The 283,279-nt window shown below is 39.4% G+C and overlaps 9 protein-coding genes across 12 annotated transcripts in view; 8 read left to right on the forward strand and 1 right to left on the reverse strand.

Annotated features, from left to right (window-relative positions):
• Nucleotides 1-12,807: 12,807 nt before the first annotated feature.
• On the forward strand, nucleotides 12,808-45,360 carry pik3r2 (phosphoinositide-3-kinase, regulatory subunit 2 (beta)). Its single transcript, XM_055152140.1, has 15 exons — nucleotides 12,808-13,135; nucleotides 36,158-36,250; nucleotides 37,261-37,323; nucleotides 37,393-37,539; nucleotides 39,352-39,562; nucleotides 39,898-39,983; nucleotides 40,065-40,167; nucleotides 40,565-40,663; nucleotides 40,742-40,928; nucleotides 41,500-41,619; nucleotides 41,724-41,866; nucleotides 42,173-42,349; nucleotides 43,348-43,419; nucleotides 43,746-43,916; nucleotides 44,618-45,360. Exons 1-15 carry the CDS (start codon nucleotides 12,817-12,819, stop codon nucleotides 44,841-44,843), a joined length of 2,217 nt encoding a protein of 738 aa, XP_055008115.1. The 5' UTR covers nucleotides 12,808-12,816; the 3' UTR covers nucleotides 44,844-45,360.
• An 18,059-nt stretch (nucleotides 45,361-63,419) lies between these two features.
• Nucleotides 63,420-70,834, forward strand: LOC110174783 (gamma-interferon-inducible lysosomal thiol reductase-like). Its single transcript, XM_020940884.2, has 7 exons — nucleotides 63,420-63,692; nucleotides 66,125-66,313; nucleotides 67,576-67,650; nucleotides 67,726-67,815; nucleotides 68,377-68,529; nucleotides 70,483-70,551; nucleotides 70,642-70,834. Exons 1-7 carry the CDS (start codon nucleotides 63,567-63,569, stop codon nucleotides 70,702-70,704), a joined length of 765 nt encoding a protein of 254 aa, XP_020796543.1. The 5' UTR covers nucleotides 63,420-63,566; the 3' UTR covers nucleotides 70,705-70,834.
• Nucleotides 70,835-71,580: 746 nt separating this feature from the next.
• Nucleotides 71,581-76,218, forward strand: LOC110174784 (gamma-interferon-inducible lysosomal thiol reductase-like). Its single transcript, XM_020940885.2, has 7 exons — nucleotides 71,581-71,830; nucleotides 72,983-73,171; nucleotides 73,823-73,897; nucleotides 74,002-74,091; nucleotides 74,680-74,832; nucleotides 75,399-75,467; nucleotides 76,019-76,218. Exons 1-7 carry the CDS (start codon nucleotides 71,702-71,704, stop codon nucleotides 76,043-76,045), a joined length of 732 nt encoding a protein of 243 aa, XP_020796544.1. The 5' UTR covers nucleotides 71,581-71,701; the 3' UTR covers nucleotides 76,046-76,218.
• LOC110174801 (cAMP-specific 3',5'-cyclic phosphodiesterase 4D-like) lies at nucleotides 76,079-207,134 on the forward strand. 4 transcript variants are annotated; one of them, XM_055151821.1, is made up of 18 exons: nucleotides 76,079-76,097; nucleotides 76,237-77,544; nucleotides 80,564-80,859; nucleotides 176,000-176,191; nucleotides 178,846-178,890; nucleotides 181,115-181,151; nucleotides 185,580-185,653; nucleotides 185,760-185,812; nucleotides 187,198-187,310; nucleotides 194,499-194,592; nucleotides 194,710-194,882; nucleotides 195,876-195,974; nucleotides 196,482-196,646; nucleotides 196,859-196,958; nucleotides 197,487-197,641; nucleotides 198,063-198,185; nucleotides 198,932-199,114; nucleotides 201,306-207,134. In XM_055151821.1, the coding sequence occupies exons 2-18, from the start codon at nucleotides 77,506-77,508 to the stop codon at nucleotides 201,708-201,710; spliced, it is 2,346 nt and encodes a 781-aa protein (XP_055007796.1). In that variant the 5' UTR covers nucleotides 76,079-76,097; nucleotides 76,237-77,505; the 3' UTR covers nucleotides 201,711-207,134. The 4 variants fall into 4 exon arrangements, with proteins under 4 accessions (XP_055007796.1, XP_055007797.1, XP_055007798.1 ...); XM_055151822.1 differs by lacking the exons at nucleotides 76,079-76,097; nucleotides 76,237-77,544 and adding exons at nucleotides 109,246-110,059; nucleotides 134,958-135,103 and having other exon boundaries at nucleotides 80,735-80,859; XM_055151823.1 differs by lacking the exons at nucleotides 76,079-76,097; nucleotides 76,237-77,544; nucleotides 80,564-80,859 and adding an exon at nucleotides 109,192-110,059.
• Nucleotides 207,135-208,706: 1,572 nt separating this feature from the next.
• rab3aa (RAB3A, member RAS oncogene family, a) lies at nucleotides 208,707-220,770 on the forward strand. Its single transcript, XM_020940893.2, has 5 exons — nucleotides 208,707-208,777; nucleotides 212,982-213,206; nucleotides 215,253-215,371; nucleotides 215,949-216,073; nucleotides 216,419-220,770. The coding sequence occupies exons 2-5, from the start codon at nucleotides 212,982-212,984 to the stop codon at nucleotides 216,607-216,609; spliced, it is 660 nt and encodes a 219-aa protein (XP_020796552.1). The 5' UTR covers nucleotides 208,707-208,777; the 3' UTR covers nucleotides 216,610-220,770.
• Nucleotides 220,771-223,006: 2,236 nt separating this feature from the next.
• LOC110174795 (transcription factor JunD-like) lies at nucleotides 223,007-224,957 on the reverse strand. The gene is made up of 2 exons (XM_020940901.2): nucleotides 224,829-224,957; nucleotides 223,007-224,447 (listed from the first exon to the last, which is right to left on the reverse strand). Exon 2 carries the CDS (start codon nucleotides 224,385-224,387, stop codon nucleotides 223,647-223,649), a length of 741 nt encoding a protein of 246 aa, XP_020796560.1. The 5' UTR covers nucleotides 224,388-224,447; nucleotides 224,829-224,957; the 3' UTR covers nucleotides 223,007-223,646.
• Nucleotides 224,958-228,219: 3,262 nt separating this feature from the next.
• On the forward strand, nucleotides 228,220-234,520 carry pgpep1 (pyroglutamyl-peptidase I). The gene is made up of 5 exons (XM_020940902.2): nucleotides 228,220-228,364; nucleotides 228,780-228,832; nucleotides 229,636-229,752; nucleotides 230,235-230,467; nucleotides 232,234-234,520. The coding sequence occupies exons 1-5, from the start codon at nucleotides 228,334-228,336 to the stop codon at nucleotides 232,430-232,432; spliced, it is 633 nt and encodes a 210-aa protein (XP_020796561.1). The 5' UTR covers nucleotides 228,220-228,333; the 3' UTR covers nucleotides 232,433-234,520.
• A 1,464-nt stretch (nucleotides 234,521-235,984) lies between these two features.
• Nucleotides 235,985-255,880, forward strand: upf1 (UPF1 RNA helicase and ATPase). Its single transcript, XM_020940900.2, has 24 exons — nucleotides 235,985-236,323; nucleotides 238,210-238,346; nucleotides 239,317-239,406; nucleotides 240,554-240,721; nucleotides 241,150-241,330; nucleotides 242,642-242,803; nucleotides 243,613-243,697; nucleotides 244,035-244,133; nucleotides 244,825-244,933; nucleotides 245,272-245,431; nucleotides 245,536-245,654; nucleotides 245,823-245,987; nucleotides 246,256-246,370; nucleotides 246,800-246,943; nucleotides 247,237-247,450; nucleotides 248,163-248,280; nucleotides 248,354-248,510; nucleotides 248,976-249,118; nucleotides 249,365-249,539; nucleotides 249,967-250,048; nucleotides 250,583-250,741; nucleotides 251,217-251,455; nucleotides 251,559-251,678; nucleotides 252,373-255,880. Exons 1-23 carry the CDS (start codon nucleotides 236,153-236,155, stop codon nucleotides 251,673-251,675), a joined length of 3,309 nt encoding a protein of 1,102 aa, XP_020796559.1. The 5' UTR covers nucleotides 235,985-236,152; the 3' UTR covers nucleotides 251,676-251,678; nucleotides 252,373-255,880.
• A 1,917-nt stretch (nucleotides 255,881-257,797) lies between these two features.
• LOC110174786 (homer protein homolog 3) overlaps nucleotides 257,798-283,279 on the forward strand; it is a 29,999-nt gene continuing 4,517 nt past the window's right edge. Inside the window, exons 1-7 of the mRNA XM_055151889.1 lie at nucleotides 257,798-258,248; nucleotides 259,109-259,148; nucleotides 264,009-264,165; nucleotides 268,061-268,192; nucleotides 268,541-268,645; nucleotides 275,712-275,845; nucleotides 279,646-279,802. Coding sequence (XP_055007864.1) covers nucleotides 259,126-259,148; nucleotides 264,009-264,165; nucleotides 268,061-268,192; nucleotides 268,541-268,645; nucleotides 275,712-275,845; nucleotides 279,646-279,802 — 708 coding nt within the window. The 5' untranslated portion in view covers nucleotides 257,798-258,248; nucleotides 259,109-259,125. The remainder of the gene's footprint in view (nucleotides 258,249-259,108; nucleotides 259,149-264,008; nucleotides 264,166-268,060; nucleotides 268,193-268,540; nucleotides 268,646-275,711; nucleotides 275,846-279,645; nucleotides 279,803-283,279) is intronic.

The following is a 283,279-nucleotide window of genomic DNA, read 5'->3' on the forward strand; positions in this document are numbered from 1 at the left end:
TTTGTCGTAAAGTTGAATTTATTTATGCAGATTAGTAGTGCAGATAGTAATAATAATGATGATCATTTTAATATAAAAACGTTAATGATTAATCGATAATCGATCGTTAATTCTTCTGACGATCGATTAAGAAAATTTCATCGAATGCCCATTCCTAGTATAAACTCATAGTGGTGAATAATTAGAATGCTCTGAATACATAATGTAAGTGAAGAAGAACTTTAGACACTGGGGACTGTTTAAAATGAACTGTTCTGTTTTTTTTAAAGAGTAGTAACAGCTCTATCTTACATTTATTACATTATTATTATTATTATTATTTTTTTTTAATAGCTCAGAAATGACTGACTTTGAGTGGTGTCACCTCTCCACAGATCTGACCTGTAATGTGGTCTGGTTTGGTTTGACAGCGCCTCCACCAGAAAAGTTACATAATGCACCTTTAAAAAGACCCGAGCCGATCATTAACCAACAGAAATGATTCAGATGTTTTTATTTGCACAGTCCTACAATATAGAGATGCCCCATTGTTTTTCAGAAATGTGATTGGTTGGTGCAGCTGTCAATCACACGTCCCAATATAAGCCCCACTGCACTTGTTGCCCGGCGAAGCACCCGCCCCGTGCAGATTGATTATTGATTATTGGATTAGAGTTCATTCTGGGGTCAGTGGTTTCATGAAAAGACAGACGTTTACCTACGACTCCAACAATGGTTTTGATTCGCACAAGGCCGAGCTAAAGATAGGCCCTGATCCAGAAGTAAACGAAAGAGAGTCAGGGCTGAAATCAAGTTTATACAGAACACTGCCAGAGAAGAAGCAGAGCCACCATTATTATAAAACACCACAATGGAACACTTACCGAATAATATTTACACAAGTACAACAACTACTACCACTACTCGAACAACTACTATTAGTAAGCCATAGTAGTTAATTCATTATTTTGAATTAATGATTATACAGTGTATTAGGGCTGGAAATCATTAAGAAGTTGGTGATACAATATGTAACTCGATACATAGGCCATGATACGACACGTATCTCGTACAGCGAGCCTTCGATTCAGTACAATATATTTGAAATTAATTTGATACAGTTCACTCAAAAATAATGACTAAATCATGTGTTTGTTAAACCACTTCTTGTGCAAAGTTCATATGAAACACAAATATTTTACTCATTAAAACTATGAAAATGTCAAATGTGTCATATAAATTAGTTTTCTTCCTCTGAACAAAACTGTAGCTGTAACAAAATAATTTTGTAAAATATACCAAAAAAATACTCTGGTCAATATATTGATACAGCAGCGCCCAATATCGATACTGGATCATCACATTAAACAATACAATATATCGATATTTCAATATTTGAGTGATTCTAAATAGGAGAGTCCAGAAGCCAAACCTCCTTGTCAAAGTCTGATCTCATCACAGCTCAGAATATAAACAAGAGCGGTGGGGAGCTAGTGGCAAAACTGTTGTTGTGTCCTTAGGCAAGGCATGGTCTGAATGCAGTGTGTGCAGTGTCTTGCTTCTGTCATTCTGCCCTGGGGCAACTGTGGCTACAATAGTAGTTTACCACCACCATTACAAAATCTGTCAAATGTACTTTATAAACTACAGCTCTGTAGACTTTCATTTGCATAATAATAATGTGCACAGGAGTTGCCTCTCCACAGATGTGACTTGTCACTTGTTTCCATGGAGACAGTTCCCATGCCATACCACAGAACAGTCTTGGTAATGTGTGTGAGTAGGATGGATTCATCAGGTTAACTAACCCTTTAAGCTGATTTTCCTCTACTCTTACATTTTCATAACTTTTTCTTGTAATCTGTAATTTTACGTTACACAAGCGTGTGACTTTCCCTTTAAAGATTTGACACCAGTCTCATTCAAAGTGAATTGTGGCGCTTGCATAATTTGACAGCGCCTGCTCAGCCTTTGTAACGACTGTGATGGCAGCGTTATGCAACCCAACGTCAATCGCCCATTATGTCCCCTTATCCACACAGAGTCTCAGTGTCTTCTTAAAGGGCCATATTGTGCTTTTCTCATCTATGTTCTAATGTTTCTTCTTGAAAAACAGACATGAAGTTACATTTTGTTGCACTCACACATGTTTAACACACTGACCCTGCATTTAGGCTGAGTTCTTCTCTCAAACTGAAAACACTTGTGACTTCTTGTGTTGCACCTTGTGATGTGTTTTTAAACACTAGAATCATTTGGATGATTTCAATACTGGAATTACCAGTCTCTGCTGAACTGAAGATAAAAGGAGCTGTTCACTTGAAAACTACTGCTTCATGACATCACAAAGTGGATCAGAGCATTTTGAGCTTTGGAGAAGTGGACAGACTAATAATGCAGGATTAGTCAAACATGTGTGAATGAAACAAAACACAAGTGCAGGTGTGTTTCTGAGGAGGTAACAACATTATAACATGGTTAAAAGCTCCAGTGTCAATTTTACAGGACCTTTAAATGTCACAGTGTCATTTATGCCACAAAGGCCTCAAAGAGATTCCACTTTTCCACCAGATGCTACCAGTTATTTTGGTCACATGTCCCTCCAGTGGAACTCAGTTCATCTAAAACGGACTTGACTTGACATAAACTTACAATGGTGCATAATAGACACTGTGTGTTGTGTGTGTTGAATATAAGCCCATATCTAGAAGTGATACTGACTTGAATGAAGGCTTTTCTACAGCTTTTTAAAGCATGGGAAGACTTATTCATGCAGATGAGTAGATCAAAAGTATTGAAAATCATATGCTAGCTATAGTATCAAAACTAGATATTCAAGGGCAAGTATAGATCCTAAAAAACTCCCATTCACAGGACAGAACTCAACCTTTCCTGAATGATGTTGAGTTGTATCAGAACAAGTGTCAGCACATAGACTAGTACACACACAGACCAACATGAACCTACTGCACCACTGACCATCACACACATATAACACACATGGAGCAGAAAAGAAAGTACTATGATTTGATGATGAAAATGACAATCGATTGTCTTAAGAAAGAGTGTTTTTTGTTATTGTGCTGTCAGAATGGGCATTGAGTATCGAGTCTATTCGTTAGTATGGAAATGAAGTTTGAAATGTTAGTATGGTGACAACACTGTCCTGTACTAGAACATTGACTTCAGCTAATCATTATTACCATCATCATAACATAGCTCGCCCTTGTTCTGAGTGCGCACTATAATCAGCTGTTTTTGTCCAAATCCAGTGGAATCTGGTGACTTTGCAGTGAACTGAAACATTGTGTCTTTGGGCCTTTTTGTTGGAGCACCGCACAGCAGCCTGGCCCTGAGCCATCCGTCCACATGGAGGAGAAAACGTACAGCAACTCACACTCTGAGGCCTGAGAACAAACTCTAAAGTCACCTGTGGTGAATACATGTAAATAGAACTGTAACTAATGACTGACTAATGATCATTTCACTTAGTGATTATTATTTGACTCATTTATTAGTTGTTCTATTGCAGAAGGCCTGTGAAAAGGTGCACTGTGTCATTTTTCTGGTGGAGGTTCCATCAAATACGTTTCTCCATGGACATGTTATTACTTTGTCTGGAATATTTCACAGTATGGCATTAAACCTTTCTATCTTCAGACCAAGTTACAGTTCAGATCTATGGAGAGGTGACCCCCCACAGTCAGAAGGCCTGTTTTTCTCGATATTTTTTGAGTTACAAAACCACCTGTAATTGAATAAATGTGAAGTAGAGCTGATAATGAAACAGAGCAGTAACATCCATAGAAACAAACAGACCAACCAAAAAGTTCCACAGTGCACCTTTAAGGATTTACATGGGACATCAGCAGATAGGAGAATGTGTGTTGTGAGTTAGCTCTACCTAATTTGCTTTTTTTGTCCATCTGTACAATTCATTCTTATACCTGATGAATGCAAGAGGATGGACTGCAAACTTTAAATGCTTTTTCTACGTTGCTGCTGCCAAACTTTGAATTTCCTTCAGGATCAGTAAAGTATCTCTGTAATACACATACATACATTGTCTACTAGTACAGTTGTGTATAAATAGTTGTGTTTGTGCAGGTGTAGTCTTGTGAGTGCAGTTCAGGTCAAAGACATGCCCTCTAATTGGTCAACATCTCTTCAGTCAACCAAGATTTTCAGATTTTCTGTGTTGGTTTCAGCAATTTAGAGATAAAAGTTAAATTATGGACTGATCCTTGTGATGACCCACTTTTTTTTTTTTTTGTTAAATTGTCATATTGTAAGCAGCTCTATGCCCCAACAAAGCCCAAAGGCTCAGAGTGAGTCAAGAACATGCAGGAGAGATGACTTTTCTCTCATTAAAGGCAATATCAAAATGCATAGTGTGCATTAACTGTGTTTAAAGAGCCCATATGACTCTATTTTCTGATCTGTTTCCTCATCACAAACAGACCTGGAGTTGTGTTTTGTTTCATTCACACAAACCCTGCACATTTATTAAGATGAGTTCTTCTTTCAAACAGAAAAAACAGTTCCAACTTGATATTATGTGGTAATACAGGAAGTGCTCCACTGTTTTTAACCTCCATACACCTTCACTAGAATCATTTGGATCATTTCAGCCCTAGAAGTGCCAACCTCTTCTGAACAAAAGGTAAAAGGAGCTGTTAATGTCAAAACTACTTTATGACATCACAACAGCATTTTGAGTTTTGGAGATATGGACAGACTAATAATGCAGGATTACTCAAACGTGTGAATGAAACAAAACACAACTCCAGGTCTGCTTTTGATGAGATAACAACATTATAACAGGCTTAAAGTGCACGAGAGTCAATTTTGATTAATACTCCAAGAAAATTTTTCATATTGCTTCTTTGGCCTGTCTCCCACCTCTGTTCCAATATTATTTTGATACAGCTCCTGCTCTGTCTGAGTTGTAAATGTCTTCTCTGAACACATGGTATGTTTTGGAGACTGTTTATAATTGATTAGTTGCGATAAACAAATCAGTTTATCAAGGTAATCTTCCTTCAGCCCAGAATTTAAGAAAGGAAGTCATATAAATTATATTAAGATTACATTAGAATGATCAACTTGTAAATATGCAATGGGCCAATGTTAGTACACTGTCAGTCACAGTTGTCAGTGAGCGGAACTTCTTTAAAGGTGCACAATGTAACTTTTTGGTTGTTGGCATGGATCTATTAAAATAACTGGATACAATATTGCTATCTTGTAGCTGCCTCGAGCTGACGTAGTGACACTCACTGGTTCTACAGCAGAAAAAATCCCATGGGCAGAGAGAAGATTTTTCTCATAGAGCACAGTGTAATCACAAACTGCTCGTGTTCGGCGGACAGGGACCTACAACTTTCAAAAATGTCGGATTTTGTGGCGATTTTACCTATTTTTAGATTATACACTTTTTCTCAGCTCAAAATCCATCAGTTGTCTTAAAAAATACTTTAGAATCGTTACCTTCGGCTCCGCTCTGCTCTGCTCTAGCTCCTCTCGCTCTGATTGGTCAAAGCGATCACGTGATACACAAGCCCGCGCTCCGTGCGTGCGTTCACGTGCATTTGCGTGTGCCCGTGGGAGAAAAGACACTACTGCACATACTCGGTCGGCCCACAACCACCGGAAGTACCTAGCCAGGCTAGGCTAATCTGGGCTCATGCGCCACTGAGCTTGGCCCATTGACTTGAATGGGCGACCATTTTGGAACCTGGGGGCTTGGATGTTGGTCTGTCACCTTCTTCTTTCTATGGATATGTCATATTGTGGAATGGAACAGATCTACCGCGCATGTATTCAGTTACAGGTGAATTTATAGCTAAAAATACCTAAATAAAAACAGACACTCTGTGAGTGGGGTCGCCTCTCCACAGATCTGACCAGTAACTTGGCCTGGTTTGGTCTACATGATGATAGAAAAGTTTAATGCCATACTGTGAAACATTTCAGACAAAGCAATAACATCACCTTTAAGATGAAACTCCAATTTACAATGCATCATGAGTTCCCAGTCTGTCTGATATATGCATCTGAAGAAAAAAGTGAATTCATCAGTACAGTGAAATTAATACTAAGTACATGTCAGAGCCCAAATACTGATTTACTGTTAGTAATAAGGTTGTCAAAAGTATCGAAACTCAGATACTGCTATACTTACTCATTTGAACAAGTCTCAATACTAAAATAGTCACGTCAACAGAAATGAATCTTTCCTGAATAGTTTTAGAATGATGTTGAGTTGTATCAGAACAAGTGTCAGAGCACATAGACTAGTACACACACATGGACCAACATGAACCTACTGCACCACTGACCATTACACACATATAATACATGGAAATAGAAAAGAAAGTTCTATGATTTAATGTTGATATCTAGTTATTCACATGTTATTCCATTCTTTTGTGTTCAAAGTGAGTAGTAGTTGTTTCCATAGATACAGCTCTGTTTTAGTGGAGGAGAGGTGCATGCTGGGAGCTCTGTGGGACTGTGAGCGTTAGTGATGCTCTGAAAGGCTGATTTGCCGTTTTCAATTATGCATACTGGTGTACAGTGTAATGAACAGGTCAGAGCGGCCTCACTGTACACATCAGACACACATCTAATTCAGCCACACCACACTGGAAACTAGACATGTAACAATAACCCGAATATCGTGATATTGTATCGTCAAAAGTCTCAAAATAATATTGGGAGCTTTCACAGTATATTCATTTACAAGTTCCTTTGCTTAAATGCATAGGTTTATAGAACCAACAGCTCATACACAGAGGGAACTACATATCCCATGATTCATCTCACTGTATACAACATGAAGTATGTTTATTGCTTTAATTCTTGGGATTGTGACAGTAATAATTCACACCAAAGGCTTGTCAAGGATTTTAAAAGCAAAATGTATCCTATCTATAATTGTGTTAACTTTTGTCTGTGATGTTCCACAGTATAGCACTGAACAAATATATCTTGGATTTATTGATATTATATTATTGCAGGTGTTTTTATCTCTCAAAACGTCAGTAAAAACATGCTTGTTTCCATGGAGATAGTTGAATTAAATGCCATTCTGTAGAAATGGCAATTTTCTGGGGAAAAACATTAACATCTACACGGAATCAAGCAGGTGACAGGCTCCTGACCAAAAAGTGAAATAGTACACCTGACAGTTATGACATGCATGTAGTATATGGGGTGCCAGTTAGGGTTGGATGTTGCCTCATTATAATATTTATCCCAACACAGCATACACCCCAGAATTGTCCTAAAACTGAACTTATTATTTTTTATGCAGAATAACAAACAGAAAGGAGAGGCCACAGTGTCAGGTAGATGGAGTGAGTGTGTTGAGTTTGTAATGTATTTATATGTGAAGGTTTTGAAAAGTTTTGAAAATCAGATATTAATCAGTACTAAAAATAGTATTGAAACGAGATACTCTGAGCAAGTATCGATACTAAAAGTCATTCAAATGCATGGTAAGGTCATAGAGAAACTTGTGTCACGCCCCCTTTGGATTTCTTTAATCCTACAAAACAGTCAACAACTATTTTGATTAATGGTTGCATTAAACTAAACTTTGTATTTGATGGACATTTACTCCTTTATATGAAGCTAACAGTGTTTTCTTTGCAGATGACAATGTTAGCTTACTAGGTGTGGGAGAGATACAATTTCAAAAATATGATACGAGACACCATTTTTGATTTACTTTATTTAATATTTCTGCTGTCATTGGGGCAGTGCTTTTTGGGACTACAGCTACAGCAGGAACTACAACTCTCCAGTACTGAACTCCGCTTTTGGATCCAATCCAAATGTAAAAACATGGGGAAAAAATCTCACAAGATCATTTTCTCGTGTGCCCAAACTCATGGCAATTTTGTCTCGTGAGATCTTGTGGCACGAGATCTTGTCCCAGCCCTGTAGCTTACCATTTTACAGACAGTGCGGTTGGATAAAATACATACACAACAAAACAAAACAAATTCTTGCATCTCATTGAGTTGTCAAATAATCATAGAAATGATCAGAGTTTGACATGATCTTACATAAAACATATATTTACACTGTGACAGTACTGAATTGGTAAACTATAGCATTTTTATTCTCTTTATTTTTTCATTTTCTGCACAGAAGTTCAGTACAAATCTGCTTGACTTCACTTAAAAGCACAGACCCTCTGCTCTGATCCTATTGCACGACCGAGTCCTGACTCACCGTCTCCTCTCCAATCACAAACACGCACCGTTTCCCCTCACTATAAACTCTTCTCTCCCATCTCCTTCTGTTCATCCTTTACACCAAACCTATGTCCATTCTAACTCACCCTAAACAGGACAAAAAAACACCCCATCTGCTCAAAATCACGCTTTTTGTTTACACCTGACATGTGACGGCTGCCTAGATACATTTTCTAATATTAGAAGCATTCCTTGATTTGCCCGGCTTCCCTGTGAGTGGAGAGCACATGGGCGGAGCGTCGGCCAATCAGAACGGAGGACAGCCTTTCCCTCGCTGTAGCAACAGTGAGTTACTTGCTGTTGAATTCATTAATTATTTTCCTGAGCTTTGCCTTTGAGCAGCTCCACACTCCGCTGGTACCAAAACTGCACAGACGCACGCTGACAAGGCTCTTCTCTGACTTTCTCTCTCTCATTCTACGCTGTACAAAAAGAGATGGATTTGGATACTTTCTGCGCAGTTGTCATCTTGAAACGGCAGCAGCAGCCACAACGCAAAAAGACGGACAGAAGTGCACCTCGTCCTCAAATGACTTTCTCCGATCTGAGTAATGAAAAAGGATGAGACAGGACTGTGCTTCCAGATCGGACATGGAACTTCGCTTGGAAATAAATGGCTGTAAACAAACCGGACTTTTTTTTTCAATGTGTGCAAAAGAGGAAGAAGAAGAAGAAGAAGAGGAGGAAGAGAGAGGGAGGGGGGAAGAGTTGTCGAGTGGATTTCGGGGGGCAGGGCTGGGAGTTTTTGGGCTTTCGGAGAGGAGGGGGTGTGGGTGATGGTGGTGTGAGGATTGCGGGCTGTGGTTGGGTATGCCAGTGCCACGTGTCTTGCCTGGCATCTCCTCAGTTCTGGAAGGGGGACGTAAGCAGCGAAAGAGTCTAGCTCCTCTCTCCAGGCTGGTCCAGCTTCGGAGCTTCCCGTGCCCAAAGTGAAGGGGTGAGTTCAATATCGCATCCCAGCACCATGAACCTCCAAAAATACAACAGCTCCCGTTTTTTTATTCCGAAATCTCTCTCGACTTGTCAAACGTCGTAATGGAGAAAGATTATGTAGATAAGACTTCAAAGCATGCACTAAAGCTTTTAACAGAGCAAAATAGACACGCAGGTGCAATTTTTACGCTTTTTTTGGAGACTATTCAGCTTGTATTTTCGTCCGATTCTTGCATAAAGTGGTTGCACAACATCAGGCCTTGCAAGCCAGGCCTTCGTAGATTTTAAGGCAATTGCCCCAGATATTTTCTTGTACGCATTTTTATGAACAGACCTAAACTTGAACTAATTCGCTTGCAATGTGTGTCTATCTACCACCCTTCTATGTTTTTTGTTTCCACACAAGCTCATGTCATAGTTCGAAACCGCATTATCGTCCACAAATCAACAATTGCACAGTTTGAAGATGTAATATCGGACTATCTTTTGCTTTTAATTCGGGCTATAACCTTATTTGAACCTCAACGCAGCAGCTTTTTTTTTCTTTTCTCAGATTGCATAACATTTTCATTGGTGAATATTTCAGCAATCTGGTACGAAATGAGTATGTGTGCATAAATATAACATAAAGTGAAACCTCTCTACGCTCGCGAAATAGGGCTGTCCGGTTCCATATCTGAACATCACTGGGTTTATTGCAAGTGTATCTAAGGTCAGCATTTTTAATACAAATTACACAGAAGCGGGTACTTTTGTTTGGCCTGGTGAGGAAGAATTGGTGAATGGTGAATTTTGGTTATGACCTACGACTAATATGCAATGGGATTATCCAAAACATTGATTTTAATTGGATAATTTAAGCATTTTAAAAGGTTTTGTTCGAATACAGAGTCCAAATCAGTTTCCACTTCATATGATCTGACACTTAACTTCATCTGAATCGAAAATAATTTAATGAACAGATTCCAAACATTTTCCAAACGCATTTGTATAATCTTTAACGTAAGATTTAACAACGGTACATGTTTTATTTCAACAATAATGACGCTGTAATTTCCAAATCATGGTTTTTGGAGTCAGAGATCTCAAACAGAGTGCATTTTCGAGAGTTTTGTTGTAAAGTAGTTGGTGGGGCTGTGAAGAGCGATGGATGGCGTTGGTGTATTTGGAAGCTGAGGGAGGCTGTGTTGAAAATGACGCAGCAGATCAGCAGACTGGGACGTTAGCTGTGTCCTGAGAAAAAACAAACTGACATACTTCGCCATTTTCTCGTGTACCGCTTCAATCTTCGCACACACTCAAACCGTACTCGCTAATATGAAACAAATTTGAAAACGTTGTCATTTTGGTTTCGCGTTCGAATGGTCGGGCAACTGCCAAGACAAGACACCAACCAGAACATTTATGCTAACTCGCGGATTTTCGCAGCTGTTTCTGGGTTTGTTTTGCAATGCGGCATCAAAAATATAACGCTCGGAAAACGTTAATGTATGTATTTATTAATGTTTTAACGTCAATATTTCATTAGCATTTTTTTTTTTTACCATTATCACAACAATTTAATATTTTAATTTTAGCTTGTTTCTTAAACTACTGCACAACTTGGGTAAATTGGAATTGGTGACTTTTTGATATAATTTAGATCAAATGCAAAATTCCAAACTCCAAGAGACGTTTTGTAACTGAATTTTTTTTAAACATTTTTGTTATTTTTGTTGTTTTTTCTTGAACATCGCTACCGTGATTTGAATACGAATCTGACTATTTACCGTTAAAGATGGAAAATATCGTAAAGAGCTGAAATCTACGAATATACGGATTACAAAAGGCTGAATTGTTCATTGTATTGTTGATGGTCTTGTAAACAAGTTATCAGGTCACTGTATTTGCATTGAATTTCCAGGGGGACGTGCGATTGGATGATCATTCAGCCAATCAGTGAACCTCTGCGTCATTTTCGAAACTGTTACTAAGTGCGAATTGCTTTGACAGAAAAGAGTTCTATATCTATATCAGGAAATGGGCTTTGCATGAGATTGTGGTGTGGTTTATGTAGTTTTTAGGCATTTTTTGCAGAATTAACAGCATTTTGCTTAGATGAAGCTTATTTAGTACAAAGTTCCTCAGTCTGTTTTTCTAACTAACAGTGGCTCCAGTTACATGTGCACTCAAAATGTCATTAATATCACATTTACAAATTTCTTTCCAAAAAAAAAAAAAAAAAAAAAGAGCAAAATCATCTGATTTCATTGTGACTCTCTCTCTTTAGTGATCATTGTTGGTCTTAGTCTCATAAGAATTTTAATTTATACAAAGCTGGTGTGTAGATACTTAAGAGATAAATAACATTACGTAACACATTTGTATCAGCTGTGTCTTATTTTATTTTTGTTTTATGCTGTTTTCTCAGCACTGGTGTTGGTTGATTGGGTGTAAACAGATAGTATCAAAATCACTTTCCGAATTTACCCATCCCCACTCTTTTTGACTTTATCTACTGCTCTTTTTGTTGACAGTTGTTTTATTTGCCTTTTGAAATAAAGAATAAAATATATAAAATAAAGTATGAAGCAAGAAGTAAATAGTTCTTGCTTCTTATTTTATCATATATTTTTTTATTTATTCTTTATTTCAGATACAAATATAATTCAGTCTCTAGTTAAAAAAAAAAAAACAGAGTGCTTTCTCAGAGCAGAGGTGGACTGGCAGGAGCTCAGTATTGTGTCATATCATTCAAAATTCATTTAAAGTGCACTATGTAACTTTTCTGGTGGGGGGTCTGTCAAATGCTTCTCTTAATGGAGATGTCATTGCTTTGTCTGGAATATTTCACAGTATGGCATTAAATCTTCTTTCATTTTCTTGGAGACCAAACCAAGTTACAGGTCAGATCTGTGGAGAAGCGACCCCGTGCATAGTCAGAATGTCTGTTTTTCTAGGTATTTCTGAGCTATAAAACTATAAAATGTTATAAATGTAAGGTAGACCTGTTTAATGCTATACTGTGGAACATTCTAAGCCGAGCAATGACACATCCATAGAAACAAGCAGGTGACGGAAGTTTTTCCACCAGAAAAGTTACACAACGCAACTTTACCCTTTGACTTAATACGTTTTTGTTGTGATTTTTCTGTTCCAGGTGGGTCGCAGTCATGTGGGAGACCCTCTGATTTGAAAACTAAACGAAATCCTCCCCCAGCCGCTCCACTGACACTGAGCAGGCTTCCTCTGTGCTACAAGAGCATGTTGCCAACACACTCTCTCTGCTCCATTATCTGGCTCAACCGGGGCATCAAACTGAGAAAAGTAGCCCAAGCCAACACCGGCCAGGTTTGAACAACTCTTTCAATCTCTTTTAGAAATGCTCCTTAGCTTCGGCTGAGTCCTGAGCTGAAAGGACAAGAGATCTGTGCTCCTTCAAACCTTCGCTCTTCTGGTGGCTATTTTGATTCCCACACGAAATGGCGTCAGGAGGCAACGTCAAGGTTTAAAATAGCGATTGCAAGAGAGACTTGAATCATTTTTTTCACTTAAAGATGCTTCTTAGAGTTGGGTAAAGACGATTTCAAGAGCAATCCCTGCCCACCATCTTAAATACTCTACTCTGCAGTCTTGAGTGACACGCTTCTCTCACAAAATGGCCGCTGAAGGTTTCCAGTACCGCGCCCTCTATCAGTTCACGAAAGATCAGGAGGAAGACTTGGATCTGCTGCCTGGAGATCTGCTCACGGTTAGCAAGGCGTCGCTGCTGTCCTCTGAAAGCTACCAGGAAGGTTGTGAAGAGCTGCCGGAGAGGTTGGGCTGGCTTCTGGGCTACAACGAAAGGTCCAAGCAGAGAGGTGATTTTCCTGGGACGTATGTGGAGTTCGTGGGACCTGTCAAGATGAGTGTCCCCACGACGCAGCCTCGATCTCAGAGACCCCTGCCTGCAGCGCCCACAGCAGACCCCAACAAAGGTACGAGACAAGTTTACTACTGCTTTGTTAAAGGTGCACTGTGTAAGTTTTCTGGTGGAGGGTTTGTCAGATGCTTGGATATGGAATGGAGATTTGTTTATTTGTTTAATTGCCATATTTTTCAAACTATAAGTCACACTTTTTTCATGGTTTGGGTTGTTCCTGCGACTTATACTCAGGTGCGACTTCTATATTCAAATATGTAATTCCACATCTTTGTTATTTTCACAGACAGCCTCAAGAGGCTCTAGTCTTGTGTGTCAGTATCTGCTGTGACTCCTGCACCACCGTCACTTGGCTCTACTGTGCATGTCTCCTGCTGAAAGAGTCTCTGTTCTGTCTGTATCATGTCAGTGTGTTGTAGGATTTCAGTAGATTTCAGACTCTCTCGGGGGCGGGGATAGGTGTATGGATCAGGTATGAGTGGATGTGCGGCTACTGAAGTTTGAGATGTTTCTTCTTGTCTTTTACGCACTCACCTGCATTTACCACATACAGGTCATGAAGACGAATCCCACTCACTAATGTTCATTTAACATCAGAACTGATTTTATCACACGGCAATAAACTGTTCATCATATTCTGAAGATTACAAACTGCAAGTACTGAAATATGCAGCTGAAAATGGCAATCAAGCAGCAGAAAGAGATTTTGGAGTGAATGAGAAACTTGTGAGGGGCTGGAGAAAAGCGGAGGAAACTTGAACTGTAATGAAGAAAACAAAAAAGCAAATTGTGGACTAAAAGCTAGATTTAACTCAAGTTGGCAGAGTTGCTCAGAAGTGACACTGAGGATGAAGAATTGAATGGATTTAGTGATTTGGAGTGAGATGGAGAGTTTGGTAAACTTGTTCTGTTCTGTTGTTTATGCTATAGTTATCTGAAGAACTGTTCATGTGACATATGTGAGTGTCTTTGAAGATGAAATGTCTGTTCTCAGTCTCTGATTTCATCAAATAAATTTACCCAAAAAATGTGATTTATAGTCTGGAAAATATGGTATATGGATCCCATTAGCTCCCTTCATCTCTCTGTCTGTCTCTCTGTGTCTTCTGTCTCTGCTTTCATCTTCTTCTCTCTCTGTCTGTGTGTCTCTGACCATCTCTGTCTCCTCTGTCTCTATCCCCGTCTCTCCTTTCATCTCTCTGTCTCTGCCCCTACATACAACATTCCCTGGGGTGTGATGCTAACTGAAAGCACTACTCTGTTAGAAGCTGTGTAACTCAAGTTAGACTTCTGAGCTTCTGAGGTTTGTTTAACACAACCAGAAAATACTGACTTAGCAGGAATTTGTCACACATAAAACTGCAGTCACAGTTTTTGTGTTAGTCACTTTCACCTTTTAGTTGAAAATCAAACACGTGAAAGGATCATGGATGTTTGTATTGATCACAGGCTCCTGAAAATGTCCTTGTTGTTTAAATCCTTTTTTTGTATTATAGACTTAATAATACAGAACTTTCTTCAAACTTTTTGGGTCATGTTTGTGCCAGTGTGTGCACTGTGTCACCATGGTAACCGATGAACATTCCACTACATAGAGATACATGTAGAACGCCCCTAGTGTGATGTCACTGCAAAGTAAGTTATGAAGGCTGCTGGTGTAGACATTTGCCAAGGAAAAAAACAACAACACATCAGTCGATCTCTGTGTATTTCATACAAGATTTGCTGTTGTGTTTTTGTTAAATTGTTGCTAATTTCCGCTATCTTCATGGTCACACACATTTTCACCATGACTCACAGTGAGTATATTTTTACTTGGTTGGTGTTAAATGTCACTGTCTCTTTAATTTATTCCATTACCACAGGAATCAACAGCTCCTAGTCTCCTCGTTAAAGGGTGGAGCTGTATCAAAGTGTCATGCTCACTTTGTGCAACTACTGTGACTACAGAAATTGTTCTAGCTCAAAAAGCTTTTCATTTTCACAACATCTTACCAAGTTTGTCAATTAGAAGTGTAGTGGGTCAGTTAGACAGTTTACAGTAATAATACTGTAAACAATCATTAGCTTGTTGGTGACACCAAATAAAAAAAAAGTATTTATTTGTTTGTTATTTATTTATTTAGGGCATTTGACTTTCTGTTATAATAGAACATTATAACATCCATGTTGACGTCAGTGCCGTCGTGCAGTGTGGTCATGTAGTAAACCCCTGTAGCGATTTATAAAACCTAATGTGGAATTATTGTTTCATTGTAGTCTCAGAGTGAATGTTCTATGAACATGGGGGGAAAATCTTTGGTGGAGTTATGGGGGTGCATTGGCCATTGTAGGTCAGACTAGTGCCCCCTCAGGTCCCCCCTGGCACCGCCCCTGTGGATCTGTATATCATATTGCAATAATAAAAAGATATCCATAGTGGTAAGGACATTACAAACAGCAACAGAGGTAACAGACAGCACATACCAGGACCACAGCAGTAATACTGTATCTGCACAAACATAGTTTTTATTGAAAAACACAGTGCAGCTATAAACCCTCCTTTATATTTCAACTCCTACAACCTCGATATTTTTTCATGTGCGTTAGCTTAACTTTAGCAGCTTCTTCGTCCAAATCAAACGCACACTTGGCTCAGATATCTCCTTCCTAAACAACTTGAAACAAAAACAGAGATTGGCTATCAAAATCCTCCACCATCTTGCTGGCTTCTCTCCTCATTTGCACTCCCTCTTCGCTTAATTTATTGCTTCCTTGCTGTATCTGCCAGAGTCCTGAAACAGCCTCCTCCCTGTTTGAAAGGCTGATTCTGGGAGATTCGCTCTGCTCTTTTATGACAGATGGGTCGAGTACCACTGTGGGCACGTACTGTGAACACTGAACTCTGAGTTACCTCTGCTACGGCCAGTTGGCTATTCACTCGCCATTACAACTCAACTATTGCAGTTCATTAGTTTGAAGAGAGTTTTGTGCTGCAGTCTCCCTCTCTCTTTCTGTCTCTCTCGCTCGCACTTTCTTTATGCCTCTCTCTCTCCATCTCTCATGTCTCTCTCCCTCTCTCTTCCCCTTTCTCTGGCTGTCTCTCTTGTCTCTGTCACTCTCTCTCCATCCCCACCCCCACCCCCACCCCTCTCTCACACCTTTTCAGTCTCTCACTCTGTCTCTCTGGCTTTGTGTTTCTCTCTGTCCCTCTCTCTCAATCTCTCTCTCTCTCTATCTGTCTATCTTTGTCCCTGTTTCTTCTTCCTCTCTCTTTGTCCCTTTCCTCTCCCTCCTCGATCTCTCTCTCCGTCTGTCTCTCTGGTTTTGCGTTTCTCTCTATCCCTCTCTATCTCTCTCACTCCCTTACTCTGTCTCCCCCTCTCCGTTTCACTCTGTCTTTCTCCCTGTCTCTTCCCCCTCTCTCTTTGTCCCTTTGCTCTCACCCCCTCCCTCCATCTCTCTCTCTCTCTCTCTCTCTGTCCCTCTGGATTCCTCTTTCTCTCCCTCCCTTTCTCTTTCCAGTTGGCTATTCACTCTGTGTTACAACTGAACGCTATTCCAGTTCATTATTTTGAAGAGTTTTGTGCCGCAGTCTCTCTCTTCTCTCTTCCTCTCCCTCTCTCTCTCTCTCTCTCTCTCTCTTTCTTTTAGTCTCCCTCTCCCGTTGTGTCTCTCTCTTTCCTCTTCTCTCTGTGTCTCTCTCCATCTGTCTCTTCCTCTCTCTGTCTCTATCTGCCCCCCCCTCTCTCTCTCTGTCTGTCTCTCTCTGTCATGTGTTTCTCTCTCTCTCTTTCTCTCCCTGTTTCTGTCTTTCACTCTCTCTCCTTCTTTCTGTCTCTCTGACTTGCTGTTTCTCTCTGTTTCTCTCTATTCATCTGTCTCGCTCTCTCCACTTGGCCATTCACTCAGCGTTACAACTCTCTCAATTTCTGTCTCACTTTCTCTGCCCCCCGCCTCTCTGACTTCCTGCTTCTCTCTCTCTCTCTCTCTCCTCTCTCTCTCTCTCTCCCTCTCTCTCTGTCTTTCTCTCTCTCTCCCTCTCTCTCTCTCTCTCTCTCTGTCTCTCTGTCCCTCTCTCTCTCTCCTCTCTCTCTCTCTCTCCCTCTCTCTCTGTCTGTCTCTCTCTCTCCCTCTCTCTCTCTGTCTGTCTCTCTCTCTCCCTCTCTCTCTCTGTCTGTCTCTCTCTCTGTCCCTCTCTCTCTCTCTCTCTCTCTCTCTCTCCCTCTCTCTCTGTCTGTCTCTCTCTCTGTCCTCTCTCTCTCTCTCTCTCTCTCTCTCTCTCTCTCTCTTTCTGTCTCTCTCTCTGTCCCTCTCTCTCTGTCTCTCTCTGCCCCCCTCCCCCACTTTCTGTATACGTCTCTCTCTTTCTCCCTCTCTCTTTCTCTCCATCTCTCTCTTCTTGGCCATTCACTCTCTCAGATCTGAACTCCATTCCAGTTCATTGGTTTGAAGGCAGTTTTGTGCTGCAGTCGCATACATCAGGAACTCTTTAGAAAGGCTTTGGAGTTTTGCACGTTCCAGTCCCGCTTTTTTCCCGCTTTTTTATTTACATACAATAAAAGAGGTGCGAGTGAAAGGCCAGGCGTTCCTTTGGCGACGCAGGTGAGAGCGAGAACAGTGTCCTTCTGCTGTGACGGACACTGAGACAAACCAGCTCGGCAGGAGCAGAGGCCCCGGTGACAGGAGCAGAGACAGGGACAGAGAGACCCAGAAAGACCCGAAGAGGAGGAGGGGGGAGGGGGCAGAGTTTGGCCCAGAAGCAGCAGATTAAAGAGAGAAATATTGACTGGGTTTTAGAGATGCAAACTGTAAATGTAGTGTTGTCACCATACTAACATTTCAAACTAGATACTAATGAATAGACTTGATACACAATACCGATTCTGATACCACCATGATAATAATTAACAATAGACAACAATTTTCAACATTAAATCATAGTAATTTCTCTTCTGTTTCCTTGTGTCTTGTCTTATGTGCCAGGAAGGTTTCATAGTGTCATGTGTGTATGAGTCTATGTGCTCTGACACTTGTTCTCATACAGCTCCAGATCATTCTACAGACATTTAGGAAAGCTTCATTTGTGAAATCACATGCCTAAACACAGAATGATCAATTAAGTTAGAACCTTGCTCAAAATCTTTCAGTACTAAGGAAGAGTTTCAATATTAGTTTTAGTATCGATTAGTATATTAATATGATTTTCGATACTTTTGACAACCTTGACAACAGAGTCAGGACTTTTGAGATGCCACCAGCTCCCAGTACTTTTACTGCTGATTCATTGAATAACATCATCCAAGAAAAAGCAAAAATGCTTTTATATTTGTCTATTTTTGGTGAAAAAGTTCCATATTGTGACCTAAATACTACTTAGTAAGGATGCACTGGTACTGGTATCAGGTATTGGGTCAATACTTCGTTAATATTCTCGTACTTGTACTTGCTAAATATCTGCCAATACCACACACCGATACCACTATTACACCACATATTATGCAGTATTCCGGTTTCAGTATCCTGAATAAGCCATTATCCCGGTTATGAGAAAGAGGGATACTGCAGCTGGGATATTCTGATAGTAACCTGGATACTGTGGCATGTATATGCAGTATCCCGAATACTGCAACATAAAGTTGAGTGTGGATGTGCCCAAAAGACAAACAAACCTTCCTTCCTTCTCCTTATCTCTGACCTCTGAGAGCTCCATCATGAGGTCGACTATTAGGACCAAGGAGGAGGAAGGAGCAGTGAGGACGAGGAGCTGGCGCTGCTTTAGGTGGAACCAGATTCTCCTCATCAGCAGCGGGAACTACAGTCAAAACTACTACTCCCAGATGACAGACTACAGCAAGTGCACCACCCACCACCTGAGTCTTATGAGAATTATTTACACCTTTCAGTGTTTTCATCCCAACAGAGCCGACATAAATAAAGTGACTGTACATGAGTGAAATGACTGTTAAATAAAGAGCTGCGCTGCACACGTACAAAGTATGACCTGCACACATATGACCTGCACACATATGACCTGCACACATATGATGTGCATCCCTACTATTTAGTGTATGATTTGTATTTGAATATTTGAAAAGCTCTTCTCTCTCTCTCAACACAGCTAAAAGTTGCTGGAGCTCAGAGTCTTCTCTTTCCCCTCCTTCTCTCCTCTCTCTGGCCTCACTTTAACTGCCTGCCCAAGTGAACCGTGGCTTGGCATTTTTTGCAAACTCCTCCCTTGTTGCTCCCTCCCTCCCTCCGTTTCTCTCTCTCCCTTCTCTCCGCTCCCATACTCGTCCGATAGCGTCTCTGGACAGCTATAAACCATGTTAGCGAATGCCTATTCTCAGAACGCAATACCAGGAACACACTTTCAAAGAACAGCCCGGGCTTGGACAGTGGAGACGGTGGATTGGAAAGATACGACTAAAGAAAAAAGAAAAAAAAAGAAGGGAGAGGATAGAGAGAGAGGGGGAGAGAGAGAGAGAGCCAAGGCCACCCATTCTACTGCAAAGATAGGAACCAGCTGTATTTAGTTTCAACTCTTGGGCTATTCTCATGGCCTGGCTTCACACTTCGCAGCGAGCTATAGAAAATTTTGTTTTCTGTAGCAAACTCCCCCTGTCCATTTAAGCGTGAAGTTGTTTTACTGAAAGATTAATGGCTTTAGCAAAACAGGAACACCCAGAACAGTAGAACAGTTTGTACAGACTGGATCCAATGGGAAAGTGGAGCAAGCAGAGAGTTTGTCAGTCGAAAAATCAATGAGCAAAAGTGTAAAAAGTACAGGTGCATTGTGTAACTTTTCTAGTGGAGGGTCTGTCAGATGTTTTTCTCCATGGGGATGTTATTGTTTTGTCTGGAATATTTCACAATATGGTATTAAACTTTTCTATCTTCATGGAGACCAAACCAGACCAAGTTACAGGTCAGATCTGTGGAGAGGCGACCCCACTCACAGTCAGAATGTCACTGTAACCACCTGTAAATGTAATAAATGTGAGGTAAAAGTTGCACTGTGTAACTTTTTGTTTGGGGTCCGTCACCTGCTTGTTTCTATGGATATATCACTGCTCTGATTCGAATTTTCCACAGTATGACTTTAAACAGCTCCACTTCACGTTTATTTAATTACAGGTGGTTTTATAGCTCAAAAATACCTAGAAAAACAGACATTCTGACTGTGAATGGGGTCGCCTCTCCACAGATCTGACTTATAACTTGGTCTGGTTTTGTCTCCATGAAGATAGAAAGGTTTAATGCCATACTGTGAAACATTCCAGACAAAATAATAACATCCCCCTAGAGAAAAACAAAAGTTGCACAGAGCACTTTTAAGTTATTAGTAGAGCTGTAGTCGACTAAAGACGTGCCCTGATTGGTTAGTTGGCTAAAAAGGGGGTGTGGCAAAAGCTCTCAAAACTCTTACAATATTAGGGCCCATTATTTGTAATTATTTAGGTGAAAGAGGCATTGTAAATATCTCCTGTGTCTCCTTGTGGAAGCTCAGTTGAACAAAAACATTCTGAAAACGCGTATAAAAAGTTAAGCCAACAAAATAGAAGCAGAATGTCCAAATCTACCACGAAACCTGCCATAAACACCTTAATAAGCTTAAAATGAGTTTAACTCTCATTTCCCCTGCTCTGCTTCTCTCTCTCTCCCTCCCCCATCCCTCTCTCTTTTCGTTCTCTCCCTCTCTCCCTTTCCGTCTTTCGTCCGCTCTCCCCTGCCCTCTCTTTCTCACTCCTCCCTCTCTCTGTCCCTCCGTCTCTCTTTCTCTCTTCTCTGTCTCACCGTGTTGTGAGATCACCTGAGGTCACATTCCCTCACATATGTGGCACAGAGGGGCCCGGGCAGAGCTCCTGTCTGCAGCTCCACACACAACACAAGCACACCGACTGTCCCTGTGAGGGCCGCTAAAAGCATCTAAGATCAGACACTAATCCACTACTAAACAATACTAAATCTAACATCGAAACTAGATCCTCATTTCAGCAGGTATCAATACAAAAAAGACACATTCACAGGATAGAATGAAGCTTTCCTGAGTGTGTTTAGAATGATGTTGAGCTTCATCAGAACTATAAGTATAAAAGCACAGAGACTTGTAAACACTGTAAAAGAAACTTTTACCATTTAGTCCTGAAAATGACCTTCTATTGTCTGAAGAAAGAGGGTGATTTATTATCATCATGGCGTTGGAATCGATATGATCGAGTATCAGGTCAAGTCATTAAATCAGGTTTGAAATTTTAGCGCCGTGACAACATTAGTCCCTGTCAGTCCCTGTCAGCACCTGCCTGGCACAGTGACTGCCAACATCTATTAATGTGAGACCATGTTCACACTAGTCCCACTGCTTTAACAGAGTGAGTAAACACAAGGGAAGAATGATGCATTATGGGGATTATGTCAAAACATTAAAGATACTTGATTTTTACTGTCTTAAAAACATGAAAAAAAAAAAAAAAAACAGAACTAGTTCATTTTAAACAGTTTGCACTGGTCCAGAGTTATTCCTCACTTGTCTTACCTTACTTATGTTAGTGCGTTTCACAACTTTCAGAGACCAGAGTGGAGTTTGCCGTGACGTTAAAGTTAAAAACACATAGCATGCCAGCGTGCACTTCCTGCTTATGTAATATACAGTATGTGTTCTGGGCCATGGCAAATTTTCCTCAAATACAAGAGGAAAAATCAGATACAGGACCTTTAAGACTAGAAGGTTCTGAGTAACAAAGATTTCATGGTAGATAATGTCACATCTGCTGTTTTAGAGCACACATGTACATCTGAAGCTCAGGTGGAAGGGTCATCAGACACTAATCAATACTCAAACTAATATCATATCAATACTAAAAAAGACACATTCACAGGACAGAAATGAGTCTTTCCTGAATGTGTTTAGAATGATGTTGTTGTGTATGAGAACAAGTGTCAGAGCACATAGACTAGTACACACACATGGACCAACATGAACCTACTGCACCACTGACCATCACACATAAGAGCACAGGTTAACATAAAAGAAAGTCTAAATACAGTTATTATCATCATGGTATTGGAATCAGTGTTGAGTACTGAGAACTGTTCCCTAGTATCAAAATCAGGTTTGAAGTATTAGTGTCATAACAACACTACAGGAGTGTTACCTTATATTTTCTCGGAGTCAGTATTTTGGCCTAGATAATGACTTTGGGAGGGCAGCCAAAACATCTTCATTACAAAACCTTTCCCAGATGCCTACCTCTGGAACCTTTTCACAATACCACAGCAGCCAAGCAGGAGCCTTTATGTCAGACCAAGAAACTTATGATATGATATAGGAAAGATTCACCATCATATTGTGATATCATGTGAGTATTATTGTGCTCTTTTCCTAATCTTAATCATTACAGATTGTGTCTGTCCTTCTTTATACAGTCTAAACTCTTACCCAGACAAAGGGACTACGGCAATACAGAAAGGGACAAACTACAGCTAATATACCAGTGCTATAACACTCTTGTATATGTAGGCCTATAGGGGTGTTGTAAATATTGAAATATTGATACATCGTATCATTTAATGTGATAATACAGTATCGATATCATGGGCTGTTGTATCGATATATCAACCAGAGTATTTTTTGGTATATTTTACTAAATAATTTTGTTACAGCTACAGTTTTGTTCAGAGAAAGGAAACTCATTTATGTGACACATTTGACATTTTCACTGTTTTGATGATTAAAATGTTTGTGTTTCATATGAACTTCGCTCAAGAAGTGGTTTAACAAACACTTTTAGTATCACAGGCACGATTTAGGCTTTATTTTTTATTGAACCATAATGAATCGTAATCGTTGAAATATATTGTATTGAATGTTATTGAATCAAAAGTACACTGTATTGAGGTATGTATCGTATTGGCAACTTGTGAATGATAGCCAGCCCTACAGGCCTATGCTGACAGTTAAATATCTGTTTTTTGTTTGTTTTTTAAACTGCTAAACAATTTGAAATGAGTTTTAGAAAGTGTCATTAAAGAGCCCATGTTACGCTGTTTTCTGATCTATGTTATAATGTTCTTTCCTCATCACAAACACACCTGGACTTGTGTTTTGTTTCATTCACACATTTTTAACACACAAATCCGGCCCACTGTGAGTTATTTTCTCAAAAGGAAAATACTTTGTTCTACCTTGTGATGTCATGTGGTAATGCAGAAAGTGCTCCATTGTGTTTTTCAGATGTACACACCTTCACTTGAATCATTTGGATCATTTCCATCCTGGAATTACTAATCTGTATTGAACTAAATGTAAAAGAATCTGTTAAATTGAAATCTACAGCTTCATGACATCACAAGGTGGAGCAGAGCATTTGGAGCTTCGGGGATGTGGACAGATTAATAAAAAAGGATTACTCAAACATGTGTAAATAAAACAAAACACAACTCCAGGTTTGTTTTTGAGAAAGTAACAGCTTTATAACATGACATAAAATTCACACGAGTCCATTTTGTATAATATAGAACTTTTAAATTGTTTCTAAACTAAACTGAATGAAAAACGATGAGGGACATGTTGGTGAAGGTGCATCCTGGATTAGATCTACAGTCAGACTCTCCTGCATAAAAGAGCTGAAAGTTCCATCACTAGTATGGATACATTTAAAGATGCATTGTGTAACTTTTCAGAATGTCTGTTTTTCTTGGTATTTTTGAGCTATGCAACCACCTGTAATTGAATAAATGTAAGGTAGAGCTGTTTAATGTCACACTGTGGAACATTCCAGGCAGAGCAGTGTCATCTCCATAGAAACAAGCAGGTGACAGACCCTCCACCTGCAAAGTTACACAACACAACTTTAAATAGGCCAAAATAAATCTATCAGCATTTGTCTAGTTTGCTACATCGAGCCCGTATTACAACAAGTAATACAAAAAAAGCCCCCAAAAGCACCACAATGTTATTAAAATGCTGTCATATTTAAGATCTCTAGATTATTGCGTCAAGTCTGATCCATTGCACTGGAGTTAGAAGAGGATCGGAGTGTTTCTCAGAATTGGCTGACTGCTGTGTGTGCACAAGCTCCAGTCAGACAAGCCTGGATACTGACAATACTCACCGCAGTCTTGCATAACTCCAGTCTTACAGAGGAGATACAGCAAATATTTAGCTTCACATTGCTTGTCTTTGTGAGCCTGTCTCGGAATTATAAAACAACTCTGCTCTCCCACTCCAAAATAAAACATAGAGGAATTCAACTCTTTTATGTGTTACAGCGTGTTACCATACTACACAAAACTGACTCTCGTGACCTTTAGGCGACGTTACAAGGCTGTTACTTCATCAAAAATACCCAGAGTTCTGTTTTGTTTCATTCACATGTTTGAGTCACACTTTATTATTAATCTGTCCACATCTCCAAAGCTCAAAACACTCTGTTCCACCTTGTGATGTCATGAATCTGTAGTTTTCAAGTTGTACACTATGTAACACTAACTAACTAACACTAACTTTTTGGTTGGGGGTCTGCTACATACTTGTTTCTATGGAGATGTCATTGCTCTGAATGGAATGTTCCACAGTATGACATTAAACAGATCTACCTTACATTTATTCATTCAGGTGGTTTTATAGATCAAAAATACCTAGAAAAACAGACATTCTGACTGTGAACGGTGTCGCCTCTCCACAGATCTGACCTGTAACTTGGTCCGGTTTGGTCTCCATGAAGGTAGAAAGGTTTAATGCCATACTGTGACAAAGCAATAACATCTCTAGGGAGAAAAGCATTTGACGGATCATCCACCAGAAAAGTTGCACAGTTCATCTTTAACAGCTCCTTTTAGGTTTAGTTCAGTAGAGGTTGGCAAATCCAGAGCTGAAATCATCCAGATGATTCTAGTGAAGGTGTTTAGAGTTTAAAAACACAGTGGAGCACTTCATGTATTACCAAATGACATCATAAGCTGGAACAGTGTTTTTTGTGTTTGACAGAAAACTAAATGTGCAGGTTTGTGTGTTAAACATGTGTGAATGAAACAAAACACAACTCCAGGTCTGTTTTGGATGAGGAAACAACATTAGAACATAGATCAGACAGAAAATAGCATTACAGACACTAAAACTTTTCAGATTTTAAATATTTCTGCTTCACAGTTTGAACTGCTCTGTTTTTTAGCTGTCCCAGTCGGCTGTCGTTGGCCAGAGCTTGTTGCTAGGCGCTGCTTTAATGAGACATTCAGTGTGTCCAAAACCACTCTTTGCCTATGCAGTATACAGCAGGGCTCTTAAGTGTATAGGGAGCAGGAAGTCCATGTTTTCAAATTGTCCTAAAGAATCTTGGCCTTAGATCTGTTTTTCTCATTTGTGGATTGTGTTTTTTTGGATGTGACAGAACATCTTAACATCGGGGTTGTAGTGGACTATAGACATGTTCTGTTTACCGAAAGAGGGCGTGGCAAAAGCTCTCAAACTGTTATGTATCTCTATGTATCTGACCCAAACTGTACACACAAGACCACACCTGATTTCCCCTAGTCAGTCTGGTGCCACCTAGTGCCTCCGCTCAATTTCACTTCTCTCTTGACGACTAGGTCAGGAATCAAAATACACTAGACGGTTCGCAAAAAACCCCTGGAAGTGCGAGTTTGGACACCAGCTAATGAGCGAAGAGACATATATTCTGTGTTGGCAACAAATAAATTAAAAAAGTACCCGTTTACCATCGAGCGAACGAATCCTAATGCAATGCAATGGTCAGATGGTTTCTACGACGTGAAAGTATTTGATGATCAGGCTAGACTCCCCCTAGTTCATGCTAAATATACTAAAGTAGGAAAAAGAACTAGGAAACAATGTATTTATATAAAAACAGGTTCAACTTGTGAATCATGAGTTTAATCTGACGTTTTACATATAAATACCAAAAAATGAAAATAAAAAATAGCAAATCTTCAGCTAACTCACTCTTTCACTAACTTATCCTGTCTGCTGTTTTCACATATAAATCCTTGTAACCTAAACCAAATAAATGGACTTAGACACCATTGACCATACAACTAAAGCCCTACAGCCCTCCTGTTGTTTGTTTTTATTGAACGTTTTACAGTTTGGTATTAAATCTTTTATCTTTATGGAGACCAAACCACATTACAGGTCAGATCTGCGGAGAGGCGACCCCACTCACAGTCAGAATGTTTGTTTTTGTAGGTATTTTTGAGCTATAAAACCAACTGTAATTGAATAAATGTAAAGTAGAGCTGTTTAATGTCACACTGTGGAACATTCCAGGCAGATCAATGACATCTCCATAGAAACAAGCGGCTGATGGACCCCCAAACAAAAAGTTACACCGTGGACCTTTGATATTCCATATTTTTGTAGCGTTTAATCACGAGGAGACAGTCACATTTAGTCGTAGTAATGTTTATTATTGGTAATGTTCAGATTTTTATCTAAGACGAGTGAGTTTAAAAAGTGTTAAATGATGCTGATTTACTAAAGACGTTTCAAATGTGTCTTTATATAAAATACTATATTGATTTGATGAAGGAATAATTGGCCCCTTACCTTTTCTGAAATTATAGAACAGGAGTGTCTAAACTCTGACTCAGAAAACATTTTTTGGGCTTTCTGGCTTGACTGAAAGTAGTACTTTTTAAAGCAATTTTTGTCTGCTTTAATAACTTGAAGCTGCATTGTGTGACTTTTCTGTTACACAATGCACCTTTAACTGTAGAAATTCTATGTGACAACATGTGTGAAACAGACGACATGAACTTCAGTGCTCCTAGACTTATTTACTGTGTGGTGGTTCAGTCAGACTTGCTTCAAATGCTGCATTATGAATTATTCACTTCATTATTCTGTATTTGTGGCCCTTTGCTCCATATTTGCCTCTATGTGCAGCTCTCAGTGAAATAAATCTGGACTCCCATTTTCTAGAATATGATAAAAAAGTAACGCCTGTAATGATAACAGATTTTAAAGTGTGATAAATTGAAGTCAAGATAGACAATAATACTGAAATCAAACCACAGAGCAGAATTATCTATAAAAATGTTCTAAATGTACAATATTGTTTATAAACGTAATTGGACTGGATAGTTTTAGTTAATAATTCATCCTCCTACAGCTTCAGTTAAATCACACTGAAGAAAAAATAGCCAAAAATTCCCCCTAGTACAAAGACAAAAGTCATGATTAATATGACCCTTAAAATGATTTTACAGCGGAAGACCCTAAATAACAGATTTATTATTTAATTGGGACTGCAACGACTTATATGGTCCACGGCAAAGTATTTCTTAACACATATTTACACAGGAGAAGTAAGATTTCCAAGGGATAGATGCAGTTCTGATTCTGATACCACAATGATAATAAAAGTCTTTAGACAATAGAATGTGATTTTCAACGCAACTGTTCACTTAGGTCACACATTTTTTCTTGTTTATGTATTTTTTTACATATCAATACTTGTTCAAAAGAGTATCTAGCTTCGATCCTAGTTTTAGTATCTCATTTCTATACTTCTATACAACCATACAACCCTAATATGGTCACAGCAAAGTTTTTCTCTACAAATATTTACACAGCAGAAAGCTTTACTGTACTCCGGTGGTCTTGAGAGTACAGAATGCTGAATTTCATAAGTATAATTTTATATTTCAGCCCCCAAACCCCCAAAACAAACACAAACACTTTGATGTTTGCTGCAGATGACCCTAAAAGTCCCTGGGGTGAGGCAGTTCATGTGTGAATCCATAGGCCGGGATGTTTATGCCCATGGATGCCACAGAAATGTGCTGGTGGAGCATAGGGCTGGGGCTGCGTGAGGCTGGGGTTAGGAGCTTGTTTATGAGTGAAAAACCCATGTCAGTCTGCCCGAGTGCCCTCGATGCCCTGCGCCCACTGGCACAGGGCACGTCAGGTCCCTCTGTGAGCGCTGCCAAAGGAAGCCACTCGCATTCAGGAGACGCAGAAGCTCCTGTTATTTTTCTTCTTCTTCACTTTCTCCTAAATTCCACAAATGTACACAGAGCGACAGCTGCAGAGGGGAAAACATACACTATAGTATATGCCCTCAGTTTGGGACAGTGCAGACAGGAAAACGGCCTCAACACTTTTGGAATTTTGCATTTAGCTTTGTTTTTAAAGGTGCATTGTGAAACATTTCTGGTGGAGGGTCTTTCTAACACTCGTCTCCATGGAGATGTTAGTAATTTGTCTGGAATGTTTGACAGTATGGCATTAAAAACCTTTCTATCTTCATGGAGACCAAACCAGACCAAGTTACAGGTCAGATCTGTGGAGAGGCGACCCCACTCACAGTCACAATGTCTGTTTTTCTTTGTATTTTTGAGCCATTAAACCAACTGTTATTAAATGAATGTAAAGTAGAGCTGTTTAAAGTCACACTGTGGAAAGCAAAGCAATGACATCTCCATAGAAACAAGCAGGTGACAGACCCCCAACTGTAAAATTACACAGTGCACCTTTAAGAAATATTGTATTACACCGTTGTTAGTATGTATCTGTGTAAAAGAGTGCTGCACATGGTCATGTTTTCTGTGGTGGCTCACGTGTGCTGGAGCAGTCACCGAAACAGCCTTGATTTTTCATTTCTGATGTTTGGAGGCTATTGCTAACTCTCCACTGAAAATGCTTTGGAGAAACTCAGGCCTTCTGTTTAAAACACTGGAAGGGTCTATTATCGTAAAAGTCTTCTTGGCCCTTGGATGCAAAGTAACTAACAGATAATTAGAGCATTCTGATGTTAATTGGCAATAGAGCCACAGAAAATCCTTTGCGTATCGATTAGATGTGGGAAACTCCAACTATTTCAGGTCCCTTTAATGTGCCAGTCAGTTCATTTGTAGGTTGGTAGGGCATTATCAAAGCTCCTATATTACACAGAATTGACTTTTGTGAGCTTTAAGTCATGTTAGAATGTTGTTACCTCCTCAAAAACAGAGCTGGAGTTGTGTTTGTTTTGTTTCATTCACACATTTGAGTAATCCTTTTATTGTTAGTCTGTCTACATCTCCAAAGCTCAAAATGCTCTCTTCCACCTTATGATGTCATGAAGCGGTAGTTTTCAAGTTAACAGCTCCACAGAACAACTTTTGTTGAGTAGAGATAGTCAGTTACAGGGCTGAAATGATCCAGATGATTCTAATGAAGGTGTATAGAGTCTTGTATTGGTTCATATTTCTGTGTTTTTGTCAGTTCTTCAGGACAGGTTAAAAATGAGAACATTGAACAGAATTTTGTTATGAAAACATAAATCACAAATCCAATCACAATTGCAATGCTTATCAGAAAAATTACAATGAGCACCTTTAAATACTGAAACTGTGATAACAACAACTCAGCCTAAATCTGCAGGATTTGTGTGAATGAAACAAAACAACTCCAGGCGTGTTGTATCTAAAGGTGCACTATGGAACTTTTTGTTTGAGGGTCCGTCACCTGCTTGTTTCTATGGAGATGTCATTGCTCTGCTTCAAATGTTCCACAGTGTGACGTTAAACAGCTCTATCTTACATTTATTCAATTACAGGTGGTTTTAGAGTTCAAAAATATCTGGAAAAACAGACATTGGGACTGTGAGCGGGGTCGCCTCTCCACAGATCTGACCTGTGACCAGTGTTGGGGAGTAACAGATTACATGTACCGGAGTTCCGTAATCAGAGTACAAATTATGAGTAACTGTATTCAGTTACAGTTACTGTTTCAGTCAGTGGTAATTGGATTACAGTTACTTTGTTGAAATAAATGGATTACACTGCTGTATTTTCCTGTTTTCACATTTTGGGCTAAACCCTTTTTTTTTTTTTGTTTTTTTGTTTGGTAATTCCACTCATTGCCGGACACTAAACCAGGTCCAAACCAGGTCTAAACCAGGTCTAAACCAGGTCTAAACCAGGTTTAAACCAGGTCTAAACCAGGTCCAAACCAGGTCCAAACCAGGTCTAAACCAGGTCCAAACCAGGACTAAAACCAGGTCTAAACCAGGACTAAAACCAGGACTAAAACCAGGACTAAACCAGGTCTAAACCAGGATTTAACAGGACTAAATCATGCTGCACGGCCCGTGTCTCCTCCTCTTCTATCAATAATATTTTTTAATACCGTTAGGGAAAGTCTGGGCTTTTTTATTTTCTTTTAGCAGAAAAAATCTCTTATGTGAAGATTTCCTCGTCTTTGCTTCTCTACAACAAACCAAGTAATCCAAAGTAATCAGATTACATTACTCACTTTAAGTAATTTAATGGATTACGTTACAGACTACATTTTGGGGTATGTAATCTGTAATCTGTAGGGGAATACATTTTAAAAGTCACCTTCCCTACACTGCCTGTGACTTGGTCTGGTTTGGTCTCCATGGAGATAGAAAGGTTTAATGCCATACTGTGAAACATTCCAGACCAAGCAATAACATATCCTTGAAGAAAAGCATTTGACAGAGCCTCTAGCAGAAAAGTTCCACAATGCACCTTTAAAGAGGAAACAACATTCTAACAGAGATGAGAAACGTGAATGATATAGGCCCTTGAATGTTCACAGTTGACAGCAGAAACGTCTGAATCAGCACATAGCGTTCTATCAGCTCTCCCAACCTCTGCCTCCTCCGGCCTCTTTTGATTTCATTGACTTTCCCTCTTTTTTTTCCCTGTCATTTCCATGCCTGCCGTTCAAACAGGGAAGCTTGACTTGGCAGTTTGCTCCTTCACATCTGGTGTTTCTTGATCCTCGTGAATAGTTTACCTGAAGTCACCCCTGGGCAGCTCTCACACTGGCGGAGCCCTGACACGCTCGCTCCTGCCCCCCCTCTCATTAAAGTCTTAAGAGATTTGATGATTGCTCAAATTAAGCAGCCGCAAAATAGAAAGTAAGGTAATTTGGAGTGCGATTGCGAGGTTTTTGCTTGTTGACAGGTTTGCGCAGGCTTCACACACAACTGCAAACTGAGCTTTTAATGAATTCACCATCTATAAACAGTTTCTTCCAGGCATCTGAATATAAACCAGAGCTAATGCACATTTACACAATATACTGGAGTTTCAATTTTCAGTGGTTTGTGAGTCGAGACTTTGCAGTGGTGTGTTCTACTTGTATCTCTGTTGGCGAAATGTTCATCCGTTACCGTGGTGACACAATGCAAACACAGACAAAAAGTTTTAAAATACAAAATACAAAATGGATTTAAAGAGCACATTTTCAGGAGCCTGTGATCAACATGAGTGTGCATGGTTCTGTTTAGGTGATTTTTAATAAAAGCTGAGAGGAACTAACTGAAAAAACTTGTGAGCTTATGACTGTAATTTTATGTGTGAGAGACATTTTTAAGTGCACAAATCATCTCATCTGTTGTAGTTCCAGTCAAGTCAGCTCTTTGTGTTCCGATTGTGTTCAAATAAACCCCCATCCACACTAGTACATATTCGAGTCATTTTGGTTGAAGATGCAGTGTTCGTCCACATTAATCCGATTGAAAACGGCTCCAGAGACGGAACGATCTGGTGTCTCCAGCTCCCACGAATTCATCTGATCCGGCACTGTGTGGACGCCTGAAAACACTGATACACTGACGTAGGTTTATGCACGGCGAAGAAGCTAATTCACTGCCAAAACACTAAGAGGCTAGAATATATTCATATATACAGTCTATGTGTACGACCTGCAGACGTATAATCTCTGAAAAGTTTAACATGAACCATCTCCAACACGACAGAAACACAGAACAGAATTTCAGACTAAGTAATAACATCTCCATGGAGACGAGAAGATTGCAGATACCCAGAAAAGTTACATTAGTTGGTTACATGACATAGCAAGACTAATTGTAATCAAATCTAAATCACAACAGATTCAATTACCAAATCCCAAAGACAGAGTGTCATTATTTTCTCCTTAAACAACAAAATCCAGTCTTGTTCTACGTGAAAACTGCTAACCCTGGACTTTAGATCTGTACATGTTCTGAAATGTGATTCTTGCATTAGTTTATCACTTCAGTCTTTTTGTCAAAGTTTAAAGGTGCACTGTGTAACTTTTTGGTTGGGTGTCCGTCACCTTCTTGTTTCTATGAATATGTCATTGCTTCATCTGGAATGTTCCACAGTGTGACATTAAACAGCTCTACCTTAGATTTATTCAATTACAGATGGATTTATAGCTCAAAAATACCTAGAAAAACGATATTGTGACTGTGAGCGGGGTCACCTCTCCACAGATCTGACCTGTAACTTTGTCTGGTTTTGTTTCCATGAAGATAGAAAGGTTTAATGCCATACTGTGACACATTCCAGACAAAGCAACAACATCTCCATGGAGAAAAGCGTTTGACCCTCCACAACAAAAGTTACATTATGCACCTTTAAGTTACAATCAAAACTGAACTTTTCACTGCTGTAAAAATTAAAAATAACAAAATGCATTTTATCTGGAATATAAAATAATTATAAGTGTTATATGATTGTATTGCAGCATCGCCCTTCGTCATAATTTAAATTTCCTTCAAGCTCAATCACATCTATCTATCTATTTATTTAGGGATGTAACAATAATCCAAATATCGTTATATTGTATCGTCAAAAGTCTCAATAATATCACGGGCTATCATGAGATATAGATTTACAAGTCTCTTTGTTGATATTCCTTGTTTTGTTTCAGCAGCAGCTAAAAAACAGATGGAACTACATAGACCATGATCCTTTGCTCTGTTTTGGTACAGATTACATGAAGAAATAAATATTATTAAGCACTTTTAAGCAGGTTTAAGGTTTTAGGTCTTTGGATTATGACTGAACCAAAATCTTGTCAAGGCATTTTAAACGGGAAAAGTGGCATATTCGTCATGTTGTTATTGCCTCCACAATAAATATGATAATGTGACATGCACTTATCTCACAAAGATTCGTACACACAGATTCAGATATTGTTACGTTCCTAGTGATAAGAAGAGTGCTTTAGTGATACACCGTGCAGCCCCACTCTGAATGTTGTGGTCTCTTGAATAAAAGTTGGAGCCACTCATTCGTAAAGAGCTGTAAAAACCTTCGCTCTTGTGTGTGAGTCTCAGAGTGTGGAAACGTGAGCCTGTGAGAGGAGAGTCGGGCCGGCTGCAGGGTCTGGCTCAGCCCAACCTGGCAACGCGCCACTGGGCTTTTGCTTATTCAGGAGTTTTGATTAAATCCTTTATTGTGCTCCACTCACGCAAAGCACTAAGGTGAACCAGAGAGCAGGGCCAGAGGAGGAGGAGAGGAGAGGAGAGGGAGAAGAGAGGGAGGAGGGCAAAGAAAGGGAGGGCCAGAGAAAGAGGAGAGAGAGAGGAGAGAAGGGGGAGAGAGGGGGAGTGCCACAGGAGGAGAGGAGGGAGAGGGAGAAAGGGAGAGGGAGGGGGAGATGGAGAACTAAAGGAGCAAGAGAGAGAGAGAAAAGGAGAAATGAGGATGGAGGTGGGAGGAGAAGGAGGAGGAGAGAGGGAGAGCAAGAGGAGGAGAGGGAAGGAGGGATTAGAAGAGAGAAGAGGGAGGAGGCAGCTCAGGGAGGGGAGAGAAGGAGAAGAGGGAGGACAAGGAAAGGGGGAGAGTGGAGGAGGGAAGGGAGGGAGGGAAAGGAGGAGGAGAGGGCAGTGGAGAAAGGGAGGGAGAGAGGGAGGAGGTGGGAGGCTTTCTCTGGCTCTGAAAAGATGTTTGATTTAGTCTTTGGGGAGTTGTAAAGCAGATAAGTTTTTTTTTTTTTTGCCTGCCCGCTCCATTTTATTCTCCTTGTCCTTTTTATTTTCTTGACTGAATAAGAGCTGTGCTTGTTTTATTGCATTCTGCACATTTTGTTCTGCTGCTTTAGAGAGAGAGGAATAAATGCACAAGGCCAGTACAGAGGAGAGAGCTCAAGTCCAGACCGTCACATTAATCAGCACATTTTATCACATGAGCTCCATTCAACAGAGGTCATACACTGACCTCAATTTATCTGAAACTGGCACAACTATGGACACCATTACACACTTGATGTTTTTTTTTTTAGGTCACATTTTTGTCCATGGAGATATTTCTTCTGTAGCTCAGTTTTAAAAACTATTCTAACAAAGATGAGACAATAGTGTAATATGGTTCTTAAACTGTTTTCTGATCGATGTTATTATATTGTTTTCTCGTCACAAACAGACCTGGAGTTGGGTTTTGTTTCATTCACATGTTTAACACATAAATCCTACATGTTTAAGCTCAAACTTCACTCAAACTGAAAACACTCTGTTCCACCTTGTGATGTCACATCATAATACAGGAAGTGCTCCACTGTGTTTAAAACCTCTACACACCTTCACTAGAATCATTTGGATCATTCCAGCTCTAGAAATGCAAATCTCCACTGAACAAAAGGTAAAAGAAGCTTTTCATTTGAAAACTATCACTTCATGACATCACAAGGTGAAAAAAAGGATTTTCAGCTTTAGAGATGCAGGCAGCCTAAAAATGCAGGATGATACAAAACTCTCTTGCTCTCTATCAGTTTGTATCATATAGGGCACTTAAAACTAGGGATGTACCGATCTGATACTGGTATCTGATATCGGCACCAATACTGAAAAAATTGCTGGATCAGAAAACAGCTTCCAAATATTGTTTTTTGTTTGGGCCAAGAAATGTATGTTACAAAACTTTTAACTGGATGTAGTCAGCCAAAGTCTTATACAAAGTGATTGTGTATTTACTAGAGGCACATACAGAGACAATAACACATTTAGACTGATTGTAGACTGATTGTAGTTTAAAGGACATAAATGGGGTTTTAGAGTTTAGTTGGATTGTTAGTGAACAGTAGGGGGAGATAAAGGACACTTGACTCAGGGCTGGTTCTGGCCTGTTGGATTCTCTAGCAGCTGTTTCACATTTTAGTTCTGTTTTTAACTTTTACACAAGAAAATGTCATAAGTTGTTACTTGCCATTGACACTCATGTAATGTTGCCACTCATTCACTAAACTCCCTACAGTTACTCTTTAAGTTTCTTTTACTTGAGCAGTACTTTTCCCAATACTTTTTGTACTCTTACTTAAGATTTGGTTGAACAGAAATAATTGAATAGTCTGTTCTTTTTTTGTTTGTTTAGTTTTTTGTAGCTGATGTTATTTGTAAATTGTTTGCTCATATCATGAAGTTGATCAAAATAAACCCCTCAGCAGGTCTCACAATAATAAAAAAATACTTTTACTTTTTTAGTCATTTGTTGACTACTTTATACTTCTACATGAGTAACATTATTTTGAAGTAACAATGTAGTACTTTTCCCAACACTTTTTTTACTCTCACTTGTGTAATTTCCTGGACCACTACTTGTACTTCTAGTTGAGTAATATTATTTTCAACTAGCATTACTTTTACTTGAGTACAATTTTTGGTTACATCTCTCTGCATCTTACTTGTGTGGTACTTCTTCCTTCTATGTGAGCCCCCCTCCTGGACTCTCTTGCCCCTCTCTCTTGCCTCTCTCTCTTTTGCCCCTCTCTCTCTCTCTTGCCTCTCTCTCTCTTGCCTCTCTCTCTCTCTCTGCCCCTCTCTCTTGCCCTCTCTCTCTCTCTGCCCCTCTCTCTTGCCTCTCTCTCTCTCTTGCCCCTCTCTCTTGCCTCTCTCTCTCTCTCTTGCCCTCTCTCTTGCCCTCTCTCTTGCCCTCTCTCTCTTTGCCCCTCTCTCTCTTCTCTCTCTCTTGCCCCTCTCTTGCCCCTCTCTCTTGCCCGTCTCTTCTTGCCTCTCTCTCTTTTGCCCCTCTCTCTTGCCCCTCTCTCTCTTTTGCCCCTCTCTCTTGCCCCTCTCTCTTGCCCGTCTCTCTTGCCTCTCTCTCTTTTGCCCCTCTCTCTTGCCCCTCTCTCTTGCCCCTCTTTCTTGCCTCTCTCTCTTTTGCCCCTCTCTCTTGCCCGTCTCTCTTTTGCCCCTCTCTCTTGCCCCTCTCTCTTGCCTCTCTCTCTTTTGCCCCTCTCTCTTGCCCCTCTCTCTTGCCTCTCTCTCTTTTGCCCCTCTCTTTTGCCCCTCTCTCTTGCCCCTCTCTCTGACAGTGACTCTGTGGGAGCCTAAAGTGATTTGTGTTGTTGTTTCAGCTGTTTGGGTGCCTGACCTGAGTGAGCAGTTCACACCCCCGGAGACGGCCCCCCCAGCGCTGGTCAGCCTCCTCCAGGCCATCGAGAGGAGAGGTGCGCCCCCTGTCTGTTCTCACTGGCTACAGCGTTCTTCTGACCTACTTCTATGAAGACAAAAACTTACTGGACTTACTTTGTATCTAAAATCAATAAAGCTGCTCTGTGTCACTTTCTGACACAGAGACGCCAAATACAAACTTGGGATAGAGTGAAAATAGAGCCAAAATAAAGAGAAGACTTTATGAATTGTCTCTCATAAAGTGGTAAATTTAAAGTGCAGCATCCACATTATCCACAGAAATTGTCCTCCACAAATAAAGACATCCAGTCCACAAAACCACACTGTGAATCCAGGTTAAGGCGTTATTTAAAAGTAAAAAGGTGAGAGTAGTTGATGTGTGTGTGTTTACATCCACATGGCGCTCAGATCTAGGTGAAGCTGCAGATTAGTGATAGTGACTCTACTTCCTGTGGACTTTATCTCCAGTCTTTTATGCTTTACAAATACTTGATCTGAAGTTTTGCACCACATTTCACAAATAATAATAACACAGTTTTGACTTGTATCTAAACACAAGTGCAGAGCTCTGATCTTTTGAACACAAAGCGAGTCATTTTACTGTAGACAGGAAACAGCTGACACGCTGATGTATCTGAGTCCAACCATAAGTTCCAAATATTTGTCTGAACCCGTCCGACTTCGGTCGGGTTTCCATGCTGTAAACGAACAATTAAAAACCACCCTCCTTCTCTCTCTTTTACCTTTGAACTCACATTTCATTCATGCTTTACCGTGAGGTAACACTGCCTTAACAATCTACACTAGGCTTAAATTGTGAATAGAGATCAGATTTGGCTAAGCCTGAGCACTGCATAGTCTTTATGTGAGTAAAACTGACTGGATTTTATTGTAATTAGAGCCAAAATTTTATTTTTTTTATGATTAGTTTGTGATATTTTTTAGACTGTTTTCAATTGCTACTGATATTTCCTTAGCTCCACATAAAAAGCTATATATCGATTTTTATTTTATGTAAAAAATTTACGTTTCTCTCTTTTTTTAGGTTTGGACAGTAAGCTGTTGTACAGGACTGTTTCAGAAAACCCAACACCAAGCCTCCTCAGTGGTGAGTATTGCTACACTTATAGTTATATACATTTACCAAACCTTCTGATGTTGAACTGCCGTGTTACAGACGCTGACCTGAACCACAGAGACGTTGGTTTTCTGTCTGAGTGTGTGCTGAGCTATTTGAGAGACCTGCCCTCTCCTGTCATCCCCATCAGTGTCTACCCTCACCTGCAGGGGGCGCTCAACAACCAGCAGCAGAGCCAGGCCACAGGTAATATTCACACGTCAAGTTTAGACGTGTTAAAGGCCCTGAACTCCATTTCTCTCACATATTTGAGCAAAAACTGTCTAGCCCCAGTACATATATATTGTGTAGGCTGCCATGTGCTGTCTGCATGTAATCTGAAAGTATTTTACTGTAAACGTGATAAGCAGGAAGTGTGTGTTAGCATTGTAGTTATTGCTATCTTAATGGACACTGTACTCTGGTCTCTGAAAGTTGTGAAAACCGCTTATAAACTCATTGTTGTGAATAACTGGGATGCTCTGAATGCATTAGGGAAGTCAGACATAACTTTGGAACACTGTAAGACGTTTTAAATGAACTTGTTTTGTTTTTCACATTTTAAGACAGTAAAAAAACAGATACAGCGCCTTTAATTTGACATATGTAGCAACAGACCTGCCACACTAACTATTGTATGTATTTATAAAGCCAAAAAATTAAGATGTGCACATTTTAGCCTTAATATTTTAGTTTTGTTCCTTTAAATTAGACCACTGGGGCACTTTACTTGAATATTTGAGCTTGAGAGGGTTGAATAATTAACTAAGTACTGTTTAATTGCACTGTTTATTTATTGTAGCTTATGTTTTATTTACAATATGGTTCATTTAGAAAAGGATTGCTGAGATTGCTATGAGGTTATGGTGTAAATGGTATAAAGTGGTCTTAATTATTATCGTTTATTGTAACTTTTTCTTGTAGCATTTACACTGTGACTCAAAAGTTTGGACACATTTCATTCAATTCAAAAGGCATCAAATAAATGAAGATACATGGAATTATGTAACAAAGGAAAAAAGATTAAAAGTGCATTGTGTAACTTTTGTTGTGGAGCATCTGTCACCTGCTTGTTTCCATGGAAATGTCAGTGCTCTGCCTGGAATGTTCCACAGTGTGACATTAAACAGCTCCACCTCACATTTACTCAATTACAGATGTATTTTTAGCTCAAGAAAAACAGGCATTTTGACTTTGAGTGGGGTCACCTCTCCACAGATCTGACCTGTAACTTGGTCTGGTTGGGTCTACATGAAAATAGAAATGTTGTGAAATATTCCAGACAAAGCAATAACATCTCCAGACCCTCCGCCACAAAAGTTACACAATGCACCTTTAAATAACTCAAGTAAATATTTATTTTAGATTCAAATCCTCCAAGATTCCTTTACTTTGTGGAAAGTGGTGTAAACTCTTGGCCTTCTCTCATGTTCATAGTTTTGATGAGAATCTACAATAAATAACCATGCAAATAAAGAAGAAACATGAATGAAAGGGCGTGTCCAAACTTTTGACTGGTCGTGTTTCTTCAGCATTTGTTATTATCATGACTCATAACAGACACAAGTGAAGTGGGGCTCAAGTGAATGATACTTTTCAGAATCAAACTGGTGCCTCGTGCTGCAGATTGAGATGAGCTCATTCAGGAATGCCACATATGCTGCTGACGTCTCTCACACAAAAGAGTCAGTAATTCAATTTAAATGTATACACGTCAGGGCTTTGACTGACGCGTGAGTGAACTCACTGACTCCAGGAAAGAGACATTTTACTTTTTATACACTTTCATTAGTCACAACTTTCATGTTCTTAAATACATACATGCATTTTCCCTTTGGTCCTCCAGGTCTTTGCCCTGGCAGGTGGAACCTCAGCGTTCTTCATATATTCACTATTCCTACAGTGTGTTTGTTGGATAACCTAACATGTTTTATAAAAACAGCACTTCCAACACCGCTGTGTATAAATCAGTAGAATATATTACTTAGCAACAAATTGCTGGCTCTTTGGTGTTTCCAGATGGTGCGGTTGCTGGGGGTCACGATCGAGAGGTGAGCCTGGTACTGGAGAGCTCTGCCTCTGTCCCCCTTCACCACCGCCTCACGCTGCAGTTCCTTCTCACTCACCTGAGCCGAGTGATCCAAAGCCAGGCCCTCAACGGCCTGGACACCCACACTCTGGGGCTCATCTTTGGGCCTCTGCTCATCCGGACTGGCCCCTCCTCTGGATGGTGAGTCCTTCAGGGAGGTTTTTAGCTCTACACTGTGGTCTTTCATATCACAACATTCATCTGTCTATAATATACTATCAGGGGTGGGAAGAGTGTGAGAGAATGAGGAGCTCATCTCAACTAAAATGCAAAGTGTTGTTTTAACTTCATTCAGCAAGCTGGTCATAAAATTGAAGATGTATTTGAAAGAAAATAGGTTCAACTGTATTTTCTGTGGTGTCAGGATACATGATTATGATACATCTACACATGAAATGTTCAGTTGTGACTTTTTTTCGCACTCTTATTTTCTGATATCATGACCATCTCATAATAATACACAGTCTTATGCACAGGTCACCAGTGGATGAGCAGTTCCCAGCTCTGGTTCTGGAGAGGTTGATCACTGAGAGGACCACACAGCAGGACATCACCCCTCCAGGTAACAGACTGTGCTTTACATTGATCATATACAACTGAATCTGTAAATGCCAAATATTGATCTGTCTCTTTATCGATACAGTTCTCCCAGCAAAACCAGTCACCTCTAAAACTGCACCATCGACTATGACTGACATGACCACGCTGCTCAACGACGCCGAGTGGTACTGGGGAGAAATCTCCAGGTAAGAAATTAAATACAAGTTTGGTTAAAGCAGGTATTATGCAAAATCCAATTTTTACCATGTTTTAATTATTTACTTAATTATTCCCTCATCAAAAACATGGATGAAGAGGTTTTAGATGTCATTTATCCACGTGCAGTAGATTCATTAGACAGATGCACGCTGATTGTAATGTAGAACTCTGAAGGAGGACAAAAACAAAGCAAAACTGAAACTTATTTAAGATGTTTATACATTGTTTTCTGCGAATATAGTATTTTCAAAACAATCAAAGGTAACATGGTGATCTAAATATTTTATGCAATAGCAAAGAAGTAAAATACTGCCCCTTTACAAACTTACAAACATGATTTTAGGTCTGACTTATTTTGATTCCTTTGTGCCCTGATTGTTGCAGAGAGGAGGTGAACGAGAAGATGAGAGACACTCTGGATGGTACTTTTCTGGTCCGAGATGCCTCCAGCAAACTGGAGGGAGAGTACACCCTGACCCTCAGGTAACACAAAGAGCCTAGTGTTCAAATGGTGATTGTAATATTTCTATTCTCATATCATATTGTCATGTGTCTTAACAGGAAAGGGGGGAACAACAAACTGATCAAGATCTACCATCGAGAGGGTTTTTACGGCTTCTCTGAGCCCCTCACCTTCAGGTCTGTGGTGGAGCTCATCCAGCACTACCGCCACGAGTCCCTGGCCCAGTACAACACCAAACTGGACACCAAGCTACTTTACCCAGTCTCCAAGTACCAGCAGGTCTGTGCCCACCAGGGATGCTACCTGAGGCTCTTACAACTACACTGGCCTTTGTTCACTGAAAAATCTTTCGGTGAAAGTTTCAAGTATCTGTCTTTAAATGCAAAGGCAGCAATCTAGAGGCGTCTAGCACAATTGCTAATGCCCCTCTCAGGAAGTAGTGTTAGGAAGTGTCTAATAAGCAGCAGAATAAAGTGATGAATAAGACATAGACAAGGGCTGAATTTATTCTAATTAACACCCCGTACATGCAAATTAGCAGCTGGTTAGGTATCCAAAAATAATAATATAAGTATTATCAGACTTTGTTCAAACGTTTGAAATTAGAGGCCAAAAACATAAATTACTGTCATTTTCAGAATTCAATTCGATATTTTTAAATATAACACAATTCATTTAGTATTATGGAGAATTAGTACAAACATGGCTGAATGTCAGAAGTTAGTCGGGCTTTTGCTTTCTGAAAGTTTTTTAATCTAAAATACAAAATCAACTTCAGTCTTAAAAAATGAAAAAAAGAAATGTTTGCTGTTTGATTTGAAATGACCAAAGGTTTTGTGTGTGGTTTTGTTCACAGTTGGTGAAGGAGACCAGTATTGAGGAAGTGGGAGAGCAGCTGAAGGTGTATCACGAGCAGTACCAGGAGAAGAGTCGCGAGTACGATTCCCTGTATGAGGAGTACACACGCACCTCACAGGTACGCAGTATAACATCTGCACCATTCTTAAATGCTATAAACCCACACAAGAACCAGCACTAACACTGTCTTGCACTACATTCATGTGTTTACACTTTATACAGGAGCTGCAGATGAAGCGTACAGCCATTGAAGCCTTTAATGAGACCATAAAGATCTTTGAGGAGCAGTTTGAGACTCAGGAGCGCTACAGCCGAGAGTCTTTGGAGAGATTCCAGCGAGAAGGCAACGAGAAGGAGATACAAAAGTATGTTTACGCTGTTTAATAATTCAAATGTGACTTAACTTTTCTTATATTAAACAATACGGAACAAAACAAAATCTACAAACCAGCCAGTCCCTTCTACTTTCTGTTTAAATACACAAGGATTTGGAGCTGGACCACAGAGCGTGAAAAACCTCTGTCCAAACTTGGGACGATCCAACCACAGCTGCTAATTTGTGTTCACATGTCTCTCAAATGCAAAAGACATCCTCTTGAATTTTTTAATACTTATAGGCTCATTCTAAAACATAACACAAACTTCTGTCTTCGGGTTCTGTGTCCAATCAGGATCCAGAGTAACTCGGAGCGTCTGAAGTCTCGTGTGAAGGAGATCCATGACAGTAAAGTGAAGCTGGAGCAGGACCTGAGGCAGCAGGTCAGTGACAACAGAGAGATCGACAAGAAGATGAACAGCCTCAAGCCCGACCTCATGCAGCTCCGCAAGACCAGGGACCAGTACTTAATGTAGGTTCACTCATGTTTTTAAAGGTGTATGGTGGAGCTTTTCTGGAGATGTTATTGCTTTGCCTGAAATGTTCCACAGTATAGAACTAAACTTATTTATGATGTAGTTATTGAATTACAACTGAAAAAGGTCTGCCACTCACTAGTGTGGTATGCAGCTCTCCATAAGGGGTACAACCTCATGTCTGCGGACTTGTTTCTTTTATTCAGATCAGATCAATATTGCGATGTAAAATGTTCATATTATAACATAATGACCTAAGGGTGTCATACTTTATAACAGACACAAGCTTAATATGTCTTCTTTAAGGCAAACCTCCAGAGAAATAGGGTTTTTTGCCTTTCTTTGGGTTAATCTTTTTTTTTTTTTTAAACTACATTAAACATAGTTTAGTTTCTTTTTAGACCTGGTTTAGCCCTGAGCTCGGTCTGAGGAAGTTTGGATTTAGATCTTTTTCAGTATTGATACTTGCTCAAGTGAATATCTATGTTTGATAGTTTTAGTTCTAGTTCTAATTATCTTTTCTTTTTTTTTTTACTTAACTACATTAAACCTTTTCATCAGAGTTTCATGGTGGTACTTGAAACACCAAATATGTTAATGGTAATTGGTGTGAAATATAGTTATGTATATTTCTTAAACAGACAGCATATTGGAATCAAGCTCCCTCCCAAGCGTATAGACTTAAACTGGATATTTTGTAGACACAAGATTGCCATAAACATATTCTATCCTCAATGAATTTAGTTTGGAAATCACAAGACACTAGGGAATACACATCTATTTAGTGTCTTATCTAATTGGTGCTACATTGATCACAGTTGCTGTGGTTTTGACAGCCTAAAGGGACATAGAACTTCCTGAGCAGATCAATACTACACAGTGATAACAAAAGACTGCTAATTCCATGTTACTGAGTACATAACCACAAGCTTTCTCTCTATTATACAACCAGTCGTGCTATTTCTATCCACTGAACCCACTCTGGTGTGTGCAGATGGCTCACACAGAAGGGAACGCGACAGAAGAAGATCAACGAATGGCTGGGTATCAAGAATGACGCAGATGAGTGAGTTATCCCCCAAAAATAACAGTTTAAAGCCACAGTATGTCACTTTTTCACCAAGATAACAGCATGTTTCTTTATTGCACCTGTGACTATAATATTCCACATGGTGATTGAAAACATTTCACTTGAGAATATGTGGTCTATTTCCATGGAATAATGCAGTTAAATTTCCACATCCAGAATAGAATAGATAGTTGTACGCTATCACTTTACGTCGCATACTACTCGTTTCACTACAACACAGTAAACATGGTTACATTTCCAAAAATCTTGTCTAGTTTACACTCCCAGACCCATGTCCTGACTCAACCCTGTCCTCTACTCAGCTCCTATTCGCTGGAGGAGGACGACGCCTCTCCTCACCATGACGAGGGCACCTGGTACGTGGGGGACATCACGCGCACTCACGCCGAGGACATGCTGAGGGGCAAATGTACCGGCACGTTCCTCATCCGCGACAGCCAATCACAGAAGGGCTCCTACGCCTGCTCTGTCGTGTAAGTTTTGGCTCTCCATTAAACGCACAAGTGTTTGTGTGTGTGTGTGTGCGTGCGTGAACAAGTGCAGACCAGAGCTGTATGCATACTGGTTAATTGTTCAAATTAAAGCATTGCAGTGTGTTTACTAATATTTTGATAGTGTCTGCCTGAAGATTTTATTGCACTGCATCTTTATATAAATAGACTGTGTATGAACCTGTTGATACTTTGCAGTAACATCACACTGCAGGGGTGTTCTGTGTGTACAATGACAATGTACACATTCACAGTCTGATAAGTTTATAGATTGTCTAAAAACTCAAGAAAAAAAAATACAAAATTTATTTAAACAACACATTTTCAGGAGCCAAGATCAATATGAGCGCTCATGATCCTGTTTAGGTGTTTTCAGCAAAAAAGGTGAAAGTGTCCAACTGAATTTGCATGGGAATTGTTTAGGAGCACAAATACTGTCATAGTTCTAAGTCAGTTCTTTATGGTCAGATTGTGTTAAAGAAAGCGCAGATTCAATTTGAGTAACAGAATTTCAGATAGAGCAGTGATGACAGTTGGCATCATCCCCCCAGAGAAGGTTGAAAACATCAGCTCAAAGTATGAATATTACTGCGTTTTGTTCACATACACACACACCCACACACACCTACCGACACACACACCCCTTCTAATTCTCATTTATTTCCTTTTATGTATTTTTCTAGTGTGGACGGCGACACCAAACACTGCGTCATCTACAAGACGGCCACAGGTTACGGCTTCGCGGAGCCCTACAATCTGTACTCGTCCCTCAAAGACCTCGTGCTGCATTACAAGAACGTGTCTCTGGTCCAACACAACGACCACCTGAATGTCACGCTGGCCTACCCGGTACTGGCGCGCCCGCGAGCCAACAGCACCCCAGATGAGCTAGCCCCACCCGACCCCTAACCACGCAAACCCAAACCCAAACTATGGTTCACATTTCTACGGGTGGGTAGACTCAGTGTTTCCACATATTCGCACAACACGGCGACGGCGATGCGGCTACAAGCACACGATGTACTGTTACGTTTAGCTAGCTGTTAGCCGTTAGCCGCTCGCTGTTAGCCGTTAGCCGTGACTGTACATTGGGTTTTTAAATACTCCGTGACTATGGACATCTACAGAAGCACACCCATGTTTAAGTAGGAGGTGCTGTCAGCCCTTGGGCAAGAGACAAAGGCCCAATGTCACACACAGACTGCCTGCACTAACTATGTAGACAACAGCCTGTCATTCACCCAGCAGACACAGGCTTGGCTAAACATGGCTGCTCGCTTCAACTTACAAAAGCAAATCTATGAAAAAACAAACAAACAAGTGGACCAGGGGGTGTTGTCACTGGAGTTTAAAGGGCCTGTATTACGCGACATTGACTCTTGTGAGCTTTAAGGTGTGTTAGAATGTTGTTACCTGATTAAAAATATACCTGCAGTTTTGTTTTGTTTCCTTCACACATGCTTGAATAATCCTGCGTTATTTCATTATATACAGCTACGTTTTGGTCTGTAAAGGTCGTAATTCCAATTCTGAAATTATCCAGGTGATTTTAATGACATTTAAACACACACCTACCACAGTGTTACAATTTCTTTTCATGATGCAGGATTTGTGTGAATGAAACAAAACACAACTCTAGGTATATTATTGATGAGGAAACACTTTAATAAAAATCAGAAAATCACGTAATATGAGCCCATTAACAAGAGTTTTTAAGGTTAAAATAAAGTGCCATAGAAATAGCTTTGATTGACCACAAGCCTGTGTCTGAAGACTTAGAGGAAGAAGTGCAAAATGGCCGACAGCTTTAAAATACAAACAAGTCTATATTTTTATCAAATGTTTATTTTCAGCTGCTTTGGCTTGTCTCGATTTTCCATTGAAGAGGTACAATGTACATTACACTGCATGGTACACATATCTTTGGTATATTCAACAGAAAGGCTGTTTTAAAAGCAAAAAAGGGTCAGTTTCACAAAGATATGCGAATTTACGCAAGATCACAAATGCACCGCCAACTTTAGACACCACATAGTCGCTTATAACAATTGGAATCACAGTTGTTTTAGTTGAATTGTATTAAATGAATGTAATTTTAAGCAACAAACCATCTTTACATTGTCCAAATGCTGAATTCCAGACAACTTCTTTACGGTGCTTTCTGTAGGTGCTTAAAGATGGACTGTGTAACTTTTCTGATGAGGGATCTGCTTCCAGCTTGTCTCCACGGCGATGTTATTTTGTTGCTTCGAATATTCCGCTGTATCCGTCTTACATTTCTTCTATTACATGTTTTTATTGCTCAAAACTACCTTGGAAAACACACATTCTTTCTGTAAGCGCTGTTGCCTCTACAGTCAGTTTATTGTTATACTGTGGAACATTCAGATTCAGTAGCATCTCCATGGAGACGAGCAGGAATGTTATGTAGTGCACCTTTATAATCACATTTGTTTAACTTGTGGACAAAATGGCATCTTTGTGAAACAGCCCTGAGATGGAGCGGTACTTTTATTGAGAATTACATCGCCTTCTTCCTCTGTTTCCGTCTTTCGTTGAAACCATAACCAGCGCTTGAACTTAAACTGTCGACTTAAAGTGGAACTAAATGCTAAATGAACTTTTTTTGCTACTCAACTACGTATATGTTGTTTTAAAAGCATTATCTACGGTTTCTAGTCCTTTTTTGGCAATTTTAGCACAAACTAGGAATATTTGCAGCTTTGTGGCCAATTTCAGGTACTTGGTGACATCACACAAGACTGCCCAGATCACATGCACCTGGCTAAGGGGCAGAGTTGTAAGTGTTGATGGATACCTGTTAGACCAGTCACACTGTTCGTTATTCCTCCAGACCCCACCCCTTCTCCACCCTCACTCTCCCGTTTAGTCCTCCAGGTACTGCCCCGTTCAGCAGCTCTGTCTCAAATGTGGCTTTAGTTGGGTTAGTTGAGTTAGGTGTTTAGTCCCACTTTAACTGTCAGTCTGTGCGCCCCCTATATGTCCGACAGAGCATAGATCTTCGTGATTAATATCCTCGGTACTGTATTTGCTTGGTAGACTGTTGTTAGCGTCTTCTTTACTGTCAATGCTATTCGCGGTACTTCCGTATTTTGACTGTTCTCACTGAGCTTCACATGTACAAAAGAAAAGTGTACAGTATATTTTAGACCCACATGCAGTCTGTGTATGTGAAAGTTAATTTTTGTTGTTTTTTTGTTTTTTTAAAAAGATATTTGTTTGTTTTGATTTATTTTTATGTTTTCTGCCAGACTTTGCTTCTAGGATCCAGCTAATGTGAGCCAAATGAAGGATGTCTTTTCATGTAGCAGCAAGTCCGTTTTGCCATTCAGCGTGGAGAGATTATAAGTTTGCATGGAGTCTTTAGTCTAGTTTTTTGTTCATGTTTTTGTAATCACAGATTGGTGGTGGATAGGACTATGCAGATAGTAGTAGTGTGACCCAAACCCACACACAAATTTCTCAAGTTACTTTCGCCCCGTTTTGAAAGATTTCAACCCATTTTTGAACACAATTTATTTTAAATTTTAAGAGCACTGTTATTGAGACAGACTGTTTATATTTTGTGGGTATTCGCTGAGATATCAGACTCTTCAGTTAATCAACATAACTTAAAGAGGGGGTATTATGCGAAATAGATTTTTTTTTTTTTTGCTTTCTATAATGTTATAATGTTTGCTCATCAAAAACATGCCTGAAGAGGTTTTATATGTCATCCATGCATGTTTCAATCATTTAGCGATCTCTCCCGAGCCCTATTCGAACCCTCCTTGCTGTAAGACGTAAGATTCTGTCCTTTGCTCCACCCACAAGCCTGCGTCATCCATACTCCCACACGACAATTCTCTCTAAATATACAAAAGCATGATGCAAAACTGTACACAGCAACTTGACAAGCCTTATGTGATATTTTATTGTTGTATGTTTTATAAGCAGGATGCACGCTGAATGTATTGAGATGTCGCTCTGAAGGGGGAGTGACTTAGCATGGAGGGCAAATAAGTGGAGCTAATAGAACATGTTAATACATTATTTTCATTGACCAGCCATTTTCAAAACTATAAAAGATAACCTGGTGATCTGAATATATGATTTGTCTGCAGAGAAGTAAAATACCCCCTCTTTAACTGTGCATTACAACAAATCTTGCACATCGCATTGACACTTTATTAAAACTACAACTCAAATCATGTAGCGTTTTCCTTTCAATCTATACCCACAAAAATGTTTAGTATTTGAAATTGTAAGTGTTATTTTCAAATCAGAAATGATCTACCAGTCAGGATTAATCAACTTTTTTTGCACAGTTCTTGGCGCATACACAAATCCAAGAATTAAACTATCCGTGAACTTCTAATATGAGGGCTATATTACATGCTGAGAAAGATTGGAAGTGCCTTTTTGTCCAACTTTTTGATTGCGCATTACCCCGTTGCTCCAGTAGGGGGTGCCAGCGTGTCACCTGTTTGCCATGAATCCAGGAGCGAGGGCTCTTTGCTTTTCTGAGGGCTAAAGTGTGGAGTTGAAAGGCTAGAATTTTCTCCCAATTTAATCAAGTTGCCCATTTTATTTTTTGTTTTGTTGAAATACATAATTTTGAGAGCGGTTTGGTTATAAATAATATTAATGGGCTGTCGAGTTTCTCTTATTAGCCAATAGATGTCAGAATGATTCTATTTTGAAACATTACAATTTAAAAATGGTCAAAATCATCAAATCTAGTGAATCAAGTATTTGCCTGTGTGACCTGCACCAGTAATACAAATGTAAAGATTTTAAATGTCTATTGTTTCCTTTTGCCAAATTACATCAAAAGTAATTTTCATAAAAATGTTTGTGTTATCCCTTGGTCGTCCAGGTTCATTCTGTAACACAAGAAAATTCTGTTCCGCCAATAGATACTTTGCTGTGACATCATGCTGGGGGTGTTCTACATAGCTCTCTATGGCAGAATGTTTAGCAGTTACCATGGAGACACAATGCACAATGACTAACTAAAACTTGAGACTTGTTTAACAGCACAAACCATCTCACCTGTAGTTCTAGCTAAGTCAGTTCTGTGTGGTCAGATTGTGTTAAAAAAGTGTAACAAAGCCTCAGACAGAGCAGTGTCTCCAGTTAGCGTCACACCCCCAGGAAATGTGGATGATATCAGCTGTAGAGTATCAATAACATGATATAAGACAGTGTCCCACCAGCACTTGACCAGACCTGAAGAACTCACATGGATGAGTGGCGAACAGGGCTGCCTCTAGACACTATTGGGACCCTGAACAAAAGGAGGTTTGGGGGCCCTCTGACATGAAAGATTTAAGTGTTGAGGATTTAAAACTGCTTATTTTATACTTTGACTTTTCAAATTTAGAAGGAAACATGCTTTTTCATAACAATTACTACTTTTACAATATTTTTTGTTAGGAAAAAGCATGTACTTGGGGGCCCTCTGGAGCTTGGGGCCCTTAGCAATTGCCTGGTTTGCCCACCCCACTGTGGAGGCTCTGGTGGCGAAACAGCTTCACTCTAAAACTTTAGTCCAGTTGATGGAATTTAATTTCTTTTGTTATTTTCGACTCATTATTCACTAAATTCGCAAATCAAGAAAGACCTTTCCTTAAATATTTTACTAAGGGCTATTGTAAGTTTAGTCCTCCACACTGTTGTTATTGCTGCTTTGTTTTTTCAGCGATCGCAACCTTGAAACGTTCTTTGTATAGATAAAGATACTATTGTTAGCATGGTATCAACGTAAGAGTTTTGTTGATAATCGTAGTTGTTGCATATTCTTTCATTTCGCGGTGGCGGCTGTACAGAAGCTTGGTGCTCATTTTATTTGCTTTTTTTTTTTTTTTTTTACAGTTTTAAACAACACAGTTAAGCTCCAAATGTGAAGCGTGTATATTTGGAATGGTCCCGTTTTTTACAGTGATAAGCTCTTTGACGTGAATGCATGCAGCAGTGTTGTTTCTATGTCTCAGTATGTTTTTCAGGCAGGTTTGACCAATGATTTTTATATTGACCGCACTTTTTCATGTTGTCATTGCCCGATTTGGAGCTGAAGTTGCGATAGAACCATACTTAGGGCAAAAATTTACTCTTAATGCAAACTCTTAAACTGATAAATACTTGCTCAAACTCCCTGAAAATTGTGTATTTAAACATTCTACCATGTTATAATGTTCTCTCATCAAAAACATGCTTGAAGAGGGTTTAGATGTTATACATGCATGTGTGAGTAATCTAGTGATCTCTCCCAGGCCCTATTCAGGTACTCTTTACAGTTAGCTGAGACAGTTCTCTATAAATATACATAAGTGTAATTCAAAACTGTACACAACCACATCCTCTTTAATAAAAAATAATCAGAGCAGAGTGGAGGAAAGTCTGACTTCATAAAACAGCTCACTTTGATGATTATAGCCCAGTATGATCATTTTTGTTTCAGTAAAATTGCTTGAACTTTGGCAACATTCAGACTGTGCAGTGCTGATCTGATGTGCAGTAGTTTCATTAGTGGAATGCACACTGATAGTAATGTGAATATGTGTCAGTTGGAAGGAAGAGTGACTTAACACAGGGAGTAAAGGGAGGGGGGACTCAGAGCATGAAAAAACAGAAAAAAAGAAGTGTAAGACTGCGTTCAGACTGCAGCCTGAAGTGACCCAAATCTGATTTTTTGGCTCCTATGTTCCTGTATCTGATCTTTTAATGACAGTCTGAACGGCACAGATCTGATTTTTTTCAAATGCGACCCAGGCCAGTTGGATATGTGCTCCTAAAACCGATACATATCCGATCTTTTGACATGTGACTTCAGTCTGAACGACCAAAGCACATTCATCTACCTACACGTTATCAACAAGACACAAACGTCACTATTCTGCGCTGAAGTAGAAGAAAATTGTTAATGAACTCCGTGTCACTGAAGTGAAGCACATCACCACTCACCACTCTTGGCTCCGTCTCCACATCCACACGTTCCTTTCAACGGACGTCGCTCCCACTGTCCCACAAAACACCACGGCCAAAAACCTCATCCTTCTCCTTCTCAATCTCAAGTAAAACAAAACAAGTAAGTTGTTCATGTTCTGGCTCCGGTATGAGAGGAACTTTAAAATCTCCAGGTGCTCAATGTTTGCGTCCATGTTTGGACAACTTCCGTAAACACAGAGCACGCTCACTGCGGTTGACGTCATCGTGTCTCCAGTGTCACATGCGGGACATTTTCGGGCCATTTAACGTTCACACAGCATACAAGTCATATTTAATTGGAAATGTGAACGACCTCGAAAAAACATCGGATTTCACAAAAAAATCTGAATTGAGTGTTAAGCCCTGCAGTCTGAACGTAGCCTTTGACAGCTTGGCTACAGCAGACTGAACTCATAATAAGCACAATTAAAAGACTTAAAGCTTCCATTCATAATTAGACGGTGCGACCCACCCCTGTTGTATTCTCACATACCACCACTAGAGGCTGTCTCTGTTACTTGTGTCTGATAGTGTGCCTCCTTTGGCCTGACAGAAGAAGAGCGAGAGCACAGGTGAGCCGGAACAATGGCCAGGTGAGGGAGAGGTAACAGGATGTACATCTGCCATCTGCTGGTGGAAAAAAAATCAAATAAAGTGATAGAAAGTAGCTTTAAACAGGTTATATTAAAAAGGTTCCAAATCGGGCAATGACACCCATCACACAATTCAAGCTTGTGTCTAAACCCAACAACCCCAAACTAACTGAGAGATCGTGTAGCTTACCTTTTTGCTTTTTTTTTTTTTTTTTCTTGTTTCCATAGCGATGTATCTGGAGTGTTTTTTATGTAGATAGTGGAATGAAAAGTGTACAGTAATGTTTCGTAAAAATCACAGCTTTTTTTGACTGATTTCCTCCATCGAGCACGTGTACAGGTGTATGGGCAGAGTATTCACGTTAGCAAAGGCTAGCATGTTATGCAATTTTTGTCGGTAAAAAAAAAGTCCAGCTTGTAAATATGAAATCACAAGAAAGTGTTCAACGTGTATTTGTTTTTCCTGTTTTTGCGGACTTTGGACATCGTGACATGCATGAATTGCTTTGTTAACTGTTGGTTTAAGTGTGTCCCAGTGGGCTTGTTGTAGTTTGGTTTGTGCTAGTTAGCGGTTAGCGGACAGTTCTAAGTGTTTTGACTCAGGAGCAGCAAAGATGGCACATTTTTTTGAACATTTTTACCCAAAAACTACAGACAGATTCAGGAAACTACATTCATCAGGGATTGGTGCATATTTAAAGGTCCCCTGTGTAAAATGTGATAAATACACAATGCGTTTTATTACACAATTTGTATTTTCGTTTTTTATTCAGAATTGAAACTTTCTGATTCTTAACACACGCAGTTTTACTATTCGTAGTCTGGAGATTTTTGGAGGAGGGGCAAAGAATCTAATATTTTCTTCGGAGGTGCACTTAACCAAATTTGGCATGTTTTTAAGCCAGATGCCCTTCCTGTCACAACCAGCTTTCCATACTTGTGACATCAGTCAGTGCTTGGATGAGTTTTGAACCAGAAACCTTTAGGTTAATGGGCAAACACACAACCCACTGCACAGAGGTGGGTACTACCTAGTGGCATTTACTTGAGTAATGTTTTAAAGATTTTTTTTTTCTTTACAGAGTACTTTTCTAGCAACATACTTTTACTACTTGAGCAATATTTGTATTGAAGTAACAATACTCTTACTTGAGTAAAAGTTTTGGTTACTCTTCAAACTGTGTGTGAATCATTCAGATTACATTCATTTCAAAAGTCCTGACAGTTACAGTTACCGTATTTTCCGGGTTATTAGACGCACTCTTAATCCTCCAACCCCATCAACAAACGACTGCGCACCACAATCCAGAGCGCCCCATACACGAATCCACTTGGGTGTCCTAGGCAAGGCAACACAAGTTTATTTGTACAGCACAATTCGTACACAAAGTAATTCAAAGTGCTTTACAGAATAAGAAATACATTAAAATCATAATAAAAACAAATCAAAACATAAATAATCATAAAGAATAAAATTAAAAAAGAGAGACATAAATTAGAGAGAAGAGTGCAGAATGAAAACCTTTCAGTTATAGCCTAGCACGACTTCAGTAAACTACAAAGCCGCACCACCCACAGAACACACAAACACACACGGAGCAGACAGCGACCGCACAGTGAAACACACCCACAGACACACTCATCACTCCACACCGACGAGGAACGGAACAGAGGAACGAACCGAAAAAGTGAGTGCAATGTGCCACTTCTAGACACAACTGAACAACTGAGTCACTGTGAACACGCCGACAATCCATTGGTCCCAGACAGCACCCTCCCTACACGCCACAACTGAACAAAGCCCAGAGTCACCGTGAACACCACAAACAAACAAAACCACTCACCCATCACACTGTTGTGTTTCCTTTAAAGTCCAGTGTGGTTTAATTGTGAAAAAAGTTCAAAAATAAACCATTTAATAACAGTGCACCTTATAATCCAGAGTGACTAATAGCCTGGAAAATACTCCTACTTGAGTAGTAGTTTTCACAAATAAGTAATTTCTTGGGCCACTACTTTGTACTTCAGCTAGAGGAATATTATTTTTAAGTAACGTTCCTCTTATGTGAGTAGTTTTTGGCTACTCTACCCACCTCTTTGCGCTTGGATGATCTTTGAACCAGCATCCCATTGGTTAATAGGCAAAGACACAACCCACTGCACCACCGTATCCCCAAACAAATCTCCTAGTGACAAAAAACAAAAAAACATAACAGGGGACCTTAAATCGCCGCCATTTTCAAACAGGGAAAGCAATTCATACATGTAACTTCATCCCAAAGTTGTAAAGGAGCTCCACGCCATATACTCACCATAGATGAAATGCCAGCAATGCAACGTTTAGTAGCAGCGATTCTCAGTGGAGATTTGACAGCACGAGTCGGAGCAGCGCCACCTACGGGCCGGGCTCCTCTGCTGTTATATCGGATATGCATTTGAGCTTATTGAGAAACGATTTTTCTACGCGAGTACTCCCGATATATTTTCATCCGCTTTGGTACACTGTAAATGACGTTTCCTTGATATGGCTACTACGCTCACTTCAGCACACGAACGAAAAAAAAAAAAAAAAAAACTATATATATTTGGTGTCTATTGTAGGTTTGAAGATTGAGAGAATATTTTGAGATATATTCTGCTTATATATCTATATTTTTGAATTCTGTGATTCTGATTTGAACTGAGCGCGAACGCAAATCAGAGAGAGAGACTTGCGGCGGTGGTGACGTCTTTAGCTACTCCGCCAATATTCGGAAATTCGTCAGACTTCCAGTTTATCCCTGAGCATGACTTTTCAGGATGAAGCAAGCTCATGTACATTTGTGTGTTATCGAAAACTACAGAGCGATTGCATTTATAAATATATATATATTAAAAAAAAAGATTAGTAGAGAGGAGTTGTTTCTTTCTTTATTTCTCTTTTGAGATATTATTTTTTTGGTTGTGAATAGAGGCAGTGTTAAATTTGCACCACAAAAGAGACACTTGTAGTGAGTTTGAAAGAAGGGAGCGACCACAGAAGTACACTTACTGAACTTCTTCTCAGCTGAAATTTGTTGTGTACGTACAAATGGATTCGGTACAAAACGTGTTACGTGGTACATGCTAAATGCTAACTGTGCTAATTGTGTTATCCATTAGCATATCTATTTGACTTCGGGGTGAGCGATATGAGCTCTATTCACTCTTATGTCACAAACCAGAAGATGTTTGGAAACGTGCGGGTGACGACTTCTTTTAGGCTCTATTGGCAAGAGAAACAAAGACAAAATCTAGAGAAAATGTCCTGGTTTTCATCTTGATGTCATTGGATTGTTTATTTTTTCCTTTTATAATTTTAATTTGTGTATTATAATTTGTCTAACTTAAAAAAAAAAAAAAAAGATGTCATTGTGGTGTTCTGTTAGTTCCGTTCAAGCCCCCAGGTTCCAAAATGGCCGCTCATTCAAGTCAATGGGCTGAGCTCAATGGCGCATGATCCCAGATTAGGTACTTCTGGTGGTTGTGGGCCGACCGAGTATGCGCAGTAGTGTCTTTTCTCCCGCGGGCACACGCGAATGCACGTGAACGCACGCACGGAGCGCGGGCTCGTGTATCACGTGATCACTTTGACCAATCAGAGCGAGAGGAGCTAGAGCAGAGCAGAGCGGAGCCGAAGGTAACGATTATAAAGTGTTTTTTTAAGACAACTGATGGATTTTGAGCTGAGAAAAAGTGTATGATCTAAAAATAGGTAAAAATCACCACAAAATCTGACATTTTTGAAAGTTGTTGGTCCCTGTCCGCCGAACACGAGCAGTTTGTGATTACACTGTGCTCTATGAGAAAAATCTTGTCTCAGCCCATGGGATTTTTTCCGCTGTAGAACCAGTGAGTGTCACTACGTAAACTGGAGGCAGCTACAAGCAGCAACACTGTATCCAGTTATTTTAATAGATCCGTGGTTCTGTTATGTTGGGCAGATCAACAGTTACAAGCAGCTGTCTGTAAGTGACACAAAGATGCCATGTCGGTAACTACACCGGAAGTCGTCATCCGTTACATCCGTCTACAAGTTTCTAAATATCTTCTGGTAAAAATGACTTTATATTTTGGCTATCCATCAGAAATGTACTAAAACCTACCTATAAATGTTATGTTTGAGGTTAAAATATTGCAAAAATATCAATGGGCTGTAAAATTAACTAACAGCGTCCAAAAGTCTCACCTGATAGACTTTTGTGTATCTCCAAAATGTTTCATGTCTAAAAACACTTTACAAGGCAAATTCTAAAGCAGTTTTATCATCCAAGAACCGAGAAGTAACATTGGTGCGCTGTTAGCATGCTAATTGTTGTTCACGTTGCAGCGACGGTGAAACTTCTCTGAAAATTGTGAACATCTTGTCTAAACTCTTCACTGTGAGTAATTCAGATGCTCGTTATGCACAAAAAAATGAGGAATAACTAGTTAAAGAGGGTAAAAAATGAGATACTGCGCCTTGAATATAATGATACACGTCATTGGTGAGACAGAAATACATATATAAATACAGATTAATTAGAATTAAACATTTGAATATCATAAAAAATCATCAGAATGTCAAGTTTCTCTATGTGTCATGACTCTATATAATATGGGTTTGACTTTCTGAAATGAGTGACAAAATATATTTTTTCATGATATTCTAATTTTCGTCTTCTTTCTAAAAGTTTCTATTCAAAGTGATTTTGCGGTGGTCCATGTGGTTGCTCTGAGTGGTTTTCTTTGGCCTGGTCTCGGCTCAGGCAGCGTAGATGGACTCAAATGCCATAGACAGCCATGCACAGAGAACGATCCCCTTTAGCGGGTCCGCGTACATGTAAAACCTTTCAAAGTGTTCTTTTATGGTGCCTGAGTATATATGTTTTTATCCGGCTTTTTTAAAAGGCCAAAATTTGTTTGTCCAGATGTTGTTTATTTTTGTTCATATCTGTTCATGGTAACCGTTCAGAGCCTTTAAAGAAAAAATAAGCTAGCTTGAATTTTTTCCCACGTTCAGAAAAAATACAAATGTTTACAGTGTGTAGTTTAACGGTAAATAAGCGTTTCGGTCAGACTGTCAGTTACCCACAATGCACTGGCAGGTGGCTCTATTTTTTTCTTTGAGTTCTTTGTCATTTTGTATTTCAACTTCAACTTTTTCTGTTCAGATCTCAGTGCGGTTGGATTTGGAACAGTGCTCCCTCAAAGTACAGCTCAGATCAGACTCAAAGTTTAGAAATTATAGAGATCATTGGTACTACTTGAAACTTCAAGCAATAACACAAACTTATGGAATTGAACCATTGCTCAAATTGACAACAACCAATCTGATTTGACCTGTTGCTGTCTAAGGTACTAGTAACAATGGTACAGACTACACTCTTTATCAATTATTGTAAAACCAAAATGTTTCATTAAAGTAATCTATCTTGAAAAACATGCATTTTTACTGTGGGGTCACCTCTTCACAGATCTGATCTTTAACTTGGCCTGTTGGTCTCACCTGCTTATCGCCATGGAAATAAATTAATGCCATATTGTTTAAAATGATAGAAGATAAGCAGAAGGCAGACCTCAGCCACAAAGGTTACATAGATAGTTACATAAATTTGGTCTGTGCGATAGATTTTAAAAGCTTTATATCGGTATTTACAAATATCAGTTATTGGGCACAACAGCAAGACGAATTTCGGATATTGGTATTGTCTCATAAAAAAAAAAATTCATATCTTTCCATCCCTAGACTCCACTACTGATGAGCATGCAGAGGAGGAGCACTGTTCTGTCCAAATGTCGTGTGTATTCTTAAAACACACTTGTTCCACTGTTGCTCTGCTCTTTATCCAGGTTTTCTATATATCCACATCTCACCGTAAGATGCTTGCTTCCAGTTGTTTTCAGACAGGTACTCTTCTCTCGTTGTTACGATTCTGTAGTCTGATGCAATGATTTTACAAGACAATAAAAGATATATCAAAAGTTGAGTGTTTTGTTTTTATTTCTGTTTTTTGTTGTTTATTTGATATTGATACTTTGCAGTGACATCACGCTCATGCACACAGCAAACACTACTAGGACTGGTATCATTAAGAAGTTGCCGATACGATACATACCTCGATACATAGGCCACGATAAGACACATATCTCAATACAGTGCACTTTCGATTGGATACGATATATTTCAAATCAATTCAATGCGGTTCAATAAAAAATAAAGAATAAATCATGGCTGTGATACTAGAAGTCTTTGTTAAACCACTTCTTGTACAAAGTTCATATGAAACACAAACATTTTAATCATCAAATTAGTGAATATGTCAAATATCTGAACAAGCAACAAAACTGTAGCTGTAACAAAATAATTGAGTAAAATATAACAAAAAATTTTCTAGGTATTTTTGAGCTAAAAACAAAACAAAACAGTAATTAAATAAATGTAAGGTAGATCTGTTTAATGTCGTACCGTGGAACATTCCAGGCAGAGAAATGACATAGAAGCATAGAAACAAGCAGGTAACGGATCCTCAAATAAAAAGTGACACAGTGCACCTGTTAAGTACTGTACTTCTACTTTTGTACTTTAATACTTTCCACCACTGCTAAAATGTGATTCTAGTATGTCACTGCTCTGCCTGGAATGTTCCACAGTATGACATTAAACAACTACTACTTTTATTCAATTACACGTGGTTTTATAGCTCAAAACTAGCTAGAAAAAACAGGCAGGTGACTGTGAGTGGGGTCGCTTCTCCACAGATCTGACCTGCAGCTTGGTCTGGTTTTGTCTCCATGAAGATAGAAAGGTTTAATGCCATACTGTGAAACATTCCAGGCTGAGCAAAACAGTGTCATCTCCATGGAGACAAGCATTTGATGCATCCTCCACCAGAAAAGTTAAACAATGCAACTTAAACAGAAAAGTGTGCACTAAAAGCTAAAGCACATGTCATTGTTCTGTCATAAAATTTGCAATAAAAAGCAAAGTAGCTGACAAGGCAACAAACTACAAGAGATGGACCAAGTACACATGGGCTCATGTACTTGGAAAGCAATATTGAAATGTCAGCTAATGGGTCTTACTTCTTATATTTTTTTCCTTGGGGCCACATGAGTAACAGAAAATACTGTGGAGGCCAAAATGCTTAAGTACAATCTGCATAATAATGTTATTTCTTTTTAAAAAGCAGTAATTGCAGTATTGTTTTGACGAGCTGGTAAGAGTTTATGTTATGACTAAGTAATGAAAAAGTCTTACAAAAAATGTTATTTTAAAAACATCTCTAAAATAAAAGCAATGCAGTTTTAGTCCACGCATGAGGTAAAAGTATTAAATATGTTTATTTTGTAAATGAGCTTTAACGGGTCAAGTGTAGATGCCTCCTGGGCGTCTCCCTTGGGAGGTGTTCCGGTGCCCCAGGCGTTCCTAGGCCAGCTGGGAATGCCTCAGTGTCCCCCTGGAGGAGCTGGAGGACATGTCTGGGGTGTAGGAAGTCTGGGAGCCCCTGCTTAGACTGCTGCCCAAGAGACCCGGCCCCGGATAAGTGGAAGAACATGGATGGATGGATGAGCCGAGTCAGAGTCAGTTAAAGGGCCGTATGTGGCCCTGAAGCTGAACAACACCCAGGTCTATTCTATAGTGTTGTCAAACGTTGTCGAAAATCAGATACTAATCAATGCAAAAACTAGTATTGAAACAAAGTACTCAATATTGATATAGGTATCGATACTAAAAAAGTCACACAGAATGATGTTGAGCTGTATCAGAACAAGTAGAAAAGCACATAGACTAGTGTACACACTACACACACACGGACCAACATGAACCTATCAAAGAAATGTGAATCTGAATCACTATTTGAGTTTGAAATGTTACTGTTGTGACAACATTAATAGCTGCTACTACTAATACTGCTACTACTACTACAGTACTACTGTGACTACTGCTTATTATGACTTGTGAGGAGTGTGTGTATATAAAGTGAGCGAGTGATTCAGTCTCTTACAGTGGAGGACAGTCATGTGAGAGTCAGCAGGTGCATAATCATCCTGAGTTGGACTGAAGCAACACCTGACCAGACACATGCATAATTAAGAGTTTTTTTTAAGTTTGTTTTTTAAGTTTGAGTATTTTGTGAAATACTCAAATTAGAGCTGAACTACATGACAACATATTTTCCTCATATTGATTGATTTTCATGTCAAATTTACAGACACCAGTTACACATCAGGTCTGTGGAGGATGAGAGTGATGCTGTTTCAAGTAGAATGTATGTTTTCAAAGTATTTAAAGGGCTCATATTACATGATTTTCTGATCTACATTAAAGTGTTGTTACCGCATCACAAACACACTGGATTTGTGTTGACCCTGCAGATTTAAGATGAGTTCTTTTCTCAGTCAGAAAAAAACACTCTGTTCCACCTTGTGATGTCATGTGGTAAAACAGGAAGTGCTCCACACACCTTCAGTAGAATCATTTGGATAATTCCAGACCTGGGATTGCTGATCTCTGTTGAACTAAAGATAAAAGGAGCTGTTCACTTGAAAACAATCTGATCTTTGGAGCTGTAGACAGACTTATAATAAAGTATTACTCAAACATGTGTGAATGAAACAAAACACAACTCAGGTGTGTTTTTGATGAAGTAACAACATTCTAACGGGGCTTAAAGATCACAAGAGTCAATTCTGCGTAAAATAGTCCCGTTCACAATAAAATAATAAGAAAATTAATAGATGCAAAATGAAGAAGTGCAATGCAACACTGAAACATTATTCTAAACAAAACACAGGAGACAGGCTGGCCACAAAAAAAGCTGTTCACCAAAAAAGCTTAATATAGCACCTTTAAAAGAAGCAGTCGAAACAGAGTTTAGGGTTTTTCTTTCGATATCCATTTCTATTTTCTTGGGAAATGAGCGTACCACCGTGACTTTCAATGGAATCTGCTTCTTCCTCATTCACTCTCAGTGTTAAAATGACACTAAAAAAATAAATAAATATATATATGTGTACCATCTGAAAATCTCCGAGACGATGTGAATGCAGCATTGAGAGCGATCCCTACCACAACAATCACTGAAACCAATGAGCTGATATACACTTCAGCAGCAGTGATCCTAGATGTGTTGGGCTATAAGAGCAACCATGGGAGCAATGAGATACGATACCCACCACGGAAAAGACAATTAGAGGCTAAAATCAACGAGGCGCAGAGAGAAGTGAGCCAAGGTGCAATGAAAAAGCAAGTGCCCAAGAGGTACAACCAGTTGCCCATACCTGAAGCACTCGAAACTGCCAAACAAAGGCTCCAAGCCTTGGCCAGCCGCCTAAAGAGGTACACACGAGATAACGAGGCCAGACGAATAAACCGGCTGTTCGCAACACAACCGGCGAAAGTGTACGCTCAGTGGCAGGGTAATAACACCAGAGCAGACCCACTACTTGTCCTTGATGTACTCAAGGAGCTTGGATGTTTCGTCCTGGACAGTGGTTCCCACACTCACTAGTCCTCGGCCTCTTTCCTTCCGGCCTGCGTACAGTCTCAGGGTGCTGGATTTGGGATGGAACCCTCCATGCATGATCAGGAGCTTTCCAGTCTTAACATCTGTGGTCTGTATCTCCTCCTTTGGCCAGCTTATGATTCTTGCAGGGTATCTGATCACTGGCAGGGCGTAGCTGTTGATTGCCTGCGCTTTGTTCTTGCCATTGAGCTGCTTCTTAGGACTTGCCTCACTCTTTGCAGGTATTTGGCCGTAGCCTCTTTCCTTGTTGCCTCTTCGAGGTTGCCATTTGCTTGTGGGATACCAAGGTACTTGTAACTGTCCTCAACATCTGCTATTGTTCCCTCTGGCAGTGAGACCCCCTCTGTGTGGACTACCTTCCCTCTCTTTGTCACCATCCTGCTACATTTCTCAAGCCCGAATGACATCCCAATGTCTGTACTGTAGATCCTTGTGGTGTGGATCAGTGAGTCGATGTCTCGCTCACTCTTAGTGTACAGCTTGATGACATCCATGTAGAGGAGGTGACTGATGGTGGCCCCATTTCTGAGTCGGTATCCATAGCCAGTGCGGTCAATGATTTGGCTGAGGGGGTTCAGACCTATGCAGAACAGTAGTGGGGACAGTGAGTCTCCTTGGTATATGCCACATTTGATGGACACTTGTGCAAGCTGTTTTAACACTGAGAGTGAATGAGGAAGAAGCAGATGCCATTGCCAGTGGTACGCTCATTTCCTAAGAAAATAGAAATAGATATCGAAAGAAAAACCCTAAACTCTGTTTCAACTGCTTATTTTAAAGGAGCTGTATGAAGTTTTTTTTTGTATATATACAGTACTGTTCAAAGGTTTGGGGTCACCCAGACAATTTTGTGTTTTCCATGAAAAGTCACACATATTTACCTCCATGAGTTGTAAAATGAATATAAAATATAGTCAAGACATTGACAAGGTTAGAAAATAATGATTTATATTTGAAATAATATTTTTTCCCCTTCAATCTTTGCTTTTGTCAAAGAATCCTCCATTTGCAGCAATTACAGCACTGCAGACCTTTGACATTCTAGCTGTTAATTTGTTGAGGTAATTTGGGGAAATTTCACTCCACGCTTCTAGAAGCACCTCCCACAAGATGGATTGGCTGGATGGGCACTTCTTGTGTACCGTACGGTCAAGCTGCTCTCACAACAGCTCAATAGGGTTTAGATCTGGAGACTGCGCTGGCCACTCCACTACAGATAGAATACAAGCTGCCTGCTTCTTCTCTAAATAGTTCTTGCACAATTTGGAGGTGTGTTTTGGACATTGTCCTGTTGTAGGATGAAATTGGCTCCAATCAAGCTCTGTTCACAGGGTATGGCATTGCAAAATGGAGTGATACCCTTCCTTATTCAAAATCCCTTTTACCCTGAACAAATCTCCCCCCCTTACCAGCACCAAAGTAACCCCAGACCATCACATTACCCCCACCATGTTTGACAGATGGAGTCAGGCACCAGCATCTTTTCAGTTGTTCTGCGTCTCACATATGTTCTTCTGTGTGATCCAAACACCTCAGACTTTGATTTGTTCACCCATAACACTTTATTCCAATCTCTCCGTCCAATGTCTGTGTTCTTTTACCCATATTAATCTTTTTTTTCTTTTATTGGCTAGTCTCAGATATGGCTTTTTCTTTGCCCCTCTGCCCTGAAGTCCAGCATCCTGGAGTCGCCTCTTCACTGTAGGTGTTGACACTGGCATTTTGCAGGTACTATTTAATGAAGCTGCCAGTTGAGGACCTGTGAGGCGTCTATTTCTAAAACTACAGACTCTAATGTACTTATCTTCGTGCTCAGTTGTGTGGCGGGGCCTCCCACTTCTCTTTTTACTCTGGTCAAAGCCTGTTTGTGCTGTTCTCTGAACCGAGTGGTACGTAAAGTTATAAGAAATCTTCAGTTTCTTGGCAGTTTCTCGCATGGAATAGCCTTCATTTTTATGAACAAGAATAGACTGTCCAGTTTCACATCCAGTTTTCTTTTTCTGGCCATTTTGAGCGTTTAATTGACCCCACAAATGTGATGCTCCAGATACTCAACCTGCTCAAAGGAAGGTCCGTTTTATAGCTTCTCTAACCAGCTAAACTGTTTTCAACTGTCCTAACATGACTGCACAAGGGTTTTCTAATCATCCATTAGACTTCTGACACAATGAGCAAACACATTGTACCATTAGAATATATATATATATATATATATATATATATATATATATCACGTGCACAAAGTCCTGGACTCACGCACGCACACACAGCTCATGAAGTTTAGTCTTATTTTTTGCCTCCTCATCTTTTTGACCTCGTGATTTTTCCTCCTGGATGCAGATGACGCACGGTGAACATGTGACGCGCAGCCAAACAGAACGCGCACAGCTTCGACAAGGAAGCAGCGGCGCTCTATTAAACGTTGCCCACGTTTCACGCGTGTTATCACTACTTTAGAAACTATTACAGTCGCTGCTAACTTATCTGTCTATACCATCTGTGCACACGGAGCCGGAGACGAGATGAAGGCGCTGCTGCTGCTCTTTGTGGCCGTGTGGGGGAACTTTGAGGCGGGCAGAGGAGAGCGTCTGTGCGCCCACTCCCCGTTCACCTGGTGCTCCTCTCTGCAGGCTGCGGTCCGCTGTGGGGTGAGTGCGTGATGGGGCTCGATCAGATTTTTCTTTACTTTAATTTACGTTAGAGTGTCCAGACGTCCCTATTTACCCGGGACAGTCCCAGTTTTGAGCCTGTGTCTCCTGTTTCAGCAGATTTATACAAAACCAGTGATTTGTCCCAGTTTTATACAAGAAATGTCCCAAGTGTCCTTATTTTTTTAACTAATCTGATCCCTCCCAGCAGTAAAGAGAGGCATTCATTGTGACGTGTTTAAGTAAAATGCAGAAAAGCTGCTTAAAACGACCAAAGCACAAAGAAAATGTGACTGTGACTGTACTGACTCGTGTTATAAATGGAGTTCTCTTTGGGTTAATTGCAGTGGTGAAAAATGTGTTTATTTATTTAAGGGCCCATATTACACTATTTTCTGATCGATGCTATAATGTAGTTTCCTCGTCCCAAAAACACCTGGAGTTGTATTTTGTTTTATTCACACAGTGATGGGGCGTCAGGGTCTCCAAGTCCTTCTCTATTAGCCTAAAAAAATATCTGAAACCCAGACTGATGTTAATTATATTTTCCACTTCCTTTCAGAGTTTTTCTGAAGCTTGTGCTGCTTCCACACATGGATTTACATATTAAAGCATTTGACCAATCACATTTCAGCCGTCACTTGTTGCTAGGCAGAGTCAAAATCAAAACTAGTACGAGGTCTTCACAATCCGTTGTGCAGGCCTGCAGACTTTATGCCATTTGCAAAGTTTTTATGCCATTTGTCCAAGTTACGCAAAAAATAAAACTTGTGATGTACAAAAATATATCGGGGGTGTTTATTAAGGTTAATAAAGTAACATCATTTCCTCCACAAACAACAAAATCTGCACTCTTATTCTGCATAAAAGTGCGTAACTGTAGTTTAGATGTATATAAACATGTTCTGAAATGTGATTCTTGTGTCAGTTTGTCAGGTCATATTTCAATCTTTTTGGCATAATTACAAAGTGAAAGTACTGTATTCTTTTTGAGTCTTAAATACTTTATTCTTGTGGATAAATAGAACAGAAACAGTAGACATTTCAATGTGCTTTGTGTAACTTTTCTGGTGGAACGTCTGTCAAACGCTTTTCTCCATGGAGATGTTATTTCTTTGTCTGAAATGTTCCACAATATGGTATTAAACCTTTCTATGTTCATGGAGACCAAACCAGGTCAAGTTACAGGTCAGATCTGTGGAGAGGCGACCCAGCTCACAGACAGAATGCCTTTTTTCTTGGTATTTTTGAGATATAAAACCGCCTGTAATTGAATAAATGTAAAGTAGAGCTGTTTAATGTCATATTGTGGAACATTCCAGACACATCAGTGACATATCCATAGAAACAAGCAGGTGACGGTCCCCCAACCAAGTTACATAGTAAGTAAGTCTTTATTTATATAGCGCTTTCACAGACATTTTCTGTCCCCAAAGACACTTTACACAGCATTATTCATTCACTCTATACCTGGTGATGGTAAGCTACTATTGTAGCCACAGCTGCCCTGGGGCACACTGACAGAGGCGCAGCTGCCATGTCACTCGGCACCATCAGTCCCTCCACCACCAGTCAACTGTTTTATGGAGACCTATGTAGCATGTTTTGGGTTGATGGGGAGGAAACCCATCCAGACATGGGGAGAAACATGCAAACTCCACACAGAAAGGCCCAGGCGACCCGAGGATCGAACCCAGAACCTTCTTGCTGTGAGGCATGAGTGCTAGCTGCATGTAGGCTGCATGTATACCTAAGACTCTTTACACTATAGTCACCATATTTCAACCTCAAAATGTCAGAAAAACACAAAAGAAGCTCATTGTGTTAGATTATGAAGAGTAGGGGTGGGATTAAATAAATGTTCTTCTTCCCACTCCTTTTTGGGCAAAATAATAAAAATAATAGTAATTTTTTGTTGTTATTTTCATTTCTAGTATGATTTCACTTATGTTATATGGTCCATTGAATATGAATGTAAATCTTTACTTGCCCAAAATAAATGCATTAAAAAAAACTTTTTTTTAGTTAAAATTTGTACATTATTTGCTGCTTTACCTACTGGGGTTGTCACAATACATTTCAAACTCAATTTCTATATTAAGGAACAGACTTGTTACTCAATACTGATTCAGATATCAAGATTATAATAAAAACATCGATAGAACATGATTTTCAACATTAAATCACAGTACTTTCTTTTCTATTCCATGTGTGTTATATGTGTGTAATGGTCAGTGGTGCAGTAGGTTCATGTTGATCCATGTCTATGTGCTCTGACACTTGCTTCTACTTCTTCTATAGCTCAACATCATTCTAAAGACATTCAGGAAAGTTTTTTTTTTAGCATCGATACCTGCTCCAATGAGTGCTAGATTTAATATCAATTAGTATCTGATTTTCGATCAGTATTAATATCTGATTTTTGTGTTTAGGTTTTGGAGCAGTGTCTGGAGGCCAACATCACACGGGCGCGACAGACAGCAGATCCAGTGAAGGTCGAGCTGTACTATGAGAGCCTGTGTCCTGCTTGTATTAATTTCATCACCACCATGCTCTTGCCCACCATGGTGCTGTACGGAGACATCATAGACCTCACCCTGGTCCCCTACGGCAACGCTCAGGTATGGCTCTTGAGTGCAGTTTTTGCTCCAATCACTTGTCTAAATCATGAATCACAAAAGTAGTAATAGTAGTCTTTTTGAAAACTCATTTGTATGCACTGGCTTTTAACACCCCCACGACCCCATCTGGATCATGACATGACTGAAAGGGTTTAGGCCAGACGTCTCCAACCTTTTGCGTACAGTGAGCTACCTTTACTATGTCAGCGAGCTACTCATTCTAGCAGTTGCGAGAAATTGAGCTGATATAAGAGGGCAAGCCTTAAATGTTGTACAGTTAGATGCCTATAAACCAGGGGTCTAAAAAATGCCAGAGACTGACCAATTTGAGGAGTCGCAAAGAAACTATAATATAAAATATAAGCCACAGCAAGACTTGGGGAACAGTTAAATGCTTATAAAACATAAACCATTATCCATTTATCAGTGCACAAAGTTAGGTGTCAGAATGATATATTTATAATTAATTAATCAGTAAATAATCAAATTTGACTTATTGTCTACTGTATATAGAATTCAGAAATCCCTTGGCGAGCTACTTGGAAGGGGGTGGAGAACTACTGGTAACTCCCGAGCTACAGGTTGGAGAGCTCTGGTTTAGGCTGAAGTAAAACAAACTATTAGTAACAATTAGTTAGTTGACCCTGACAGAATAACACTATTACTTAAGTGAAAGTAAACAGTTACAATTTATTCATCAGTTTTCCAAAACCAAAAAGACAACAAAAAAGAGTTTAATTCTGAAAAGTGATTAAATATTGTGTATTAATGGCTTTGGTTTGATGATATGGTAGAAACACAAGCCTAGTGTCCACATGTTTGTGAGGCAGCTGCTCTTTCGTGTTAATAAAGAGTATATAGCATAAAAAGTGTTTTTAGTTTATTTTGCGTGCACTTCTTCCAATCCTGTGGGTGAGATACATAATTGTTTTGAGTTGGGCGTGTAGAGGCACGTTCCCTGGCAGACCTGCCTCATCAGCAGCAGCACTTTCAGCAGGTCTGCCTGTGCAGGAGACAACACGTCACAACTCGTCCAGCAGAGGGAGCTCTTTAATTACTTTATTTATGTGTTCGTGTCAAAGTGCAACACTTCTATTGGCTTTTGTTTAGAGATAAAATGCCCTTCTTGACCAGGGATCCTTACAGATAAACACTTACACTTACTAAACCAATCACACCTCATTTTGGACATGGATGTTTTGACTTCCTGATGTTTCTTATGATATAATATAACTTTATTGATAATGGTGTTTTTCTTTCAGGAGTCCTTTGATGGAAAGAAATATATTTTTAAATGCCAGCACGGAGAGGAGGAGTGTGTGGGGAACATGATAGAGGTACAGTTTTCAGACCAGTTCTCCACTCAGGGTTTAAATCCTGCTCAGTATTTTAAATGTTCTTTCTTGACATAGGCCTGTTTGCTGAACCTGACCGGCTCTGATGCGTATCTCCCCATCTTCTGCATGGAGGCTTCCAATGACGCTGCGAAGGCTGCCCATTCGGTACCAACCCTGCATTTTAATTTTGACTAAAGTTTGACAATATCTGTGCCAGAAAATGGATCTATACTGAATCTTTAACACTAATAGTCAAAAAAGTAAAACTATTAGTTACCCTCTTTTGTTCCTTTTTATTTTTTTTTATTATGAATTCATCTAGAACAGAAGATACAAATCACAGAGCAAACTGTAAGCAATTCTCAAATGTACAGTTCATATCAGAATTCTTATCTCATTACTGTAGATTTAATGATTTATTAGGAATGGTACAAAATCTTGTGCCACAAAATCTCATGAGAAAAAACTGCCAAAATCATGCACACAAGAGAAAAAGGATCTTGTGAGCTTTTTTTTTTCTCTTACAGTTCCAAAAGCAGCACTAGAATGGAATCAAATATATGAAATCAAATAAATTAAAAAATGTGTGGCCAAAATTGGAAACTGAATCATGAAATTTATCTATTAGGAATGATGCTAAAATCTCATCTTGTCTCATGGACCCAGTCTTATATCTTGTCTCGTCTTGTGGAAATTAGATTCCTCTGTTTTGTTGCTTGTTTTCAGTGTGTGGACCTGTTCGCTCCTGACCTGTCTTGGGAGCGTCTGATGAAATGTGTGAATGGAGACTTGGGAAACCAGATCATGCACCAGAACGCCCTGAAGACCCAGGCACTGAAGCCCCCTCACACATACGTGCCCTGGATCACTATCAACGGAGTAAGATCATATACTATTAGTACTATCAAAGGTCCTATATTACACTAATGTACTCATGTGAGCTTTAAGCCATGTTATAATGCTCGTACCTCCTCAAAAACATACATGGAGCTGCTACATGTTTTAGTGAGCCTTTATTATTAATTTGTCTATCTCTCCAAAACTCAAAATCCTCTGTCCCACCTTGTGATGTCATGAAGTGATACTTTTCAAGTTAACAACTTTTACCTATTTTATTTTATATTGAATTTGGCAATTCCAGGGCTGAAATGATTCATATGAGTCAAGCGAAGGTGTGTGGCATTTAAAAACACAGTGGAGCACTTTCTGTATTACCATATGACATCACAAGGTTTTCTGCTTGAGAGAAGAACTCAGCCTAAATATGCCGAGTTTGTGTGTTAAACATGTGTGAATGAAACAAAACACAACTCCAGATATGTTTGTGATGAGGAAACCACATTAGAACAGAGATCAGAAATATGGTGTAATATTAGAGCTGAGACGACAGGGACAAAAGATGGTCTTCCTCCTTTGTGTCCTAACAGCCCACACAGCTCAAACTGTGCCCAGCACTCAAACACCGAGCACAGAACATGAGAGGGCCCTAACGATCCTGGGGGCCTCTCTCAGGGCCTGGTCACAGAGCTGAGAGTGATCTAACTGTGATCAACTGTGACACTGTGAACACTGACTGAGCAGAGCCAACACCTGCATACAAAGGACAGAATGTTCTCGATAAAGCCCAAACATAGACTGTATATATAAATGGACATATATATCTAACGCGCTAGCCACCAACAGGAAGTGTATGTGTGGCGCTTCCGACTCCTACTGACCCTGGCTTCCATTGACTTCATTGGAATATTGTCGCCCCACTTGTACCTGCTGCTGTGAGCCTCGTCATTATGGTTTAAAAATTTGCATATTAATCCGCTCTATATGATCCAGTTTTTATATTTAGCTATTTTGTCTAAGATGGAGCCCGAGCCCAAATTTGCCCTTAACCATTAGCGTCGCGAGCTTCATTTGACGCTGTGGGTGACATCACACTTGCATAGTCCACTTCTTTATACAGTCTATGAGCACAAAGATGACTAATGACTGAATGAGAATGACTAATTTCCTTAAAAGGTACTGCCTCTGGTGCCTTTTTTTCAAGAGCTCTTCAGTGTTTGATGAGAGTTTGAGCAGTTCATCAAAGATAGTTCAGAGATATTTATTCTCTAGAACTACCTCCACAGGCTCGACCAGGATGATGGACGAGAGCTCCTCTGCAAACTGTCTCTACTGTTTGAAAATGTCACAATCATGTCCTTTGTTTTGTTTATGTTGAGGTCTAAACAGAACAGAGCACCATGACACAAAGATGGAGCAGACAGCAGAAGAGCACAACAGAAAACTTAAAGGGCCCATATTACTCCTCATCTCTGTTAGAATGTTGTTTTTTCATCACAAACAGGCCTGGAGTTGTGTTTTGTTTCATTCACATGTTTAACACAAAATCCAACATATTTACACTCAGCATATTTAGGATGAGTTCTTCTCTCTAGCAGAAAACACTCTGTTCCACCTTGTGATGTCATGGTGATACAGGAAGTGCTCCACTGTGTTTTCTCCATACATCTTCTCTAGAATCATTTGGATAATTTCAGCCCTGGAATTGCCAATCTCTGCTAAACGAAAGGTAAAAAGTGGCTGTTAACTTGAAAACTAGCTTCATGACATCACAAGGTGGCACAGGGCAATGCATTTTGGGACATACATATATATAGTTTACAATAGTTGAATAGTTTTATGGTGTTTTAGTGATTTCTTTTTTATCTGATGATGGATGTTTTCTGTATGAAAGCAACTGGCCGCTTTGTCTTCTGGATTAATAAAGTTTCTCTTTCTACTGATCTATCCAGTCTTTCCTTTTTATTCCCTATCTGATTCTAATTGTTCTTCCAGGTTCACACAGAGGAGCTCCAGGACCAAGCCTTCTCTGCTCTTGGGCCTCTTGCGTGTAGCATGTACCAGGTACTCTCAGATTTACTACTCATTTACTTCATATGGTACTTTTTCATTGTATTCAAAGTATTTATTGACCAAATGTATTGTGTGTTTTAGGGGGAGAAGCCTGCTATGTGTGGAGGAAAGGGGAGACGTTTCAAAAGCTACAGCCGAAAGTGAAGAGTAGCAGAAAGTTCTACCTCAGCCATTAGAATATGGACCAAAGGGAATCGTATACTGTATAAACAATGTATTTTTAATACCAACAATGATACAATTTTTAATATACATAAATTACTCATTCATCAGGTTTCAAGTCATTTGTGTTTTCTTTTTCTAGTTCTGAGTGATACACATTGGGTACATTTTTAGTGCAAATATCAACATACAACAATAGTTAACAAAACATAATATGGACGTTCTACATCACATACAGAAGTATATTGTTTAGCAACTTAAAGAAAACGCTAAGAAAAATAGGTCAATAATTATTTTTTGCACATAAAACTGGGCAGAATTCTTTTAAAAATAATCTTCATGACCTCTTTCTGCAATGTTTTCTGTTGGCTAATTTTTCAAATTAAATCTTTTGCTTTTTAAATATTCTGAAAACATCTGCATCTCAAAAAGTAAGCAATTCACTTTTATCTAGTTTAAAAAATAAATCTGAAAATCTTAACCATTTACAACTTTGAGCTTATAAGGTAATTTATCATTTCACCTCATGCATGGACTAAAAAAATGCCCACCCCTGATTTTTTACTGGAAATTCAGGATTTGGGGAAAATACATCATATTTCATTTTTTGGTCATTTTATTGGGCCTTTTAATTACTGTAAATATTGAATAGGGTCTTATTTGTAAAATATTGAAGATCTGAAGTGCAAGGATTGAGTATAAGATCATTTAATAGTCCTAAAATGACACTCTTTCTATGGCAGGTCATAAAGGGTTACAGATGTTGTAATAAACTGAAAAGTGCCTTAATAATAGAACTAACTTTGTAGCACGTGACATTCATCAGTCACATGTTGGCACTCGCACGTGACCTGAATGTCCAATCAGAAAGCCCGCGCTTGAGGAAGTGGCGGCGGGAGAAAAAGTCTCTGTTATGGTTTTACCTCACATCAAATCAACTTTGGGACTAGTTTACATGTTTCCCTCGTCCTGACACAAGATGAAGGCGCTGCTGCTGCTGCTGTTGTTGCTTGTGGCCGTGTGGGTGAACTGTGAGCCGGGCAGAGGAGAGTCTCCCTGTGTCCCGTCCACCTGGTGCTCCTCTGTGGAGACCGCGCTCCGCTGTGGGGTGACTCATTTCAAACTTTATTATTTCAAAAAATATGAAAAATAAAATCTGTCATCTCTACAACTATGCTTTTAATGGGCCAGTGTACTTTAATTTAATATCGGGTAATATTCATATTTTCCGCAGACCGCGCTGCCTTTTAAATCTAGACTCTTTGTAGTTACACTTAGGAAATAACTCCACACAAGTGTTTTTAGCACAGGATGGGACTTGTAAGTCGTGACTTGGACTCGAGTCAGACTTGAGTCATTATTTCAATGCAGACTATATGACAAAATACTTGTTTTTAAGCACTTTTAAATCTGAATTATATCTGTTCTGACTGTAATGATTCACACTAAGGTTTTGACAAGACAAAAAACTAAACTTTAAATCTTTAAGTCATTTCAAATCTTTAAACTTTAAAGATTTGAAAAGCAGACGACTTGACTTGGACTTGACTTGGACTTGACTTGGACTTGACTTGGACTTGACTTGGACTTGACTTGGACTTGACTCAGACTTGAGCTCAGAGACTGGAGATTTACTTGAGACTTGCAAGACAACAACTTGGTCCCACTTCTGATTTTTAGGTACAAGTCTACTATTGTTTTTAAGGAGCCAAACTAGTTGATTAATACTTTGAGGTAATATTCATGATTAAGACAGTTACACAGTTAGATTAAATGAATTACACGGTTAGCAGCATTTAGCTTCATCATATCCTTCCGTACATGTAGTTACCATTTAAAGTATATTTTGTCACACTTAACTTAGCATCATCAACCAATTTTACTCATAAGATTTTTTAAATTATTTATATATATTTTAGGTGGGGTTATCTGTTACAAAAATAGAGTGATTTTCATTTTTAAGTTTGATAGACTTGTTGAACACAAGGAACTAGGAATTTGTATGAGGAAATAATTCAAGCCAATACTGTAAAAAAAAGTTAGTAAATAAATTGTGCGGTTTACATTTTTAAAAAATGTTGTTAATATTGTTTTTGTTGTCATTAGCAACTCACCAGCACTGAAATACAGATTTTTCTCATGTGTGCACAATCTCGTATCAGATCTTGTGTACGAAATATTGACCCATCTCACTTACCTAAAGAAATATTCCAAAAATTGCAATCTGCCATATAAAAGAGATGTGTGTTTTTACCTGTAGGTTTTGAAGCATTGTCTGAAAACTAACCACACCAGACAGCAGCAGGCGGCAGACCCAGTGAAGGTGGAGGTGTATGTTGAGAGTCTGTGTCCAGACTGTAGAGAGTTCATCACCCTCATGCTGTACCCGTCCTCTGTGCTGCTCCAAGACATCATGGACCTGACTGTGATTCCCTACGGCAACGCTCAGGTTGTTACTGAGTAAATCTACAAGATGCAAATGCTTTATATGTCAATATGAAATGATTTGACCTTTTGTGTTTCTTGCACTGCTCCTTCAGATATAATGTTGATTTTTTTATTTATTTTTTTCCTTGAAAATACCAGATTTTGTGCATTATTTTTGCACATTAAATTAACTTCAAATTATAAATCAGATTCTTGAGTTATTTCTGAAGGCAGTCTTGAGTAGTAGTTTTCCCAAATATTTTTTTACTTTCTTGGACCGTTGCTTTCAACATTCATTTTATTCTGAAGTAACATTATTGTACTTACTTTTTTACCTCTGTTTCAATTTTACAGTTTTGTAAAATTATATATATATATATATATATATATATATATATATATATATATATATATATATATATATATATATATATATATAAATTGAACTTTGATTTTTTTTGTGTTAGTTTTATTTAACTTTTAACAATTTTGAACTTATTTTTCACTTATTTGCGGGTGACAGCATCTCGGTTAGTAGAACATTTGTTTTTTCAAATCCCACTCTCAGCATGTGTGAATGTGTGTGTGAATGGGTGAGTGGTTCTTCGATGTAGAGCGCTTTGAGTGACCATTGACCATTTACCATGATACTGAAGTGAACGTTTGTTTCCAGGAAAAATTTGATGGACAGAAGTATGTGTTCACGTGTCAGCATGGAGAGCAGGAGTGTCAGGGCAACATGATCCAGGTACGTTCCACAGTGAGCGCTGAGAATTTGTTTATAAATGGTTTATTTAAAGTAAACTGATGTGTTGATGTTTGAACTCTACTAATATTTTTTTTAAACTTCAGTCCTGTTTACTGAACATGATTCAGAGCAAAGCCTTCATCATCATCTTCTGCATGGAGGCCGCTTCAGATGTGATTGAGGCTGGCAAGTTGGTAAGAAAATCTGTGGGTTTTGAGTAGAATAGTGTAAAATTGTATAAAATTGTGTAAATGTGTCCCCAAAAATTGAAACACCAACCACATTTCAAATTTCTACATGTGGTAAATATCATCTAAAAGGTGAAATGACGCATCTAAAAATCTCTGCTGTCCTGACTAGTGCTGTGACAAAGAGACGTCATATTCAGTATCAATTCTAATACCACGATGATAAAAAACACAATGTAGTGACAACAGAATGTGATTTTCAACATTAAATAATAGAACTTTCTTTTCTATTCCATATGTCTTACATGTGTGTAATCATCAGTGGTGCAGTAGGCTCATGTTGGTCCATGTGTGTATTAGTCTATGTGCTCTGACACTTGTTCTGATCCAGCTCCACATTATTCTAAAACATTCAGGAAAGCTTAATTTGTGTCCTTTCAATGGGACTTTTTTTTTCAGTATCAATACTTTGATTAGGATCTGATTTTCAAATTTCTTTTACAACCCTAGTCTTGACTTACATTCTTGATTACTGCTTCTCCTGTGATGTATAGAAAATGTGCCTTGATCCTCTTGGTGTGTTGTTGTGTGCAGTGTGTGGAGTTGTACGCGCCACAGGTGAGCTGGGAGGAAGTGATGAGTTGTGTGAACGGAGATTTGGGCAATAAGCTCATGCATCAAAATGCCCTCAAGACCAAAGCCTTGCAGCCTCCTCACACTTTTGTGCCCTGGATCACCATCAATGGGGTAAGACTCGAATTCTCTCTAGTTCTTAAAGGGGCACTGTGTTTTGGCTGGCGGTCTGTCACCTGCTTGTTTCTTTGGATGTGTCATTGCTCTTACTAAAATACACAGTATGACATTAAACAGCTCTGTTCAAAAATACCTATAACAAAAGGCATTGTGAAAGTGAGCAGGGAGACAGGGTCGCCTCTCCACAGATCTGACTTGTAACTCGGTCTGTTTTGGTCTCCATGAAGATAGAAAGCTTTAATGCCATACTGTGAAACATTTCAAACAAAGCAATAACATCTCCATGGAGAAAAGCAGGTGACGGACCCTCCACCAGGAAAGTTCCACAATGCACCTTTTTAACAAATCCTCTGGCAAAAAGCTGAAAGGAACTCGGCTGAAAGAAAAGCTTTCATTTTACCATCTTCCAAATCTGTATATAAAGTGTTACATGATAGCCAAAACTAGAGCTGAAACTAGTCGAGCAGGTAAAAGAGAAATCTTTCCTTTCTGACCTTTTAATTTCTATTTCAACCTAAAATGTAAAAAGTCTAAACTACATGTTGTGATTAAACTTCCAGGTTCACACAGACGATCTACAGGAGAAAGCCATGTCTTCACTTGTGTCTCTTGTATGCAGCATGTACACGGTAATGTCAGAGTACACATACGCTAAGTATTTTTATTCATACTTTGCAGCTGATGTCATCTACATTTTTTGAGGGTGTGACACTAAATGAAGGTACTGCTCTGTCTGAGGCTCTGTACTCCAGTTAGACTTTAATCTGAGCTTTGTTTTAACATAGTCTGACCATAAAGAACTGACACAAGGTGTAGCTACAGTAGGTCAACTGATTTTTGTGCTGTTAAACGAGTCCTTTTCAAATAACATTACAGTTTGAAGTTTGCTACGATTAGCCAACAGTTTTTCATTTAGTCAGTCTCACCTTTTTTGTTGAAAATCAAACTCACAGGCTCTGGAAAATGTGTTTTTTAAATCCATTTTGTAATTTTTCTTGAGTTTTCAGACTATTTTAAAACATGTTTGGCAGTGTTTGTTTTGTGTACTGCTGAATATTTCGCCATAGACAGACACACAGAACACCCCCAATGTGATGTCACTGCAAAATATCAATAGTAGTTTATATGGCATTTCCCAAAGAAATTCAGTATTTAACAAGCTTTAAATGTCTTCTTAAAGGGCCCCAAACCTGCAGTCTGTGGATGAGGAAACACTACCAAATGAGAAGAAAATCCATTTAAAATACTGTACTGTGGAGGTGTGGAGACTTACTCAGGGGATATTGTTTTGATTGGTGTTTGTGTTGTTTTTTTTTTGTTAAAATGCCTGTGCCTTACTTTATATTTATAAACTTGTTTGGTGTCATCTTTAAAGTAAAATGTATCTTCCTTTTTTAGGCATATTTAATTGTCAGGAAAAATTCAGGAAAAGGGAGAAGAAAACAAAGGGAGAGCTAGAGAGGAGCAACAGAGAGAAAAGAAAGAGAAAAAGGTGCCATTCAAAAGTTCATTCACCCATTATGCATGCAGTGTCTATGTTGACCTCTAGATGGAGCCATAACAGCTTTCAGTGTTTTATGTGATTCGGTGATTGGATTGAGGGCAGGGTGTAGCAAAGCCAACTAAAACGCTGCTGCTGTATTTACTGTCGAGAATTAATTTCATTTTCAGTAGATGGAAATAAAGCAAATATTAAGGTTCAGTGACATTGACAGTTTTTAATTTAGACCTCAAATTATAACAAAAACACATCCAGCTTTTCTTCTAATTTGAGTTTTTTTTTAATATAATTTACTTTAGAAAGTTACAGCTCAGTTTTTCCAAGACATAATTAGCAAATCTATCACAAAACACTAAACTTGCCTGTTCCCAAACCTAACCCTGATCATAACCCTAACCTTATAGGTACACTTTGTAACTTTTTGGTGGGTCCATCACTGCTTGTTTCTGTGGAGATGTCATTGCTCTGCCTGGAATGTTCCACAGTATCACATTAAACAGCTCTATGTTACATTTATTCAATTACACATGGTTTTATAGCTCAAATATACCTAGAAAAACAGACATTGTGAGCGGGGTCGCCTCTCCACAGATCTGACCTGTAACTGGGTCTGGTTTGGTTTCCATGAAGATGGAAAGGTTTAATGCCATACATACTACTGCTAACCTGATGTGAAAAATACATAGACAAAATCTGCATTTGTGAATGTGGCCACTCATAGAAAGTGACTTTTGATTGCCATAACTGTGTTTGGAAGAAAAATGTGCCACCTTGATGCATCAGCAGAAAACAGAAGAAAAGCTGGATGTGTTTTTGTTATAATTTGAGGTTTAACTTAAACTTTGTCATCAAAAAGTATTTTTTAGATGCATCTTTAGCTTTTATTATGCTAAAAAAAACATAATAGAGTTAAAGTTTCATTACAACCAATTTGGCATAATATTTCTTCTTTAAGTGGGCTGTAAAGCTTAATTTTTTGCTTCTCTGCCATTAAATGTAGCTCTCGTGAGTAGACTGTACTTAAAATTGTACTCTTTAATGAGATGAGCAGAGCATGGTGGCTAATGGGAGGCGTGGAAAGACATATCTGATCTCAAACCTGGTTCCTGTGTCCTGCGCTGTGGCATTTCCTCTGTTGTCTTGTTGACATAACCACAGCTTAAAATATGAGGAGAAGCAACTCTAAAATCTTCACTCACGCAGAGGTAAGACTAATTTTAACCCTAGACTTTCATTGTAGTTTTTTTTTCCCAAGCGGACTGTTTGATGTCTTTTGATTTGAGATGGTGTCAACATTAACATTCAGAACATAAATGATATGAATTAGGAGGAGCAGGTGTTTGTTGTGGTTGGCTCTGGTTTAAGTAGAACTGTGCTAAAGGCCAATTTTATGGTAAATCAAAATAAGTCAATATATGTTTTAGTGTCAACTATGTCCAACTTACAAAATGAGAAAGACGAAGACAAAGAGAAGTTACAAAGGAATCTCAGATAAACATGAATGGTGCTCATCTTTTTACTCATTTCATAACTGTTTTGTAAATGTAAATGTACAGTAATTTCCAATGATGAATTTAACTCTAGAAAGCCTGTATATCTTAAGTGCAAGTATAATGAAGATCAAAATAGTTCACAATCTCTTATTTTTTGTTTTGTTTTGTTTTTTTACAATTTTTTTACTCTAATTTGAATTTGAAATCTCAATTTGAATCGCCACACCAGGTAAACTGAAAATACTACAAATATGTGTAATATTTATTTATATTGCTCTGCTTGGGATGTTTTCTGCTTTACATTCTCCATTGAGAAAATGTTTTGATGGACCCTCCACCAGAAAAGTTACATAGTGTACCTTTATGTCATTGTACTGCTGTCTCCATTGGATATTTACACTACCAGTGAAAAGTTTGGACACAATTTTTCTTTTGTGTTTCTTCTTTATTTCCATGATTATTTACATTGTAGGAATGCAGTAAACAAAAAACATTTCAGGAGACTTCATCATGAAACTCACTAACAGAAGGCCAAGGTTTTGCAGTGCAAAGGAAAGGGTGATTTTTATTTTAATTTCTTTTTCTTTGCTATATAATTCCATATATCTTGCTTCAAATATTTGGTTTTCCTTATGTATATAAGATGTAGGGACTGGTAAACATACAGAGAAAACCATTGGATGAGAAGCCTGTCCAAACTTTTGACTTGTAGTGTATGTAGACTATAAATCCTGTCTTTGACTTCTACAAACAGAATGTTCCAAAAGGCGAGTCAATGCTCATACATGTCTTTAAAATCATGTAAAATGTATCTATATTAAACTACTTAAACATTTGCTGCAGAAGCTTGTTAAAGATGCATTGTGCAACTTTTCTGGTGGAGAGTCTGTCACCTGCTTGTCTCCATGGAGATTAAATCTTTCTCAAGAGAAACGACTATAGGCTACATTACAGGTCAGATCTGTGGAATGGCAACTCTATTCACAAAGAGAATGATTGTATTTTTGAGCAATAGAAACACCCATACTGAATAAATTCTAGATGTGTTTAATGTCAAACTATGGAACATTCCAGGCAAAGCACTAACATCTCCATGGAGACAAGCAAGTGAAGGAGCCTCCACCAGAAAACTTAGACAGATTTTAATGATCCACAAGGGAAATTATTTGGACACATCACAATATATTATAATAAATTCTAAAAAAGTAGCAAAAATAGCAAGAGTCTGGTGTCGGTAAGGCATACATTAGGGGTGAGTTAATCAAATCAAATCAAAACTTTATTTAGAGCGCTTTTTATACAAAAATGCAACACAAAGCACTTAAGTTTTCCTCTTCCCACTCCAACTCAAAGAAGTGTGCTTTTTCTGTAAGATATATTGTATGTATATGATTATTTTTATCTCTTGGCACAAACTTGAAATGGAAAAAATCAATCAATCAATAATTACATAAATGTACAAGTAAAAATAACGTGATGTTGTCCACTTTTAGACCTCTCGTTCTTGGTTGTGTCCTTTGAAGTGGTCCCATTGGCTGTGCAGACAATGGCAGATAAAGGTGGTAATTGACTTGAGAGAGATGCAGAGATAAGGTCACAGGTTTGTCTTTGTTCTGTGTCCTGTGAGCCGTGAGCCAACACTCACACTGTACAAGGTGAGACTCAGGATCTGTTATCTGATCAAATACACCAGAACAAGACTTTCACAGCTAGTCCCACCACACATTCATGCACTAAAAATATATATTCTCATCCTGACTTAACTAGATAACTGGATAATTTAAAATCTGTGGTGTTCATATGTCTATGTCCTAAAGTGGGAGTAAAGAGCTAAATTCTGCCCACAACCACATTTCAGACAGAGCTGCTAAACTGGGCAGTACCTGGAGGTCTGAAGGGGAGAGTGAGGGGAAGGAGTGCGGGGTCTGGAGGACTAAATCGAGGAATGAGGAGGGAGGAGGAGCGGGGTCTGGAGGTTTAAGGAACAGTGTGATTGATCGAACAGGTATCTCCACTTCAAGCCAGGTGTTTGTATCAGAAACTCCAGGCTTTATGGTGCGTTTGATTATCCATCCGTCTCCCACTCAGATCTTGGATATGACATCACATCCACACTTCAAGTGTTTTATTATGTTTCATGTGTCCGACTTGGAGAAAAACGTGGACACCACCTGGAAAGCTCTTATTGTTGTTTATCACCTGTTAGCAACCCTCGGGACTTTTAGCAGCACCCATTTAAAACAAGTCTTTGTTCAATTGGCCTCACCACAGCACCGACCACCATACTTATAGACAGTGATACGGACGCAGTAAAGTACTGCAGTAATACTACCATACCCATAGACAGTGATACGGACGCAGTAAGGTATTGTAGTAATATGAGTGACTGAAATTGTCATTTAAACCACCAAAGTGTCCAAACACAATGAAAACAAAGTCGGATGGATAATCAAATGCACCATTAGTCTGGGCAGCCTTTGGTGATGTCACCAACTACTGGAAATTAAAATGGCCACTAAAGGCACCACAAGCTTAAATTTAAGCTTTTTTAACCAGAAAGTTGGAAAAACACCAACAACAAAGGCTAGAAACAGTAGATAATACTGTTAAAACACATGTACACACACACACACACACACAAATATACCGTTTAGTATTGAAAAAGTGAATTTATATTTATAAGTACAACATTAACTGTGCCCCCCTCTCTCTCCTCTCCTGTTGTGTACAGAGAGAGTGGGTAGAGGAGGCCCTGTATCTGGAGCACCATCATACCCCGGGCCTGGCGTGTGCTGTAAAGAGACTCATGTCAGGGCGTCTCCACCTGCCCCGGCTCTCCTGCAGACCGCCCCACCTCAGCTCGGATGAGCTCACACCCAGAGACAGGCTCCCGGACCTGGGCACAGCTCTGGAGAGTGAGGGGCCCTGTGATGGAGCCCCAGAGGACCCCCTGTTCTCAGAGTCTCACCGCAAACTCAAACACTCCCGGAGCCTGGGCACGCTCACCAGTTGCATCTCCAGGATGTTGTAAGTCACTTATTTTATTTTCATTTGTATTATCTAGACCTGTCACTATAATGACCATATGGACTATATTCAATAAGTGCTCTACTTAAAGGTGCATTGTGTAACGTTTTTGGTGGAGGGTCTGTCAAATGCTTTTCTCCATAGAGATGGTATTTCTTTGTCTGGAATGTTTCACAGTATGGTATTAAACCTTTCTTTTAAAAAATAAATCTTTTGGGAGAACAAACCAGACCAATTTACAGGTCAGATCTGTGGAAAGGCAACCCTGCTCATAGACAGAATGCGTGTTTTTCCAGGAATTTTTGAGCTATAAAACTATTTAGAAGAAGAGTTTAATGTAATGTTAATACTATAAGGAACATTCTAAACAGAGCAATGACATAAGATAAGATAATCCTTTATTGTCTCCCATGGGAGAAATTTGTCTTGGGACAGGGGGTAACATGTTTTATCAAAAAAAACAGGACAACACAACACAAAGCAGCACATAAACAAACACCATAAAACAAAGTAAATATGAGACCAGTATGACCACGAGTGATGCACCAACACGACCCTTAAATTATCCTTAACAGGCCCTTGCATTCTTCTGTTCTATTAATTATTGCACATTCCCTAAGCCTATGTGCAGTTTTAGTTATAATTATTGCACATTCCCTAAGCCTATGTGCAGTTTTGATTGCACATTCCCTAAGCCTATGTGCAGTTTTGATTGCACATTCCCTAAGCCTATGTGCAGTTTTAGTTATAATTATTGCACATTCCCTTAGCCTATGTGCAGATTTAATTATTGCACATTCCTTAAGCCTATGTGTAGCTTTAATTGCACATTCCCTACACCTATGTGCAGTTTTAGATATAATTATTGCACATTCCCTACACCAATGTGCAGTTTTGATTGCACAATCCCTAAGCCTTTTATAATTATTTTTTGACTGCATTATCTGAGTTAAGCAGTTTAACAGCTAGTGGTACAAAAGAATGTTTGAATCTGTTCAGTTTACAGTTTGGGACCCTGAACCTTCTGCCTGATGGCATCAACTCAAACTGACTGTGAAGAACATGGGTTGGGTCATTGATCACCTTCCTGCTGAGCTTCCTAACAGTCTCCTCAAAAATTTGCTGAAGTGAGCTTGGGGCCACACCCATTATTTTACCTGCTCTTTTAGTCAAGGTAAAAATCTGTGCTTTAAGTTTGACTGAGAGGTTACCAAACCATGTTGACATGCCATAGCGTAAGATAGATTCTATGCATACATATTCATAGAAACAAGCAGGTTACAGATCCACAACCAAAAAGACACATACTGCACCTTTAACACACATGAGATGCTTATCTATATCTGCCCAAAGCGTGGTTGTATGTATGGTAGTCGTTTTTATGTGTAACTATTAATATTATTATTATTATTGGTAATGCTAATTTACTAGATGCACCTGAACGTCTCGTATCCCCTTGTTCAGTTCTTTGACCGTCATGTAGATTGAGACTAGAGTGGTCTGGTTTTGGGGCAAAGATGATTTGAATGTGATTGTTTAGCGCACTCTGAGCTCCCTGTGCATGGAAACATACTAGTAATTGTGTCCAGTTTGTGTTGATGCACCTCCCGCAAGTAGCACCACTGAGTTCATACTGCCACGTGTCCTTGGGCAAGACACTTTCCTCCTCTATCCGTGGGTTTGAGAATATGTGGTGACTTGGTGCCAAGCAGTTTGAATGCCCGATGAAGGTAGAAACATACACTTCTGCGTCCAACCAGAAACTACACAGATGATTTCTAGCTTTGTTTTTGTTCCTTATTCATCAAACAAGAGACAGTTACCTTTCAAAACTGTATGTTTAACCTCAAATTGAATCAAATATCTATTAATAGCATAATATAGGAATCCCAGTGTGTAATATCTCACCAACTCTCACCGCTAATGCAACCTAGCCTAGCTTCTTACCTCACCCTTCCTCATACACTTTCTGTCACAGTTATAACCATAGATCCATGCTTCTAACCTTGTTAGCTTTAACTAACTGTAATTTATTTTCAGTGTCAGATGTTGTAACACAGGGTGCAGGAGATTAACAATCAAAATAAAGTATTATTTGTGTAACACAGGGGTGTCAAACTCATTTTGGTCCGGGGGCCGTATCCAACCTACTTTGATCCCAAAGGGGCCGGATCAGAAAACTCATGTCATATAAACCCCAAAAATAACAATAAGTTCAAATATTTGTGCAGAGAAACACAAATCTGTTACAGAAATCTTTTTTAATTGATGAATTTTTTCTTTTACAAAATATTATTAATATTATTAATAAAATATAATTAATATTATGAACAACCTGAAACTTTAAGAAAAATGCAATTTCAACACAATGTTTTAACATGAACTTAATAAGTCATTTTTTTTATTGGAAAATCCTGCACTCGGCTCCACTTTTCTCATGTTGGACATTTTTCTGATGAGGGTGTCACGGTCAACAGTCAAAACGATCGTCCTTTAAGAGCGTTTGGAAAGAGACAAGTCTTCATTTGTGCTGCTCTGGTGGGAGGGGCCACGTACAGAGACGCTGGAGACGCTGCTGTGATAAAAAAACGCAGAAAATTAACAATATTTTAATAGAAAATATAATTTTAATATTTTAGTAGAAAATCAGCCGAGGGCCACATTAAAGTTCTTGGAGGGCCGGATCTGTTCCCAGGGCCTTATGTTTGACACCTGTGGTGTAACAGATTGTTCTGTAAAACTGTTGCATTTATAATTAATCGGTTTGTAATAAATTAAACAGAAAAAAACACAAAGGCTGTGTTGACTTGAAATTATATTAGACCACTTAGTGCAACATAGATTTCAAAGTTCATCACAGCACCCCTTTCATGTCTATTGTCCCTGCGCGCCCAACCATAGTCTTTCATCCGTTGGACTTATTTACTGTAGCCCATTGCCCTCCGCACAATGGTCAGAATCCTGCCATAGGTCAGAAGAGAATTGTCTTTTAATCCAATATTCGCAGTTTTCAAGAACGTATATCCGCAGTGCCGCAGCAGAGGAGTGCACGCCTGTGCCACACACCTCGACAACCACGCTAAGGGAAAGTACATGGATGGGTCTCACTGGACCTGAAAAGCTAGGTCCTGTCCGTTTATTCCTCATGACCTTTTAAGTGCATTCAATCAATGGAATCAGAAGATAAATATGAACACATGTCATGGCTCAAAGCTCAAACTGTAAACAGTGTCTGGATGTTTGTTACCCAGGCTTGAAGGTAACAAACATCAAACAGTAAGTCAGAGATGTTCAAAATTACATTTACCTCCTCAAACGTGACCACTGGTGTTTTTATGAATCACAGGGAGAACGCTGCTTCTGTCGCTGCATGTCTCTCTTAAAGTACTCATATTACTGATCTATGTTATAATGTTATTTCCTCGTCATAAACAGAGCTGGAGTTGGGTTTTGTTTCATTCATACATGTTTAACACACAAACTCCTCATTTTTAGGCTGAGTTCTTCTCTCAAAATAAAAAGGGCCATGTTAAAGGTCAGCAGGGTCAGTTGGGTACGGCTCTGCTTGGTTTGTATTAGCCCTGATGTCTCCATTGTTGTGAGCGCGAGAAGGTTGAATTCTATGTAAACACAGTCACAGATCTCTGAAATGATATGATTGTGTTGACTGCACAGTAGTACACACTGGGCATTGTTTTAAGTCATTAAAACTATTAATAACTATTAACTATAACTATATAACTATTATTGCTAATAAGTGGTACCTCTGAATTTGAACCTTAATGGTGGATTCCGGTCATACTGCTTCTCTATCTGACGTAAGTGAAGTGATGGAATTCCAACATGCATTCATCTGTGATCATCTTAATGTACTGTGACCTGCTCTTTGGGTTTGTACTCCCCTCCATCCCAGATCTGACTGACAATGCAGTTATGATAGTAGTCACGGCAACGGCGTATTAGCTGCGGTAGTGCCTCTGTGTGAAAAAGTCACCAGACCTGTTGGACTTGTGCAATGTAAATTTAATCTTGATAAAATGCACCACTAGTAGAGATGCCGTCAGTTGACACGTGTTGAGATGTTATCAGCGTGTGAAGAAGCAGCCAGTGCAATACCTCCTCCTGATGCTTTGACCAATCAGCATCATGGATTTGTTTGAATGCTCCAATCAATGACTTCAGAGCTTTCAGCGAGAGCATCCCAGACTGATGTGTAGAACTCTATTCAGACAGTAGGTTACAGATATCAGTCTGATAGCCATGTCATTTACGAGCACCACCACATCTAAATCAAGTATACAGTTGCACTAAACAGACCTCCTCCAGTACACACTTAAGAATTATAACTGTGAACTTTAGTGTAAACCAAATATTTGCAGCTTTCTGCTCAAAAATGCTTATTTCTAAGTTTATGGTGTAGTTGGTGATATCACACAAGACTGCTCTTATTACAGCCAGGAGATTCTTTTCATTTCATTTCTTATTAAATGCCTCGATGTAGGGGGCGGAGGTTGAAATGGAATAGACCAATCACACTGTTCCTCATTTGCCCAGAGCCCGCCCCTCCTGCTCTCTCATTCTTTTATTTCGTCCTACATACTGGCCAGTTTATCAGCTCTGTTTGAAACGTGCTCGTGGGCAGAGTTTAGGTGTTATGACTATGCTAACTGATAACACTGCACTTAGTCATGGGCTATCCCAGACTGATATGTAGAACAATATTCAGACGGTTACACAAAGAAACCTGATAGCCCTGTTATTTCCGAATACCACCAGATCTAAATCAAGTATGTAACAGGAGTATTCCAGGGCTAATATAGGGTCAAACCAGTTCTAAACGTGAACTACATCAATAACATTATAGTTCTAAACAAGAAATCAACTAAGGAGGACAAAAAGTGGATAAAATGAACTCAAAATGAGGCAAACCCACAAACTGAAGAGCTGTCCAAGTACCACCCGCAGGAGCTTGCGTACCACAGTTTGACAAACACTGTTCTAAATTAACTGTGGTGCACTGTGCTCTGTTTCGAATCAGCCCACAATGGGTTTGGGCCTTTCCTCTGAACATCGGCCTCATGACTGCAGTGAGCTTCTTGCCCTGAATTTGGCACAGATTAAGGTTAGAGGATCTTCTTATTCTAAACTTGACAGCACCACTTTAGCAGAGTGCACAGGCTGTTATGTAGCAGCTAAAAAGACACTGTCACAGTTATAATTAGTAAGAATGTGGTGGAGGGGGTCTGTTTATGAATAGTGCTTTTAAATTAAGTGTAATCTTTTGGCATAGTAAATTAGCAGCAAATTTTGTTTTACCTCCTTGTCAAAGTCTGATTTCGTCAGATCTCTGAAGACTACCAGCTGCTACGGTCCACATAGTTACTATATTATTTCTTTTGACTACTAATTTCCCTATACTTTTTCCCCTTGCATGAGGAATATGGTAAATGGTCACATTTTTCTATAGCACTTTTCCACCTTCAAGGTGGTCAAAGCACTTTACAACAAGGAACCATTCACCCATTCACTCACACATTCACACACCAGTGTATGCAGACACTGTGGTGTGTGAGGTGGGTTAAGTGTCTTGCCCAAGGACACAACAGCAGTGGATCTAACCACTCAACCTGTGATGTTTTTTATGTTGAGAGCTGGATTCAAACCACCAACCTTTAGATCAGTGGGTGAATGCTCTACCAACTGAGCTACTGCCACCCATACATTTTGCACTACATTGTTTGCCTGATCTGCCAGTCCTTTCTACATTCTGTACACAGAATCGGTCCATACAGTGTGAAAAACCTCCATCTTAACTTGGAACGGTGCAGCCACAGCTGTGTGTTGGATTTTTTTGTAGCGTGTGTTTCTCAAACACAGAAGACATCTCCTCTCAAAAATGTTTGTATAATTCAGAGCTACTTACCTAAGAAACGATGAAGCGTTTGATGCTTCATTTGTTGATTCTGCAGAAATCCAGTTTCTCAGTCCTCTGCAATAGTTCTTCTCCTTTCTTTAATGTAAGCCACCATGTTGGCTTTGACACAAACGGAAAAAAAACTGTGACTTTAACAGAACCTCCTATACAACTAACAATCCATGTATTAACTCTATGCTACCACACCATTTAAGTTCTTAACATTTCCCATATGTCCACATCCTCCACAAGCGCTCTTTTATCTCCCAGGAGTTCATGAAGTGAAGCAGCTAAAAGTGTAACCCGTGAAACTGCCCTGAGGAGAGCTGTGCCTACCAGCTGTTTGGTCATAGGTTCAGTCCAGTGTCAGATGCTCCAGCTCCGTGGGTTATGTGAACGTCAGAGGAGAGGGGAGAGAACCATCGGCCCCCCATACAGAGACATCAGGTGGGGCCCAAGACGGTGATGGGCCCTGGGGTTACACTTAAACAGCGCCATCGTGACCGCACCCCCCACGCCTGGATGGAGCTTTTTATCTACCTCGACTTTTTTTAGTCTGAGGTGCTGCATGTGACACCTCCTGCAGCATGTGAACGTCTCAGGGGAGAAGTGGAGTTTCACAATAAAAAGATCTCCTGGAAAATACAAATAAAACAGATTTAGTGCAACTTTCCAGTAGAACCTGGAAAACTTTTTAAAGGGCCCATATTAGTGTTTTCTGATCTATGTTATAATGTTCCCTCATCAGAAACTGGACTTGTGTTTTGTTTCATTCACACATGTTTAACACACAAACCCTGCACATTTAGGCTGAGTTCTTCCTTCAAACAGAAAACACTGCACTGGAAGTGCTCCACTGTGTTTTTAAACTCCATACACCTTCAGTAGAAACATTTGAAGTTACTGTTTCATGACATCACAAGGTGGAACAGAGCATTTGAGTTTTGGAGATAATAATGAAAAGGTTACCTAAACATATGAATGAAACAGAACTTAACTCCTCGTATGTATCTTTGATGAGGGAACATCATTTTCACATGGTATAAATCTCACAAGAGTCAGTTTTATGTAATATAGGACATTTTAATGAATTAATAAATAAATTAATTAAATAACATAAGTAGTTTAAAGGCACATTGTCTTGAATTGACTTCTTTTGTTTAATGTGGAATTCTGTCTCTCACACTGGAGCACAAATTGCGCCAGCTTGTGAAACAATACACTACAACTTCACAAAGCTGATCTGATGTGCAGTAGTTTCATTAGTGGAATGCACACTGATAGTAATGTGACTATGTGTCAGTTGGAAGGAAGAGTGACTTAAAGGTTGTATGGAGGATTTTCCAAGGAACGAGAAATCCAGCGACTGTTTGTCCTTTTTCAAATGTTGCGCATGCGTGAAACCACCCCCCTCCCCCACAGCTCCCTACGTAGAAACGCCTCCTCCCGCCTCCTCCTTACGCCAGAAAGTCCTCATCGCTGCACATGACTTGTAAACAACTAACTACAGTGTTGGTTAGGCAAGGCGGAGAAGTGAGGAGCAGGGGGAGGGGGTGCGCGGAGATTTCCTGCACAGAAAAGAAGTGAGGAGCAGGGAGCAGAATGGAACGGGGAGCGGCGAGAGGAGAGGGGAGCAGTGCGTGGAGATTCCGTGCGCAGAAAAGAAGTGAGGAGCAGGGAGAAGAGCGAAACGGGGAGCGGGGAGAGGAGCAGTAAGGGGTGCAGAGAGGGGTGCGTGGAGATTCAGTGCGAAAGAAGCTACTACTACAACACGCAGCTGCAAGCGGACTCTGTCTTTGCATTGAAAATTACGTTTTCAGACATAGGATATCGCATTCGTGTCCTGAAAAATGTTTGTCTAGCTCTTGGAAATAAAAATAAAGTACGTTTTCATAATAAGCAGAAGTTACCTGTCCAGGAGTAATTTGGCGACCAATGTGTCAGTCTTTAGACCAGGGGTCTCAAACTCAAATTACCTGGGGGCCACATTAGAGAAAGTCTGAGTGAGGCTGGGCCGCATTGAGTATTTGATAAATAGCGGTTGCACGGGAAAAAAGGAGAGAGAAAGAACAACACGCAACACACTTTCTTAATCTTTAATAACAGTTCAGAACATGAAAATGTTTTCAGAACGTAAGTTTAAACTAATGCGTCTACTCTTCTTCTTTTGCCTACTTCTTGCTGGTTGAAACCTGGCTACGCTTCATCTTGTACAGCTGAGAGATATTTGGCTTGCAGGAGGAAGCAGATCCTCAGGATAGATTGAAGATGCTCATCAGTGAGCCTTGACCTGTATTAGGTGCTTTCACACCGACAGTATTTGGTGCGCACCAAACGGTCCATTCGAACCAGAAGTGGTTAGCTCGGTTCGTTTGCGTTGATGTGAAAGCGTCAATTGGACTCTGACCTGGACCAACTCAAGTGGACCGAGACCTCAAAAAAGAGGTGGTCTCGGTTCGCTTGAATCCGCACCAAATGACCAACTTTGGTGCGGTTCTTCTGGTGTGAACGCGAACCCGGGTCCAAACCATAGACAGCAGGTCCAAACGAACTATTCTAGATGCATCATGGGAGAAACATGTCTCCTGCCTGTAATGACGCGCTGTACGACTCCAGCGCAGTAACAGATTGTCCAGACGCAGCCGCGATTCAATTTCAAAATATTTTACCAACAATGGCCAATACAGAGAATGTAATACACGAAGATCAGAGCAAGTACGTGCGAACGTGTGGCTCCAGAGTGAGTCAAAAATGGGGGTGTGTACTTCTGTTCAGGACCCGCACAGAGGTCCCGGTGTTCCCCGTGATCATGTAGGAACCAGCATTTGTGATTTTAGGCTTTAATTAACCAAATAATTTTTATGACAATAGGCAATCACCCATTCAATTGATTCACCTTTAAAAAATGTCCTGCTTTTAGCCTAGTGTGAGAAATACAGTCGGACTAGATCCAAACCGGAGTCCCGAACCAGCAGTAGCAGCTCCGGTTCTGTCCGGGCTCAGATGACGTGGAGCGGGGAGTGAAAAGCGCTTTTCCCGGGAAGAACCAAATGCGGACACCAACTAAACTGGATTCACGTTCTGTCCGGATGCTTTGCACCACCTCGGAACCAGCCGCGGTTCTTGAGCGCGGAGGACAGGAGCAGCACAGACCTGTAGGTGTAGTCCACAGAACATTCTCACTTTCCCCGCACGGAACACGGAACCAGCGCGCAGACGGCGGAACGTACCCGCTCAGACCCAGTCATTGCGCACTGGTCTTGCTCGCCACCGTCTGGAACCAGCACATGGAGGACAGAGCCTCCGGACCATCTGACCAACGCGCTTGTAGGACGACAGAAGACCAAGGACCAGACTCCAGCCCCGTCCTGAGGAGCTGCGCGCTACGCTGAACGCTGTTGGCTTCTGCTGTTACCCGAACTCAGGACTGATGCGGTGAGTTTGTAGAAAGTTCTACGTTGCTGTTTTATGAGTTCATGGTGATAAGATGAGGACGCCCGCGGTATTAACAGGGAACATCAGTATTAGTTACTGGAGATATCACTGTTCTACCGGGATACAGAGGCTCGTTAATCGGACCAGTTTTGGTTCGTTTTGCCGGTGTGAAAGCGGACCACACTGGAGTGTATCTGCTTCTCGTATGTCAAACATGGATGTTAGACGCTTGTTTTTGCCTTGTAGTTTTTGCTAACATGTCGCCAAGCCTCTGGAATAGATCACAGCAGTTTTGTGGTGCTTGCATATTGATGGGACAGCTGTGTTTGCCGCTGAGTGCGCGTGGATTTCGGCGACGCACAGGTGGAGTTTGGTCATCGAGTTGCCAGCAAGTTACGCACCGAGTGTTGAACAGGTAAACAGACTGTCAATGTCTTTTTATTTCTTATTAGCCCCTCCAATAAAGGTCCCATACTTAAGAACAGGGGAATTCTGTCAGCGCCTCCTCTGCGCTCTGATGCTGTGGTTGTGGGAGCGTAAAGTGAAGTGCGCACACGTGTACCAGCATGTGTGGTTTGTTTTGGTTCTTCGGTGACGCCGTATGTGCACGTGTACTTGTATTAACAGATCCACTTAGACTCGTTGCTTCACAACTGCTGTAAATTGAGTTTTGGGATGTAAACTGCGTTAATAATCTGTTGGGCACCGATTGCAGCTTCATCTGTCAGTGCGGCCCGCGGTAGGGGGGTGGGATTGTGCGTACATCTACCGCGGGCCGCACTGACATTATTCTTTGGAATCAAGTGGAGGGCCGCAAAAAATCCTTCCGCGGGCCGCAGTTGGCCCCCGGGCCGCGAGTCTGAGACCCCTGCTTTAGACCCTGCGTCTGCTTCAGTGCACTCCATTGCTGGAATCAATCTCCAAGAATCACCTTAGTTTGGCTTCGCTGCTTTTCCCCTTGTCTTCTTCTTTCAGCGACCTCAAAAATTGACTTTCTTTTGCGGCTAACTGCTCCTGGATTCTTGTCTGCCATTGCAACAAACTTTGTGAGAACTGCGAGGAAGATATAGGTCAAAAAAGCCGCTACGAACTATTGCGTTGGTGGAGTAAACAGCGTCTGTGCGTCTGTGGACTGCGTGACAGGCGTACGTAAACCACGTAATGGCAGCGCGCAGGCAAGTCAGTTACGCTAGAAACGTAGGGAGTTTGATTGACAGCCTATCAGCTCACAGATAACGAGGCAGTCTCGTTATCTATTGGCAAATGTTTAGCTGGCCCCACCACGTCCAGAGTTGATGAATTTTTATTGTCTTTTTTTTTGTCATCATAATTACAAGCCTACTGCATCTCTATAATGCTATCATTAACAATTTGAAACAAAAAAAAAATCCTCCATACAACCTTTAACACAGGGAGTAAAGGGAGGGGAGACTCAGAGCATGAAAAAACAGAAAAAAAGAAGTGTAAGACACCTTCTTTAATAGTCCAAGGCCCATGTGTCTGGGTACCTATTTTTGGCAGTTCAAAAATACTGCATAAGATGTGACCTTTAAGAAGAAAACACTTGTATAAGCTTTTTTGTATTCTCCACTTCAAACTGACAAGAAGATCACATGACTGACAATGATAGAACATTTATGACTGTGCTAACTGATAACAATTAATCACCTTTGTGTTTATGCCCTTCAAACAATGATACAATGAAACACAAATTGTTAGATTAGCCATAGTAGAATTGTTTTAAAATATGATCTTAGCACATCATAAGCTCTGGGATCTGTCACATGGAGGCTGCAGAAAAGTAAACAACATGCACACACAGGGGGTGAGGTTTGAGTGAGGGTTGGTGGAGGGGCTAAGGTAGTACAACATTTAAACATCTCTCCTTCCCTTTAACAAACTCCAGATTGCAGCTTTACTTCAGTTCAGTTCATTTATGATGAGGATACATGTGCAGTAGTCAGCACTATTAAGAAGTGTAAACTTATAAACTCCTCTCTCACATTCCAGATGTTGACAGCTGTGAACTCTGTGTTCATTGAACTTCATCCTCAGTCTGTACAATGTAATTTGAAGTTTCTGGTCTGGCAGTCTGGTAATACTACACTCAGGTTTTATATTGTCTTATTTTGTTTGGCAGGATTTAATTGAATATAATCACTAAATCCACTTTTTTTTCTTCTACTGAACTATGCATATGGTGTTTTAGAGAGATGGGATTAATAAAGTATTTATTGAAGGTAGATAGCAGAGGAATAGTGTTATATTATAGTGTTATCTACTCATCCTAGTGACCTAGGAGGAGTTCGTTGGCTCAAATAAGGTTTTGCTTCTGTCTACTCCTTTTGAACATTTTTTTTTTCCTGTAGTATTTTTTTCATGTTTTCTTTGTGTTACACTGTGTAACAATTTGCTAAGATAAAAATAAATTAATTTAAATATATATATTTTTGGCAGTTTTAGTGCAAACTAAGTAAATTGCAGTTTTCTGGTCAAAAATGCCTAAATCTTAGTTTGTGCTGCCTCCTGTGACCTCTGCAATTTCCAGTAGTTGGTGACATCACACATAACTAACCTGATTCCAGCCTGGTGTTTCTTATGACAAACACCTGGCTGTAGGGGCGGAGCTTATAGTGTGGATACCTGTTAGACCAATCACACTGTTCTTTTACCCCCAGATCCTGTTCCTCCTCCTCCTCTCAGCCCGGTTTAGCTGCTCTATTTGAAACATGCTTGTATGCAGAGTGTAGGAGTTTAATCCCACTTAAAGAAGAAAACACACATACAACTCTGACACAAAGATCACATGACTGACAATGATATATGGGCACCTTTTATGACTATGCTAACTGATAACGCTGCAGTTAGTCACAGCTATGTTCTACCATGTTAATCCTTTTGCTCGTTGTTTTGTTGCTTTGTCAGTGACTTATTTGGACAAAGAGCGTTTGATGGGTCAGAAATAGCCAGGAGCCTGCGATCCGTCATGCTTCTCCTTCTCTGTAAATGAGACGTCCATATTTAGTTAGAAAGAGGGAAGGCCCAGCACTAATGTAAACAAAGCCTGGGAGCTAGAGAGGGAGGGAGGACGCACTGAGGACATCAACATTTCAGTCCAGCCTGCACTCTTGGGAAGCAACATATCCTGCTACTGCTACTACTGCTACATGGACTTTTAGTTTTACTTTCTATTATTAGCTCATCACATTTATCAGGTTTATCTTTCACAGCTTCATTTCACTTGGATTCTATTCAAAATGGATTGACCCTTGGTGGATTTTGCGTCACACCTCAATGTGTCTAAACATTTTGTTTTTTTTATGGACTTGCCTCCTTCTGACCTTCTGAAATTCTTAGAAGCTGCAGCAGTTTGTCAAAGAGCAACCTAAAATGGAAGACTAGATTATCCTGCTTTGGTGTTAACTATGGTGGACTGTTTTGAAGGGAAAGGAACTATTTAAGAAGAGACTGTAGTTGATCAGATTGTGCTTGAAGAAGTTGATAAGAAGTTGGAAGTTATATTTTGATGTCAATTGGGCAACATGTGGCTAAAAAAAATGAATTTTGGTCAATGAGTCAATGAATCCATTGACTTGTATTGTCCAATTTTGCAATTTCAAGTTTTAGAAGGACTGTAGTAAGACTTTAAGAATTCAATGTTTTCAGTACAAGTCAAAAATAAGAACTGCTAAATAGCTTAATCTCTATAAAAAGGAAACTAAAGAACTATAAGAACCAGTACCTCCAAGCTAGCTATGAGTGACATAAGTTCTGAGGAGGACCAGTCCGATGTGGAGGAGAAGTGTGAGGAACCGAAGCTGCAGAGGTTGCCCGTGATCCAGCTGAGGCCCAGGTCCAAGGGAAGTTCTCCAGTGGACTCTCCAAAGATCTCACCCCGGGACTCTCCACGAGCTTCTCCAAGAAACTCCCCTCTGCTCTTCAGAAAACTGCTCATGAACCGCAGCATCAACCAGCGTCGCCGATTCACTCTGGCCCATACTCCCAGGTGAGAATGGGACCGTACTAAATCCATAAGCCCTACTCTGGCCTATTACTTTAAAGGGCCCATTTTACACTCTTTTCTGATCTATATGATAATATTATTATAATATTTCCTCATTAAAAACATACCCAGATTTGTGTTTTGTTTCATTCACACATGTTTAATGCACACACCTTGCATAGGCATTAGGCTAAGCTCTTCTGTCAAACAGAAAACATTGAAGTTATGTGGTAATACAGGGAAATACAGGAAAAGCTCCACTATGTTTTTAAACGCCATACAACTTAATTAATTCAATCATTTGGATGCTTTCAGAACAGGAATTGCCAATCTCCACAGAAGAACTAAAGCTAAACAGAGCTGTTAACTTGAACGCTACTGCTTCATGACATCACAAAGTGGAACAGAGTATTTTGAACTTGATGTAGACAGCCTAGTCATAAAGATTTATTCAAACATGTGTGAATGAAACAAAACTCAACTTTGGGTATGTTTTTGATGAAGTAACAACATTATAACATTGCTTTAAGAAGAAGAATACATTTTTTGTAATGCAGGATTTTTAAGCATAATCTCCAAACCAAAACCCAAAGCTTAATTATCACTCTGCAACCTTAACAAATGTGAGAACCTAGCACCATGGGAACATAGAGTGGACCCTGTGAGAACAATGGCTGCCAATGCCTGAAAATACACTTCTATGGCAACCTGAATTTAGATTATGTTCCTTTTGTCTTCGCTGTCATCCAATTCAATGTGACCCGTGCCAGGTTTGAAAATACATTGTTCTCGAAATACTACAGTTGTAATGATATCCAGTTACATGATGTCACTATCACAACACTGGCCACAACAAATCATATTTATAGTTTGTAGTGATGCATTTTGGAGCTGTGGGATTTTAGATGTTTAGTCAACAGTCTATTAATTGTTTTATTTACATTATAAGGAATTATAAGTGACAACAGCAGGAAGGAGATGTGAGAGTGAGTGAGTTTGCTGAAGATATGGTGTTGTTTTGTATTTATGTGAAAAGGCAGATTCAACTTTTTATTCTCTTTTTGTATAAATACATTGCTTCCTAATATGTTTTTTCTGTATAAATACTGTATGAACTGTGTGTGAATGGTGTAGTCTTGTGAGTGTTGACCACAGTATATTTTTGGGGCTCAGTTTATTGTACATACATTTTCTTTTCACCACTGGGAAATTTTGTGTTATTTTGTGGCTACGTGATAAAACTGAAGCTGTAAAAAGTTGATTACATCACTTCTATGACTTCTTCTTCATTACAGATGCAAACTAAGTACGGAAGTGTTTGATTCTGCCGTTTATTTATTGCAACTCAGGATTTTTTAACAATATTGTACATTTAGAATTGTTTTTATGGTTTAAAATTTCTCTTGGGCTGTTGTGTCAGTGGCATAAATTAGTTTCAGTATTATAGTTGATCCTCTATATTTACTTCAGGATGTGTTATCATGATAGTATTCACTAACAGAAGATGAACTACAGAACACTACTGACGAAATACTGAAGCAAAAAAATTTATAACATTTCTTACATGTTTGAAAAAGTCTAAAGAATTACGAGCTGTGTAGTCCTCAGTGCTGTTTTACCTCGTGACGGTCCCTGAGGATATGATCATGTATTATGTAATAACACAGTAGAGCTGTAGATTTCTTATAGTGTAGTATAGTACATGCTATTATTGCTACAAATGATTCAAAATGACAAAACATAGACAAAAATAATATATATATATTTTTTTTCATTATGATTATGTTTATTGCACAGAAAAACTAAAGAGCTGCTAATATCTCCACAAAGCTGACTCCTCTTCCTGTCTGGTTCCATGAAAATGTTGTGCCTCTGTAATATTCCACAGTATGGCTTAAGGCCACCACATACTACAGGAGAATTTGCCTGATTGTGTTTTGATTTGCTCTCCTCTAGTTCAGGGAGGCTTAAAATTGTCTTTGTGTGCAGCTTTGAAGCCGCTGTGCTCCTCATGTGTGTGTGTGTCAGTGTGACTCTGAGCTGCTCTGTCAGACCAACCACCAAACATCAGCAACTCTGTGGTAACAACCAATAAAACAGAATGTCGGTGCCAGACAGAGTCATGGACACAGAGCTGCAAGATACCAAGGTAGGAAATAGCAAAAATAATTATTACTCACCTCTCGTAAAGTTGTAAATTTAAACTGCAGCATCTCATCCAGATTAGTCAGAGAATTTGTCCTCCGCAAATAATAACACCCAGTCCACAAAACAGCGCTGTTAAGCCAGTTTGAAGTGTTCTTTAAAAGTAAAAAAGTGAAAGTTCCTCACGTGTGTCTCTTTGCATCTATGCAGCGTGTGGATTGAGGTGAAGCTGGAGATTAGTGATAGTGACTCTACTTCCTGTGGATTTTATTACCAGCCTTCTGTGCAATAAAAATCAGGTAGCTGAAGTACACATTTTACAATAATTACAAAATAAAAACACATAATTACAAAATAAAAACACAGTTTTGACTTGTATCTAAACTAGAAGTGCAGAGCTCTGATCTTTTGAACACTTACAGAGCCTCAGTGTGGATGGTTTTACTGTAGACAGGAAACAGTAGACTCAATCGTGCTCACAACTCTAGCCTGTGGTCCACAGCTGTATCCCGCTGCAGTCTTTACAGTTGGAGATTTTAAGTCTCATCTAATTCTCCTTGTGTCTGTGGTGTGCGCTTTTTGTCACATGTTTAAAAATTGTTTAAGACTGAAAAATCCTGAAGTGTGTAGCGGCCTTTACCTATCTATGTGTCTATGGGAGAATGTTCTCAAGTTTGATTTTAACTTTCTGTTTCCATAGAATCAGCCAGTTGACTTTCCATTTTTCTTGCTTAGATTTTCTCTGCATATACTGGGAATACCAATTTGTGTTGCCATATAGTGTCTAGAAATACATTCTCTCATACTTAGAAATCAACAAATATAGCATTGTTATGAAAATACTGCTGAATAGAAGTAGTCCTTGCTCACAGCTGTTCATAAGGTTTATTTTTGCACTGGCTTCTGCTTCTTTTTTCACACTTGCACACACTGTCCCATGGCTCATGTTATGAAATCCATCCACCACAACCACAAGATGCTCAGCTCTTATCACTGTTCACCTACAAGAGACAACAGGCCTTTGTTTACCACACATTCTGCTATTTAAGATTATTTGTACAAGACATATTGTGTGAACTGGACTTTTATGAGCTTTTAATCATGTTGGAATGGTTTTCTATCACTCCTGGCTTACAGTACACAAGTTGTATTTTGATTGATTCATCAACGTATTGTGAAATTGCTCACTTCCAACTTGTGATGTCATAAAGTGTTCAAGAAGTACTCCTCTAAAAATTTAATGTCCATAGATCTTCAGCAGACAGTGCTCTTTCTGATTATTTCAGGTCTTAAATTGTACACCGACAAGCATCTGAAGTTTGAACCTAGCAGTTCTTGTTTTGGCCGTCTCCGCTTGGGCTTATATTTTTCCTTGAGTGCCCAGAAAATGTATGTTTTCACCTTTCCCCTATCCCCGTCCACATCTCTGTACACAAGCACAATAGGCTCTGTTCACGCTTACAAAGATGTTTGAAAACATGTGATGATAACGTCTGGTGTAGTTACCGACACTGGGCTCACCGACCAATGTGCTCAGCAGTAAAATGAAGACTGCAGACGTATGTGCTGTTTGGAATCATCTGGAATCATCATCTCTTCTAATGACATGTACTAGTGCACTCGGGAGTTGTGTGTTAGTGGAGAAATGATGATGATGGAATGATGGTTGGAATTGTTCTATAGCCAAACATAATGGAATGCTACAATGACATGGAGATGAAGAAAACTGGGACATTTTCTTTTTTTTCTTAGATTTTGTCAGACTTACTACCGTGATAGAAGTAGCCCACTAGAGGATGTCATCACATGTTTCCAAACATCTTCTTGGTTTGTGACGTAATTGTGAATAGAGCCAATAATTTGAAAAAATGAGACCCCAAGTCATACATCTAATATTTAAAAATGTTGCATAGCGATTTTTTAAGCCTTTTTAGAACGATATTGTGGTTTACAATGAACAAAATGTAAAATAATGAACTATGTACACTACCAGTCAAATTATTTTATACACACAGTTATGTTTCATCTTGATTTGTGTCCAAACTTTTGACGGGCAGTGCATGGTATAGTTAAATAAATACCTAAATACCTGATAAAAGCATGTCTTTTTTAAAGGTGTAGTTATGGTTTTAGGGAGCAGCTAATGTGAGCCTGGCCTTGTGCCTTGTATTTTATTTGTGAGCTGGTTAATTGGAGCTGAGGGAAGCGTCAGGCTTCATTTCCTCCAGGTGTGTGTGCTTTTCCAGCCCTTTTGTTTCTCTAATGATGTCAGCAAACACACAGTCCTCGGTCCAGCAGCAGTTTGTTGTTCCACGCTCCTGTCAAGACGCGGCTCAGATCTGTCCACAGTGTTGGTGCACTGTATCATACATCACATGGACATTCACACATCAGGACATGACTTTGTGAACAAAAGGTCTCCATACATTTGAGTCTGAGGTAATGCTAAAAGTAGAATTTCAGATTTCAAAAACTGTTGTTTTGTTTGAGTTATGCAAAAAAATTTAAACAGATAAGTAATAGTTTTGAGAGATTTTTCAGTCGACTAACCAATCAGCAAGACATCTTTAGTTGAATACAGCCCTAGATATTTGAAACTCTTACAGACATGTTTTTGCACTATTCTCAGTAAATGACATTATACCATTTAAATATCATTAATGGGATCATCTAAAAAAAAAAAAAAAAAAAAAACAACCCTGAAATTTAAATTTGTGTGAAAAAAAGCCCTTTTTCATGGCCCAATTTCATAAACCCCAGATATGAAGCAGACAAGTTTTGTGTTGGTTCTTGAAATCTCTATTCACACTTACCCCTAAATCAGGAAGACATTTGGAAACATGTGATGAAAACTTCTGGCGGGCTCTGTTTGTAAGTCTGACAAAATCTAGAAAAAATTTGAAAAGTGTCCAGTTTTCTTCTTCTTGTAGCGTTCCGTTATGTTCGGCTAATCAACAGTTCCAACCATCCCTCAGTTTTCATCATTTCTCCACTGATACACAACTCCGAATGCTCTGGGTACATGTGATTAGAAGAGACGAGGGCTGAGGGAACAGCACATACATCTGCAGTCTTCATTTTACTTCGCTCATCACATTTACTTTAGTGGGTTTGATCAGAGTCCGTCGGAGAGTCCAGTGTAGGGAACTACACCGGAAATTGTTATCACATGTTTCCAGACGTCTTCCTGGTTTGTGACTTAAGCGTGAATTAAGCCTATTAGGTAATTAGAATGAAATAATCCCAAAATGGCCCCTTCTGATTCGACAAGAACATGTTCAAATAAATACACAACCTATCGCTCGAGGGAATAGGTCTGTTTTGTTAGTGAATAGCCATTGGCTATTGAAATGTATCAAAACTTAGTGAGTCAGAATCTTTTAGCTGTAACATTTGTAACTCTTTAGTTGACAAAACATCTCATCTCACATATGATGATTGTCTGGCGCAGCTTTGTGTCTGAGATCATTTGTCAAACAGGATCCTGCAGCGAACCTTCTTTGGTTGTTTTTCCCTTTAGTCGCCCTCTCAGCATTACTCCAGTGCTTTATCACAGCTTTACTTTACGAGCCGTGAGTACATCTCAGTCACAATGAAAATTAAACATTTACTCTGGGGACTGCGTCAGACCTTGAGCCTTGTCTTCACCTCATCCACGCTCACTTTATGGACAGAATCAGCTGATCTGATGTCGGCTGTTTGTTCTTTGGTTACAGCAGGACACCCTGTACTGTACTTCCTGGTGGGCTCTGATGCCATGGCGTTTTTAAGAGGTGCTTATTGTTGGGGAGCTCATATCTCTGCGTCAATATTTACCCTGCACTCCTCTGCACACACTCTTAAACCCAAGCTCTGGCTTTTACAGTGTCTTCTGCTCACGTCCACCTGTCTCACATGTAAACTGAAGGGAAGGAGACTTTTTGAACTATGGGCTGTGTGTGCCATCTGATAAGAACTATGATCAGATAAACCATGTATTTTTCATTTCTATTCATCTACATTCTTTAAAGCCACAGTATGTAACTTTGTTGGAAAGTAACAAACAAACATAAAAGCATGTGTCTTTTCTGGGTGTGGGCTTGCATCACCACAAACCTTACTCTTACTTAACTTGGCAGAGGGCCTGCTTCTATCTGTTTTCATGGAAATGTTGTGCCTTTGGCTGTAATATTCCACAGTATGGCATAAAATGTATCTAACTCCATGGGAGTTTAGATATTTTTTAACTTCCTGTGTCCATGGAATCATGCAGGTGACTTTTCATCACCAGAAAGTTGCACACTATCACTTTAAAGTAAATTGGACAAAATATTGTCAGTAAATTCAACATGTAACCATCTGATGGTTTGTCCTTCCAGTAATAACTTTCAATTAGAATCAAATGTAGAATCAGTTACTCTTTAAGTTACTCTTACTTGAGTAGTATGTTTTTCCCAAATACTTTTTCATTCTTACTTGAGTAATTTCTTGGAGTACATATTTGTATTTCCACTTAAGTAATATTATTTAAAGGTGCATTGTGTAACTTCTCTTATGGAGGGTCCGTCAAATGCTTTTCTCCATGGAGATGTTATTGCTTCGTCTGGAATGTTTCACAGTATGGCATTAAACCTTTCTATTGTCATGGAGACCAAACCAGACCAACTTACAGGTCAGGTCTGTGGAGCTTACAGTCAGAATGTTTGTTTTTCTAGGTATTTTGGGGCTATAAAACCACCTGTAATTGAATCAATATAAAGTAGAGAGGTTTAATGTGACACTGTGAAACATTCTAGTCAGAGCAGTGATAGATCCATAGAAACAAGCAGGTGACGAACCCTCCACCAGGAGAGGTACACAACGCACCTTTAAGTAGTAGTATTTAAGGTGAACATTACTCATACTTGTGTACAATTTGTGACTACTCTACTCTCCTATGACAAGAGCACAATATCAGAGTGACATTTCTTTTCTTATAAAAGTGAAAGTTCAGTCGCCTCTTAACATTCATTTATTTGAGGCTTTGAAGCTGGAGCTCTTTCTCCCAGCAGTTTTTCTCCAAATGTCCTGAAACTCCTCTTAATAGTATTTTTCCAGTCCTTCTTTTGGACAGTGAAGCATTTGCCAGTAGAACACAACATGTCAGAGGGTAACGCTAAGCAGCCAGAGGTCACACAGAAATACATGGCAGGCTGAGCTAGTGCAGGCAGCAGCAGGAATTAAACAAACCCCAGTGGAAAATAAATGTGCTGGACGGAACATATACACTGGAGGGACTTTAGATGGTTAATGGAGCAGGTTAAGTGACAGGGACAGTGTGACGGTTATCATCACAGCTATTTTTTGTAACTTTATGCAATATATTTATAAATGAGAAAATGTTCTATTCCTAAAGCAGAACTAAGTAACAAGTTAAACGCTGTTAGAAGTCCGTTAATTCTTTTTGACTGTCTCTGGGCGTAAAACCACTCTTTCAATATGGCCGACACAACCTGAAGAGAATTCTCTTGGGATGATAAATAATAATATTTTTAAATGAAATATTTTAAATAAGGGTTTAATATTAATCTGGCTCATGTCAGATTGACTTGTGTGTCACTCTGAAAGTAGTTCTACACATTTTCATTCTGGAATGGCCCTCATTGAAAAAGATCAGAAAACACAGATGATGATTATTTTAATCTGACTGGTCAAAGCATCACAACAGGGGAACAAGACAAAAAATCTAACTTTTGTTAAATCCAGGTGGGAGAAGAAGCACACATCGTCCCTGTTCAGAAATGCACAAAGCACTTACCTTCTGCACATGTTTCACATCTAAAACAGTCTGTGTTTTCACTAACATGGGCTGCAGTACGTCTGTTGACGTCGCCATGTTTGTTTTGGTTCATTTGGGAGCTTGACCTTTGGCTTCTGCACAAACCTCATTGCTGCTCTGTGATTGGTTGCCCACCCGTCTAAGTGCACCGCTAGAGTCCTTTAAGATGGATTCTTGTGATTTTGTGAACTCACAAATATCATAACAATCCATCTTGCTGTGAGAGATTAACCTAGTGTGACATTTCTGCTTTTGTTTCAAACGTTTTGCATACAGAAACATTCGTAGCAGAGGCCACAAACCGGTGATCAAAACAGCAAGTCTTTCAGACAGATATGTTTTATATTTGGTTTGACAGAGCCGCATCACCTGTAAAAGTCTTGGAACACTCTTCTTGGGTCGTAATCAAAACGCAATGAGATGTTATTGAGCTTTCAGTGACACAAATATGAATTTGTCATAAAAATCACATCCTAAAAATCATTTGGGCCAGTTCAGCAGGTCATACTTTGGACAGTTCTGTTATAGTCAGTTCATGTTTTGTGTTACACTTGAATCTCAAACACAACAACTGCACGTTTCTGATGGATTGCCTTAATATTAATTTTGTTGATGTTTCCAGCCCTTAGTTTCCTTGAAGGCTTAAGTAGCTAACTAAAAAAGCATGACATACTCAGACTTACACAGTGTTCCAGCTTTAATTCTGTAATGTAGTTCTGCTTGGTTAAATATCCACAAACACAAGTCTGTATGAGCACTTATTGGTCTCTGCACAGTGTAAAGACCAAGGCCATGCTGCATACCATTCACCCGATATAGCAACAAGTTTGCTAAATGTCAATATTTGTATTTTTAGACTTGTTTTTCTCAGAGGTTGTGTGACATATTCTAACAGACTTAAAGATTTTCTATTACACATCTATGTAACACACAACATACTGAAAACACCATTATTGTTTTGAAAATGCTATATTAACATGTTCAATCATTTCACTTCAGTTTTTGAAGCTCTAAGTGTCACTCCCCGTTCCGAGCGCTATCACGACACAATCATCATGCATCCCACTAATGAACCTAGCGCACATCGCATCAGGTTCGTGAAGTTGTAGTGTATTGTTTTGTATCCTGCTTTTGTGTATTTATAGAGAATTGTCGCGTGGGAGCATGGATGACGTGGGCTTGTGGGCTGAGCACTAGACAGGATCATACAGGGTTCAAATAGGGCCTGGGAGAGATCGCTAAGTTACTCAGACACGTTTTTGATGAGGGAACAATGTTGTAACATGGAAGAAAGCTCCTAAAAGTACATTTTACATAGTGCACTCTCTTTAAAGAAACTAAAAACTTATAATAATGTACAAAGAGTAAACCTGCCATGCATTTGAAATGAAATTTGAAATGATAAGAGCTAGTGTAAAATGTAAAACTTGATTTCTATACTAAAGAGTCAACTTCATTCTCGATGACAAGTTTGATACCCAAATGATCATTTTAAAAGCTCTTTTTTAGACAATATTGTAATTTTCAACATAAAATAATACTATATGTTCACTCTATCATATGGTCTAACACTCATTCTGAAAAAAACAACAACTCAGGATTAAATTGTTCAGAAAAGGTGAAATTATCCAGTTATGTTCACTATTCTCTTGTGAATGTGTGTGTCCTTTTTAGTATCGATACTTGCTTACTATCCAGTTTTGATACTAGTTGTACTATTGATTAGAATCTGATTTTCTATACTTTGACAACCCTAGTTCGAGTCTCGTTTTCAACTTGTCACAGTCATGCAGTTGCTATTTTCATCCACTAGAGGCTGCTGTTAAACATCCCTGTCACTGGATTCAAAAACACATCAGCTGAACTTTGAACCGCCTTCTCTGAAACACTCCATTTTTACTCATGTTTTTTGTAAGTACAGCTACATGTTTGACTAAAAGCATTGGTTCACTGGTTCATTCTTGTCTCATTTCTTAAGAATTTCCATGAGAAAATGTGCTTCATATCTGCTGGACTCTGAGTCGTCTTAGTTATGAAAAATGGCATGTTTCTGTTCTTAGGTTCACATAAAGTTACATAGAATCCCCATATCAACTCCGTACAGCAGTGAATATAAAAATAATAATAATAATAATAATAATAATAATAATAACACTTGTATAGAGCTTTTCAGGATACCGAAAGATGCTTCACATGAGAAAACAAACAACGACAAACAAGAGAAAAGGACAGTTAATGAAAGTTTTTTTTGAAGAGATGGTTTTCAGAGCTTTTTTTTTAACATGGGGAGTGTGGGTGAGTCTCTGATGTGTTTGGGGAGGGAGTTCCAGAGGGTGAGGGCAGCAGCAGAGAAGGCCCTGTCCCCCCAGGTCTTATGTTTCGTCCTGTTGGGGGGAGACAGGAGGTTGGCGTCAGCTAATCGGAGGACACGGGTCATGGTGTGGTGGTGGAGGAGTTCAGAGAGGCAGGTGGGGGCCAGGTTGTGGATGGACTTGTAGACAGTGGTGAGGAGTTTGAATTGGATGCTCTGGGGGATGGGGAGCCGGTGGAGATGTCTGAGGACAGGGGTGACGTGTTCACGGGAGGAGGAGCGGGTGAGGAGGCAGGCAGCAGAGTTCTGGACGTACTGGAGTCTACTGAGGAGTTTGGAGGGTGAACCGTAGAGCAGCTATTACAGTAGTCGAGGCGGAAGGTGACAAAAGCGTGGATGAGGGTTTGAGCATACTGAGGGGAGAGGGACGGACGGAGGCGAGCGATGTTCTGGAGGTGATTGAAGGAGGTTTTGGTGACGTGGTTTTATAGCTCAAAAATACAGACACTGTGACTGTGAGCGAGGTCGTCTCTCCACAGATCTGAGCTGTAACTTAGTCTGGTTTGTGCTCCATGAAGATAGAAAGGTTTAATACCATACTGTGGAACATTCCACACAAAGGAATTATGTCTCCATAGAGAAAAGCATTTGATGAACCCCCCACCAGAAAAGTTACCGTATTTTCCAACCCATTGCACAGAGGTGGGTACTACCTAGTGGCATTTACTTGAGTAATGTTTTAAAGATTTTTTTTTCTTTTCAGAGTACTTTTCTAGCAACATACTTTTACTGCTTAAGCAATATTTGTATTGAAGTAACAATACTCTTACTTGAGTAAAAGTTTTGGTTACTCTTCAAACTGTGAGTGAATCATTCAGATTACATTCATTTCAAAAGTCCTGACAGTTACAGTTACCGTATTTTCCGGATTATTAGACGCACTCTTAACTCTTTCCCCCCTGGACGTCTACTAGGAACAACCCATACATATGTTACTAGGGCTACCATAGAGCATAATTGCATAAAAGAAAACAGACTTCCACGAGTGATTTCAGGGCAATTTTGGTTCATAATCGAGTATAAAGCCCGGATAGTTTGTTCGGATATTGCAGGATTCCATACAGACGCATCAGCGGCATTCTCATCTTCGTAAGATTCACTCTCTGTAAGTCCGTCTCTATCGCTGTTTTCCAGTTTATAATCACCCTCATCATCACTTTGAAATCTATAAAAGTCACTTTCTCTAAACTTATCCATAAAATACGTCCGCTCCTCATTATTTCTAAAACTGTGCGCCGCAGCGCGATCTTTCCATTGCACGTGTTTCGTGTTGTCTTTTTTCCGGAAGCTACCATCGTCACTACTTCGATTAACTTCGGAAAAAATCAGCGAAAACATATCCTTGAATCCTAATGGTCAGCCTAGTGTGGGTTGTAGTGGCCCCTACTTATCGCAGTCTCTGTTTAAATGTGGAAAAACTGAGCCATTTCTAGAGGTCGTCAAATCACGTCTTTAGTGATACAGCGGAGGTGTCAAAAGTCGTCATTAAGGGCACGGGGGGGTCGTCAAATGTCGTCTTCATGGGGGAAAGAGTTAATCCTCTAACCCCATCAACAAACGACTGCGCGCCACAATCCAGAGCGCCCCATACACGAATCCACTCGGGTGTCCCAGCACGACTTCAGTAAACTACAAACACACCAACCCACAGAAAACACACACGGAGCAGACAGAGACCACACAGCCAAACACACCCACAGACACACTCATCACTCCACACCGACGAGGAACGGAACGGAGGAACGAACTGAAAAAGTGAGTGCAATGTGCCACAACAATCCGTTGGTCCCAGACAGCACCCTCCCTACAACTGAACAAAGCCCAGAGTCACCGTGAACGCCACAAACAAACAAAACCACTCACCCATCACACTGTTGGGTTTCCTTTAAAGTCCGTTAAACAAAACAAAGTGCGGTTTATTTGTGAAAAAAGTTAAAAAATAGACCATTTAATGACAGTGCATTTTATAATCCAGAGCACCTAATAGCACGGAAAATACAGTAACCTTTAAAGTAGCGTTGTCAAAGTATCAGAAAGCAGATGCTGATCGATACTAGTAGACTAGACTAGTATCAAAAGTGGGAACCTACCTGGACCATTGAGGGATTACACAGATATAAAACCACATGGGAATATAAAAGAAAGAACTATGATTTAATGTTGAAATCACATTCTATTGTCTAATTAAAGATGTTTTTTATTATCACCGTGTTATCAGAATCGGTATTGAGTGTCGAGTCTGTCCCTCAGTATTGAAATCGAGTTTGAAATGTCATCGTGACAGCACTATCGTCCAGCAGTGAATGTAAAAGTGTGTTAAAGTGAGGCTGATGCGCAGAGGTCAGTATCAATGGGGAAATTGAATTGCCTTATTTTGAAAACCATGTCGTATTGAATTATTGAGTGAGTGGGAGCGGGCTGTGCAGTTGAAACGGAAGCCTACTCCATGACATAGAACTGAATACTATAGCTGACAGCAAACAGGGGTTCACCCAACTCCACTGTGTAAACAAGCTGCCACAATACTCCACTGTCAGAGTCCAGTCAGTGCTAAGGAAAACACTTAAAGGTGCGCTATGTAACTTTTGTGGTGGTCCGTCAAATGCTTTTCTTTGTCAATATGTCACTGCTTTGTCTAGAACAGGGGTCTGCAACCTTTTTCCTCTGCTGAGATACTTCCATAAAACAAAAAAGTTACTCATTTCTGTGGCTGCAGAAAATTGAGACGATTATAAGAAAGAGGGCGAGCCTTGGGGTACAGTTAGGTGCATGTGAAAAATAAACCAGTGTCCATTTGTTAGTGCACAAAGTTGGTCTTCAAAGTGATACATGTACATTGGTAAGGGGCATGTCATTAATAATAAAGTTTTATTATGCTGCACAGTGATATAATTCCAAATTCCCTTGGCGAGCTACTTGGAAGGGGGTTGAGAGCTGCTGTTAGCTCCCAAGCTACAGGTTTGAGACCCCTAGTATAGAATGTTCCGCAGTACAGCATTAAACAGCTCTATTTTATATTTATTAAATCACAGGTGGTTTTATAACTCAAATATACCTAGAAAAACAGACAGTCTGACTGTGAGATCAGATCTGACCTGCAACTTAATCTGGTTTTGTCTCCATGAAGATAGAAAGGTTTAATACCATACTGTGGAACATTCCAGACAAAGCAATAACTTGGAGTAAGACATTTGATGGACCCTCCACTTGAAAAGTTACACACTGAACCTTTAAAACTTGATTTTGATACATCAGTCATAATAAAAATACACACCTTTTTAACACATACAAAAAATCCACATAAAATAGTTGTTTCTTTATTACCTCCTTACACTAGTTATACAGCAGAGGTGTCAAAATAGACCAAATTGTACTCAAGTAAAAGTAAAGTTATAGTACTCAAGTAGAATTATAAAGGAGTGGTCCAAGAAATTACTCAAGAGTAACTTAACTTTGCACTATATAACTTTTTGGCTGAGGGTTCGTCACCTGTTTGTTTTTATAGAGATGTCAGTGCTCTGCCTGGAATGTTCCACAGTGTGTCTTTAAACATCTGGACCTTACATTTACAGGTCAGGCCTATGACTTGGTCTGAAATAGTAATAACATCTCCATGGAGAAAAGTATTTACCAAAAAAACAGAAAAGTTCTACAGTGCATCTTTAAAGAATAACTTTCAGAACATAAGGAACGATAAATATTAAATAATGCACAATATGTGGTGTTTTCAAAGAACACAAATGAGATGTGAAGGAGCAGTGTAAGAAACACAAATGTTCAAATCATTTCAGATTGTCACATAAAGCTTCTGTCAGTTTAGACTCACAGTGGGAAGAGGAGGCACGACTCTTAATCGAGTAAAAAATATTACTCAGCAGGAGTAAAAGTATACTGCTAGAAAAGAACTCGGTAAAGTACAGTTTCTTTGTGACCTCTGCCTACTTCCTTTACCACTCTATTATATCTTTTCTCTTTCAAATTCTGCTGGTTTTCAGAAGTTTCACATGTTGCTCTGCTGTCCTGTCTCTTCTCTATATGAAAGAAATGTCCCACCCCCCCTCCCCCCTCTGTTGCTCTCTCCCACTCTCTATCTACCCCCTCCCTCTCTCTCCCCCTCCTATCTCCCTCTCTCTCTCTCTCTCCCGCTCTCTCTCTGCCCCCTCTTTCTCATTATCCCCTCCCTCTCTCTCCCCCTCCTATCTCCCTCTCCCCCATCTCCTCTCTCTTTCTCTGCCCCTTCCCCTCTCTCTCCCCTCTCTCTCTCTCTTTCTCTCTCTCTTGCCCCCCCTCTCTCTCACCCTGCCCCCCTCTCTTCCTCTCTCTCTCTCTCTCTCTCTCTTTCATTCCCTTCTCTTCTCCTGCTCCCTTTCTCTTTCTTTCTCTCTCGCCCCCTTCTATCTCTTTTTTCCTCTCTCTCCCTTCACTCCCCTCTCTCTCACCCCCCTTCCTCTCTCTCTCTCCCTTTCTCTCTCTTTCACTCAATTCCCCTCCTCTCTCTCCCTCTCTCTCTCTTTTTCTTTCTCTCACTCCCTCTGTCTCCTTCCCTTCCTCTCTCTCCCCCTCCCCCCTCCTTTTCTCTCTCTCTCTCTTTCTCCCTCCTCTCGCTCTCACTCTGCCCCCCCCTCTCTTCCCTCCTCCTTCCCCTATCTTCCTCCTACCCCTCTTCTCCCCCCTCCCTCCGTCCGTCTCTTCTCTTCTCTCTCTGTCCCTGGGGGAGACAGCGCTCTTGTTTGTTGTTTTAAGCCTGGTCCCACCACTCTCTCGAGACACAACAGGAGAGGGAGCGCACACAAGAACCCTGTTATGGTGTGATGGCCTCTGACGGAGCAGCCCTCGCCTGGGACATCCCACTCCGGGCAGCATCACACGGGACGATCACAACCAGCGCTCTCTCCACCTTCATCTCCTCTCACTGAGCTCTCGCTTCTAATACCTCGGAGACCTCGAGCAGAACTTTTCAGATGTTTGAGGAATTCGTACTGGACTTGGAGAGCTTTGCCGACAGCTTTCATAATTTGATTTGGGAGATGTTGCTCTAACATTGCCTTTTTAGGTGCGTGTCTAAAAATGACGGAGTTATCTTGACATCTGGGGCAGAAATCTCCTCGGGAAATCCTTCTTACTTGATTTCTTTTCGGAGTTAAAGTGACTATTATTATTTAAACTGAACTGAAAGTGGTTTGGCTTGTTCTCGCAGCCCTCACATGCATGTCCAGGTGCATTTGTTGTTACCATCTTCCTGTTTTGCATCCTGATTCTACTTTGCATCGCGCGTCAGAGGATTGTGCTGGTCAACATCGCAGGGAAGAACAATTTACGGACACAACAACATGGCTGACTCAATCAGGACCCAAACTTTCATATTTCTCCAACTTTTCTCTTCCACCTGCATCCACAAAGTTCTCTTCTGATGCTTCTGTAACCTCACCAGCAAAAATCTCTTCAAACTTCCAGCTTCAAAATGATGAACAAAGATTCCAGGTTTTCCAGGAAGGGACCTGCTAATTTCTCCACTCGTAGGCACTCATGTATTGGGTAAGCATTTTTTTGAAAACGTTTATCCTTCTCAAGTTTTGGGGAAGTGAGGTCGTCCGGTGTTTGACAGGTCGGAGCTGAGTTACGACTGTGTTTGTGAGATTTATGAGACAAGAGATTTCCAAAAGGTGCATACATAGTTATACTTGAGGTGAAATCTGCTTTTTGTCACATGTATTTAGACATAATGTGATCTTATCGGAAACTTGGCTGGAAGTAAGAAGATAGAGATGAACTGGAGATGCTCTCGTGGTTTTGGTGTGTGGTCACATTTTGTATAGCAGGTTCATCTTAATTTGGATTATTATGGTTTAAAACTACAACACTTTTAACAAACTCATATTACACTCTTTTCTGATCTATGTTCTAATGCGGTTTCCTCATCACAAACACACCTGGACTTCTGTTTCATTGTTTCACTCACATGTTTAACACACAAAAACCTGCACATTTAAACTGAGTTCTTCTCTCACACTCAAAACACTCTGCTCCACCTTGTGATGTCATGTGGTGATACAGAAAGTGCTCCACTTTGTTTTTAAAGTCCATGCACCTTCACTAGAATCATTTGGGTGATTTCAGACCTTAAATTGTCCATTTCTACAGGTCAAAAGGCAAAAGGAGCTGCTCACTTAAATAACCACTTCATGACATCACAAGTTGGAACAGAGCATTTTGAGCTTTGGAGATGCAGACAGACAAATTGTGCAACATGAAAGGAAACACAAAATACAACTCCATTATGTTTTTGATGAGGTAATAACATTCTAACATGACTTAAAGCTCACAAGAATCCATTTTGCATAATATAGGACTTTCAGCAAAAAAAGAAAAAGAAAAAAATGGATAAAATAGCCAAAAATTGTACTGAAATAAAAATAACTTAAAGATAAAATTTTAGGATATAACATCTGATAAGAACTGTAGGACAAAACATTAAATAAAATGCCAACTCTGATATAGAGAGAGACACAAAAATGAGAAAAATGAAATCATATCTGAAAGAGCGGTGCAAAAAACACACATCTCTTTGACGTAACACACACTTGACACACTTTTGCTCCAAACTGGCATGAATCATGCTTTATCAGATGTTTTACTGACTTTACGGCGAGGCCACTCCGAGTTATAAATTCTGGAGTTCACAGCTTGTTCTCATTTGCTTAAGTACACACCACAGGTTGTTAAGGTGGAGTGTGCGGTTTGACCCAGCCTAAGTACCGGTACTCTAATTTACTTGAGTAACTTTTTAAATAAATTGTCTTTTCAGAGTTCTTTTCTAGCAGCATATTTTTACTCCTAATTGAGTAATGTTTTTATTGAAGTAACAGTTGTGCTTCCTCTTTCCACTGTGATTGAGTCTAAAGTGACAAATGTTTTATGTGACAATCTGAAATGATTTGAACATTTGTTTCTTGCAGCGCTCCTTCACATATGATTTATTTTTCTCATTTTGTTTATCCTTTTGAAAATACTATATTTTGAGCATTATTTAATGTTTTGTTCTTCAAATTATTAATCAGATATCACATCCAGACATTTACACTTATTCTTAGTAGCAGTAGTTTGTGTTTCTTGTGTTTTTCTGTGTGTGTCCTTTGATAATACCAGTGCATTATTTAATATTAACTTCACATTTGGAATCAGATGACACATCTTAACAGTTATTCTTTAAGTGACTGGACCTGGGATGAACTTTGATAGAAAGGAGGCGTTGTTGTGAGTCTTATTTGAAAAAGATCTCCTCCTCCCTCTGAAGACAAATTAGTTCCATTCAAATTGAAATCTAAACAGCAGCGTCTCCAACTGCCAAGAGGGATAATCATGAAATCGTCCTGACACTGGTGAAGATGCTGAGCTGTTTGTTAAGAACTTTCCTTCATCCTGCTTAGGGTCAAAACTATCAAAAATCTGATATTAAGCATAACTAAAACAAGTAACTGAAACTAGATACTCATTTGAGGAGGTATTGATACTAAAAAAGTCACATTGACAGGACACAAATGAACCTTTCCTGAATGTCTTTAGAATGATGTTGAGTTGTTTCAGAACAAGTGTCAGAGCACATAGACTAGTACACACATGGACCAACATGAATCTACTGCACCACTGACCATTACACACATATAAGGACACAAGGGAATATTTTATGATTCAGTTTGTGTGACAATTGTTGTTTGTTTTCCCAGTGTTTTTTTGGTTTGTTTTAATTGTTTTGATTTGTAGTTATATAATATTTCAGAATTGGAGAAAAAAGTATTGAGATTCTTGGTGCGTTCAATTATCCATCCGATTCGGACGTCTGAGGACGTTGCCTATCTGAGATAGAATCCAAGAGACTGCGCCCAGTGTCACTTTTAAGTATGAACTGTTTTTATTGTGTTTGGAGCTTTGGTGGTTTAAATGACAATTTCAGTCACTGTAGTACTGCAGTACCTTACTGCGTCCGTATTACTGCAATATTTTACTGCGTCTGTATCACTGCCTATGGGACTGGTGGTCAGTGTTGTGGTGAGGCCAATATTGAACAAAGACTTGTTTTAAACAGGTGCTGCTAACAGATGATAAACAACAATAAGAGCTTTCCAGTGTTAAGTGTTGAAAATCACATTCTATTGTGTAAATAAATGAATGTTTTCACTGTGGTATCAGGATCCATATCGAGTATTGAGTATCGAGTCTCTTCCTTAGTATCCAAATGGAGTTTGAAATATCAGCAGTGGTCCTGTGTGGGAGCAGCAGGCTGCAGGCGAGATGGAGCACAATATGACCAGTCATGTGGTAGTCTACCTCTTTCATAACAGAAGCTTCACAGCGCTGGTGGAAACATGCCTCCCAGCTCTGCAGTTTGAACACAGCTGATCACACCTCTGTCTCTCACCCGTTATGGAGAGCAAATATTTAGATTTCAATATTAAAGAATAGACTCGATACTCAATACTGATTCTAATACCACAATAATAAGTCAATAGACAATAAGATTTGATTTTGAACATTTAAGCGTAGTACTTCCTTTTCTATTCCATGTGTGTTATATGTGTGTGTAATGGTCAGTGGTGCAGTAGGTTCATGTTGGTCCATGTGTGTGTACTAGTCTATGTGCTCTGACACTTGTTCTGATGCAGATCAACATCATTCTAAAACTATTCAGAAAAGGTTCATTTGTGTCCTGTGAATGTGACTTTTTTAGTATTGATAGTCCTCAAAAGAGTATCTAGTTTTGATACTAGTTTTAAATTGTGTGTAGAGTCCCTCAGTCATTCAGGTAGAATCCATGGCAAAAGAGAAATTCAATTTGTCAACTGGACAAACATTTATTTAAGTGGAAAATGTTTCGCAGCTCATCCAAGCTGCCTCTTCAGTTCTGGTCAGAATGCTTTTTTTACTATCAGTTAGTATCTGAGTTTCGATACTTTTGAAAACCCTAACTCGAGTAGAAGTACAGAGTGATGGTCCAGGAGATCACTCAAGTGTAAATGATTTGGGGAAAGTTCTATTTAAGTAAGAGTAACTTAAAGAGTAACGTCTGACTTGCAATTTGAAGTTCATGTAATCTGAAGGACATTGCATAAAATCTTTTATTTTCAAAGGATAAACCACAAAATTAAAAAAATAAATTATATCTGAAGGAGCGAAATGCAAATATTCAAATCATTTCTTATTGTCCACATCAAGCTTTTGTCTCTTGTAGACTTAACTAAAACTTTTTCTTTATTGTTACTTCAATACAAATATTTCTTAAGTATGCTGTTGAAAAGTACAATTTCCTTAAAGTAAATGTAAGTGAGTACTACCTACTTCTGTTCATCAAATATTAATGCTTGAAGAGTAACTGTACGTCACTCTCCTTAATTGGCTTCGCTGCGGCTGCAACGCGATATGACCGAGCTCAGCAAGAAAATCTACTACAGCTGTCATGAGATCCTCCAGGACTGCGCTTATGTAACACGATCCACTCCAACAGACACTCAATACAGGCTCATGGGCTTATATGGGCCAAGCCTCCTCAGACAGGCGCGCTCCGACACAGATGGAGGGCATGGGTCAGAGGTCAAGGGTCAGCTTGGAGAATTTTTCTATTTTGGATTTGCGTCATCTCAAGTCTGCCGGAAAGAAAAAAAAAAACAAAACTCAGAATCAAAGAATTTTAAATGACGTTGCAAATTGGGAGCTTTTTCCACTGCGTCCATAAAGAGTTATCCCATTGTATTTGAAGGTTTGGGGTCATCTTCTCAGATACCAATACTGATACTTAAAGCTCTGCAAACTACCAGTAAAAACAACACCAGTGATGAGTTGGATTCATTTCTAACACATAACATATTTGGATTTCCATGTTACCTTTTTATTCTTTTGAAAATGCTATATTTGCCGAAAACAGTTCACAGTTTCCCATTTGTTTTTGCTCTCCTTTGCTCTCCACACTCACTCCACCTTCAGAGCGCATCACATATATTATAAGTTCCAGGCCTCCTCAGTGTCCGGACACAGATGAAGGGCAGGGTTCAAGGGTCAACGGTCAGTTTGGAAAATTTTTACATTTTGGATTTGCGTCATCTCAAGTTTACCAGGAAAAAACTCAGAATCAGCGAATTGTAAATGATGTCACAAATTGGGACTTTTTTCCACTGTGTCCATATAAAGTTATCAGCTTGTATTTGTTCTTTGCAGCTGATGTTGTCACTATTCCCTGGAGGTGCAGTGCTAACTGTTAGCACTACTCTATCTGAGCTTAATTTGAGCTTTATTTTCACACAATTGGACCAAAAAGAACTGATTTAGCTGAAGCTACGACAGGTGAGCTGATTTGTGCAGTTTAAAATTACAGTCACAAACTTGCTGGCCCATTGTTTTTTCAGTTTTTCACTTAAACAGGATCATGAACATCCTGAAAATATGTTTAAATCAGTTTTCAGAGATTCAGAGTTTTCGGACTATCTTGTATTTTGTATACTGTCACTGCAAATGTATCAGTTAAAAGTTTTGATGTCATCTTATAACGATGCATGCGTAACAGCTTTTTCCTGATAAAGACAACACCAGTGAAGAATTTGATTCATTTCTAACACATAACATATTTTAATCACCATTTTACATTACAGTTTATTGTTTTGAAAATGCTATATTTGCTGAAAATGATGTATTAATATGTTTAATAATTTTCATTTTTGTTTTTGATGCACTGAGTCTCTAGCCTGATTTATCACAGTGTTAGAATTCGTTCGCTCGACAGTAGATGGCACTTTTTGTCATTTAACCAATCGCTGCTATTTGGTCGTGACATATGTCATGCGCCACTAATGGGGTTAACTGGTGTATTAAGCTTTTCCCAAATCCAGTAGGAAGAAGAACAATAACGTCTTTCCCCTTGATAAAATTCACCAAACATTCTCTTTGTTCCGGCTTTAAATCCTCGAACTCCGGAATCGTTGCCAACACAGAATATATGACTCTTCACTGATTGGCTGGTGGCCGAACTTGCACTTCTGGGGTTTTTTGCGAACCATCTAGTGTATTTTGATTCCTGACTTAGTTCCTGGAGAGAAATTAAATTAAGCGGAGGCACTAGGTGGCATCAGCCTGGCTACTGAGTCTCTTCTCCATTTGCTCTCTGCGCTAAGTCATCCTCCGTTCAGAGCGCTATCACATCACTTTTGCGTTACATTCCAGTAATGAAACTACCGCACATCACATCAGGTTTGTGAAGTTGTAGTGCATTATTTTGTATCATGCTTTTGTATATTTATGAAAACCAGCCGAGCAGAATCTGCACAGAATCTTACAGCTAAACAGAAAGAGAATTTGAATAGGGGCCAAGAGAGATCACTAGATTACTCAAACATGAATGGACATTTAAAACCTCTTCAGGCAGGTTTCTGATGAGAGAACAATGTTATAACATTGGTAGAAAACGGAGCAATGGGGACCTGGATCTTGAGCTTGTCTTGTACTTTAGCTTGAGGAGTTTACCTGATATGCATTTTTATTTAACTACATCTGTCTACATATAGCGCCCCCTACAGTCCGATTCTGTGGTTTTATGTGCATTGTTTTGTATTGAAATCGTGTGAACTCGGGGCAGGAGACATGTGCTTCTCTCTTACGTTCTCAGCTCCTCCAGCCGTGAGCCTTTGTGGATCATATGAGGAGATCAAAGCTGCAGATTTCAGACCACAACCTTTAATACAAAACCATGCTCACAACGGGCCCATTCTCTTTACCTGATCTGTACAGACTGCTCCAGAGCTCCACACAACGACACATGGGATCACAGGCTGGGTTACTCTTATAGAAGTGTGGTGTTTGATAAGGACAAAAGTCAGTTCTTATGTAATTGAACAGATGAGCCTGAAGAACAAGGGCAGTGTTGTCAGCAGAGGTGAGCAGAAGAGACAAACACTGGATCAAAGAATATGCAAGGATTACACAAATTAACTGTTGCCAGACCACCTGTGCAGTTATTGATATTTCGCAGCAACATCACGCTGGAGGTGCTCTACATGTACCTCTGTAGCAGCATGTTCAGAAGTTTTCAGGGAAGCACAGTATACACATTAGCAAACACTGCCCAATAAGTTTTAAGATTGTCTTGAAACTAAAAAAAACAACAACAACATAATGGATTTAATTAACGCATTTTCAGGAGCCTGAGATTGATACAAGTGTTTATGGTCCAGTTTAGAAGTTTGATTTTGAACAAAAATTCTAAACTGTGTTGAACAAGAGAAATCAGCTCATGTGTTGTAGTTCCAATTAAATCAGCTGTTTCTGGTCAGACTGTATTAAAATAAAGCTTCAGATAGAGTAGTACCTTCAGTTAACATCACAGATCCAGAGAATGTTGATGACATCAGCTGCAAAGTATTAATGCAAAAATAATGCAATTATTAGCTTTGATTCTTAAAATAGCAAATGGTGTGACCAAAAAATAGTATAATTTCACTAGAGGGAACCAGACTTTCTCTGGAGCTGGTCCCAGACTCTGGAACAGGCTTCTTCTGGATATTAGAACAGCCAAATCTTTAAAAACTGTCAAATATTTCTGTATATAATTGTTTTGTCACATGCTCATTGTCACATGACCTACTCTCTTAAAAGGCCTCGGCGGGTGTTATTTTATTATATGTAGTGACACAACCTGACACAACCTGACATAACCTGCTGAAACACTCTGCTGATCATTTTCACTAACTTTTCAGCCTTGACTTCGAGGAGTCTCTGTTCAGAATGTTTCCCAAAGAAAAGCCTCTGAAACTCTCACTTCCTGTGTTTTTAATACTTTTAAATCACTGTTGAAAACTCCTCTGTATGCACTGGCATGCTGAGCAGAGCATGTGTATTTTATTATGATATTATATTATATTATATTGTTTTACTTTTTTGGTTTGTTTAGTCTTATATGATTGGACTTTCTATTGCCTTTGTGGTTGCAGCTGTGGTTGTTTTTAAATCTGTTTTCTGAATAAACCTGACTTGACTAATGACATGTACTTCTTGGCAGATGTACCTTTCAGAATACATGGCACATAATATGTTCATTGTATTTCCCTGGTAAATAGCACTAAACGATGAACCCAGAGGTCATAAAAGAGACCTGTGTGTGTGTAATAAAGGCGTGTGTCTGTGGAGCTGTAGTCCGACTGAATGAGCCGTGTAGTACCAGGACGCCATTCAACACTTCCTCTTCCTCACACTCTACACCGTATTTACCTTCATGGCACAAACACAGACACACACACACACAGACACACACACACACATGCAGACACACACAGACACACATACACACACACACACAACACACACACACACACACACACACACAGACACACACAAACACAGACACACACAGACACACAAACACACAGACACACAAACACAGACACACAGACACAAACACACACACAGACACACACAAACACACAGACACAAACACAGACACAAACACACACACACACACACACACACAGACACAAACACACAGACACACACAAACAGACACAAACACAGACACAGACACAGTCACAGACACAGACACACAGCCAAAAAGTGTATTGATGGTTGAAACTTAGTCACATTTCTCACTGTGAAATCGTAGATTTGATATATATATATATATATATATATATATATATATATATATATTTTTTTTTTTTTTTTTTTTCCTAAATTTCTTCTGAGTGCAGAGTGCTGAGTATAGAATTTAAAGGTACTATATTACTCAGACTTGACTCTTATGAGCTTTAAAGCATGTTATAATATATATACCATGTTATAATTGTTACCTCCTCAGCAGACCTGGAGTTGTGTTTAGTTTCATTCACACATGTTTGAGTAACTCTTTTATTATTAATCTGTCTACATCAAAGCTCAAAATGCTCTGTTTGACCTTATGATGTCATCAAGTGTTAGTTTTCAAGTTAACAGCTACAATTTACCTGGAGTTTATTAGAGGAAATCTAAGACTGAAATTATCCAAATGACTCTAGTGAAGGTGTATGGAGTTTAAAAACACAGTGGAGCACTTTCTGTATTACCACATGACAACACAAGGTGGAACAGAGTGTTGTTAGCTGTTCTGTTGCAAAGTATTAGTAAAGTATTAAAACATTAGCAAAGAAATATATTGTTATTTGTTTTTGTGAATAAGTAAGTGGATGTATTCTTTTGACACGCCTGGACTTTGTGAGTGGAGCTGGGTGGCGTTTGTAAACAGTTGAGACAGTTGGACAGAGACAGCTGTGGATGTGACTGTGGACTATAGATAATAAAAGACAAAGTGAGAAGAGGAGGGAGGCAGGGGCAGATAGAGCGGCTCTGTGCTGAGATAATGAGGCTCACCACACCAACTCAACACAATACTGCTGCTTTTCTTATAGGCTTTTCAATCACCATCTGAAGACAGTGACACACTCCAAAAATGTCTAAAAGCTCCATATCGTCACCTGACCTCTGGACTTAACTGCACGCCTCCAATTTAGGGTTGACAAAGGGACGAACTAATACTAAAACTATCAAAACTAGATACTCATTTGAGCAGGTATCAATACTAAAAAAGTCACATTCACAGGACAGAAATGAAGCTTCCTGAATGTGTTAGAATGATGTTGAGTTGTGTCAGAACAAGTGTCAGAGCACATAGACTAGTACACACACATGGACCAACATGAACCTACTGCACCACTGACCATTACACACATATAACCAGTGTTGGGAAGGTGACTTTTAAAATGTAATCCCCTACAGATTACAGATTACATATCCCAAAATGTAGTTTGTAACATAATCCATTAAATTACTTAAAGTGAGTAACGTAATCTGAATACTTTGGATTACTTGGTTTGCTGTAGAGAAGCAAAGACGAAGAAATAGTAACATAAGAAGTTTGAAGTTTTGTCTGATAAAAGAAAATAAAAAGCCCAGACTTTACTGAACTAAATTAAAAATATTAGTGATAGAAGAGGAGGAGACACGGTCCACACAGCAGGATTTAGTCCTGTTAAATCCTGTTTGAGGCATAGTTTAGACAGGAAAAAACCTCTGTGTAATCCATTTATTTCAACAAAGTAACTGTAATCCAAATACCACTCACTTAAACAGTAACTGTAACTGAATACAGTTACTCATAATTTGTACTCTGATTATGTAACTCCGGTACATGTAATCTGTTACTCCCCAACACTGCACATAACACACATGGGAATAGAAAAGAAAGTACTGTACTGCAGTAATGTTGAAAATAACCTTCTATTGTCTAAAAAGTGTTTTTATGATCACTTTAGTCTCAGAATCGGTATTGAGGGTCAAGTCTGTTTCTTAGTATCAAAATGGAGTTTAAAGTGTTAGTCTGGTGACAGCACTACTACACACTGTACAGACTGGGTTCCATGTGTGTGAAAAGCGTAACACAAATAAAGATTGACAGATCGATTGGCAAAAACATTTGGGTCAGGTCGGCTCCCATAGTCTCTGCCGCTTTAGAATCTGACCATGGTGTAGTTCTCTTAGATATTTAATGACTGAAACAATGTGGTAATTAGGAATAAGACGACACAATGAACCAAAATGAGCACATCGCAAAGACTGCAGTTTTTTTAGTACCATAATTTCCTCCGCAAACAACAAAATCTCCTGTATCTTCTATAAGTCATATTATAATGATGTTACCTCCTGAAAAACATAATGGAGTTATGTTTTGTTTCATTCACACATTTGAATAACCTTTTATTATTAGTCTGTCTACATCTCCAAAACTCCAAATGCTCTGTAGTTCACAGTTAACAGCTCCCTTTTACCTTTTACATTTTACCTTTTACCTTTTACCTTTTGTTCAGTATAGATGTGAAATTCCAGAGATGAAATCATCCAAATGATTCTAGTGAAGGTGTAGTTTGTTTCTCAGTTCTTGTGTATGAGTTTAAAATGTGAACTTTGAACAGAACACTTTCATTAGAACATAAATTGCTCGTCAGAAAAATTGCAGTTAGATATTTTTTGTAAATCGTGCAGCCCTCCTTAAAGGCACATTGTACAATTCTTGTTTTCATGGAGATGTTATTGCTTTGCCTGGAATGCCCCGAAGTATGGCATTAAATATATCCTTCTTTTATTTATTTCTTTAGGTGTGCTTTTATTGTCCAAATTCAGTAAGATGTCCTGGTGTCGCTGCTTGCTTTCTCCAGTGAGATTAACACTTTACTGTGGACCCTGCTGAAAAGTCCCACAGCGCACCTTTAACAAAGACATGATTTTCTGTGATGTAGGGTTTAGTGGTGGTTTGCATCTGGAACTTAAGTTAGATTTAAGTGTAAAGTGAGTGTTTGGGGACAGGGAAATCACAGCAGTTTTGCATGTATTACATAATAAAGGCAAAACAAGTGTCGTCTCTGCAAACTATAATCAAGTGTTTTTTTCTTTTTTTCTTTTTTTTGCTTAGTACTTTCTACATTTTAGATACATACAGAAAACATCAAATATGCAGTGGAAGATATAACAGGGTTAGACCTTGTGGTTACAAGGTCTTAAAAGCCTTAAAAAGATCTTAAATTTCATGTTCCTAAATGAAGGCCTTAAAAAGTCTTAAATGATGCTGTACAAGTTTTATTTTTTTCACAAAGGTCTTACATTTCATGAGCCTATTTGTCTGTATACTCAACCAGGCTGCAGTGCGATGTTAAACGGAGGGAAGACAAAACATAACAACGTGAAATCACTTAATGTGCATGAACATCTAATTTGGAGTCTATACAAACAATACTTTGGTTTCTGGAACCAGCGGCAATGAGTAAACCATCAGTAGAGTGGAAGAAGACGTTGGATGGATCGTGGAGAAGTGTTGGTTTAATTTACAGTGGCTCTTAGGTTCTAGATGCAGTCGTTGTTTGGTCATTATTCGAATTGGATCTGGTGTTTTTCGCTGCATAATGGTGCAATGTTGGTCTTCATTTTCATTTAAGTGGTCTTAAAACAGTCTTTAAAAAGTCTTAAATTTGGGTTAGTCAGACCTGTGGATACCCTGTATACAGAATTACATGTCCTCAAAGTATTCACCCTTTACTTTGTTCATTTTACTGCAAACCCTTTCTCTCAATGAGCTTATTCATGAAGTCTCCTGGAATGGTTTTCACTTTACAGATGTGCCGTGTCAGGGTCAAGAAATGAGTCAATAACAGTGTCAAAAGTAGTGATTAAAACAAAGCATGTCAATTTTAAATAAAACATTTAAGTTAAGTTCATGTTCATTCATAATTGTGATGCTTTCAGTTAGAATCTATAATGACCCTAACCTCTATAAGAATAATCATAAATATAAATGGAAAAGTATGTCCAAACTTTGACTGATAGTGTAGCATAGTTATTTAATATGTTATTTAATGTGTTTCTTCCATGTTATACAGCACCAGCAATGCCTCGTTTAAGTTCATTTGACTTTGTATGATGTTTTTAAAAGTGTGTGACAGTGACTTTCCCCATGTTGGAAAAATTCCTGTTTGTTTTCATGTCATAACTGATACAAATAGCGATGGCTGCAATCATTTGAGTTAAACAATTTCCACTCCTAAGTACATCTAATCTTTAGTTTGAAAACAAACTGCTCACCCTGTAGTCTAGACTTTTATAAACACGTTCTGAAATGCATGGGATTCTTGTATTACTTTGCCATTTAAAATATGCTTTGTGAACTGAATCCTGATTTTAAAGGTCTTATATTACACAAAAGTGACTCTTGTGAGCTTTAAGTCATGTTAGAATGTTGTTTCCTCATCAAAACCAAACCTGGAGTTGTGTTTTGTATCATTTACACAAGTTTGAGTAATCCTTTATTATTAGTCTGTCAGTGCTCAAAGTGAACAGCTATATTAATATTTGATTCAGTAGAGTTTGACGGTTCCAGGGCTGAGCTCATGTAAATGAATGAGTATTTCCTGTTAACGAGTTTTTCCCGTTTGAGAAAATAAGTCAGCCTAAATGTGCAGGGTTTGTGTGAATGAAACAAAACACAACTGCAGGTGTGTTTTTGATGAGGAAACATTATAAAATAGATCAGAAAATAGTGTAATATGGGCCCTTTACACAAATGACTAAACAAAAAACAGAGAATGTCAAGTGAGGCCAGTGAGGCAGAAAGTGTCAATGTCAGAGGTCCCAATATAGCCTCCTCCCCCACTCTCCCCCTTCTGTCCCCCGTCCACGCCCCTCTTCTGTCCCCCTCTGTTACCCCCTCGCCGCCCCCCTCGTCGTCGCCTGGTGGGTCGATAAGAGCTGTGCGGCTGCTCCGTGCGTCACTGCTGTACTCCATATTTTCAGCATGACTGATTTCCCCAATCACCAATCGACCAAACGCCGGGACAGACTGACACGGGCCCAAACCCAACACACGATCTGCCTCTGAACATGACACCACAGGAAATGATATCTTAACTTACACACAAAGTAATTACACCAGCAGGCAACATTTGGACACACTTTTTCATTTGTTTCTTCTTTATGTCCAAGATGATTTACACTGTAGATTCTCACTGAAGGCAGCAAAACTATGACTGGACAAATATGAATGTAGCAAACAAAAATAAACTCTAAATAACATGTATAATATTTTAATTTAAATATCCACACTTTGCTTTGATCACTGCTGCGTTTTTAGTATTTCTTGAGCATGTCAAGGCAAAGTTATGAAGAGAAAAACAGTTGAGAACTTTATCTTGATGAGCATTGAGAGAAGTTTGCAGCCTGATTAACAAAGTAACGGGTGAACACTTTGAGGATTTTAATCTGAAATATATATTTAAAAAATATTTACTTGAGTTATTTAACTTGTTTTTTCTTTGTTGCATAATTCTATATCTTGCACCATATACTCTGTATGGATCAAAAATGTCAAAAGTAGTAAACAAAAAGAAAAGTGTTGAACGAGGAGATGAGTCCAGACTTTTCCACAGTAGTGTATATGACTTGATTTTTCTGTTGAAATGCTTGTGAGTTTATTTGGTTATATTTCATTGATTTGATAAAACATTGCATTTGTTTGAATGGTGTGTCTGTTTGGCTCTGCAGCAGTAGGTGTGAGTGTTTGTTATCACCACTAGAGGGCGAAGCATCCCACATTATGCTCAGACTCGAGACTGAACTAACAGCACAGTTTGAGTTCAGCTTCAAAGTTTGTTCAAGTAAAATGACTGTAACTTAGAAATAGTAGCTAAACTTACAAGAGAAAAGTTTTTGTAGTACTTTTCACATTTTTTACATATTTCTCATACTATAACTATAGTGTTATCAGAGGTGAGGAGTACTCAGTTACATTTACTTGATACAGTTTTAAAGAAATTGCACTTTATAGAATACTTTTCTAGCAGCATACTTTTACTTCAAAAAGACGATATGAAATGATTTGAACATTCCTGATTAGTGCAGTTATGTTACTGCAGTTATGTTATTGCAGTTATATTACTGCAGTTATGTTACTGCAGTTATTTTACTGCAGTTATGTTACTGCAGTTATCAGTAATAAACACAAGTGATATCGTTTTATTTCATGGCCAATACCGATACTGATTGTTTAGAATCCAGAGAAACTGAACTCTGTAGATATTTTTGGGCTTCTGTGTAGGGCAGATTTAGATTTGACTACAAACCTGTAAGAGCAGTGCACTCATGTTCTGTGCACTTGTCCTCATCTCTTCACACTACAGTGTTCAAATAAAACATGTCTGTTCTTCAGGCAGCACATTGATTCAAACTAAATATCGGTCTGTGCTGGAGATTTAATGGTGATAACTGATTCATTTAAAAGTGCAGATATTGGTCCAGTGTATGGGTTGGTTTATCTCTGTGATGATATTGTGTGTTCTGTGCACACCTTATGTAATGGTCATTCTTGTGCGTGAGCACAGGGCCATGAGGTCAGTCCAAAGGCTGTTGTACAGTTTGTCCTGGTCCTGGTTTGTGCATTGATACCTCAAACATCATTAGTGTGTCCGTACACTGACGCTCTGTGCCTGCTGGATTGTTTTAGCTAAAGTTAACTGCTCATTATTCACGCACTGAACTCTCCCTAATTAGTTTAGTCCTGGTGTTCTTTTGATGGAGCAGAGGAACTGGAGTCATCGTTTGGGCCAAGCGGACGGTCACACTGCGCTGACTTCACCGGCTCGTTACACAGGAATGCAGCGTCCGTCCAAAGCATGACCTCAGCACCCTTCCACCCATCAGGCTCGCTCACAGCCAGGAGCCCGGAAACCAGGAGCCCCGAAACCAGGAGCCCAGAGACCAGGAGCCCAAAGACCAGGAGCCCAAAGACCAGGAGCCCAAAGACCAGGAGCCTGGAAACCAGGAGCCCAAAGACCAGGAGCCTGGAAACCAGGAGCCCAAAGACCAGGAGCCTGGAAACCAGGAGCCCAAAGACCAGGAGCCCCGAAACCAGGAGCCCGGAGACCAGGAGCCCGGAAACCAGGAGCCTGGACACCACAGGGTTGTAGGGCCTGTCATTCCCCAGTCTGAGTCTGAATTTAATTTGTATTTAAATTTGATAAGTGCCTGTCCAGGTGCTTATCATTTACTATAGATAGATAGATAGATAGATAGATAGATAGATAGATAGATAGATAGATATATATATGGACTGGCCGATATATCAGGCTGATATTTGGACTGTTTCATGATTTGACTATTGGCCTTAAATCTCCAGCACAAGCTGATATTTTGTTTTGGTTGATCTGCTGCCTAAAAACACACACAATCTTTATTTTAACATTTAATTTAAGAAGAGAAAACAGCACAAAATGTGACTACACAGTTCCCTTATGGGGTTGTGGTAAAAAAAATTTAAAATAAGACAAATCGACCCTTTATCTTATCGGCCTCGGAAATGAAAAAACATATCAGTCGATCTTTATTTACTGTGGCAACAGTTGAACTGATTTGAGTGTTTTTTTTGTTTTGTTTTGTTTTTTGCATTCACTGCATTTACAAATGAAACTTTCTTTGCAAACGCTGTGTAACTTGGGAAATGGTGAACTTAGGTTCAACTAACAGATAATATTTTTCTGAAGAGTAAAATAAAATAAAGTCAAGCTAATGGCTAACATGACTGACGCAAATTCTGCAAATGACTCAAACTGTGGAGTGACAGGACTCACTTGTCTGTGTGTCTGGTGTAGAGCAGGAGCAGGTCTGGTGTGTCTCACATGGACCTCACCTCATCCTTTGTGACGCATTTGCACTCGAGACAATGTGCAGAAGATCATCTCTTCACTCAGTCATGTCAGATACGGTTAAGAGCATAATGTCCAATCTCAACACTGCTGGATGTGTTTAAACTGTGCACTGTCAATCTCAAGCCTGATTTTAAAACCGCAATCGCAAACAGAATCATGATGAGCTTTGCTGATATTTTCACCACATTTTCACAATCGAACTCACTCATTAAACAGGTGCCAGCGCCCTCTACTGGTACAAGATCAGTGTGCACCTGAAGCCGCTTCTGCTCTGGACAAACAGCGACTGACCCAGACTCTGCACTAGGGCCCAGGAAACATCACCTGCACTGACGTACCAGGGTCAGGGTCAAGAACTGCCAGAAGTGCAAACCAGGACTCAAAGTAAAGGGTGGCTATTTCAAAAAATGAAAGTTAAGCGAATATTTAGTTTCTTACATTCCATACATGTTCATTCATAGTTGCCTTCACTGAGAATCTACAATGTAAATAATCATGAAAATAAAGAATAAACATAAATGGAAAAGCGTGGCCAAACTGTTGACTGCTGGTGTAAATCCATCCAAGCCTTGTTTTCACTTTGACCACTTTGCTGCTGTGTTAGTCCTGAGCCAGTGTGTGTTGTAGAAGACGAGTGGGGAGTTCTCAGTTAAAGTTGCATGTGTTTGGCTTGTGGGCTTCTCTATCAGATTGAACTGTGTGGTTTAGATGTGGTGTCAGATATAACCCTGAGTCGTCATGTCAGGGCGGAAACACACTGTTTAGGTTGGACCAGGGCCAGACGACTGCAGGAAACAGGAACACATATAGACTCTTTAATATAGCTCTGTTTAAGCCTTTAAACTCACATGTCCTTAAATGGTGTTTCTCAATAACCAAAGGCAGATCCATGTTTTAGACTGAATGATGAATTATATATGAGAAAGTATGAAAAACAGAAAGAATTGACTGTGCAGGGACTAAAACAGGATTTAACCTGGTCTCAACTGGGACTAAAACAGGACTTAACCAGGTTTAATTAGTGGGAATAATGTAAGACTTGACAAGGACTCACCTGGGACTAAAATAGAATTTAACCCGGAACTGACCAGGTCTAAACATCAACTAAAACAGGACTTAAAAAGGCCAAAACGGGGACTAAAACTAGATTTAAAAAGGCCAAAACTGGGACTAAAACAGGATTTAAAAAGGCCAAAACTGGGACTAAAACTAGATTTAAAAAGACCAAAACTGGGACTAAAACAGGATTTAAAAAGGTCTAAACTGGGACTAAAACATGACTTAAAAAGGTTTAAACTGGGACTAAAACAGGACTTAAAAAGACCAAAACTGGGACTACAACAGGATTTAAAAAGGCCAAAACTGGGACTACAACAGGATTTAAAAAGGCCAAAACTGGGACTACAACAGGATTTAAAAAGGCCAAAACTGGGACTAAAACAGGACTTAAAAAAGACCAAAACTTGGACGACAACAGGATTTAAAAAGGCCAAAACTGCAACTAAAACAGGACTTAAAAACGTCTAAACACAGACTAAAACAGGACTTAAAAACATCTAAACACAGACTAAAACAGGACTTAAAAACGTCTAAACACAGACTAAAACAGGACTTAAAAACATCTAAACACAGACTAAAACAGGACTTAAAAAGGCCAAAACTGGGACAACAACAGGACTTAAAAAGGTCGATACTGGGACTAAAACAGGTCTTAACCAAGTCTAAATGTGCTTTCAAACTTACGTACATACAGCACATTAAGGTTTATCTAAACGTGGACTAGACCAGGATTAAAGCAGCACCTTAACACTGCACTATATGAACTCTTGCTCCATGCTGTTCCATTGCTTCATGTCAAACACATACTGTACTTATCTATAACATAGAACTCTCCCTGCTTTATCTCACTGCTGTGATTCCAAAGCAGTGAGTGCACAACACTGATTGATTTAGCAGTTTAATTGGGCGCAGTCAAATGGGCAAACGTGGTAAAGTCCAAGTCCATGTATGGAAATGTTTTGTGCATGTTTTGTGAATGGGATCCACGTGTTGACTTTAAAAGACGTCAGTGTATCTGTTCCTCCTTCTCCCTCACAGCCATTGGAGAGCTCACTTCAAATCTCTTGGTCAGACTAGTACAGTTTTTATTAAAGCACCTGTATTACACAAAATGGACTCTTGTGACGTTTAAGTCAGATGTTCCTCCTCAAAAACACACCCACAGTTGTGTTTTGTTTCATTCACACATATTTGAGTAGCCTTTTATTATTAGTCTGTTTACATCTCCAAAGCTCAAAATGCTCTGTTCCACCTTGTGATGTCATGAAGCAGTAGTTTTCAATTTAACAGCTTCCTTTTACCTTTTGTTTTGTAAAGACCGGAGCTGTAAGTATCCAAATGATTCTGGTGAAGGTGTGTGTAGTTGAAAAACACAGTGGAGCACTTCCTGTATCACCTCATGACTTCTGTTTGAGAGAAGAACTACAGATATATATATATATATATATATATATATATATATATATATATATATATATATATATATATATATATATATATATATATATATATATATATCTCTGACCATGCATGGAGGGTTCCATCCCAAATCCAGCACCCTGAGACTGTACGCAGGCCGGAAGGAAGGAGGCCGAGGACTAGTGAGTGTGGGGACCACTGTCCAGGATGAAACATCCAAGCTCCTTGAGTACATCAAGGACAAGGCCCCGGCAGATGAGGTGCTCAGAGAATATCTCAGACAGTGGGGTCCAGAGGAAGAGGTGCTGGAGGAACCATCATGGCAGGACAAACCCCTACATGGGGCGTACCACCGGAACATAACTGAAGTGGCTGATATCAAGAAATCCTACCAATGGCTTGAGAGGGCTGGTCTGAAGGACAGCACAGAGGCACTGATCCTGGCTGCTCAGGTGCAGGCCCTGGGCACCCAGGCAACAGAGGCCCAGATCTACCACACCAGACAAGACCCACGGTGTAGACTGTGCAAAGAGGCTCCTGAGACAGTCCAGCACATAACTGCGGGGTGTAAGATGCTGGCAGGGAAAGCATACATGGAGCGACATAACCAAGTGGCGGGCATAGTGTACAGAAACATCTGTGCAGAGTACGGGCTGGAAACCCCAGGATCAAGGTGGGAAACACCTCCAAAGGTTGTGGAGAATGACCGAGCCAAGATCCTGTGGGACTTCCAGATACAGACTGACAGAATGGTGATGGCGAACCAACCAGACATAGTGGTGGTGGATAAGAAACAGAGCAGAGCGTGGGTGGTTGACATCGCAATACCAAGCGATGGTAATATCAGGAAAAAGGAACACGAGAAGCTAGAAAAATACCAGGGGCTCAAGGAAGAGCTGGAGAGAGCCTGGAAAGTAAAGGCATCAGTGGTGCCTGTGGTGATCGGAGCACTCGGGGCTGTAACCCCCAAACTGGAAGAGTGGCTACAACAGATACCGGGAAAAACAACGGACATCTCAGTCCAGAAAAGTGCAGTACTGGGAACAGCAAAGATACTGCGCAGAACTCTCAAGCTCCCAGGCCTCTGGTAGAGGACCCGAGCTCAATGAGGGTGAGAGAGACCTACCACCGTGGAAGGTGAGAAACACATTTTTTATATATATATATATATATATATATATATATATATATATATATATATATAGTCTAAATGTGCAGGTTTGTGTGTTAAACATGTGTGAATGAAACAAAACAAAACTCCTGGTGTGTTTGTGATGATGAAACTACTTTCTAACATAGATCAGTGTATTCTCATAAGCGACCTGTAGAGGGAGCTCTATTGCAGAAAGTGACTTAGTACTGCTTTAATTTTGTGTTTCAAATAAAAAACATTAATTAAAAGGTGCACTGTGTAACATTTCTGGGTAATGTCACTGAGCAAATGCAAGAAAGATAAGATTTAATGTTTAATGCCCTACTGTGGACTATTCCAGTCAACAAAATAATATCTTCATGGAGACAAGTAGGTAGTAGACCCTCCACCTTTAGTTACACAGTGCACTTTTAAGATCTAGAATCTAGAATTAAGGCCTGATAAAAAATTCTTGTAGTGCTGAAATTGAAATCACAGTTGAAACTCACAGCTCTTTTTAACACGTGTCAGTCTCCTGGAGTCTCCTGGAGTCTCCTGGAGTCTCCTGGAGTCTCCTGGAGTCTCCTGGAGTCTCCTGGAGTCTCCTGGAGTCTCCTGGAGCACATGTTGATGGAGAAACACTGGCTGCTCCTCATTATGCTGCTGTCACTTGTTGTGGGTCTGAACAGAATACTAATGTAGTTCAGTTGTTCATTAAAGACAGAGGCTCTAAAGTACTGCAACTTTCCTCACACTTGGATCAAGACCTCTTTGTTTCTGTGACAAAAACTTGGGCTGTGTCCGAATGTCCACTTTACCCCCTCAGGCTCTGTTTACTGGTCACTCCATTTTTACTGCTGTCCCAATGTCCAGTGTGTGAAAAAACAGTGCACGCAAAATTTCCCAGAATGCACCTAAATTAGTTAGTTAGAATATTTATTTCAAACCTGCACATATAATTCAGATAACAATCAGGAAAAGTAGGTTATGTCCAAATACCCACATCAACCCATCATTGACTCTACACTAAAACATCAAAAAAGTCACCCAGTCCTGTTTTCTGCACAATGAGTCAAATTAAACATATCCTCTCCCGCCCTAATCTTGAAAAAATCATCCATGCGCTCATCTTCTCCCATTTAGATTATTACAACTCCCTCCTCTCCGGTCTTGACTCCAAATCCATCTCCCGCCTCCAGATGGTTCAGAAGCAGCAGCTCAGCTCCTCACTGGGTTTAACAAACATCAACACATGACCCGTGTGCTTCACTTCACTGGCTCCTGTGTGTTTTAGAATCAATTTGAAGATTTTACTGATTACTTTAAAGATCATTTAGGTCTTGCACCAAGTTACATTTCAGAACTTTTAATCCTGCATCAGGCCTCCCACAGCTGCAGATCATCAGGCAGGTCCTTGTGGCTGTTCCTCTTCAGTCTTAGATCCTCAGGTCCCTGTGGTTGTTCCAAAGTCCAGCTGAAGGTGCTGGAGTCTTTTCAGTCCCGGTGCCTCGGCTTTGGAACGACTTGCCTGAGGATATAAGGCTTACATCATCATTATCATCTTTTAAATCACTTCTTATTGTTTGGCCTTCCTTTCGCTGGTTTTAACTTGATTTTATTCCTTATTTCTTTTTATTTTATTGTTTATTTATTTATTTGTTATAATTAATCTAATTGTTTGCATCATTGTCTGTTTTTGTGCTTTCTGTTTGCTATTTTTATGCTTTTTGTTTTTAAAAGTGCTTTATAAAAAAAATATTTATATTACTATTTAAATGACTCTAGAACAGCTCACTCCTACTTTTCAGGTCAAAAAGTCTATTAACTCTGAGAAAACTTGACTTCTGTCATAAATAATGTTCAAATCAGACTTACACCCAAGTTTTTATGGACCAATAATTAAAATAACAGTACAAGTTTTTGTCAAAATGGATCTCACGTAAACAGACTGGATCATTCAGCTGTTCTGCTCTGCTGCATTGGTCTTTAAAGGTGCATTGTGTAATTTTTCTGGAGAGAGTTCCCAACCTGTTTTGTGTCCATGGAGATGGTAATGCTTTAGTTTCATCTGTTTTACATATATTCAACTACAGGTGTCATTTATTGCTCCAAAATATCTTTAAAAACCTGTATTCTTACTTTGAGTAGGGTGAGTCTTCACAAATCTAATCTGACATTTGAATTGAAATTTTTGGCTTTACTGTGGAACATTTGAGGCACATCTCCATGGAAACAGGCGGGTGATGGATATTCCACCAGACCAGTTTGATGGTGCACCTTTAAATACTTGTGTGCCTCTTAATTCTGAGCGTTATTTATTTCAGAAATCAAATGTTATTTGATCTTAACTGACTTTTTCCTCTGCACTCTGTTCACTCACAGTCTATAAACTTGACTTTTTAGCGTCTGTTCATGAGCCTGTGTGCTTTCTTCCTCCAAACACACGTGATTTTGTTTTGTTTGAGTAATCCTCCATATTTATGTCTCCCTTTAGCTCCAAACTCTTGACGCACCCGCACCTCTTGACGTCATCTCAGGCTTCATACATCTTTCCTCCAGCACTCAGATTACTTTCTCTGAGCACTTTATGCACTTTAATGTGAGCAACGAGTGAGGGAATTTCCTGGATGTAACAAAAATCAAGACTTTTAGTTGTTTTTCACATACTCTGTCTTATGTGAATGTGAAAAACAGAACAATTTCATTTTAAAGATGCACTGCACAACTTTTATATTGGAGGGTTTGTCACTTGCTTGTCTCCATGGAGATGTTATCGCTTTGCCTGGAATGTTCCACAGTGTGACATTAAACTCATCTATGTAGCGTTTATTCATTACAGGTGTTTCTGTTGCTCAAAAGTACAATCATTGTGTCTGTGAATAGGTTTGCCTCTCCGCAGGTCTGACCTGTACTGCTCTAGGCAAACAAATAACATTTCCATGACGACAAGCAGGTTGGCAGTTCCTCCACTAGAAAAGTTACGCAGTGCACCTTTAAACAATTTGCACTGGTCCAAACTTATTCCTGACTTCCCTTATGTATTCAGAGCGCTCTAATTATTCACCGTGATGAGTTTACAGACGCTTTTCACAACTTTCAGAGACCAGAGTGGAGTTTTGCCTTCAGTGGGATTCTAATAATGACTCGCATGCTAACGGTGCACTTCCTGGTTGTCAGACATCAAAATGCTTTATAATTAGATGCAGAAAGCTCAGAGTTATTTTAATGTCAAGAGCTGCTGATGCAATATATGTGTACTGGGGCAAGACACTTTCTCTTATCATAATGTAGGAAGCCCAAATGGAAGTTGATACAGTACAGTAAAATATTTATGTTTCATTTAAACTTTGCACAAAAAGTGGTTCATAAACATTTTTAGTATCACAGACATGATTTAGCCTTTATTATTACTGAACTGTATCTAATCGATTTGAAATATATTGCATCAAATCAAAAGTGCACTGTATTGTGATATGTATCGTATCTGCAACTTCTTAATGATACCAGCCCTGCTCCTGTATGTCCCCTTTAAACACATCATAATACTAAGTAAATAAATGCTAAAAAAAAAGTCACATTCACAGGACACAAATGAAGCTTTCCTGAATAGTTTAGAATGATGTTGAGCTGTATCAGAACAAGTGTCAGATAGACTAGTACACACACGGACCAACATGAACCTACTGCACCACTGACCATTACACACATATAACACACATGGAATAGAAAAGAAATGACAAACAACAATGATTTAATGTTGAAAATCATATTGTATTATCTAAATAAAGAGATACTATCATCGTAGTATTGGAGTCAGTACTGAGTATTGAGTCTCTGTAATGCACTTTACTTTTCTCTGTCTCTTGGTTGCACTGGCTCCCTGTTCATTTTAGAGTTGATTTTAAGATTGTATTATTTGTTTTTGAAGCTTTGAATGGACTAGCTCCACAATACGTCTGGGACCTCTTCCAAATGTACAACCCCCCCTCGCTCTGAGGACCCGGCTCGTAGTGCCTAAGATGAGACTTAAAATCAGGGGGGACGGGGCTTTCTCTGTAAGCTCTGGAACCTTCTTTACAAACTGTTACAAATGAAATTGTATTTCAAGTTTTAAATATTTTAAAAAGTAAATATTAAAAGTAATACATATATTAAACCCTTAAAATACAGCAAAAATGTTTGAGGAAATAATGATTTGGGTGGAAATGGCATCTTAAGTGTAACAGGGTTAATAATTGTCTGATTTTCAGGCAACAACTTGCAAAATGTTCAGTAATTCGAGCTCTACAACCTTCATTTCAATTTTATTTTAAATCTTTTTCTTTTAATATAGCATTGGTGGGTTTGTAAACCAACACATTAAGTAATGCTGGCCTTAGCTAATGCTGTTATGCATGATTATGCGTTTTCCTGTCAGTATCTCTTAAAATGTTGATGTTGCAGCCATTTTTAATTGGTAAACATCCAAAAGTTTACTAATTCTTCCCTGATATCCAGGGATTATTCCCTCTTGCTTTCATCAAATATACATTCAGTTGTTCAAGAGATATGTTGCTGACAATCCAATAGAAGAGGGAATGATTTTCTGACTAGTGGGCCTTCTGATGATAAGGGTGTAACATATTTGCCTTTTTGTTGTCTTCATTTTCTGATTCCTGTGCAGCACTTTGGAAAATGCTTTGTGGAAATAAAGTGGATTTAGATTTGGATATTCCTTAGTATTGAAATCAAGTTTGACCTTTGTGTACGTTGACAACACGAGTAAGGAGTTGTGTACAGGAGACTCCTACAGAGGCTGTTACTCTGTTAGCTCACTTAGCACGGTTAGCTGGTTGTGTAAAGAGATTGATGTCAGTCTGTTTTGATGGGGTATTAGAGTAAGCAGATGAGACACAGGTCCGCCCTTTATACAGAACGTCCTCTCTCCCTCTCACGGCTTATAGAGGTCACCCAGGGCCCGGGGCTCTCCACACAAATACACAATGTAAACATGAAACCCTACAGCCCGGATGACCAGCCGAGCAGCCGGAACTACATTTAAACAGGCAGTTTGTGTGCACAACTTCATTTACACGCACGATTATTCTGTTTCTTAAAGGGCCCATATCACACATGATGGATTCTTGTGAACTTTAAGCCATGTTATAGTCTTGATACCTCTTCAAAAACACACCCACAGTTGTGTTTTGTTTCATTCACACATGTTTGAGTAGCACCTTTATTTAGACTGTCTACTTCTCCAAAGCTCCAAATGCTCTGTTCCACCTTGTGATGTCATGAAGTGGTAGTTTTTAAGTGAACAGCTCCTTTTACATTTACTTCAGTAGGGAGTGGCAATTCCAGGACTGAAATCATCCAAATGTTTCCAGTGAAAGTGTGTGAAGCATTTCCTGTATTACCATGTGACATCAGAAGGTGGTGGAGTGTTTACAGTTTGAGAGTTTGTGTGTTAAAGGTGTGTGAATGAAACAAAACTAAACTCCAGGTCTGTTTGTGTTGAGCAAACTACATTAGAACATGGATCAGAAAATAGCCTACCATATTTTTTGAACTGTAAGTCACACTTTTTTCACAGTTTGGGTGGTTCCTGTGACTCCTGCACCACCGTCACCTGGCTCTACTGTGCATGTCTCCTGCAAAAAGAGTCTCTGTTCTGTCTGGATCATGTCAGTGTCTTGCAGATTTCACTCTCTCGGGGGCGGGGATAGGTGTATGGATCAGGTATGAGTGGATGTGCGGCTACTGAAGTTTGAGATGTTTCTTCTTGTCTTTTACGCACTCACCTGCATTTACCACATACAGGTCACTAATGTTCATTTAACATCAGAACTGATTTTATCACACGGCAATAAACTGTTCATCATATTCTGAAGATTACAAACTGCAAGTACTGAAATATGCAGCTGAAAATGGCAATCAAGCAGCAGAAAGAAAGTTTGGAGTGAATGAGAAACTGGAGGGACTGGAGAAAAGTGGAGGAAACTTGAACTGTAATGAAGAAGAAAAAAAAAAACTTAACTAAATTGTAGGCTAAACACTAGATTTAACTTGAGTTGGCAGAGTTGCTCAAAAGTGACACCGACGATGAAGAATTGAATGGATTTAGTGATTTTGAGTGAGATGGAGAGTTTGGTAAACTTGTTCTGTTCTGTTGTTTATGTTATAGTTTATCTGAAGAACTGTTCATATGTGACGCCTTTTCAGTCTATTGTTCTCTACTCTATTGTTATTAGTAGAACTTGACTTTCAACATGAAATGTCTCGGTCTCTGAATTTATAAAAAAAAAAGATCCCAAAAAATGCTACTTATAGTCCAGTACGACTTATATGTGTTTTTTTTATTCTTCACTATGCATTTTTTGGCTGATGCAACTTATACTCCAGAGAGACTTATAGTTCAGAAAATACAGTATCATCTCTAAAGATGGAGTATTATGCAAACTCTGCTTTTTGTTATAACATTGTCCCCTCGTCAAAAGCGTCCGGGGTTATAGATGTCATCCATGCATGTTTAAGTGATCTAGCCATCTCTACTATTGAACCTTTCCAGTTAGCAGTACGATCCTATGCTCCTTCTGAAGAACAAAAAAATCACAAAGTAAACACAAAATCCTACAACCCGGATGACCAGCTGAGCAGCCAGCACAACGTTTAAACAGGAAATATTTGACAACAGGGCAGTGAAGTGAACCAGGAGGCTGGAGCTTACCACACCAGACTCAAACAAAGTGTCCAACTGGAGCCATGTGTTTGTGGGAGAAGTAAAAGTGCGTGTTATTCTGCTGTTTCCTCATCAAAAACATACCTGGAACTGTGTTTTGTTTACCCTCTCAGATACACAAAGTGCTCGAATGTGTTTTTAAACTCCACACACCTTCACTAGAATCATTTGGATCATTTCAGACCTGGAATTGCTGATCTCTACTGAACTAAAGGAGCTGTTCACTTGAAAACAACTCTTTTTTTGAGGAGGTAACAACATTGTAACATGGCTCACAAGAGTCAATTTGTGTAATATAGGACTTTAAAATACCAAGAATGCAGAAGTTTCTACAATTATCTTTAGTTCTAAGATGAACTACAGTGCACTGGTGTTACAAAAAATTTCCAAACTCCATTTCTGTACTAAGAAATAAACTCCATACTCAATTAAAAAACACTCTTCTGTTAATAGAATGTGATTTTCAACACTAGATAACAGAACTTTCTATTCCCATGTGGTCTTATATCTATATTTATATCTGTCCCTCAGTGCTCTACTAGGTTCCATGTTGGTCCATGTGTGTGTACTAGTCTATGTGCTCTGACAGTTGTTCTGATACAACTCAACATCATTCTAAAGACATTCAGGAACGTTTCATTTCTGTCTGTGAATGTGACTGTTTTAGTATCAGTAGATTTCAGATTGATGAAAAGTTCAGACTTCAAAACTGCACTGGCTGCACATGAAGCTGAAACCATTAAATGATTCTTGCTCAAATGAATGAACCTGGTTTAGAATGTGACTTTTGATACTTTTGGCAGCACTACAACACACCTGATCTGTTGATGAGAAATACATTTTATTAGTTATAAGGAACAAGGAAAGTAAAAGATGAGTGTGAGGTCTTGAGTATCTTGAGTGTTGAAACGTCACACCTCTGCAGTCCTGAAGGGGTTAACGGCGTGAGCACGTTTGTGAATCTCCAATATCCTGCCTCCTTTTCTCAGCTCTGAGCTCACTCCCAAACTTCTCCTCCTCGTGTAAAATATCCCCACGCCCCCACCTCTCTTCTCCTCCCGCACCCCCACCTCTCTCTCTCTTTCTTTCTCTCTCTGTCTCTCCCTCTCTACCACACACTCTTCCTTCTCACTCTCTCTCTCTCCCGCTCTCCTTCACTCTCCCTCTCTCCCTCTCTCTCTCACACACTTTCTTGCTCTCTCAGTCTCTCCCTCTTTCTGTCCTGCACACTCCCCTTCTCCCTCCACTCTCCCCTCTCTCTCTCTTTCTCTCTCTCACACACACACACCCTCTCCTCTTCCCTCTCTCCTTTTCTTGCTCTTTCAATCTCTCCCTCTCTCTTCCCCGCAGACTTCCCCTTCTCTCCCTCTCTCCCATTTCTCCTCAATCTCTCTCACACACTCACTCCCTCTCCTCCTTTCTCGCTCTCTCAATCTCTCTCTCCCACTCCCCCTCCCCCTCACTCTCTCACACACTCTCACACACTCCCTCTTCTCTTCCCTCTCTCTCTCTTTCTCCCACACACTCCCTCTCCTCTTCCTTCTTTCTCTCTCTCTCTTTCTCTCTCTCGCTCTCCCCAGCACACCCCCACTCTCTCCCTCTCTCTCTCTCCTCTACACACTCCCTCTCCTCTTCCTTCTCTCCCTCTCTCTCCCTCTCTCCTCTACACACTCCCCCTCCTCTTCCCTCCCTCGCTCTTTTCCCCTCTCCCTCGCTCTCTGTCCGTCTCTCACAGTCCCCCTCCCGTTCCCTCTCTCTCTCCTCTCTCTCCTCTCTCTCTCGGCTCTGTCGTTCCTTCGCAGTGGCAGCAGCGGCGGCTCAGGCAGAGGGACAGACACTTGTTGGATCACATGCCTATAGTGACGCACGCGCTTCTCTTCACACACAAAGCGCTCCGGCTGCTGCAACTCTGTCAGGAGCAAGTCCACAGCACATTTACCCACTCAAGAGAAGAACGACAAGAAAGAGAAGAAAGAGGAGGAGGAGGAGGTGAGACGAGCTTGCACGCTGCCAACCTACCGGCCACTGCGAGCTAAAGGACAGCCCTATTTATAAGATTACACTCCACACCATCCAGGAACTCAGATGCAACCAGAGAGACTGCTACTGCACTGCTACTACTTTTTCTTCTTCATCTTCGTGTTCTTCTTCTTCTTTACTGTAATGGGAGCTTGGACCTTTGGAGGAGTCTAACCAGCAGCTGTCCACGGGGGAAGGAATGAGCTCTCCTGACCGGGAGCGAAAGCAGAGGAAGCGGGCTGGTGCCGAGGACGCACTAGCCGGAGATGGTCCAGATCTGAGGAGGAAGCGCAGGAGAGGAGGAGGGTGAGGAGGAGGAGGTGGAGGTAGAGTTTAGAAAAGAAAGACAAAAACGAAAGGAAAAATTTATTGATACTCGTGTGGGAAAAGAGATGAGCATTCCCAACTATCTGACCGGGATGGGACAGAGGAGCTGCAACAAGTGGGGGTCCCCCTGCGCGGTGAACAGGCCCATTGACATCGTACAGAAACGCCGGCGGTAACTAGAACAGCTCAAGTTTACTCTGTGTTGTCTCTTATGTCAGCTACTGCATGCCACAATTCACTCTTCATGCATGGGCTAAATTGACTTGATTACTGTGGTGGTGGTGGTGGTGAGACTTCTGGGCTGTTATAGATCAGTTTCATTGTTTTGGTCTTTTGGTTTAGTCACGAGTCTTGATTTGGATACTAAGGAATACTCCAGGTTCAATACTGATTCTAATACTGCTCTTTCTTTAAACAGTAGAATGTGAATTTCAACATTAAATGGTAGTACTAGTTCCCACGTGTGTTATATGTGTGTAATGGTCAGTGGTGCAGTAGGTTCATAGTGTTCGTGTGTGTACTGGTCTATGTGCTCTGACACTTCAGCTCAAGACCTGATTCAGCTCAAGATCATCCTAAAACTATTCAGGAAAGCTTCATTTCTGTCATTTGAATTAAACTTTTTGTTAGTATTGATTCCTGCTCAAATGAGAATCTAGTTTCAGATGTAGCATCTGATTTTTGATTCTTTTGACAGTCCTAGTTTGACATCAGTTTCCTGAACATAAACAATAAAGACTCTTGATCATTGTCATTTAATGTAACACACAAACTTCTTCCTCCAAAGTCTTCCGGCTGCTCCAAACCACACGCTTTTACTGACGACTGGCTCTAGACCAGACATGTCAAACTCAGGCCCGGGGGCCAAATTTGGCCCGGGATATAATTATATTTGGCCCGCAAGATCATCTCAAATATGTATTAGAGCTGCCTGCTGGCCACAGATATAGATAGAGACACAGATCAACTATAGAGACATGATTTATTTAAAATGTTGTTATTATTTTATATTATGTTTGTTCTGGATTCAATGTTTAAGCAAAACTATTTTTAAACATTTATATTTATGAAAACAGGTTTAACATTACATATCTAGAAAGAAGAGAAAACATGCAGATGTTGTTGAAAATGTTCAATAAATATTTAGTTTGACTTAATCCCAGTTTTTAATGTTGGCCTCTGTGAATCTTAGTTTGACTCTTCTGCTCGAGACTTTCCATGGAAAAAGAGCCAAGATGATCACTGACAATCAGAAATAACTGAATAAATCTTGATCTCAATAAAAATTGGATTCATGGTGCAGCCCTGTGTTGCATGGAGAGGATGACTGAATATAAATAATGAGACATATATATTCCTCTGGCAAAGAGGAAGAATGAGAGAGGCTGAGGAGGCTGTGGTTATTTAACTAACGTTCTTAAAGATGAGGCTTTTTGGAGCTTTCTTGTTCTAACATTGTTCCTCCCTGGTCCTCCATGATGAATGAATATACAAAAGCATGATACAAAGCCATACTCTACACCTTCACAAACCTGATGCAATGTGCAGTACAGTTTCAGTGGTGAAGTGTGCGCTGATCGTAACGTGATAGTGCTCTGAAGGGGGAGTGAGAGAAAGGGGAGGGGGGACTCAGTGTGTCAGAGTAAATTAACATTAGATTATACACACAGGGTAGCCGCGGGGTCTTAAAAAGCTCTTCAATTTCATGTTCCTAAATTAAGTCCTTGAAAAATCTTAAATTATGTTGTTCAGGTCTTATTTTTTTCACAAAGGTCTTAAATTTCATGAGCCTATTTTTTTGTTTACTCAAAGGGGCTGCAGTGTGATGTTAAGGGAGATGTTAGGGAGGGAAAAAAAACAACAATATGAAATCACATAACATGAATAAATGTTTAATTTGGAGTATACACAAACAATACTTTGGTTTCAGGTGCCGGTGGTAATGAGTAAATAATCAGTAGAGTGTTGGTTTAATCCACAGTTGTTCTTAGATTCTAGATGCAGTACGGTAGTTGGTTGGTCATTATTAAAACTGGATCTGGTGTTTTTTGGGTGCGATATTGATCTTAATTTTCATTTAAGTGGTCTTAACAAAAGTCTTACATTTTGGGTAGTCAAACCTGGAGATCCCCTGACGTAACGCTGTCCTGGTTTCACTGAGCTTTAGTTAAGAGGTAGATTTGCTTTGGTCTTGGTTTAGTCCTGGTTTAGTCAAGTCTAGTTCAGGTTTAGTTCCAGGTTTAGTCACAGTCTGGTCCCAATATGAATGTGTTGTCTGCGAGTGTGAACACAGCCGCTGTTTAATACACCCTGGAACCAATGCAAAATGTGCTGTATGTGCACAGTGTAGTCTTGACATAATACTCACATTTCAAACTGGATTTCAATATGAAGGAACAGACAGAATGTGATTTTCAACATTAAATCATAGTACTTTCTTTTCTATTCTTTTGTGTCCATATAGTGGTCTAGTCCATGTGCTCTTTTACTTTATGTTATTAGCTTCTTTTTTTAGACCTAGAGTTTTGTTTCATACCTGACAGTTTGGACTGCTCACTAGCGTCTTCCTCAGAGTGGTCATGTGATGCTGCTGTGACGTGTCGGTCAGCTCATTTAAATAGGTTTTGGCGCTGTCTTCCTACCGGTGCAGGCAGGACGACAGCGCCGCTGGATTAAAGAGGCAATCGAAATACGGATACGTGCCTACAGGACTATAAACCAGGAGGAGGGGCTTTTTTACTCTCACACACCTTGGATATTGTCCTGAGGAAGTGGGACTGCAGGTGGCGCTGTCGTCCTGCCTCCACCAGTAGGAAGACAGCGCCAAAACTTGTTTAAATAATCTGACCAGACACGTCACGGCAACATCACGTGACCACTCTGAGGAAGACGCTAGTGAGCAGTCCAAACTGTCAGGTATGAAACAAAACTCTAGGTCTGAAAAAAGAACCTAACATAAAATATCGGAAGACCAAATGAACCTCATTGGACTATTATGCTCTTATACTTGTTCTGAAACAGCTCAAGATCATTCTAAAGCTTCATTTCTGGACTTCTTTAGTATCGATACTTGATCAAATGAGTATCTAGCTTAGTATCGCTTACTATCTGGTTTTGTATGCGTTTGACAACCCAACATTTGCATAATCATCAGAGTTATCAGATCAATTACAGCAAAATAGTTTGCTAAATGTACTGTATATTTAACTGGAACCTTCTCTCCTGCTCCCATATGACCCGCTGGTGTCTTGACCCATTATTTGTGCTTATGCTGCAACCTACTTAAAGAGCCCATGTATACACTATTTTCTGATCTGTTATAACGTTGTTTTGCTGTCACAAACAGACCTGGAGTTGTGTTTGTTTCATTCAGACATGTTTAACACACAAATCCTACATATTTAGTCTGAGTTCTGAGTCATGTGGTGATACGGGAAGTGCTCCACACACCTTCTTCGCTGGAATCATGTGGATCATTTCAGACCTGGAATTGACAATCTCTACTAAAAAAACTAAGTAAAAATGGAAAAACTACAACTGTGTAACATCACAAGGTGGAACAGAGCGTGTAGACAGACTAACAAAGGTTTTACTCAAACATGTGCAGTGTTGGGAAGGTGACTTTTAAATGTAATCCCCTACAGATTACAGATTACATACCCCAAAATGTAGTTTGTAACGTAATCCATTAAATTACTTAAAGTGAGTAATGTAATCTGAATACTTTGGATTACTTGAGTTGCTGTAGAGAAGCAAAGACTAAGATATTGTAACATAAGACTTTACTGAAATTATTATTGATAGACGAGGAAACTTGTCCACGCAGCATGATTTAGTCCTGTTAAATCCTGTTGTAGACCTGTTTAGACCTGGTTTTAGTCCTGGTTTTAGACCTGGTTTTAGACCTGGTTTAGATCTGGTTATAGTCCTGGTTTAGTCCTAGTTTAGTTCCAGTTTAGACCTGGTTTTAGTCCTGGTTTAGTCCTGGTTTAGTCCTGGTTTAGTCCTGGTTTTAGTCCTGGTTTAGTCCTGGTTTAGTTCTGGTTTGGACCTGGTTTAGACTTGGTTTAATCCTGGTTTAGACCTGGTTTTAGTTCTGCTTTAGTCTTGGTTTAGACCTGGTTTAGACCTAGTTTAGTGTCAGGCAATGAGTGGAATTAACGAAAAAAAAAAAAAAAAAAAGGGATATAGCCCAAAATGTGAAAACAGGAAAATACCACCGTGTAATCTATTTATTTCAACAAAGTAACTGTAATCCAATTACCACTCATTAAAACAGTAACTGTAACTGAATACAGTTACTCTTAATTTGTACTCTGATTACGTAACACCAGTACATGTAATCTGTTACTCCCCAACACTGAACATGTGTGAATGAAAACTCAACTCTGGGTGTGTTTTTGAGGAAGTAACAACATTCTAACACGCCTAAAAGCTCACAAGAGTCAATTTTGCGTAATATAGGATGTGTAAAGTGTATCCAAGAATGCCAGTGAGCAGCTGTGTGCATCCTTCACTGGCACTAAACACGTGGATCCCCCCATCTTGTTTTATACTGCACATTTCCAAACTGACTTTTATTAGCTGTGATATTTATGCAAACATTCTTCTGTCCTTATCAGATGTTTTGATTTCATGTCTGCATGGGGTGAAAAATGTTTTTTCGCATTTCCTTTTGTTGCATTGGGCTCTGGTCCAGTCAACACGCCAAGCTCCATGGAAATTACAGACTTTGAATGATTCGAGTTTGATTAAATGACGGGGATTTCACTTGTCTTGATAATGTATTTTATGACTGGCAGTTTAAAAGGCCCGTGATATGAGATGTATTTCTTTAGCTTTTTACTGTTTTTTAAGTTGTGTAATGTTGTGTAACTTTTCTAGTGGAGGATCTGTCAAACGCTTTTCTCCATAGAGATATTATTTCTTTGTCTGGAATGTTTCACAGTATGGCATTAAACTTTTCTATCTTCATGCAGACCAAACCAGACCGAGTTTATAGCAAATTTCTCCGATCTGGCCAAGATTTTAGAACTTATAGGTGAGTTTCATTGTTGACAAAAGCGCGCGTTGCATGCTGGGAATTATTTTGGTCAGCGGCAAGAAACACTAATTCAACACGTCGGACGGAGCAAGAAAGCACGTAAAGGGTATTGATCCTGGTTATTTATCCACTCTAACAGCAGAGGACCCAAGACCATTTGACCAGAAATTGGTCATAAGCATCGATGGACGACAAATCACCCTTTTCAACCCCTACAAAAGGTGGACCAAACCAAATTTCTGGTCAGAATCGCCAACTCCCTGGCCAAAGATTCACTTGGGCGATATCCACAATGACTTGGTGGAAACTCCTGGGCCATTCACAGCAGAAAAGATGAAAACCTCCAAGAGTCTTGATGTGTTGTTGAACTTGTTGGAGTCCACAGTTTGTTAGGATCTTCTACGTTTGCTCTGCGGATGTTTGAAAGTCATTTAATTCACCGTTAGTGGTTCTTTTCACTCAGAATATGAAAAAGACATTTTCCTTCTTCCGTGCTTCCATTTGTGCATCTGATAATGCAGCAAAAATTGACCGTTATCGGGGATAAATACGTGAGGTTACGCACTGTGTTTGACCGCTATCCTGTTTCTTACCTCCGATCAAAATATTTCCCAGCATGCAACGCGGGCTTTTGATAACAATGACGTCAGCTGAAACTCGCCTATATCAGGTTATTCATCTTGTTTTCAGATTTGTTATGTTCTTACTTGTTCTGAGACGCTTCATTCTAGTCTAGAGGTCATTTTATTTGAAGAGAACTTGTCAAGTAAAACTATCTGTCCATGCAGCAAGAAAATGTCACAACGTTTAAGTCATTCTCTGATAGATTTAAGTGTTTATATCTTACATTTTGGACAAGTTCTTTTTGCAGTGTTACAGGTCAGGTCTGTTTTTCTGTATATTTTTGAGCTATAAAACCACCTGCAGTTGAATAAATGTAAAGTAGAGCTGTTTAATGTCATACTGTAGAACATTCCAGGTGGGCACGACAGGTGGCAGACCCCCAACCAAAAAGTTACATAGTGCACCTTTAATGTTGTCTACTCAACAATAATTATAATAAAAAAGTAAATCATATCTTTGAGTTATCCTGCATTTTTAGAACCCATAACACTTGCAGCTATTGTTTTTAGCCTCATTGAAACTGCTTGTCTCCCCCTGCACTGCAACAACTCAAATCTGGACAAGTTAAGATGACTTGAATTAAGAAAGTTTTATAATGATTTGATTAAATTTCACTTAAGAAGTAAAATGATCTGACCTTTTGTATTTAAAATAAGAAACACAAAGTAACGTTGCTTGAATTTAGAAAAACACTTTAGATCATAAATAATTTTAAAAGTCAAGTTGAATCTGCTAAAATAGAGTAAAATGTTCTTAATTTAAGTCCTAGATATTGCTTTTTGTAGTGTGGTAGTGAGTTTAATGCCATAGTGTGGAACATTACAGGCAAAGCAATAACATGACCCAGCCTGTGTAATGTATAATATACGCTCTTTGAGTGTAACTTGTGGCATTACAGATTAAGATCTTTATTACTTGATCTGCTCCATGTGTTTGGAGTGATTCATATGAGGCGTGGATGTTGAAATCCCATGTTCCTTCTGACAGTCATATGATGATTCGGAACATATTAGTGATGGATGAGTGGACTGTGCTCCTGTAACAACTTCAGGGGCTGCAGTTCAACTCGGGTCTTTTATTCCTCTCTGTGGATCTGTTTCACTCTAGATCTTCTGTTACAGTTTATGTCTGTTGCATGCACAAACTGAGCTGGTATTGCAGGAGCTGGGGAAAGCAGCTCTGTCTTTTGAGTAAAGTGTTCATCACAGCCTGACTATAAACACACTACACACAACACATTTCAGTTTTTGAAAATCTTTTGGAAAATCCTTTAAAGGTCCTGTAAGGAAAACTGACTACTGTGAGCTCTAAGCCATAATAGAATGTTTTTACATCTTCAGAAATATACATACATTTGTTTCATTCACACATGTCTGAGTAATCCTTTATTATTAATCTGTCTCCTCTCCAAAGTTGAAAATGCTCTTTTCCACGTTGTGATGTCACATATTGGTAGTTTTCAAGTGACCAGCTACTTTTTACCTTTTGTTCAGTAGAGATTGGTGATTCCAGGGCTGAAGATTTCCAGATGATTACAGTGAAGTGAAGATGTCTGGAGTTTAAAAATACAGTGAAGCACTTCCTGTATTACTATTTTCCATTTGAGAGAAAAACTCCGCCTAAATAAGCAGGGTTTGTGTCAGAAAATAGTGTAATATGAGCCCTTTTTAAGTAGCGCTCTTTATCCCTTTTATTCTTGAGCAGTTTCTAGTCGTTTGTATACTTCAGGTACTGTGTGTTAGTACAATATTTGCAGTACTGGCTTACTTTTCACTTTGCTCTTTCATAACCACAGAGACAAAAATGGCAGGATGGATAAATCTGTTCTGACCTTTGCCTGGAGGATGTTGTCAGTAGCAGAAAGTGCACGATTACGAACAATGGAAAAGAAAGAAAAACAAGTGGAGATCCTGGCAACAAAATCCTAAAGAGAATGGCATTCTGAAATCATACCTTTTTTATTAAATTAGAATTATATTATGCAATTTGTGGTGAGCGCAGTTCCCAGACGGTGGAAAAAGACAATGGAGTGTTTCACAGCTTGTATGAGCTCATTAGAACTATGTGGAGATGTTTCCTTGTATGAAACAGCTGACTATCTTGTATCCGACGGTTTTACATTTGAAGATGCCAAACAACTATTTCAACAGAAATGTCAGGAAAGTGTATTTATGTAAAAATTCAAGATTCACTCACAATTCTTCTCTAACTCACACCACAGCACACTGCTGAAAATGGCATCTAATTAAAAGGAATTAAAATAAAAATAACATTTGACCTTATTTGAGTAGATTCAACTTATTATCTACCAATGGAATAAATGTGTTTTTCTTAGTTCAGCACTATAGTTTGTTTCTTATTTTAAGTGGAAAGAGAGGTTGTTTTTCTTATCTTAAATGTTGTTCCATTGACAGATCGTTTTACTTGTCAAGTGAAATTGACTCAAATCATCTTAGGTTGGCTAACACACTGTACATTCTCCTTTATATACTGAAAAAAACTAAAACAATATCTAGCTCATCAAATGACTTAAATGAAGAACATGTGACTTTATTTGAGTTGATTCAACTTGACAAGTCAAATGATCTACCAATAGAATCAGTGTGTTTTTCTTAATTCAAGCAACATTACATTTTGTTTCTTCTTTTAAGTGCAGAGTTGTTGTTTTTCATATTTTAAGTGTAGTCATATTTTAACTACAATAAATCTTTTTCTGTTGGCAGATTAGTTTACTCGTCAAGTGAAATTGACTCAAGTCATGATAAAACTTTCTTAATTCAAGTCATCTTAACTTGAGTAACATACATGCTCCTTTATATCTGACCTAAAGAACAGAATCTTGCTCTATATAAATGTGTACAGTCTGAAAAAAATGAAGCTTTGATGGACTCTTCCACTCCAGTGCTGGTGCTGGTTGTAGCCCGGTTCTCATGTTTTGACTCTGCTCCTGGTGCTGAACAGGTTCTAACTCTGCACCTGGTCAGAGCTGGGCCAGAAACAGTTCTAGTGGAGTAGTAAACACAAGGTTTACATTATTTTAATGTCGACTTACTAAGTAATGGAGAAGGAAAAACAAAGTCAGTCTCAGCTGAAATACAAGAAAAACCAAGCAGCCATTTGGAGAAAAAACAAACAAAACAAATGTTAACTGCTAACTGGTAAACAAGGTGTCTCTAGGTGACAAACACGAGCTCTCATTTGATGGAAAATCGAGTGGACACAGCTCAGAACCAGCACCTTGGTGGAAAAGGGATTCTAAAGGTGCATTGTGTAACTTTTCTACATGGAGATGTTTTTGCTTTGTCTGGAATGTTTCACAGTATGGCATTAAACCTTTCTATCTTTATGGAGACCAAACCAGACCAAGTTACAGATCAGATCTGTGGAAAGGCAACCCCCTTTTTTTCTAGGGATTTTTGAGCTATAAAACCACCTGTAAATGAATAAATGTAATGTAGTTTAAAGTTGTACTGTGGAACATTCCAGGCAGACCAGTGACATCGTATTAGAAATAAGCAGATTACTGACCAAAACCAAAAAGTTACATAGTGCACCTTTAAGACTCCATTAACCAATGAAATGAAACAACTAACGCCACTAAACCAGGCTCAAACCATTCACATATACGTCTTGGAGAAGTATCTGCCCGGACTCCAGGATGTGAAGTACAATCTATCTATTTGAGAAAGTGCCTCACAGTGGTTCTATTCTTATCCCAGCTGTAATGTGCAAATGGAGCACACCTGCACCAAACTGTGCCTCATAAAACACTGCCTCCAGGCCTCATAACAGCCCTCCCCGACTCTTTAACACGCACACGGCTCAGGGACTGACCTTTCACCACTCAGGCCTGAAGGCTCCAACTGCTGCCTCTGTGCAGACAGCCCAGCGCCGTGGAGAACTAACTGATGAGGAATATAGTCTATTAATCTGTCCGGATTGTCTTAATCCAGTGCTTCTCACTTATTTTCTGTCACGCCCCCCCAGGAAGAAGAAAACATTTAGCGCCCATCCACTCTCCGCCGCGACTATAAATAGTATCATTTGTGTTCATAAAGCAGGATGATTGTTTTTGCTGAAAAAACTCAAGCGTCTTACCAGCGTGACTGGGGTGTAATGTCTTTAAGTGACGCCTTCATTTATTTGGCTTCATGCTGTTTGCTGCCAAGATTTTTAGACACAGTAAACACACTGGTCTTTCCTCGTTTCCCACCGTAGTGTACCCACAGTGAAGCTGAGTCTTACATATGCTTCATCATATTTCCTCGTCTTTGCGTCATTTGTTTTATTATCTCCATCTTTCTCCACCAGTCCTTAGTCTACTAGTCATTTGGTTTGGTCTCCATGAAGATAGAAAGGTTCAGTATCATACTGTGAAACATTGCAGACAAAGCAATAACACCTCAGTGGAGAAAAGCGTTTGATGGGCCCTCCACCAGAAAAGTTACACAATGCTGCTTTAACTTAGGACAACAACAGAACAGAAGTTAGTGAGTGAGCTGGAGATTTGGTATTTTTTTTGGTATTTATATGTAAAAAGGCAAATTAAACTGATGAGTCAGACGTTTAATCCATTTTATATAAACACATTGCTTCTTTTCTGCATAAGTCGTTGTTTTTCCTGCAGGTGTGGTCTTGTGAGTGTAGTTTGGGTCAGATACACAGAGACAGATAGTAGAGCCTTTGCCACACCCCTTTTCAGTCAAATTATCAATCGACATGTCTTTAGTTAAGTGGTCATTTCTTTAGTGGACTCCAGCCCTTGAGTGCGGGGGAACCTACACGGAGAACCTGAAACCAGACTCAGAGAGAATTATTCCAAGTGGAGCCGGCTGATGCTGACCTCCTTAGATGGAGATGATGAGTTGTTAGTCAGTTAGTCCGTGTGAAACATCTGCTCCTCATACACTGAACAAGGTGGTTTAAAAGCCACTGGAGGAGATAAATTCACTGTATTTATGTGTTATTGTGGCTTTGGAATACTTCGCTTGGATCACATCCCGTTGTTATTCCATGTATGAAAATTCCATGTATGAAAATTCCATCTCTGTGTTTTATTTCTCCATAGAGGCTTTCAGTTTCACAGAGAGCACTTGGACTTGTATGGACAGAAATGTGTATTGGTATTGGAGGTGATGCTAACTGCAGGCACTGCTCTGTCTGAAACTGTGTTACTCAAATTAGAATTAATCTGAGTTTTGTTTTAGCACAATCTGACCTGAATGAAGTGACTACTACAAAAGTGAACTGATTTTGTGCAGTTGAACAAGGCCTTCTCATTAGCCAACAGTTTTTTTGTTTGTTTGTTTTTTTTCAGTCACTCTCACCGTTTTGTAGATAATGTAACCTATTCTAATTAAAAGTGCTTTATTGTCTGATAATCAGGAAGTGCACATTAGCATGTTCAATTCTGGCTCCAATTCAGTTGATATTGAAAAATCATCGCCCCTCTGGTTTTATTGACAGTGTTGCTAAGCACCCGCTCCCTGCAAAACCAGCGGAGCGGGTGGGAAGGGGCGTTACTTTCAACAACCTTGCTCCGGATTGGTTTTTTGGTTGCTACGATACTTGTAGTCGTTTTCCCAAATATCGAACTGAGCTCCAAATTCGTCCCTATAACCGCATGCCTCGATGAGCTTCATTTGACTGGAGCTGGTCGCTGTGGGTGACGTCACACTCTCTTAATCCACGTCTGTGGTTTTAGGACGGTATAACTCAGGTACAATCCCTTTAAGGAAGAGTTGAGTCCCGCTGCATTCCTCGGAGCTTTGTGCTGAACTGAATGTGATTACACTTTAATGACAGTAAATCCACACAGTTGTCTAGATGAAGCTGAAATCCTATAACCCTCTCTTAAACGGATTGGTTTTTAATATCATCCTGACCATTACAAAAGCGCGTTGTGTCTGTTATGGCTCACAGTCAGTCATCTGTTCTGCACACATCTCTCCTGAGGGGGGCATAAAAACTACAAAAAGAGCTTATATACACTAAATAAAAGTCCAACGTTAAAGAGAAGCTCTTGTGTTGTGCAGCTCCTCCCCCAAACTCAACTGTGATTGGATGAGCACAGTGCAGTCTGAGTTACATTCTTTTGAAAGTATATATTTCATTGGATGTCTGCTTCTGGGGTGTTTTCATTTTAAAGATACTTAATACCTGTATCAGATTTTTACAGTGTTTTAAACTTACAGAACTAGTTTAGTTTGTTTCCTTTGTTTTACAGGCTCCATGTCCAAGAGCATTAATGTAAGAAACATGCTTCATGAAGAGATGCTTTGACCAGACTGAAGTTTTCAGAGCTCATTTCCACGTCCTTGAAACATACAAAACACAGAAAACAGGAAGAATAAAACACTGTCATGTCTATAGAAAGAGTGATACAAATCACATCATCCCCTCCGCTCTCTTCTCCCTCTGTGTCGTTAAGCACAGATAATGTCGCTCTGATAACTTCACTAGAACTAAGTAGTTTTTCCTACATTTGTTGGCACTTAAGGGCATTTCTAGTGAAGGGTCCACCACCTGCTCCATGAAAAACATCAATCACAACAGACACAAGCAGGTTGCAGCACTACGCTACATTATAGTTCAGATCTGTGGAGCATCACCCCGATTCACAGAACGAATTATTGTGTTTTTGAGCAACAGAAACACTTGTAATGAAAAAAATGCTGGACGTCATTAATGTCATACCGTGGAACATTCCATCGAGAAAACCCTCCACCAGAAAAGTTGTGTAGTGCATCTTTAATGTTGCCTCTTTGTGTTGTTAAAAATGAAAACCAGTTGTTTCGGCGACCTGACGAGCATGCTCTGAACAACCAGAATTATTTTTAAGAAGAATAAACGTTTACATGATCGAGGAATAAATTCATTCAGCTTTAAAAATGGAATAAACCACCCACTTACATCGGAATTAAGTTTAATTTCGAATAATCATTGTCATTAGAAATTAAATGTTTACATGGCCTTTTTACAGCAGAATTCATTTTCATTCAGAATTAAATGATTTTTACTCAAATTTAAAGCTCTTGTGTAAACGTGACAACTGTATAAGCAGCTCTTCAGGTCAAAATATCTGTTCTGGGCAAAACACATTTAGCTCAAATACATGGAAACTCTTTTCTTTTTTTCTTATTTTTGTAAATTATCCATTAGCGTCTGGTCCGGCTGGTTAAAATAACACCAATAGATTTGTAGCCTGAATATTAGAAGAACAAAAACACAGACAGAATTATGGAGGTACAAATTGGAAAACACAATAGACTTTTATGTTTCAAGGCTTCATGACCTCATGCTGCTATTACTGGAACTATGAAAACGTCTCCCTGGAAGAAACAAATGTCTTTATAATGATTTTAGGATTTCTAGGTGCACAGAACAACTTTTATATGTTTTTGTAATTTATAATAACAGTTTATTTATTCATACTTATTGATACTTTGCAGCTGATGTCGTGTGGTGTAACTGTAGGCACTGCTCTGTCTGAAGCTTTGGTAGACTTTAATTTGAGTTTTATTTGAACACAGTAAAACCAGAAAGAGTTCATTTCACTGGAACTATAACAGCTGAAATGATCTGAGCTGTAAAACGTCTCTCACACATAAAAAAAAAGCCAAAATTTTTTCAGTTACTCATTTTGACCTTTTTGTTCAAAATCAAAACACACCACGAAAGCTCGTATTGATCACTGGCTCCCAAAAATGTTTGTTTTAATCCAATTTGTATTTTTTCTTAAAGCTTTTTGACAGTGTTTGCTATTGTGTTACCATAGTAACTGCTGAACATTCCACCACATACATTCATGTCGAACACCCCCAGCGTGGTCAATGCGTAGTATCCATTTATAACGGCTTACATATTTGCAAATGATTAAGATAGTTGTGTTTACAGTATTTGCGCTTAGACTTTTAGAGATATTACATTTTTTGTTGTGAACTTTTATTTCCCGTTTACTGTGAATGCATCGTGTCTTCAGTAGTTGTACTTTACAGATATATAAAAGTTTGGGGCAGATATTGGAGTATGGGGAGGGGAGTTACTGGATCTGTTTTTCCTCTGTGGAGCCGAAGCTGTCTGAAAGCTGTCAAAGCCTCTGAAAGTTGTGAAAAGTGCGCGGTGAATAATTAGGATGCTTGGAATGTGTTAGCAAAGTGAGGAATATGTTCGGACGGCTGCGAACAATTGAAAACAAACTAGATTTGGTTTTCACATTTTTAAGACAGTAAAATTCAGGCAAAAACATAAAATCAGAGGTTTTATTATTATTATTATTATTATTATTATTATTATTATTATTATTTAATTTTTATTTTTTTACCCATACTACCCCTGCTCAGAACTAAACAAACATCGGTAACACTTTATAATAACTACACATTATTTAGCCTTAATAAAGCATGAACAAAGACTTAATTAATAATGATTCACACTTACTAAATGCTTAATAAAGGATAATTAGTCTTCACTTTAGAAAAGCTCTCAAAAAGACTTAACTAACAGATAACAGCTGCCTGAATCATCATTGTATTGCATTATTAGTAAATCATTCTCTCATAGTTTACTAATGATTAATAAATGATCAAATGGTTAGTTCATGAGTAATTTATTATGAAATAATTATGAGTAACTATTTACAGCACAGGCAAATTAAGTGCAAGTGCTAATTAAGGTAGTAATTAAGTAGTTACTAAGTGTGAATCATTATTAATTAAGTCTTTGTTCATTACTAATTAAGTCTTTGTTCATGCTTTATTAAGGCTAAATAAGGTGTAGTTCTTATAAAGTGTTACCCAAACATCTCATATGAAACCTATATCACCTAGTACCGTATTTTCCAGGCTATTAGACGCGCTCTTAAGCCTCCAACTCCATCAAAAAACAACCGCGCGCCCCACAATCTAAAGCGCCCTAAACACGAATCCACTCAGGTGTCCCAGCACGACTTCAGTAAACTATAAAGCTGCACCACCCACAGAACACACAAACACACACGGAGCAGACAGCGACTGCGCAGCCAAACACACCCACAGACACAATCATCACTCCACGCCGACGAGGAACACACAACTGAACAACTGAGTCACTGCGAACACGCCGACAATCCGTTGGTCCCAGACAGCACCATCCCTACACGCCACAACTAAACAAAGCCCAGAGTCACCGTGAACACCACAAACAAACAAAACCACTCACCCATCACACTGTTGTGTTTCATTTAAAGTCCAGTGCAGTTTATTTGTGAAAAAAGTTTGAAAATAAACCATTTAATGACAGTGAGTCTTATAATCCAGAATCCCTAATAGCCCAGAAAATACTGTATTGTTCTATATTCTTCATGCAGACAGAGTGGCAATGATATTATTGACACTTTGCAGCTGATGTCATCAACATTCCATGGGGTTATGATGCTAACTGGAGGCAATACTCTGTTTGTTACTCAAGTTAAATTAAAATTTGAGCTTTGTTTTCACACAGTCTGACCATATAGAGTTGACTACGACAAAGGTGAGCTGATTCGTACAGTTAAACAAGTCCCAGTTTTTCAGTTAGTCACACTCATGTTTTTGTTGAAAAGAAAGATGTAAACAGGATCATGACCACGGGCTCCTCAAAATCTGTTGTTTTATTCCATGTTGTGTGTTTTTAGACAATGTTAAAACTTATCAGGCAGTGTTTACTAATGTATGCATTGTGTCACTATGGCAGCTCCCAAACATTCCCCCATAGCCACGCATACAGAACCCCCATCGCCCTCCGCCAGCTCGGTGTCAGTGCGGAGTGTCAGTTGTTGACTGGAGTCTGGAGAAGCCTAGAACACGTCTGGAGCTCGGAGATTAGCTCCATAAAGTCCACAGTGACAGCTATTAAGAGACGGCCTGGCTGTTTGGATCGCCGCTTTATTCGCAGGGTAATGTAATATGAATTAAGGCTCTTACACAGATGACAGATTTGGCAGGTGGTCCACGCTGAGGTAACGCGCTGGGAGCTTTTGAAGGTGCAATTCCAGGAAACTTGAGTCCGTCTGCTGCCGAGAGGACCTGAAAAACCAAAGAGGTGATGGCAAATGGGACTATGTGCGATCTATCCAAGCCTACAACCTGTCACAGAGGCTTAAGAGGGCATGTGTTTTCTTATTACAACTAACTTTTAAAAATCGCAATGGAATAAGAGCGTTCAGTGTGGACAGTAGTAATAACACTATAGAAATACTCCACTAAAGACATGTCCTGTTTTATTTATCAATTACAACAAAAACTCTCAAAACTATTCCACATCTCTATATATCTGACCCAAACTGCACTCACAAGACAACACAAAAAAATGACTATTTATGCAGAAAAATAGTACAAGGAAAAATGTATTTATATAAAGACAGATTAAAGGGCCCATTTTACACGATGTTCTGATCTTTGTGTCCACAAACAGACCTGGAGTTGTGTTTTGTTTCATCCACACATGTTTAACACACAAATCCTGCTTCTTTAGGTTCTTCTCTCAAACAGAAAATGCTCTGTTCCACCTTGTGATGTCATGTGGTAATACAGAAAGTGCTCCACTGTGTTTTTAAACTCCATACACCTTCACTAGAATCATTTAGATAATTCCAGCTCTGGAGTTGCCAATCTCTACTGAACTAAAGGTAAAAGGAGCTGTTCACTTGAAAACTACCACTTAACGTATTTTCCACACTATAGGGCGCTCTGGATTATAAGGCGCACTGTCATAGAATGGTCTATTTTCCAACTTTATTCACAAATAAACCACACTTTGTTTTGTTTAATGGACTTTAAAGGAAACACAACAGTTGGATATGTGAGTGGTTTTGTTTGTTTGTGGTGTTCACGGTGACTCTGGGCTTTGTTCAGTTGTGGCGTGTAGGGAGGGTGCTGTCTGGGACCAACGGATTGTCGGCGTGTTCACAGTGACTCAGTTGTTCAGTTGTGTCTAGAAGTGGCACATTGCACTCACTTTTTCGGTTTGTTCCTCCGTTCTGTTCCTCGTCGGCATGGAGTGATGAGTGTGTCTGCGGGTGTTTTCCGTGTGTGTTTGTAGTTTACTGAAGTCGTGCTGGGACACCTGAGTGGATTCATGTATAGGGTGCTCTGGATTGTGGGGCACTCAGCTGTTTTTTTGATGGGGTTGGAGGCTTAAAAGCGTGCCCTATAGCCCGGAAAATACGGTATATAAATCCTTTAAACTTGTGAATCATGAGTTGAATCTGCCTCTTTAGATATAAATACCAGAAAATACCAAATCTTTAGCCAACTCACTCACTTCACCTTCCTGCTCTTGTCCCATACAAATCCATAGAATCAAAATCAAATAATTAGTCGATTAATACAAATTTTGACTAAGACACTGTCAATCAATTAACTGACTACAGGACTTAAAGTGACTGTGTCAGGTTAGACTACTCATTTTACTAAAACACACTTAAGATCATCATATTTACAATTTTTGCAAAAAAAAAAAAAAAAAAAAAAAAAAAAAACACACTTTGGCCATTTCTTTGCTTTAAAATTTGTACTTCTTGGATGCAAATTATGACGTCACATTAGGGAATTCCATAAGAGTTACCCAGCAAAACTTCTTTACTGACACGGATATTATTATCTCACAAATAACAATATAAGAAAGCACCTTTATTTTGTTCAATTAATGTTTAAAGTATTAGAAAAAATGTTGTTTCTTGCGTAAATTGTGTCAAATTTATGAATAAAATTCTCCCTAGTGTGATGTCATCAGTGCGTTTAGAACTCTCTACTTCCTGTCAGTTTCAACAAATTGTTTTACTTTTCTTTGCAAATAGCTTTGTGATTTGTATAAAACTACCATTTATATTTACAATCATTATAATCCCAACAAAGATATTAGAGAATCATAAAAACCTGTCACACGCGCTTGAAGGCCTACAGCTCTTCTCTATTCTATCCTTCTATTCCTTTGTTTTCTACCATCTTCTCCGTACTCTGCCAGATTTTTTGGTGTCTTCTTACATTCCTGACGTTTCTCCTCACGTTCTGACGGTGTGCAGTCTGACGTGTCTTCATTTCCTGATGAGGTGCTTCTTCTCACCTCCAGACCGTTACTCATATCCTGTTCTCTCTGTCGCTCCCTCCCTCTGTCCTCCTCCCTCTTTCACTCTCTCTCTCGGTTAATGTCGTCACGATACTGTAACCTCTCAAACCTGATTTCATTACTAAGGAACAGACCGATTCTGATGCAACGATAATAGTAAATACACAAATACACTCTTGCACCCTTTTATTTGTTCTGATACAGCTCAGGATCATTCTAAAGCTATTCAGGAAAGTTAAATTTCTGTCCATGTGACTTTTTCAGCATCAGGATCTGCTCAAATGATTATATCGTTTTTATACTAGTTTTAATTTTGCTTAGGGGTGTGCAAAAATATTTTAATATTGATCATGATACTAAATTGTGGGTAACTTTTTTGTGAACGTACTACAATTTTGATTAAAGCAGATGTATTTTGTATTAACTTAAAAGTATTGTTGGGCCCGGTCAAGCAGAAGTAAACAGCAAAGCCAAAAATTCAAGTTAATGCATCTGATATAAAAATGTATTGAACAGATACATATGTACTCTAGTTTATGAAACTGTTGACCTTTTTTCTGTACCATTTTTGGTTCTAAAGTTCCGTACGTTTTAAACAGACCATGTATGAAACATGGAACAAAAATTATTTCCCAAATTTCAAAGAGCTGCAAATCATGTCAATAAATGGATGTATTTCATCATATCTTGTGTTATTCCATCTTTGAACTGTTGATGAAAGTACATGATTTTTAAAAAAAAGTATTTAAAATGATAAAAATTAGCTTGGAAGGACTGACATATTATATAGAAATAGTTTCCTTTCATTATGAAGTAATATTAAAGTATTCGGAAGAAAAAAGCGACAAATGATGTAAAATCCTGCACCTTCTACTTGCTTGTACAATTTTCCCTCCGTTACTTTTCCCTCTGTTACCATGACCTTTCTTAATAAAAAATCTCATGAGTCAAAAAGTAAGAGGTTTTTCAGCCTAATCTTGTACCATATGGTAGAAAACCATATGAAGCAAATATTCAAACCAGTTTGTTAAGGATATGTAAGTGAGAACCAAGAGTTATCACTGTTTGGATTTATTGCCTAAAAAGTGCTGCATATTTCATTCCCTCCGTTACCGACATGAGTTTTTAAATTTTTTGTCAATATCTTGAAAGAATATCACAGGTTTAACTTGACCCTGTTGGAGTGTAACTCTTTCCTACATTCTGATACTTTACTTATTTCAATAGTCCCTCTAGTTTCTGAATAAGAGACATTTGAATGTTAAAAATCTGCTCCTGTTTCCCTCTGTTACAACTTGACCGGACCCAGTTGCAAAAATGTATCTGATTCTTAAAACAGTCATATATCAGAGAATCAAGTGTAATATATATGGATTATGGCGTGTATGGTGATAATATCGTATTTGAGCCATTTATTGAGTATCATATTGAATCATGAGGGACCTCGTGACCCCAGCCATAATCTGTGATTTTCGATGCTGTTGCCACCTTACTCTCCTCCAGTCCTCCTGAAGAACAGCCCACATTTGTCTTGTAACAGTACGTGGATTGTGAAACGTCTTTACTGTCCTCCCTGTGCGTTCACATTTGTCTGGAGGCAAGTTGAATGCGGAGTTCAGGCAGAGGTTGGTTTTGAAGTTTTATTATAGGGGTGGACTTCAGTAGATTTATGTGTTTGCGGTTGCTACAGACGCCTCAGTGTGGGCATTGTGTATTGGCCCATTAACACTTTTCAGCATGGACAGTTGAAATTTGTTCTGTAAAGTTTAAGTGATGATATTAAAGAGCTCATATTACACAATTTTCTGATATATGTTATGTAAAAGGAGCTGAAAATTACCACTACACGACATCACAAGGTGGAGCAGAGCATTTTGAGCTTTAGAGATGTAGATAATCATCATAAAGTGTGACTCAAACATGTGTGAATGAAACAAAACACAAGTCCACGTTTGTTTTTGAGGAGGAAACAGGCAACATTAGAACATGGATCAGTTCTGTGTCATTTTGTGGGACCTTTAATTAAAATATATTCAATTTGACATTCAGAATTGACTTACTCAATACCGTATTCCGATTCCGATACCACAATGATAATAAAAAAAATTCTTTCTTCAGGCAGTGGAATGTGATTTTCAACATTAAATCCAGTCCTTTCTTTTTATCCTCACCATGTGGCCTTATATCTGTGTGATCCCTCAGTCGTCCAGGTGTGTGTCCATGGGCACATACCTGGATGATTCTATGTGCTCTTGTACTTCTCCTCCAGCTCCAGATCATTCTAAAGACATTCAGAAAAGGCTCATTTCAGTCCTGTGAATGTGACGTTTTTACCTGCTCGATACCTGCTTGGATCAATATCTAGTTTTGAAACATGTTTTACCGATTAGCGTCAGATTTTTGATCGTTTTTTGACCTCCCTCCAAGCCCCAGGAGTCAAAGTCCTCGCTAAGCTCTGGTAATGTTGTTCCTGAATAGTTGTTTATGGGATAGTGTCCAAGCCTCTTCACTGGGGACTCCAAATGGTAAAGTGATCTGCTGGTGCTGTTGTCAGGAGCATTGTAGCAGCTCCTTGGCTCAGGTCCACTGTTTGTTTGGCTGTTGTTCCTCAGACTGAGCCCACGTCACTGCAGCTGCATTCAGAGGAACATCTGAGGAAAGACTGGCTGCTCCGCCAGTGATTACAGGCATCAAAGACCAGACACAAACAACTGATACTCTGCACTCACATTTGGACATGTTGGGGGGGTTTCTGCTGCATGCGTGCATGTCTGTGGGAGAATGTTTAGCAGTTACCATGGTGACACAATGCACACAGCAGCAAACACAGGCCACGTTTACATTATGTTTTTTAATTCCAAATTAATAGTTTTGAATGAAATAGTTCTGAATTAAAATACTCTCCTTTGAGTTTACATGAAATAATAATTCTGAACTGAGGTTCAAATCGAAAACACATTAAATCGTCTTTATTTAATGTGTGTGAGCGTCTGGGGGTGGGGAAGGTTCTGATTGGACAAAGACACAAACGTATTTACGTCTTTGAGAAAAAAACACACACTTCAGCTGCTCCTGGCTTTTCTGTCATCTTGGTTTGTCATTACTCCACGGACACAAACATGATCCAAACTTTTCCTATAGTGGTTCTGATGATAATTGCGAAGCAGCTGGAGAATTGTCTCATCACACTTTACTTCTGTCAGCTGAGGAGGAGAAGGGAAGAGTGTTGGAGAAGGAGGAAGAAGACAAAGTGAGTGTGAGGCTGCTCTACTTCAGCCCACTCCCACATCCCGCTCACAAATCCAAAGAGACGTGGATCAAAGTCCCAAGACAGAACTGGTGGAGCCGGATCGTCCGGATCACGTCAGAAGAGCGACACAACGAGCATGCGCCGAAGCACCCACATTATTTTTTAACAAGAATAAACGAGAAACATGATCCAGGAAGAAATTCATTCAGCTTTAAACTCAGAATAAATCACCCACTTACTTCGGAATTAAGTTTAATTCTGAATAATCATTTTCATTAGGACTTAAGTCTTTACATTGTCTTTTTCAAGCAGAATTAATTGTTTAAATTAATTATTAATTAAATATAATTAAAGCTTTCATGTAAATGTGGAATTTGTTTTTAGGTTGTCTGAAAACTTAAGAAAAAATACAAAATGAATTGAAATGACACATTTTCAGAATCTGTTAGTGATCAATACGAGCATTCATGTTTAATTCTTGTGTTTGATTTTCAACTAAAAAGGTGAGAGTTAACTAAACCTGTTGGCTAATGTTAACTCTCTTGTGACTGTAGTGTTCCTTATTTAACAGCACAAAATCAGTCGACCTGTCGCAGTTTCAGCCAAGTTCTTTATGGTCAGATTATTGTCTAACTTGAATAACTGAGCTTCAGACAGAGCAGTACCTCTAGTTAGCTTCAAGTCCCCAGGGATTGTTGATGACAGCTGCAAAGTATCAATACTTCATAAGTTTTGTCATGACCGTAAAGTGAAGAGCAACTAACACCCACTTCCTGATTTTCAGACAATAAAAAGCTTTGTAATAGGATGAGGAAGATGAGCAATGTGGCTGTCAATCAAAGCCAGAGGTGGAACCAAGTCTTTGTTTTGTAAGTCTCAAGTCTTTGACCTCAAGTCCGAGTCAAGTCCCAAGTCAAATACAGGCAAGTCCAAGTCGAGTCTCGAGTCTCTGCTCCATAAGTCCAAGTCAAGTCCAAGTCAAGTCCAAGTTGTCTGCTTTGAGCTTCAAGTCATTTCAAGTATTTAAATCAAAGTACCAAATATAGCTTTGATTTTTGCAGTTTATATGAATTTTTAATGAAATTGTACTTTAAAAGTCACGGTATATTTATATAAGAGTATTTAAATAAGACTTGTAGAAATGTAAATTTTTCCTTTTCAAATGTCTTGAAAAGAATGTAAATTATTATGGTCAGAACAGAAAGAATTCAGATTTAAGAGTGTATAAGAGTACTTAATAACAGTTAATTTGTCAACTAGTCTAAGCATCAAGTCTTTTCAAGTCTCAAGTCCAAGTCAAGTCCCAAGTCTTTGTCCATTTTATCAAGTCAAGTCTCAAATCCTAAAAAACAGTGACTCGAGTCCAAGTCATGACTTGCAAGTCCCAACACTGATCAAAGCTGTTTCTAACACCAGCGAGAGTGAGCTCAGCAAAAACAGACACAGGGATTGGTCTGTCATTCATGTTTGTATATTAATTTAGAGACAAATAAGTGAAATAAAAAGCCCAGGATCCTTTCAAGCAGCTTAATATGAATATTTGAGACCAAAATGACAAGGCTCACAGCTCAAGTGTCACAGAGACGAGCAAAGATTTTCCAATAGAAAGTAAATCGCAACCAGAGCTCACTTCCTATTTGGAACGTGACTTCTGGCGCGTTTGCTGTGCCCATTTATATTTACAGCCTGGTTTTACTCAAATACATGGAAAAAATCAAGTGGAGGCTTTTGTTCTTGAGCCTGTCCCCACGTCACTGCAGCTGGATGGAGAGGAAAGACTTGCCCACTCCACCAGTGATTACAGGCATCAAAGAGGACACACAAACAATACTCACAAACAATACCTCACACTACGAGCTGTGGCACTGAAGGTGACTGCAGATCTGTGGCTGTTTGATTGGAGAGGGACAAATCAAATAAACAAAGGCGATCTGTGGATGATATCACGTTAGCGCTGGATTGTGTTGCCTTATTAAACCTCTGTCCAAAAGGGAAGTCATGACATTAAAAGAGACACTGAGAGCACACAGAGACAGTAATACAAGTAGGGATATGATGTACCGATATCTGATATTGTTGTTGCCGATAAGCGATATTTGCAGATGCCGCTTTAAACTTTTCTATAGTAATATACTTTAAGGGTGCAGTGTGTCATTTTTCTGCTACTTTTCTCCATGGGCATGTCATTGCTTTGTCTGGAATGTTTCACAGTATGGCATTAAAGCTTTTTATCTAGAGACCAAATCAGGCTAAGTTACTGGTGGGATCTGTGGAGAGGCGACCCCGCTCACAGTCACAATGCCTGTTTTTCTTGGTATTTATGAGTTATTAAACCATCTCTAATTGAATAAAAGTAGAGCTGTTTAATGCTGTACTGTGGAACATTCCAGACAGAGCAATGACATATGCATAGAAACATCTGTTGTCATTGTACGGTACAATATTTAATAGAGTGCAATATCTTAGCTGAGTGCAATATTGAATAGAGTGCAATATTTAATGCAGTACAATATTTAAATACAGTGTAATATTTTTGATTAAGTGCAATATTCAGTACAGTGCAATATTTAATAGAGTGCAATATCTTAATTGAGTGCAATATTGAATGCAGTACAATATTTAAATACAGTGTAATATTTTTGATTGAGTGCAGTATTCAGTACAGTGCAATATTTAATAGAGTGCAATATCTTAATTGAGTGCAATATTGAATGCAGTACAATATTTAAATACAGTGTAATATTTTTGATTAAGTGCAATATTCAGTACAGTGCAATATTTAATAGAGTGCAATATCTTAATTGAGTGCAATATTGAATGCAGTACAATATTTAAATACAGTGTAATATTTTTGATTGAGTGCAGTATTCAGTACAGTGCAATATTTAATACAGTGCAGTTTTCTCGGGTGTTCCAGCTTTTCTTAAATGTCTTTCACTAGTACATATATACATACATATTTATTTACTCTATCTTGTATTTATTCTTTTTGTATTGTGCTGTAAGTGTCCCACATGTCTGCACTGGAGGAGGAGTTGCTTTTAATCTAATTTTACATGTGTATAGTGACAGTAAAAGGTGTTCTATTCTATTTGATTCTATTCTATTAACAAGCAGGCGACTAACCCCAAACCACAAAGTTCCACAGTGCACCTTTAAGTCGACTACAACCCTGAAAAATCTCATCCCAAACCTCTCCTCTCTCTCAGTCCAGATAAAAGCAGCCGATAGTTTCCTGTGTCCAGAGGCACTTCCTGTCTGTGAGCAGGACAAACAATAGTGTGACTTGAGCAGTGTGGGCCACACTAAAGGTCCTGTATTTTGGGAGAAGTGAGCTATAGTGTACCCCTTTAAAGCCCCACCACAATGTGCATGCCTCTGTCTGTATATATAGACTGCTACAATATCTGACACAAGCTTAGAGGCAAGTCCAAGCATGGAGGACATGTTAGAGGACTGAAAAAAGGACAGATAAACACAAGGAACATATCATCAACTATTTGAAAACTCCTTCCCTTATACATATGCAAAAGTGTCCGAGCAGATGGAGTGTTTCCTTTAGTTTTTAGAGAAGATTTTATCTTTTTAGAGATAAAAACAGCAGAAATGATATGTTTTTTCCCTCCAATATTTGGCACAGATTATTTTCTGTTCTGCTCATAGACTGTAAATATGAATGGACATAATTTGCCATCTGCCGTGTTCCAAACAGGAAGTGTTCATGGAGGCACTTCCAGCTCCATCTCACCCTGGCTCCAATTGACTTACTGTATTTTCCGCACTATTAGTCGCTCTGGATTATAAAGTGCACTGTCATTAAATGGTCTATTTTCCAACTTTTTTCACAAATAAACCGCACTGGACTTTAAATGAAACACAACAGTGTGATGGGTGAGTGGTTTTGTTTGTTTGGTGTGTTCACGGTGACTCTGGGCTTTGTTCAGTTGTGGCGTGTAGGGAGGGGGCTGTCTGGGACCAACGGATTGTCGGCATGTTCGCAGTGACTCAGTTGTTCAGTTGTGTCTAGAAGTGGCACATTGCACTCGCTTTTTCAGTTCGTTCCTCCGTTCCTCCTTGGCGTGGAGTGATGATTGTGTCTGTGGGTGTGTTTGGCTGTGTGGTCGCTGTCTGCTCCGTGTGTGTTTGTGTGTTCTGTGGATGTTTGCGGCTTTGTAGTTTACTGAAGTTGTGCTGGGACACCCAAGTGGATTCGTGTATAGGGCGCTCTGGATTGTGGTGCGCAGTCGTTTTTTGATGGGGTTGGAGGCTTAAGAGCGTGTCTAATACGGTACTTTGGAATATTATCCCCTTTCTCTGTACCTGCTGCTGTGAGCCTCGTCATTTTGGTCTTAAAATGTTCCGCTCTACGTGATTCTGGTGTTTTTATGTTGCTATTTTGTCCATTAATAAATTCCTATTCCTAATATAGGGCCTGGATCCAAATTCACCCCATAACCGCAAACCTCGATGAGCTTCATTTGACTGGAGCTGAGCGCTGTGGGTGATGTACAGTCTGTGCTTCTGCCCCAGCCTCTGTGTGCCCAGGTTTTATTTTCAATTTACTGACAGTACTGTAATACACTTAGTTTAACTTAGTGTATAGAAGACATTTCACCTTTTTAAAGCCACAGTATGCAACTTTTTTTTCTTTTCAATTTGTTTGTGTTTTTGTGTTTATTGTAGTGAAAAACGTATTAAAAACATGTGCGTCCTGATTGTGAGCGGCCTGACATCTCTACAATCCTGACTTCTTTTCAGCTCACAGGTTTGCGTGTTGGAATGTTTTTTTATTTAATTTTTTTTTTATATCTAGTACTTTATTTTGCAGACGATTTATTTTGTGAATGATTATGGAGCGGTTTATAAATGAAATGCCTAATGGAGTTTGGAGTTTGTTTACAGCTCAAACACTAGAACCTGAGCAGAGTTTATTTAAGCCAAAGGTAAAGTGTGTGTGAGGCTGGAGCTCCTCATAACGCCTCTTTGTGTGAACTGGTCGCACAGCTCTGTCACACACACACGCACACACATACATGCACACACACACACACACACACACACACACACACACACACACACACACACACACACACACACACACACACACACACACACTCCTGGGAAACATGAATGTACAAGGATCAGATGACACAACTCCCCTCTCTCCCTCCCTCTGACCCTTTCTTCTCTTTCTCTCTTTTCTCTCTCACTCCTCCTTCCTTTGCTTTCTCCCTCTCTTTCTCTCTTCCACTCTCTGTTCTCTTCCACCCTCCATCCAGCCATCTCTCCTTCTCTCTCTCTCATCCTCATTCCTCTGTCTCTCCCTCTCTTCATCTGTCCCTCTCTTGCTCTTTTCTCTTTCTTGTTCTTCCTTCAAACCCTCTACTTTCTCTCTCTTCTCCCTGTCTCTCTCCCTCTCTCTCTTTCCCTCCCTCTCTCCTCCCCCACTTTCTCCCTCCCTCCTCTCCTCTGCTCTATTTTCATTTCTCTCCCTCCCCCTCTCCTCTGTCTCCTCTGCTCTATTCTCTCGTCCCTGCCTTCTTTCTCTCTCTCCCTCTCTTCTCTCCTCTGCTCTATTCTCTCCTCTCTCCCTCCTCTCTTTCTCTTTTCTCCTGCTCTTTCTCTCTCTCCCTCTCTTCTCTCCTCTGCTCTATTCTCTCCTCTCTCCCTCCTCTCTTTCTCTTTTCTCCTGCTCTTTCTCTCTCTCCCTCTCGTTCTCTCCCCCCTCCTCTCCTCTACGCGATTCTCTCCCTCTCTCTTCTCCCTCTCTCCCCCTCCTCTCCTCTCTTCTCTTCTCCCTCTCTCTTCTCTCCCTCCCTCCCTCCCCCTCCTCTTCTCTTCCTCTTCTCTTTCTCTGTCTTTTCTCTCTCTCCCCCTCCTCTCCTCTGCCCTCTTCTCTCTCCCTCTCTCTTCTCTCCCTCTCCTCTTCTCTCCCTCTCCTCTCCTCTCCCCCTCTCTTTTCCCTCTCTTTTCTCCCTCCCTCTCTCCCCCTCCTCTTCTCTCCTCTCTTCCTCTCTCTTCTCCTTCTCTTTTCTCTCCCTCCCTCCCTCTCCTCCTCTCCTCTGCCCTCTCCTCTCCCTCTCTCTCCTCTTCCCCTCTTCTCTCCCCCTCTGCCCTCTCCCTCTCTCCTCTGCCCTCTTCTCTTCCTCTCTTCTCTCCCTCTCTCTCCTCCGTGTCTCCCCTCCTCCTGTCGTCTGTTAGAGTATGGTTCGGATGGATTGACGTGTCTGTCGGAGGTTGTGACGCAGGCTGGGTGTCAGGTGTCTCTTGCCCCTGACACTTGCCCATCCATCATGCTCCGTTTGTGGGCACGCTGCACTCCGACGCCCCCTCCTCTCTCCACACTCCACACAGCCAAATGAACATCGATCTGTCTGAGCAGATGAAACGATGGCACGGCTGATTCTCCAAACTGTTAGGCAGATTAATCTCTCCTCCTGTGTGTCACATCGCACCGCAGAGCAACTCAACATGAGGAAAGTGTTGGAGACCAGGCTAATATAATATGTTTTATCTAGCAAATATACTTTTAAATGAAGACGGATTGTGCTTGTGTCTGCTTCAGAGTTCTAATGACACCTGTGGATCTTTGTGTTATCATCTGCACATTTGAAATCGCAATATTCATCTAAAATGAATTAATCATAAAAAATAAGTTCGCTGACTTCTGCGGTTGAAAACTGAGGTGTCCAGTGGAATCAGACGTCACCGTGAATGTCTGTGATTAAACATCAAACACGTCCGACTCGCTCCAAATAGAACTTCCAGAGAAAACCTGAAACCAAACCACGACTAGACCGACACAAAACCAGGACTGAACTGGGACTAAACCTGATACTGAACCAGGACTAGACTAGGACTAAAACAAGTCTAAAACAAGTCAAAACCTGAAACAAAATCAAGACTAGAACAGGACTAAACTTGAAACTAAACCAGGACTGGATCAGGATTAAACTAACACTGAACTGGGCCTAAACTTGACACCAAACCAGGACTAAATAAGGACTAAACTTTGGCTAAATCTGCAGCTAAACCTGGACTAAACAAAGGACCAGAAGAGGACCAAACCAGACTACAACACGACTACACTTGGACCAAACCAGAAACAAACATAGACAGAGCAAATATATGTTTAACTTAATTTAAAGAAGATGTATTGTGCTTGTGTCTGCTGTAGAGTTTCTCTGTGACACCTGTGGGTCATTGTGTTATCATTTGTACATTTGAAATCACAATATTTATTTAAAACGACTTAATTTTTAAAAAAAGTCTGCGTTCTTCTGCTTTAGAAAACTGAGGTGCTCAGTGGGAGCAGACGTCACCCTGAACAAAGGGTAAATGAGAAGTGGAAAGAACTAGAACATGGTTAAAAGCTCTGAAAAGTCCATTTTACATTACAGGTCTGCTTTAAAACTAAATTGAATTAGAACAGAACTGAGGTCATGATTAAAATTAGGGAATGGTACATCAGTTAGCGGCGATATCTGTGATGAGAGGATTTTCACTGATTTTTGTATCTGTCAGATATTGAACATTTTGCCAATATCTGTCTCTGTTTATGTCTCTGTCTCAGTCCAAGTTTATTTATCCACATAAATACATTGTGTTGTTATTAAGCTCCACTATAACATAATAACATATTATAGATTTTCAAAGCTTAATATCATTATTGACAAACAGCGATTATCAACCACAACAGCAATATCAAATATGGGATATCGGCATCAGCTCAGAAAAAATGTATATCGCACCATCCCTGTTAAAAATGGAACATCTTGATTAGAAGTCCGAACTTTTAGTTTATGTGAAATAAGAGGACGAATTCATTGAATTTGAATTAAATTTGAATCAAATGTAAAATACAGATTGAATTTGAAGTTATGTTAAAATTTTTGGCTCCTCTTCCAACCTGTGTGTGTGACTTTCCAGTGTTTAACATGTCACAGTGTAACAAGACTTTTCATTTATGGGTAAATGGGTAATTGACGGGGAAATGAATCAACTTTGAATCAAATGTGAGATGCAGATTGAAAGCCTTGAAGTAACATTACTCTTACTTGAGAACAGTTTTAGTTACTCTTCTCACCTGTTCATATGACGTGACGTTTTCCAGTGGTTTACATGTCGCTTTACTTCCTGGTGTTGTCCAGCAGAGGTCCTCAGCGCTCCCATCTCTACTCTTACTGTTTGTTTATGGCATGAAGCTGAGAACCGCTCCCACTCATCACCCTTATTCTGAGCGCTCCTCCGACGCCATGTGGCACGGGTGGGCTCCATGGGAAAAAAGAACAATGCTTTTAAAAATATAGGCCTATGTGGGAGCTTCCTGTCTGGATGCGGTGAACTTTGACCCCCTAAAAACACAAAATGCCTGGTTTGACTTGTTGAGTGTTGATAAATTGGGTATTGAAAAGGGCAATACAATGGAGCCGATGGAAACGGTCTAAGAATATAGTTGGTCTGAGAGAATGGACGAGAATCTAGACTGTTCACGGTCACTACGTGAAAACTGAGACTAGACCAGGACTAAACGTGAAACTAAACCAAGACTAGACCAGGACTAAACCTGAAACTAAACCAAGACTAGACCAGGACTAAACCTGAAACTAAACCAAGACTAGACCAGGACTAAACCTGAAACTAAACCAAGACTAGACCAGGACTAAACGTGAAACTAATCTAAAACTAGACCAAGACTAAACGTGAAACTAAACCCAGACTAAATGTGAAACTAAACCAGGATTAGACCAGGACCAAACTAGGATTAAACTAGGACTAATCCAGAACTAAATTTGAAATTGAACTAAACCAGGACTAGACCAGGACTAAACCAGGACTGAACTGGGTCGAAGCCTGAGCCTGGGCCAGGGCCTAACCAAGTCTAAACCTGAAACTAAATCCAGATTAAACCGTGACTAAATCAGGACCATTCTGGGGCTAAACCTGAGACCAAACCAGGATTAAACCAAGTCTAATCCTGACAGTGAACCAGAACTAGATTAAGCCTAAACTTGAAACTAAACCAGAACTAGATCAGTATTAAACGAGGACTGAACCTGGGCTAAACCTGGCCCTGAACCAGGACTAAAGCAAGTCTAAAGAGAGTCTAAACCTGAAACTAAATCATGACTAGAACAGGACTAAAATTTAAAATAAACCAGGACTAGTCCAACACAAAACCAGGACTGAACTGGAACTAAACCTGATATTGAACCAATACTAAACCAGGATTAAAGCAAGTCTAAAACAAGTCTAACCCCGAAACTAAATCAAGACTAGAACGGGACTAAACTTGAAACTAAACCAGGACTCGATCGGGATTAAACTAAAACTGAACTGGACCTAAACCTGAAACCAAACCAGGACTAAATCAGGACTAAACTTGGGCTAAACCTGCAGCTAAACCTGGACTAAACAAAGGACCAGAAGAGGACCAAACCAGGCTACAACACGACTAAACCTCCTCTAAACCTCGACAGACTCAATACTCACAATACAGATTCCGATACCACAATGATAATAAAAAAAAAATATCATGTCATTTTCAACATTAAATCCTAGAACTTTCTTTTATATTCCTTCCACTTGTGTAGGTTTGACTTCATCTTTGTCCAGTGGAAATCCTTTGGCCATTAGCCCCTCTTCTTAAACACCGGGTGAATACGTTTCCCCCCCTCCACATGTCAATAACAGATCACTAATTGTCTATTGATGGGGCCTCTGGGTGTCCTCTGTCAGAGCAGCAGCAGCTATTGTTACTGTAACTACCTCACACATGGATTCAATAACAGTTCACTCAGTTCAGCCGGAGACCCAACTCACAACACAAATGTGTGATCATGGATGAATGCACATACACAGATACAAATGGGAAATGTTGTGTAGTATTTTGGGGGGTTCGTATATTACCGGGTTTCAGTTGACAGCACAGCATTTATAGACCAATAATATTTAAAACAGACGGGGGCAGCTGAAGTAAACACTGTTCAAATGTAGGTTTTTGTTGTACCACAGCAAGTTAATGAATTTAGTCACCGATAGAAAAGATTAAAATTTTTTTTACAAATTTCATGACAAAGTACAATAATAAAGTGCAATGTTTTTGTATGTATGTATGTATGTATGTATGTATGTATGTATGTATGTATGTATGTATGTATGTATGTAAGACCGACCGATATATGGGTTGGCCAATATGTTTGCTGATAGGGGCCGATATTTCACGTGGGCATGTGATCTGTCGTTATAAAGTTTAGACTCTCTACATTCTGTTCATTTAATCCAATTTACAGACAGATAAATGTCCTAATATGTGGCTCCTCATCAGTATTTACGTCACGTCACACCACGTCACACCACGTCACACCACGTCACGCCACGTCATGCCACGTGCGTTTGTGTACACTGGCAGACATAGATCCAAACTCTATATTCTTTTTACGGAGTCTGGATTAAAAGGACATTGATTAGTGCAGACTTGTGATGTGAGGAGGAGCCTGTGTGAGCGGTGACTGTTGGAAATATGTCGACTCTGAAGCTAGTTTTGGTTATTTGTTATTGATTAGCTGCTGTAGCTCCCGCACATAAACAGGCTGTTTTCTATTGGTCTATTGTAAAGTGACTATATTGGCCGTATATTTGTTACTGGACCTGCATTGATATGTAAATGAGCTGAGAATAGACATGTGAATTATGACATTTATGCATATAAATAATTACCACAGTGCGCACATATTTACGGCTAAAGGCTAATAGCGGTAGTTTCTTTATTAGCTAGTAGTGATGGGTTGATCGTGAACGAAGCGGCTCCTAGAGCCGGCTCTTTGAAGCGAACGACGGGAGCCTGATCCTTATTGGGAGCCGTGTTTTCTCTTTCTCTCACTTTTTTCTCTTCACGTCGTGTACAGACTCGTGGTAGTTTGACAGCAGCACCGGCTCAAAACAAAACTTTCAGAAATCTGCGTGTGCATAGGATAAAAAAATGTGCATGTTTGGCTGTAGTTCAGCATAAAATAAATAAACCAGGACTAATCTTGGGCTTGAGAGACAGAGAGAGATAGAGACCGAGTCCCGATACTCAGTTCTGGTTCAGTTTTGGTTTAGTCCTGTTTTAAACATGGTTTAGATCTGTTTCAGTCCTGGTTTAGACCTGCTTGCAACAAAACAATCTGAAGAGCCAACTGCTTTTAGTTAGCTGAGCCAAAAGAGCTGGTTCTGTAAAAAGAACTGGAATCCCCATCACTAGTAGCTAGAATGTGCTACAAAAATGCCATTAGGCCAAACTACTACTATGCATGTATGTATGTATTTATTTATTTATTTACTGAGACAGAGACAGTGCACAATCTACATGAACCTTAACAGGAGAGATGTTTGTAGCAGGTTGTAGCTCCAGTTCCAGAGCTCATTTCCACGTGTTGTCTCTGAGCAGGTTCATTGATTCATTGTATTTCATTGGCTTTAGCTATAAACTGTTCTTCCTGGAGACCTATGTACCATGTTTTGGGTTTTTAACAGGGAAATCTGTCTCCTGTCCCCCATCTGGGAGTATGACACCATCACATTCTAGAATCTGAAAACCACCGGTAACCTGAATGGGAATGAGAATGGGAGAATAGTCAGTAAATAATGGAATAGACAGATATAGTGGTATCGGTGGTGTCTTTAAAGGTCCCATATTACACAAAATTGACTGTGAGCTTTAAGCCATGTTATAATGTTGTTACCTCCTCAAAAACAAACCTGGAGTTATGTTTTGTTTCATTCACACATGTTTCAGTGATTTATTATTAGTCTGTCTACATCTCCAGAGCTTAAAATGCTCTGTTCCTCCTCATGATGTCATGAAGTGAAGTTAACAGCTATCTTTTACCTTTTGTTTACTATAGATTGTTTATAGATTCCAGGGCTGAAATCATCCAAATGATTCTATCGAAGGTGTATGGAGTTTAAAAACACAGTGGAACTTTCTGTATTACCACATGATATCACAAGATTGAACAGTGAGTGAGTGAGTTTTCTGTTGGAGAGAAGATTTGTTTGTGTGTTAAACATGTGAATGAAACAAAACACAACTCCAGGTCTGTTTGTGATGAGGAAACTACATTAGAACACAGATCTTAAAATGTCAACTTTAGTTTTTCAAGATAATTTTGAGCTATAAAACCACATGTAAGTGAATAAATGTAAGGATGTTTAATGTCATACTGTGAAACATTCCAGGCAGAGCAATGACATTTCCATAGAAACAAGCAGGTGACGAACGTCCAACCAAAAAAAAAAAAAGAAATGACATAATGCACCTCCGAGTATAAACTAAACTGTAAATTTCCATCGCTGATTACCGTAAATGCGGTAACATGTCTCACTGCAGTATTACGTCTTTACATCGTGTCCGTCCCCTTCTCTGAACCCAGCTCCGCAGAGAACTGTGTGAAAAGCGGGGGCTGTATTTTTACCATCACTGCTCTAAAAATAGCAGCGCCGTGCTTAAAATAACTCCTCTCCTCCTCCATATTCATGAATGAGAGGACGGAGAGTGTGCACACAGAGGCCTGTTTCTACCTGATGTTCTATATTTAGCATCACTGCGCCTGCAGAGCCTGTGGGAGGGGACTATTTTTAGCACAGTATCGACAGCGCCAGAGCACGCCACGCACAGATATAAAACTGATGGAGGGAGCAGTAAAGAGTCTACAGCTCGAGACCCCAAAAAATCAATGGGGAATGTCTGAGTGTGCAGCGGCTCAGAGGGCACATCGCTCTGTATCCATGTGCTTCAGGATGACACAAAAAGAAGGACTGTTGCCGTAGCGATGAGCGATTTAAAACAGAATATTATATCTTTTTAATGGGAAAAAAATCCTCATAATGTTGCAAGTAACTGGAAACCAAAATGCTTGAATAGACCAGAGGTTATGCACTGACATGAAAGTGTTTTGCAAAAGGACACAACAATAAACATTGATTTTGATATTAAGGAATAGACTCTATACTCAATTCCGATACAACGATGATAATAAAAACTCTTCTTTATTTTCAACTTTCAATCGTAGTACTTTGTTTGTAGTATTTGTAGTCCTGTTTTAGACCTGATTTAGACCTGAAGTAGATTTGGTGGTACTCAGAAGACCAAGTATTTTTTTTTGGTGGGTCATGAAGGTCATGAATCCTGTGCTCTTCCTGCTTTATTCAAACATCCTGGTCTAATTTGAGGACACAGAAATGCTCCGCCATGTCCACACTTTAAAGACGGAGTATTTACTTTTATGAGGTGTTAACTGCTAACACTGAACTTATTTGGATCGCCATGTTACCTTTTACTGCTTTATTCAACCTGTTATATTCTCCAAAATCAAAGTATTAACAGGTTTTATACATTTCACTTTCATTTTTGATGCTGTGAGTCTCCTTTCTCTTTGCTCTTCGTGCAAAGTCACTCCCCCTTCAGAGCACTATAATAACACAATCAGCATGCATTCTGCTATGACATTTAAAACCTCTTCAGCCATGTTTTTGTTTAGGCAAACAATAAATAACCAAAGATTGCCTTTAAATGAGTGTCTGGACTTTTCTCTCACATCATGTCTGCTGCTTTCATTCTAATATCCATAAATACTCTGTACTTATGTTGTTCCTGCACCAGCCTCAGAGTACAGATGTTGTGTTGTGCTCCTTCACTTCTCCAATGTGTTTTACCTCGTCAGCACTCACCCCCCCACCACCCCCACCCCCCACCCCTCCCCTCTCCTCCCGCCCCTCCAGATGCACTCTCAAGTGTCACATGAATGAAGCGCTCCCTGTTATGTAATAGCAGTCAGGCATCTCAGAGAGGAGGAAGAAAAGAAGGGGAGGAGAGATGAAGAGAGGGGAGGAGAGAGAGGAGAGGGGGATGAATGGGATGTTTACATTTTGTTCACTCCACTGCTTTTCCTAGGAAATCTCTCTCTGTATTTTTTATACAGATGCATCAGTTTGAGTTCGACCAAATGTTATCGTCCAATCACAGTGACGCATGAGAAACGAAGGAGCTCATTGGTCACTCATCATTTACAAACAAAATCATATTTCTCTCCCCTCACATCAAAAGTGTTTAGGGCTTTGGTCAGTGATTCTGCAGAAATCTGCAATGCTTTTCTGTCCCTTGTGATATTATATCATCATTTGCCTGTAAAATGATAAACTTCTTGTTTTTAAGTTCATAATTTCTAAATTGCACAATAGTCATGATTACACTAAAGGACAACTGTCAGAAAAACATGCTGAAATTGTCCATGCTTTTTGGATGGAGTTTCCATGGTGATGACATAAGCAGATAGATTCAGTTTTAGAACTCACCACTAGTTCTTATATTTTGTACTTTTCCCCACAAAGTGCTGCTGCCACCAAACTGATATAAAACTGATAATAAATATTTTCCACAGGGACTATTCCTCCAAATCAAGTCATAATTAGAAAAATGTTCATATGTGCACTTTAAAGAGCTGATGTCTTATATTGTTTCCTCATCAAAAAATGACCTGGAATTGTGTTTTTTCATTCACACATGTTTGACACAAACTGGCTGAGCTGTCAGACTGAAACACTGAAACACTTCTGATGTCATGTGGTGATACAGGAAGTGCTCCACTATGCTTTAAAACTCCATACACCTTCACTAGAATCATTTGGAGGATTTCCTCCGTTGAATTGCCAAACTATACTGAACAAAAGGTAAAAAGAGCTGTTCACTTGAAAACTACCACTTTATGACATCACAGTGTGGAATGGAACATTTTGAGCTTTAGAGATGTAAACAGACTAATAATAAAGTGTTACACAAACATGTGAATGAAACAAAACACCAGTCCAGGTCTGGTTTTGAGGAGGGAACAATATTCTAACATGTCATAAAGCTCGCAAGAGTTCATTATGTGTAATACAGGACTTTTAAAGATGATTTCCAGTACACACTTCTGTTAGTGTTTATCCGTGTACTTCTGTGATATTCCTTCATTGATCCTTGAGCAGCAATAGCGTGTCTGTGCAGGATAATGAAGGGTTTTCCTCGTGAGCACCCCCTCCTCACCTGAGCTATTCTTAGAGCCTCAGCAGCAGCTAGCATCAATACTCGGGGCTAAAATTAAACCTTCAGTCAAGACAGCGAGCTCATTTCAATACTGTCACGTTCACTGGCAGCCTGCTGCACTGTGGGGAATCCAGCGGCAGAGATTCTTCCCCTAATGGAGCTGAGACACAATTCTCAAGATGCAGAGAGGGGAATTTTAATGCTTTAGAAAAAAGATGTTAGAAATATAATAATTCAAACCTTCACAGTGAAATCAGATATGATGTTTAAAATACACTACCAACAAAAGTCTGGACACACTTTCATTTAGGTTTTGTTTTTTAAGTGACCGTGATTATTTATAGTCTAGATTCTCCCTGATGGCGTCATGTGAATGGACACATGTCAAATGTAGTAAACAAAAAAGAACTCAAAACCAGCTCTAGATTTTTTTAAATTTTAAATAGCAGCCTTTTGCACTGATCACTCTTCCTTGACCTTGACAAAGCACATCTGTGAAGTGAAAACCATTTCAGGAGATTTCATCAAGAAGCTCATTGAGAGAAGGCCAAGGGTTTGCGGTGCTGTCAACAAAGCAAAGGGTCACTTAGTGGAATTTGGACATTAAATAAATGTTGTTCTGTTCAGTTATTTCACATTTTTTTGCTATATAATTCCACATATCTTGCTTCAAATATTCATTGTAGTTCGTGTGCATTCTAGGTAGAAGAAGCCAACAGGTTTTCACTCTCACCTTTTATTTGTTGAAAATCAAACTCTTAAATGTGATCACAAACTCTTAGATTGATCGCAGGTTCCCCAAAATGTGTTGTCTAAATAATTTTTGTGTTTTTTTCTTGACTTTTCAGACTTTTTAGCACTTTTTTGGCTGTGTGTACTAATGTGTGCATTGTGTAGTGCGACCAGACGTCCCTATTTACCCAGGACAGTCCCAGTTATGAGCCTGTGTCCCCTGTCCTGACAGATTTATACAAAACCACTGATTTGTCCCAGTTTTATACAAGAAATGTCCCAGTTGTCCCCATTTCTGACCATTTTGAAGCTCACCAACAGTAAAGAGAGTTATAATTATTGTCATTTGTTTATCTAAAATATAGAAACCATGCTTAAAAATGACCACAAGACAATAAATAAATAAATAAATAAAATGCAACAACAGTCCTTCAGATGAGAATGGACAATGTTACCTGATCTTTTCACAGTTTTATTTATACCAACCTTCCCATCCCAGGTGTGTCCCACTTTTTAATTCTGAAAATCTGGTCACCCTGGCACTGTGTCACTCTGGCAACTACTGAACATTCCTCCATAGACATACATGAAGAACACCCTCAGCATGATGTCCCTGCAAACTTATCAATAAGCCGATGTCCTCCGTCTGAAATCATAACATCACCAAAGACTAAATCTCTAACTTCATCCTCCATCTGCTGCTGAACCGCTAAGCTCACATGTGTATTTCCCGTGTTGTGTTGGTGCAGTTTCGATGTGGAGAATGGGCTCTCGGTGGGACGCAGCCCTCTGGACGCTCAGGCCTCCCCCGGCTCCGGTCTGGTCCTCCAGGCCAACTTCCCCCACAGCCAGCGCCGAGAGTCCTTCCTGTACCGCTCCGACTCAGACTTCGACCTGTCCCCAAAGGTCCCATCCAGGAACTCATCTGGAGCCAGCGACCTGTGAGTACGACACACACACATGCACACACACACACATACTCAGATATACACACACATGCACACATACACACACACATACTCACACATACACACACACATACTCAGATATACACACACATGCACACATACACACACACACACACACACACACACACACACACAGCATGGGAAGTGCGTTAATATTAGAAATCATGATGGTAACTTTGTGTAGGTGGAGACCAACTTCAGTAGTTTTCCAGAAATTATTTATAGACAACAAACCAGGACTGAACCAGGCCTAGACCAGGACTGAACCAGGCCTAAACCAGGACTGAACCAGGCCTAGACCAGGACTGAACCAGGCCTAGACCAGGACTGAACCAGGCCTAGACCAGGACTGAACCAGGCCTAGACCAGGACTGAGCCAGGTCTAAACCAGGACTGAGTCAGGCCTAAACCAGGACTGAGTCAGGCCTAAACCAGGACTGAGTCAGGCCTAAACCAAGCCTAAAGCAGGATTAAATTGGAACTAGGTTCAAACCAGGACTATTAGTGATTCACAGAGATTTTGTTGGTCCACTAGAAGAGCTCATTGTCTTTGGCTTATTAAAATGTCTGGTTTCCTTTCATGTTGTACAGTCCTGGTTGGCAGGTTGTTGGTTACATAGCAGTAAAATAAAACTAAAATAAGTATGAAAACTGAAAAAAAAAAAAAAAAACACACACACAAACACACATACAGAAAATACTATTCGCACAAAGGTGTGATTCTCTATGGTATGAATAAAATGAATTATTTTTACAACAGGATCATTCTATGTGACAGTCCAGTTGTATGTTTATAATCTGAGAAGACCAAATAGTTAAAGGGTCTATATTACACTAATGTTTGATCTATATTATAATCAGTTTTGGGGAGTAACGGATTACATGTACCGCCGTTACGTAATCAGAGTACAAATTATGAGTAACTGTATTCCGTTACAGTTACTGTTTCAATGAGTGGTAATTGGATTACAGTTACTTTGCTGAAATAAGTGGATTACAAGGCGGTATTTTCCTGTTTTCACATTTTGTGCTACATCCCATTTATTTATTTTTTTATTTCTTTAATTCCACTCATTGCTGGAAACCCAAACAGAACACGCGCAATAAGAGCGATGTAAACGTCATGTTAAAGTTGGCGGTGTCAGTCAATGGAAGCAGCAGTGCATTGGTAAAAACGCATTTGTGTCTTGGAAATTCTTCTCCCGATGTGAGATATATATATAAAAAAAACAAATATAAAATCGCCTACAATTTAAATGTGAAACAGGAGCTACTGGCACTGGTGAAAACAACCTGCATAGACTCATAATATCTGCACTACTGTCATATACACAAACACACACAAACACACACCTTCATCATCGTCATCAACCTGAGAACCCGCGGACCACGTCTCCTTCCGTAGTTACAGCGCGGACACCGCCGTCTCATGTGCCGCGTGTGGACCGTGTTTTCTCGCGTAAACCGAGCTTCCTCCTGTGCACCTCTAAACCAGAACTAACACCAGGACTAAACCAGAACTAATCCAGGACTAAACCAGGACTAAAGCAGGACTGAACCAGGTTTAAACTAGGACTAAACCACGACTAAACCAGAACTAAAGACCTGATCTAGACCTGGTCTAGACCTGGTCTAAACCAGGTCTAAAATCAGGAGTACAACAGGTCTAAAAATCAGGACTAAACCACGACTAAACCAGGTCTAAACAACATGACACCTAACAGTAGGTTGACATAATTTAAGGTGATCTCATATAAAAAATAATTTCTCTATCAATAATATTTTTTAATATGGTGAAGGAAAGACTGATCTTGTCTTTTAACAGAAAAAACCTCTTATGTTAAGATATCGTGGTCTTTGTTTCTCTACAGCAAACAGTTTCTTATTCATGGAGACTTGGGCTCAGACAATTTGAAGACAACAAACGAGAATTTTCTGGATGTGGTTGCTACATTCATGTGGTTTAAAAAAAACATGACAATATCAAGTAATCCAAAGTAATCAGATTACGTTACTCACTTTAAGTAATTTAATGGATTACGTTACAAACTACATTTTGGGGTGTGTAATCTGTAATTTGTAGGGGATTACATTTTAAAAGTCACCTTCCCAACACTGATTATAATGTTATTTCCTCATCAAAAATATACCTGTAGTTTTGTTTTGTTGAAAACACAGTTCCACCTTGTGATGTCATGTGTTAAAACAGGAAGTTCTTTTTTACATGTGATTTTTGTTTGATGTGAATTGTTTGGGTAATTTCTGCTCTGGAACTTTCAGTCTTTACTGATCTGAAGGTAAGAGGTACTGGTTAACCTGAAAACTTCATGACATCACAAGGTGGAACAGAGTATTTTGTTCTTAGAGGTGTAGACAGATTAATAATAAATTTGCACTCAAACATGTGTGAATGAGATCACTCCATGTATGTTTCTGATGAGGAAACAACATTCTAACATGGCTAAAAGCTCACTGGAGTCAGTTTTGTGTAATCTAGGAGCTTTAAGCCAGTTTAAGTCATATTTGTTAAAGATATTAGTGGAAAAGGATGGAGAAACACAAGTGTAAGAGCCCCGTGTGTGAACTATAGAACCAAATGTAAAGTTAGTTATTATGTGTTTTTGAAGGGAGGAAAGCTTGAAGCACTGGGAGGTCAACTGGTTGTCATCTCGGTGAGAAGTAGATCTAGAACCCACTGATAATGATAAGTATCCCCCTCCCCCTGACCCACCCCCTCCCCTCCCCTCAGACCTGACCTCTGACCTCTGTCTGCTGTGTCCACTGTCAGCGCGGGTCACTGCCCTTCCTTCCCGGTGATGTTTTGATAACACTTTGTCAGAAAAGTAGTGTTAAAACATTGGAGTGCTTTGAGTCATATGGGAAGAGAGGCAGAGTTTGTACGAGTGCACCCTGTTCATGGGTTTCAGGATGATGAAAATGTATCAACATTGCCATAGTAATTAACAATTTAATTCAAAATATTCCATCTTTTGAATGAGGAAAAGTCCTCACAATGGGGCCTATGGAAAGGAAACTGAAACCCATGAACTGACCTGAGAGTGAAACTGGAGCACATGTTTCTTCATCCACTTTAGTCCAGTTATATTCAAGTGTCTGTCTGTGAAAGGAAGGGCATCTGGTGTAAAAATCATCATACAGCGTTTGACTAGAGTTGACTTTGTGTTCCTGCTGTGTGACATTTCCTTGGATCGAATAAAAAAAAAAAACAACTACAAAAAATGCTACAAATACAATTAAAAAAACCAAAACAATTTTCTGATTGTGACAAAAGATCTCATCATCACATCACAGTAAAGTGTAAATTGGCTCTCATCAGATTGATGTACCTCTGAATTCTGGGTTTGGTTTGTTTGGAGCTGGTTTATGTCCAGACCACAGCGCTGCTCTGTGATTGGTCCAGTGTACTGGATTCTCATGAGGTTTATGAAGTCACACAAATTGGGAGAATTCATCTTGCTGGCAGGATTAAGTGTTGTCTGGATGAAGTCTCCTCAAGTTAGATCAGAAGAATTCACCAGTGCAGTGAGTTGTAGTGTGTCCAGCAGACTGCACCCTGAGCCCTCACAGTGTGAATGATCCCTGAGCTCAACTGACCTAAGAAAACCCTCCTGTCTGCTCCTGTCAGTACAACCCAGTCACCTGTCAGCTCCTGTCAGCCCCTCCTGCTCTACTCTAGAACAGCTGGGCACTCTGCATGAGCCCTGTCCTAAATCGTGTCCAGCAGAAGGGACATTGTGGTGTTTTTACATTAGAAATAAATGATTGACTGTTTATTCACATTGATGAATTTACATTTACATTTATATAAATTAAAGGGACATTATGTAACTTGGTGGTGAAGTTTGCACCAACTGCTTGTTTCTATGGGCATGGTATTGCTTTGTCTAGAGATCAGATCTGTGGAGAGGCATTTTTAGTCATAAAAACACCTGTAATTACCAAAGGTAAGATATATAATGATAAGATCATGTCACAAACAGGCAAAGCAATAACATGTGTAGAGAGCTGCAGAGTGAAGATGTCACTTCTGGGTTCAACCACAGACTGTATAAAGAAGAGGACTAAAGGAGTGTGACGTCACCCATAGTGTTCAGCTCCAGTCAAATGAAGCTCATCGAGGCTTGCACTTATAAGAGTGAATTTGGAGCTGACTTCCATATTAGGAATAGAAACTGATTTATGGACAAAATAGTGAAATAAAGTCACCAGGATCATGTAGAGCAGGTTAATACAAACATTTTAAGACCAAATTGATTGAGTGATTATTTTTTTCGGTCACAGGTATATTTTGACATTAATTCACAGACAGTCATATTTAACATACACAGACCGAAAAGGTGTAGGCTGAAGTTTAAAGTTATTATGCCCTTTACCCTTAAATTGATGAGGCTCACTGCAGCAGCAGTTACAGAGAGACAGATGACTTTTTTTTACCAATACAAAGTGAGTCCAGTTTTCAATAGGAAGTGAGGTCTGTCCAATCAGAAACTTCACAGTGATGTCAAGCTTTGTTTTTGTTTCTTATCCAGCCTGTTTCTTATCTATGTGTAGTTGCTAAAAAAAGAGGAAATTGTAAACATTGTCTTGGATCAGCTGCTGAACCCTGAAGTGACAGCTCTATAGAGACAAGCACATGGCCGAGCCTCAACCTGAAAAGTTACATAGAACTTCTTTAAAACATCATCACTGACAGAACATTATAGATAAGATTGCATAAATCAATATCAGGAAACCAAAATGATGCTGAAACAACTTTAATATGTAAATGCATGTCACTCAAGTCTAAATAATAATAAACTTTCATTATAACTAATTGTTATTTCCAATCAAAGTAGGATTTTAATCCCACTCTTTTGAATGTGTTGTGTTTTGCAGACATACAGAGGACATGATTGTGACACCATTTGCACAGGTGAGTCTTTTTATTTGAAGATTGTTGTAGTACTGTAGTTCACTGGAAATGTCTCTGTTTGTGTTTTTTTTATTACAAATGACAAGTCAACTAACCTCACCTACTCAGTTGGTATTGAAGGTATTGGTATTGAGAAATCTCATCATATATATTTTCTTTTTAAGAGGAGGTATGTGACTTCTGTGGGGTATTCTCTGCTAACACATAACACATTAAGATCACAGTGTTACCTTGTATTGTTTTGCAAACACTATGTGTGTGTGTACACTTGTGTGCGTGTTCTTTTGTTTAAAGTGTTTTAAGTGCCTTGAAGGTGGAAAAGCACTATATAAAAATGTGACCATTTACCATTTTAATAAGTTCCACTTTCATTTTTGGTCCCCACGATGAATGAACAAAGGACCAGAGTCTATGTGCAGTTTATCTTATAGAATATAACCAGTAAAGGCCCTTTGAAATGACTCATCTGTTTTCCAAACCCATCAGCACATCAGCAAACATTTAGACAAGAACAAGACAATAATAAGAATGTGATAGTTAGAAACTGTTACAAACCATATATCTCAATTCTAAAACTTTTATCTTGAAGTTAAACTGACCTGTTGGGACGTGTATGTGTGTCTGGGAGTTCTTTTCATTTCCACTTCATTCCAGGTTGTCGGTGCAGAAAACTGAAAAACAGCTTTACCAGTGCCAACACTGAATCTATATATTGTTGTGGAAAGTTCATAGTTTTGTGAGACTTTTAAAACTCTGTCATGCATAAACATTTTCTATAATCAAATTGAGCAAGAAGCCAACACATGAGCAGACGTGGTAAGAGCCTGGGTATCCCCCATCTGTCGACTCCTCCGAGCTGTGGGCTACTTCCTCCCTCTCCTCCTGTCCTCTCTGCTGGAGCAGCTGACGTCAGGCTCCAGGGTGACGTTTGTGAAAGAATTGAGTCTTTTGAACGGTTCCTTAATGTGAACTGTTGGAACCCGGTGTCATTTTTGAAACGAGCCAAGTCTTTTCTCTTCTAATTTTTATGCATTTTTACACTGGACTAACAAAAGAAACTGCACAGATGCAGAGCAGGCAATAAGTGAGAGCTTTTCGCAAAAAACATCTCTAGTATTTTATTTTGAATTATTATTATTGTAATGTAATATTTTATTTAGACTATGCTGTGGTCGTTTTTCTCTGATTAGTTTGTAGATCATATTACATTACAGTCACACACTGGCATTGGCCAACAGTTTTTTAGTTTCTCATTTTTTTATTGAAAATCAAACTCCAAAACAGAACCATGAATGCTTGTATAGATCTATCTTAAAAATCTTTTTGGTAGTTATTGATAATGTGTGCATTATGTCTCCATAGTAACTGGTGAACATTCCAACAATACACATAAGCCTACATGTACAACACCCCCAGAGTGATGTCACTGCAAAGCATCAGTAAATAAATGGTAAAAGTTATGAACTCTTTCAAATGAACTGATAGAAAAGAATCGGATCCCACCAAAGAGCCGAAAGTTCCATCTCAAACTGAGCCCTGTGTGTGTGTGTGTGTGGACTCTGTGAGCTGTGTATGTGTATGTGTATGTGTATATGTGTGGGGGGGTGTGGAGTATGTGGGCTGTGTGTGTGTGGACTCTGTGAGCGCTGTGTGTGTGTGTGTGTGTGTGTGTGTGTGTGTGTGTGTGTGTGTGTGTGTGGACTGTGTGTGTGTGTGGACTCTGTGAGCGCTGTGTGTGTGTGTGTGTGTGTGCGTATGTGTGCGTGTATGCATGTATGTGTGCATGCGTGCGCGCGCGTGTGTGTGGACTCTGTGGACTGTGTGTGTGTGTGTGTGGACTGTGTGTGTGTATGTGAGCATGCGTGTGTGTGCGCGTGTGTGTGTGTGGACTCTGTGGACTGTGTGTGTGTGTGTGTGTGTGTGTGTGGACTGTGTGTGTGTGTGTGGACTGTGTGTGTGTGTGTGACTGTGTGTGTGTGCGTGTGTGCGTGTGTGTGTGGACTGTGTGTGTGTGTGTGTGTGTGCGTGTGCGTGTGTGCGTGTGTGTGTGTGTGTGTGTGTGGACTCTGTGGGCTGTGTGTGTCTGTGTGTGTGTGTGTGTGTATGTGTATGTGTGTGTGGACTCTGTGGGCTGTGTGTGTGTGTGTGTGTGTGTGTGTGTGTGTGGACTCTGTGGGCTGTGTGTGTCTGTGGTGTGTGTGTGTGTGTGTGGACTCTGTGGGCTGTGTGTGTGTGTGTGTGTGGACTCTGGGCTGTGTGTGTGTGTGTGTGTGGACTCTGTGGACTGTGTGTGTGTGTGTGTGTTGGGACTCTGTGGGCTGTGTGTGTCTGTGTGTGTGTCTGTGTGGACTCTGTGGGCTGTGTGTGTCTGTGTGTGTGTGTGTGTGTGTGTGGACTCTGTGGGCTGTGTGTGTCTGTGTGTGTGTGTGTGTGTGTGTGTGTGGACTCTGTGGGCTGTGTGTGTGTGGACTCTGTGGACTGTCTGTGTGTGTGTGTGTGTGTGTGACTCTGTGGACTGTCTGTGTCTGTGTGTGTGTGTGTGTGTGTGTCTGTGTGTGTGTGTGTGTGTCTGTGTGTGTGTGTGTGTGTGTGTGTGTGTGACTCTGTGGGCTGTGTGTGTCTGTGTGTGTGTGTGTGTGTGTGTGTGTGGACTGTGTGGACTGTGGGCTGTGTGTGTGTGTGTGTGTGTGTGTGTGTAGACTCTGTGGGCTGTGTGTGTCTGTGTGTGTGTGTGTGTGTGTGTGTGTGTGTGTGTGTGTGTGTGTGTGTGTGTGTGTGTGTGTGTGTGTGTGTGTGTGTGTGTGTGTGTGTGTGTGTGTGTGTGTGTGTGTGTGTGTGTGTCTGTGTGTGTGTGTGTGTGTGTGTGTGTGTGACTCTGTGTGTGGACTGTGGTGTGTGTGTGTGTGTGTGTGTGTGTGTGTGTGTGTGTCTGTGTGTGTCTGTGTGTGTGTGTGTGTGTGTGTGTGTGTCTGTGTGTGTGTGTGTGTGTGTGTGTGTGTGTGTGTGTCTGTGTGTGTGTGTGTGTGTGTGTGTGTGTCTGTGTGTGTGTGTGTGTGTGTGTGTGTGTGACTCTGTGGACTGTGTGTGTGTGTGTGTGTGTGTGTGTGTGTGTGTGTGTGTGTGTGTGTGTGTGTGTGTGTGTGTGGACTCTGTGGACTGTGTGTGTGTGTGTGTGTGTGTGTGTGGACTCTGTGGACTCTGTGGACTGTGTGTGTGTGTGTGTGTGTGTGTGTGACTCTGTGGACTGTGTGTGTGTGTGTGTGTGTGACTCTGTGGACTGTGTGTGTGTGTGTGTGTGTGTGACTCTGTGTGTGTGTGTGTGTGTGTGTGTGTGTGGACTCTGTGGACTGTGTGTGTGTGTGTGGACTCTGTGGGCTGACTCAGGCCTAGCTCCAGATGGCCTGACAGACAGCACACACAAACCTCCTGGAGTCACCCAAACATGAGACCAAAGAGGATCGAGCCTGAGGAAGATGATATTTTTTCCTCCTTCCTCCCTCTTGTCTTTTGTCGTCATCATCAGCCAATCACAGCCTTCTACCTTTGCATCTCAAGCCCCATGGTTTCATTAGATCCTCAGCCTCTCCAGCTTCTCCACATTTCTACTTCATACTCACTTTTCACCACTACTTTTTCTTTAAACGTCCCATATTATGAAAATGGACTCTTGTGAGCTTTAAGCCATGTTATAATGTTGCTTCCTCTTTAAAAACTCACTTGAAGAGTTTTGTTTCATTTACACATGTTTGAGTAACCCTTTATTATTAGTCTATACATCTCCAAATGTCATGAAGTAGTAGTTTTCAAGTTGACAGCTGCTTTTTACATTTAGTTCAGTAGAGACTGATAATTCCAGGGCTGAACATATTTGAATGATTCTAGTGAAGGTGTATGGAACTTAAAAACACAGTGGAGCACTTTATTCCCACTATATTCCCACATGACATCACAAGGTAGAACACAGTGTTATTTTCAGTTTGAGAGAAGAACTCAGCCTATGTATGCAAGGTTTGTGGAAACATAAGAATCAGAAAACAGTGTAATATGGGCCCTTTAATATTTGCTGTTGTCTCACCATCAACAATTATCCGATAAATAAACTATTGTTCACACCTCAGTTCTGTTTAAGATGATTCCTGGTATATCTGCTACTGAAAATAGCAAATGTATTACTATAGATGATTATAAATACATTATCACTGTGGTAAAGTATTATATTTATGTTAACTCTATTTTTCTTATGTCTGTAACAAAAAATATTTCTCTGTGGGGTGAATCAAACTGAAAGTAAATTACTCTGTTTTGAAGACACACTATTAATGAATTCTAGATCAAACTATCAGCAGAACACATCAAAAAGACAACAGTATTTTGATTATTTCAAAAGAGTTAAAAATCATAGTGTTAAAACGTCTCCTTTCTTTGCAGGTCTTGGCCAGTCTGCGGACAGTCCGGAGTAACTTCGCCGTCATCACCGGACAGCAGGACCGCACAGCCAGCAAGTAAGGCTCGTACAAAGCATCACTGACAGAATAATTCATATATGAACCACCAAACGGCCACTAACAAAAGAATACATAAACTACGACTGTGTTTTTGTCTGGACAGAACAAGATCCTCAGGAAGCAACCCACCGTCCATGTGCAAGACCAGCCTCGCAGGTCAGAACTCTGCATGGAAATGACCTCAAGACAAGAGCAGTGTTGTCACGATTTGGGACGGGTCAATAAATAATAATGTTGTTTATTGTACCCAAAACATGCTACACAGGTCTCCAGGAAGAATGGCTAATAGTTGATAGTTTATAGCTAAAGTCAGTTAAATAGAATCAATCAATGAACCTGCCCAGAGACGACAGGTGGAAATGAGCTCTGGAGCTACAACCTGCTACAAACATCTCTCCTGTTAAGGTTCATGTAGATTGTGCACTGTCCCTGTCTCATTAAATAAATAAATGAATGAATGAATAAATAAATAAATAAATATTGTTGTTAAAGGGTAGACAATAATCATTTGTGGGACATTTTATATAATCATGAGACTCGCCAACAAAGAAGATTGACTTTATATCAGCAGAATGTGCAGAAAAAAACTGCTTAACCATGATGAAGCCTTCTAGATCACTGTTGTTTTTTCTTATAACAAAGTACAATATTGTAACACTTTAAATATAAAACCTATTTGTAATATTAAAATCATAATTATTCATATCAATAAAATTGTCAGCAATGTTGATCATTATTGTGACATAAATGTTAATAGCAATTTGGCCATGATCATTGTGACACCAAATGTCAATATTGTCCCATGCCTAGTCATGATACAAACATTTTAAACTCGATTTTGATACTAAAAAACTGAACTGACTGAATACTGATTCCAATGATTAAAAGTTATTTATTTAGACAATAGTGTGCTAAAATTGTAGCACTTTCTTTTATATTTTCACATTATCTGTTATACTTGTAGTGATACAGCTCAAGATCATTCTAAAGCTGTTTAGGAAAGCTTCATTTCTGTCCCATGAATGTGACTTTTTTTAGTATTAATACTAGAGATCGAGTGAAATGTGTTTTTCTTGGCTCATGTTGATACTTATAGAAACTTAGAAAGCAGTGGCTGATAAGATGTGCTGATATTTTTGGGTGAATATATCTTGCTGTTTTGGATTGTTTTCCAAAATTCTATTTTAAATTTACTACACACTCACCCACAGCACTTTTTTAAATCACAAAACTAAAGGAGAGTGGTGCAGTGATGTTTTCAGCAGTTATCTTTTCACGCTGAAGTGATAATATAAAGTTTGTGTGTAACTCTTTGCAAGCATTTCAGTCTAATCAAAATATAGGCCTGTGCTTGAGATTTAAGATCAACAGCCAGTTAATTAAAAAGTGCAAATATCAGCCAGATAGATCGACCAACTGATATATGTTTCGATACTAGTTTTGATAGCAGTTAGCATCTGATTTTCCATATTTTTGACAATCCTATTAGACTTGTTATAATTTTGAGTGTGACTGGTGTATCGTTGCTGTTGTGTGTCCAGAGGAGCCTCACCAGCAGTTGGCCATAGAGACCCTGGACGAGCTGGACTGGTGTCTGGAGCAGCTGGAGACACTAAAGACGCGACACTCTGTCAGTGAAATGGCTTCCACAAAGGTACGTCCAAAAGAAACCGTCCCCACACCTGCTCCCACGCACACGGACGCTTTTAGCTCCTCACACCGCGCCGAAAACAAAGGACCAAATCATCACCACGGCTTATTTCTGTGAATAACTTTCACACAAACAAATGAGAAAAAAGTATGGACATGCATGAGTAAATGTGGATGTAGAGATTCACTTTCATACTACAGTCACACAAGAAGATAGCAGACTCCCCACCAAAAAAGTTACATAGTGCAGCTTTAATTGTACTCTACCTTATGTTTGTATATTTAAATCATTATTATATACCTTAGTGTTGTACTTAAAAAGCCCTCAAAGTCCCAGTCAAAAGTACTAGTACATCATTAGTATCACTGTGAATCTTAATTTCTGAATTATGACAAAATATATTGTTTACATTTTGAAAAATACAGTTAATTTAATAAATATATAATGTGTCTACTGCTTGTAACCTATTGCTTTGCCTGAAATGTTCCACAGTCTGGCATTAATTGTGGTGCAGCAGTTAGCACTATAGAAGGTGTTCTCAATTAACTTACCTGGCAAAATATTGAATAAAATAATTGAATAAAATAAAGCAAGCAGGTCCTGGGTTCGACTCCCGGGCAGTGTGGGCTCATTCTGTGTGGAGTTTGCATGTTCTTCCTGTGCCTGAGTAGGTTTTCCCCGTGCTCCATATGTACGACAGGCTCCCCTCTGGGCCTGGACTCTGCTAAAAGACAGAGCTTCAATAATGTCATCAACTCTCATCAATTCCATCAAAAATGAAGACAGTTTATGCACTTTTTCTGATAGTTCAAACATTTATTTAACACAATCAAGGTTTTTGTGTCATTTAGACCAGTTTGGCCCTTATGAACATTATGGTTGCTAGGTAACATATCTCTATGTATATGTCATATTTGCTGCCCATGTCCAACCAGGAACTAAACTTATAACCTTCACCAAAATGACCAAACTAGAAAAGACTAGAAGAGATCTTTGCTAAAAGTCTACAGGTCTTACAGTATATTACACTAACTGACTCTTGTGAGCTTTAACCGTGTTTAAGTCATGTTTTATTTCATTCACACACGTTTCAGTAATCATTTATTATTAGTCTGTTTACATCTTCAAAGCTCAGAATGCTCTCTTCCATCTTGTGATGTCATGAAGTGGTAGTTTTCAAGTGAACAGCTCCTTTGACCTTGTGTCAGTGGAGATTTGATTACTGCTGTTAATACTTGATCTTGTTTGAACTGCACTGTACTGTACACTAGTGTTTTTAACTTGATTTATTTATTTAGAGATGATGTTATCTGTTGTATCTGTGCACGTAAATGTTTGCCCTGTCTTGTCTACATGTGGGATCGAGAGAGATGTTATTTCAGTTTCTTTGTATGTCTAGAACATGTGAATTCACAATAAAGATAACTTTGAACTTTGATTGGCAATTCCAGGGCTAAAATCACCCAAATGATTCTAGTGAAGTATATGGAGATGTATTACTACCTGTATTAGCAAATGACATCACAAGGTGGAACAGAGTGTTTCCAGTTTAAGAGAAGAACACATCTTAAATGTGCAGTGTTTGTGTGTTAAACATGTGTGAATGAAACAAAACACAAGTCCAGGTCTGTTTGTGATGAGGAAATGACATTAGAACAGATCAGAAGACAGCATAATACGGGCCCTTTAAGCCTCTGGGCCCATTCATGCATTTAAGCCATGTCTATTCAAGAAGCCCACCACTACATAGGAAGAATGAGCAGTCATGTGCCCGCCCCTCCCCCCCACTCATGTGCAGGGGAATGTGAATGAGAACGTATAGATAAAACGTCTACCAACCAAACCCCCCACGACCACCCCACCTCCCCTCACATCTCCAGGCTCCTCTGCTCGGTACCAGCGGCCCGCCCACTCACAGTACACGTGCCTGTAGATGCCGCCCTGATCGCGGTGCTGTAGTACTGTGCCCGGATGCTACACACACGCGCACGTGCTCCAGCCAGACCCCCGCCCAGCGCCCACCACCACATCAGATGCAGTTTAGTCAATGAAGGAAACTTAGATGGTGCTGAGGAGTGGTTTGTGGAGAGATGATGGAGGTAGAGTTGTCAAAAGTATCAAAGATCAGATACTAGGTGCTAAAATGTGTATTGAAACTGGATACTTGTATGAGCAGATGTCGAGACAAAAAAAAGTCACATTGACAGAACAGAAATTAAGCTTTATGAATGTGTTTAGAATGATGTTGAGCTGGATCAGAACAAGTGTCAGAGCACATAGACTAGTACACACACATGGACACCACTGAGGATTACACACATATGGTACTGTGATTTAATGTTGAAAATCACATTCTACTGTCTAAAAAACAGTTTTACTTGTAATCATGGTGGTATAAGAATCGGTATTGAGTCTAATACTGAAAATGAGTATGACATTTTTGTATCAGTACCAAACCAGGACTAAACCAGAACTAAATCTGTACCAAATAAGACTAAACCAGCACTAAACCAGGACTAAAAGCAGAACTAAACCACAACTAAACTAGGTCTAAACCAAGACTAAACCAGAACTAAACCAGGAATAACCAGGACTAAATCTGTACCAAACCAGGACTAGACCAGGGCCTAATACACTACTGAAAACACCATCAGGAACACATTGTACCCCTAATTCCCTTGTCATGTGGAGAATCATATTGATCTCTATTCAGGTGAACAGCACAAAAGCATAAAGGGGACAGACTGTTCCTTTAATTTCACTTGAATTGACCTAACAGAACAAAAAGTTTGACTGACCCAAATGAGAGTTCAAATATGGATCCATTTGACTCAAACTAAATCAACCAGAACTGCAAAGAACCACAAGTACTTTCTAGAAGGTTCTCTCACACCACAGAATAGTGTTGTCATGATGCAAATATTTCAGTAATAAGGAATAGACATGATATGCAATACTGATTTCAATAACACAATAATCATAAAAAACATTCTTTATTTAGACAATAGAATGGGATTTTCAACATTAAATCATAGTATTTCCTTTTATATTGCCATGTGTACTATACTTTGTGACTTTTTTGTATATCGATACCTGCTCAAATGTATATACTATATATATACTTATGTATGTATATACATAAGTATATACATACTTTCAATGTATATACTTTCAATATTAGTTTTAGTATCGATTAGTGTCTGACTTTCTAAACTTTTGACAACCCTACCACAGTGTGAGAACCACTGCACTTTACAATTACAATGTACAACTTCTTACAGCTATTTTCTAACACTGCATCATACTCTAAATGCAACTGAATTTAGAACATTTTGTATAAAATGCTTTAAACTGAATAATCTGTCACCAAGATACTCTACACTACACCTTACTATACTATATCCTGTTGTTAAAAAGTCATTATGTTTGAAAAAGTTTTATCATGACAATACCTGTATAAGTTCATATAACTAACAATGACAATTTGACCAAGAGGCAATGCAAAGATTACAGATACATCCACAAACAATCAAAGGATCTTATATGTATTAAAGGGTCTATTTTTCACTATTTCAGATCTGCGTTATAATGTTTCCTCCTAAAATATCCCCGTTGCATTGTGTTTTGTTTCATTCACATATGCTCATCTGTGTTTTTAAACTCCATACAAATTCACTATAATCATTTGGATGATTTAAACCCTGGAATTGCCAATCTCTACTGAACAAAAGGTAAAAGGAGCTGTGAACTTGAAAACTACGACTTCACAACATCACGAGATGGAACAGAGCAATTTGACAAACTATTCATAAAGAGTCACTCAAACATGTGTGAAACAAAACACAACTCTGAGTATGTTTATGAGGACATTACAGTATTATAATATGGCTAATGCTCACAAGAGTTCATTTTTGCTGAATATTTTTGCCTTAAAATGTGTAATATAATCAATAAGACGTACAAAAGCATCACAAGTGTATAATCACAACATGACTCCATTCATTCTTCTGGCCCATCCTCCTCTATCCCCATCACCCTGACAGCCTGCATTATTTTGGGTCATTCTCCCCTTGGTATATTCATAGTAACTGTAGACATATTTATAGTCGTGGTACATCATGTGCTCCTTTATTTTTGGCTCTTTCAATGACCCCTCCTCTCTCCTCCTCCTCCTCTTACCCCTCTTTCTCCTCTATTCTCCCTCCACCCTTTCCTCCCCATTCAACTCTCGCTCTCTCTTCATCTCCTCTTGAAAACTCAGTGCACATGGTCCTCCTCACAACCTCCACGAGGCCCCTCCCACTCCACGCTGCTCCTGTCCAATCGGAGAGCCCGGAGTCCCCCCTGCTCGTGTCGCTGCGGGGTCCCCCATTGGCTGCTATTCTTAGACATTTTGGGCAGGGGGGCGGGGATGAGCGTATACCGCGTTCTGCCGTGTTTACACATATGAGTGAATGAGGAGGGAGAGTCCGGGGCTGTCTGTTGTCTCCCAGCTCCTCAATGCTTCCCCTTTGGTCTTCCACTGCGGATTTTTATTCTCAGTTTCAGCATTTTAGATTTGCTGTTTTGCTTCGGATAACCACCAAACAGGAGACAGCCAAATCGTGTCTTTTTTAAAATCCAGAAATTATTTTAAATTTTGATTCAAATGCCCGAGCGTGCGCGGAGATGCCAGAAGTGAGGCGTTATATTTCCGTGTCTTGGATGGTCATTCAGGTAAGAAGAAGGAGGAGGAGGAGGAGGAGAAGGAGCCGGCGTCTGCTCAAAGATAAACATGTGAAAATCTGATTTGTACAGTGGTAATGTGATCACGTCCAGACAGAATGGCTGGTTAGTGCAATTGGACATGCATTTTTTGGTTGGTCATTGAGAATTCACACACAAGCTTAGCGGTTACTGGGGCAACGGGCTGAGAGAGGAGAGAAGAGAGAGAGCCAGAAGAGATGTCTACACAGAAATGGTTCAGCTGTGCTTGCTTTAATTTAAAATATCTTTGATATGACTATTTGGACTAAAAAACACAAGGAAATAATGATAGTACTTACATTTACTTGAGTAACCTTTTAAAGAAATTGTACTTTTCAGAGAACATTTCTAGCAAGTAAACAGTACTTTTACTCCTACTTGAGTATTAAGAGACATGGGAGTCATTCACACATGAACTCCCAAATGCTAAATATTGATTTCATTCATTAGTTTGTGCTTAGCTTTGTACATTCTCTTTAAGTTTTTAAATGTTAAGTCATATGATTTTGAACTATTTCTATATATTCTGTAAATTGGTAACAGGTTTTATGCAGAGTAAGATTGTATTTAATTGGAGACAGAATATTTTGCTTTATTACTTTACTTAAAGATGCACTGTGGACCTTTTCTGCTCTGTCTCTATGGAGATTTTATTAGTTTGTCTGAAATGGTCCACAGTCTGTCAATGTGTCTGTCAAATTTGTGTTCAATCTTAAGTGTTATTATTCCTCAAAAATACTCTGAAAAACATGCGTTCTTACTATGAGCAGGTTCACCTCTCCACAGACCTGACCTGTAACTTGTTCTGCTTGTCTGCAAGGGGTTAAATCATGTCATAGTGGAACATTTCTAGCTAAGTAATCTGTCTATATACCTTATTATTTTGTATTATTTGTATTGTATTGTATTATTTTGCATGAATCTTAACAGAGTATAAGTTCTGTAGGGACAACAAAGCTGTTTTAAAGACTCCCACAGAATCAGTGCAGTGTTGACTTGTTGCACATAAACATTTTACACAAACCAGTCTACTTTATATTATATTTTAACCACAAAACGTTGATCAGATTCTTAATTGTAATGAATGGGATTCCCGCAAAAGACATACTGTGTGGTTTAGTGGCATGTAGAGGCAAAAGGGCTAGTAGAGTTTTTGAATATGGCTCATTTTCCAGGAGCATGTCTCAGTGTTGTGTTTGAGCTCACAGCATGTGTCAGTATGTTATAATGTGTAACTGTGTGTAACTGTGTGTAACTGTGTGTAACTGTGTGTCAGTCAGGACACAAATGAAACTTTCCTGAATGTCTTTAGAATGATGTTGAGTTGTATCAGAACAAGTGTCAGAGCACATAGACTAGATGGACCAACATGAACCTACTGCACCACTGACCATTACACACATATAACACACATGGACCAGAAAAGAAAGTTCTACCATTTAAATGTCACTTTTCTGGTGGAGGTTTCATCAAATGCTTTTGTTTATGGAGATGTTATTGCTTTGTCTGGAATGTTTCACAGTATGGCATTGACTTTTCTATCTTCACTGAGACCAAACTAGACCAGAAGTTACAGGTCAGATCTGTGGAGAGGCGATAGATATTTTTGAGCTATAAAACCACCTGTAATTGAATACATGTAAGGTAGAGATATTTAAAGTCAGACTCTGGAACATTTAAAGCAGAGCAATGATATCTCCATAGAAACAAGCAGGTGACAGACCCCCAACAGAGAAGTAACGCAGTGCACTATTAATATCAAAATGAAAGGAAGAGTATTTAATTATCATTATGTTATGAATATCCAGTGTCGAGAATTCCTTAGTATCAAAATCAAGTTTGAAATTTTAATATTGTGTCAACGTTACGTTCACCACCTGAAAAATGAAAGCGAGCTCCTTAAAGGGCCCGTATTACACGATTTCTGATCTATGTTTTAATGTAGTCTCCTCATCCCAAATAGACCTGGAGTTGTGTTTTGTTTCATTCACACATGTTTAACAACACAAAGATGACATAGTTAGGCTGTTCTTCTCTCAAACTGAAAACACTCTGTTCCCCCTTGTGATGTCATGTGGTGATACAGGAAGTGCTCTATTGTGTTTTTAAACTCCACACACCTTCACTAGAACCATTTGCATGATTTCAGCTCTTGAATCAATCAATCTCTACAGAACAAAAGATAAAAGGAGCTGTTAACTTGAAAACTACTACTTCATGACATCACAAGGTGGAACAGAGCATTTTGAGCTTTAGAGATGTAGACATACTAATAATAAAGAGTTACTCAAACATGTGTGAATGAAAGAAAACATGACATGACTGTTTTGAGGAGGTAACAACATTCTAACATGACTTAAGTCTTACAAAAGTAATTTTGTGTAATGTATGGCCTTTAAAGCCCAGAGTGTGAGTGGAGTGTGTCATGTGCTCGTTTGTGTGCAGTTCAAGAGGATGCTGAATCGAGAGCTCACTCAGCTGTCAGAGACCAGCCGCTCCGGAAACCAGGTGTCCGAGTTCATTTCCAGCACATTCCTCGGTATGACCACTACCGCTTTACCCATCACTGCTTAAATATGTTTTTGTCTTTTTATTTATTTTTAAATCTAAACTCTTATTTATATGATCTGCTTTCATGTTCTCGCCTCACCTACAGAAAAGCAACATGACATGGACATCATGTCTCCTCCGGCCAAAGAAAAGGACAAGAAGAAAAGGCCCATGTCCCAGATCAGTGGAGTGAAGAAGGCCACACAGAGCCCGAGCATCGCCGCCTCCACCATCCCACGCTTCGGGGTGGCGCCGTGTCAGGAGGGGCTGCTGGCCAAGGTACTGTGCATTTCCTAATAACATGGAGACATGGAAATGATCTAGTACTCATTTATATTCATTAAATAACAAGTTTGAAAAGTAATTCATTTATGAATCTAATTTTTATTATATCTAGAGATATTTACCTTTGAACTTTTGATTATACACTGCAAAAAAGACTGGCCAAAATTTAAGATATAAGCACTTAAATCTATCAGAAAATGACTTAAAAGTAGTGAAATGATCTGTCCATGCAGCAAGATAGTTTTATTTGACAAGTTCTCTTAAAATAAACGACCTCTAGACTAGAATGAAGCGTCTCAGAACTAGTAAGTAGATCATAAATCTGAAAACAAGATGAAGAACCTGATATAAGTTTTAAAATCTTGGCCAGATCAGAGAAATTTGCAGTGTAAATGGATATTATTTTTAGAGATGCACCAGTCCAGCTTTTTCAGTTCCAATATTGATTTTGATATTATGGCTTTAAATATCTGTGGATATCCAGTGCAGAAGATGAAAACAGCATTTATTTCCTTAAAACTCAAATAAAATAAGACAAAACTGATCCAAATGTGTTATGTAGCTGTTATTTGTCTGTTATTGAAGTAACCACAAAACAGCTTTGTATTAATAAAAGTTCAAACGTTATAAGACTTTCTGGGTGACTACGACCAGCAAAAAGTCTTTTCATTTGATATTTTTTAAAGACGATATCTGATCTAGCAAGTTTTTCAGTATCGATTCCAGTATCAGATCGGGGCATCCCTAATTTTTTTGCTTCAGATATGATAAGAAAATGTGAACTTCCCATAGAAAAGGGTGTACTTGTATGTTCATACCACTGGGCTTGTGTAATATCAGCTGTAACTGGCTCTCGTAGCGTCAGTGCCCGTGACGGTCTGGCATTAGCATGTGTAAACTGAACAGTAGCAGGACTGTGTGTGTGTGTGTGTGTGTTTGTCTGGGCCTGAGGAGCTCAATGCTTTTGTGTGTGCTGTGTGTAAACAGGAACTGGAGGACATTAACCGATGGGGCATAGACATCTTTAAAATATCTGAGTACTCTGGATCCCGCCCACTCACGGTCACCATGTACACCATCTTCCAGGTAACAGCACCATCCACCACTCCAGACTCATACTGTGCATCAATGTGATCAACATTCTGTGGGGCGTGATGCTAACTGAAGGCACTGCTCAGTTACAAAAAGACTGAGTGTAATATGGTACAAAACATCACCAAAATACTTCACTTTTAGATACTAATCACTGAAATGTGGACAGATTAATGAAACACTGATAATACTGTGAATTTTGAATTGAATTGGAGAACACTGATGATCTAAAATATGCTACATATCAAAAAGGAAATGGAAACGAACTTTTAATATAAACTTATGTTGGAAGAGTATAAAGTGATATTTCTGCACTTTTGTGTGTAATTGTAATCATGTCACATTTGAACACATTTGTGTTAGACACATGATAGTGTCTGAGGATCATTATTGAGATAAGTATAATCTTTTTTGTCAGTATGTGCCAGGCCTGTCCTGCAGTCGTACTGTACAACAGTGTGTGTTAGTGTGTGTTCATGTTATGTTCCCGTGCTGCTGTAGGAGCGTGACCTGCTGAAGTCCTTTAAGATCCCTGCAGACACCTTCATCACCTTCATGATGACGTTAGAGGAGCATTATCACGCAGACGTGGCCTATCACAACAACATCCACGCAGCAGATGTGGTCCAGTCCACACACGTGCTGCTTTCCACACCAGCACTAGAGGTACAGCTTCACTCCCACTCTTCATTCATTTAGCAGTTTCCATAGTAGGTGACATTACATAAGACTGCCCTGATAACAGACAGATGTTTCTGATAGAAGCACTGTCTGCAGGGGCAGAGTGTGAAGTGTGGATACTTTTTAGACAAATCATATATTTGTGGGCAGAGTTTAGGTGTTTATGTGACCTTCTTCTATCATATCTCTGTCGTCAGGCTGTGTTCACAGACCTGGAGATCCTGGCAGCTCTGTTTGCGAGTGCCATTCATGATGTGGACCATCCTGGAGTCTCCAACCAGTTCCTCATCAACACCAGTGAGTTCTCATGACCTCTCACACAAAGGCTACATTCACACTGCAGCCCGAATCTTATTTTTTTCACTTTTTTTTTGCTCAGTGTGAAGTCACATTTATCTTGAGTTTTACATCTCTCAAATGCCAGGTGCCCAATTTTTCACTGGAAAAGGCAAGAATGAAACACAATTAAAAATTAATTCATTTAATTTAATTAATTCATTAATTAGTTTGTTTAATTGCAATTAGATTTGTTGTTTTTAAGATTCTCCTCACATTACACATTTGAGAACTGAACATGAGATCATTTCCGTACATGTTTGTAGTGGTTTGAACTACATTAGTGGATTTCCTGTGGAATAAGTGTCCACAGAGACAGGGACATTTAACTGTCTATGTGGATACTTATTTATTTATCATTTATCATTTCATTTATCTGCACAACTATGTCATTATGTAGTTCTTTGAATTCGATCATGTATTTCTTATGTTTAATCTTTTAGCCCTGCTTCTTGTACACAAATGATCAATGTACTTATTTTGTTTCAGACTCGGAGCTGGCTCTGATGTACAATGATGCGTCTGTGCTGGAGAACCATCACTTGGCCGTGGGCTTCAAACTCCTTCAGGAGGAAAACTGTGACATCTTCCAGAACCTCAGCAAAAAGCAGAGGCAGTCTCTGCGTAAAATGGTGATAGACATGGTACGTCACCCATGCTCCCACATGACACTCCTCCATAAATATACACAAGCATGATACAAAATGATGCACTAGAGCTTTACAAACCTGACACACATAGATCGATTAGTGGGATACACACTGATTGCAGTAATAGTGCTCTGAAGAGGGAGTAACTTAGTGTGGAGAGCAAAAGGACAGGATGACAAAAACAAAAGTGAAACTTGTTAATCCATTATTTTCGGTGAATATAACTTTTCAAAAGGATAAATGGTGATCTAAAAATGTTATATGTTAGCAGTTATGTGAAGTTATGCAATGTTATGTGTTCCCTCTTTAACATACTGTATATTTAACATCTATTTCTAAACTGAATTTATGAATAACTCATTACTAATTCTCACTACTGCTACAAAGACAATATTTCTTTGTTTACTGTGTCCAGGTGCTGGCCACAGACATGTCCAAACACATGAACCTTCTGGCTGACCTCAAAACTATGGTAGAGACCAAGAAAGTGACCAGTCTGGGAGTGCTCCTGCTGGACAACTACTCCGACCGCATACAGGTGCGTGAGGGTTTAAAAAGACCACTTTTGTTTTGATATGTGTACGACTTCTACATAGAACAGTTTTTATGCAACATTCGGGAGTGAAGCATTCTGGACAGTTAAAGGCCAATTCTGACACAAAACAGCACTAAAAGATAAATGTTTTGTAGTGAACACAATCCAAGAATTTTTAAGTTCTAGTTGAGTGTCACCAAACAGCATTTTATAAACCTGGTGGAATTAAAGCAACACTGTGTAGCTTTCTCGACGTGGCACATCACCTGCATGGTTCCATGGAAATAAACAAGTTAAAAACATTCTTTGGAACATCCTCCATGGAGATAAGTGTTATGCCATACTGTGAAATATTATAGCCAGACATTTCCATGGAAAGCAAGCCCGCTCAGGAAGCGTGCTAGTGCATGTAGTTACTGTTTCAGTGCAATAAAAACACTCAAAATGAAAAAACAAACAGACAAGTTTGGACAGACCCTCTCATTCAGTTTTTTTTTTTCTTTATGTTTACTACTGTCTACATTTGAGATGCACACAGAATTAGACATCAAATATATTTTTTTTATATTCAAATCCTCAAAGTCTTAACCCGTCACTTTTTTTCTTTGCTACATAATTCCATATATTACATAAATATTTGACTGGGAGTACATGTTGGGGCTTTAAACACAATATCCAACAAAATATAATTCAGTATTTTTAATGAGGAATAACAAAAACTTAAGAGTACATGTGTGTTCGTGTGCCAGGTGCTGCAGAACATGGTGCACTGTGCAGACCTCAGTAACCCCACCAAACCTCTGGAGCTGTACAGACAGTGGACCGACCGCATCATGGTGGAGTTCTTCACTCAGGGCGACCGCGAGAGGGACAAAGGCATGGAGGTCAGCCCCATGTGTGACAAGCACAACGCCTCCATCGAGAAGAACCAGGTACAGAAACTAAAATTTAAAAAAAACAACAACATACTCTTAATTGACTAAGAATTTTGGATGAGACGTTTGTGTTATTATGATACTAAATTTTCAAAGTTGATTTCAGTAGTAAGGAATAGACTTGATACGCAATATCGATTCTGATACCACGATGATAATAAAAACTAAATAAAAACACTTTATTTAGACTATAGAATGTGATTTTTAACATTAAATCATAGTACTTTCTACTCATAGTACTATTCCCATGTGTCTTATATGTGTGTAATCCTCAGTGGTGCAGTCTAGGACGAGTCTATGTGCTCTGACACTTGTTCTGATACACCTCAACATCATTCTAAAGACATTCAGAAAAGACTAATTTTGTTCTGTGAATATTATGTTTTAGTATCAATACTTGCTCAAATGAGTATCCAGTATCAGATTTTCAATACTTTGGACAACTCTTCTCGCAAGACAATTTTTTTCATGTGTGCAGAATCTTTGACTCGTGAGAATATTTATGTATTTTGAAACTCGAATCAGCTAATCACACCAGAAATAAATAGAGAAATATGTGTAGGAGGTGCACCATCTGAGAGCCTGGACTATTTAAAGATACTTATGTCATATTTATAGCAATTATGACAAACAAAAATGTGAAAAATTTAAAATGTTTCAATCCGAGGTGGGCAGAGTAGCCAAAAAATGTACTCAAGTTAGAGTAATGTCACTTTGAAATAATATAACTCAAGTAGAAGTGCAAAGTAGTGGTCCAAGAGAATAAAAAAAAGTAAAACTGTTTGGGAAAACTAAGAGTAGTAAGAGTATCTTCAAGAGTTAACTAGAGGCACTTCTGCGTCTGAAGCTCTGTTAGTCAAGCTAAACTTTAATCTGAGCTTTATCTTAACACAATCTGTCCAGAAAGAGCTGACTTAGGCTGCGTTCACATTGCAGCCTGAAGTGACCCAAATCCGATTTTTTGGCCTTTATGTGACCTGTATCTGATCTTTTAATGACAGTCTGAACGACACAGATCCTATTTTTTAAAATGCAATCCAGGACACTTGGATATGTGCTCCTGAAACCGATACATATCGGATCTTTTGACATGTGACTTCAGTCTGAACAGTCAAAGGGCATTCATCCACCTACACATTATCAACAAGACACAAACGTCACTATTCTGAGCTGAAGTAGGCGAAAATTGTTAATGAACTCTGTGTCGCTGAAGTGAAGCACATCACCACTCACCACTCTTGGCTACGTCTCCACATCCACACGTTCCTTTCAACGGACGTCGCTGCCGCTGTCCCATAAAACACCACGACCAAAAACCTCATCCTTCTCCTTCTCAATCTCCTCCTTAAAACAAGTTGAAGTTGAAGTTGAACAAGTTGTTCATGTTCTGGCTCTGGTACGAGAGGAACTTTAAAATCTCCAGGTGCTCAATGCTGCGTCCATGTTTGGACAACTTCTGTAAACACAGAGCACGCTCGCTGCGGTTGACGTCATCGTGTCTCCAGTGCACATGCGGGACACATTTGGGTCGTTTAATGTTCACACTGGAGATCACATACAAGTCACATTTAATTGGAAATGTGAACGACCTCGCAAAAACATCAGATTTCACAAGAAATCAGAATTGAGCATTAAGCCCTGCAGTCTGAACATAGCCCAAGTGGCCTGGGTCGCATTTGAAAAAAACAGATCTGTATCGTTCAGACTGTCATTAATAGATCAGATACAGGAACATAGGGGCCAAAAAATTTGATTTGGGTCACTTCAGGCTGCAGTCTGAACGCAGCCTTAGTCAAGCTAGACTTTAATCTGAGCTTTATCTTAACACAATCTGTCCAGAAAGAGCTGACTTAGTTGGAACTTTAACAGGTGAGATGATTTGTGCTGTTAAAGTCCCTCTCTTGATGTGTGCATTGTGTCTCCATGGTAACTGATCAACATTTTGCCATAGAGATACATGCAGAACCCACCTAAACAGGAATATGAATGCTTGTATTGATCACAGGCTCCTGAAAATGTGTTGATTAAAACCATTTTTTCTTTTTTCTTGAGTTTTCAGGCTTTTTTGACAGTGTTTGCTAATGTGTGCGTCATGTCTCCATGATTCTGCCATAGAGATACATGTAGAACCCCTCCAGGATAAAGTTTCGATAGTCCATAACCGTCTCCCCCTTGTCCGTCCCTTCAGGTGGGCTTCATTGACTACATCGTGCACCCGCTGTGGGAGACGTGGGCAGACCTGGTCCACCCCGACGCCCAAGAAATTCTGGACACATTAGAAGACAACAGGGAGTGGTACCAGAGCATGATCCCCCACAGCCCCTCGCCCCACCCCGACTGTCCAGAGGGGGGCGCCACTCCCATATCCACCTCCGACCCCTCCGCTCCCAACACCTCCGCCGACAAATTCCAGTTTGAACTCACCCTGGAGGAGGAGGGCGAGTCGGACAGCGAGAGCCCCGCGGAGGAGCAGGAGAGTGGGGACGTGTCACGGACTGGGACCCTCAAAAGATCTGGAGATGGAAGGACGTTTTCCATTGACCAGACAGAGAAAGACGGCGGGATTTCGGGTTTGTTCAAAATCGGAACATAGCGTCGTTTTTTTGTCGTTTGATTTTAGTTCCAGTTTTTTGGAACTTTTTTTTGGATAAGCAGGAATTGTGGAGTTTGCACTGGAGAGAGACTGAGCTGGAGCTTCCACACCAACAAAACACGTGGCCCTTTCTTAGACTTTTTTGTGAAGGAGTTTTAAAATCCAACATGGCCGTCTTCCTGTTGTTCAGAAAGTCAGTGACACTTGGAAACTTCCAGGACATTTTAGTCTTTTTAAATTTTGTTTATTTAAGACCACTGAAGAGGAGGTGGAGCTATGCAGGAGTTGTTTATGTAGCAATTGTATTATTACTGATATCCTTTAACTTAACACATGAATAGAAAGGTGGTACACTATTTTACTGAGGATTTGTGCTTATATTTAAATCAAAATTTCTGAATGGCTTTTGCTCCAATTCCACATTTATTACCACTTTAACTGATTTCTGCCGTTTGTTTTAAAAGGCCTTTACTGCACTATTTTCATCTGTGTTCGAATGTTTTTTTCTCGTCACAAACACACCTGGAGTTGTGTTTCGTTTCATTTAACATACAAACCAAAACACAAAATTTAGGCTGGGTTCTTCTCTCAAACTGAAAACACCCTATTCCACTTTGTGATGTCATTAAGTGGTAATACAGGAAATGCTCCACTGTGTTTTTAAACTTCAAACACATTCTTTAGAATCATTTTGATCATTTCAGCCGTGGATTTGCCTTTGCCTTTGAAACAGCTCTCGTTTTAGCCTCATTGAAACTGCTTCACTCCTCTGTGCACCAGCAGATATTAGAGACTTTCTACTGAAAATCTCACCTGTACAGAAGTTAAAAATATGCAAAACAAAAGCAACAACTTGAGGAGTAAAGCAGGTCAATTGATGCTAAAAAAAGGAGCTGTTAACTTTAAAACTATCACTGAATGATATCATGACGTGGAACAGAGCGTCTTAAGCTTTGGGGATGCAGACAGTAATAATGCAGGATTACTCAAACTTGTGTGAATGAAACAAAACACAACTCCAGGTGTGTTTTTGAGGAGGAAACCGCATGATAACAGGACTTAAACCTCACATGAGTCATTTTTGTGTAATATAGGACCTTTAAACACAATTTTATTTTTACAGTGATTATAGTTTCATATTTTTGACCCCACATTATTGACAAATTACCTTTTAATACACCACAGCCGCTGAAGTGAAACAGCAACAAAGCAGATCCATAAAAATCCATTGGAAGCTGTGTGGCGCCATCTGGTGTTGTTCATCGGTATCGTCAGAACTCTGTAGGACAAAATTGAGATACCAGTTTTGCTTATACATGATAATGTTATTGTTATTTAACTCACTCCAACTTTACGACACCCTTTTATCAGTTTGCCTTAGCACTTTAGTTATATTTTTGTTAAATTTTTTGCCAGCCCTTTTATTGGGAAGGGCTTGAGATGACACAAAGGAGGCTATAGACTGAAACTGAATAACTACTACCAAAAAAAAAAAAAAAAAAAAAAAAAAAATCAACACTACTTTACAGGTTAAATCTTCCAATTGCTTTACTCTTCCTGTACAAAAGTCTGAGCACTGCACGCTGTGTTTTTTTTTTCTACCCCATGATACACAATCAAACCGTTACCATGGGAACGACTGTAAACCGAAAACCAAACCAGGCCGCAGATGTCCGTGCCAAATTTTGAGCGATGATGGTTCAATATTTCCACCGGGGACTCGCGGTCAATGTCAGAACAAGTGCCAACCATAACACGAAGCGTACTGTATTTTCCACTCTGCCCTTGGCTAATTTCCATGAGTCGCTTTGATTGTAGCCCCTGTGCTTATCTGAACTACATTGTCTTAAAAAAAAAAAAACTGTGGTGAGTGATTTTGTTTTGTTTTCTTTCTGAAGATTTGCTACGAAAAACAGACTAGAAAACCAGAAAAAAGAGATCCGAAGCACTTTGTATTGTATCCTCCCTGCACTTCCAGCGAGAGTGAGCGGCGCCCCCTGTAGGCAGTGGATGAGAGGCCCGCTCATGTGTATTACGGACTGTACAAACCTACTGTGATGTGGCGAATGCATGACACTGCCTGTGAGTCCAGTGTGACGTGCTCCGCCATCAGCCATGAAGTCAACAGGGTCTAATCTAATCTAACTTTTTGGTTAAGGGTCCGTCACCTGCTTGTTTCTGTGGATATATCACTGCTCTGCCTGGAATGTTCCACAGTGTGACATTAAACAGTTTTACTTTACATTTACTCGATTACAGGTGCTTTTATAATTCAAAAATATCTAGAAAAACAGACACTGTGACTGAGCAGGGTCACCTCTCCACAGATCTGACCCTCTCATAATGTGTGCATTGTGTCTCCATGGTAACTGATCAACATTTTGCCATAGAAATACATGTAGAACCCACCTAAACAGAACTATGAAAGCTGGTTGTGAAAGCTGTGTTATTTAAAACCATATTTTTTCTGGAGTTTTCAGACTTTTTTGACTGTTTGCTAATGTGTGCATTGTGTCTCCATGGTAACTGATCAACTGATTCCGCCATAGAGATACATGTAGAAACCCTCCCTGAAGATAGAAATGTTTAATACCACACTGTGAAATATTCCAGACAAAACAACATCTCCATGAAGAAAAGTGTTTGGGACCATCATTATAATGTCGTCCCCTCATCAAAAACTTGTCTTAAGAGGTTTTAGAAATCATCTGTGCATGTTTGAGTAATTTAATGATCTCTCCCGGGCCTTATTCAAACCCTCCTTACAGTTAACAGTCCAGTTTTGTCCTAAACTCAGCCCACTCAACTATTTTCCACAAATATACCAAAGTATGATTCAAAACAAAACTCTCCAACTTCATAAACCTTCAGTAGTGAAGTTGTAATGTGATAGTGCTCTGAAGGGGGAGTGGCTTAGTGCAGGGAGCATAAGGATAAGGGATTCAGAAGGTCAAAAACAAAAGTAAACTAGATACATTTTCGGGGAATACAGCATTTTCAGATCAATAAAAGGTAACAGGGAGATCTTTATATGTTAATAAGCATAAAAGACGAAAGACTAATCGGCTTCATCACTTTTAATCTGAATTTGAAAACCTATGCAAAATAAAACTTGAAAGATCTACAGCTGCTCAAAAGCTAATTCTAATTTTATGCAGAAAATGTGGTGTCATTTGAAAATGTAACTGAATTAATTAATGTAAGTGACGTAGGTGTGTTCATTCAGTTTAAGTTCAACATTTGGGATTTTTTCTTTAAAATATTATTCAAACTGCATATGACAGGTTCTTATACTTTTCTAATTATTATAATATAATAATGATATACCTGTGGAAAATACTTAGCACAGTTTGAGGTCAGTTCAGTGGTAAGAAAAGTACCAAAATACCAATGTTATCAATTCCAAAAGAAAAGAAATGTAGATACAAATTACACTCAAAGAAGACATTTTTCTGACATTTTGAACACTGATTTAACTAAGCACAGGTGTTAGAATAATTTTTTGTTAACATTAAGGTTGCTAGGTAACAGTTATGGCATGATCTCTAGATCCTGTTTGTCGTATGTGCTGCCCGTGTCCAACCAGCAAGGAAAATTACAAACTTGATCAAAATTTTAAAACTAGCGAAAACTAGACAAGATTTTAGGTCAAATTTAAAATATAAGGAAGTTTAGAAATGAGTAATCTAACCTGTCAAATATACTTGAAGAAAATACTGCATAACTGATCGAGAAACAAACACAGTATAGAAGTAAAGTAGAACTGGGTGTGTACTGAGACTTTATTAATACCTTGATTTTTAAATTTAATTTTTTTTTTCTAGCACCACCACTGCAATACTGATATCAAATGTACACTATGTAACTTTTCTTGAGGATACACTTGATTTGAAAGTGAAATGGGGGTTTGAGTTGGGGTTATATTGATATGGCTGAAGTTAATTCCACTTTCATTAGTGTTCAGACGAAGCAGAGCAGTGACATCTCCATAGAAACAAGCAGGTGACGGACCCAAACCCCAACTTTAAGCTTCCAAAACTCGTCTTCCAATTCTAAAAGTAAAAGTTTCTTCCAATACGCTACTCGTTCTTCTTCTTCCATTTCCTTTTTCAGATTCTTCTTCTATGGCTGCTTGGCGCTCATGCAACATGTGGACGTGTTCATATTGGAGACAGAACATTGCATTTTATTGTGTGAAATGACGTTACCGCCTTATTTTATTTATTTAACTTTTTTCAAGCTGGTTTTAAGATGCTGAATTCCTCTGTAAAGCAGTCCACCTCACTCCAGGATGCCTTTAACACTAAAAAAGGACTAACTGCCACCATTACAAAGCACTGTTGTTGACCGCTTTTATGGAACATTATTTATTTCATGTGGTTTGGTCTGTGAGGGAGTTGATTTTGTGAGTTCTTCCATTCGTTCCTTCCTCGCCCAGTTACCTCGCTGTGGTAGACTTTCATTTCCTTAACTTCCTTCTCTTCAATTCCTCCTTGTACTACCATTTTTAATCTGTCAATCAAATGCGGCATGTTAAAGGGCCCATATGACACTGTTCTCTGATCTGTGGTATAATGTTTCCTCATCACAAACTTCAGTGCTGAGTTGTGTTTTGTTTCATTCACATGTTTCACACTCACATCCTGCAGATTTAGGCTGAGCTCTTCTCTCAAACTGAAAACACTCTGTTCCACCTTGTGCTGTCATGTGGTAATACAGGAAGTGCTCCACTGTGTGTTTTTTTTTAAAACTCCTTCACTAGAATCATTTGGATTAGACCTGGAATTGCCAATCTCTACTAAACTAAAGGTAAAAGGTAACATGAAAACTACCACTTCATGACATCACAAAGTGGAACAGAGCATTTTGAAGCATAATGAAGGATTAATCAAACGTGTGAATGGAATGAAACACAACTCCAGGTCTGTTTTTGAAGAGGTAAAAACATTCTAGGAAAGTCTGTCCTCTCCTTTCTCCTCCTCTCTCCTCTCCTCCTCTGCTCCTCTCCTCCTCATTCCTCTGCTCCTCTCCTCCTCTCCTCTTCTCCTCTGCTCCTCTCTCCTCTCCTCCTCTGCTCCTCTTCTCCTCTGCTCCTCTCCTCCTCTGCTCCTCTCCCCTCTCCTCTCCTCCTCTGCTCCTCTTTCCTCTCCTCCTCTCTGTTTCTCCTCTGTGGCTGGGACTTCTTCACCTGTTTCCTGCAGAATCGAGGAGAGGAATCAAGGAGAAGGAGGCAAAGAAAGAGAATGAGACAGGGACTCTGTAGCCACATTGGCTCTGTAGTCTCCATGTTGGTTGTATCTGTGGTTTTCTCAGAGGTTTCTGACACGGCTCGTACAGTCTGACTCTTGCACCTTTGACAATCTCAACAGCAGTGTGTGTCCTCTCTCTGACTGTAATGCCTTTGCCAATAAAGGTGAAACTCTTCACGCCTCAATCACTGGGCTCATTCTTTGCTTATATGCTTCAAAAGTAACTGAATGGGAAATAACAGTTTAACGTTCATTCATTAAAAATACTTGATACTTGTATTTATAATGTAGAACTTGGGCTTTTTACCTGCTTGCTTAAGTTACTTTTTTAAAAATACAGTTTATTTTCCTGTTATTGATGTTTATATATATAGTGGCTAATGTCTAATGTCTTTAATATCTAGAGCATACAGAAATGAGCTGATAATATTGGATTAATTTATGATTCATTCAAACAAAGTAGTTTGCTTTAAAGTGAACAGCCTATTGGTGGTTTTCAGATTCTAGAATGTGAAGATGTCACATTTCCAGATGAGGCAAAGGACTGGAGATTGTGCTTTACCAAGAAATATTGGAAATGTAGGTAAATTCCCAAATATGGAACCTGATCATTTCTATTATTGACCAGACCCAAGACTTCTGTAGAGCAACAAAAATCTGCAGATGAACAAAATTAACTTTAGTTGCTCCCATCTGTACTGAATAACACTGGCCTCTAGATTCTGTGATGATCTGAAACCAGCAATACAAACGTAATACATCCAATGATTATTATATTTGGAAATTATATAAAAAAGAAAATACAAATGATAACAAATATATGATTCATATTTTGGATGTTTTGATGTTATATTTTCATTATTATATGAAGAATACTGTGGTATTTTTTTTTTTTTTTTTTTTTTTCTTAAAAAACAAAATAATAATTGTTCATATGTTTAAGATAAGACCAGAGTAATAAAAAAAAAAAATAGCACATCCACTTCATATATAATAATACAAATCTTTTTTTAATAAAGCACTTTTAAAAACATGGTACAATACAAAAAGCAAAAAAATAGCAAACGGAAAGCACAAAAACAGACAATGATGAAAAACAATTTGATTAATTATAACAAATAAATACATAAAAATAGAATAAAAATAAATAAGGGATAAAATCAAGCTAAAACCAGCTAAAGAAAGGCCAACAGGTAAAAACTGGTTTTAAGAAGTGATTTAAAAGATGATAGTGATGGCCTTATCTCCTCAGGCAGGTCGTTCCAACACCGAGGCACAGGGACTGAAAAGACTCCATCACCTTCGTCCCGAGCCTGGACTTTGGAACAACCACAGAGACCTGAAGATCTAAGACTGAAGAGGAACAACTACAGGGACCTGAGGATCTAAGACTGAAGAGGAAAAAACACAGGGACCTGCCTGAAGATCTAAGGCTCGTACGCTGTTAAAACTTCTGAAATGTAACTTGGTGCAAGACCTAAACAATCTTTAAAAGTGATCAGTAAAATCTTCAAATCAGTTCTAAAACACACAGGAGCCAGTGAAGGGAAGTAAAACAGGGGAAATATGTTGGTGACTGTACATAAATACATAAATACATAAATACAGTCTACGCTTCAGATCAAAAATATAAAAAGGAGGTGGGACTTGTGTTCTGATCCTTGTTTCTGATTGGCCCGTTCTCCTGCCCGTCACCCTCCGCTGCGTCACCACGTCGCTACCCTATGGTTTACGTCGCAGCTGTCAATCAAGACGCAGAGGAGCTACTGCAGGTGCGAGGCTCGGGGCTAGCGACGCGGAGGACAAACTCATCTCACGGTAAATACAGCCGTCAGAGCGCCTCATCCCGGGCACTGCGGACAGTCACACAGCCGCCGTGCACTTTCCCTTTTTCAGATCTTTATTCAGAACAAAGTGGGAGACGTTAAATGAGGCAGAGTAACCTTCATTTGACATAGCTGGGATGCTTAGCTAGGAGCTGCTGATGCCTCTTTCATACAGATATGCTGCGCTAACGCTCATCATGAAATATACATCATTCTGTCCGTTTCCAGTCAAATATATAATCATTTCTGCATTGTTCTTTTGGCATTTTGCATTTTTATAACGGTTTATATTTCATGTCAACGAATCCATATTAAAACAGCTTGCAAAACATCTCTGCCTTCTGATGAGTTAAGCGTCTGTGCACGTCTCCAGCTCGTTTCTCGAAGATGCTGCACCAAAACTCTGACCAGAACTGTCCCTGATTACCCCGAGGCCTGTGGGGCAGGAGCGGGGCAGGAGCGGGGCAGACATATGGTGAGCCGGCTGGTGCTCTCGCTGCCTTTACCTGATGCTTAAAGCGCCTAAGCCCCGCTACTTCCGTCCTCTGATCCGGTCTCCCTGCCTGGCTTCGGCGCTTACAGGACGCACCACAGGCTGCTCGTGTTGACACAAGCTCCGGGCCAAACGGCGCTGGAGACGTGAGGAAAAAGCACTGAAATCACCTGGTTACGCTACTAAAACACGGTCTAATTACCTGCAGGTAGTTCAGTACTAAACTAGACTGGAGCAGGGTTGTCAGAAATACAGAAAATCAGATTCTAAATGATACTAAATCGAAAGTAGATACTCGTTTGAGCAAGTATTGATACTAAAAATGTTCACAGGACAGAAATGAAGCTCTGAAGTCTTTAGAATGATGTGGAGCTGTTTCAGAACAAGTGTCAGAGCACATAGACTAGTATATACACATGGACACTATGGAACCTACTGGACCACTGAAGGATTACACACAAAAAAGACACATGATCCAATCCAACTTTATTTGTATAGCACAGACCTGGGCATTGTCCAGCTCTTTGGCTGACTCTGACGGCCCGTTTAAGATCATTTGGAATTATAAAATAAACATATTTTATCATTCTACCTCATGCATGAACTAAAGCTGCATTGCTTTTATTTTAGAGGTGTTTTTTTTTTTTATGACATTTTTTGTAAGACAACTTCACTTTTTCATTGCTTAGTCATAACATAAACTCTTACCAGCTCCTCAAAACATTGCTGTTTACTGCTTTTTATAAAGAAAGACAATTAATATTATGAAGAATTGAGTTAAGCATTTTGGCCTCCACAATATTTTCTGTTTCTCATGTGGTCCCATGGAAAAAAATAATTGCCCACCCCTGGTATAGTACATTTTATAATCAAGTCTGTTTCCAAAGTGTCCAAGTCTCGTCTTAGACACCGAGCTGGAACTGGCCCTCAGACCTCAGAGTACGTGGGGGTGTAAATTTGGATGAGGGCCAGTATTGTGGGGGCCAGTCCATTCAAAGCTTTAAAAACAAATAATAAAATCTTAAAAACAATTCTAAAATGAACAGGAAGCCAGTGCAAAGACACAAGAATTAGGGTGATGTGATCACTTTTTGCTCCCTGTTAAAAGACATGCAGCAGAGTTCTGGACTAATAGCAAGTGATGAAGTGTGTTTTGGTTGATTCCTCTGTAGAGTGCATTGCAGTAGTCCAGACAAGTAGAGTTAAAAGTGTGCACAACCTCTTCAATTTTTTTTTTAAAGATGTAAAATGTTTCACTTTGGATAAAAGACAAAGGTGATAAAAATGTACCTGCTTGTTAAGTTTAAAATCGCAGTCTACAGTGATATGTTACATGTTAATGTATAATGTTGAAAGTCACATTCTGTTGTATAAAGGAAGAGCATTTTTAATTATCATTGTGGTATCAGAATCAGAATTGAGTATCCAGTCTCTTTTAATCAATTTTGAAATTTGTATTGTGACAAGACTAGACTGAAGTACAGGAGTTTCCATCCAGGGGCTCAGGAGCTGTGGGAGGACTAGAGCGGGTTGTTTTCCGTTGCTACAGTGACGACCCCTTCACCAGGCTCATGAATGACAACAAGGGGTCTCCCATTGATCCAAAATCAATGGTGGATAGATCCAGTGGTCAATGGACCGAGCACCTGTCCAGCCTGTTTGCACAGTGACAGTCATCGGTCATTAGCATCTAGCTTAATCAGGCTTTATGAACATGCAGTAAGCCTCGAGTTAATGAGTTTATTTTGAGCTGTTTTTAGACGAGCAGGATACAGTGAGTAAATGGTCTGTTCCTTCAGGATTATTTGCAAATTAAAGATATCGCTCATGTGGTTTACACATGGTTTACAGTGTTGTGAGTGGTTTCATGAATGAACTTGGTACAGACAAACTGCCTTGGAACTAGGACTGCCAGATTAATCACAATCAAATCAGAATTGTAGTTTTCTTTTTTTTTTCTTTTTTTTATTCATTGGAAAATGACAGAAATATACAATAAAAAATATTAAACATAATTAACCAAATACATTTTTAAATGGAACATGGATTCATTTAGCAAAACGCAAAGACTGTCATTTTTGAAGTACTATAATTTCCTCCACAAATAACAGAATCTCCTGTCTTATTCTGCATAAAAGCTGCTAACCCTGTATCTGTACAAACATGTTCTGAAATGTGAGTCTTGTAGTAATTTGTCAGTTCAGATTTCAGTCTTTCTTAATTCTCCAGAACACTTGAGATGACAAAATCCTGTTGTCAAAACATACATTTCCAATCTAATTGCAACCACAATACTTCTCAGAAAAAACTCAGTTAAATTCAGTTTTGATAGTAAGGAATAGTTTGATACTCTATACCACTTTCATAATGATAATTAAAAACATTCTTTATTTAAACAGTAGATTGTCATTAAATAGTAGTAGTACTTTTGTCATCCAGGTAGGTTCATGTTGGTCCATGTGTGTGAACTAGTTTATGTGCTTTGACACTTGTTCTCATACAACTCAACATCATTCTAAAAACATTCAGGAAAGACTCATCTCTGTCCTGTCAATGTGACTCTAGTATCAATACTTGCTCAAATGAATATCTAGTTTTGATACTATGTTTTAATATCTGATTTTGGACACTGTTGACATCCTTAATATAATGTAACCAAATGATTAGATTACACTGGAGTGCGGTGGCAGCACAGATGGAGCAGAACAATGCACTTTCTCACAGTGTTCCCTGGAGAGCCCTCCGAAGGCACCGCACTGTAAGGAAAGACAGAATCACCCCGTTGCCATGGTGACTGTATAAACACATGACAAAAAATGTATTGATGCTGGGGTACTTGGGGATCTGCATGTATTTCTATGGTGAAATGATCAACAGTTACCATGGTGATACAAGGCACACATTTGCAAATACTGTCAAAAAGTTTTAAGATCATCTGAAAATATTAGCATTTTATTCAGTGCCTTTCAGAACACCAAGGACACTGTACAGGATATATACACTGGGAATTCAGTTTTATGTTAGATTGTTAATACATTATTTACATGTTTAACCACTAACTGAATCAAGGATGTGCTTTTAAAAGGTAATTGTCTCATGTTTAATGAGACAATAAGGAACAAAAACAAAGATAGAAATGAGCTGTGAAGTTTGTGGTTTGACCAGGAAGTGACATCAACACCTAAAGGTCCAATATTAAGCAAAATCGACACTTTCAGTCATGTTATACTGTTGTTTCTTCATCAAAAACATACCTGGGGTTGTGTTTTGTTTCATTCACACATGTTTGTTTTTAGTCTGTCTACATCTTCAAAGCTCAGTATGTTCTGTTCCACCTTATGATGATGGTAGTTTTCAAGTTAAAAGGTCCTTTTATCTTAATTTCAGTAGAGATTGGCAATTTCAGGGCTTAAGTTATCGAAATGATTCAAGTGAAGGTTTATGGAGTTTAAAACCACACTGGAGCACTTCCTGTATTACCACATGACATCACAAGGTGGAACAGGGTATTTTTTTTCTTTGAGAGAAGAACTCAGCCTAAATGTGCAGAGTTTGTGTGTTAAACATGTGTGAATGAAACAAAACACAACTCCAGGTGTGTTTGTGATGAGGAAACAACATTAGAACAGAGATGACAAAACAGACCCTTTAACACTATTGTAGCACCACACTTTCTGATGGTAGTTCCTTTGGTGTTCCTCAGATGGCGTCAGCCAATGCCACATACGGACAGAAGGAGTCCTCGGACCAAAACTTCGATTACATGTTTAAGATCCTGATCATTGGAAACAGCAGCGTTGGGAAAACCTCTTTCCTGTTTCGATACGCAGATGACTCCTTCACACCAGCCTTCGTCTCCACCGTTGGCATTGACTTTAAGGTCAAAACTATCTACCGCAACGACAAGAGGATCAAACTCCAGATTTGGGTGAGCTAGGGCTGAGCTCCCCCCATATTGATCGATCTTGATTTTTGTTTTGATCTTCTTGCACCTCATTAAAAACATAAACAGAGACATGTAGAGCAGGGTGTCAGGATCACTTACACATAGATTTAGACTTTATTGGACCACAAGGGAAATAATTTGGGACACAGTACATTCCACATCACAATATAATAAGGAGTAAAACATACAAATGGTAATAATACATTCTAAATAAGTAGCAAAAATAGCAAGAGACTGGTGTCAAATAAGGCAAAATTACATAAATGTACAAGTCAAAATAAAATACAAAACTACCACGACCATCACTGCGGTTTTGATTTTGTCTTGATCGGAACAATATTTCCAGGGAAATTCCCATTTTAAATTTGTCATGAGTTTGTACAATACATTAAACCTACCACATCATTTACAAATAAAATCACATCTTTGAAAAGTGTGGAAGAAGTGCATGTTTTGGGTAATAAAATTATAGGAAGCAGAGAGTTTTAGAAAACTACAAAATATAAAAATATATATAATGATATATAATACACACACAGTATAGTGTATATATAATTAGTTTGACACTCATAATCCTGTTAACTGTTGTTCATGCTGCACATTTAAAACTTGAAAACAAGTTTTCACTATGAGCTCAGTGGTTTAAAAATAAAACTGCAGCAGCGTCATTTTGGACACAACTCACTGCTCTACAAAAACCATTCATCTTTTAGCACTAACAAGTGTGCAGCTACTTCTTTATTTCAAAATGTCTCTCCACTGCCCCTTCTCTCGCTCTCTCTCTCTCTGTCTCTCTGATTGTGATAAATGACTGTTCATATCTCAACACCATTTTTATTTTTCCCAAATAAGGAAACGATTATATTATTGTTCAGTTTGTTTTTCTGCAGACTGTACTGACTCACAACTTTACAAGAGTTTTCATTTTGCCTGTGCGTGCCCTCCTCTCTTCACCTTCTCCACTTCCTCCGCCTCTTCCTCCTCTTCACCTCAATCTCCTCCTCTCCTGCTCTCCTGTTCTCCAGCTCTCCCCCTCTCCTCCTCTCCTCCTCTCCTGCTCTCCTCCTCTCCTGCTCTCCTCCTCTCCTCCTCTCCTGCTCTCCTCCTCTCCTGCTCTCCCCCGGGGCAGAGTGTGTAGAGATGAGCTCATGAGTGTGTGTGATTGTCTCCAGCTGTGGCCCCTCTTCTGTGGGCCTGACCCTCTGTGGGCCTGAGCTTTGCAGGAGCACACATAATAAGAGACAGTTGGGCTCAGGCTTTTGTCTTGGTTTCATATAAAGACCCATGTCACCACAGTTTTGGTGTTGTACTGTGGATGGATGTAACTTCTCCTTTCAAGAGCTCATTGAGCACATTTGTTGAGATGGTATATCGGTTATCAGAGGATTTCCCCAGATCTGATATTTAAAAGTTAATTTGTAAGCTTCAATAGAACTTGGTCTGTAGCCTACAATAGATTTCAGAATCTTTTTGGAGCTTTCTACTAGTGTTTTATAATGTGGTTTCCTCTTTAGAAACATGAAACTTGAGAGGGTTTAGATGTCATCCATGCATGTTTCGTGATCTCTCCTGGGCCCCATACGAACTCTTCTTATAGTTATCTGTAAGATTCTGTGCTGAACTCAGCCTACATCATCCATGCTTCCACAGAACAGTTCTCCATAAAGATACAAAAACAAGATGCAAAACTGTGCACAACAACTTCACAAAACTTATCCAATGTGCACTAGTTTCATTAATGGGATGTAAAACTTATAACACATCGTAATACGTTGTTTTCAGTGACATTTTCAAAACAATAAAAGGTAACTTGGTGATCTAAATATGTTATGAGTTAGCAGAAGTAAAATACTCTCTTTAATATCAGTATCTGCAAATATTGATTATGATCCACAATAGCCAGACAGATATCAGAGATTGGCATCAGGTCAACAAAATCCACATTGGATGATCTCTTCAAATGAGTGTAGAATTCAGTTCACGGTTGTTCCAGCAGGGGGCAGTGTGTGACGTGTAGTGTGTTTGCAGGACACGGCGGGACAGGAGAGGTACAGGACCATCACCACAGCGTACTACAGAGGAGCCATGGGCTTCATCCTCATGTACGACATCACCAACGATGACTCCTTCAACGCCGTGCAGGACTGGTGAGGCACTACACACATGAGACTGTTTATCTGCTCGGTATTGAACTAATGAACGGAGAAAGAGGAGTGGAAACATAACAGTGGCTATTTAAGGTGAAAATGTGAGGCTTCAATTAATGCTGCAACTATTATTTTAATGGTCGACCATTCAAACGATGATTTCTATGGTATATTTTGATTTTCAAAACAGATTTTTAACGAAGTAGTGATCCAAATATGGTGACTAAACTGACTTTGAGATAGAGAATATTAACGAATAAAGTGAATATTCGATTTTCATTTAAAGGGACCATATTTTCTGTTCTATGTTATAGTATAGTTTTCTCAGAACTGGAGTTGTGTTTTGTTTCATTCACACATGTTTAACACAAAAACCCTGCCTCCAACAGAATACACTCTGTTCTACCTTGTGATGTCATGTGGTAATACAGGAAGTGCTTCAAACTCCATAAACCTTCAGTAGAATAATTTGGATCATTTCAACAATGAAGTTGCCTATCTTTCCTAAACAACATGCAAAAGGCACCTGTTAACTGAAAATGTCCTGATGTCATGTAATCTTGGTGCTCCTCTCCAGGTCGACTCAGATAAAGACGTACTCCTGGGATAACGCTCAGGTTTTGTTGGTGGGAAACAAGTGTGACATGGAGGACGAGAGAGTGGTGGCAGCAGACCGAGGCCGGCAGCTCTCAGACCAGCTCGGTGAGTGAGGATCCAGACAATACAATTACACTACAGGTTAGAGGTGTGCCAAAAACCTCAAGATCCATAGATCGTGATCTGAACACTGATGATAAGGCATGTGCATTTAAGGTCTACAGCCAGTTGTGTGGCAGTAAGATTGGTGCTCCACTTTCTTGTTTAGGTGAAAGTTGACAGGCCCACTGCTCAGTCTCCTCACATGTCCTTTCACTAGTTTTTACTTATCTGCAAAATTTGATTAAAGGCCAAGTCTCTGCCCCACCAAGGCATCTGCGTGCACACAAATGCACATACATCATATCAGCTGGAAGTACACTCATCTCACCCCACTCTTCTTTCCTGCAGGTTTTGAGTTCTTCGAGGCCAGCGCGAAGGACAACATTAATGTGAAGCAAACGTTTGAGCGTTTGGTGGACATCATCTGTGAGAGGATGTCTGAGAGCCTGGACAACAATGACCCCACAGTGACGGGGGCCAAACAGGGGCCCCAACTCACCGAGCAGCCGCAGAGGTCCCACCAGGACTGTGCTTGTTAAACCAAGTCCACTCTCACAACACAACACACTCCACAGTACCAAGCCTGCAGTGGACGGACGACACGCTTATCTACACTCAACCACTACTCTGCTCACAGAGTGATTCAAAAGTAAGAGCCTTTGCCATTGAGCCTCATCAAGTACTATTTTGCCAGGATTGTGATGTCATCGACAGAAACCCTCTGCAGGTTTTAAGCCCATAATTTTTTTGAGATTCCATTTAAATTAATCAAGGCTTCACAATGTGGCAGGAGGCAGGTTCTAACAATATGGTTCTATAGTATTTCACAATTAAAATTTAAAAGATGTTACTCCAAATCCTATGACTACAACATTCTAAACAACATGCTGGACCCAGTACTTTAGTCCTCTGTCCACTGCAGACCTCCCCGTCCCCTCTCACACACACAGAAACGAGACATACTGAAACACTGCCATGACAGAGACACGAGCTGCTCCATCTACTGCCCCCTAGCCCCTCCCCATGGCTCGACTGTGTCCGAGGAATCTGCCTGGACCCAAACACTACGCTGTCCTGTGCCTAGAGCCGCGGGCACACCAAAAACATGTCAGTGCATCCACCAATTTTAAAGATGCAGTGTGTAACTTTTCTGCTTGAGGGTGTGCCTCCTGCTCGTCTCCATCAACATTCACTTTCACTCTCACCTTTGTTTTTGTTGAAAATTAAACTCCCAATCAGGACCGTGACCATTTTGTGAGTTTTTAGATGATCTATTTTGGGCAGTGTTCTTAATGTGTGCTTTGTGTTACCATGGTGACTGCAGAACACCCCTAGTGTGAAGTCACTGCCTGAATGTTCCACAGTCTGGCATTCAACTTTTCTGTATCTCCATGGAGACAAGAGGTTAATGCCACCAGACCAAGGTCAGATCTGTGGAGAGGCAAGTAGAATGCATATTTTTTCATTTTTTATTTTTTTTTTAGCGATGATAAAAACATGTAATTGGCTAAATATTTGATAGTTAAGTTAATGCCATACTGTGGAACATTCTTGGCAACCCTAACCCAGGCAGTGGTGTAACCTCAAACAGAAAAGTTACGCAGGGCACCTTTAAGTGTTCATCGCTATGCCGTCTTTATCGTTTTGCTGGTTTGTGGTTTTTGATCATGTGACCTGTCTTTCCCAGTGTTGTGTCAAAGTCTGCGTCCAAGTTAGATTTTGATTTCAACAGCAAAAGACAAAAAGCAGGTAAAAATATGCAGAAGAAAAGAGAATGTGAAGATGGACGGAGGTATTATGGGCGATGTGTAGTGTATCACAATACTAAAATGTCAAACTCAATTTTGATACTAAAGAATGTGCTCTTATATGCTCAGAGGTCCATATACTAGTATCCATATACTAGAATATTATACTAGTCTATGTGCTTTTACACTTGTTCTGCTCAACATCATTCTAAAGACATTCAGGAAAGGTTCATTTCTGTCCTGTGAATGTGACTTTTTTTAGTATTGATACCTGCTAAAATGAGAATCTAGTTTCAATACTTCTGACCACCCTAGTGCTAATCTAGTACAGAGTGGCAAAAGTCTAAAAACGTTTTATATGCTTTGTGTGGCTTAGATTTACCCAGAGAGGAGACAGCTGAGGAAGGAGGAAAGGAGACATCCGAGGAGGGAGGAAAGGAGATGGGAGAGGAGACAGCTGAAACTGAAAAGGAGGCAGGCAAGGAGATGAACAAGGAAAAAGGAAAGGAGACAGGAGAGGAGACCTAAGAGGAAGGAGGAAAGGAGACAGGCAAGGAGATAAACAAGGAAAAAGGAAAGGAGACAGGAGAGGATACTTTCAAAAATGAAGGAATGGAGACCTCATCTGAGGAAGGAGGAACGGAGGTAGCTAAGGAGGAAGGAAATCAGACATCTGTGGAAGGAGGAAAGGAGACAGGAAAGAAGACAGGATAGGAGACACTTGAGGAAGGAGGAAAGGAGACAGGAGAGGAGACATCTGAGGAATCATGTGTTTAGGGAGCACAGAAGCGTGCATGTACATGTGAGCATGTTCTATTGTATCAAGTCAAATCATTGATAATGGAGCGTGTTCTCCCAGTATCTGACAACAGTACACATGTTTCTACATTTCTATATTTCTAGAAACTCACTGAGTGCACAACAATACCTCTGTCCATCTCCAACTATTTTAAATTATTGGAATGAAGATCAACAGTCCCGCCCACTCAGTTTGCGCAGGATCTGGAAGTACATTTTCCATTTATTTTTCTCATAAACAAAATATTTAAATATTAAAGTTGCATCGTGTAACTTTGATGGAGGGTCTGTCTGATGATTTTCTCCATGGACATGCTTTGTCAGAAATGTTTCTCAGTGTGGCTCTCATCATGGAGACCAAGTTACATGTCAGATCTGTGGAGAGGCGACCCCGCTCACAGTCACAGTGCCTGTTTTTCGAGGTATTTTTGAGCTCTGAAGCCACCTGTAATTGAATAAATGTAAGCTGGATCTGTTTACTGTGGAACATTCTAAGCAGAGCAATGACCTCTCCGTAGAAACAAGAAGGTGACAGACCCCCAACCAAAAAGTTACACAGTGCACCTCTTAATATTATGTTTTTCCAAAAGTCTATGGGAAATTAACTTCTGGACCCAGGGAGAGGTCACTTTTGATCTTTGTTCCCACTTAGACAAAAAACATGCAGAAAACCTGTTAAAACACTGCTTAACATTTCACATTATTTTTCCTTTTTGTTTTTTTATAAGTACAGATATAAAATTATGACTCTTAAACAGAGAATAAGCATTTTAATGTAAACTTTTGCGCGCATACATAATAGAAGTATATATGACATGGGTGAGACTGTTTGTGTGGGTAAGGCATGACTGTAGTCGGGTTTCCGTACGTCAACTAATATTCAAGCATTAAAAAGAACTTATTTATTTAACAGAAGATGTATTTATAATGAACTATATCTATATGTGATCACTAGTGTGTAAATGTCACTGGATTCACCTCATGGAAACCCTATGTTACGACTGTGATGAGACTTTTGTATTTTTAGTTCAAAGTACGAAGAAGGGAAGGACTTGCCTCTCGTCACTCACAACTATTTATTTTGTACTATTTATTTGGCAGCGTTCTTCCTCCATCTCTCCATTGCACTGTACATTTCAGAGCTTCTTTTTTTTTTAAACGTGATTTCAGTAGTAATCAAGGCTTTAAAAATATCGTGTTTACAGCCAGTCGTACATTCCAGCATCTCAGTTGTGTTTGTTTTTTGATATGAGTCACTTGACGTCGTAAAGCAAAGCAGACTGTTCTTCTCCAGAGCAATAGCTTCGCCCAGGGCTCTGCAACTTTTAACAGCTGAAGAGACACCAGTATGATATCAATGTAAGAACAGAGTCAGACTGATAAATAATAATCAATAAAATAGTCTAAAAGTAGTATGAAAATGTAAGAATTTGTATTTATAATCTTTGTGGGAGTACGGGGGGGTGTGGGGGTTATCTCCCAGGGATTCTCTTGCATTCTGGTGCATTTTTGTATGTAACATTTGGAACTGCAAAAGACTAGAACATCAAACATCATCACCAACACTTTACTTTTGAATTACTTTAAACACACGATTTTATTTGACACCCCAGAGGTTCTGTGCTGAATAAAGGAAATAGCCTACACTTTGCTATGCTACAAACATGGTTAAAACTTCATTTATTAGGCTTTGTTATTATTCTTAAACGTTTTTTTTTCTCAAAGTGCAAAGAGGCTTTAAAGAGCTGCTCTTCAGCCTCTGGTTGCAGAGCCCTGACCTGACCTGCGCCCCCTCCTCTGCCCCTCCACACCATAGACTGTACATATATATTCTTATATATTCTTTCTCCAGTCTATGCTCCACCTGAGTATCCATGGAGACTGTCACCGGGAGACCAAAGACGAGCGGAGCCCTGGTGTAGCAAAGGGAAACGCGTTTGACCGACTCTGAACTTGATGCTTTATTTCTACGTTTTTAATGTTTTTATTTTTGGTTTTTATTGCGTTTTTGCTACAGCTGTGAACTGTCCATCCCTTTCAGTGTAAATAGGAATTTCTGCCCCCTGCTGGGTGTTAGTTACATTGTGTGAATTGTGCTGTAATTCTGAAATGCTGAAGATTTGTTTAAAAAATAAAGATTATATCAAAGAATAAAACTAACAGCTGGAAACTGTTCTGATCCACTGTTGTTCTGGTCACTTCTAATACAGCAGCCATTTTATTTGTAGCTTTATAAAACCCATAAAGATGTTACATTCATGTTCTAGTTCACCATGTGAAATGCACATTGTTTTTGGAATGAAGTAGTCTATCTAAACTTGAACTCCACAAATGTTCAACCTTATCAGATTAGCAGAGGTGGTTGAGTAGTCAAACATTTTACTCAAATAAGAGTAACGTTACTTCTAAATAATATTACTCAAGTAGAAGTACACAGTACTACTCGAGTAATTTAAAGGGACGTAACATCTGATTTATAATTTGAAGTTCATGTAATTGGAATGACCAAACATTACATAATGGACAAAATCTGGTATTTTGAAAGGACAGAGTGGTGGTTCCAAAATCACTTCATATTGTCTACTGTACATGAAACTTGAAGCTTTTGTCACTTGTACACTCACAGTGGGAGGAGAAAACAGAACTTTTACTTCAAATGTTACTCAAGGAGGAGTAAAAGTATGCTGCTAGAAAAGTTTAAGAAGTTACTGTAAAAAGTAAATGTAACAGAGAGTGAACAGCTGAGTACTCCCACCTCACTTTACTAGCCACAAATGTTCACCCTGAAACATTATTATTCATTATTTGTATCTTTAGTGGATTCTAGATTTTCATTTGTTATTTTGGTGAAGGATATAGTTTGGCCTCCTGGTTGGGCAAGGGCAGCAGACCGGCCTATGACATAAGTAGAGGTAATTACATAGCCAGCCGTTCCCTGGCAACCATAAAAATAAATAACATTACCTTTATTTTATTAACAGTGCATTGTGTAACTTTTCTGGTGTAGGGCCCGTCAAATCCTTTTCTCTGTGGAAATGTTATTGCTTTGTCTGGAATGTTCCACAGTATGGTACTCAACTTTTCTATCTTCATGGAAACTGAAACAAACCATGTTACAGGTCAGATCTGTGGAGAGGCGACCCCGCTCACAGTCAGAATGCCTGTTTTTCTAGATATTTTTGAGTTATAAACCACCTGTAATTGAAGAAATGTAAAGAAGAGCTTTTTAATTTCAGACTGTGGAACATTCGAGGCAGAGAAATGACATCTCCATAGAAACAAGCAGGTGACAGCCCCACAACTGAAAAGTTACATAGTGTACTTTTAAATGAAGGTTTAAATTAGCAGAAAGAATGTGTTTGTGAAGTGTCTCTGCGTACTGAGTGGAGTTTTTGGTCCTGATGAGCTAATAATACATATCTTACTTCAGTGCTACTGCAGGATTTTTTTAGTTTTTTTGTTTTTAACCTTTCTACATGTTTTCGCCACAAACTCAACTGTGGTAAATCTGTGATAAATATTGAACATTGGTTCTATCCCACCAAACGAAGTAATGATTCACAAAGTAAAAATCATAAAAACATCTAGTCTTTAAAGGGACATGTACTTTTTCAGTTGTGGGTCTGTCACCTGCTTGTTTCTATGGAAATGCCATTTCTCTGCCTCGAATGTTCCACAGTATGACATTAAACAGCTCTACTTTACATTTTTGCAGTCACAGGTGGTTTTATAACTCAAAAAAAAAAAAAAAACCAGACATTGTGAGTGTGAGCAGGGTCACCTCTTCACAGATCTGACTGTGTCTGTAATTTGGTCTGGTTTGGTCTCCATGAAGATAGAAAGCTTTAAAGCCACACTGTGAAACATTTAAGACAAATCAATAACATTCCCATGGAGAAAAGCGTTTGACGAACGCCCCACTGGAAAAGTTACACAATGCAGCTTTAAACAGCAGATACTTCCACAGATTGTGACGCGTCCTCCAGCTCAGTGTTAAACTGGAGCCATTCCTGATATTTGTGATGTGAACAGAACCTATTTCTGTCCATGACACACTTCATATCCACAAGAGGAACTTCATAGAACATAAATAGCCTAATAATGTTTCATATTAGTCACAAAACACTTTTATTTAAAAGTTTTAAGTACATTCAAGTTTTTGGGCGTATAATATGTTTTCAGTACAATGCGACCTTTCACCTGATTACAGTCCAATTTCTCCACAAGATGGCGCCGTCACTCTTCATGTGTTTTCCATCTGAATCGTTTGTCCATCTAGGGGTTTGTTGGCCCTGTTCTCTCCTACCTCCACTGATTAAATGTTGAAAGAAAGTGCAAAGATAAGCCCCTTTTCTAATTCAACATCTAAAAAAGTAGCTTACAAAATGTGAACAGCTTTAGTGATAATTTAATAAACAATAACAAACATGTAGATAAGCAGAGGTATATACAAAAGATATGAAACATGCAAAGAGGCAGGTCAATAAAATATGTCAAATAAAACATTGTAATATATAGTTTTATATTAGTAAAGAAGTGCTTGTAAACAATCGGGTCATACACTTGGCACAGTGGCTTTGGTTGCACTTTTGGTTTGAGTCTCCACAGCAGCTCTGCGTCTCTATGGAGACTCTTATGGCTTTAAAGTTCCACTGAGGCATTTTTAGGAGCATGTGTTTGAGCCCTGATCCAGGCCGTTGTGAGTGTCAGCGGTCAGGTGATATTCCACAGTGATCAACTTTGGTTGGATAGGTCAAAGGTCAAACACTGTTTGTCCAAATGAGTCCATCACGTGTCCCGCTGAAAGTGGAGCCTTATCGTCCAGATGAGGAGGAGGAGCGGAACAGTGAGTCCTGTTCAACACTGATCTGTGAATTCTGCTGCAGACTCTTAAGACATGTCCTGTACAAAGAAGAACATCTCCTCAGGGCCAAACAGGCGCAGTGTGAGCTGGAGCCTCTGCTCCTCTGCTCCATCAGTCCACCGCCCTCACACACTCACTCTAGTGTCCTGGGGAAGAGGTAATGGCACTAATAAGCCTGCACCTGATTGGGCAGCAACTGGCACCCACTGCTCACGTGACTCATGACCTTCTGTTTGAGCTGTGCCACCTGCTCGCGCAGGACGCTCGCGGTGGACGCCAGCTCAGTGTTCTGTGTTTTTAGTGTCTTTACTTTGTCCTCGAGCCGTGAGATACGCTCCAGTTTACGTTTGCGGCACTTGGAGGCGGCGATGCGGTTGCGCAGCTTCTTCCGCTCCGCCTTGATGCGCTCCTGGTTGTCCATGTCAATGGGCGACAGCGGCGGACTGTCTCCAAAGCTCTGTGCGTCTGGCACCGTCTGCGGCTCGTCCTTGAGGCGCAGAGCGGCGGCGGGCTGCGGGTTCACGTGGGACGGCGGGGGGAAAGGTGCGGGGTCCGTGGGATAGCTGAGCGCGTGCCCGTACCCGTTGAGTGTAGTGTACACGGGCAGGTCCGCGTGCATCAGCTCCAGTCTTTCCGCGTGCACGGACTCCAGCTGGTTCTGTTTGTGGAGGTCCTCCAGAGCTTTGACAAAGCCTTCCGCGAACTCCTGCTCTGCCTCCGCGGGCTTGGGGCACAGGAAGGGCGCCACGAGCAGCCGCTCAATGTCCGGAGTAGCCAGCTTCATCAAGCCGAGCTCCGCGGACTCAGAACCGGGCTTGAGTTGTGTCTGCTCCTGCTCCAAAGCTCCGGGAATGTCCTTCTTTACCACCGAGAGCCGAGGAGACACACCCGGGAACAAGGGCTCCATGTCCGTGTCACATCCAGGACCAGGCGGGCATCTGACCGTGGTACAGAGCGGAGTGTTGATCTGAACAAAACAAAAAGAAGTCCACGTTTACTTCGCAATATTAACACGAGACAAACTTGTGCGCATAAACCGGACAATCCGGAATCACAGATCTGAGCCTGTGCGTCATAAGAGACGGACACAACACACACACACACACACACACACACACACGTACGAGGAAGAACACACGAACCATGAACCCACTTCACATATTAGGCTACAGTGTATTTAGCTCTCAAAACACGAAAAGGCCAGTCAACAGCACTTTGGCACAAATACACACTCAAAGCGAAACCAACTCATCAGACGAGTTCAAGCTGTCACTAAAGTCATGCCTCACGACTCCACAGATCTGACCCGTTACAAAGCGTTTGTCTACACGATAGAACAGCCTTTTACCTGCGCTGGTGTCCTGGTCTGGTCCTCCGGCCGCAGGTTCTCTCTCGGTCTCAGTCCGGGCTAGATTCTGGGAGATTCGGGTCTAACATTTCCATTATGTCACCGCCGCGCGCAGAGATTGGTCCACAATGACGCGCGTTTCCGGTTTCATTTGAATAAAGGGGCCGAGCCGCGCCCGTGACCATGGAGACGGGAAGGTAAACTCCAAACAGTGCAATGCATTGTGGTTTGATGTCATCGCGGGAGGAGAGGGAGATTGGGCGGGGACCGAGCTAAAGGAGTGGGCCCAGAACCGGACTTTCTGTACTCTTCATCTAAGGCAAAGTTTTGTGTTGATAAAACCTACAGCTTTCATATAGACACAATGCATGAAGCCTGTCCATGATCAAAACTAAGGAAAGTGGAACAAATGTAATGAGCAAAAGTGAAACTGTGCGGATATAAACACAAGGGAAAAAGGAGAAGTAAACAGACCATGATAACAAACACAGAGGAAAGTCCACTGTCAGGCCTCTAGAGTTATCAAAAGTATCGAAAATCAAACACTAATCCATTCTAAATCTAGTATTGAAATTAGATACTCATTTGAGAAAGCATCAATACTAAAAACGTCCCATTCACAGGACACAAATGAAAAGTAGAAGAGCACATAGACTAGTATACACCCATGGACCACTGTGGAACTTTCCTGAACAAATGGGAAAAGAAAGTGCTATGTTGAAAATGACATTCTATTGTGTAAATAGTGTTTTTTATTAACATCATGGAATCAGAATCGGTACTGAGTATTGAGTCTACTCTTTAGTATCAAAATCAAGTTTGAGTATTTTGAGTAAATTGGAGATGATGGAGCAGAGAAAGAGGACGCTAAAAGAGTGTGTTGTCTTAGTTTTGTTTGTCAGAAATTGTAGAAAGTCCAGAGTTTCCCAATAATGCAATAGACTATGGTGACCCACACAGTCTAGAATTCTCTCCTATAGTTAAAAAACAAAATGGACTGGACATTGGCATAACAAAATCTCACTTTGTTAACATAAAACCTAACTACAGTGTTCAAAAATACAGTTTAAAGCCCCCTGTTACACTGTTTTCTAATTTGTTCTAATGATGTTTCATCATCACAAACAGACCTGGAGTTGTGTTTTGTTTCATTCACACATGTTTAATTAACACTCAAACCCTGCATATTTAGTTCTTTTCTCAAATTAAAAACACTCTGTTCCACCTTGTGATGTCATGGGGTAATACAAGAAGTGCTCCACTGTGTTTTTAAACTCCACACACCTTCACTAGACTCATTTGGATCATTTCAGCCCTGGATTTGCCAACCTCTATTAAACTAAGAGTAAAAGGAGCTGTTCAGTTGAATACTACGGCTTCATGACATCACAAGGTGGATTTGGAGCTTTGGAGATGTAGACACACTAATAGTACAGGATTACTCAAACATGTGTGGATGAAACAAAACATGACTCCAGGTGTGTTTTTGAGGAGGTGACAGCTTTATAACATGACTTAAAGTTCATAAGAGTCAAGTTTGTGTAATATCAGAGTTTTAACATCAACAAATACTCAGTAAACTCTGCTCTACCTGCCGTCTGTTGGCATAAATGAGGAGTGAAGTGTTTTGAAATGACATTGGCAACATGGGTATTAGTAATAAACAAAATGGCACTAATAGAAATAGAGCTTGAAGGAAAACCATTACAGAAATGATCAGAATGAGTCTAGAAAACTTTAATAGCACACAGAGGTTTTTCGAGGTGACAGCTGCTTTTGTAGAGTTAAAACCAGGTGAATGCAGCAGACAGGCTCAGTGTAACATGCATGAATGAAACTCCAGGTATGTTTTTGAGGTGTAGAGAGCTGTAATTACAGGCTCAGAAAGGCTTATATCTCCATAAATCTCATGTAATCCACAGAATGCAAACTGGTCTTACCTTTAAACACTGGAGAATGCTGGATGGGAGGTGTCTGGAGTCTGCCCCACCCTGAACAGAGCAGGCTTCAGGTCACAGACACACAGAGACGCACCGAGCTCAAAACCAAACCCAGGAGTGAGAGCTGAGGCTAGGGTCTGAAGAAACATGAGTTGGGAAGAAACTTGAAGCTGCACAGATGTTTTTGTCCATGAAGTTTCTTAAAATGGACAAAATCAGTGCAGAGTGAAGGTCAGGACTTGCTCATGTGTGTGGAAGTGTCTTTGGATGGGACTTCTACACAGACACACAGACTGAGGATGAGATGAAGGATGAGGAGGAGGCTATGTAAGAAATATGAGGTGTCTGCTGGCATAAATGATGAGTGAAGCATTTTGATAACATAAAATGAATGTGGTGATGTCATACTCCCAGATGGGGACAAGAGCCAGTTTTTCTGATTGATTACATTGTCATGAAATACCTAAAAAATAAATTCACAAGTGTTGAACCTGATTATTTATATTAGTGACTAAACCCATTAAGTTCTTGGTTTACACACACACACACACACATGCATGCACACACACACACACACACACACACACACGCACACACACAAAATCAACATTTTATCAATATTCATTTTTTACTGCCCCCCCATTTGTATTAAAGGAAACCTAGAGAATAACATTGTTTCCTATGATTCATTATTCATAGGCTATGAATAATTCAAAAAGGTAAATTCACAAATGTTCTAATATGTTCTATTTGTGACCAGGCCCATAAACTCACTGTGTTACAACTAAAATCTGCATTTAAACAACATAAATTTTATTTGCCCCCATCAGTATTAAATATTCAGTCTATTCTAGACTGTAATGATGAGGTACTCTTGAGACAGATTTTTTCATTGATTCATTTATTCATACTTCGCGACTAATGTCATCAATATTCCCTGGGGTGTGATGCTAACTAGAGACACTGCTCTGTCTAAAGTTTTGTTTGCCACCTTAGACTTTAATCTGAGTTTTGTTTTAACACAATCTGACCTGAAAGAGTTGACTTAGCTGGAACTAGAACAAGTGAGATGTTTTGTGCTGTTAAACAAGTCTCTCTCACATAAAATTATGGTCACAAGTTAGTATAGCATGAACCAACAGTTTTTCAGTTAGTTTTTGTTGAAAATGAAACACCTAAACACGACCATGAACATGCATACTGATCACAGGCTCCTGAAAATGCGTTGTTTAAATCTGTTTAGTATTTTTTTCTTATGTTTTCAGACTATTTTAAAACTTTTTTGACAGTGTGTGTGACTCTGTGCATTGTGTCTCCATGGTAACTGTTGAAAAATCCCCCACAGAAATACATCTAATACATCAAAATGTCTATTGTTGTTGTAGTTCTCCTCTTTGTCCAGCGGGTGACAGTGTCGCGCATTCCCGGCTCCAGCGCTGCTCTAACCACGTCTGAGGAAAACAGCAGCGGAAAAGCGACTGACAATCTGAAGAATATTTTTCTTATTGTGCCATTTAAAGCACGTTTTCAGACTTATGACCGCGATCTGACAGTCACCCGCGACCATGGCCAACAAGAAGAAAGTTATCGTCACGGGTGAGAGGATAGATCCCGCAAATCAATGCACAATCCTGCTGTATTGTTATCTACACTGTTATTACAAATGATGCATATAAACAGGACTAGTTCTCTCTTTAAATTCTTGATCATGAGAATACAAAGCGTAACACTGCTTATTTATCACGCAGATTATTCTGTAGTTTTGTCTTTTTATTTTAACCTAGTCCGTTGTCTACATTAATGTTTAACTGAGCGGCTACCTTTAGACTCCAAACAATGCTTTGTCTTCATCTTTGTACTACTGTAGTTGCTATTTCTTGCCGATAGTTTCACATTGTTTGCATATTAATACACTTGACAATAATAGGATAAATGATGGGGCATTGGGTAAAGTGCATAGATGAAGGTGTTTTCAGATCTGAGCTGTGTTTTGTGTCTGTTTCTTGCACAGGATTTGAACCGTTTGGAGAACATGCAGTGAATGCCAGCTGGGTGGCTGTGCAGGTAATACACTGGTCACAGGACAGCAACAGGTGGAAAGGCAATTTAATTGCAATTTAAGTGACTGTACATGGAATTTTATTTGAATAGAAAATCTCACAGCAACAAGAAAAGAATATGCGCTGCCCAACAAGTCTGTACACACTTTCCCTTTTGTTTTGTCTTTATTTCCTTGTTTATGGACATTGTAGATGCTCACCGAAGGCATTAAAACCATGACCGAACACTTATGGAATGTATAAACCAAATATTAACTCAACATAACTTCAAACTTATTTCAGATTTTTCAAAATAGCGACCCTTTGCTTTAATCAGCGCTTTACAGTTTTGGCATTTCTTGACGCTGAGGCAGAGCTGTGAAGTGAAAACCATTTCAGGAGAATTCATCATGAAACTCACTGAAAGAAAGGCATGGCTACTTTGAGGATTTGAATATAAATGATCAAAAATATTTAGTTGAGTTATTTCACTTTTTTTATTTGCCACATAATTCCATCTATCTAGCATCATATATTTGATATTTCCCTATGTGTCTCAAATGTAGAACGTATTAAATCTAAAGAACTAAACACTGAATGAGGACATGTTGTTTAACCATTTAGTCATTCACAAAAGGCCAATGACAAGATTTGAACTACATAAAAAGAAAACTGGTATCTGAGACCTTCTTGAAGGATGCATTTACAGACAATGGATTTTTTTAATAAAATAAATATTGCTGACTGGTCACAGTTCATCCACTTAATTGTTGCAGCTCTAGACAAAAATAATGCCTGATCTTAAATTCAGTCTGTTTTTGTTCTCAGGAGCTGGATCGGATAGGTCTGGGCGAGGACATAGACCTCTTTGTGTGCGAAGTTCCAGTGGAATACCAGGCCGTCCAGACACTACTGCCTTCAATGTGGGAAGAGCACCAACCACTGGTCAATAATACATACAGTCTTATAGGCTTTATTATGAATCAGGACTTCATATAACCTTTTCCTTTGTTGTTTTGAGAGGTAGCAAAATTAGTTGTAAAAATGGTACTCAAGTTAGAGTAACGTTTCTTCAAAAAGTAATGGTCCAAGAAATGAAATGAAGAGTAAAAATAATATTTGGGAAAACTACAAAAGAATAATTTAAAGAGTAACTTTTGGACCCTGACATTTGTTTTATTTCATATTGTCACATAAAGCTCTTGTCACTTGTAGACTTACTCACAGTGGGAAGAGAAACCAAAACATTTACTTGACTAAGAGTACTGTTACTTCAATAAAAATATTACTGACGTAGGAGTAAAAGTATGATGCCAGAAAAGTACTCCGAAAACTACAATTCCTTTAAACATTTACTCAGTAAATATGAATAAGTGAAGTATTAGCCACCTCTGATCATCACTCTTTCCTGTTGTTGTTGTGTACAGTTAGTGGTCCACGTGGGGGTCTCTGGTCTGGCGAAGGCTGTGACGTTGGAGCAGTGTGGGCACAATAAGGGCTACAGGCGTCTGGATAACTGCTGCTTCTCCCCAGAGTCTGAGTGTTGTATCGAGGATGGACCCGAGTGCATCAGCTCCGTGTTGGACATGGAGGCCGTTTGCAAGCGCGTTAGTGAAGCAGGGGGCAGGGCCAAAGTGACAGTGTCCAAGGACGCGGGCAGGTGAGACATGGTACCGCTTTATCATGGCATTAACTTCTTGGGATGATATTTGCTGCAGGAATAGGGGTGGATGATATCCTGATATTTTAAATATATCGAGATATTTTTTTAACACAAAATGGATTCTGTATATCGATATAATGCTGATATATGTGCTCACTCTTCACTATTCACTACTTGGTGCCAACCAAATCTTCTAGCACTACAAACTTTTTCCATCATTTGCAGACTCACCATCAGCAGCACATCATCTGTCACAGAGAGAACACTCATATTCATGTCCTTTAGTCGACAGAAGCTGAACTGCAACAGGGCACAAGGAACGAGCTGTTTTTTTCAGCGCTTATATTTTATGCAAATGAGCCAAGTGGTTTTAAGTTTCATTTGTGTAAAACGTAAACAAATGTGCACAAAACTACATTAAACACATTATAATATCACAGGGGCTGATGTGGCTCTATAGTAGTTATGGTTCATATGTTGTAAAGTTTAGTAATGTAAAGTTTATTTATGCAGAAGATTTCAATTAATAATCTGCTGCAGTGTAGAACTTGTAGTGTTTGGAAACGGTCTATTTGATCTGTGCAGTGGATTGTGGGATACCTCAGAGCTCCTTATCTCTGGTTAGGAACATGGATCTATTAAAATAAGGAAACTCCTGAGCTTCCTATGCATGGTTCTGGTTATTGTATGGTTAACAGAGTTAATGCAAAGATGAGCTTGAGTCGAGTTGTTTTATTTTTGAATGAAAAGAAGGCAATATGTATTATTTCTTCCTTTATTTTATAGTTAAATTATTATTTTTATATACAGGTATTTTAAGCACTTTGTTCCTACATGAACCTCTTTGCGCTGAAAAAAGACATTGTGGAATTTGGCATATTTGTTTTTGCGTCAGTTTTTGGGGGGTTATTTTTCCTGGACAGATATCAAGATATATATCATAAATCGAGATATATCAAAATATATCGAGATATATTTTTTGCTCCATATCGCCCAGCCCTATGCAGGAGTAACATAGACCACATAAGAGGACAAAATATGCACTTTTCAAATGTAGCAAAATCTCTTGTAGTGGCTCATATTTTGTTTGGGCCAGTGGGCCAGATGCCTAAAGAATTCACATAAAGCTTTATTTGAACACGTAAGTGCAAAGAGGACCCCAAACATTACTACACAGCTCTCGTCTCCACTTTGTAGTAAAACTGGTTTGTTGTTGCACTTTAAAACAAATAAATCTGATACTAATTAGTGATAATATACTGCTATAGTAAACATTTATGTCTCTTGTACATTAGTTAGGTTGGGAATCACTGATGTAAATTATAAGGGATTTTATCTACATTTAAATAAAAGTAAATCTGTTTATGCAATTTTTAGGCTACATAATTTGACACTGTTCCATCTTTTAAAGTGGGACTAAACACCTAAACTCTGCCCACAACCACTTGTCAGATAGAGCTGCTGAACTGCGCACTACCTGAAGGACTAAAGGAGCGAGTGAGGAGGTGGAGGGGCATGGTGTCAAGGTATAAGGAACAGTGTGACCACACTTCAAACTCCACCTCTGAAGGCAGGTGTATGTATTACAAACACTTGGCTGTAATTGGGGCAGTCCTGTGTGATGTCACCAACTACTTTAAATTGCAGAGGCCACCTAAGGCAGCACACGCTTGTATTAATGTACCTGGCTTTAAAAGCTCACAAGACACAAGAGTCATTTTGTGTAATATATGACCTTGAACCTCTTGTGTGTGTCCTGGCAGGTACCTTTGTGACTACACCTACTACACGTCTCTGTTTGTGGGGAACGGTCGCTCAGCCTTCATCCACGTGCCTCCTCTGGGGAAACCCTACAGCAGTGAAGAGCTGGGCCGTGCTCTGCAGACCATCATCACAGAGATGCTCACACAGCTAGAAGGGGAGCACGCACAGGCTCACTGCAACCACAAGGGGCACCACTGAGGTCACATGCTCCTGGGTTATGAAGCTCAACAGTCGCGCCTAGTCTGGTTCTGGAAGTCAATTTTCCATAGATTATTCCCATGGACTTTTCTGTTGTTTGCCTGACGAAGGCCTAGTGCCGAAACGTTGCATGGTTTGTCCTAATAAATCTCACAATTTGCAAGTAAGACGGTGTGCGGGATTTTACTCGATGCCCCATGGACTATTCAAAAAATTCAAATATTAAGAGTTTAGATAGATATAGATAAAAATCCCACACACCGTCTTACTTGCAAAATGTGAGATTTATTTGGACAAACCGTGCAATGTTTTGGCACTAGTCCTTCATCAGGTAAACAGAATCTTTTCTTTTAAATATTAAGACTTCAGAGTCATCAAGGAGGCTAACCAGATATGTGGCAACTAATATTTATCACGCAGTTATCCAAAAAGCACATTTTAATCACAAGATGAGCCCCGTTGAGTTACTTTAACTCTGCTAAATGCTTTAATAAAGTGGTCATTAGTTACCAAATAGCTGATTAGACCTATGTCTTTGTCCAAGTCTATGGGAAAATGAATGAGAAGTTTAGTCCCATTACGGTGCCTGGGTAAAATACAAGGCAGTTTTATGTTGAAGATTTATGTTTCTGGCCCAGGACCTCTCCAAATCTCCAGCACTTTTTAAACATACTTTTTTAAATTTACCATTCGAGATGTCAGTGTGATGAGGGAAACTATATGCTGCTTTCAAGTGTTGATGGGGTTATATTATTGGCTGGGATCCAAAATACACACTCCTTCAATACTTAACGAAGATGTGAGTCTGGTCTCTGGTGAATCTCCTCATTCAATCAACAAAGCACATAGACCGTATAAAAGAAATGGAGTAAGCAAGTGGAGTATGTAAAGACTGTGACGTCACCCACAAGGTTCAGCTCCACTCAAATGAAGCTCCCGATGCCACAGTTACAGGAGTGAATTTGGAGCCAGGCTCCATATTTGAAAATCCGACTTTGAGTATCATAGTAACCACCAGAGCCAATCATGATTCAGGTCATTAAATATGCCGTATGTGAACTTCTTATTTGGAACACGGCAGCTAGCATGTTAGCTATGTCGACTCGTATATACGGTCTATGGTAAAGCACTTAACTCTGTTAATATGAGGTGAGAGAAATTAGATTTTGTTCAAAATGATAAGTTACCAATGAGCTCCTTTTTTCACATGCGTCACTGAAAAAGGAACTTCTGATTGGCTGAAGGTGTGACAAAGGGTGTGGGGTCCAGACTGTTGTCAGTCTGTATCATTCTGGATTTGCTGGGAAAGGATTATGATATTGGGTGAGGGGAAATTAGGTTTTGTTAAAGTGAAATTATTTTAAGTTACAGAATCAACATTAAAGGAGCTGTACACTATTCATGTAATAAATAATAAATATATTGCCCTAGTACAGATGCATTTAGCAATTCTTACATACTCTCAAAGTTACCATGAAAACTCTTTAAAATGCTCTTTTTCTGTTTTGTAAAATTGGGTACAGCACCTTTTAAACTGTTAAATTGTTCCTGTGCTTGAAAGCAGCATCTAAAAATAACTGTAACTTGACTGAATGATTATTATCCTCCATGGTGTTTTCCAGTTATTAAATCTGTCTTCTCCTGCCCCTAATTTAAAAGGAAGGTTTATAATTTAACATGGACTAAACCTTTGTGTTACATTATTCTTCTTTTGTCTTTGATAAATACATTTTGTTCTAACTTTCTCTAATTTAATATACTGAGTTACACATCTTTTAATTGCACATAAAATAGTCCTCATATCATAGTGAGTTTAAAATCATATTTGCAGTTGCCACATCCTACTGAGAAAATAGAACAACTGATGATTTCCATACTCACTCTGTAGCTTTTAACCATTTGCAAGTGTCATTTTTGTTTACATGTGATGAATCAATGTTTTGAATAACTTCTTTCCACTGTATTAGCAGAAGTTGATAATTATATTTTTTGTATCTCAGGGAAATAAACATTGCCAAATGATCAGTGTCTGATTACTGCACTACTGTAAGTTAGCTTCAAGTTCAATCAATAAAGTGTACTAGTGAATGTGTCTGTTGTGATTTTTCTAATCCTGATGTGATTTCAGTTATAAACCTGATAACCCAAATTACTTGTAATAATGTGTAGAGGTGTTACAGATACAGATACAGTATACAGATTTTTGTTCCTACCTTCTCTTCCCAAGTCACATTTTATTCATTGGTTTTAGCTGAAATTATTATATACAATATTGTATATCGATTAAAGGAACCGTATGTAAGATTTAGATGTCAAATTTCATGAACTTGACTTGACCTGTAGGGCTACAACTAATAATTATTTTCATAGTAGTCTATAGTCAGCAATTCATTTTTCTATTAGTGAAATTATTATTTCTATTGTACACTGAGACTTTATAAATGTGTACAAGTCAAAATAAAATAGAAAATAATAAGAAAGTAATGCCCTGGGGCACACTGACAGAAGCACGGCTGCCGTGTCACTCAGAATCATCAGTCCCTCTGACCACCAACATCACTCACACTCCATACTAGGCAATGTGGGCGAAGTGTCTTGCCTAAGAACACAATGATTGAATTGATTGTATTTAACTGACCATGACTATCAACTGTTTATGAAGACCTGGGAATTGAACCCAGAACCTTCTTGCTGTGAGGCATGAGTGCTAGCCACTCAGCCACCGTGCCACCAAATAAGGGTGAGTTGTTGTACAGTTGTAGGGAGTATTATCTGTTACATAAGGGTGAGTTGTTGAAAAGTTGTAGGGAGTATTATCTGTTACATGAGGGTAAGTTGTTGTACAGTTGTAGGGAGTATTATCTGTTACATGAGGGTAAGTTGTTGTACAGTTGTAGGGAGTATTATCTGTTACATAAGGGTGAGTTGTTGTACAGTTGTAGGGAGTATTATCTGTTACATAAGGGTGAGTTGTTGTACAGTTGTAGGGAGTATTATCTGTGACATAAGGGTGAGTTGTTGTACAGTTGTAGGGAGTATTATCTGTGACATAAGGGTGAGTTGTTGTGCAGTGTAAATCACAAACAAAACAGTTTTTGTTGAGTTGTTGTACAGTGTAAATCACAAACAAAACATACACTATTACTGCCTTGTACCTTTGCACGACTCCCCATTTTTGGCACATGATACAAAAGTAGAGTACAGTATCTGCCAAATAAGGGTCAAAGGTCAATTTTGAGCTCAATATTTTTCACAATATTTATTCACATGACAAAGGAGTTCTCGAATACCCCCAAAATGGCCAGACATGATGTTATGGCGTTCTGCTTTGTGAGCACTATGGTCAAGTGTTTAGTTTTTTTTTTTAAATTTTACATTTTGTCCTCGCCCCTGTTTCCTCGTGCCCTTGACCTGTCTCCTCGTGCACAGGTGTAGCCGTACCTCGCGCTCCATCCATCAGGTGCATACTGCGTGACTGCGCCATGACGTCAGAACGCAGAGGAAGCAACGGGGGCGGGCTCTGATTTTTTTTTTTTCTTTTTTCTGCTCTTTTGCACATGCGCACTCCCGCCTGTCAGTGTGTATCTTTCTGAAGCACTGTCATTTTTATCATCAACACTGCCTCCGTTATCGCTCCCCGTTCGCCCGTCGTCATCACAGCGGAGGACATCTCTCTCCCAGGCGGTCTTTTCTCGTCGGACTCGTTTGCCCGACAGAAGCATGAGCGTGGAGGCGTATGGGCCCAGCTCGCAGACGCTCACCTTCCTGGACACGGAGGAGACGGAGCTGCTGGGAGCGGACACGCAGGGATCCCAGTACGACTTCACGGATTTTACGCTCCCGAGCCAGACCCAAACACAAGGCCAGACGCAGAGCCAGCTAGACTGCCAGGTATGTGCCGCCATTCGGGGCAGCTGGATGTCAAATACCTCCCGTGACCGGAGCGCACGTAAATCCAAGTTAAATCAACAGCAGCTAGCAGGCTATAGCCACCTCCGGGTTTAGCGCTTCTTTGACGCCTTCTATCTCCCGCTAATTGGCTAAAAACGGAGTCTGTGCGCTAGCTGTCAACAACGCTCCATCGGCATCATTTCTCACGGTTTTTTTTTTTGTTTTTTTTGGGTTTTTTTTGCAAAGTCAGACACCGTAAAGTTGCAAATGTCGTGGCGATAACCATGCACGTGCGCTGTCACTAGGTTTATTTGCGCATTCAAGTCCATAGTTCAATGTTTTGCACCTGTTTCTCGTGATAAACCTTTATGATTCGGTGCACCTGTGTTTATGTTGTGAGCCGTCACGTTTTAACAGCCAGTCCCTCCCCCTTCCGCGGATTTCTATGGGAAGCCCCAGACTCATTTGTTGCCATGGAGACGGACAGAGAAATTAAATGTATTATTATCATGACTTTGTCATTTGGAGAAGTTTGGTCATATGCCCCAAGACGCATCAATTATATTAACTTGATACTTTGAAGTCTCCTATTTTGCCATTATTCTCCTGTCTCTCACCAAATAACTTAAAATCTGCTACTAAAATGGAGTCGGATTAATTATAGGCCTAATTGATACTTTGCAGCTGATGTTGTTAACATTCCCTGGTGGTGTGAAGCTAACTGGAAGCACTGCTCTGTCTGTAGCTCTGTTACTCAAGTTAAACTTTATTCTGAACTTTGTTTTATCACAATCTGACATATAGCATGATGTCACATCAGTTCTTATCTCTTACTAGTAAATCTGAAAAATATGCAACTACAATGGTGACAAATTAATTATAAAAGATAAGAAAGTACCTTTATTCGTCCCACAATGAGGAGATTGTAATTGATCTGTAGACTAAAAAGTCAAAATTTGGAGAAAAGCTCTCAAAACTGTTATTATTACATTGTCTAACTGTGGTCCACTAAGACACTATAGACTGATTAATTAACTAAACCACTAAAGGACTCCAGCCCTTGCAGACAGAGTAAAAAAAAAAGGCTACAACACTATTATGCAATAAGGGGCAATGACGATTCAGTTAACCGTACCAGTCGTAATACACCTTATGTTACAGTATTGCGCATGGACCCTAGGTGGATGACACTAGGGATGGTCCAATATGGCTTTTTAAGCCAGTATGATAACGGGTATTGGCTTAAAATCTCTAGTAGAGACCACATTTATGTGATCTGGCATATAAATTTATGTTTTCACTCTTTAGTCTCCTCAAAAAGACAGATCTGATGCACTGAGGATGAACTGGGAATAACTCATAGGACACACAGGCCGGCAGTGCAGAAAAAAATATTGTTACCAAATCCTGGAACCGACCGATACTGATAACTGGGGAATATGGGGATGACACATGAACAGACAGATGTAATTAATCTTCTTATAATAATTGTGAGATCTATGGATTATTGATTGAATCTGCTGTCCACTAGGGATGTAACAATAACCAAAATATTATGATATCATATTGTCAAAAGTCTCAATAATATCATGGGCATCACAATATATCAAATTACAAGTCTCTTTGCTTATATTCAGTATTATGGTGCGTAGAGGGAACTACATAGACTATGATCCTTTGCTCCATTTCAGTGCAGACTACATGAAGAAATAAGTGTTATTAAGCACTTCTAAATCTTAATTATTTGGATTTTGACAGACCCAACAGCAGTTTAAAAGGAATAAGTAGCATATTCACAATTTTGTTAGCCTCCATATCCTGAGATGCATATCGTGAAAATATTGTACCGAGAGATTTGGATATTTTTACATCCCTACTGTCCACAGGTGAATGGTCCTGATGGGGTGCTGGTGAATGGAGATGACCCTGTAGTGAAGGCCACTCAGCTGCTGGCAGAGCTCAACTTTGAGGAAGACGAAGAGGATGCGTTTTACAGCAAAGACCTGCCTGTACACGCCTGCAGGTAATAACAGGGGGACACTTCTTGTCCCAGTGATCTGAGATCTCCAAAGTGGGTGGTCCAAAGTTACTCCTCACTTTCCTTATGCATTCAGAGCATCCTAATTACTCACCGCAATGACTTTATTAGTAGGTTTCAGACCTAGACCAGAGAGGAGTTTCGCAGTCATGCTGATACTAACAAATAGTTAACATAACTATAAAATAAATAAAACAATAAACAATAAAACAATAAAATGGTTAACATAACAAATAGTTAATAGTGCTAACGTGCACTTCCTGAATCTCGGACGGTAAAACGTTTGCAGACTTATTTTGACCTCGAGCTGCTTATTGATACTTTGCAGCAGATGTCATCAGCAGTCCCTGGGGAGTGATGCTAACAGTAGGCTCTGCTCTGTCTGAAGCTGTTAAGTTAGACTTTAATGTGGGCTTTGTTTTAACATAATCTGACCATAAAGGACAACATCACAGTCACAAGCTATCTAGCATTAGCCAACAGTTTTTCAGTTAGTCACTCTCACCTTTTTATTGAAAATCAACCAAACAACTAAACAGGACCATGAACGGTCGTTTTGATCACGGGGTCCTGAAAATGTGTCATCTAAATCCATTTTGTATTTTTTTTGTTGAGTGCTCAGATCATCTTAAAATGTTTTTGGTATTTTATTGCTAATATGTGCATTGTGTCACCATGGTAACTGATGAACATTGCGCCAAAAGAAATACACCCCCAGCATGATGTCACTGCAAAGTATCAAGACAATATCTATACTGGGGAAAAAATTAGATTCAAGCCCTTTAATCCTGCCCCCATCTGAGAGTTTGGCCTCATCACATTCTAGAAACTTAAAATTAATGCATTCTTGTTTTTCAAAATAACATTCTGACTCATATATTAGTCAAGGCTCTTTCTGTAGAATTGAAGTTATTGTTTCCATTGTCTAACTATTTTTTCCCCCTTATTTCTCTAGTTATTGTGGAATCCATGATCCGGCCTGCGTGGTTTACTGTAACACCAGCAAGAAGTGGTTTTGTAATGGCCGAGGGAACACATCTGGAAGGTAAAATCTGTCATTTTGTCTTCATATTTGAGAAATTGTAATCAGTATTTTAGTCAAGCCACATTAAATCTTTGCATGTGGATCGGATTACTTCTGAAAAATGAGGATTCTTTCAGAGTCCCACAAACTTCCAGATGTAATTTCAGATGAACCGTGGCCGATTTGGACCAGTCGTGTGGCAATAATGATGATGAAGCTAAACACTGTTACTAATGGAAGCATCATGGCGGCGCTCCGACTGTGTAAAAGCACAGTCGAAAAGATATAGCGATATATAGCAACCGATTGGCAAAACTGGTATTCAAACTACTTTACTTGTAATATTTCAGCGGAGGTGGGTTGAGTAGCCAAAAATTTTACTAAAGTAGGAGTAACGTGTCTTTAAAATAATATTACTCAAGTAGAAGTACAAAATAGTCCAAGGTCCAAGGAATTACTCAAGTACTTAAGAGTAAAAAGTATTTAGGAAAAGTACTACTCAAGTATTCAAGTACTCAATTCTCTGGACGTAACATCTGATTTATAACTTTTGGTTAAAGGAATTTGAAGGACAAAACATTAAAAAATCTACAAAATCTGGTATTTTTAAAAGGTGGACAGAAAAATAAAAATAGTACATTATATCTGAAGGAGTGGTTCAAGAAACACACAAGTTCAAGTCATTTCATATTGTCACATAAAGTTTTGTCACTTGTAGTCTTAATCACAGTGGGAAGAGGAACCACAACTTTTAGTCAAGTAAGAGTACTGTTATATTACTGAAGTTGGAGTAAAAGTATGGCTCTAAAAGTAATTATTTATATATATATATATATATATATATATATATATATATATATATATATATTATTATATATATATTTTTTTTTTACATGCTATTCTGATAGACTGGTGCATGTTAACCCTAATACTTATGTTTGTCCAGTTAATTGCACACAGACTCCATTTGTATAGCTTTAGGCCATAACACACATCTGGGAGTGGACTGAACCCTGCCACAGCACGTTAATGACTTAAATGCCCTGAACTGCCAAACACTGTTACAAGCATTTCTGAAATACCTTTGCAGTGAGAATGAGCTCATTTCAAGCTTGTTAATCTAAGTTTGTCAGCCTGATCCGTGTGATTTCCCTGCCTTTTATTGAAGCCACATTGTGAACCATCTGGTGAGGGCAAAGTCCAAGGAGGTGACCCTGCACAAAGATGGACCCCTCGGAGAGACTGTGCTGGAATGCTACAACTGCGGATGCCGGAACGTTTTCCTCCTTGGCTTCATCCCGGCCAAAGCGGATTCTGTCGTGGTGTTACTCTGCAGGTGCATTCACTGTTAAAGGTCCCATATTTCACTAAATTGTCTTTCGTGAGCTTTTAGCCATGTTATAATGCCATAACATACCTGGAGCTATGTTTCGTTTCATTCACACTCGTTTAAGTAATCCTGTACTTTAGTCTGTCTACATCTTCAAAGCTCAAAAGGCTCTGTTCCACCTTGTGATGTCATGTAGCTGTAGTTTTCAAGTTAACCCATTAGCTACCTTTTACTTTTAGTTCAGTAGAGAGATGGGCATTTCCAGGGCTCTAGTCAAGGTGTATGGAGTTTAAAAATACCTAGAGCACTGTGTTAAACATGAGTGAAAGAAAAACAAAACACAACTGTGGGTATATTTTTGATGGGGAAACAACATTATAACATTATTGTGCGTCTCTGTGTGTGTTTGTGTGTGTGTGTGTGTGTGTGTGTAGGCAGCCATGTGCGAGCCAGAGCAGCCTGAAGGACATAAACTGGGACAGCTCTCAGTGGCAGCCGCTCATCCAGGACCGCTGCTTCCTATCATGGCTGGTGAAGATCCCGTCTGAGCACGAGCAGCTGAGAGCCAGGCAAATCACAGCGCAACAAATCAACAAGCTGGAGGAGCTCTGGAAGGTCTCACTGCATTAATAATATGATCAGATATATAGAGCGCCTTTATGGACACACATAGACGCTTTACAGAACATTATTCATTCACTCCACACTGTGTGGTGGTAAGACATTGTAGCCACAGCTGTCCTGAGGCAGACTGAAGGAAGCAAGGCTACTAGCTTTCGGCTCCTTCAACTCCAGCTCCAATTCACTTTCTATTGTCTGCTGTCAAGCTCGTCGTTTTGGTCTTAAAATGTTCGTATTAACCCATTGTACATTATCCTGGGGTTTTTATTTTGCTATTCTGTCCATAAATCAAGATATGAATATTAGAAACAGACATTATTTCCCAAGTTTGTTCATGCTAACATTAGCAAAAGCTTTGGATTGACAGGATTGACAGTGTTGCTATGTGCCCGCCTCCTGCTAAACCAGCAGTGCAGGTGTGAAGGGCGTGTTACCGTCAACAGCCTCACTTCTGATTGGCCCCTTGGGTCCTATGATACTCCCCAAAATACCAAATATGGAACTCTGCTCCAACTTCACCCCTATAACGGCTGGTCTCAATGATCTTAATTTGGCTGGAGCTGAACCCTGTGGGCAACGTCACACTCACTTAGACCAGTTCTTTATACAGTCTGTACCTGAATAGCTTGAGAATGAACTTGAGCTGTAGCAGAACAAGTACAATAGCACATAGACTAGTATATGCCCATGGACCACTATGGAACCTACCTGGACCACTGAGGGATTATTTATAACATTTTGTGTTATAAATAATTCTTGTAACAAACACTGAAAAGCGTTTTAAATCCTAACCACATGTTTAAACTTCCCAGTCGGTTCTTTTCCAAATGCCCCACAGGTGTTATCAGTTACTCTTCAAAAACCACATTCAGAAAAACTTGGCCTTTGAAATGCTCCCAACACCTCGTATAAACAAACACAAGATGCTACAAGGATCTTGAATAACACAACTACCACATGTATGAATGCACAAACAGTTGGTAATCTAATCTCTAGGGCTGTAGTCCATTATCCGTATTGTCCATTAATAGTTGACCAAAACTTGTCAATTAATCAATTTATTTAGGTTTTAGGATATTAAGGATTCATATTCAACAGTAGAAAGGAAAAGTGAGCGAGCTAGCTGAATATTTGGTATTTTTTGGTATTTATATGTAAAAAGGCAGATTAAAGGTGCACGGCGTAACATTTCTACAGTTCTATTCCCTTTTTAGTCCACTAATCAATCAGCAGGACATGTCTTTAGTCAACCAAGAATCTCTTTAGTTGACTACAGTCCTTATAATCTTTTACTTCTTGCTGTAGGAAAATCCCAGTGCGACTCTGGAGGACCTGGAGAAGCCTGGAGTGGATGAGGAGCCCCAACACGTGCTGCTGCGGTATGAGGACGCATACCAGTACCAGAACATCTTTGGACCACTGGTCAAACTGGAGGCAGACTACGACAAGAAGCTCAAGGAGTCTCAGGTGAGGGCCAGAAAAAGGGATGGTGCATGAGTCGTGTTCATATGATATCAGTGGAACTAAACACAAAATTCACTTCTTTGTTACTACTTAACTGTATATATGGTGTAATAGTATTTGCTGTTCTGGTAATATTTTGGCAGTTTTTAGCACAAACTCTGCGATTTCAAGTACTACATGACATCACACAGCACTGCCCTGATTACAGCCAGGTGTATCTGAGTATAAATACCAGACTGCAGGGGTGGAGTTTGAAGTGTGCATACCTGTTAGACAGATCACACTGTTCCTCATTCCTCCAGACCTCCTTCCCCCGACTCTCCTCTGTAGCCCTCCAGGCACTGCCCAGTTCAGCAGCTCTGTTTAAAATGTGGTTGTGGGCAGAATTTAGGGTTTTAGTCCCACTTTAAAACTGGTGGACAGGATTTGATTTGGAATTTGCTGTTTAACTGTCAGACTGCAGATTTGGTGAGCCAGTTTATGGTTAATATCTCTGTAATTTCTGGCACGAAGTTCAACATCTGGCATGAAGTTCAACATCTTATTTGTTTGTTTTGTTCACAATAGTTTCAGAAAGTTCCACTATTATTCAACATCACAGATGTGAATGATCAAAGGACTTCATACCATAACATAAATATTTTTTTGATTTTAATATTTTTACTCTTTGTGAAGTCAATCCCTAAAAAATTATAAGTCCATTTGAAATTATGACAATTTTAGAACATGAACACAACGGATTCAATATGTCAATTTGTGTGTGTGTGTGTGTGTTTTTTTTACCTGAAATTAACAAGTTGTTCCTCTGACAGACTCAAGACAATATCACAGTGAGATGGGATTTGGGACTGAATAAAAAGAGGATTGCTTATTTCACGCTCCCGAAAACAGATTCAGGTGTGTTTGCATTGTTTAAGAGTGGATGTATAATCAAACATTTTTTTGGAGCTTTCTACCTTGTTTTGATGCGTAAAGAGGTTTTATGTGCTTGGGTAATTTAGCAATCGCTCCTATCTCTCCTTTTCAAACTCCTTATACAGTTAGCAATATGATTTTATCTGAAGCTTGGTCCACAAGCCTATGTTACCAATAATGCCACAGTTAATACCTCATAGAATTAAAATACCACCTCTTTAAATGTAACTTTCAGATATTTTCTTTTTATATATATTTTATAGATATTGTAAAACTATAAATTGAATCATACATTTTCTTTGTCTCTTCATCTCTGCAGACATGCGGCTGATGCAGGGAGATGAGATATGCCTGAGATATAAGGGAGACCTGGCTCCACCGTGGAAGGGCATCGGACACGTCATCAAAGTGCCTGACAGTATCCTTTTGTTGTTACGATACAAACATTTCAAACTCGATTTCGATACTAAGAAATAGACTCAATGCTGATTCCAAAATCACAATGATAATTAGAAACACTCTTTCTTTAGAGAATGTGAATGTCAACTTTAAATAATAGTACTTTTGTTTATATTCCCATGTGGCCTTATACCTGTGTAATCCCTCAGTGGTCTAGTAGGTTCATAGTGTCCATGTGTGTCTAATAGTCTATGTGCTCTTCTACTTGTTCTGATACAGCTCAACATCATTCTAAAGACATTCAGGAAAGGTTCAATTCTGTCCTGTGAATGTGACTTTTTAAGTTGATATTTGCTCAAATGAGTATTTAGTTTTGGTTCTAGTTTAAGTATTTATTAGTATCTGATTTCTGATACTTTTGACTTCCCTAGTTCACATAACTTAAAAATTCATTCTTTCTGTTTGACTGAATTACATGTTTACATCTCCAGTTTTTATCTTAAAAGTGCAGAGCAACAGTGCCTCCATGTGGTTGTGTTTAGGAACTACAACAATAAAGGGATTTTTCCTTCCCAGTCTCCTGTGACTGCCTATATTTAGATACCAGCACATTACATAACAGGTGGCGTTTGCTCTGGGCCCTTTACCAAGCGTGAATGAAATAACAGTGTTATGAGGTGTTGAAGATGCTCTCTGACTCTGTGAATCAGATTATGGAGATGAGATTGCCATTGAGCTCCGGAGCAGCGCCGGGGCTCCAGTCGAAATCCCACACAATTTCCAGGTGGATTTTGTCTGGAAGTCCACATCCTTCGACAGGTAAACAGAGTGTATGGACTTATTAAGTAAGGATGGTATATCAGTTACGGTGATTTCAGAGGATTCCCCCAGATCTCATTATTGGACCAAATTTAGCTGATATTTAGTACCAGTATTTTTTCTGTATTGCTCCAGAATGAAAATACATTTATGTCCTCAATAAATACATTTTGTTATTTTTACAAAAGTTATATTAATTTTCTGAGGTTCACTCTAAGGAGGAGGCAGACCCCTCCACCAGAAACATGACACCTTTAACACTGACCGCTTGTCTTTTTTCAAATACTTCATTCCAATCGTTTTTTAATACTAAACTATTTTTGCTTTGTTTCCTGCAGAATGCAGAGTGCCCTGAAGACTTTTGCTGTGGATGAGACCTCAGTCTCCGGTTATATTTATCACAAACTCCTGGGGCACGAGGTGGAGGACGTGGTCATCAAGTGTCAGCTGCCCAAACGCTTCACTGCCCAGGGCCTGCCTGACCTCAACCACTCACAGGTCACATCGGATAGATTTGATTAGATTAATCAAAGATCAGTCACAACAATGATTACATTTGAATCTGCCTCCTCATGCTTAAAGATAATTTTTTCTGTCTTCAGGTTTATGCAGTGAAGACAGTGCTGCAGCGCCCCCTGAGTCTGATCCAGGGACCTCCAGGCACTGGCAAAACTGTCACTTCTGCTACAATAGTGTACCACCTCGCTCGCCAAGGCAATGGGTACAAATCCACGTCATTATTTTTTGTCATACAGTTAACCCGGCTGTAATGTCAGCACATTAACTATGATGTATGTACATATACAATACAATTGGAAACATACTGACTGATGTTTTGTATTAGGTGTGTACTCTGCTTTTGTACATTTTTTTTGTGTGTTTTCTCCAGGCCAGTGCTAGTGTGTGCTCCCAGTAACATCGCGGTGGACCAGCTGACAGAGAAGATCCATCAAACTGGACTCAAAGTGGTGAGACTCTGTGCCAAGAGCAGAGAGGCCATAGACTCTCCTGTGTCCTTCCTGGCTCTGCACAACCAGACCCGGAACATGGACAGGTGCTTCACTGTTTCTACTCTGTACTACTCTGTCAGTTTAGAGTGGATCTCATCAGCTCATGTGCACCTTGTGTTTGTGTTTGTGTTCATGTTTGTGTTCATGTTTGTGTTCATGTTTGTGTTCATGTTTGTGTTCATGTTTGTGTTTGTGTGTTCATGTTTGTGTTCATGTTTGTGTTCATGTTTGTGTTCATGTTTGTGTTCATGTTTGTGTTCATGTTTGTGTTCATGTTTGTGTTCATGTTTGTGTGCGTGTGTGCACCTGTAGCATGCCTGAACTGCAGAAGCTGCAGCAGTTGAAGGATGAGACCGGGGAACTGTCTTCCTCCGATGAAAAACGCTACAGAGCTCTGAGACGCACTGCTGAGCGGGAGCTGCTGATGGTACATGGCACTCAAATGATTTTCATATTTCACTTTTTTATTTTGCTTAATACAGTGCAAAACAATGAGTCAATAAACCATGCAATGTGCAATAAAGAGTTTGTGATAACATCTATGGATTCATAATATTGCAAAAATATATAGCAAGAAAATAAATATATCACAGCAATGCAAAAATCCTAATTTTAATTTTAAATAAAATTGAAAAAATGGCCAATTGCATTCGCTATTTCCTTATTAGGTCCTACATTACACTTGGGTTGGTCTTGGTTTAGTTTCTTTTACCTTTACACAGTTTGAATAGTAAATGAAGCCATGTGCATTTTTAGTTTTAATTTAACTGATCTTACAATACAAAACATAGATATCAAATATTGCATCTTTTTCTTATATCATGCTGCCTTCCTAACTTCTGTCTTGTATTTTCAGAACGCTGATGTGATCTGCTGCACGTGTGTTGGAGCTGGAGATCCTCGTTTGGCCAAAATGCAGTTTCGCTCCATTCTGATCGATGAGAGCACCCAGGCCACAGAGCCAGAGTGTATGGTCCCCGTGGTACTCGGCGCCAAGCAGGTCAGCCAAATGAGATTACTGCGATAACAAGGGATATTCTAATTGATACTTTGCAGCTGATAGCGTCACAACCCCAGATAATATTGATGACAACTCTAGGCACTGCTCTGTCTGAAGCTCTGTTACTCATGTTAGACTTTAATCTGAGCTTTGTTTTCACACAATCTGACCATAAACAACTGAAGTTTCCTCCATAGATCTACACGCAGAACCGAACCCCCCAGCATGACATAACTGCAAAGTTTCACTTCCGTCATCGCATTGTGTTGTTCTAATGTGTGTGTTTTGTGTAGCTGATCCTGGTGGGCGATCACTGCCAGCTGGGCCCTGTGGTCATGTGTAAGAAGGCAGCCAAAGCGGGTCTGTCCCAGTCTCTGTTTGAGCGCCTAGTGGTTCTGGGCATCAGACCCATCAGGCTCCAAGTGCAATACAGGATGCACCCAGCCCTCAGCGCTTTCCCCTCCAACATCTTCTACGAGGGCTCTCTGCAAAATGGAGTCACTGCCGGTACGTTCAACAGAGAAGATTTGATTATTTACAGATTATTGTTTTTTAGTAGTCACCTAGTCAGTGATACATTTTTTGATTAGTCAGCTAGTCAAACGATTATTTCTACTGTATATTGAGAGTTTTAAGATACATTATGAACCAAATATACCAAATATACCAAATACCAAATATTGAAATATGAAGAGATATAGAATATATTCTAGATAGAGAATATTTACGAATAAAGTGTTTTATTGATGAAAATTAGATTTTTTAAAATTTTATTTTATTAGATTTATCTACATAAATTTATCAAACTGTGATTAAAAAAAAACTTGTTCATATGTGTTTTAGAGTCTGTATAGTGCAGGTAACTATTACGATTATCAAAATACAATTGCTCTAGTTTTTTTTTTTTAAATCGTCTAAGGGATTAATCATTGCAGTCTTATTACAGATCTTTTTTTATATATATATATTTGGTCATCATCATCTTTTGCAAATGAGATAACAAAAATAAAAAGTAACTGATAAATACCAAAACCATGACAGCATATAAAGATATTTTTTTGTGGCAGACATTCCACCAAAAACTCTATTACACAGTGTACTTTGAAAATAAAATAAATAGATAAACATAACTAGAGTTAACTAAATTAGAATAACTTTTATTTGCTTTTAGACTTTGAAATGTTAAAATAACAGCTTTTTTTTTTTTTTTTTTTTTTAGCTGACCGGATGAAAAAAGGCTTTGACTTCCAGTGGCCACAGCCTGACAAACCGATGTTCTTCTACGTCACTCAGGGGCAAGAAGAAATCGCCAGCTCAGGAACCTCCTATCTCAACAGGTTAAAGCTTTAAAAGTTTGGAGCAGAGTACAGCTCTTTCTTGAAGTTAATATTTTTCAATTTCGCCCTACAGAACTGAGGCGGCCAACGTGGAAAAGATCACCACTCGACTGCTGAAAGGAGGAGCCAAACCCGACCAGATCGGAATCATCACACCGTATGAGGGTCAAAGGTCATACCTGGTCCAGTACATGCAGTTTAGCGGATCACTGCACACCAAGCTCTACCAGGTACTGAAAAAAAACGGTTTAGTGAAACAGGTTTCTCTTCAATCCAAAATACATTTTTTCTTTGGCACTTTAGTATAAATATACTTGGACTTTATTGATCCACAAGAGAAATTATTTGGACACAGTAGTTCACACATCACAACATATTATAATAACAAAGAGCAAACATATAAATGGTGATAATAAATTTTGTATTCAGTTATCAGTTCAATCTGATCCAAAGCTCGGCCAACAAGCCTTCATAACCCATTCTCCCACTCAGAGCATTAAAAATGAAACTGAACCTAATTGAATACACTGTCATATGCTGTTTTCCGTGAATATAACATTTCCAAAAAATTTATGGTAACATGCAAATCTAAAAATGCTATATGATTAAAATTAATACCCCATAGAAGTGTAATACCCCCTCTCTAAATGTATAAACTCAGTGATTGATCAATATGTCACATGTTGTTTGTCCAGGAGGTGGAGATTGCCAGTGTAGATGCGTTCCAGGGCAGAGAGAAGGACTTCATCATCCTCTCCTGTGTCCGGGCTAATGAGCACCAGGGCATCGGTTTCCTCAATGACCCCAGACGCCTCAATGTGGCGCTCACCCGCGCACGGTAAGTACAGGGTTCTTACAGATACTGTGACATCATGCTGGGGGTGTTCTACAGTGCTGAGGGTGTTCTACAGTTTGAAGATAGTCTGAAAACTCTGAACGCTGTTGTAGTTCCAACTGAGTTCTTTATGGTGAGATTGTGTTAAAACAAAACTCAGATTAAAGCCTCAGAGCAGTACCTACAGTACAGTAACTTCAAATCCAAAACGTATCATCCTAAACACAATGATTTGTCGTCCTCTGTCAGATACGGTGTCATCATCGTGGGGAACCCCAAAGCCCTGTCCAAGCAGCCTCTGTGGAACCACCTGCTCAACTACTACAAGGAGCAGAAGGTGCTGGTGGAGGGGCCCCTGAACAACCTCCGAGAGAGCCTCATGCAGTTCAGCAAACCCCGAAAACTGGTCAACACAATCAATCCGGTGAGATATGATCTGCTCTGCATCTCCACATCTCCTCTACCTAAACACTCTTAAGCATTTAGTCATTTAACCGATTAATAAAGGTTTATCTTATCTGGTCGATAGTGTCCTAGTCAACCAAAATTCGTTTTACAATTTTGGTATTTATGTGTAAAAAGGCAGGTTGAACTTGTGATTTACAAGTTTTATCTGTCTTTATATACATACATTGTTTCCTAGTACTTTGTTGTCTGCATAAATAGTTGTTTTTGTATGAACTCACCCTGCAGGTGTAGTCTTGTGAGTGCAGTTTGGGGCAGATACACAGGGATACAAAATAGTTTTGAGAACAGGACATGTCTTTAATCTACCAAGAATTTCTTTAGTTGACAATAGCCAAGGCAAGTCACCTGTTTCAACTGTGTTCTGTGTGTCTTTGGGTTTTCAGGGGGGTCGCTTCATGAGCACTGCCATGTATGATGCCAGAGAGGCCCTCATCCCTGGATCTGCCTACGACCGCAGCAGCAACGGTGAGACAATGAGAGTACAGATGCTATAATACAAGTTCTCAATAGTTGCATTTCAGAGTTTAAAAAATGTTCTTAAATGAAAATAAACATCTAAACTCGGCACACAAACATATTTTACATAGAGCTGCTAAACTGGGCAGTACCTGGAGGACTAAAGGGGAGGGGGGGAAGAGGGGCGGAGTCTGAAGGTGTAAGGAGCAGTGTGATTGGTCTAACAGGTATCCGCACTTCAAACTCCGGCCCTGCAGTCTGGTATTTGTATCAGAAACACCTGACTGTAATCATGGCTTTTGTGTTTTTGTGATGTCGCCAACTAGTTGAACTTGCAGAGGCCACTGAAGACAGCACCAACTTAAATTTGGATGTTTTTGACCAGAAAGCTACAAATGTACCTGGTTTTCCCTAAAATGACTATAAACTGTAAACAATGCTATTGCAATACCATGTATACAGTTTAGTAGTCAAAAAGTTGATTAGTGTCTAGCTCCACACATCAGTACAAAGAATCCTATTAATCTTCCTGTCTCTCCTCAGGGCGCTCCAGTCTTTACTTTCAGACTCATGATCAGATCGGGATGATTGGCTCTGGAGCGAATCCTCTGGCCTCTCTGAACATCCCCATTCCCTTCAACCTGGTGATGCCTCCCATCCCTCCCCCGGGGTACCTGGGCCAGGTCAACGGGCCCTCGACAGGTCAGAGCCACATCTGTACTGTACACACCTGTGTTCGAAACATCCATCTTATATTTCACAGCATACCAGCTTTTTTATTTTTGTTACTTGCATTTGTGAAAGCCAAAAATTTACATGTTCTAAAAATGAATATAATGTTCCTGATGACAAATGAAACGTTATCTAAATCTTTGACCAGCTGAAGTCTTAATTTTAACCATGCTATACTTGTTTCCCCTTTTATTTATTTTATTTATTTTTTTTCAGCAGTTGCATAGTCATTTTGGGACAAAAAAATCCCCAAACATTTTATACTCAGTATGTGCTGCTGTGCATGTACTAATGCTATGTATCTGAGGTGTTTAAAATGTCCAAATGATAACATAATGATCCACGGGTATCATAGATTCTGACTATATAGCCCACGCAAGCATAATATATGTTCATTAAGTTCTGGATCACACTTGAATTAAATGTTGTCTTTGCTTGTGTGCAGGTCGTGGAGGCCTCAAGGGAAAGTCGGGGGGAGGAGGAGGTCGAGGAGGCAGGCAGAGGGGCAGGAACATGGGCAACAGTGGAGGAGGGGGGGACCGTGGGGGGCACATGACCAGTCAGGCCAGTCAAGACCTGGGCTCTCAGTCCTTCTCCCAGGGACCCCTCACACAGGGCTACATGAACATGAGCCAGCCCTCCCAGATGAGCCAGCCCGGTCTGTCCCAGGCGGAGCTCTCGCAGGTCAGTGCAGCTCCATACTGCTGAGAAGGAACAAGAAAAATCATCTCTCTGCAAAGTAATTCATCTAATTAATTAAAACTAAAATGGAACATGTGCCTTCCAGGACAGTTACCTTGGAGACGAGTTCAAATCTCAGATGGATGTAGCTCTGTCCCAGGACTCCACCTATCAGGGGGAGCGAGCCTACCAACACGGGGTGACTGGACTGTCCCAGTATTAGACTGTGAGTGAAGACCTTTATATCTATATATACTTAAGTACTTTAGATATCTTGATATACACTATACAATCTGATATTATGTATAAAGAGAAATACACAAACATTTTTTAGATGTACAATTATAAAAAGTCTGTCTTGCATTAGATGCTGTGATCGACTGATACTTAGACAGCCTTTGGGCAGTTTAATTAGAGCTTTCACAGCTCTACTTTGCAGTTACAGGCTGCTTTGACAAAACTGAAGTGACATTGTTAAGCAAAGGTTCCCACTTCCCACAAAATAACGATGTAATAAAATGTTTTTGGAAAAACCTCCTTGACAAAGCTTGATCTTGTCAGATCTAAGAAGTTTAAGCAAGGCAGAGCCTGGTTAGGACTTGGATGGGAGACTGCTGGGAATTCCAGGTGTCACCTTGGGGCGTCCACATTTGTGTGTTTGTGTGTATGTGAGTGTTGGTGGTGGTCAGACCATGCAGTCTCAGTGGTGCAGTAGGTTCATGTTGGTCCATGTGTGTGTACTAGTCTATGTGCTCTGACACTTGTTCTCATATAGCTCAACATCATTCTAAACACATTCAGGAAAGGTTCATTTCTGTCCTGTGAATGTGAGTTTTTTTTAGTATTGATACCTACTCAAATGAGTATCTAGTATCAGTACTAGTTTTAGCACCAGATTTTCTGCCCTTTTTCTCTTGCAGGTTGCTGGAAGGAGCTAGGCCTATGTTCTGCTTAGTTTGACGGTTTTAACGTGGGTGAAGACAAAAAAGAACCGACATGGATACCTGTTTTTCCACTGCTACAACCGAAGCACCACTGTGTGAAAAAAGGAGAGCGCGCGCGAGAATCCGACCAATCACAAGCCAGGGGACCGTGAGGCGGGAGATCAAGCCGAGCAAGACAAGATGGCCGACCGGAGACGCGACGGGGAGAGCCAGGTCCGCCCGGGCACGACGTCGCACGGAGGAGACCACACCACATGCTCCCACACCGAGGATCTTAAAGCAGGATGGTTGAGATTCTTGCCCCCGAAAGCTAGAAAAAAGGAGGAGAGGAGATGTCTCACACTAATGTCCTCCAAGGAGACTCTACAGGATGAATTCTGTGACTTGGAGAGAAGAGGGGACACAACTCTTGAAGCGGTTGATAACACAAACTTTTTTTCTTTCTAACTCAGAGCTTATACTTGAAGCATTTTGGTCACACTTGAGTAAAAATATGTGTCCAAGAAGTAGCTGCCTCGAAGTGAGAGAGAAGAGAGAGAGGTCAACACAGCTTTTGTTTCTTAGCTTGAAGTTGAAAAGTTTTCTATGATTTAAATAAGTTAAAGCGTGCTAGTGTAGCTAGAGAGTTGGCAAGTAAATTAAAAAAGCTTAGATTTACTATTTGAAAAGAAATATACACACATTTAAAGGTTCATTATGTAACTTTTCTGGTAGAGGGTCTGTCAAATGTTTTTCTGTCATTACTCTGCCTGAAATGTTCCACAATATGAAATTAAACAGCTCTACCTTACATGTATTAAATTACAAGTAGTTTTATAGCTTATAAAGACCTAGAAAAACAGACATTCTGACTGTGAGAATGAGCGGCGTTGTTTCGCCACAGATCTGACCTGTAATTTGATCTGGTTTGGTCTCCATGAAAATAGCAAGTTTTAATGCCATACTGTGAAACATTCCAGACAAAGCAACAACATCTCCATGGAGAAAAGCAGTTGATGGAGCCTCCACCAGAAAAGTTACACAATGCACCTTTTAAACATTGGTTTGAGACCAATTCTGCCCAATGTTTAATATGAAATATGAAAAACTATGTTTCATGTTTTTAGCCCTGAATAAAAATATTGGGTTTCAAGTTGCCCAAAAGGAGACCACACACTCTTGTAAGTAGAGGTGCTCCGATCGATCGACTGCCGAACACTGATCGAGATGTTATCAAAAATAACAGAATTGTGATTGTGAAATTGGGGTGATCAGACATAACATCACCCATGTATGTAACGGATGGACTGCCAGAAGCATGTTATTGGTTTAAAATACCAGCAGAACTCCACTGATACAGTAACTGGTGTGATTTTGGTTGGTCATAACCATGGCCTATTGCAGGGATCTCCCAACTTTTTTCCTCCCATGAGCTACCTTTACAAAACAAAAATGTCAGAGAGCTACAAAGTCTACAACAAATTTACAAGAAACTGAGTAAATATAAGACCCACAGTAAGCCTTACATGGTGACAGTTAAATGCTTACACAACATAAACCAATACTCTTTTATTAGTGCACAAAATTAGGCATCAAAAATGAAAATCTGCTTATTCAGCACAATACACATAATTTCAGAAATCCCTTGCTTTGAAGGGAGTGGAGAGCTACAACCTGTAGCTCAGCAGAGCTACAGGTTGGAGACCCATGGCCTGTAGTATTTTTATTCAAATAATAAAATCTCTTGCATCACCATATCAAAGCCTGTGTGATCAATATCTTCCAATCAAAAATTCAGATTATCAGTATCTGTGGTTGGTCTCAAAAATCCTGATCGGAGCAGCTCTAGTTGTAAGTCAGTGGTGGGTTCTACCATTGTATACCACATTATTAAAAGTAAATGTTTTTAGGATTGTGTTAACGCACTTGAAAGTCGATACAAAACTTCATTATAATTGTGTTCGTTAATTTATTGAGACATATATGGTTTTAGTGTTTTAGTAGATGCATAACATATGAACTTGTGTTTTCAACTAGGACTGGGTGATATGGTGAAATGAAATAATGAAATAAAACTAAACCAAAAATTGTGAGCTCACCCCTGTGATGATCTGCTATTTTGTTTAAATTATCACATTCTGAATACAGCTCTGAAACACACACACCTTTCACCACCCACTCCTCCTATTGGTCAGTCCCTGAATGATTGACAGCTGGGTTCAACCAATTACAATGACAAATGAACGTTCAGAAGAAGCAGGTGACTTACTTCTACAGTATAAAGCTATATAAAGATTCTAAGTTTACAAGAATTGTGATAAAAATCGAAAAGGTGTTCTGGATCTGGCTCCAAGAAATTAGTGATATAAATTTTTTTTTTATCATATCACCCATCCCTGTTTTCATCACTAGTTTCTTACATGAAAAGATCTGTCACTAAATCTTCCTGAGAGAGTATTACAGTATAGTATATCACTGTAAACAAGCTCTAAGTTATTTCCCCCTGAAGTCAGTGGCTAATGGTTTAATTTAGTAGTCTTTAGATAGTATTGTGTGTTTCGGGACATTCACAAACCCTGGAATGTTATGCATCTAACTGCTGTTTAGCAGCCTTGGTCCCAGTCACCCTCTTTATTTCATATATTTCATATATTTTATATATATATCAGTTTATAGTGGCAGTTTCCATTGTTCTAGTGCATGTCATTAACCCTCCTCACATGTTTTTATCTTTATTACTAACAGAATGCATGCCCCAGGTTGTATGTTGAAATTGTAATGCACCAATCCGATACTGTTATCAGATATCGATGCTGATCCTGAAAATATTTGCTGGATCAGATATCCGCATCCACATATTGGTTCAGTCGGTATCCTGTTTGGACATGTAAACTGATGTAATAAGGCAATTTACTGGCCGTAATCGCCCAGAAAGTTTCATGTTTGAACTTTTCCTGATTCAAAGCTCTTCAGTAGTGTGGGCTGTCAGAGGGTTTGGTTTGTTTTTCGTTTCTTTTTCTGTCTATTTTGTTTTTGCTATGCATGCTGTATGTTTCAAAATTTTAAAAAAAAGTATTAAAATAGAAGCTACATCACATATTTGTTTAGTCTTATTTTATTTGTGTTTAAAGGAAATAAACTGTTTTCAGTCTCAGCCCTGGTATTGTTAGATACTTAAAGCTAAGGGATTGGAATCAGTATTGGAAATGAAAAAGCTAGATCTGGATTCCTACATGTATCTTTGTTCTGTTTCCATAGTTTTAGTCCATTGTTGTCATTAACCCCCTCATGCTTTTGTCCTCTTCATCACTGACAGACTAACAGCATGCTCCACATCTCTGTCGGAATAATTTATTTGGTTTGGTTTTGCTTTGTTTGCAGACTGAGAGACATAAACTTTCAGATGTTGTTCACCTCTACATTTAATCTAAGTGTCATTATGAGTATTTGTGGCCATTAAACTTTTTGTCTCGAGAAATAAACTTTTCTTTCTTTTAGACAATGATTTATTTTGCTCATCTTTGTTTGGAGTAAAATCTTAACTATAAAGGTGTTAATTATTGAATCAGTTACCGGTTAGCAGGCCTAGAGACAAAGCGTTTATCGATCATATTACCCATACATTGCAAATAGGACTTGCTGGATAACATTTAAAGTCACAGTATGTATTTTTTAAGACAAAAATAGACTTAAGAAAAAGCTTTTCTTTTCTCGTTTTGTTTGTATTTATTACACTGAAAAACATAGAAAAACATGCATCCTTATGGGTTTTCATCATAGAAATGTAGTTCCTCTGGTTATAATCGTCAACAGTATGCCATAAAACATATGATCTATCTGCATGGAGAATAATCCTTGGTATGGTTTGAACTTTTTATTTCCATTGATTCATTCAGGTGATGTGCTGTGCCACCTCCAGAAAAGTTACATATTGAACCTTTAATTAATGTGGGTTGCACACTAGAAAAACAATTTGTCCTTTACTTTTATTTACCGTTATTATACCTTTATTTTGCTTTATTAGCTGTCAACTTGAGACTTGTGCTTATTTCCAATCAGTGGAGATAACCCCTTACCCCACACTTCCGGGTTTACAGCCATAAAACAGATCCAAACATTGTATTTTCCACTGGATAATTTAACACATGACATAATTCCATCAAACAGGCCACAGCAGCAGAGTGACTCTGGAGGGCAGGCGAGGGGGCAGCTTCTGATTAAACCCGCCTGTTGCCATGTCCGCTTATTTATAGCGACTTTGGGCATCTCTTTTTGGTATCTTAAAGTGGAAGACATGACGGGAGACCGTTTGGACAAAGGGTGACCAACTCAAATTGTACAAAAAGATGAACGGATTTGAGATCGATAATATTAACTACCACCACCATATGAGTTTTAGTTTTATCAACTGTAATTACACATATAGACATGGAATAGCCTAGACTTTGGAATAGTCATAGATGCCAGAATATTACAACCTAGAAGGGTCTAAATGACACGTTTTATAGGCCTAAAATACATAATAATGTAGTCTAACAATGTAAAGTGGGGCATTATTTTTATTTATTCATGAGTGGGGCACTCTAAGTGGGGCGAGGGGCTGTCCAGAACAACTAAAAAACAAGTGGTCACTAACAGTACTGGACATGTTTCTGAGACTGGGAGGAAGCCCAAGTTGCAATGATATAAAACATTTCACCTTCAGCCTGCACATCAAAACGCCACAACATGACTTAAAGGTCCTATATTACACAAACGGACTCTTGTGAGCTTTAAATCATGTTATAATGTTGTTACTTCATCAAAAACACACCTGGAGTTGTTCACACATGTTTAAGTAATGCTTTATTATTAGTCTGTCTGCTTCTTCAAAGCTCAAAATGCTCTGTTCCACCTTGTGATGTCACAAAAGTGTAGTTTTCAGCTACCTTTTACCTTTTGTTTATTAGAGCCTGGAAATTCCAGGTCTGAAATGATCCAAATGATTCTTGTGACAGTGCATGGAGTTTAAAAACACAGTGGAGCACTTCCTGTATTACCATATGGCATCACAAGGTAGAACAGTGTTTTTATTTTTTTTTATCTCTTTTTTTTTTATTTATTTCTTTTTTTGTCGGCCTAAATATGCAGGGTTTGTGTGTGAATGAAACAAAACACAACTCCAGGTGTTATCAGATTAGAAAACAGCGTAACATGGGCCCTTTAAACTGTCTTCTTACACACTGTAGTTAAGTTTTATGTTAATGACAATAAAATGAGCAATAAAGTGCCATGTCCAGTTCATTTTGTTTTTTAACTATAGGAGAGAATTTTAGACTGTGTGGGTCACCATAGTTTATTGCATTATTGGGAAACTCTGGACTTTCTACAATTTCCGACAAACAAAACTAAAACAACACACTCTTTTAGCGTCCTCTTTCTCTGCTCCATCATCTCCAACAGTGGCCTAGAGTATCGAGGAATAGATTCAATGCTCAATACTGATTCTAATACAACGATGATAATAAACAATTTTTGTTGACTTAGTTCTCACCTCAGATCTGGCAACCCTGAGTGAGGTGAGTGAGTGTTAGCGCGAGACCGGCAGGGGGTGGTAGCGCGCACGAGGAGGAGCGCACGCGGGGAGTGGGCCGGTGAGTGAGCGCGTGGTCAGTGAGCGCGTGGTCAGTGTGTACGGAGCGGCATGGACGGACAGCCGGAGGAGCCGCGCGCGCAACGGGACAAAGAGCCGTGTCCCCCCGCACACGAGTGACCGCAGCCCCGCACACTCCGGGACGAAGACTCGGGCAAAGGCTGGGGACAAAACTGCACATTGAAGAATATTTTGGTCCTTTTTGAACCTTTATAAATCTTGATTTTTGCGTTGCGATGGGGTAAGTTACTAAAACACAGAGGATTTTCGAGCCTTGCTTTTTTAAAATTGTTTGCAGCCTAGTTATCTGACCTAGTTTTATTTGCAATATAACCAAAAAAATCTCCAGACATTTTCCTATCTTTTTATAATCTGAAGCTACTGTACAGTGACATTTTAAAGGTACATTGTGTAACTTTCAGGTAGAGGGTCTCAAATGCTTTTCTCCATGGAGATGCTATTGCTTTGTCTGGAATATTTCACAATATGGCATTAAACCTTTATATCTTCATGGACATCAAAACAGGTTACAGATCAGATCTGTGGAGAAGCGACCCCACTCAGTCAGAATGCCTGAAAATTACTAAGAAAAACTTATTAGTAATTTTCAGCTACACTGCAAAAAAGATTGGCCAAAATTTAAGATATAAACACTTAAATCTATCAGAAAATGACTTAAAAGTAGTGAAATGATCTGTCCATGCAGCAAGATTGGTTTATCTTAAAATAAACGACCTCTAGACTAGAATTAATTAGTTTCAGAACTAGTAAGTAGATCATAAATCTGTAAACAAGATGAATAACCTGATGTAAGTTTTAAAATCTTGGCCAGATCAGAGAAATTTGCAGTGTCTAAACCCACTTGTAATTGAATAAGCATAAATGTAGATCTGTTTAATGCCACACTGTGGAACATTCCAGGCAGAGCAATGGCATCTTAACAGAAACAAGAATGTGACGGATCTGCAACCGAGAAGTTACACAGTGCATTTTTTAAGTTTCTGATCATCTTGTGAAGTTGCAGATGTGTGTGCAGGTGTTAGTCAACAGGCCGGTAACACACCGCTCCTTGAAAAGTTGAATGTCTCATTTTTGTTGCAGAAAAGAATTCCTCTAAGATGTTCACTCACCACAGAGACCGGTAAGCAAAGTAATGTTGTAATCATGTAAATTAGGGATGTCACGATGTCCTAATCTCTCGATACCATATTTTCAAAACCAAAATATGCTACTTACTCCTTTTTAAAGCTTTTGGATACATTATAATAACAAATAATTAAGAAGTGCTTCATTTATTTCTTCATGTAGTTTGCATTGAAACAACAAAGGATCATGGTCTTTTAGTTATTGTTGCACCATAACATAATGAATTTAAGTAAAGAGTCTTATTATTTGATATATTGTGATGACCCACGGTGTTATTGGGAGATTTTTGATGATACGATATGATGATGTTTGGGTTATTGTTACATCCCTAATGTAAATGTATATCTAGGACTGTGTCCACCCTAGTCCCTGACCCCACATGCACTACATAGACCCGCACTTATCAGCGCCCCCTACAGTGCTGGGAACGCCCCCAACTCCAATGATCAGATCAGATTGGCACACAAATATTGATGGACTAATGATAATAATCCAAGTTTTTGTCATGCTGGATTTCACGTAAATGGACTGGATTATTTGCTTTTTGTCGGAAATGTGGAAATTATTTCTCTTTTAACAAGTGGACCTAAGGTTAACGGCTAACGCGAGCACCGCTGACACCAGGTTTATTTAGTTGTGTTTTATTCAGAATCAGGATCAGAGCCATAAACCAGAGCTTTTATCTGCTTCATTCAGTCGGGTTGTGTCCAGTTGAACACTTGTCGTTGAACACCATGGCTTTCCTGACTCTCCCAGTGCATTGTGGTCTATATTGATTGCTCTAATGACCACCGATCATGGATCTATAATCAAAATTGGATAAGGCATTCCCACTCTGTGCCGGCTCAAGGACGACTAGTGTCCGCTCCAGGTACTGCAGCTCCCACGAGCTTGGGCCCAGAAAGAAATCTTCCATTGAAGCACAAGCATTTTTTGGGAATTTAAACTGCCTGTCCATATTTCACGAAGGTCAGATTTTGTAGGGATTCTTTTCTGTTTTTGCAACATAAACTTTAAAAAAATGTTTGACCCATGCATCTGTGAGCACAGGCCATTGAAAAAATACAGTGCCGTGTTGGATTCGTCTTCCAGATTTTATTGTAGCTCTAAGCATCGATGCTCACTACTTTTCAAGATGCATTGTGGGAAATTTTGAGTGCATTACTTTTTCACCAACTGGTCATTCAGACACCACTAAAAATGGTGTCACCCCTAAATAGTGCCCCCTGTAAGGAAAAGTGTGCACAATCAGACAATCAGACACAGCCCAGTAGGAAAATGACAGCGAAGCAAGGCAACAAGTGAACAGCGTCGCTACGGGGAGAGCCCTGACATCTGTGTGTTTACAGTTTTTATACTCTGTGTGCATTTGTGTGTGCTTGTGTGTATTTGTATGGTGCGTGTATGTATGTGTGTGTGTGTATGTGTGTGTGTGTGTGTGTGTGAGAAGGACGATTCTCTTCTATTCAGCAGAGCTTTCTCTTCGTGAGCTCTCATGCAGAGACAAGGCCACAGGAAGTCCCAGTCCTACAGTCATGTCTTCAACATCAGCATTAGTACATCGAGATAAAAGTTTAATAGTAAAGCACATGGCTAATTGTGGATATTTTCTACTCTGTTTTGTGTACTGAGTTAGAAACATGGTGTAGTTTAAAGGTGCAGTGTGTAAGTTTTCCGTCAAATGCTTTTCTCCATGGAGATGTTATTGCTTTGTCTGGAATGTTTCACAGTATGGCGTTAAACTTTTCTATCTTCATGGAGACCAAACCAGACCAAGTTACAGGTCAGATCTGTGGAGAGACGACCCCACTCACAGGCAGAATGAGTATTTTTGAGTTGTAAAACCACCTGTGATTCAATAAATGTACAGTAGGTCTGTTTAATGTCACACTGTGGAACATTCCAGGTAGGGCACTGACATCTCCACAGAAAAAAGCAGGTGATGGACATTGGGTGTCCAGGGGTTAGGGTGGACACAGTCCTAGATATACATTTACATTAGGGATGTAACAATAACCTAAACATCATCATATCGTATCATCAAAAATCTCCCAATAACACCGTGGGTCATCACAATATATCGAATAATGACAAAGTGAACTTTTAATCACAGGACATGCAGTGAAATGACAGAAGTGGTTGGAGTAGCCAAAAATTGTACTCAAGTAAGAGTCACATCACAGAAAAATAGTATTATTCAATAGAAGTACAAAGTTGTGGTTCAAGAAGTAAGAGTAAAAAATTATTTTGGAAAAATTATTACTCAAGTAATAGCAGCCTTTTATTATTAGTCTGTCTACATCTTCAAAACTCAAAATGCTCTGTTCCACCTTGTGATGTCATGAAGCGGTAGTTTTCAAGTTAATAGCTTCCTTTTACCTTTAGCTCATCCAAATGACTCTAGTGAAGGTGTATGGCGTTTAAAAACACGGTAGATCACTTTGTGTATTACTATATGACATCACAAGGTGGAACAGAGTGTTTTCTGTTTGAGAGAACAGATGAGGAAATTTTGATGAGGAAACAGCATCATAGCATGGATCACACATAGATAGTAGATTAATATGGACCCTTTAAATAGAAAAAATACTCATGCAGGAGTATTCTGCTAGAAAAGTACAATTTCTTTAAAATAGCCACATTATGCTTTTTTCTGAGCTGTTGTTTCTTCATCATCATTCAGTCACACATGTTTAACACACAAACCGTGGTGAGATGTAGACAGACAATAAAGGGTTACTCAAATGTGAATGAAACCAAATACAACTCCAGGTCTGTTTTTGAGCATTATAATATAACTTAAAGCTCACAAGAGTCAGTTTTGTCTTATATAGGACTGTCAAAGTTACTCAAACAAATCTGAGTACTATCCAACTCTGGAAATGGCGTGGGAGCTTCAGATGCTTTTAACACTGTTCTCCAAGGATTAGTTTATACCCATATGTTTGAAATGGTCCTGCGATTCTCACACACCAAACCTTCTGTAACCCCCCATAGACTGTACATGTATGTGACAGCTGCATTAGGATTTAGAGAGGGAAGATTACTATAGATTGAGTATTAGTGGGGCTCTTTTATCCTGGGGTACAGCGTTAGCCTCTGTCTAATCAGAATCAGCTTGTGTGCTTATAGACCCACCTTTAAACCCAGAGACCACCTCCATCTGCTGCGGTTAACAGCTAGAACCACTGGGGCTGTGGGTCTAAAGTCATTTAGTCGAGTAATCAGTAGATTTTTTTGAACAAAATGTATATTGTTGGTCTAACGTCACCTACAGCGTTCCACTCCAGTCAAATGAAACTCATTGAGGCTGGAGGCTATAGGGTGAATTCGGAGCCAGGTTCCATATTTGGAATTCCAGTCAATTATCATAGCAACCAAAGAGCCAATCTGGAGTGAGGCTGCTGAAGGTAACGCTCTTTCTCGCTCCTTTAGCAGGGGGCGGCACTAACACCGCTGCCAGTCAAACCTGTTGCAAATGCTGGTGGGAGCGAACTCAGGGAAAAAAGGCACAAAAGAAAATTTTATTCTGTCAACTGAACAGAAGTTTTAGAGTGAAGACATTTTGCCATCCAGCCAGGCCACCTTATCAAGTGCCTTTTATCTGTCTGAAAAGAGGAGCTAACTACACTTCCAGCACCCACTACACAGCAGGAAGGCTTTCTGTTCAGAGTTTGCATGTTCTCCCTGTGGCTGGGTGGGTTTTTTCTGGGCACTCCAGCCTAGTAACAAGATGAGTTCAATGGGTTCCCGGGCACTGCACTGTGATGCCCACTGCTCCTGATGAGGTGCCCGTGTGGCATTGATTGGTAGATCAAATGCAGAGGACAAATGAAGTGTACTTTATTTACTGTAACCTTAAAATTTGCCAAAAGCTTGAAAAAGTGCATATAAAAGAATAGTATCAGTTTAAAGCGTTTGGTCTGATCTCAACAGAAAACTGTCAGGCTATGTGGTGGTGAAGTCATAGCCAACAGCCAAACACAGACCCTCATGTCCTCCTCGTGTCCAGCTCTCAGCAGGAGGCCGTCATTCTCACCCCGAGTGTCTGATCTTAAAAGTACTGAGAGAGTTCACACAGAGCCACACTCCAGAGCCACACTCCAGAGCCACACTCCAGAGCCACACTCGGGGCTCGTGTGGATTTGTGTGTCATTAATGGGGTCAGACATAAAAGTACAGTGACTAGCCAAATAATACAGTTCTGTTGGGAACAAGGTAATTTACGCAGAATGCGTGTCCTGGTTTGCACGAGAACAGATCCGAAGAAAACTCTGGTACAAACTTGAATTTATGAATTTACATACATACCTTTACATAAAAATTGCTATTATTGCTATTGCTCTATTGCAAAGAAAATGTGTATACGATAAATACTGAACCCCAAAATACATTGTTGGAGCTTTCATGTATTGAAGTGGATATAGTAATCATCGTGACAGGCCTATCCATATTGTAACAAAAGTGATTTAAATATAAAGTGGGAAAAAAACTGAGGCACTCAAAAGTACAAAATAATTAAAAGCCTTTAATACCACATGGCAGATAAAGTTAACAAACTGACAAACTGAGTTTGCCCTGATGAAGGCCGAAGGGCCGAAACGCATTGGCGTATTTTAACTTTATCTGCCATGTGGTATTAAAGGCTTTTAATTATTTTGTACTTTTTGAGTGCCTCATTTTTTTTCCCACTTTGTATTTGAGACTGGTCCCTACACTGAAGAGCACCAAAAGGACAATTCTGCACATTTTTTGCATATCCAAGTAGCACTCCTGCCTCCAAAGCCTTGCAGTGATTTAAATATGATTGTGGTAGTGATGAAAACCTTTTAAAGTGCATGTTCTGTTGTGGCAGGGAGCAGCCGATCTTCAGCACACGGGCCCATGTGTTCCAGATCGACCCAACCACCAAGAGGAACTGGATCCCGGCTAGTAAACACGCCGTCACCGTCTCCTTCTTCTACGACGCCAACCGCAATGTTTACCGCATCATCAGTGTGGGCGGGACCAAGGTCAGGCGCACGTAGATTAGACGTATTCAAACCTGTCCTTAAGAATCAGGGTCATCCATCATCTAAAGGGCTATAGTAATGCTCCAAACATGTCAGACCTCCTGCATAATTCATATACTCAGACATTTACATGGTTTCTTAATATAAAACTCATTTGCCCTTGAAGAAAGAGCCCGGTGTCACACGTTAACGGGCCCATATTGTGCTGTTTTCTCATCTGTTATAATGTAGATTCCTCATCAAAAACTGACTTGAAGTTCTTAGGCTGTGTTCTTCTCTCAAACTGAAAAAAACCCCTCACATTCAAAAAAAATAAACCATTCACTAGAATCATTTGGATAATTTCAGCCCTGGAATTGCCAATCGATACTTAACAAAAGGTGCATTGTGGAACTTTTCTGGTGGAGGATCCGTCAAATGATTTTCTCCATGGAGATGTTATTACTGTGTTTGGAATGTCTCACAGTATGGCATTCAACCTTTCTATCTTCATGGAGACCAAACTAGTCCAAGTTACAGATCAGATCTGTGATGAGGTGTCCTTGCTCACAGTCAGAATGTCTGTTTTTCTAGGTATTATTGATTTATAAAACCACCTGTATTTGAATAAATGTAAAGTAGAGCTGTTTAATGTCATACTGTGGAACATTCCAAGAAGACCAGAGACATATCCATAGAACCAAAAAAAGTTACATAGTGCATCTTTAATGGTAGCTGTTAACTTGAAAACTACCACTTTATGACATCACAAGGAACAGCAGAGCATTTTTAGTTTTGCCAATATAAGCAGCCTAATAATGCAGAAGTTCTCAAACATACATGAATGAATGAAACTACACACAAGTCCAGATCTGTTTTTCAGGAGGTAACAACATTATAACATATCTTACAAGGTGCACTATGTAACTTTTCTAATGGAGGGTCCATCACCTGCTTGTTTTTATGGAAATGTCATTGATCTCTCTAGAATGTTCCACAGTATGACAATAAACAGGTCTACTTTACATTTACTCAAATACAGGTGGTTTTATAGCTCAAAAAAAAAAAAAAGGCAATCTGACATTCTCCACGGATCCGACCTGTAATTTTGTCTGGTTTGGTCTCCATGAAGTTTGAAGGTTTAAATCCATACTGAGAAACATTCCAGACAAACCAATAACATCTCCATGGAGAAAAGCGTCAGACCTTTTACCAGAAAAATTACACAATGCACCTTTTAATTAACCGGAAATTAAATCATAATCAGATTTGGTGTGCATGTGAACGTAGCCATAACCATCTCTTTCCTAGACTCAGGTCATTTTAGTTTTGACTTGACCAGTCCACAAATGTTTTTGCTGATGCTCTATATTATTTAGTGCCATTGCTGTTGAACACGCTGTATTAAAACTAAAATCTTCATATTGATATTCACAGTTTTGTGAATCCCAGTAACAGTTGTGTAGTCCTGTAAAAGGGAAACCAACCCTTCTTTATGTTCAGACAGATTCTTGTGATCTTTTGAATATATTTATCTAATCACAGCCATTTATTCATAGTACACATCTCTCAAATACTCGAGTAAATCCTTGTTTTATTCAGAACCAAATATTTCACTTTTATCTTACATTTACAGCTTTCAGTCTTCTGCGTGTTTTTTATTTTCTGTCTGTTTACCCGTAAGCCGCCATGTTTGTTTTTGGCACGAATGGACCATCCAAATCTCTGATCCCCCACTGGAAATCTGGCAATCCTTTTGAAAAGACTGGGTCAAATGAAAATGCCACAATCATCTCTGGAATACTGACCTATGCCCTTCATCTTTGACGTCACTTACACTACTAGTCAAACATTTGGACAAGTTTTTCATTAATATTTCTTCTGTATTTCTATGATTATTGGATTGTAGATTCTCACTGAAGCATCAAGTCTATCAATAAACACAGAAGAGATTAAAAAATACATAAATAAAGTGAAAAATTGCCACCCTTTGCTTTGTATCCTGTTTTACACTCTTGGCATCTGGTTTGTCACTCGGCACAGCTGTGAAAGTGAAAACCATGTCAGAAGATTTGATGAAGCTCACTGAGAGAAGGCCAAGGCTTTGCAGAAGTGTTCACACTACGATGAGGATTTGAACCTAAAATATATATTAAAAAAATATTTAGTTGAGCTATTGCAATTTTTTCTTTGTTACATAATTCTATTTCTCTTTCATGAATTTATGCTCTTCTGTATCTAAAATATAGGAAGTAGTGAACTTACAGACAAAAACACTGAATATAGTCGGTCCAAATTTTTGACTGTTAATTGTAAATGTGCTATAGAAATCAAACTGACATTGACATTAACAACAGATGCCCAAAGTGCTTCTGTAAACAATATCAAAACATATAAGTACATATATACAAAAGATATACAAAATGCTACAAATGTACAGCTTAAATAATATTAAAAGCCAAAGCAAAGAAATGTGTCTTAAGAGCAAATTTCATAGACTAAGACTGACAGTTTATAAAGAGTCATAAAAGCTACATTAAAATATATTTAATACATTTAAGGTTTGGGATCTGTCACCTGCTTGTTTCTATGGAGATGTCATTGCTCTGTCTGGAATGTTCCACAGTATGACATTAAACAGCTCTACTTTACATTTATTGAATTACAGGTGGTTTCATAGCTCAAAAATAGACATTCTGACTGTGAACAGGGTCGCCTTTCCACAGATCTGACTTGAGAGTTGGCCTACTTTGATCTCCATGAAAATAGAAACGTTTAATGCCATACTGTGAAACATTCCAGACAAAGCAACAACATCTCCATGGAGAAAAGCATTTGAGAGACCCTCCACCAGAAAGGTTACAAAATGCAACTTTAAAGACAAAAAACACTGAATGAGGTGTATCCAAGCTTTTGACTGGTAGTGTATATAAAGTCATAAAAACAACCACTTTTGAAGAAAAACTACATTTAATACATTTAATTAAAGCTAAGTGGTGGGAGGTCCTTTGTGCCATCTGAGGTGAGAGTAACAGCTGTCCGGCGGCTCTCAGACTGGACAGAGGATTGAGATGAGCCCCATAGAGGCTGATGGGAAAAGGCCGATGGGAGGAGGGGTCTGATCTGCCCTGAGCTCTTCTTTTCTGTTTGACCCACATCAGTTTTACCCCAGAGTCTGTGTGGAGCTCAGAGCTGTAGTGTCTGGCTCTTACGATAATCTCCCTCCACCGTGAACACAGACGCACAGACTTCATGTGATCACAGCGGGTGCAGAGGGCAGGAACAGGCTGAAGGCTGCTGCTGCCTGCCATGATTTTCAAACCTGTATTATTACACAGAGGAGGTGACGTCAAGAGATTTAAAATAGGTCTGTTCAAATATTTATTATCCCAGGATGAGGAAGAACAGGAACTTTACAGTCAAACAGGTGGATATAGGCCCCACAATAATCACTAGATTTACTTATTTTTCAATATGTTTGATGGAACAATTATATTTGGTGCTCAGTATCAATAAGTGTTTAATTTCATTTCATTTGCAACCCATGTTTATTAAAGGTGCACTATGTAACATTTTGGTTGGGGGTCTGTCACCTGCTTGTTTCTATGGAGAGGTCATTGCTCTGCCTGGAATGTTCCACAGTGTGACATTAAACAGCACTGCCTTACATTGATTAAATTCTCCATGAAGATAGATTTAGAAGAAGATTTAATGCCATGCTGTAGAACAGTCCAGACACAGCAACAAAAAATGTAAATACTGATAGCAATATTTAAAAATGATTTATACCAATGTTTTAATATCGATAGCAGTATCAACATCTGGAAATATTGTAGAATTTGAAAAGATTTATTGTTAAACTGTCCTCTCCTGTCTGTTCCAAACTGAAGTGCTTTGTCTTGTGTCTTGTGTTTAGGCCATTATCAACTGCAGTGTGACCCCGAGCATGACCTTCACAAAGACGTCTCAGAAGTTTGGTCAGTGGGCGGACACCAGAGCCAACACCGTGTACGGACTCGGCTTCGCCACCGAACAGCAGCTGCATCAGGTACAGCTCCACCAGAACACTACCACAGGGACCAGAGGTATATGCCGTTTATTAGTTTGAAACGATTTGGCAAATTATTTTATTTAGATTATAACACCACAGCAGAAAGGAGCACTGGGACCTAGGAAGTGTAGCCTCCAGGTGGGGAAAGCAGCTGTGTACAAACACTGTAGTTCTCCACATCAGAGCAGGCTGAAGTCTGTCTGAACGTGTGTGTTTGCAAGACTCAAAGAAATATTGTGAGTTTAATGAAGGAATATTAGGTCTCCTTCAAACGAATTTACTTAAAGGTCTAAAAATACTTCTGTTTATCAGACTGGTATATAGTGTGTGTTTTCTCTTTCTCAGTTCTCAGAGAAGTTCCGGGAGGTGAAAGATGCTGCCCGTTTGGCCAGAGAGAAGTCCCAGGACAAAGAGCTGGCCAACACTGCGCTCACCATCGCCGCCCCTCAGGTCAGCCTCTGCCACTGACTCACATGTCAAAGAAAAAATCCCATTAAAATCAATGGAGATAATTAGGGTCAACAGCCTGAAATTTAATATTGATAAATGAAATAAACTGGACAAATCTGAACTGTTTCTTTATAGTTTTAGAATGTTCTGGATCAATATCAGAACCTCAAAGCCATAAAACCCCATGATAATATAAAAAAAAAACAAAAAGCTGTCATTATGTACAGATTTTTTTTTTTTTTTTTACTTTTATGGTGGTAGAGGTGGCCTACTTGAGTAATTTTCTTATTGAAGTAACAACACTCTCACTTGAGTAAAAGTTTCGGTTCCTCTAAACACTGTGAGTAAGTGACAAAGTGATAAAAGATTTATGTGACAGTATGAAATGATTTGAACATTTCTGTTTCTTGCAGCACTTCTTTGGATATATAACTAGATTTTGTGCTTCATTTAACATTTTATCTTTCAGATTACATTAACTTTAAATTACACCCAGACAGTTACTCTTACTTGAGTAGTAGTTTTCCAAAATACCTTTTTACTCTTACTTTATTTCCTGGACCACTACTTTGTACTTCTACTCAGAGTACTTCGTTACATTTACTTGAGTTTTTAGTATCTCAGTGACACCACACTGTGCACAATCCTCTCTCTGATCGAATCAAAGCCGAGCTGAAAAGTGTCAGAACCAGAGCTGGGTCACGTCTCTCTCAGGAGCCAGAGGAGGGAAAGTAGGACAGAGGTAAAATTATCTCAGCTCCACACGGACAAGTGTTCACCACAAAACCACATCACAGCATCAGTGAGGAAAACCTGGAAAACTTCAGGATAATATTACTCTATTACTCTTACTGTATTACTGTTTTCAATTACAGGTGGTTTTATAGCTCAAAATTACCTAGAAAAACATACATACATAACTGGGCGGGGTCACCTCTCCACAGATCAGACCTGTAACTTGGTTTGGTCCATGCACACATTTCACAGTATGGAGTCTCCATACTGTGAAACATTGCAGACAAAGTAATAATATTTACATGGAAAGCGTTTAACGGCCATTCCACTCAGAAAGTGACACAATGCACATTTTAAAGTTGAATTTGAAGGACAAAACATTACATTTTATATTTACAATGGAGAAAAACAGCATATTTGAAAGATCGCTGCAAGAAATACAAATGTGAGGAACCAAACCTTTTACTCAAGTAAGAGTACTGTTACTTCAATAAAGATATTACTGAGGTAGAGTAAAAGTATGCTGCTAGTGGAGTACTCTGTAAGAGATTGTACTCTAAAAGTACTCTGAAATTGTACTTTTCAGAGTATTGCCTACCTCTGAAATTCATCAATACTGAAACATTACAAATCAGTGCAGTTATGTCCTACAGTAACTAATCGATCACTGCAATATTTATGTATTTACAACCTACAACTAAATGTAAATTGTCTTTTTAAAAGCATTTCAGGCCTCGAGAAACAAAAATACACTTGCAATATCATGGCTGTAGATGTAGACTGTACATTTTGTGCTTCACTCAAGTCTGAATTTTGTGTGTTTTGTTTGTGCTGTCTCTGGGTAGTTCTCTCAGGTGAGTACCATTTTGATGTAATTCATAAATGACCATAAAAATATATTATTTAAAGCCACAGTATGTTTTTTTTTTTTTTTTTTTTAGACTAAAATAAAAGCATGTGTTTTTCTTTCTTGTTTTTCATTTTGGTTGGGTTTAATGCACTGAAAAACATACAAAAAGTTGTATCCTTACACAAAGTGGTCTTATCTTCACAAACCTGCCTCTTATTTGAACTGGCTTATGTCCATGGAAATAGTCCTTTGGTTATAATCTTCCACAGAATGGTATTAAATGATATCTATCTCTACAGAGAATGTTCCGAAATATGGTTTTAACTTTCTATTTTCGTGGAATCATCCAGCTGACTTCCCACCTCCAGAAAGCAACATATTGTACTTTTAAAATATAAAACATAGTATAAACACTACATTTAAAAACGTAAATAAAAAAGTTCATTAGTGACTAGAATAAGGGGTCTAATGCAGGAATTACTGAAGTTTACATGTTAAGGACTACGGGGAGAGTGGTAGTGATAGTTCAGAGAAGAGATGAGTTTACAACGCTGTTTAAATGCACAGATCCATATAGTTACTGCAATCTAATAGGTTTATTCTCATTTGTCATTGGTCAGCGATGTGACAGTAAATAGTTTTCTCTAACTTCTACATGACGTTGCGTCTTCTGTTGCTATGGATTTCGTCATAGTCCAGCTCCTGCACAAAGCCCTCCAACTGAAAGAGAATGAAAGCTTGTGTGCTTGGGCTTGGCTCCAATCACATGCACTTCAACAAGAATAAACATACACAGTCATTTTTCTCTAGATTCAAGAAACTCTTTAAAGTGGCTTTTACGTTCACAAAGTTCAGTTGCAAGTCTTATATCCATTTAAGGTCCATATTTCTTTAAATTCACTAAGCAAAGCATATTTAAAAATACAGTATGTCACTTTCTGGAGGTGGCATGTCACTTGCATGATTCCATGGGAATAGAAAGTTGAAACCATACAAAACATTTTCCCGGAGATGAAAAATTTTCAAACCACACTGTGGAAAATTATAGCCAAAGAAACAAGGATAATCCTTAATCCTCCTAACATTTTTGACTTATTATTTATGAACAGAACTGTTGTTACTTTCACATTTTGTGCTTTTATATAAGGCAAAAAATACTTGACTCGTACATATTATAGCCATATAAATCTCATAAATAATGTAATGTGAAATAATTCTAAGTAACGACTGCTCAGTGCCCTGGTTGGAAAGCAGTAGCTTTGGAAATGTTTTCTGGCAGCCAGGTGCATAATTATTTATACAACACTCGATCCAACCAGAGGTAACACGTAATTAATTGTGAAGCAACTACTGTAAATGTCACTGGAGATCTTTTTTCTTTTGTATTGACCTTATTTAGTCCTGCGCTTTGTGGTGGCACTTCCTTTTAAGCGGCATCCACTTCATTTCAATGGAAAAGTTTCACTGCTAAAATATGAAATAAAGTTGGTTGATTTGTGTGAAATGTTCATGTGCACCAACAAGTCAACATTACACCAATTCTCTGGGTGGTTTTAAAATGGTTTTGTAGTCCATATAGAATACATTTTCTGTTGGGTAGGGATGTAACAATAACCAAAATATTTTGATATTGTATCATCAGATGTCTCACAATAATATCATGGACCATCACAGTATATCTAATTACAAGTCTCTTTGCTTAAATTAATAGCTATGGTGTAGCAATATCTTAAAAAAAAAAAAGTAGCACTTATACAATACCACACTAGGGGTTTAGTACAGATTGGAAGTATAGTAGTGGTAGTAATAGTAATAATAGTTGGGGGTGTCAAATTATCGCGTTAATTGCGATTAATTAATTACAGTCATATTTAGCGCGTTATGTTTTTTAATCGCGTTAATCTCATTTTTAATCTCTAACTTTACTGTTTCTGTATGTGAGTTGCTTTATTATAAAACCTGTTTTTATGTGTTGTTGGGACAACAACACACACACAAAAACACATTTATAATTTTTTTTATTTCGGTAATTCCACTCATTGCCGGAAACCCACACAGAACGCGCGCAGTAAGAGCAATGTAAACGTCAGTCACACGATGGACGAGGTCGTAGAGCCAGTAGAACAAAGGCAGCAGTGCACAGGTAAAAACACATTCGTGTCTTGGAAATTCTTCTCCCGACGTGAAATATAAAAGAAAATAACAAATATAAAATCGCCTACAACTTAAATGTCACTGGTGAAAACAACCTGCATAGGCTCATGATGTCTGCACTACTGTCCTATAGTGACCTGCCACATGAGGGGACACGCACACAGACACACACAAACACATAAACACAAACAAATACACACCTTCATCATCGTCATTAACCTGAGAACGCGCGGACCACGTTTCCTTCCGTAGTTACTGCGCGGACACCGACGTGCTCCCGTGCGCCGCGAGTGGACCGTGTTTTCTCGCGTACGCTGCGTAAACCGCGCTTCCTCCTGTGCGCCTCTAAACTAAAGACTAAAACCAGGACTAATCCAGTCCAGGACTAAACCAGGACTAAACCAGTCCAGGATTAAACCAGAACTAAAATCAGAACTAAAACCAGGTCTAAACCAGGTCTAAACCAGGACTAAACCAGAACTAAAAGCAGAACTAAAACCAGAACTAAAACCAGGACTAAAACAGGATTAATCCATTCCAGGACTAAACTAGGACTAAAGCAGGTCTAAACCAGGACTAAAACAAGGACTAAAATCAGTGATGTCATATATAAAGCATTTCTCTATCAATAATATTTTTAATATGGTTAAGGAAAGACTGGACTTTTTATTGTCTTTAAGTAGACAAAGGTTATTATGTTCAGATTTTCTCGTCTTTGCTACTTTACAGCAAACAGTTTCTTATTCATGGAGACTTGGGCTCAACAGCCAATTTGGAGAGATTTGTTAAACAATAAATGACTTTATAAAGTCACTTTTTTTGTTCTATATCAGTCTTTTGATCTGCCACAATAATGTAATAATGAATTTAAATGAAAATACCTCAAATTGAAGGCTTTTCTCAGCAATTTTTAGGTGAGATTAAAATGAGATTAATTAGATTAATTAATTACAGATCATAATTAATTAATCTCTCAATTTTTTTAATCGCATGACAGCACTAATAATAGTAATAGGCTAGATCAGAAGACCAGGGTTCAGCTCGGAGGGAAGTGAGGTGTTCAATAAGACACTTAAACAGGATTGTAGTGCTTAGTTGTAGTGTATTTACAGTGTACAAACAGACAGAGTATTTACAATATTTACAATTGTGCACATTCATCTGATGAAGTTCAGAGTCTCTGATCGATGGATTCAACGCGTTACAGTCCTTAGTCCAAGTGCAAATGAGCCGCAACAAAAGTTAATATAATCCACACGAGGGTAGCGAAATAACACAAAAGAGAGCTCCGGAGATTGTTGTAATAAGGTGGGTGATTCCCAGCATAGTCAATGAGGACCCAGTGCCCACAGCAGGGGGCAAAGGGTGTGCTAGTGTGTGTGGGGTTGTGCGGCTGCTATGCCTCCTACCGCACCGGCAGATGCTTGCACTCTTAGTTTGGTTCGGGCTCCAGGCCTTAGCTCACCATCCAGTGTCTGAGAGTCCAGTTTCTGGAAAGTCCAATTTCTGGAACCTGGACTGTGCAAAACAGGACCAACAGTGAGTAATACAATAAAGTAGAATTAAGTCCCTATAAAACATTTCTACAATATCATAACATTTGTCATTAAAAAAAATCTGAATCAGAATTCATCCATGTACATGTACAATGTACAAGTATTAGTCAATATCAAGTGTACTCTAAATGTACTAAAATATTTCCAACAATAGGTCAACAATTTACCAGGATCATATCAATCACAATTTGTTGTCAATATTAGCACAAAAACTTAATAAATTGCATTGAGATATATATATATATATATATATATATATATATATATATATATATATATATATATATATATATATATATATATATATATATATATAACACACATATACACACATATACAGCACCAGCTCACAGGTCTGTATTGAGTGTATTGAATCGGAGCATTAGCATTAGCTCCGAACAACAAACAAAGTTAACGCACCAGTTCCACTTAGTTTAACCACATAGGATCACGACAGCACTTCGTCGTTAAGGCAAGTGGCATCTAGAGAGGTTGATGGCATAACAGTTACTTTCAAGTAATTTTAGAGTGAAAACGGTGAGTTTTTAGAGCAATAATCTTCTACCTGCAGCAGCTCAGTCACACCCGGGACCGACACTACACACGACCGAATGGTAGCGCGCGTGGCCATGTTTAAAGAGCTTTGACGCAATTAGTCTCGCGATACGTGCAAAAAGAAGAAAAGATATAGAGGAAAGTTTTTTCAAGATGTAGAATGCAAACATGACTTTTGTTTGTTGTCTTGAATGGGGAGATGCACCGATACTGATGCTGGTGTGGAATTTTGGTGAAGATACTGAAAAATCAGCTGGATCTAATATCAGTTAAGACAATATCCTGGCTGGACCTTTAATTAGATATAATATGACTATTTCCTGTCTGATTTTGGCCTAGAACGTCTCATAATATTTTATTCACACAAAGTTGTTTCAAACATAAATTGTTGTATATTAACAGTTGTATAACATCTCCCGTGTAATCCTAAACTGTGCTTTAAATGTCTATATTACGTATTTTCAGACCTATGTTATCCCATATCCCATATTGACCAATGCCAATGTAGGGGCAGAAAATTACTTTTATTACCTTAAAGGTCCTGTATTACGCAAAAAGTACAATTGTGATCTTTAAGCCCTGCTATAATGTTGTTTCTTCATCAGAAATATACACGGAATTGCGTTTTATTTTATTCACACAAACACACTAAACAAAACAAAAACAAAAGTTCACCTCTCTAGCAGAAAATATGCTGTTCCACCTTGTGATGTCATGTTGTAATACAGAAAGTGATCCACTGTTTTTAAACTCCACAAACCTTCACTAGAATTATTTGGATGATTTCAGCCCTAGATTTGCCCATCTCTACTGAACTAAAGGTAAACAGCAGCTGCTAACATGAAAAGTACCACTACATGACATCACAAGGTGGAACAGAGCATTTTGCGCTTTGGAGATGTAGACAGAATGATAATGCAGGCTGATGTGTGACTGAAACAAAACACAACTGCAGGTCTGTTTTTGAGAAAGTAACAACATTAGCACATGGCTTAAAGCGCATGAGAGTGAATTTTGCGTAATATCTGACCTTTAAAGAAATAAGTGTGATTTTCTTTCCTTAAATTGATTAATATCGGGTATTGGCAGACCCTTAAAGCCAAAATATTGATATCAGAACAGAAAAAGACTTGATCGGTGCATCCCTTCTTGACTGTGCCTGAGTGAGTGTGAGTGGCAGTTCTTCTCCCAGTGCATTTACTCACGTGTGTGTTAGGACCTCTCGGACTCGCTGCAGTCTCCTCCTGTGGTGAATGTGAACGGCCCAGAGGACAAACTGTTCCGGAGCCAGAGCGCAGACATCACTCTGGCCGCAGAGAAGGAACGCATAAAGAAGATGCTCTCTGAAGGGTAACTCACTGACACGGCGCTAACCCCTCGTCTCTCACTCAATACGTTTACATCAAGGTCAAGGTCAAGGTCAAGGTTTATTTAGAAAGCCCATTTTAAAAACAGTTAATACTCTCCAGAGTGCTGTATAAAATAAAAATTAGCAAAAAAACATAATAAAATGGTATGATTAGAACACATGTACATGTACTTCCAGTCAAAGTTTTTATTATTTTTATTATTATTATTATTATTATTTTGTACATTTAGAATATTTTTGGGGGGGATAATTCTGGTTTATGGTTTGGTGTGAGTATTATCTTTTGTAATTTATATTTATACTTCAGCAATATATCATACATCATAATTTGCTATCGTGACAGCCCTGCCTGCATGTACACTGGGAAAAGAGTGGTGAGACAGGTTTTAGGGCAAAGATGATTTATATCTACTTGTTTAGTGCACTCTGATTTCCCAGTACATGTAAACATAGCAAGTGAAAAAACTCCATTTGGTCACTGTGTTTGCCAGGGCTGTGTAAACTCTGTATTTGTTTCTCTCTCACTCAAAGTCAAAAGGCAAACACAGCTCACTGAATTCACTTTAATCTAACTACAACCATGTGTGTGCACTGCAGAGGAGCACATCTCTGAAAGACCAATATGGAAAGCATGACACGCTTATACTACACTACTTTCTGATCTATGTTCTAATGTTGTTTCCTCACTATAAACAGGATAAACCCGGACTTGTTTTGTTTCATTCACACATGTTTAGCACACAAACTCTGCATATTTAGGTTCTTCTAGTTCTTCTCTCAAACAGAAAACACTGTTCCACCTTGTGATGTCATGTGGTAATACAGGAAGTGCTCCACTGTGTTCATACACCTTCACTAGAATCATTTCAGTAATTTGCATCCTTGTAGTTTTCAAGTTAATCTTTTCTTTTACCTTTACTTCAGTATGACAATTCCCACTTCCTGACATCACAAGGTGATACAGAGCATTTTGAGCTTTGGTGATATAGACAGACTAATAAAAAAGGGAAACTAAAACTAAAACATGTGTGAATGAAACAAAACACAACTCCAGATATGTTTTTTATGAGGTAACAACATTCTAACATTGCTTAAGGCTCACATGAGTCAGTTTTGTGTAATATAGGACCTTTAACATGTCACTGCCTATAGTATTTATTGAATTTATTTCAGCACAACTCTGCAAAACACCACAATTGCTGTTATAAGTAAATGCTTTTTAGTTATCATTGTTTATCATGTAATGTATTTGAGAAGACTGCAGTGTTTAGACGGAGGTGGGGGAACAAATCTCCAGTTGATGCAGGAGGTGTGGGGGCTTTAAGAAAAAAAGGTTACGAACCACTGAACTGAGACACCATTGACCAGCCTGCTGCCCTAATGACAAAACTGGATTCTACAAAAACACTTGAATGTCTTGTATTATTCAAAATTGACTCCTGTGAGCTTTAAGCCCTGCTACAGTGTAGTTTCCTCATGAAAAACAGACCTGGAGTTGTGTTGTGTTTCATTCACACATGTTTGAGTAATGTAGTGGTAGTTTAAGTTAACCTTTTACCTTTAGTTTAGTTCAGTCGAGATTAGGGATGCAACGATTCAGTTTTCTCATGATTCGATTCGTATCTTGTTACAGGGGTTACAATATCGATTTGATTTCAGTACGTTTTAAAAGGTGAAAAAACAAAACAAAACTATAAACTGTAAAAATGTAATTTTTTCTACTAATGAGTATAATATAATAACATGATATTAATGAAACATACATACATTACTCACTATACGTTATAGTTCAGCTGCATCTGAGGAATACGCTGTGATAACAGTTTTCCTTTCAGATCAAAATAAGTGACAACACAGCTCGCATGGAGGGACACGCACATATTAACCAAACACGAATATCGAAATTGACACCAGTATCGAATGATTTGATATTATATCGAATCTCATAGTAGTGATTCCAGAGCTGAAAGTATCCAAATGATTCTAGTGAAGGTGTATGGTGTTTAAAAACACAGTGGAGCATTTTCTATATTACCACATGATATCACAAGGTGGAACAAAATGTTTTCTATTTGAGAAGAAGTTGAGCCTAAATATGCAGAGTTTGTGTGTTAAACAAGCGTGAATGAAACAAAACACAACTCCAGGTCTGTTTGTGATGAGGACACATTAGAACACAGATCAGAAAATAGCGTCATATGGGCCCTATAATACTCCACTTATACATATTGATTTTTGTATTTAGATTACACATAGTAATTACACTACACATCTTTTGGTGATTGTTAGCATTTCAGAGCTACTCTAGTTTAACACCTTCACAAACTCAATGACCCTAAAGAATATGATTTCCACTTCCTGTCTGACCCCAGGTTCAACTGTCCATGTTTTGTTGTAATTAATATGAGTCCACAGAGGAGACGAGGCCAAAGTAAAATAGTGCTGACTCATTCTAACGTGAACCCAAGCCTTCACACGTGGATCTGTCCTTCAGCCCACATTTGATGATAACTCAACTAAAAGCTTCTCTGTGGTTGCTATGGAAACGGGTTGCCATGGAAATAGATGTGAATGAAGAGCAAAGTGGCTGGTTCTTTCCAGTGGATTTACAAAAAAAGGTACAATAGCGAGAAGCAGGCTTTAATCAGAGAGCCTCTTGTAAGTGACGCTAACAATGGAGAAGCACACAAAGCCTGTGCACTCACTCCTCTTTATTAAATGTGGTTTGGATCAGTGGGTCTACCTCAGGTCATGGTTGTCTTTCTGTACCCAACCTATACAAAGACCTACATTCATTTCAGTGTATTTTTGTGAAACAAATCATTGATTAAACCAATAGAAATTTTGAAATGTAACAGTGAAGCAGTCATTAGACAATAGTAGAGATTAACCAACAATGAACAAGTAGATTGATAAATATATTAGAACAGCCCCTGTTCTAGACACTCCTCAAAACAAAACAGTCAAATACAGCCAACACACAATATGGACATAAGGACATTTAAGGATGTTAGTTAGAAAACTATAGGCAGGTCAGTATCTCTCTAAAACTCCTCTGTGGGGAAACTGTACACTTGCTTTGGATTATATAAAAATAGCCACCTTTGTTCTGATCCCTGGTTTACCCTCTTGTCATTTTTTGACCCTGACATGGCACAGCTGTGAAGTGAAAACCATTTCAGGGACTTCATCAAGAAGCTCATTGAGAGAAGGCCATGGGTATGCAGTCAACAAAGCAAAGGATTTGAGGATTTGAATGAAATTGTTATTTATTTTCTACATACTTATATACAGTATATATCATATCTAGCTTCATATACTTAATGTTTTCTGTGTGTATATAAAACATAGAAAATAGAAAGCGTAAAGGTGCATTGTTCTTTTTGAGTATAGGGTCCGCAACCTGATTGTTTCCAAAATGATGGTATTACTCTGAAATGTTCCACAGAGTAGCATTAAACTTATCCATCCTCCATTCATTGGACTCTGGGTGTTTTTATTGCTTTTTATTGCTTAAGAACATGCACACCTACAGTCAGCGATCCATCCTCTGCACAGATCTGACCAGTATCTTGGTCTGATGGCATTGTTTCCATGGAGATGGTTAAGTTTAATACCATACTGTGAAACATTTCAATAAAAGCAATAATGTCATCATGGAGACAATGTAATCAGACCCTCGACCAGGAAAGTGGCAGTGCAGGTCTTATAGGTCATCCTTGAACTGCAGTAGATTATTTTTTTATTGACTTGAGATTGTTTGTATGTTTGTTTTGTCCAGGTCTATCTGTGAGATGAACCTGGAGGCGGAGCTCTTCTCTCTGCAGGACAGTAACTCGAAGCTGGTAGCAGCGCTACATGAAGCTAACACTAATGTGGAGCAGTGGAAGAAACAGCTGGCAGCCTATCAGGAGGAGACCGAGAGGCTGCGTGACCAGGTCAGTCTCATTGCACTTTTCAAACACATTCAATATGTATAAGATATAAGTAAGGCTCGACCGATACGAATTTTTTTGCGGCTGATATGATACCAATAAAATGGGAGTTGGAGCTGCCGATAGCCGATATAAAAGCCGATATAAAAGCTGATATATTTCATGATGTAAAAACTCACTATAAATCTTCAATTGATTATAAAACTTAGGTCTGTCTCAACTAGATTTTATATTTGCTTTATTTAGGCTACATATATTGTTATTCTGCCTCTTTACAGTCATATTTAAAGACAGTAGGTCGGCCTAATGGCATTTTTGTATGACATTCTAACCTGTAAACAAAGTAAGTAAACTACCGCCATTAGCCTTTAGCGGTAAATGCGTGGACGCAGCGGTAATTGATTATGCGTAAATGCAGATCATTCACAGCTTTATTCACAGCCCATTTACATATTAATGCAGGCCCAGTAATATGTGTACTGCCACTATAATCACTTTACAGTAGGCCAATGTAAGAGACAGCAGGCTGACAGCAGCTAAGAGCTAAACAACGGGAAAGAAACAAAAGTAGCTTCAAAAACTGACATTTGTAACACTCACTGCTCATACAGGTCACAAGTCTTCACAAATAAGTGTCCTATCAGTCCTGACTCAAAACGATTCTCCGTAAAAATAATCTAACGCAGCATGTTGATTGCAGCTGTGTGTGTAAACAAGCGCATGTGAGTGACGTGACTCTGGGGGTGCGTTCGGGGGCAGTACAGCGTCACAGATCCAGACAAATTACAAATGAATAAATACTGATGTGGCTTCACATATTTGGACATTTATCTGGCTGTAAATTGGATTAAATGGACATAATTTAAAGAGTCTAAGCTTTATAATGTGGTAGAACAAGCCTATATGTCTCCAAGTGCCCATTTCGACCAGTATATTGGTCGGGCCCTATTTATAAGGTTGTCAAAGTATTGAAAATCAGATAGTAAGCGGTACTAAAACTAGTATTGAAACTAAACACTAGTCATAAATGGTCATTAATTAATCTATTAACTTGAAATCAAACTGAAAAAAGCACGGGGGTACTTGGAGATTCCGTGAGACGACCGTAGTTTTGCGAGGATTCATGTGGTTTGGAGGGATGTAGTCAAGACGGGGGCCACTTGTTGTCAAAACGGCTACCTTAACTATAAAGTGCTGTAGAAAACACTGCCTGTATAAAACTTTTGAATTGAGAGGCTCATGTCTCATCTGCTGCAGGATATGTACAGCTTGTGTTGTCAGTAAGCAAAAACAAATGCAATTTGGAAATTTAGCCCTGACGTGATATCTGACTATGGCTAACATCACACCAGCATCAAACAGGATCATGCATTTGGGTGTGATCAAAGCGGGCGTCATGTCTGGGTCACTTCTCTAATTGACTGATGTTTCATCTGGATGTAGAAGTAATGTTCTATGTTTTAGAAGCTGGATGTATTCTTTGTTGTCAGTTGTCTGTAAATGTAGCAACAAGCAACTTTAGCCCAGATGTAAAATCAGCCCAAGACGTTAATAGTAACACATTTGTGTTGGATCAACCCATTTAGAATTTCAAGGGGAATTTAGAATGCTATTATATAATGTATTTAAAGAGTAAAATAACATTACCCACCTGAGACATTTTGACACATACAGTGTTCACTGGCTTTGTGAAAACAAACGTGAGCGCTCAACTGAGTAGTGGGGGAGCAGGGGCACGAGGAGAGTAATTTTGAGGAAGTGCTCCACTGTGTTTTTAAACACACTTCCAGAGTGTGTGGTGGTAACAGTAGTTGACGCTGCAGGCTGGGCACTGATGCATGTTGGTATTGTGGATTGAAATGACCTGTTTTCTCCACTTGCTTTTATGCTTCCAATACTCACTCGTCAATAACAGATTTAAACTGGTGGACTTAATATCATTGCTGTGAGGTGCAAAAGTACACCCAGCTTTAATTAGGCATTGACCCTTTCTATAATCACTGCTTATTGATCATTTTATTTCATTTATGGAGGACTGGAGTTTCCTGTGTATTCACACTTCTTCTCGAGCGGGTCCAGGTGGCAGAAAGTGGCTCACGTCTCAGGGGTGGTGTGAGATGGAGAGAGGTTTGTAGGACAGTCGTATCCTACTTTCTCTGCCCCACTTAGAAAACTGAGAAATCGCTGAGGGGAGCTGCCATTTTTTCCTCCTTCTCTCATTCTGCCTATTTCTCGTCTTTCTCCTCCTCCTTCTTCCCTTCCTCCCCCCTTCTTCTCCTCTTGTTCCTCCTTCTCGTCTTCCTCCTCCTCTTTCTTGACTTTCTCATCCTCCTCTTCCACCTCTTTCTCCACCTCCTCCTTTTGCTGCTCCTCCTCTTCCCCCTCCTCATCTTCCTCCACTTCCCCCTCCACTTCCTTCTACTCTTCCTCCTTTTCTACCTTCCCTTCCTTCTCTTGTTTCCTCATCCTGCTCTTCTTCCTCCCCCTTCACCACTCTCCTTCTCTTCCTCTTTCTCCTCCTCCTCTTCCTCCTGTGTTCACCTGTTTGATCAGTGGGCCTCTCCTCAGGTCCTGGAGGAAGCACAGCGCAGACACAGCAGTACCAGTGCTGTCACATTTCTTTTTGACAAATGACAGTGTGAAGTTGAACACGCCTGGACGTGTTTCATGAGTCAGTGTGAGATGTGCTTTTACAACACTTCATTTCAGCATCTCACAGAGTCAGAGCCAATTTCTGGAGTGACTGAACACAGTTAGGAGACATTTTATTAAGAAAGCCAAAAAATTTACCCTATTTCATCAAAGTTTTATTGAATCAAGTCTTGCATTTTGTTTTGTATGTTGGTTTGGTGTCCATTCTGTGTCCAGCAGAAATCGCCCGGCTCGGTTGGTCAAAGTGGCAGTTAAATTATAGGAGTACAGCAGTCCCAGCTGTGTGACATCTACAGCAGAATGGTGATTTGCAAAGCCCGGCAAATAATGGAGAGCCCTGAGCTCTGGCTCTCTGAGGAGTTTAACCTCCTCTCGTCTGGATGGTGGGAGAGAAGGCCCCAGATCAGGACTCTGAGAGGTCGTTCTTTATCTCTGAAGCCATACTCAAGATGAAAGAGTTGCTAGAGCTTGGATTACACTGGTTTCAAATTGAGCACTGTTTTTTAATGGGAATGTACCTCTGCATCATTAAGTGTGCGCTTAAGCTGTGATTAAGTCTTTTGTATGTTGTTGTTTACTGTATGTCTGACACTGCTGTAAATCAGTTTCCCTTTGGGAAAATAAAAAAGTTGGAAGATTATACTGAAGTCCAGTTAAAGATTCAAGTTGAATGAAAATGCAGGACTTACAGTTCAATTCACATGCAAAGTGGTGCAAAAATATTCAAAGTGGAATTAATATGATTAACTGAGATTAAGGAGCTGGAGCACGTCTCAACCTCCTTCAGCCAACCACAGCTTACGTCAACCACGCCTTCAGTTACCCAGA

The sequence above is a fragment of the Boleophthalmus pectinirostris genome, unplaced genomic scaffold (assembly GCF_026225935.1).
Source record: "Boleophthalmus pectinirostris isolate CB_2022bp ecotype Guang Dong unplaced genomic scaffold, ASM2622593v1 HiC_scaffold_16, whole genome shotgun sequence".
Lineage (NCBI taxonomy): Eukaryota > Metazoa > Chordata > Actinopteri > Gobiiformes > Gobiidae > Boleophthalmus > Boleophthalmus pectinirostris.

Coding starts and splice junctions, on each gene's coding strand:
- pik3r2 (XM_055152140.1), top strand. CDS start 12,817: ATGGCCGCTGAAGGTTTCCAGTACCGCGCCCTCTATCAGTTCACGAAA. Junction 36,251..37,260: donor CCAGGCCATCGAGAGGAGAG/GTGCGCCCCCTG, acceptor CTCTTTTTTTAG/GTTTGGACAGTAAGCTGTTG. Junction 39,984..40,064: donor GCAGGACATCACCCCTCCAG/GTAACAGACTGT, acceptor TTATCGATACAG/TTCTCCCAGCAAAACCAGTC.
- LOC110174783 (XM_020940884.2), top strand. CDS start 63,567: ATGAAGGCGCTGCTGCTGCTCTTTGTGGCCGTGTGGGGGAACTTTGAG. Junction 63,693..66,124: donor AGGCTGCGGTCCGCTGTGGG/GTGAGTGCGTGA, acceptor TTTTGTGTTTAG/GTTTTGGAGCAGTGTCTGGA. Junction 70,552..70,641: donor TTGCGTGTAGCATGTACCAG/GTACTCTCAGAT, acceptor TGTGTGTTTTAG/GGGGAGAAGCCTGCTATGTG.
- LOC110174784 (XM_020940885.2), top strand. CDS start 71,702: ATGAAGGCGCTGCTGCTGCTGCTGTTGTTGCTTGTGGCCGTGTGGGTG. Junction 71,831..72,982: donor AGACCGCGCTCCGCTGTGGG/GTGACTCATTTC, acceptor TTTTACCTGTAG/GTTTTGAAGCATTGTCTGAA. Junction 74,833..75,398: donor CCTGGATCACCATCAATGGG/GTAAGACTCGAA, acceptor TTAAACTTCCAG/GTTCACACAGACGATCTACA.
- LOC110174801 (XM_055151821.1), top strand. CDS start 77,506: ATGAGGAGAAGCAACTCTAAAATCTTCACTCACGCAGAG. Junction 197,642..198,062: donor GTAAAATGGTGATAGACATG/GTACGTCACCCA, acceptor TACTGTGTCCAG/GTGCTGGCCACAGACATGTC. Junction 199,115..201,305: donor CCTCCATCGAGAAGAACCAG/GTACAGAAACTA, acceptor CCGTCCCTTCAG/GTGGGCTTCATTGACTACAT.
- rab3aa (XM_020940893.2), top strand. CDS start 212,982: ATGGCGTCAGCCAATGCCACATACGGACAGAAGGAGTCCTCGGACCAA. Junction 215,372..215,948: donor TTCAACGCCGTGCAGGACTG/GTGAGGCACTAC, acceptor GCTCCTCTCCAG/GTCGACTCAGATAAAGACGT. Junction 216,074..216,418: donor GCAGCTCTCAGACCAGCTCG/GTGAGTGAGGAT, acceptor TCTTTCCTGCAG/GTTTTGAGTTCTTCGAGGCC.
- LOC110174795 (XM_020940901.2), bottom strand. CDS start 224,387: ATGGAGCCCTTGTTCCCGGGTGTGTCTCCTCGGCTCTCGGTGGTAAAG.
- pgpep1 (XM_020940902.2), top strand. CDS start 228,334: ATGGCCAACAAGAAGAAAGTTATCGTCACGG. Junction 228,365..228,779: donor GAAGAAAGTTATCGTCACGG/GTGAGAGGATAG, acceptor TTTCTTGCACAG/GATTTGAACCGTTTGGAGAA. Junction 230,468..232,233: donor GTGTCCAAGGACGCGGGCAG/GTGAGACATGGT, acceptor GTGTCCTGGCAG/GTACCTTTGTGACTACACCT.
- upf1 (XM_020940900.2), top strand. CDS start 236,153: ATGAGCGTGGAGGCGTATGGGCCCAGCTCGCAGACGCTCACCTTCCTG. Junction 239,407..240,553: donor CGAGGGAACACATCTGGAAG/GTAAAATCTGTC, acceptor CTTTTATTGAAG/CCACATTGTGAACCATCTGG. Junction 244,934..245,271: donor AAGTCCACATCCTTCGACAG/GTAAACAGAGTG, acceptor TGTTTCCTGCAG/AATGCAGAGTGCCCTGAAGA.